Genomic DNA, 284,320 nt, shown 5'->3' on the forward strand with positions numbered 1-284,320 from the left:
TGTATAACCTCTTTTTTTATGACCGTTTGAGTGAATGCAGTGGTACATATGAAGCATTGTTTATTGATTAGTGAGCTTGCAAAACATTGGCTTTGCAAGCAGCAGTCCTTGGGTTGGTTGGGAGTAGTTATTAAGGAAGGAGTGAGGAACAAACCATTGGTAGAAATCGTTGAGTCTGTCCTGCGGAGGAGCTGCTGAAACGCAGTCATCTTAATCATTGAACTTACAATAATTGAGCCTCACTTGGCACAGTCAACATTTAAGTGTCTCCTTGTCGCCCTCTGACTCCAAAAAAACGCCACACATGAGTTTTTTTGTTTAGTCCTCGATGCAGCTTTCTTTTCTTTGGCCCAGTAGAAATATGACCACATGACTCATAGGTTTTTTTTTGGTCAGTGTTGCTATGGTGACACTTGATTAAGACACCGATATACTTGTAATATTAAATTTGGATATTAAATTAGTTACTAAATGACAGATACATGTACGCAGGTACACAAGAGGCCTTATTTCAAGCAGACTGTTAAGGTTAACACTCATAACAACATATATTAACAATAATAAAATGATGCACCTGGGTAGATAAAGACCTTTTGAGAATGCTTGTGGTGGCTGGTAATAAGTCTTTCACTAGCATATGGCTGAAGAAAGACATACCTACTATTGATGAATGGATTGACACAGTACATGTGTAATGAGTACATGGGCAACTGTAATTTTCTGGCCTTCCATTGTTTGTGTGTGCATGTATATTGTTCTGTTGCTCTTAGGTGTTAAAGGTCTGCTCGTTTGTGCAGTGCTGTTCATGTTTTATGCTCTTTTCTCAATAAAAACACTTTGACCAAGTATTATCTTGCCACCTTTGTATTTGCAAGAAATAAAATCCGGTCTGACAACCTCTCCAGAGAGATGGCTTGGCCCAACAATTGTGCCAATAGCCGTAGGGTGGTGCATATGTAATACTGCAATGTGTACTTTCCATGATATTTCCTGGCCTAAAAACCAAAAGTTTAAGGTAATGAAAGTCTTTCAATTAATTTAAGTTGACCAAATAATATGTTTCCCATATCTCTCTTCATTTTTATACCATAACGCACGGTGCCAAAAATATGGATGGACTGCCATGAAATTAATACAGATAGATAGCACCATCAATCAGGTTTTAATTTGCCCAATACTTTGGTCTATGTCCAAATTCCCGCTAAACTAATGACATTCCCAGCTTTACTTTGTGTAAAGTGCTAATCAGCACGCTAACACGCTAAACTAAGATGGGGAAGATGGTGAACATTATAGCTACTAAACATCTGAATTGTCATTGCGCACATTTTAGCATGCTGATGTTAGCATTTAGCTCAAAGCAGCCTAAATACAGCCACTAGTGTTGCTGCAGACTCTTGTTACCATGAATGTCATTTTATTCTTTTACTTTTTAAATACATTCACTACTGTATCAAATAGGCTATGCAATCATTATAAAGTCCTAACCATAATAAAGGGGGAATAAGCTAACCTGTGTCTGTCCAAAGTTCAAACCTGTACACAAACAGAAATGTAGAAATGTCACATTTGTGGCTTTATGGAGACAAACATGCTAAAATCAAGGTCACAGACAGGGTTTTATATTGATATTTTAAACTGAGTCTAAGTCTAGGCTTTTTTTTCATGTCAAATGTGTCTTAACTTCTAGTCTATGCAATGACCAAAAGCTATAATCCTGACAGGGCCCTTTCTAGCTTTTTGGGGGCCCTATGCAAAATGTTGTTTAGTGGCCCCTATTTTGTGCTCACAACACACAGCTATCCATTGCAACGTCTTCATAACGTTTGGTTTTTTTTGTATATATATAGCATAATAATCTTTATTAGGTAAATAGCAACTATTCGACAATTCATAAAAAGCGAGGAGGGTCACAACAGGACACAATATGCCACGTCCTGCCAGCTGTGAACTTCACTACACACAATTCACAGGGCTAGGCTCCTAGCTTAAGGCATACTACTTGAACATGGCACACTACCACCCCCTAACTGGAGATACTGCAATTTATCTGTCAAAGCACACAGAGCAAGTGCTGTATTTTCTTGCTTTTTTTTTTTTCTTCCAAAAGCTCAAATCCCCACCAACCCACCTGCCCGTATAGCAACACCTTTGCTGTCACATCATTAGAAATTTAAATCTTACCTACAAATTAGCTTCATCACCAAAACACTAATAGTATTAATGAGGCTAACATACTATTCATGTTTCAGTAATTCTTCAACAATGACGCTCACAGACACATTATCACCGATCAGCATCAGACTGAACTTCTTCCAAGTTGACAGTGAGAGAGCAAGTGCCGTCCTGGACGTGTACAGCAAAATGTAGGCTGTTGCTTGGGTATGTACAGTGTCTCCAGCGTATTTGCATCATTGTTTTTCCATTAGTGTGTAACCATCCTCATTTTCTTTACGCCTGTATTGCTATTCCACCGTACTGATGTGGGCAATTGTTTGTGTATTCCTACATAAACCATAGACTTCACATGCTGAGGCCACTCGCTACTCACTACAACAAATACATGTCAACAGCTGACATACTGAAATGTACTCATCGGTCATTGTCCAAGTTGTAACTTCTGTACTGTACAACAATGGATTAGGCATTAAAAGGACAATCTTTGAAGTTGTGAGTACTGTTTTTACTCTGCTATATGAAATCAGCATACATCCTAATTTAAACCTAGATATTTGAGTTTTCAATCAAACGGTCTGGGAAAACCTTCAACTAAATTCAAACTCACAAAATTGAAAGTGGAAGAATTCACCCTCAATTTGCAAAATGTTGAAGATAATTTAGAAGGCAATTGTTTTGAGTTTACTCATGCAGCATCACTGTAGAATATTTTACTTTCTAGGGCACACAGATCAGTGTCAGATGTGACATTATTTTCTTTTTTTATATCAAAGAACAAAGACTTGTTAAATATATCTAAAATGTTTTAATGTTCAATTTCCTTCAAAAAAGGTTGACAGTGCAGAAGAATGAAGTCGCAAAAAATGCACAAAAAATGACAAATCCATAGAAGTCTGTAGTTTTTAAATATAAGGGATTTAAATATGTGCACCCTCATGACATGGTTACCATGACTGACCGTAAGATCATTCAAGATCATTAGAGTTTTTTCACACAAAAGCATTTCCAGCATTAATGTCCGAAGTGGAAAACGGTGGTGTCTAAAGTCTTAAAAAGGTCCTTGAGTGGTGTGGCGGCCACGTTCCCATTGACCCACTTTCCTTCCTCCGATGTGTGCGTCAGTCTTGGTCGGGTGTGATGCTGCATCGGCGGCGCCACTGGTGTGAATGGCAAGTCGTGTGTGCCAGAGTTTCTCACCTGAGAGTCAGTCATTCCTGGACTGCTGAGAGTCGAGCCACCTATTGCCTCCGAGGAGATGTGAGGAGTCTGAGGAGTCTGAGAAAACAGTTGCACACTCAACAGAGCTCCAGCCCTTTCCTCAGACTCCTCAGTCTGAGAAGATTACAAACAATAACAAGACAACAGGAGAAAGAAGCAGAAAGTTATCAGTGGCCACACGCTATCCAGTGAAAGGTAGGATGCAACACGAGTCGGAGTGCAGAGCTCGACAGTTTCATCCGACCAAAAATCAACCCCAACAGCATGATTTATGAGACTGTTCTTATTGTCAACAAATCCCATGAAAATGCCAAAAACAACAACAAATTGATCTTCAAAACAATTATTGTGTGTGTATCCAAAGCCTCATATATGTTATTCCTCTGTGCTTCATTTCTGTCCCAAAACCACTATAAACCAGTGGGGGAGGAAGTATTCAGATCCTTTACTTAAGTAAAAGTACTAACACCACACTGTAAAAATACCCCCAAACAATTATAAGTTATTATTAAGTAAAAGTATGTAAGTATAACCAGGATGCATTAAAAGTACTCAAAGCAGAAAAGTGTTCCCTGTGACGGTTATAGTATTATATATTATATCATTAGATTATTGTTACTCATGCATTAATGTAAAAGCAGGATTTTACGGTTGTAGTTGGAGCTCATATTGAACTATTTTGTATCGGACTGCAACTAATGATTATTTTCATTATAGATTAATCTGCTGATTACTTCATCCATTAGTCCATTGTTTGGTTTGTAATAATTCTGGAAACAATGAGAAACGCTGTAAAATGACCCAGAGCTGAAAGTGACACCTTCACAACCCTTGTTTTGTCCAACCAACGGTCCAAACCTCAACAAACAATACATTTTGAGTCAACATGTCATGTCCTTACAGTGAAAGGCCTACCTTCAGCTTCTTCTTCCGTCTACCCTTTTTTTCACTCTTCTGCTGTTGCTTCACAAAGACACAACCCGCGCTGCTTTTGTCCTCCTGTTCACTTTCTGAAACGCAGTCAATACAATAACAGATTATTGTTCAATTCTTCCAGGATGTCATGTTTAACAGTGAGTGAATACACACAATGAACACCTGAAGGGACGCTGATCTGAACGCTGTCCCGTTGCTCTCCATCCTGTTGGTACGGGCTCAGGCACAGAAAGAGAGTCTTCAGAACCGAGTTTGCAGCGGCTGCTACTGCTGCTGAGCCTACAAAATGAACATGGGATTAGCGACATATTTCAGCAGTGCAAATCAGCATTTCACACTAGCATTCAAGTGTGCGGCACGCCCTTACCTTTGTGGGATGAGATGTCGGGCAGCCGCTGATGAGCATGCGTTGAAGATGGACTGTTACCACAAGGAGTTGGACTGGCAGACGTCTCACTGAGAGAGTCGAACACAAGGCTACAGACGGGATTCACCAACTGCTTTGCAGGTTGATTCGTATGCTCAGTTGAACCGTCTTCATTTCCTATTCTAGGACAAGGAGAGAGACTAGGGGATCTTGGCTCATGGGAGATTTCTTTGGCATCAGTTTTGACCTGGCGGGGGAGAGGTGTCTCTAAATTAGAAACTCTTTGTTTGGAGTCTGATAAATGAGATGTGCTCTCAACTGACTGGTTTGACTGTTGAGAACAGGAGGAAGTCCTTGAATCATCTGGTTGAGACTGCATGCATGGGAGAGGAGCAGCACCGAGAGGGGCAGCAAAAAGGCCGAGGAAGGACCTGGCAGAGGCTTTATCAGGTTCGAGTGCAGTTTTAACACCTGCAGACTGTGGAGCAGGACAGGAAGATGGAGTTAAACCTTGAGGACAATAGGAACTTGTTACAGGATCGTCTAGAGGCTGCAGAGTGTCAGTGATGGGGCTTGCGAAAAGACTATGAAAGGGTCTTTTCACTGTCTTTTTACATCCAACTGCCAAATCACCACAATGTGCCATTTCACTGCCGCAGTCTGCTGTGCTTTCCGTTGAATAATGCTGTTTCGTGACAAGTTTGAGGCCCGATTGTGTCTTTTTGGAGTGCAAGTGGATCTCAGTGGGCTGTGTTGCTGCAAAATGACGACTGACACAGTTTGTAGAATCACTTGTCTTACTGGAGCTGGTAACAGGTTCAGCAAGAACAGCAGCTGGACCTTTAAACTCTGAAGAGGGACGAAAAGGCCTCATCGAGGCTGGTGGGTCAGCTGTCTGAACAGACAGATGTGGCTTCAGCTGTGTAGGATGTTTGGAAGATGATGTCTGACTGCGGGGCCTTGGAAAAACATCTTTTGTGGGTCCAAGAGGAAGAACGCCATCACTTTTACAGTTTACAGAGCACGTAGTATCCATAGGCAGGTGCGTGCTTCCCTTCATATCTACTTTGCTTTTGGAGAATGCAGACTTCTCTGCCACGGTGACAGGAGAATGCAACAATTCCAACTCGACTTCATGGAAACCTCTTTGAGCAGGTTTCAGGGATTCTGGCACATTCCCACCTTGACTCTTGTGATCCTCAGAGGCCAGAGTAACATTAGGGCAGGTCTTTTGGAGGGATGACAGGCTCTTGAACATTTTTTCCTGGGGTTCGTTCTTTTCATTTCTGGCATTTACCGAATACAAGGCCTTCTCATTTTGGGTTTGTGAGTTTAGCAGAGGATCAGTGATCTCTTCAAAATAAGGTTTTGGGGTATAGGATACAGTTTGTGCAGTAGGAGGGGTAGGTGTGTGGCCAAAGGTAGAATTTCCCACTGATTTACAAGACCTGAGAACAGCATCGACAGAGTAGGGAGCTTCGCTTTGGCTTGCAGAGCCTGATGTGCAGTCAGAAGAAGTGAGAGGGGCAGATTCATGACTTCCTGGAGTTGTGAAGAAACTAGGGAAAGGTTTGGATAGCTGAGGTCCAAGCACTGCTTCAACTGAATAACAAACTGGCTCCTCGAGGTCAGCTGACGGGGGGCCATGCGTATGGGCAGCATTCGGTGCATGTGGCAGGGCAGCTTCCTCCATGATATCAGCTGGTTCTTCAGTCTGACACAACGAGGCTTCCTTCTCAGCATTTGTGTCTGCGCTTTTGTAAAAGTTGGGCCTGAAAAATAAAAATATCAGCTGAAGGTTAATCCGAGATGTCACAGCTCGTAAGGACGATTCATTCCAAGATAAATTACACGTACATGTTGGCAGAATCACAATGACAGGTTTACATTTGTATGTGTATACCTGAGTGGCTGCATCAGTATATCAGGGGTTGCGTTTGCGTCTTTAATTTCTGACTCGTCTGTGTTCGCTGGCTGTCCTGACGACTCTTGTTCGGCTTTTTTTGCAAGTTCATAGAGGTCATTTTCCCGTTTTAGAGCCTGCAGTGAGAAGAAGTAAAACATGTGCGATTTTCAGCACGCAGCAATGCATCTAAAACATTTTGAGAACATTTTCATGACTGGACTATCACATACGCACCTCATCCAACAGTTGGCTAGTGACATCATTCAGTGGCTCATGTGAAAACCTGCAATCTGCTCCTTGTGAGCATTTTCCTTTTCTATGGAAGAACTTGCAGGGGAAGGACTGTGCAGGTTAATTTAAGGAAATGTTAGATAAGAAAGAAATATTCGTTTCTAACAATTAGCAGTACAGTAGTCCTCACTGCAATGACGTACGGACTATTGCTGTTGAACCAAAGGATATTGTGCATGTACGGGCAGCTCTCCGCTTTGGTGCAGAGTCCTTGGACGTAAAATTTGCACACTTCTTTGACGAGATCGTTGAAACCCTGAACATGTTCCAGTTGGCAGTCGTCGCCCTGCATAACGGAAAGTAATGTTAGGACAATACTGAGTGGGCTGTAACAACGCTCAATAAACGCCTGAGGCCAGAATAATAAGAGGTCACTTTTAATACACACAATAAACATAACCTGCCTTGATGCACCTTCCCCAAAGGAAATGTCGACAAAGTAACCGCCCATCCACCGTCAAAGCATTCTGGTCCATGAACTCCTGTGTCATGAACCTCGCACGTTTCACTTGGAAGTCCTGAGAGGAAAGATGAAATTCACAGACATTTTCAATAATACATCTTCAAGGACGTATTTTTTTTTGACCCCTAAACTAATTCTTAGGAGCATTTTGATCTTTTGTTAGGGGTTGCTATTTAGTCAAATTTGGTAGATTGGTTTGTGTAAATTAGGAATGTCTCGAATCTGATGTTGGGGGCTGCCTTCAGTCAGTACACACATCCTTTTTTAATTCAGAAAATGATCTGAATGTCTCTTCTGTGACATCAGCAGGTGAGCATCATGCAAGTGTCCTTTCATTCGGACAGATTCAACAGATAGCAGGCTGATGATGGATAATATCTATACAGGTACAGCTAAATGTCTTGCTTACCTGCTTGTCGTTTCTATTTTTACTGTCCCATCCACCTTTTCTCCAAGGAGGTCTAGTCTGATGGCTTCCACCTCTATTGGCAGGTCTCCCTCTATCCTCCCATTGATGCTGAGATTTCCTTTTCTGCTGGTGTTGCTTGTTCACGTCACGGTTATTTTTAGCTTTGTAATTCTGACCTTTGTGACACTTTGTGTTATTGTAGCCAGCTTTATTTCTGAGGTTATGCATCACTTCCTTGGTGAAACCAACACTTGCACCTCCACTATCAGTGTTCTGCATGTAGTAGTGTGTGGCCTTGGAGTCTTCGTCTTTGAAGGATGTAGCATCATAAGTGCTGGTTGTCTGGGCTTCGTAACACTGCTTCTGTGGAGAGGAAATGCATAGACATTCAATTTCAAGGAAATGTAGAGGTCAATATTGTAAGATTCATCATAACCTTTGCAAATCCATAAATAAAAATGTATGCAGTGCAGACAAGCAGCATGAGGTAATGATTGAGCCGTATGCTCATTTTGAAGGCTTGATGATTAAAATCACTATCTAAAATTGCCCATCTAATCTTTATTCTTTTTTCAATTTCCCTCTTTCATATGTACTCGATGGATCTTGTCATCGTTTCTCTCATTTCAAGGATGTTTTTATCAATTACTGATGATGCAGTTGTCTCAGGTATTTTTTGATTGATTTAGTATGTAGATGCGGGACTGCTTCATATTGGGAATTGAATGCCTGACATAAATGGAAATGTCTGATAAACTGCACTGCCAGTGTGCAGGAAATCAACTTTCATCCTATGGGTCTGTCTACCAGGTGTCTACAAGTCAACATTACAACCTTCATGAGGGTCAGGGCTGTTTTATTAAACTTGAAACTGGGTATCTGAACGTATGCAGAAACAATATAGAGCTTTCTAGCTGATGTAGTGGAGCAGCCAGCAAAGTCAAACCTTCAATAAAGTGCCAGAAAAAAGGCATACAGATTGAATATGTGATGTTTACTTTACGATGTAATGAAGTTAACATTATCATGTAAACATTATATAAGTTTAACTCACCTTTTTATAGGGGCCAGCCTGCTCACCCCGGGTTTTCCTCTTTCTGGCTCTGCCTCTTTTACCAGCCTCAGTCTCGTTCCTATAAAACAAACGGGAGTGAGTCATGAGTATGTGGATGAAGGCCATTAAAACGGAGCTGCCACTTCAAACACACCGTAGCTAATGGCTAATTTACCTATCGTTGCATACCTGCGTGTAAAGGCTGGGTGACCGGGGCTCCTGACATCTTCTTCCACAGCAGATAGTCTCGTGAACAGGTTTGCGAAAGCCATTTTGTTTTGCTCGTCATTAGTTATTTGTTTGTCACTGTGGAAAGGCAAGCATGCCGCTCATAGCCGAGGATGGGGCCACTCTGAGTCAGTCTGATGATATTAAAGTAAAACAAAAACTTTTTTAACAGCCGCCTGCACGCGGGGCGGGTGCTCGTGATAACACACGCTGGCCCGAGGACATAAATGGCGCCCTCCAGGTATTACCTATCGTGACCTGCTTCTCCGGTCAGGCCTGACCTACCAAAATATATTCGGGTTTCGAGTCCAGTAAATTGTGGGTCATATGGCTCCGTTAGCTGGATACATCACTCCATCGTTTACTGCTTCTTCCGCGTTTGACACCAACGTCACCATACGTCACCTCCCTGGACTCTACCAAATATGACAGAGGAGGGGAGAGACCCTGTCACCTGGCGCTACCAAGTGGTAAAGTTTTCTATTGTCTGGCATACTTGGTGACGTACTTTATAATGTTTAAAGGTTGGGATATCCCCGAGAACAGTTTATTAAGAATGAATAAAATTGTACTTCAAAATTGTACTTCTCCTGTTCTTCCCAAAGTGACAGAAACTCAATTTAAGATTTATTACGTACTTACATAGCCTGTTGCTGATTTTCTCAAGACAAGGTTTCATTTTGATCCTGCTCATCAGTGGTTGTGAATGTAATGAGAGTTTCGTGAGTGATTTGTCGTCATGTTTCTCTTTTTAAATACTCACTCCCTCGTTGGAATTTCTCAAATTTAGCCCACAAACGGTTATTAGATAAATGTCTGTGGAATTTTTTAAAGAAGTTCTGTGTTCCCATGATTTGCCACATTATGATTGTCTTAATTTGTCAAATGTGTTGCCCCGAGATGAAACACCTTGAGATACTTGACATTGGGTGGAACAAAGCCTCCCAGGCGGCCACCCCAAGGTGCCATAATAGACCGTAGTCTGTACTAAGCCACAACCAAGTCTGCCATTCAAATGCTGTATAAAATGCATTGATGTAAAGTTATAGCTTGGCCTATGGTTGGTTGTTGATGAATGATGAGTGCACAGCCTGGTCTGCCTGGTAGGCTCAGCTGAGGGCTGAAAAGTTCCATAGGCACCTGAGACAAGCTGTGCCTCCTCTGACCTTAATGCACATGATGAAAATGAAAGAATCAACACACTAGCCTCAGATAATCCAAATTTGGTCATGATTTTAAAAACATCAGAAGAAGAAGAAGAAGAAGAAACATCAGAAATATGCCTTACAATGTTAAAGCAAATCCACTCTATCCAGTTTGCGACTAGGTGTTACTGTCAAGAGAGATTAACTCTTAAATTAATGGGATTAAAATGTAATTGAATCCCACTTGGCTGAACGGTAAACAAGCACACTCAATCAATGAGAATGATAAAAGCTTAGACATGTCAAAAAGACGAGATAGAAGCTGGACTTTGGTCCTCCACATGTGAGGCCGTCCCTGCGTCTGGCTCAAAGTTCAGGTCACGCAGACAGTTTCAGTGTTGCCTCTGGGAGTGTGTTTGTGTTCCCCCCTCAGTCGCTGAGCTCTCAACTCTGTTCACACTGAGCGCTGTCTGAGCCACAGGATGACCCGTTGGGCCCTTCTCGCTCCCCTCCTGCTCCTGCTGGGCCTGTTCACCCACAGTGCAGTCAGTCAAGAGGCGGAGGACCCAGCCACAGCATCACCACCATCACCACCGCAAGGCCAGGCCTCCGATGGCGCGCAGGCGGAGGACGAGGAGTGGGGACTAAACTCCCTCAGAGGCAGCTTTGAGTCAGTCGGCGGCTACTTTGACTCGATGCTGGAGTTCATGGGCGGACGTGATGGGGTGTGCCAATACCGCTGTCGCTATGGTAAGTCAGGGAAATGGATGAGTAAGCATTGTGCAGTGTGGTTTAGGGTTAGGGTAATACTGACATTGACCTTCCATCAGCCAGTGTGTTACTACTGATATTTCAGAATTGGTCTTAACTGAAAGGAGGAAAAGTATTGCAGTTTCACCTTAACGCTGATTACATGCAGGGGAAACATCTGCCACTGCTGGTAACCCACATGAAAGAGCTCTTCAAGTGTAGGTCTTTTGGGGAGGCTTTAGGCGTCCTGTGCTCCAGTTGATGCTGTTTCCCCCCCGATAACGTTTAAGTTCTTGGGGACAGCGCTAAATACTTTATCTGTTTTTGAATCTATACATATAGATCATAACGTGGTTACAGTCTGGAAATTGCATGTATGGGACAACAATACAACAATGTAGACCCAAATATAATAATGCTCTGATACTTAACAGATAGGATTTACTTCTTCTTGCACTTATTACCTTTGTTATCATATCGAAGAGGGCCCGGAAATGGACTGTGACCCCGGCGTGATAGGAGAGGTGTCACGCAGTGACGAATATGATGTGAATGGATATGAGCCAAACGAGTAACCTTTGTTTCTCTATGTGCAAACATGGATCTACTTTTAAATCCACATGGTTGTCAACAGTCCGGCACATTTCCACTGGCCTGTTGTGAAACATGACCTACACCTGATGTTATACTTTGCCTCCCCTCTCAGGTAAAGCGCCTCTTCCTCGTCCCGGCTACCAGATGCCCGAACCTGATGGATGTAGCTCTTACTTCTTTGGTCTTCCTGTTCCAGATGGGGTATGCTTCTTCTGTCTATTCAGGACAAATGATATAAAAAGCTGAATCCGCATGCCTAAAGGACTGCACAAAAATGACTGGTGTGGGGAGTTTGACTTTTTAAAAAGCAAGACCCTCCCCAGAGTTATAAATATTTGCTTTAGATCCTCTCCTCGACTTCAAGAAAAATCCTGCTCATGTCTTCAAACCCTGGTGCCGATCCGCCCTAATATCTCAACTTAGCCCTGCTTTCAAGCTGAACATGTTAATGGAACAATATTTTTTCCAAGCCCAAAATTGCACATGTGGAATTAACAATTGTCAAAATTACGGAAAACATAACAAATGGCACGTCCCGTTTATCAGACATTCGAGCTGCTGTCTATTTTTGAACGAAGAGCTACTAAATGAACAGTTAATACCACTGACACTGAATAAGCGGGCGGGGGCACTGAGGTTCTTTGCACTGTAATGTTTCCGCTTCACCGATTGGCAGAACAGGTTGGGTTGGGATACGTTTAACTTTATGGTAGTTCTGTTATGACGCTTACTGAAGTGAAAGGCTTGCGAAAACATGGCCTGCTCAGAAATATTCAATCCCGACTAAATATTAAGATCCATTTTTCTCAGTAACTGTCATTATGCTTCTGCCAGCTACTCGTTAACTGTGAAGTGTAAAATAAAGCCCCAATGCAAAGTCATGATTTTTGTCTCTCTGCATATGTCAAAACACACCTTTATGGATCATGGCAGACACAAAAGGTTGTTTTTTTTTTGGGATGTAACTATTTTTTAAGTAATTCTTCTAAATATCACAATAAAAAGATGAGATAAAATATAAATCTGGGGCAAGAAACTATAAAGACCCAGCACGTGCTCTCTCAAAACAATCAGACTACCCTCCCTTCAACAAAACAAAACGTAAATAATATATAACCGCCATTTTCTGACCCCCCCCCCTTCAAATAATTTTCATAATAATGTCCAGAGAAGTCTATATTTGGCTGAATAATGGATTCAGCTAACCACCTGTGCACACAAACACATTCATCCCCTCTGTTGTGTGCCAGATGGACATGGGCATCCCTGCCATGACCAAGTGCTGCAATCAGCTGGACATGTGTTACGACACCTGCGGCTCCAACAAGTACCGCTGCGACTCCAAGTTCCGCTGGTGCCTCCACAGCATCTGTTCCGACCTCAAGAAGAGCCTTGGCTTCGTGTCAAAAGTTGAAGGTCAGTAACCTTTTTAACCTTTATTTCATCCAGGGCGGGGTTACTGAGCCCATCCCCATTTCCCAGCACCATCCTGCCTCAACAGCTGGAATAAAATCAGAACTGATTTGGGTACAGGCTTTACTTGCATTCAGTACGTGCTACTGTGGGAGTTGACATTACATTGAGCAAGTATGTGACAGCTGAAAATGGTGTCATGGTGACCAGTTGTGATACTTATAAGTATTTTTACTTACTTAAAAATTGGGATTGGATTGGAAAAGTTCACTGCTGCTCTGGGGATCCGAGTCAGTGGCCTTTCAGAAGCTATCACGTTTTAAAAGTGATGAATGTGGGCTTAATGTAATGTGTAAAACCCTTGTGAAGGGATCCAAATGTCCCAAACAGTTAGGCTCATATTTGAAAGAAAATGTCCTTAAGATCTCAATACATACGATTCAAATGTCAAATACCGTTATTTCAATGGAATGAACTGTAGGCTGAGCACATCTCAGATTACAGGTTGTCTTTTCTTTTTTGTACACACTGCTCTGCACTGACTGCCGTTCCTGTTTCCTCTCCTCAGCATGTGAAACGGTAGCAGACACCTTGTTCAACACAGTGTGGACTCTGGGCTGCAGACCCTACATGAACAGCCAGAGAGGGGCGTGCTTCTGTCAAGGAGAGGAGAAAGACGAACTTTAGATTCAAACATGAACCACTCTCCTATTTATAACAGTATCAACTGGAGCAACGGATCAGATGATGGCGCCCTGAGTTGTGGTGTTGCTGACTGCTGTGTGACTACTTGAGTAATTTATTTGGAAGCTCTTGTCCTGGTTTTGTCACTATTTTACTTCACAACAAAATTTGGATGCTGTACTAGTTTTATTCTAGAGGTGCTGTATTAGCACCAATAGTTTGTAATAGCATATGATTGTCATACTTAGTCTACTGTATGAATAAATGTTATTGACACATACATGAATGTAATCATTTCATTTCATGGTATACTACTGACAGCTTTCATTAAGTCCTCAGATCACTACATTGCATTCCATTTTATTAGAGTACTTGTTACAGATATCAGTTTAAGATGTAATGCTTAATTAATGAATTCATTAATGACAAATGGAGAGAAAGCTATGCTATTATTACCACCAGTGGAGCCATAGCTACAGTTACAAACACAAACTGATCCTAGTGTTTTTATGCAGTTTTTCCTCCACCAGGATTCAGTATTCCTCCAACAGAAAGGTATTCCTGGCAAGGTGGACAGGGCTTTGAAACAGCACTAGACCTTCATGTTGAGAAAAGATTATTGTAGTTTTAGTTTTAGTTGATTTAATAAGAAGCTATTGATTTTCAGAGGTACTGAACAGCTAACGAGGCATCCAAATAATTAAACAAAGGTTAAAGGTTCTGGTTGGTTGTGTCTCCGTTTACATCCGGCAGCATCTCTTCGTCAGGCTCAACTAGCCTGTGTTGTTTTCGCTGTCCTTAGTCTCCCTACGCTCTACTTTGAGCTCAGTGTTAACATGTGTTAGAGCTAATGTGTTCAGGGTTAACCTGATCAGAGTTGCCTTTAAAAAGACAACTCCACCGATTTAGCATTGCACTCGCATAACATTGTCGGACTCACAGTGGACATTTTAATTTTCATGAAAAGCATCAAAATCAATGCAGCAGAAGCAGAGACACCATCTTTGGGAAAGACTTCTTTACTCAGTATGGGAACAGCCATTAGTGGGTGAATGCAAAATACCAGGACCTGACAATTTTTAACCCTTTATGACTGAAAAATATATATTTCATCAACAAGTTATTTACTTATTTTGCTTCATCAAATATATACAGTACCTAGAGACAAAATAGAGAAAGAATAGAAACAGAGTTACAAAGTAGTGATATTCACAGAAATGTAGAGCTGAACTCGGAAAAACCTGTCTCAACGCAAACCGGCCATTAAATAGCACGAAAATATATTTTTGAAGACGATATCATGTATTTGTTAAGAGTTCGAGGACGATTCAGTACAAATCTGACAATGTGACTCAAATACTAAATGGTCCTGTAACACTATGAACTGCATGTGTAAATGCTGAATGTTAAACATGAGGTCCACATGGTCTGTGGTCTGGCGGGGCTCACGGCAGGTTCAGATTAAAGACCAAGTCCACTGATCTACGGAAAAAGGAGAAAACACTCACTAAACATGACAGGCACTCAATGCTGCTTACAAATATTTCCATTGAAATCATCATACAGTTCGCGAAGAGTTTAATTCAAAAACACTATCCATTTCAGACATTTTAGTTTCATTGTTGTGGCAATTTCATTCTATATCATTTCAATATGATTTCAGTCAGGAAGACAAAGATATTCTGTGATGTTTTGTTGGTTGGAGTTTCTGTTTACCCCTAGATAACTATACATAACACATGTTAAATGAGTATTATTACAAATGGGTACTATTATATATGGGTACCAGTTTCATTTCATTTGATGAGCAGAAACATTAATCAAAAGACGCACATTGTCAAACATCAGTGTTCTCACACATGAGCCTACTTACTTTAACCAGTCTGAGAGGTTAGACAGATGGCGGAGGGACTTTTTGCTTCGCCTTCTGGTTAAATGCTTCAAGCTGGGGGAAGAAAAAAAAAAAGTATATATATTCAATAATAGAAAATATCATATTCATCTGTAGCAGTGTCCGTATATGCCTCAAATGGTGATAAACCGTCAATGTATAAACAATGTATAATCAATTCATACAATTGTGTATAAAACATTTAAATATATTTAGGCACAGTACTGACAAAATATTAAAAATGTAAAAAAGTCTCAGAATCATTAAAAAAAACACACAGAAACGGGATCAGCTGTATCCAAAGCACCATCAGGCAGACCAAAGGTGACCCCAGCATCAGAAGATCAATACATCAAGCTTAGTTCCCTGAGAGATGGAAAAAGCATCACAGATAAAGAATTTGCTAAATATAGAACGCCAGACTCCAATCAGCAAAAGTCCTGTCAAAAGAAGGCTGTCTTGTCGTGGTCTCAGAGGACGCGTAGCAGTTTCTAAACCACTTCTCAGGAGGGGAAACAACGCCAGACACTCGGGGTGGGCTAAGAAGTACCAGCATTTTACGGTGGATGGCGAAAAGTCCTATTTACTGATGAATCCAAGTTTGAGATTTATGGCAGTAACAGACTGGTGTATGTAAGGAGACGGACAAGAGAGAGAATGATACCACAGTGTATCAAACCAACAGATGGTGGTGGGATTATTCAAGTCTGGGGGTTTTGCCAACTCTGGAGTCAGACACCTGCACCGAATCGACTACACCCCGACCAAGGAGAAGTACCACTCCATGCTGTACCCTCTGGTTTGCATCTTTGTGGAGAGGGATTCATACTACAGCAGGACAATGACCCCAAACACACCTCAAAGCTTTGCAAGAACTACTTGAAGACCAAAAAACCAAGGAGTCGTTACTGCTGTGGACTTTCCTCCATACTCAACCCCATTGAACTATTTATGGGGGGGGGGGGGGCACTTGAAGACTTTGAAGCCAAAACACTCTGTGACATCACAAGAAGCCCTTTGGAACATTGTCAAATCCTGCTGGGATAACATGGGTCACCAGGTTTGAAACAAACTTGTAGAGTCCATGCCAGCTGGAGGGCAGGCTGTCATTAAAGCAAAAAGGGGAACGTACCAAATACCAAGATTTCCTGAAATTCCTATACATTTTTCAAAGATTCAACTTTGCACCCACATTGTTGAGCTGATATTATCGTTTGTAATGAAATAAAATAGTATTACGTTCAAAACAAATGCAAAATAGAAGTATCCTGACTAGTGGTCTCAGGCTTTTGGACCGCTTGTACATGTATACAATTTTAGCTTGTAGACTAGATTCATTTGATTCAGCTATAGAGGACATATCCCAGTCAACACTATCCATCCATGTTGCAAACACAGTGATGTGTATGGACGGACTGTGGGCACATCTCCATTAAAAACATTTATCTTCTTTTCCAGTCCAACTCACCTCAAACAACAAACCATAATCATCACTGTAGGAAAGCACAGTCAACACAGCTTTTGAAGAGTAAAATTCAATCCCTTTCAGGTACCTAAACCAAAAATGTCCATTTTAAACAGATGGTCACCCTCATGATGCCGGGTTTTCAGCAGACGCGGAGCGGAACAGAAAAACGCACTCGTGTCTCTGAAGTTCTCCTATATACTAGCCGAGACAGGAGTGATTTCCTCAGTTAAGAAATTTGATAAAATGCTTCTACTCCTAGTCCTAAAAGTAGGACAAAATGTGTGTCACTGCAATAGCAGGAGTGATTTCCTACTCTGAGACTCGTGAGAAATACATGCCCGGCTCCACAAATGAAACGTATCACTTGCAAATTCAAAAGAAATCTGTCTTTGATATGTCCTGCTTACAAACGTTGAGACCAACGGGACAAAAACTTAACCTCCTAAAATGAGATGGATTAGGAAGCGGACTAAAACCAACCTTTTTCCTCAGGTTCGCCTTTATTTCCTCCTCTGTTGGCGGCGTTTTTTCCTCTTCTGGCTGCTCAGCTTCGGCGGCGTCTTCATTGCCCCGTGGAGCCTCCACCTTCTTCATGGAATCAACAATCTCTTTTGCTGCCATTCTCTGTTGCTTCCTTGTCTCTTTTTTCTTTTGCCACCGTAAACGGCGCTTCTTAAAGTACGTTTCTAACTTCCCCCTCCTCCTGCGGCCTTTTGTGAGTTGCTTTAGGCAGCTCTGAGTGGTCGGCTGCTTAGTGTTTATGACCTGCAGGCAGCGACGGCCTGATCCCATTTGGCCTTCACTTTTAGACAGGTCTGGATTCACGAAAAAGTCAACGTCAAGAGAATTGTGATGAGGGTAAAAAGCCATGTTAGGCTCCTCTACAGAGCCAGGAAAGTGATGGTAGGTGTTCTGTGGATAAGGATACTGTCTGGGATAAAGGGGGGGAGGGGTCGCACCCTGAGTGTATGTCCAGTAAGAATTTGAAGCAGCGTTGTAAGTGCCACTGTTGTAGGCATTGCACTGAGAGTACTGGGACAAACTGCAACCTGGAAATGTAGAAAAAGCAGCAGGGTGGGGGTGGGGAGGGGGAGGAGGATACGTTTGGTTTTGTGGATATGGATGTTGATAAGTGGAAGTTTCTTTGGAGTCTTTTCCGTCTTTGTCCCTGTCCCTGTGCCTCTGTGCTTCTTTGCTGTCCTGCTTGTCTCGGCATGTCAGTCCATCTCTGCTTCTGTCCCTCGAGCAGCGAGAGGGGCTGGGACTGACACTTCTAGAGGTCGACCTTGAGGAGGAGGAGGAGGAGGAGGAGGAGGAAGAGGAAGAGGAGGAGTAATGTCTGTGGGTGCCCTTCTGCCGACTCTCCTGCTCCTCTCTGCTGCCGTCATGCTTCTTCCCATACAGCCTCTCCTGAGTCCGGTCTGCTAATTTGCTCATCTCTTCCACTTCCAGGCTCAACCCCAGAGTTTTAAGAATGTTCTGGAGCTGTTCACGCTGCTCATCCGCCTTTGGTTTTTCCTCTTCTTCTTTCTTCTTCTTCTTCTTGACTGCCGAGGGAGACTTGGATCGACCGCTCGAGCCAAAACAGCGGTCTCGGCTGTCATTCCTCTTCTCGTCATCATCAGGTAGGGAGAGTCTCTCATTGGGGGATCTCTCTCGACTGGGCGGGTCAGTCTTCCTCTCCGCGCTGTTGGTCCGATTGTGGCCCGGCAGTGAGGCTCCACTGTTTGACCGCTGGCTCTGGCTCCTGAATGGCAGATCTGGCTTGTTCTCCACGGCAGGGGTCTGAATGTTCAGGAGGTCCTCATTTAAAGGAAGATCCTCACAGTCATTGTTGACAATCCTACTGAGCAAGTCCATGTCCACTCCTTTGTTGAGCACGCTGAGGAAGCGCTGGAACCCCTGGTTGACCCTGTTCTCCTCCTTGGCTGGTGAAGTAACGCTTCGGCTTGGGGGAAGTGGTGGGACATCAGGGGGCTGGTGGGAAAAAGAAACATTGCTTATTGTCAAAACATTCATTCGTCAGAATAGGAAGTTATAGCAACCAGACTACAATGTTTTCACTCTTGGTTCTTTCTCTACTTTGACGACTTAAAGACTTGCTTGTGAACCAGACAAATCTGTGAACTCATGTTTGCAGATGCATCTGGCCACCTTCCTCTACAGATCAGATCAGGCCAATCACAACGGTTTATCTAATGTGGCGTGGGTTCAAGAGTCGTTGAGGCATTTTCATAAACAACCAAGATGGCTGCCGCTGATGTGGAACGTTGTGAATCCGCTATCTGCGTCAGTATTAAAGAACTGGACGGCAGTTCACGTTACATACAAATGGTAAGTCAGAATCAGAATCTGTTTATTGCCAAGTAACATACATTACAAGGAATTTGCCGTGGTCTGAAGGTGCTATTGTTTTGACAACAATATGTAGAATATAAAAGGTAAAAGAAGAATAAAAATAAAAATAAGATAAGATAAATAACAAACAGTGCAGTGACCAAAGTGTTGGCTTCTAAACGATGTCATGCCAAACGTCTGTGTATTATGCTGAACTAGAAGCCGTATGAACTGGATGACTGAACTAGCTACCTAGCCTAGCAGCCTACCTCATCTCTTATTTTGATTCTGCTTCTCAAAATGTTATGACGTAGCTCAAATGTTATTTTCTTAATGCTTTTCCAAAACTTATGACAGATGCTGGATTTTTGAGGACAACAGCAATATTGATATTTGAGAATTTCAAAAAAAATCTGATAATATATCAGCTGGTATTCATTTTTTCAAAAACATATAAATAAACATTTGTGCTGGGGATCCCTTAAAGCATTAACTCATTATTAAGAATTCTGACCCAGATATCCACTGGATTTTACAGTACTGGAGGAGAAATGACGTAATGGTGACAGTTTCTAAACTACCTCAAACATATCTTTAACCCTTTTCAGACGTGGCTCCTTCTATCTGTTGCGGTGGCGGCTTTTTGTCATTCAGTCATAATTACGGAAAGTGGCCCAGTACGAGAGAGGCTTAATTAATGACAATTGTGAGCACAAGGTACGCTCGCCCCCACTTCTCACAGCAAATCCACTGATTTTCACATCAACTTCACCATTTCAATTATTAGAGAGCAAATTCAGCCGCCTGTTTTATCTGTTAAGCCCGACACCTTGTTCTGCTGCAGCCTCACGTTAATCTGAGGAGATCCAGTTCAGACTTGTGTCGTGTTGAGAGGGATACGGAAATGTTACCCACCTGGTAAGATTGCCGTCATGACTTTTACATAAATGTGAACATTATATGTTTGATAAGTAAAAAAAAAAGATGATTAGTGAAATTTGAAATGTATTCAACTTCAAGACGAAACACTTATTTCATGTGTGATTTCGTGTCTTACCTTATTTTAGTGTACTTTAAGTTTTATTTATATGATTATTACTATTAAAATGTTACAAACCTCCCTGTTTGTCTGCAAAACACAAGGATCACTGTATCTCTGCTTCATCAGCGCCTTCACTCTGAGCTTCAGGGGGTGGTCTTCCTGCAGCAAACCGTCTTTGCTCAGGCTGGATGAGTTCTTTCTCTCTTTGGGAGACTGGACCTGAGCAGCGAAAGAGGAGGCGATACAGTATATTATCTGAGATGCAGATGGCCTCCGCGAGCTTTAAAGCACTGTATTCTCAAGGTACACTAATGGTCAGAAACTGCTGATTGATTATCTGATCAAGCAATCTGTTACTCACGTTTGACAGAAAGCTGACAGGATGTCTTTGCTGCAAAATTACATTCACCCTGTCTTTAAGAGTTGCCCCCCCTTTGAATGTAGAAGATTGTTCATCACAGGGAAAGCCTGGAGGAGTCCCCTTCACAAACGGCTCCACTTGTTTCAGAGCAATAGCAACTTTCTTACACATTATCTGCTCTTCTATCTCTCTGAGCTCTTTCCGTTTTCTTGTCAGCTCTTGATCCTCCTCGTCCATCTGCAGAGGTTCTCCATCTGGGTCCTCGACTTCTGACTCCTTAACGTAGAAGTCACAGGAGGGAGGACTGAGCCCCTTCCATCCCACATTCACTCCCATGCTGCTTTGCGGTTCATCAGCAGTGTACCTGGAGTACTGGCAGTAAGTGTCCCAGTTGTTCTCCATGCTGTCATTATCACTCTGGTGATTTGGGTCCAAATGGCTCTGCAGTGATCGAATAGCTTCCCAGTTAAGTGGATTCATCCTTCAGCCAGTTTCTCTTACAGTTTATGAAGTCAGCACACTTTCTGTAAAATAGAGACAGTGTGGAGACATGACTGTGGGTTCATCGGCACAGACCTGTATGCAGACCGTTACTTCACAGTACGTTGCCTCCTTACTTCATAGAAAATGTCAACTGCAATTTGGACAAGCCCCCACCTAGCGTCTGTCGCCACGAGTCTTTCGGTAGGACAGACATTAACCACTTTGCTTAAATATGGACTACTTTTAATGAAAGACAAAGCCTAGCATTTGAAAATCAAACCTCTAAAAGGCACTACAACATGCAACAGGTGTAATATAAGTGACTAACCTAACAGCTAACGTTAAATGCTGTTTTTAGATGAGTTAGCTTGGCTTGGCAGCTAGCTAACATACCGTTTACCTCCTAAAGCTGCACAAACAACCCCGTCCTCTGTCGCATCGCGGAACGAGTGTTATTCTACTTCAAAAATGAAGATCCTGGAGAGTGAAATACCAAAAGTGAGCTGTATTAAACTCCAGCAGTAGGCAAGGACAACCGTTAATGTTATAAAAAAGAAAAAGATATCTCGAACTCAAGAGAGGTGAAGCCTGCTCCCAGCTCCTCGGTGGTGTTTAAAAATGATTAACAGCGCCATCTTCTGGACGGAGTACCGGCACTGCAGGAATGATTCTGTTAATAAATGTGACATGTATGACCATATAATGATATATTACATGATTAACATGCGTTGAGTATAGTGATGCACATGGTTTAGTCTGCGTTTGTGAATGCCACTGGGATGTAAAACCAGGCTTTGCTTGATGAGACAGTCGATGGTACACGGACTTTGCATACGCCAGGATGTTAATGCAATTGCCTGCAAACAAAAGTGGTGATCAGATTTTGGGTTTTTAAAAATTGAACAAAAACCTTATAGGTCAATAGAGTCTTTCTTTATTCATCGTCTCTGAAGCAGTACAAGAATTTGCATCTACTGAGATCACATCTTCACCAGTCAGTTCTTCAGTTTCTAGCTTTTCAAGAGTGGTACAAGTTTTGATAGACCTTCTGCAGGTGCATTCTTGAAATGGTCAGCAGGAGGTCTGCATTAACCTCTCGCTTGTCTGAAGGTATGACAGAGCACAGAGTGACCATTTTAGTCACTTGTCAAGTAAAAATACATATGATCTGTGTCAGTAAATGAACACGTTTGGTCATTAGTCAAAGACGAATCATGAGTCCTAATGTGAAGTGGTTCTCCCCACACGGGTAACAAGGGTACAGGAGCAAACACAGTATACAAACACACAGGCAGCTAGCAGGGACTGTGTGTTACTCAAGGGCACTTCATCTGCACAGGTGATAGATGATGCAGTGAAACAATCCCAGGCCCTAAGAATGGTATCTATACAAACTATACTATACACAGAGAATGGGAGCACCGGTACTGTACAATCCCCCCCCCTCCCCCGGGGATCAATAAAGTATTTCTGACTCTGATTCTGAATATATGCATTGTGTGATTATCCAGCTTGGTACAGAAAAGGATATATGACATAAGACACACCAACTGCTCACTATTTTCCAGACCACGCTGTGGTGTTTTCCAACATCCTGATTTGTCATATTCTGATATGGTAGTCTTTTGTATGGGTTCAATACACCGTCATGTGCCATTTTGACTTTTGGAAATGACAGTCCCACCCAGGCTTTGCTTATTCTGAGATTTTTTTTTTCTTTTTACATAAAAAGTGAGAGAATTAAACAGCTCTTTGCCATTTTCTTGGAATCACTGTGTTTAATATTATGCAATGCAAATATTTACACAATAATTTTCTGTGTGTGACTGCAAAAAGAGAGAGAGAAAAAGAGTAGCTCTAGTGTAGCGTAGTGTAAAGTCAGCCAAAACCCTCAGAAGACTGAACACTGGACTATGGTGCTATTTCATTAGGATGAAGGCCCTGACCTACAAAAAGACCTCTGTGGACAAATATGCTTTCACCAAAAATTAATATATCAAACCACGGTGTTAAAGCAAAGTTTGAATAACAAAAAGAAATCAATAAACACATTCTGAATGCTGTTTCAGTGTTTTTCTTCAGCATGATGTTGTACTATGCATAAACACAGACTGAGCTCCAACACCACCTCTAGGTTTGTCAATTAACTTGTGGTCGGTGTTGTTTTCATCGTTTTTGGCCTTGCTGCTGGATAGGTTGCTGTTCAAATGTGTGTTTTAGAAACAGTCCTCCCCGAAGGCCCAACTGAAAGAATATCTTTTACTGCTCTCTAAATCTCAAAAGATAATTTTAAAACTATATCAGTCAGTTTTAAAGTCAGATTTTCACCCTATGCAACAGTTTTCATCCAGGTTGTTTGGTTTCAATGACCTGCAAACAGCGGGGCCTTGACACTGTTTTTGACTTTTGTGTGGTGTTCAGAGGCTGGAGCGGGTTCATATCTGGCAGGTTAAAAAAGCGTGGCTGAGGATTACTAACGTGTTGCGGGAGTAGGTGCCTGGTTTGAGCGAGTACTGCTGGGAAGATGTTCAAGGGGGGGGCACAGGGGTAAGGGAGGAAGGGAGGCAGGCGAGGCAAGAAAACCCTGGGTCCAACATGTGGCGAGCTGGGGGGCAAAGCTTGGTATGGCAGCGGTAAGGGGTGTACTGGAGAGTACATTGGCATCACAGGTGTAGGGGATGGTTCTGACAGAGTGTATGTGGGATTTTGAGAAAATGCTTGACATGCAGCAGTGCTTTCCTGGGAGTTACTTTCGCATTTCTCACTCTCCTGTAAAGAGCTACTGCTGCTATTCTGCCTATATTCTACAGCTTGATGTACCTCTGTTACATCCCTCTGAGCACTATACGAGTCTTTTTTCCGGTAATATTCCCGAGTTGACGGGCTGAAACTAGACCTGCTTGATGATGACGATGATCTACTTTGTGGTCTTGGTGAAAGCGCTCGCCTTGTGTCCCGTTCCCTGCTTCCTCTGCGATGGCGGCCACAGTCGCCATCCTTCTTTCCATATAACCGCTCCTGGATCCGATGTGACATTTGGCCCAGTTCCTCAAATCCTAAATTCATGCCAATGGCCTGCAACACATCCTGCATTTGCCTGTGCTTGTGCTCATCTTCAGGTGTCAGTGTTACCTTTTCCACCGCTGAGGGAGACCCAGATCTACTGTTGGTGCTTAGGTAGCTTCGCTCTCCATCGGCCCTTTGCAGAGACTTTTCATCCGACAGAGAGTGCCCCTTTGGACTGAAGGACCTGTGACGAGGCTGTGGAGAAGCCATCCTCTGGGATCCCTCGCTCTCAGCCCAGTGGCTTTCCTGTTGCAGCCCTGCACAACTGGGAGACCAAAGGCGATCTGCAGCGCTCATGAAAGCGGTTGGAGAACGCGGTCGATCGGCCACCTCTGCAGAGGTCTGAGTCACTATCTTGGTGAGCACGGCCACATTCACACCCTTGTTGAGCACGTCGAGGAAACGCTGGAAACCCTTGGTCGACTTCTTCTGCTCAGGAACAGCTGCACATTGGTTGGTGACATCACTCTCAAAAGACTGATGGGAAACACACACAGAAGGAACCACAGTTTATGGAACTGTTATCTGCATTACATATTTGTAGCTGTACCTGTGTAAAATGTATATTCTATAATCTCAAAAATCAACAGCACTATCTGTCAGAGTGAGTCGGGGCCTGTCATTGGTCAGCTTGAGCTGCTGCTTGTGCTATCAGCAAACACTGTTGATAGTTGAACATGGAGGAAGCTGAAGAAATCTTTCTCACTGTGACTGTCGCTTTCTTTCATTAAGTGAATCACAGAATGCAGACACAATCACTTTGGCTGGACGATGATTGGACAGCTCAGTAATTGTCTCCAGTAGCTGGACACGTTTGTATTTTGTGATCCAGTTACGGAAGCCATTTTCAGTTTAGACATTCTCATGGCCTGATAACATAAGACATATCCATCCTGTCCTATGTTGCTATCCTGCACTAAACTATAAATCAATTCCTGCACAGGAGGCATCAATGGTGTGGACATGCCCGCACCTCTCACTGATGATAAAAGGTAGTCCCTAATTGCCACATGTCAAATAAACCCACCTGTCCACTAGATCCATTCAGTGGAAACCTTTTTCTATTTTGACGATGATCCTCATGATCTGTAGAAGGGCTGTCATTCCTCTCTCTGGGTTTGGCACAGCTCTGTTTGACATGGAGGAATATTTTATTAAACTACATTAAAGACAAACTGTCACACTGCCGACGCCAGCACACAATGTTTGTTGTGACTAACCTTCGAAGAGCGATCTTGTGATCGTGTCCTCTCTTGTGAACAGTCCCGGCTCCTTTTATGACCCTCTCTGTCTTTGGAATATCCAAACGATGGTCTGTAGGTTAAATCGTCATGCTGTTGCCTGTAGGTGAACTCCTCATGCCGATATCTGTGTCTGGAGTCTTGAGGTGTCCTGTATTTGAAATCCTCTTCCTGTGGTAGTGCATGTTTAAAATCCTTGGTTACATATGCACGCGAAAAACTGTCTGGTGACTGCCTGTTTGCTTTATCCTCAGGCTCGCGCCTATACCTGTAATCACCTTCATCATCCTCTGTAACCCGCCGCCTTTTCTTTTCAGAAGAACCCCAATCAGGTGAAGACACCAGTCTCCTCGCTGGGCTCTTCCTGCTCCAGTCTCTGTTCACTGAGTCTTTACTGTATGACCTCTTAGGTGAATCACTGTACTCTCGACTTCTGCTCGTCCTCTGTGAGCTACTGTGTCCATCCCCACCATATTTATGATAGGAATCCCGCTGCGTATCTCTGTGAGGTTCACGCCTTTCTTCCCATCTGTCATCGTAATCGTCGCACTGCCTTGAACTTCTGTCACTATGCTGCCGCCTGTGACTGTACTCAGACCTGTTTGAGTACATCATCTCACAGCAACTCCAGCAGCTGAGTGGATGTCAAAGACTGCAGCAAAAAAGAAAAGAAAAGGAAAATGGGCTGTAAAATCATGAGGTAAAGATCAATGAGAAACCTAGATCATGCACAGAAAAATCACTTACTGCACATGGACTTACATGGATTAATAAATAATAGTATTTGGTCAATTATGAGCTCGACAAGCATCATGAAGAATCCATGCATACATCTTCTGAGTAAATTTGTCTTAATTAAAAGGATAAAAGATAAAATCAGTATCGCTGCGGAACTCCACAAGGAGAGTGAGGGAAAAACAGGCCATGCAGGACCCACAGCATCCAATTCTATCCTACTGAAAGTCAGTAGGAGATCACATGTGCACACCTACACCTCAAGTCACATGACGGTGTCGGAAATATTCATAAAACACATGCGGCAAACGTTAACTGTTATGTGATTCTTAGGGGGAACCAAAAAGGAGAATGTGTGGAAAAGGGACGAAAGTCAAGTTATGTAGAAACACTAAACCTCGACAGCAGGAGTCTCACACCGCGTGCTGTCATGCAGATTTTCACTCCAGATTACAGACACACTGTTTGCCTTCAACCAGAGAGCAGCCATTCAGTACAATCGCCTGGTGTAAAGCTACAGTGTTTGAACACAGTGAACACCTTAAGAGGAGCGGAGAGTTAGCGTTAATCTTCGATGGAAAGATTATTGATGGCTCCAGTATCTTTTGACCTAGCGTTAGCTAGCTAATGTTAGCTGACTAGCTCTACTAGGTTAGCAGTTTGCTGGTACAGTATGCAAAGTAGCAGAGGCTATCGAGCTAGTTAGTTAGCTTTAGCCAGCACGAAAATACCAATCTCAATATGTATTATTATGGACAAGTATATTTTAGTTATTTCCATCTAATAGCGACACAATTGCGCACCCACCTTGGCCTGGTGTTCAGATAAATCATCTGACGTTATAGTGCAGCTTTTGGTTAACCTATTCGCAATACTCAACATAGCGTTGGGTATCAAGTTAGCAATCTGACGTTACATTACCTTTGCCGTTGGACGACTCCACTTTCTTTAAGGGGCGGGGGGGAAGCAGGGGAAAATGCTGAAACTAGGCTTGGTAATTCGTAAAAGTCCCAACTACAAACTGTCGAGTAGTTAGCATTTTGAAACGTTTGCAGCCAAGTTGACTTGCAGGCGGTGCACCCCACCACCGAGCTGTTTGGGCTTCTTCCTCCGCCACTCAGTGAGAAGGGATGGAAATTACCGCCCCCGCCTGGATGGAGTGGTGTGAACACTCCAGTGCTTGGTGGGATTGGATTTCTTCTTAAATGTAACTATTTCGAAAACAAATCACTATTTAACTAGCTCATTTTCACAAACTATTAGCATGAGCCTTATAACGTAAACACAACCTCTCCCACACACACACACACACACACACACACACACACACACACACACACACACACACACACACACACACACACACACACACACACACACACACACACATTGCATATGAATGAAGTTGGGGTGGGGGAGTTTCATTGGCGGTTGGGAAACCACCTTAAATAAGCATTAGCGCCACCTACTGAGGTGGAGTGGAACAGCATATAGGCAGGAAGACAACCTAATGCTAAAGTGAAAATCCACCTATAAACCTTTAAACTGGTCCAACAATTCAATTAGATTTAGTTTATTATTATTTAGTTACTTAGTTCATTAATGTCAAGCTTACAGAATCAGAAACAAATGTCCCTTTACTGCTCATGTCGTCCTTGCAGCTGTTTTACCATTACCATGATGAAACCAGGATTTTTCTCTAGTTGAAATTATCACTACAGCCTTTTCCCTTCTGGTTCAAGGGAAAAGTGTTCAAATTCACAAATGACAACAGAGCTCCACATTATTATAGAAATAAAGACATTTTGACATGTCACAGTGGGTGAAGCACCGGCGTAAATAATAAAATGAACGATGACTGAATTCCATTTAGCTGCTTCAGTTTCAGGGTCCTGGTATTGTTCATGCTGGCAAACTGGGAAACTTGAATAGAACTGAGCCATTGTTAATAATATTACCAACACCTGTTGTTTCCCTACTATGGCAAGTCACATTGTCTGCTGTGTAAAAGGCCTATACATACAGGAAATATCACCTTCTGCCCAATAGCAAGGGATTAGTAATCACTCACATATGGTATATTACTTTATATTACTGTATATATGAGACAGAGTGATGACAAGAATAAATTGTAGGATGGAGACAGAGGTATTTTTGCCAAAAATCCCATATCGGGGATGTTTTGGACCAAAAGCCTCAGTATTAATGATGTGACAAAAGATGTTTTGGGTGCTTTCAGAGGGTACTTACAAGCAAAAGTTCTGGTCAGCAATCATTTACTCATGTGGATGTGATCGCGAAGCAGATAGAGGGGTTCACTGTCACTCAGCTGGAACTAGAAGATCAGCTGAGAAAGTTGTACGGCTTAACCGTAATACATGTTTAAAAGAGCGGGGAGAGGAATATCAGCATCAGTGTATCACAAATTACAAAAGCAAAATCCCACAGGATGTCGCTCCCACTTATGTTGGCAAAATCAACATGAGTCCAAGTTAATGACCACAGCTCAGATGAGTATTTGGTCTGTATTGGCTTTTAAAATTAACATCTACAGAGAAAGTTAGAGATGAATAAAGGTTGTCTTCTTAACTTTACTGCCACACAGCTCCAAGCTGGCATTTTAAGATTTACACACTCTGGAGGCCATTTTAGTAAATCTCGGGGGGCAGAGAAACGCTGTTTTAGTCTGGATGGAGGGCTGAGACAGGGAGAGAAAAACATGTGTTTACAAATTGAACCGGCTCAATGTGGACGTACTCTTATATTACCAATACCTACAGCAGCAGCACAAGGGTGGCCAGAAAGCTCACGACACACTCAGGACAGACTATGCACATTCTTTATTAGATCTTTCCCTACAGGCAGCCATCAAATGACGACACACTCATTTGCAACAACAAACACACTGTTAAGCAAATGCCATACTCACAGTATCTGTGCAACATCACACAGCTCTACGTAGGCGCCTGTGCAGTCTACATCATTATACTCACTAATGAGGTGCAGTCATTGCTCCCTGGGTGATACAGATGACTAATATGCTCCGATCGCATGTGCTGGTTTTAGACGTTTAGTCTGTGTTAATGATGGAATGGTGTCGCGGATGTGTGTTGAAGTGTGAGTGAGGCGGAGGCCGATCAGACGAGAAACACAGTTTTTTTTTATCTTTATATCAGTCCCAGGGCCTTTGTCCTGCCACTCTGCGAGTGCTAGGGATGTCCATCTGAGGGCGCTGTAACAGAGGACAGTCAGACACAGCACATGTTAAAACCTTATTTGGCTTTGCTGTGAACAGTCACAATAACACTTTCGCACAGGGACATTTCTATATACGCATGCAAAGAATGAGTGAAGGCAGAAACACACTAAGAAACATCAGAAACGTATTATATAAACATACATACATATACATATATATAATCTTTTTTACACCTGTTTACAAGCTGTGTAACCATCAGAGTGCACTGTTCTTACTTGTCCTGTCTACATTACTTTTATCATTACTGTACCCCTGCACACCACAGTATTATATTTCATATTTTACATTATATTCCTGCATTTCAACTAAAGCACTATTTTATGTCTTAGATTCTCTTTTACTTGAGTGACTTTCCTTTTATATATATTGTCTGAGCATTGATGGAGGGAGCCTGAGAATTAAACATTTCACTGTCATTGTTGTGCATATGACAATAAGATATAATACATTATAACCTTTTGATCACACTGCCTAACTGTAGAGAAGCTGTCACTACCTCGTGTTTGTTTTACGTTGCCATAAAATTGCTGGCTTATGCCAAAAACACACTAGATGATCGTTCATAGTCACATGTAACAACTCACTTTGCAGATTACAATCCTTTTTATTTATTTATTTATTTTCCAGATTTCTGCCAGGTCTCAGATGTCAGCAGCAGAACTCGTTGCGATGGCTCTGACTGGTCTCACACTCAGTTAGGAGGCGAGATATTTAAATCCTCTGTACCTGCACAGTCTGTTCCTTTTTCCCCAGACAAATGCAGACTCTCCATGATCAATCAGCATCAAATTGGGTTCGAATCAGACGTTATGTTATGTACTTTGTTCTTAAGTTATGCAGAGATTGTCTATCTACCAAGTTAACAGCTCATCTGTTCTTAAGGTGCTTTTTACAACATTTTCTACTGGTTTATGACCTGACCCTATACTGACAATATATTCTATAACCTGTAGTGCTACTGGAAGTCACTTTACAATCATAGTCATGCATTTTCACCACTATATTATATTTAGTCATCTTCTCAGGGTTTTCTCAGCTCCTAAGTTGCAGTTTGAAGTTTTCCCCTAACGACAGGAACACACTCATGCACAGTGCGACACTCAAACACAGCTCCCGGAGCCTCCCACCTCCTCACTGGTAGAACTTGATCTCTGTGTCCACGCAATCAAAAAACAAGTCCCCCAGCTCTTCTCCCGGTATCTCTCCACTCAGCATGGCTGTGATCTCGCTCAGACACTGCGACTCCAGGTCCCTCAGAACCTCATAGACAGCTAAGCCCTCGTCCTGACACGGAGAGAAAAAGAGATGTCACAACAACAACAGTTCGTGCATAGCGTATGTTTAAACCAGCTCAAACAGTGACTTTGACTGAATCCTAAACTCCTACAAAGGGTCAGGCCCCTATATGTAATATTATGTACATTTACAAGGATCCAGATCCCACACGTGGCCTTTTTGAAATCAACCAGACGTCTGTGGCGGGAGGCGTGGACTTAATAACAGTAGCTGCACACCTGCTATCACACACCTCCATTTCCTCTACAGGCTAATCTGGGTGTCTATACACTCTTAGCTGCTCACCAAGACAGCAGGCAATAGTTGTGTCCCAATTCCATTCTGCATACTGATAATATACAATATGTACTGTATTCTATATAGTGTGCTGTTGTTGCAGTAACTTTACAAAAAAATCGATGCACCTAACTGCTTTGTGCAAACAGGAAAGGATGCAATACGTGCACTAAAATACATCAACCAAACCACCTTATTATACCTCAATTATTGTATAATAAGCTCAATGCAGGTCAAACATAATAATATATAAACAATAAACATCTCAGACAGGATAGTCAGCTAAACGGCTTCATTGTAAAATGTCACTTTGTTTTGAGGAGCCGATGCCTCCCTGCACTCTCGTGTTGGGGTTTGGTTGCACAGTGGAGTAATGACTGAAACCCTGCTCTTTGGCTTTGAATGTGTACTTGTGGTGTGTTTATGTTTAGTCTACACTCACGCCACATGTGTCTTGTCTGCTCTAACTGTGAGGTCCTGTTGTGTCAGTCCTGGGCTGTGCGACTCGCCTGGAATCTACCAGACAAAGTTCAACTCTCAATAAAAGTGGATCCTGCTTTGGATGGATATATGAAAATGAACTGTGAACTTCCAGCTCTGCCAGGATCTGCACAGGACTATCATTGATCTAAGTCGTCCATCAGTGCCCACCGGGTTGGTCTCCATGGTGTTGAGCGCCACCTGATGGGCCTTGTACAGGTCATGTCTGCGGTCCACCTGGCCCTGAAAGCGGGGCTGCTTCCTGACGGGGTCGTCTGGGCCGAACTGTGGGGAGACCACCATCAGCACTGGGGTTGGACAGTCCGTGAAGACAAAAGGCTTGAATATAGACCTACCAGGGTACAGGTTGACAGGGAGAGGAACAGCAAAGAGAGAAACGCAGACTCAGACACTCCCATCAACCCACAGAGGAGACAGAACAGAATACAAGAAAAGCAAAGCGGAGGAGGGAAAGAAGATTGGGAGCTCAACACATTCACCAATTCAAATGCTACAACCGATCAATCATTGTATAAGCTATTCTAATTGAAGTTTTCACTGTCTATTCAATGTAGCTATTGCTGCTTACGCTAACAACATTGTTTCTGATGCCATAAAGGTACCAATGTTCCTCTGGTTCAGCAGCACGTTTCAGCCCAACAGCAATGCAGCTGAATTTAGGATAAAATGAAGACTGCAGAGTCCAACATTTAGGACATGTTTGCTCCCTTTTGGTGGGGGTGTCTGCGGTGAAACAGTGTTAGAGTAACAGTAAAATATTTAAGCACTGCAGTGGTCTAAACCAGTGGTTCCCAACCTGAGGGTCCCGACCCCCATCATAGGTCGCAAAAGCTCCGTGGGGGGGTCATGAAGCTCTCTCGATTTTAAGGGTGAAGAATTTCTATATATATTTAAAAAATATAATATACATGTATTGAATTAATTTCTGGGAAGACTACAACTAAATGTAAGGGTCCTATATATTTAACCCTTTAACACCGAGTGTGTCGTCAGCGACACGTTTGCTCAAGCACACTTTGGATTACCGTAATTAGGTCACAGTTTGCGCTATCAGAAAAATTCCAACGGTTTCTGAAAGCTGAGACGGCACACTGCGACACACTCGCTGTTCAAGGGTTAAGTCTATATCTTTATTTATTTATTATAAATTCAGGCTGCTTGGACTATTAAAACGTATGTATGATAGCAACATTAAAAGAAAAATCATAATACGGACATAGAATTGTGTTGCTAAAAATATAAGGAAAAATCGTCTGATACGTTACAATAGCCACAGGAAATAGTCTGTTCAGAATTCTATACAAATTGTTTTTCAAAAGAAGTGGGCTTTTCCGGGTGGGGGTTGTCAGCGTATATACGAAGGTAAAATAGGGTCCCTGAAGAAAGGTTGGGAACCACTGGCACCGTGAAACACATTGAAAACATATAGGTAATGCTTTATTTTATGGGGCCGTTATTTATCATATCTTGAAGGTTTCCTAGTTTTCCTAGAAAGAACTACGTAAGATAATGACTTAATAACATAGAAACAAAGTTCTGAGACAGATATTTCACTTGTATCAAGTTAATATCAATTTCCCAGAGGAATCTCATAATCTCCCTGAAGGAAGTGAAACCCAAATATATATTTATTCATTATTCATGTATCACTGGAAACTTTACTCTTTATGTATGTTGAATTGTATGTTTGTCTGTAGACAAGTGCCACAGTTTCTTCATGTTCAGCTGACCTGCAGTGGTTACGCTACCTTAGCATTTGCAATCACTCTCTATATTCCCCATAATTAGTACCAAACTACATGCTTCTTTTTTAGGAACTTAGGGACGCGAAACATAAAGCGTTACTCGTATATTTGATCCTTTGTTTCCCTTGATTTCTGAGAATTTCTAAAAGAGAACAGAGTATGAATCAGTGCTAAAACCTTGCAACAGGAGTCATATTTGCCGCTGTTTACGATACAGTTATTTAGAACAGCAAATTCCATGTAAAAGGATTACAACACTATTGTGTTTACAGCAGTTGGCTATAGAGTGTAGCAGACCAGACTAATTATAGTTTCATACGTGAATATGTTGTGGTATAAATGGGTTATTATAGTCTTAACTGATGTTTATAATCTAGACAGTTTAGTTAGTGACATACCTGGAGGGGTCCGGGGTGGCAGTGAAGAAGTGGATGCAGGGCAGGCTGGCGTCTCTGGGCAGGACAGACACCATGCTGCCTGTGGTGCAAAAACCTCCAGAGTCCATGCAGATGCCACTGGGCTTGTCCCTCAGAATGGACATCATCACCTCTGCCGTCACTGAGCCTAGGACCAGAGGCGATGCAGAGGAGCAACAGAGTAGATGAGTGTTACGGTGTAACAAAGGCATTCTGGGAAATGTAGGAAGGGGACCACCCTCACCGTCATGTTGCTGGAGTAGCTCTGTGCCCCCCTTGTAGCGCTGTTTGGCCAACTCCATCCTGGCGGGCGGGTTCTCTGGGCTGAACACCTGAGAGAAGTTGAACTCTCCTTCACCGTCCCACCAGCCCTGAGCTTGGGCCACGCTCCGCAGCTCCGGGTGCTCCGTGGAGACCTCAGCACCGATGGTCAGCTGGTTGGAGATGTTCTTCACGCCCTCTGAGAAGAGAAAGGGGCTGTTTGCATGTGACGACGCCTCTATTCCACAACCAGTGAGAATATGATATGAGTTAACCCTTTGTAGAGTCAGAAAAGTAGGGACATTCCCCACCGTCCCCACCACAAATTACACCCACGACTGGGACCACTTTCAGCCTCGGATTAATACATATAGCCTAGTCAGGTTGAGATGTGGAGCAAAAATCCTCCCATACCAAAGCTAACCTAAAGTGCGGATTTTTTCAAATGCAGAAGTGGCATTTGACCTAATCACTGAGCTGTCTCAGTCAGTGTTTCAGCTCTAGGCTGTACGGTACAAATATTCTGTATTCTTAGTAGTTTCTTTACTGTGGCACCTATTGCATAGTATGTCTGTCCTGTAAGAGGGAGTTACTTAGTTGCTATTTCAGGGGTTTCTCCCATTTTTTTCCCCTGATAAAGTTTATTTTCAAAGGTTTTTCTTTATCCGAGACGAGGATAGGGAAAGGATAAAGGGTGTCATACGCTGTGGAGATTGTAAAGGCCTCGAAGACAACTGTGTGATTTTTTGGCTTTACAAATACACTTGACAACACACAGTCTAGCTAGATGCTGTTGGGATTAGACCTCATTATCTATAATTAACCTCAAACTCTGAGAAGGTTTTCCTGCACAAATTGCTAGACACACACACACACACACACACACACACAAAAGGTGCAACATTGACAGACTATGCACACAACCTTCACTCTGCACCCTCAACATTTTTAACCCTCCGTCCTTAACCTGTAACCTTCTGCGCCACCCAGAGCCTCCCAGCGGTTTCTAGGACCCAGGCCTCATTGCGGTCTGCCAGGAGGAAGGTGTTGTGGTAGCTGAAGGGCTCAGGAGCCTCCCTGCACTGCCCCCCCTGGCCATGCTGCTCCAGGAGGCCGGTGATCACTGTCAGCGCTGCCCAGGCGCTGTCACCACGCTCCAGCCCCAGTCTGATGATCAAAGGTCAAGTCAAGTGTAAAGTCTGCGTTTCCTCTTTACAAGGCGTCAGTTATAATTATCTATTCATTGTTTAATCAAGTCTTTTTAACCCATGAAGAACAGCTGAGTTTGTTGGCAATGTTTACACACTCCTCTGCCATGCGTTGTGGAGGAAATGCTACGTGCTAGTGCTACGCTTCAACAGTACTTCCTACACCTGTCATAACATGCTCGTGACACCCTTCTGATCAAAGCCTGAGAGGATTAAGTTAATACTTCCACTGCATATACAATATCCAAACTGTATATAATTAGGTTGCAGTCAACAGTTGCTCACATCAGCTCTGAAGATTTTCTTTATTGCTAAAAATGGATGAGCTGTTTATTATCCAGTAGAGTTTTTTCAGGGACACAGTGTCAAAAGGTTTTTCGATGCTCACCGGACAAGGTCCATGCCCAGCAGAGCCTCTCCGGGGCTGACGGACTCTCGGGTCCAGACGGCCTCGTTCCCAATGCAGACTCCCTGGTCATTGGCTCCCATTTCGGCCCCCCACATCCAGGCAGGCTTGCTGAGGATGACAGCTTGAGTCTGCTCAACCTGTGGGATCTGGATGTATGTGCACTGCGGACGAAAAAAGACGAGCGAGTGAGACACGGGGAGAGATGGACCGGGGAAAAAAAGAATGCTGGTTTTTCATGTTGCATTGGACTAACAATTTCAGAGTTATGCGTACCACAGCAGTATGCATACATACATACATACATACATTTTTAATACATACTTAAAAAATAGCATTCATCGCCAGGATATATAGTGCTGAACACTCAAAGACAGTCAGTTCAAAGACAAAAAGGTTTTTTTTCCCCACATCAGTGAAACTCAAAGTGCAAAATTACAATCTTTTCAGAGTACTTCACTTTTTGTATTTGTGGCAACAGGTTGCAAGTTCAACACTTAGCTTTGGTGTTGAGGGACTATTTCTTGCATAGAAAGTAGGTCTAATGAAACCTGTTCACAGCGAGGACTGCGTGCTGCCCTGAGTAACCACAACACAGTGATCTCAGATACGTTAAAAAAAAAAAAACCTGGACAAAAAAAACCCAAAACTGGATGACTAGGATCCACACGGGACAGTCACTCCAATGTGCCATTGCGCTCCAAGATCAAAGTCGGGGTTTGTCAAAAGACAAAGCTGTCGACGTAATTACAAACCAGAACCAGGACATTTTCCTCTATGTAAGTGCACCAATATCAGCACCAAGTCAGACCTGATACTCTATCAGTCAGTATTTCTTCCACTGACAGTGTAACACAAGCGAGTGGGTTAAAACTTTCACTTCCTTTCCCTTAAACATTAACAGGATGGAATGTTTCATGTAAATATTTTACCATACCACCGACTTCTTTCTCAAACAGGGTTATTGTGAATAGTAATGCATTAATGCTACGAGCAAATCTTTTTATTCTTAATTCATTTCCTGCAATGCGGCAGGCCAGTGGCAGCATGCAGTGCATCAGTCGACACGTGCCCTACAGTGAGGCATGACGCCTGCTGTCAGTCTCGCTGTACCAGCAGCAGTGGTGGAGGTGGTGTGGGGCTGCAGGGAGGCCGGGGCTGCTTTACCTCCAGCACGGAGCCTGGAGGGTGAGACGCTGCAGGGTAGAGGGCCACCTCCTGCACCTCATCCCGGGGACGGTCTGAGTTCTTCCCAAAAATCACATGGTCGTCCAGAGAGCCAGGGGGCAAGGAAACAAAACAATCACATGACATGGGAGCCTCTGCCATCCTGCAACAAAGAAACAGCAAACAAAAAAAAAGAAAGAAGACATGTCAAGTGGATGAGATACAGTTAGAAGTCTGGCTGCCTCTGGTGACGCTCTTTCAACCAAGTAACTACCTCATGTAAACAATCTGGCTTCACACTACTCATAAAGAGTCTGACAGTGTGTTTGACATCCATCACAAGTGAGCCTACACCCTTCTGACCATAATGTGCACGTGTGGAGTCAAGAGGAAGAGTCTGCTTCCATTCCCCACCCAGCTTTTTTTGTTGTTGTTGTTGTTGTTGTCGTTGTTGTTGCAGAAAGTCAGATTCAGCCGGTGCACTGCCCATCCCCTTCACACAGGGATTAGGAGGCAGTCTTGTGCAGAGATCTTTATTGACTGTAATCTTCGCAAATCCGCCCGCCACGTTGCTCAATTGTCGTTCTCGGCTCGCATTTGCGACCCTGAACCGCTTTCAATCCGGAAACAACGCCGCCAAAAGTGCGCTGCTCCGCGGGGGCAGCCCGCGCCGGAGCTCGGCTTGCGCGCAGTGTTTATGACGGAGACGAGGCCCGGCTCGGCGCACTGTCCCTCCCCGGAGCAGCGACGCGCCTGTCGCTTCGTGTCATTCCGCCTTTTTCAGGGGAGGGGGGCTCAGTAAAAATGTGAACTTCGGGGCTAACAGTCTGTAAACTAGAGCTAGTCCGCGAATGCTGCTGTAGAAAAATGTTTACCTTTATTTTTCCCCTATTCTCAGCGGTGAGAGCGGCCGGCCGGCTGAGAGGAGGCAGGTTGGCGATACCGAGTCACGTGACCGAGCAATCCTAAGGTATGTACTTAAAGGTCTCGTCTCGTCTGGCCACAAGCAACAGCTCACCGTCTCTCACACCAGCCCAGTCCACACCTGGGAGCAGGCCTGAGGCATGATGCGGCTCTTCATCACGAGTCTGCCCCCCCCCCCCCCTCTGCCTGCAAACCCGCAGCCAATACTGGTTCTAATGCTAAACCACACTGGAGTTAATGGGAAACCCTCCAGTGTGATCCAGTGTCCCTGCCAAGAAGTTAACAATAAATAAAGCCCTCTCACCACGCTCACTGTAGATAAAAAGAAGAGTGTATAAAACTGTAATTTGTTTCACCGTAGTCGCTGATTATCAGCTTCACTTCAACTCATGAGTTCATGTCTGTGTGACTCAAACTGATGAGCTGGACACACGTCTTACCTTGCATTTACTAAAGTCAACAAGTTAACAAGTTTCACAAGAAAACACTGCAAACTGCCAGAGCTGAAGGGGCAACGCCACCCATGTTCCACATGAGCTTCAGTTTACCTGTAAAGATTATAATATGTATAATGTCTTCTGCAGCTCTGGAGGGAACTTTGCAACATTTGAAAAAATAACCCTGACGATGTCATCAGGGTTATGGTTGGATGCAGTGGCGGACTGGCTGTCAGGGGGGGGGGCAAGGGGCGAATAAAAAGAAGGGCACCAGCAGTGGCACCCTAGAGGGCACTTTTGTTGCGTTTATTTCTGAACATGGGGCACCAGGGGGGGTTGATTATCCCCCTCCAACGTAGGATCCAATGTTTTAGGAGCTTGACCCATACTGGAGACTGAAAGTCTGAATATTTTGACCTCTGCCGCTTCGGTTTGGACCATTTAAAAAAAAAAACAACAACAACTCTCTAGTGGGAGTCTCCTAACAGGAAGTACAATACTAAATCTCTGGAGTGGCTCTTTAACTTCTTCTCTTTCCCATTAAGTAACAGGTCATGTATGAGGCTTTAGGTGTATTCATGGATTCCTGTATATTAGATGATATGTTGGTGTGTACATATCTATTTAAGAGTATATAAGGTATGTACATTTTCTTATTTTCTTATCTATGTTGCTTAATAGCATTTATACATTCTTTATATACTCACTTAATTCACTTATACCTTTGTTTCTACCATATAATAAGTATTAGTATATCATAATCCTTTAATTAAAGTAGCAAAAGTAGCAGCAAACATCCCATTGGACTCATCCTGATTAATTAAAGAGCAAACTAAAAAGACAAAGCAAGTGTCAGTGTCTGGAGCAGGATTGTTGTTGTTGTTGAAAAGTTGTTGGCTAATAATGGCTTATGAGTGATCTACAAAGCATTAGTAAAATTGTTAGCCCTTATTAAAGCCTTTAGTTACTACTTTTAAACTTATTTTAAAGTATTTTGGCTTCATTTTTGTACAGTGGGAGGACGTTGAGACGCGTCGTCCATCTTTATATACAGTCTAGGGTCTGAAACAAGCCGTTTTAGACAAACTGACAAAGTGAACTTGAACAATCGATCAAATGACCACGTGTAATGACGAGGTGTTGCTTGTCGTGACAAAACCTCAGATAATTATTACCTGGCTCAGCAGTCCTCCTCACTGCTTCGGTTTTACAGCTTGCAACTTCACTGTTTTGGTTCACTCTCACTGCTTTCACCAACTGAGTGAACCCACAGTACACTATCTACCCAGCACCAGTCAAAGTCAAAGTTAGCAAATAGCTAGTGAACACAGCAGAGCATTTAGCTGCTACAGGACTAGAATTTCATTCAGGACTTGGTGGAAACCAAATCATAGCTAAAGAGAGACTGAATATTGGACTCCAAATAAATGTTTCACCCGAGCTAACAATAGATTGGCATGGATGTGGTTGCTTCAAGTTCTAACTCTAACAACGTAAACCTGCCCAACTGCATTGCAGTGACTGACGACATTCCCAACGTCCGAAGCAGACTGCTGCCTTGTCAACAACCACTGCTCATCAATATGCATGTCAGTAGGCCCCATTCTTAAAACTGACTCATGTGGCGTCTGTCAAGTTTTGATGATGCAATCACTTTTATGGCACTAGTGTAATAACAGTTCACACGCACACCTGAGCGCATTGGAAACAAGGAGCGCCGGCCTAGCTGCTCCGACTGTTCCACTAATGGTTGTGTTTTGAGCCTGAGCACCTGGACCCTATGGGCGTTCAGTTATGGCCAGATTTGTAGGAGGTGTTGAGTTATTTTTTTGAAGCAGCTTGGCGGTGAGTGGTGTTCGCTAGGAATGCTGAAGGCAACGGGACTGAATTCTTGAGAGATTTCTGAGAAGACAACCTGTTACCTGAACGGCGCTGGGCTACTTCCACACCCTCTCCGGCCTTTCATCTCCTGGAGCGTGCTGACATGCATCGCACATCCTGTCTGCCCTTACACACACAAACAGTAAAAACACCCTGAGAAGTAAACACCCACCTGAGCCAAAGGCAGACACACCCATACACACACACACACACACACACACACACACACACACACACACACACACACACGCTTGGGCACAGAAACAAGCACAGACAGAGTGAAACTAATCAGACGAAAAACAAACCTTGTAAATACACCAATACATCAAATCACGTCGACAACAAACAGTAGTGTTGAATGATGAAGTGGTGAAAAATTATTTTGAAATCCAAAATCAAGATTTGTTGACCTTTGCTTGTCCTGTGAAAACGTTATATATTTTTTTTACATTTTAACATCAGTTCCAGCGTGGCGCTATACCATTAGCAAAAATGCAGATAGTGTTTTAAAATGGCGTCTACCTGTGTCCGTCCTCAAGTGGGTGCAAATACAATGGCGTAAACCATACTCACATATCCATACACACACACAGTGCTAAGCCAAAGACCTCCCCTGGAGCCACGCAGGCATTGTGGGCCAGTTTGTAAGCCCTGCCATGTGAAGCGGAGGGCCGGCCGGAGGAAGATGAGGGGTGTTAAGGGACGGAAACAGCTGGTGAGAAGCCCAGGGGATATTAATCTGAGGGGGAGGGGGGGGCGACAGGATGGCAGGAGAGGCCGTCTAATAAAGCATGGTATTACTGCTGAAAAAGGTGTATGTCTGTCTGTCTGTCTGTCTTCCTGGAGGATTACTGGTGAGCCAGAAAATAAATGTTGGGTGTCTGTGTCCATCTGGCTACGACCAACTTCACGCTCCGAATTCAAAAAGTTCCCACATGTTAAGACAAATCTGAAGACCTTTTTGGGTTGAGTGCTCTGTTTATGGCTGTTAGGATCATCTCCAGTTCACCCAGCAAGGCACATTTCAAGTTTTTACAACCCTTGACACACACACACACACAAAAAGGGTTTTTGAAAATTAGATAAAATAAAGCAGTCCAAATTTTCTCTGAGCAATTAAAGTTCCGGTTAAAAGGCAGAGGTGGGAGATGGGAGGGGAAGCTGGGCGGCATCAGTCTCACAGACAGTAATGACGGCGCCACTGCTGTTTAACAATCAAAGATGGGAGGCGGGCGCTCACAAGGAAGTCTCTCCTCGAAAAATACAGGTGTTTGGTACAATCAAAGCGCAGCTTGCAGAAATGACTGGGTTTGAAGTTGAAAGGGGAGGCAGAAGGAGAGGGGGGGCCGTTGTGGTGAGTGAGTGCCTGTATGAGAAAAAAAAATGTGACTCAGAAGACAACTGTGGGCCGGTCTCTCCTCCGGGATTTTGAATAATTAACAAGGATAAGGAAGTTGACTACTAGGTGCTTACTGTTTACTTTGTGTGGATTTTTTTTTTTTGTGCCTCTGGAGGGGAAGTGAGGCTTTAGCCGGCCTAGCTCTCTGGAGGCTGGCGTGTTGGCAGGAGGATTTGTCTGGGACACCGGTGTGGTTCCCGTGGGACTAGAAGCAAGTCAAACCAGCCAGAGGCCAGTAAATCAGAATCCGAACCAACTTTATATGGTGGGAATCTTGTACACAAAACACGTGTCCTCCTAAGGAAAACCCCAAGTTGTACACAACAGAAATACAATCCCTTACAAACGGTGAGCTCGAGAATTCAGACTCATGTCTCACGAAAACAATTTTGACCTTCCAGGGAACCAAAGCAAAAGCCCCAGAAACTCTGGGACTGGAAACGGGGGGAAACAGCTAGCCTGGCTCTGTCATACAGCAGTATCCACCTACAGTACTAGCACCTCTAAAGCTAATTAACACATTGTGTCTTGTTTGTTTAATCTGCACAAAAACCAAAGCATAAAAACAACAAATTGTGCTGGACTATTTCTTGGCTGGTTGCAGTGACTTCCTACTAACCCCTGTGAAACCACCAATTGTCATTTTTACACTTCACTTTTGCTACCTTTGGTCAGAGCCAGGCTAGCTAGCTAGTTTCCCCCTGTTTCCAGTCTTCATGCTAAGCTAAGCTAACTGGTTGCTGTCTGAAGCTTCATATTCAGTGCACGGACACGAGAGTGGTATCAATCTTACCTAACTCTCAGCAGAAAAGTGATTAAGCGTAATTCCCAAAATGTTTCTTTTAATTCTTTCGTTTTTTTAAATCTGGTGTTGATAGAAACTACAGTGCTACTCACCAAAGCCTGTGGCGGAGCAACGGATCTAGCAGAAGCAGCTCGCAAAACCCAAAAGTAAAGCAATGAATGAATCCTTGGCCAAACATTTCCACTAGAGTTTATGAATTGAATTTGGCAGAATGCTCCAAAATTTTTATTTGATTGACATCCGTAAGCACACGCCCTGTGACATTTCCTCACAGTACAGAACTGTATAGAGCATTTATGTCTTTATAGTGAGTGCCAAATCAGCACACTGTTGACATTAATACAATGCGCACGCTTTCTAGCATGATTAACGAGAAGTAACATGTAGGTGGATGGGTTTGGTCCGACAACAACAGCAGCGTTAACACGTAAAGGTCAAAGGTGCTGCAGTTGTATAAATAGATGTGACTTCACCCCATTGACATTCACGGGGCTTTTGCAGGATTGATGACTGAGCGAATGTCAGTACTTCAGGAAAAGCTTCCTCGCAAGAGTGTTTGAAGAACCACAAACATTTTCCTATACACACAGCATAACCTCTTTTACTAAAAAAACATGCAAGCAAGTGACAGACATAAAAACTGTCAAACAAGCTATCTAAACACAGTTAAATCATTAGGATAATTTGTAAGCCCCTACGTGAAATTGCACTGTAATTAAACGTTATTAAGCAGTAATGCTGCATTGTATTCATGAGGAAATATGCTTGACTATTTAAAGACGTCCGTAAACAACATTTAGACGCGGTGTGTGGTCTTCGATTCAGTGGCCTGATTTCCTCTATGTGTTCAAGTACATTATACTGAAAGATATGAGAGACTGAGACACTGTACTAATTTCAAGTTCGAAATGTGTTTGCAACAAATTAGTCGAAGTATGTTTAAATGTTCTATGTGTGAATATCCTTGCAGTTATGCTCTTTGATGTGCTCAAAACGAAGCAGAGGTCTGGAACCATTGCTGGTCAAGTAATGTGCTCATGGAAACGACATTTCCTGATTAGCGTGATCACTTTTCCCGGCTTGAAGGTGCGGAATCAAGACTTTGTCCATATTTGCTGACCGCCCCGTGGTTTCATTATATGGCTGTGGTCATGTAATCAGTTCAAACTCAGCATTTGTAAAGTGCTGCTTCAGAGAAAGAGGAGTAGAGGGGGTAGGAAGTCACTTCCCGCCGGCCTGTCTGTGGTCTGTGTTTGTCAGTTGATTTGAAGCCGCTCCACCGACATGCTGCGACAGGAAAGGAATTAACTCAGCGAGGAGACAAAATAAAAAAAAAAGGCCTCAAAGGAGGATGATGTTAAAAAACTATTAAATGTGTGATGCACATTCAAAGCCGCAGCAGTCCATTAAACTCTGACATGTTACAAGACTGGGAGAGATTCAACATTTGGCACATACTGTAAGCCTTTTGTGGCAGTTCAATCGTCAGTTCATACTAATGTGAGACGCACATACCGTTTCTCTAAATGGTTCAGGTGGTTTGATAAGCAGAACTGGTGTCTGTTTTCTGCAAAGTAAGACCTCCGGGTTTGTGTATTGTGCCTGTGTTTTGGCCCGGGCCAAACCACCTCTCAGGAGTGGCCGCAATCAAAGGATTTCCAGGTCTCAACTATCTGATTCACAGGCTGCAGTCACTACACACCGACCAGGCCACTGCACCAACTCTGTGCACAGTGTGGAAACGTACATCACCATAACTGTGCCATAAGTGTGATCTCTTAAAGTGTGTTTTATGTTTATGTGAGGTATTAAATAGGTTGTAGTTTTTCCTGTGCTGTAGATATGAAGTAAAATGGTTATGAGTGTATCATTCATTTCATAGACAAAATATCATCTCCTCATGTCGGCTGGAAATAAGAAAAAACTAAAGTTGTAATTTGACAAGAAATTGTAATTTAAGGTCAATAACTGTAATGCTAAAAAGTTGCAATAACTATTTTGTTTTAACTAAATCTTCATGATATTTATCCTGATCAAATATCCAACTGATGCAGAGTTTGTCCCTTGGACAGTGGTGGAAGAAGAATCAGTCCATTAACCTCAGTAAATGTAGCAATACAACAATATATAAATATTCCATTACAAGTAAAAGTTGCATTGACAATTTGACTTCTGAAAAATACAGAAGCATCAGCAACTAAATGTACCAAAAATAAAAGCGTTCATAACACACAAGGACCCCTGTCAGTGTAAAGTACCTCAGAAATGTACTATTTGAGTAAATGCACACAGTTACTCCACCACTGATAATTAACATCAGACTTTATATATAAATGCAGTTGTTATACAGAATCACAAGCCTGCACAGTGGTTGGAGGGGTAAAAGTGCTGAATTCAAATTTATAATTTAATTTTATAATATTTATAATCTAATTTTGCCTTTAAAACAAAAACAAAAAAAACACAACAGCAGCCTAAAACTGGAACTTCTTTCGATAGGGACCCCCGCAGATCCCCAGACCATAAACACTCGGGGTTTTGGCAGCTCTGACCCCCACTGATCCCCGTGTTATCCCCCAAGCGAGCCGCTTCCTCACCTCCAGCCGAGGAGGGCGCATCCTGAAAGGGGCAGACTAGCCGCCAGCAGAGGGCGGAGCCTGGAGGAAGTCAAGACGCGCAGCCTATCATAAAGTTTGTCACTCCCGAGAATGCTGCGTACCTGTGCGCCAGAACGCCGACACTGCCTCACCTGGACCGTCTGCGATGGAGACTACCAGATGAGATGTGATGAGGATATTATTGTTCTGTGCACTTTTTTTTTCGACGAAGGGAAGAAGCAGCAGAGCTGAGCTGGGACACACTTCCTCCAACCCAGGTGCATTTATTCCCAACAGAAAATAACAGCAGCAGCAGCAGCAGCAGCAGCTCCAAGGACAAACAGGTAACTGAGGAGTTTTGATTTGCTATCACTGCGTTAACATTACCAGGAATGACTGTATTAATCATTGGACTGTAGACACGTCCTACAGGTTTTCACGGCCTCGACAGGGAGCTACAGGTCCATGTATGAGAAACCCAAAGTCATTTCATACTGAGAGCAGGCAAAAGAAAAAAACACACACAGAGATAAAGTCTCAGAAGGCAGAACATCCAGTACAACAAACGCACTAAAACCTGGAGACTTGGAGATTAAAAATAGAGAAATCTCCCACAAAAGAGACCATCAGAGCTGCAATAAAACCGTATAATATATTTTACTTGATTTTATTTTATTTTAATTCTTGTCCTGTTTACTGTGTTTTGGAGAATGTAGTTAAAGCATTCGTACAGGTGAAGAAAGTTCAATCTTGGCCGCCTGGGTGAAACACGAATGTATATGAAATAAAAGAATTCAGGTTTTCATCAAAGTGTGTGTTAAATTCACACCTGTATCATTCTTATGAATGAAAATCTGTTCATTAATGCTGTGGGGAAAATCTGGTGAAACCCATTGTTGCTGTTAATTTTAAATTCTAGTCTAATGTCATTATTTCTCTGTCTTTTTTCCTTGCTTCCTTTCCTTGCTTTTTATTTAAAGTAGGCCACTATTTGCTAGAATGTACAATAAAAGACAAATATGTAGTCTCCAGTAAATGCAAGAGAGGAAGAGTATTTGTGAATGAAGGTTCAGAGGTGAATTATTTAAGGCAAACGGTTATTAAAAGGTGCACGTGATGGGATTTGATCATATGCATTAATACATGTGCATTTGCACAGGAGTTTTTATTAATTATTGTATAGTAAGGGTTTTATTCAAAAACACCACGGCGTAACTGTGCTAGTTTATCAGTATTTCAAATGCAAGTCTGAATAAGATATATGCAGCGGTGGAAGAAGTATTCAAATCATTTACTTCAGTAAAATCTAATAATACAAGTCATTCATTCCAATTCCACTTACGTAAAAGCGTAGACGTGTTAGCAACAAAATATACCTAAAGCATGAAAAAGTCCCAATATACAGAAAAGTCGAAGTGAAGCTAATTTTAACTACTTCATACACTGCTGGGTAATTGAATTGAAAGCAACGCATAATTTTTTAATAAACCGATCATATGTTTAGTATGTAAAGTTTTAATCTGAAAAGTAATGATAATTGTTAAAAGTAAAAGGTACTATATTATATATACTATATAAAGTAGCATGAAAATGAAAATACTAAGTACAAGTACCTCAAAATTGTACTTAAGTACAGCACTTGAGTAAATGTTCTTAGTAACTTTCCACCGCTCTACATACTGTACGCACCTTGACACTTTTGATAGTAAGTCAAATGTAAAGTTTCTATGCAAACCAGGAGAACAGGTGACACATTTTGCAGATCTCATTTTAAATAAAATCACATCACGCTGGGTAATTGAATTGAAAGCAACGCATAATTTTTTAATAAACCGATCATATGTTCAGTATGTAAAGTTTTAATCTGAAAAGTAATGATAATTGTTAAAAGTAAAAGGTACTATATTATATATACTATATAAAGTAGCATGAAAATGAAAATACTAAGTACAAGTACCTCAAAATTGTACTTAAGTACAGCACTTGAGTAAATGTTCTTAGTAACTTTCCACCGCTCTACATACTGTACGCACCTTGACACTTTTGATAGTAAGTCAAATGTAAAGTTTCGATGCAAACCAGGAGAACGGGTGACACATTTTGCAGATCTCATTTTAAATAAAATCACATTCTGCGTGGTTCATATTTCACCTCAGTGTCCAATCAAAATAAATACTGACACGACAGGAACAAGCACATGAAATTGTACTCAATAATAAATAATAAAACATGTACATCAAATGTGAAACAGTTTTCTGGTCGCACTGTGGCCACTCAGAAGAGATGGAAAAATACAAAAATGCTGTCACGAGAACTGTACAGCAAAGAATGTATTTTACGCAATAGGGGATAAATCAGTATCACGCAGACTCTCCTAAATCACTGAGGATGTAAAGCTGTCATCCGTATCTAAACTATCTCTAGACTTAATCATCCGTTAAAGTGCAGAGGAACTGATTAGCAGAGATGAGCCTTCCATCCCGAGCTCCGCATGTCACGAACGTAATCCTTCATCCAGATGAGCAAAGGACATTTTATTTTAAAACAGAAAAAGAAAGAAAATAATACAAAAAAGTCTTGTTTCATCCGTCCTTATCATTGCGATCACCAGCTTTTTCACAGGTTTGGGGTCGGACTTTGGTCATCACAGCAGTTGGTTAACGTTTTTTTTTTTGTTGTTGTGGCGATGTCAAGCGTTTTCCCACAACAGGGGCACTAAGCAAACGTCACGATTTTTTAAAATTTGAACACAAAAGTGTTTGAAGGTCATCGCGGTGCACCCCCGTCAGACAGCTGACCTGACCCCTGCCCAAGTGACGTGTTCTACTCCACCCATCTTGTCCTCCCAGCAGGTTAAAACCAACTACTTGAAGACGCCATTTGACCCAAACTGGTTTGTTTGGAGTATCCACAGACAGTCCCTGTTATTCCCACGTCTGGGATGAGATGGGATGGGAGACTTTGTGGTGGATAGAATTAGGATTAAACTGGGCCTGTCAATTATTCCGGGAAATGGACTTCAAAATGTATCAATGCAACAGTCTGATAAAAAGGCATCTAAAGCCCAATCATTAGGCTCTCAAATCAGAAACACTGGGTGACAAATTGCAACAAAAACTGTAAAAATGTAGTTTGTCAAAACTCAGGAGGACTGCGCTCATGCTGTAGTCACTTTAAAAATCACAAAGAGTCGGCTCCCTCTCTGAGCCTCTTCCTGATGGCAGGCTTGTAAACCAGGGGGCTGTGCTGGGTCTTGGTCGGGCAGGTTTTATGACCAGAGCTCTGTCATTGCTCTGTACCATCCTCCTCCTCTTCCCGGGCTGCCGTCCCCCTTGGGGCCCCCTCGATGCCAGCTGTTTCCCTGAGGAGCTCGTAGCGCTCCCAGTACTTTGGCAAACGGAGGAGGATGCTGCTGTCTCCGTTTGTTTACGGTTATGTCAGTAAGAGCAGAGTTGGGGGGCATTCAGCCATGGGTCTGAGTCGCATTCCCAAAAAATTACAGAGTAGCTCTGGCTCCGGGCCGACATGAAATAAATCAGCTTGACCTTTAACACCAGACCTTTAATTAGGGAATTCCAAACTAATTGCTTTACGATTTCATTGCGACTAGAAAGCATCTCTGACTGAACCTCGGAGAAAGACGTGTAATCCTCTTGGTTTGGCGGTATTGACTCAACTAATTGAGATCTACTGAGGGGGATCCTTCACTGTCAGTCAGAGCCACACCACCTGTGTGCTGAACCACGTGCCTCTAATGGATCCACATATCAGACAGGACGTATGTCTTCCACTGGAGCTTGACCTGTTATTTCTTGGCGACTTTGCGCAGTTCGCTACGTCAGATATGGTATCAAAACAGGTGATCTGGAGACTTAAGATACCAACCTCTAAAGCTTCAGAATACTTTACTGTTTCCTGCTGTAAAGATAATTGTAGATGTTCCAGGATGGGGGTGTGGTGGAAGTCAACAGGATTGTTTGGGGCTTGGACATGTTTGGAGCCGAGCACAAAGTCTCGCAGGCTGGTAGCTTCTTGTCGTAAATTTAAGACAACTTTAACAAGCTTTGTGTCATTTTTGGAAATCAGAGCCCCTCCTCCTGCTGACTGACACCGCTGAGGTGTGCACAAGTGTACATACATGGAGAGTGTGGGGGACAGGATGCAGTTCCAGAGCATGTGCCTATAATTATATACATAAAGTAATTGTTCTCATGTTATTGTTGGACTCCCATTCTCAGGCTCCTGAATGCCGTCAGTCTGCAACTGTTGATGCTTTCTGCCGCCAGTGTGTAAGAGGCGGGGCGTTTTACGGGGCTCCTCTTGTAACTTGCCTGGAGGGCTGTTGTTGTAAATCATGTGCGATTTATAAAAAAAACTGGTTCTCCCGTCTGCCAGGTTTCATCTCCAACCTCAGAGACGTACAAATAGACTTTGGCCTGCAGCCATTACCTCCCTGGAACTTCTTCCTTTACCAAACTGCTCTCCTGTCAACACTCCCCTTCACTCTCGCCCCCCCCCCCGCCGCTGCCTCTGCCTCTGCACAGGGCAGATGATGTTGTTTTCTTTGCGCTTGTCTTTGACTGTCCTCCATGGGAAGTACCTGGCAGCGGATGGATGTGGCAGGCTTCTGCCTGGACACGTCTGTCTCCCCCTCTCTTCTGTCTCCACGGCCACGCAGCGTGAGAACTGCAGTATCCATGGCGATGAAGGAGGTGTGCTCGGGGGGTTGGTTATTTAAATGTTGTAGACAGGAGGATTTAGGCCTGACTGTCTGCACTTCTGAAGTTCAGAAACGTTAGATCAGCAGAAGCTGAAGAGTAGTTCAAAGCCTGGAAAAAAATGACCTGAAGACTTCAAAGTCATTGCCGGTTCAGGGAAGTCACTGAGAAAATGCAACTGAGTGAGAAAGACTTGGTACCTGATTTGAAGAGATAACAGTTTGTCTGTTCTTTCTGTCTGCAGGTTTTTTCAATGCGTCGCCATCCCACCATGTGGTAATCGTCCCAGCGTCACCCAAAAGATAGTGAACTATTCTTTGAGCGGCTGACCTCATCAACAGTCTTCCACCTACACCAGCTGCTCACATGGCCCACCCTTACGAGCCGTGGTTACGGACAGCACCATCTAGTGGCAGCTCAGAAGACATGAACATCCCCTCCTGGTGGGACCTCCACAGGGATGTCCAACCAGGCAGCTGGATAGACCTGCAGACGGGGCAGGGTGTCGGCTTGCCTTCAGTGAGTCCAGGGAGCTCTATGGGGTTGCAGCCCTCTTTAGGGCCCTACGGCTCTGACCCGCAGCTGTGCACCCTGTCTCCAGCTCAGCACGCTCCGGCCTCGCACTCACCTCACCTCTTCCCCCAAGATGGCTTCAAGATGGAGCCATTGGCCCCTGAAATGCTGCAGCAAGAACCGTTCTCCCTGGAGGAACCGCAGGAGAACGCTGTCTCAGCCCGCCCCAAGCCCCAGCGCCGCACCTCTTCCAGAGGCGCCGGCCAGGCTGTGTGCCGCTGCCCCAACTGTGTCCACGCTGAGCAGCTGGGCCAGAGCACTGACGACAGCAGGAGGAAGCACATGCACAACTGCCACATCCCCGGCTGTGGCAAAGCCTACGCCAAGACCTCCCACCTGAAGGCTCACCTACGCTGGCACAGCGGGGACCGGCCGTTTGTCTGCAACTGGCTCTTCTGCGGCAAGAGATTCACGCGCTCTGATGAACTGCAGCGCCACCTGCAGACGCACACCGGCGCTAAGAAGTTCAGCTGCGCGTTATGCCCCCGAGTGTTTATGCGCAACGACCACCTGGCCAAGCACATGCGCACACACGAGTCCCCGCCAGGGCACGGGGAGGAGAGGGTAAATGGAGACGGGAGGATGGAGAAGGGCTTTGACGCATCCGCACCCACTCAGTCATCCTCAAATGTGTCTGCGTCTGACGCCGCAGAGCCTCCGCTGAAGCTGAAATGTGAGACAGACCCGTCAGTCGCCAGTGTGACAGGGCAGTCCGGCTAATTTCATCACTTTCAGAAGAGTTTTGCAGTTGAAGGTGCCCCTCTCTGTCATAGGGGTGTCATAGTTTTACAATAGAATAGAGAGTAGAAAAAAAGGTTTGGACAAACTTTTACTGATGAAAGTTGGATGGAGCACAAAGTGTTCGTCTGTGGTCCTGTGAATTTATCAACTGGGCTAACTCAGTGATGATCTAAATGTTATAGCACACAGGAGAAAATAAAAACAGGAACTTTACTGATTCCGTGGATGAAACCTTCCTCTGTTTACTTCAAGTGAAAGGTGGCTAAGGAGGCAACCAAGCTGAAGCTGCAGCTTGTTGCTGGACTTTCATTGCTGCTAGAGCTGCTACTACCAATAGACCAAAGAGACTGGGGTGAGATCAACTGAAGGGGGCTTGTTAACTTGTTTACAATGAAATGAATCAAATGTGTTACTGGAAGAGTTGGACAAATGTTCGTCTCCGACACAGTTTAATTTACCAGTTTCAAAGGCGCCGTGCTTTTGAACGGAGAAAGGAGAGGGTCTTATTTTAGTTTCAGACCGTCACCATATGTGTGTGTAGCAACTGCACAAGTTGTGATAAGACACTGGAATATAACACGTAATTTTCTCAATGTAAAAAGGTCGGTAGCCATTTGGATGACTGACAGTTCTTGCCACAAGACTGTGTGTGTGCGTGTGTGTGCGTGTGTGTGTGTGTGTGTGTGTGTGTGTGTATGTCAGTATGTATGTAATTAAAATGGTACACAAACAAAATGAAAGTACAACAGACAAAACTGCTGCGCTTGAGGCAGCATGCTGTGATGTTGATGCAATGCTGACAATAATACAACATAATATAAACTAATATAATATAACATAATATAATATAAAAAATGGGAATTGCATGCACTACGAAGGCTAGTATTTACCAAACATTGTGTTTCTGACGCCGTAGTTTTGATGGCAGAACACTTCATGAGAACGATCATACAGTGGGCGAATGTGGACACACCGTGGTTCAGGGGTCCAGATAGAACGCAACGATGCAAGGAACCATTAAGTGTCAGTGACGTGAAAAGGGTAAACTCACAAATCACCACGAACTGAAGCTGAAGATTTGGAAGAAGTGGACGGGGCCGCCCTCCAGTCCTGACATGGCAGGTAAGAACAAGATGGCCAAGACGGCGTCGTGACCACCGAAGCTGGACATGGAGAGAAAATGCTGCCGGGTCAAATGAAACCAGGTTTCTGTTGCTAAATGCAGATGACGGTGATGATATTTGGCATAAACACCCAGTATAAGAAACTCGTTTACTCCAGTGGCCTCCGCAGTCCCAAGATTTAAAGCTGCACTAATCAATATTTTCATATTAACGATGGATCAAATTAACTCGCTCATAGTGATGAACTCAAAAAGAATTATCACTCAACTCTGCAGCTCCCCTCTGCTGGGTATGTTATGTTTAATCATATTTGAGCCCGTTGTTTTAGTTTACTGGCCTGCAACTCTACTGTTTTGGTTCAGTCTCACCGCTCTCATCAACCTCATTCCCAGCAGCAGGCAGCAGCAAAAACTGATGAACCCACTGTAGGCTGCTACTAGCTGGTGGACATGGTGGAGCATTTAGCAGCTAAAGAGCCAGATATTTTGCGTAGGAGTTGGTGAAGACCAATCCAAGCTAAAAGGATCAGGTGTGTGTAATTAGGTAACCATTTGCATGTCGGATCAAGATTTAGTCCCAATCATCAACAAAGGATGCATGAAGGGCTCATCTCTCAACACATTTTGTTAACAGCTGTCGGTGCGTCTGCAGTTTTCCCATCTTCACTGACGCTGAAAAATCATGCAACAACACCAACTTTTTTTTTTTTTTAAACGTGACAACCATTTGATTCTGAAGAGGCGTGCAGAGATATCAATCAAGTTTATTTGCCACATGTATAATCATATAAGGTACGATCACAGGGAAATGTAAAGGAAGACTGTGTTGGTGGTCTAGTAGATGAAATAAAAAGCAACAATACAAGCATCGGAAGTTGTTTAGGTTACTTTGTTTTGAATAGATAACTTTCATGGGCAATATTATGTGATCAATAGTTGTGTAGCAAGCAGTGTGAGCAGCTTTACAGTTTGAAACACTATTAGGACGTATGTAAACCACCACAGACACTAGGCTGAGATATTTCTATATGTTAGGGAGCTTGCATTGCTGGAGGCTCATGATTGCTGTATTTATGTATAGAAGATAAGAAATGGAAGACAGTGCTTAACGTTAGTCAATTATTGTGTATTGACTATTATTATTTTTTTTGTCGATGTTATTATAGATAGTCTTCTTTTATGTTGGTCAGTAGATGAACAACTTTCTTGAATTGGTTGCTGTAGTAAATGTTTTAGTTGACTGTAATAAAATAAGTCCTAAAACATTTAATAAGTTAAGTATCATGGTGTAATAACTTGTATTTAATCTATTATTGTGCTTTATTAAATAAAAAAAACTATATTCTGTGTCAATGTTGAACCTTTATTTACCAGACAGATATGGTAATTAGCAATTATTTTGTGCAGTTTTTGCACAGTGCATTTTCACTCAAATACAACAACAGAAAAACATATTTTCATTAGTAGGACTATTATTATTATTATTATTATTATTATTAGTAGTAGTAGTAGTAGTAGAAGTTGGAGGTTTTTAGAGCCTCTACATGTTTGTATCATATATCAGATATTACACAGTGGATGATTTCAATACAAACTTGACTTTTGACTTTCAAATGAAACTTGAACCTAAAAAGTTGGGAAACACTGATACAGGCTTATATGAAACTGTTGCGTTCAGGGTCCGGCTTTAGGTGCTGTCAAAATTCCATGTGTCATGCAGAAAGCATCTGTCTCAACGAACTGATAAACATGACGAGTTTAATAATATGATAGTTTGTACAACTAACCGCCAAAAGACGTACACTGACGCAACGTTTTAATAACTGCGACCAAACCCACTTTGATGAGTCATGTTGAGTCACATCGTTGATTGTTTATTCACGACAAAAGTGTAATGTCAGGACCTTACGAAGGGCCCTGAAGGCACCATGAGCTTGAACCGGAAAGTGAATTTTACAAAACAGGAAATACATAAAATACATCACACACACACAAACCCAAGTGGCTCCATTTTCTGGCTAGCGTTGAGCGTTTGCGGTTCCACCTTTTATCGTTTTAAGGACAACTCTGTCTATTTCAATTTTTCAGTTGGACTGAAACGACACATTTGTCAAGATGGGGGGCGGCGATCTGGTAAGTATGAGCGATCTCATCTACAATCGGCGCTGCCTCTGATGTTTAGCGACCCGTAACACCAAATTCCATTCAGAATATGGGTGTTTAAAGATGTTCGTTTGCTTAATCGTGTCTGTACAGCTGTTACAACATGAGTTAAGACCTAACTTACTGGGAATTGTTACGAGCCACAGTTCAGTTCGACATTTTAGCTTTGGTCTCGGTCTCCTAATCTTATATTTCAATAGCTGACACCGCTTGCGTTAGCTTAACGTCAGCTGACTGAGTATTAGATGAGAGTCAACTGTAAAAGTTGTACAAGTTCAGAATAAATAGAAGATGTTCTGGATTCCTAGTGCATCATTATTAATTGTATGTATGTGTTTGTATGTTTTTGTGAAGGGTTAAAAGTGGATAAGACATAAATATGCACAAAGTAAAAAGGGTGGGAAAAAAACGTCTATCAACAGGAGTTAAAAATGGCATAAATATGTTAAAAAGTCATTGGATCTATAGTAAAGTTCATTATGGGGCTACAATAAGTTAGTAAATTATGTCTTATCCACTTTTAACCCTTTGCACTTGCCGTTAGATTTGTACACTCATTCTGTCCATGTGAATCATTTTGGTTGACAGGGCAATACTTAACAAACCCTTTCAAGTCAAATGTGTACACTAAACCAAGTGCCAGGTAGTTACACACAGCTGCTAACTGTCTTCAACCTTGTCTTCTGCCAGAACCTGAAAAAGAGCTGGCATCCCCAGACTATGAAAAACATTGAGCGGGTTTGGAAAGCCGAGCAGAAACATGAGGCTGAGCGCAAGAAGATTGAGGAGCTCCAGAAAGAGCTGAAAGAGGAACGAACCCGAGAAGAAATGACGAGATTTGCAGAGGAACGCGGTTCCATCAAGTCAGTCCTCTGATATGATCTCGAAAGTTGTTTTCTGGATTAAGACATAAAGGGGAAAAAAAGGAGTGTCTAAGTAATATTGTACCTCTTTTTATGACGACAGAAAGAAGGATGACCGCCTGGACTGGATGTACCAGGGCCCTGCTGGTCAGGTGTCCAGAGATGAGTATCTGCTGGGACGTCCCATTGATAAGCAGATCACCGACCAATACGAGGAGCCCGAGAGCGGCCCATCGACTGAGACTGGCCTCCTGCCTGGGTCCATCTTCAACCCCTCCACCCCGGCCTCCAACCTCGACCTGGCTGCCAAGATCAGGGAAGACCCCCTGTTTGAAATCAGGTTCTTAAGTCCCTTCTCTCCCCCAATTTGTTCTGAAAATATGCTAAAAGTCGCAAATTGTTCAATTTATGTTTTGTTTGTTTTCTGAAGGAAACGTGAGGAAGAAAAGAAGAGAGAAGTCTTGACTAATCCAGTGAAGATGAAGAGAATTAAAGAAATGGTAAAATTGTTGTGCAGCTGTTGTATGCATTTGTTTGGGATTCATTCTGACGATCTCTTAAGATGTTGTTTGGGCTTTTGACTAGATTTTGATTATCACTCGTGTATTGCCATTCTTTTGCATCTTTCAGTGATGTCTCCACTAACTATATCAACACAAGATAACTGCAGTTGTGTTAGAATAGTGGTGCCCGGAGGGGAGACTGTCAAGTCTTTTCATTTCTGGTAAAACATCGGTTGGCTCTCCCACAGCTGCGCCAGAATCTTGACAAGAAAGACAAGAAAAAGAAGAGGAAGAAGGATAAAAAGGAGAAGAAAGGAAACAAAGAGAGGAGAAAGGAGAAGAAGCACAAGAGGAGGAGTTCAAGTTCAAGCTCAGACGAGCAAGATGAGAAGAAACACAGGTGTGTAAGGAGATTGTTGAAGAAATGATTGGAACATACTACATACAAATGATTTATGCGTGCTCAACCAGCAAAGCACATCAAGTACAATTCTAAAATACCATGTCTGTAATGGGATTCACAGTATTAGGGATACAGTGTTAGTTCAATTAAGTAAACTGTTTCAATTGTCATCTTTAATCTATTTTCAGGTCACATTCACGAGATGAATCTTCAGCAGACGCCAAATCTCGTTCCCATCATCTTCCAGGCTATGGCCTGCTGGTGAGTAACCACCATAGCTGTTGATTTCACATACATAATAAGCTATTCAATTAATTTCATTCAAGTTTCAATTATTAATCTCTCACTGGACCAGAACCCCTTACAAGTCCTAACAGCTAAGTGTTCCCACTCAGCTCCCCGCTGGCAGGCATCACCAGCCCTCAGCTCCCTCCGACCACTCGGTGCGCCGCGAGAGGAGCCGCTCACGATCACCTCGCAGGAACAACAGGGAGAGTCACTCCCACTCCTCTTCCTCACACAGAGGGGACAGGAAGGTCGAGCCTAGAGTCTCCAGCCCGCAGAGAGAGCGTAATCACACACCGAGGCACCCCGTGTCCAAGTAAGAGTTCACAGGGCTCCAGAGAGTGCAGACGCTGCACTTGGAAATGCTGGCTATAGTCCAAATACTGCCCTTATTCTAATTTTCCCTCCTGTATTCAATCTTAAACCCTCTCTGTCCTGTTGCTGACATGATATATCCTCGTCTCTATCTTTTTACATATTTTGCACAATAACTGCTTGAGTCCTTCTTGTACAAGTAGATTCATACTTTTCCATCAAACTTTTGGGTTGCTGTACATTTGTATGTCAGAATGCTGGTACAGAACCATAGTTAAACTCTTGCATCATATTTGTTTCTCTACGTGGTGTCATTTGACCTGCTTTATATGAGCTTATTTCTTTTATCCACATTTAACTTATTTATTTATATGAAAGTATTTTTTATTTGCACTTGCACCTCTACTGTTTATGTACAGGCTCAGTGCTGCTTGTTGTCATACAGAGGGGGCTATTTTCAATCTGTAAATCATTTAATCTGGAAAGCAGTTTGTGTTTAAGATTGAAAAGTACTATTTAGATAAAATTATTATTATTATTATAGTTTTATAAAGATGTATATATGTCCAAAATATTACCCCACTTCTTGTACTTTTATTATGCTTACTCATACTCATAGGTTTCAAAATGTTTTTCTGTTCTTAAGAGCATTGTCTTAATCACCACCCACACTGAATGGATTCCAGTAATTTTTCTGTGTCGTTATTTTTTTTTCTGTCTGACGTAGGAAGCTCTCTACAGAAGAGCTGGAGCGCAAGAGGCGGGAGATGATGGACCAGGCCAAGCAGAGGGAGGAGGACAGGGAGAACAACGTGAGGAGATACAAGAGGCAAGATGAGCAGGAAAAGCAGCGGGAACAAAACGCCAAACGGGACCGCCATGCTGGCTTCATTCAGTAAGTTTCTGAGATGACCACGGGGTGTAGCATTTATGGACACATTTCCCATTATGTTTTAAATGTACAAATAATGTCCTACTGAGGTCTCTTCATTTTTAACCTCCCTTGAACGCTATGGTAAGTCTTAATTCTTAGCTCCAGTAACACTCACCTCTCCTCCTTGCAGTGACATGAAGTTGGAGAGTGCTGCCAGCTCCTCCTTAGAGGACAGAGTGAAGAGGAATATCCACTCCATTCAGAGGACGCCAGCCTCCCTGGACAACTTCATGAAGAGATGAAGACACAACACATTTATCATACAGATAAACTCAACTGAACTGATTGAAAAGGCTTGGCAGGAGTATGCTACCCATTCCTTCAACTGTCTCTTTAAAGTATCGAGGATGGATGGTGTGGTGGTAGTCTGTCCACAGTTCAAACAGGGAACCACATGGCTCCCTGTCTACCCAAGGCTTTTATTTTGAAAAGCGGTTTCCACAGTGGTAGTATAATTTATATTTCAAACAAATGCAAAAGGCCTAGCATGACTGATCTGTTTTAATTACTTTCCTGAAAGCCAAACCCCCTTTAAGGTTTAACTTTGTACTGTATATTGTTTTTGTTTTTACAGTATAATGGGACCTGCTTTTACCTCAAGGTTTTTTGTAATATACAGTATGTTTGTTACGTAGTGTACATTTATGAGTAGCAACTGGAATAAAACCATATTTCCAGAGCTCCATTATTTGTTTTGGGTTTTTTTTTTTTCCTTTTAAAACAAACCTATGTCATCACTATAAATGGCCTCTGGTCTGTTGTCTGTGCCAAAGCTGACGACAGAGCTCACCTTTTTATTCAGAGCACCAGAGATGTTTTATCAGCATGTATAATGAGAATTTCATTTTCTGTTGTAAACATCCTCATTTATATTATTTAAAACCTCATTCAGCGGCGTGGCGTTAATGAAATGACTGGACATTTATTGGTCAGCATTTTGATAGTTCATTGTTTAAGTTGTTCACCAAGCTTGGCGATTACAGGTGAGCAAATGTGGATGGGTGGTTAGCCATTTTAGCTAGCTATTTACACTTACGCTAACTGAACAGGTTTTGTTGGGGACACTTTCTCACTGTCATTCATTATTATTCAGTTGAAATACAATTTTAAAAATCGTTGGTTACCTAATTTTACCTAACCCAGTGAAGGACACCCTAAAAGACCTGGACTTGACGGTGACTAACCAGAGGCACCTGGAAGACTTCACTAAGAAACCTCCCTTCCCGGTTTTAATTTCGCTTTAACACGCCTCTACCAAACTATGCGTCCGCCGCTTGCCACTGAGCCGTATCCCCCAGTGACAGCGGCGCTGTGGGCCGAGTGCCGTGCATTCAGCCAATTACCTTCGTGCAAGCGATGACGTGAGAGAATCAGGCTACTCTGATCTCTGTGTTTCTAAATCGTGTAGTCACTCTGTTAAACCACCAGTCATTCAGAATAGCTGCGAGAAAGTGGAGTTGGCAAGTTCTAGCAGTTAGGAATATACCACAACACCGCCACGATGGTAAGAACATCATACATTAAATCATATGCGTATGGTTTGTTGGGCAAAATGGTTTGAAATTAGTCAATAAGGCTAAAAGTTGCAAGAGCTTGGCTAAGCTAATGTTGATAGCATAACGTTAGCTCATAGACATCTCTAACACGCTCACTAAAGTTAGCTAACCAATATTCCCTGTAAACGTATTTAACTCTGGGTTTTACAAGTTATAATTCCCTTAAATAACATTATATTTTAAGTAGTGTTTCAACTAACTATACTGAAGAATTGAATATAATAGTAACTGGCGATAGCCGGAAAGCGAAGTGAAATACTTAGCTAGCTTACCTAGCTTCACATGAGCTAATGTTGTATATTGTACAGTAACGTTAGTAACGTCCTTTCCTGAATTCACTTTCATGGCATTTTGCTTCTGTAACTGAGTAAACGTAAACTTTTGCAGTTTAGTTTTTTGTGTCAACGTCAGCTAACGTTTGGTCAGACATTGCCTGTCAGCTAGGTTAGCTGAAGCTTCAACGTAATATAGTTAGCAGTAGAATAATACAGAGCTACTGTCAGCAGCAAACTAACACGCAGTTACGATTTTAACAATGCAGTCACGGTGTTTTTCACCTAATTATCACTGCATTTAGAAATATATCGCGTGATATTTCAGAGATTTGTCCACTGCTAATGTCTTGTAAGCACACTTTTTATGTTACTGTTAATTCTTTCATTAGTACATCACAAATACTGCTCCATGTTGACACCTGCGTATATAGTATAAATAACCCCGATGAATTAAATCGACACGTTTTTTTCCTCTTTTAAATGTAAGCTGTAATACATGCATTTGTCATGATATTCTATTTTGAGGACAAAATATATTCATATACATATATGTATATATGTATATATATATATATATGTATATGTGTATATATACATATTTACAGTATTCTCAGATGTAGCCCAGTCCTCTCAATCGAACAATTTATCGTTTGGACGATAAAATATTGCTACTTTTTTTTGTCTATTGACTTGACTAATCAATTGATCTGTTGAGCGTTTCAGCTCAGACTGACTCACCTCTCTCTTCTCCTTCTCCATCCAGTCTATTATGTCCTATAATGGGGGGGCTGTCATGGCCATGCGGGGGAAGAACTGTGTGGCAATAGCAGCAGACCGGAGGTTTGGCATTCAGGCTCAGATGGTCACTACAGATTTCCAGAAGGTCTTCCCCATGGGAGAGAGGCTGTACATCGGGCTGGCTGGACTGGCCACCGACGTTCAGACAGTGTGAGTGTGTTTAACCTCCATGTCTTTCTCTCGCAGAGCAGTTCTTTCCCCTCCAGGGCATGGCGACAGGATTTCTTCAAAGCTCTACAAAATGACAACTTTCAGATCTTATGCATTGGTACCAACAATGAATGACACAATGTTGTAGTTGTATACCATAATTTGCATTCTCTGTGATATTAGTTCCTTTGTAAAGTGTCTCAGGAATGATGAGTAACACTGGTGGTAACTGGATGTCTTTTGCCTTGTGTGTAGATCCCAGAGGCTTAAATTCAGACTGAACCTGTACGAGCTGAAGGAGGGTCGCCAGATCAAGCCCAAGACCTTCATGAGCATGGTGTCCAACCTGTTGTATGAAAGGAGGTGAGCGCACTGAACTTGATTCAGACCATCTTAGTGTGAACAAGACAAAATGTCCAACTTCAAAGCTGCAGACAGACAACATAGTGGATGCATAAATGCTTACATAGAAGGTTAAGACCCGCTGGTGAATATGCGATCCTCTCATTAGGTTTGGGCCGTACTACATCGAGCCTGTGATCGCTGGACTGGATCCCAAAACCTCAGAGCCATTCATCTGCTCCTTGGATTTGATTGGCTGCCCCATGGTGACGGAAGACTTTGTTGTGAGCGGGACCTGCTCAGAGCAGATGTACGGCATGTGTGAATCGTTGTGGGAGCCAGACATGGTAAGTAGTGTGACGTTTGAACCCGCTAGGTTGGTTGCTGGATGCTAAACGACAGTTGCTACCAGTTTATGTACAAATGAGCATTCCCCTAATTTTGCGAATATGACATTTGCAGGATCCTACATGCTAACGAGGAACCATTTTGTGCATGTAAATGTAGTTACTGCTAACTTCTGTATGTGGAAAATTGACAGATCTGATATTTGGGGCAGATTTTCAAGATCAGAACAGTTTGTTTCCTCAGCCAACAACTGACAGCATTTGGAGGAATAAAAATCTTTGTTTTCTGGGACATCTATCGTCTGTTCAGCCATTTGAGGCTAGTTGTTTGAGACATACCTCCTCTTGTGCAGGATGTGAGGTCTACCTAGGTCACAGGTAAGTCTTTAGTTGAAAATCCAAGACTGTTTATTTGAGAAATGTGTTTTGATCGTGCAGGAACCAGAGGACCTGTTTGAGACCATCTCCCAGGCGATGCTAAACGCAGTTGACAGAGATGCAGTGTCTGGCATGGGAGTCGTCGTACACGTCATGTAAGTACAGTGACAGCGTGCACAGGTTAGGAGGAATGACAGGTTTGCAGTGACTGACAGCCTACTCTTTTCTCCGGCAGTGAGAAAGACAAGATCACCACAAGAACCCTGAAGGCCAGGATGGACTAGAGCTGCTGTTTCTCCACACACTTCACCAACACAGATGTTTTGTATACAAATAATAAACAATGCTTGTACTGTCTTTTTTTTTTTCTTTTTGTTCAATAAATGAACACAGGTAAAAGAATGACCTTGACTGATGTTATTGGTGCAGAAACTTGCACTACATTGCCACCACTTTTCAGATTCCGTTTGAACTTCATTCACATTCATTCTGCACCAAACAAAGATGCCACACTTGGCAAAGGAAGGTGACACCAACAGGGTCGGCCTTCCTGAAAATACTTTAACCTTTCTTTATACGACAGCCTGGACTGTGCAAAGTTTTCTTAAAAAGACGGCACGAGGAGTAGTGAGGTGTTTTCCAGATTGTCGCACTGCAAGCAGCACCAGACTAATGACACACTGCAGAGAGACATTCTCCAACACTTGTCTCAAAAACGATGTACGCTATCTGACATTTTGTGAGGGGAAAATCCAGAAGGGGCCAGTCGTAATGTCACTTCTAAACACTGAACCGTCACAGACAAAACAGGTGATTTCAAACTTCCCCAGTCAGCAATTTAAACCACATAAGATCACACTGAAAAAGATCACAGTATCTTACTGTCTGTAAAACAAAACTTATTAGATCTAAGAGCCACATATATTTAGAATTGCTCATAATAGTAAAAGGGACATCTTAATCTTTAAAATGGCACTCTGTCTATAAAATGAAATGATAATGAAATAAGGCCTCCTTTATGAACTGGGAAGGGTAGAATTACTTAGCTAGGCAGGAATGGTCTGACAAAAATAGGCTATCAAGTTGCATTATGGGAAGTGGGAAAGGACCCATCCTAGGGACTTGAAATTCATATTTTGGCCTCTGCTGCTTCAATTTTGATCTTTCTAACAAAAAGTCTAACTTCTGAGGTCAAGACTGAGCTTTCACACTCAATTTCTCCTGCAGTATCCAAACACACCACCAAGCTAAGGATCATTTTTAAAACAGATCTTCCCAAAATATACAAGCAAGATGAAAATGTAAAAAAAAAAAAAAATGTGAGTACATATAAAAGATATTCATTAGCAGCAAATGATATTAGCCTTGTGCTGCACAAACTCACAAATGCTGAGGCATTTGAGGGACTCTGAAGAAATAAGCAGAGCCAAACAACAAAAACAAGATAAAACTCCCTTTAATATGCAATGAATCATTTTCAAGTAACCTTTTTTTTTCTCTAATGTCTGTTGGTAACAAAACAATACTGTATACAAACACAAAGTTGCTACATTAATGTAAACAAGATATAAAAATGATCCTTATGGTAATAAAACAAGTATTTGCTGCAGAATTCCCCTTTTTATGTGAATTTCGTTTTCTTATACCAACCTCCATCAAGCTCACGGTTAAAATTTCAAAAATATTCAAAAACAATATGGCAACGTAACATTCAAACACCAATTTTTTTTGTTGGTTTTTTGTTTCTTTTGTCGTTTTAGTCATAACACTCAGATGCTAAGTTCAGTGGTTTTGATGTTTCAACTTACTGGTGGAGTCTCATGTACACATCAGCCATGCATTTTTTGATATTGCATTCATTTACTTAATACACCATTATATATTAATGTGTTTATCCCCTGTCCTTCCAATTTGTCAGCAGTACTTTTTTTTTTTTTTTTGTTGTTACTGAGAGAGAGAGAGAGAAGCCTGATGGCGACTGTCAAAAGAGTTTGTCATGCAATCTGACCATTCAGCATCTGTGCGAGTGCGTGTTGTTTACATCTGTGTGTGTGTGTGTGCGCGTGTGTCTAATAGAAATCATAAGGACGACGACGACATGAACAGAAACCGAAGAGACTGTACTAACGGACTGTTAACTGCTGAAGCCGACACACTCGTTCAAGGCATTAGTGAGACAGTTTCCGTGCTGGCGTGAGGAGGACCGGGAGGCAGAAAGATTTTTAAAAAAAGAACCAAAGAACAGGAAGATTTATCAGGTTGTCGTTCCGAATTCAGTGAGGGGGGGGGGGTTCACGAGTTTTCCTTGCAGTGGATGAGGGAGCCAGGGAGGTGGTGGTGGTGTGTGTTTGTACGGGACATTGTAACAGGCTCGGTGCATCCCTCCTGCCAGACGGGTCCTGGCTGTGAGAGGATACTGGTAGTTTTTATTTTTTTTAAGGGGGCACAGAGGCAGAAGGGAAGGGGGGTGGATCTACACTGAGGTGAGGGAGTAGAGAAATAAGTGCGTGGCATTTGACAGATCAATGACAGGAAGTGGCTGGCTGGACCGGGAGATGGGAGATGAGTCTATGATAAGATGTTGGACATGAACTCGTAGAATCGTTTGGAGTACTGCTCCGGGTTCACCGTCGAGATCTCGGCCCCCGCCTGAGAAACAAACAAAAAAAAAGGGGGGGGGTATATAGAGAAAATGAGATGAGGGACACATGTAAAAGAATGTTAATACTTAGATTTCCATTATTTGTTTGTGCTGCGTGGAGTAAAATACACTCCCAGGACCTGACGAACAGCCTGAAGATCCCATTTGCTGTGTTGCTATTTGGCCTGCAACTAACTATTGATTATTACTCGGGTGATTGTTTTTATAATTAAACATTTATTCTTTATGCTCATAAAATATCAGATAATAGTGGAAAAATACAGATCAGTTTCACCTCTCTTGTCTTGTCAAACCAGCAGTCTAAAACCCAAAGATATTCAATCTACGATGTTCTAAAAGAGAAAAGAGAGTAGAGTCTCTCTCTTCGGTTGTTGTGCTTTTCCTGTGCAGCCACAGACTGATGGACCACGACGTAGTCCCGACACTCACCCCGTGTTTCACAGTTTTGGCAGCATGTGCAGCTTTTTTCTTAGCGTCATAGTGCGTGAGGATGTCGATGATAGCCATGAAGTATACCTCCTTCTTCACAGCACCTAGCACAAGAAAAAGCACATGACAAGTTTTTACTTTCACCTGGAAAGAAGTTATAAAAGCTACCGTGGCTATGGGGTGCACATTTCTACTACTGTATGAGGACTGCAGCTTGCCACTCCTTAGTTTTGAGTTTTGAGTGCTCTTAACAAACAAAGATTTTCAAAGACTTTCAAAGACAAGAAGCCATCTAATGAGCTGCCAATGCTTCATTTAAAAAGGTGCAGCTAAGTTCAGTGAGTCGCATGGATGTCAGAGACGTCTTACTGTCGTTGCTCTTGATTGCGTAAACGTCCACAGAGGGGTCAAACTCCCCGGGGCCGAAGAATCCTCCACAGTTGAGAGGGTTTCCAGGGCTGTCGGGAGGCGTGCCGAAGGAGCCGGTGAGCACGCCTCCGCCCATTCCGTCGTTCTCATACTCCTCCTCCTCCCCCACGCCCTCCACGTCCATCTCCTCCTGCTCGGCCCGGTCCACGTCATGGATGCCCACCAGGAGACTGTAGTCCATGATCTTTAGGGTGGCCAGGAACTGACACACACACACACAAAAAAAAAAAAAAAAAACACTCAGCGTAATGCCTCGTGGTCACACCTGCACATGTGGGTCTCTCAGTCATACAGGTCAGGTTGACACGGTCGAAATTAAAATCACCTTTTACCCAAGTAAAATAGCCAAAAAGTGGTCTAGCTAGTATAAGAGTATAATTCAAATGAGAAACTGTCTCATCAAAGAACAAGTAAAGAAGAACACCAATCCCAGCCTTGGGTATTTGATGTTTTTTAAAACCCGATGCTACTGGACACATTTCACATTTTAATACCTAGCCCTACTTAAACTAGTCAGATAATAAATAACAAGATTAAAATTTAATTTAATTTATTTAAAAATTAAAGCTGTGTAAAAGCCATTCAAAGGTGTTATAACATGTACAACTGATTCTAAGTTATATTGTGGGGGTCCTGTATAGAACACACTGTCACAGCTCTTATTTTGTGTGTGTGTGTGTGTCAGAAGAGCCGGGCGGTTTTCGACAGCTCTGCAGCTGATCAGCTCTACAGCAGACTAGATGAAAACCTGGATGCGTTCCTCACCTCTACGTCCCGTTTTAGCTTCTCCAAAAAGTACTTCTTGTTGTCGTCTCCTATCTGTAGTTTCTGGCCTTCATTCAGGAAGTCGTTGTCTTTGAAAGTGGGGAGTTCTTTAGCCTGAAGAGATTGAAAGTCTTTTAGTTTCAAACAGTAGCAGAAATGTTGGGTTTCCTTAATCATTTTTATTTGCGTTGTATTTGTATGTTTTTGTTTACCTAATGTTCCTTCCAATAAAATATTATTGGGAAAAAAAAAAAAAAGTCATCTGTGCAATGTTGATATCTAACCAAGCCAGCTAAATTAAGCTAACTTAGCAAAATTAAGCTAGCAAATGTTTCCGTGGCTTGCCTGTTGTTAGCCTGCAAACTAATACCCAGGTGCTAGTGCATGTTTGTCGCGTCATTTAATGGGAGGGGCTTAGCGGAGTGATGTGATGCAGGTGAGAGAGAGAGGCGGAAGGTTTTGTATTGTGTAGGTTCATATTTCCTACTGCAGCTTTAATTTAGTCATTCGACAGGTTCTGGGGTGAGCTGAGGGCGTTTATTTTTGTCCCATCACGCAGCAGTCGTCACAGCACAGAAATAAAACGTACCTTTTCCTTGTCGCTGGCTTCCCTTGAGACAGTAGAACCCTAAAAACGAGGGAAAATAAGAATAAAAATAGAATTAATTGAAAGCAGCTCGAGACACATCAGAGGCATTGTTAGCACATTACCCGCTTTGAGTCAGACAGCGTCTTTTTAAACTGTCAATATTGGAAAGGTGAGGTTGTTTTCTCCAGAGAATACTAGGCAGGAGAGGAGGCTTATGCTCTGATGGATGTCTTTTAGAGGCGCGTAAAGAAGCTGTCAGCACACTGTGTTCACAACTGTGCGCCGCAATAATCTGAACCAAACAAACCTAGAATTCTTTATTGATGAGCTGGATTCGTAATCTCCTGCAGATTTTACCAGGACCGTATGAACTTCTCTCTATTTACATTCACTGACCTGCCCGTTTCTCTACAGTGGACTGATGTGCGTCACACTAGAAATTTGAATCCCCATTCACTCCTTGTTTATCTTAAGCTACTACACAGATGTTAAAGTAGTACATGCAGAGTATGGTACACGTACAAGATTTGAATCATTTACGCGTTTTCTTGAACTTGAGCAGTAACATTTTTTAGAAACTGGTGTCGATTTGTCGATTTGTCATTTTTATCAGTATTATGTTGTGTTTTTTCATTATTTCATTTCTTATTCCTTTGCCTTTTTTTCACATTTACATACATCGTTTCAAATAAATCCATAATGTATGTACGTTTCCACAGTGTTCATTCAATGAGACGGATGTTGTTCTCACGTGTAGTATTCAGTTGTCTGCATCCTTGTGTTTATTAGCAGCTAGTAAACCCACACATCCTACCTTCAGGTCATATTTGCGGTGTACAGTGAGGCGATGGCTGAATACATTCCGGGTCACCACCATGTACGTCTCCACCCCGTCAACCGTTAGCCTGTACATGCCCAGGAACTGAGGGAGCAGCGTGTTGCCATGACACTCCACTATAAACTGAAGACAATCAGGGGAGGAGAGCAGAGAATGTAACGGGAAGTGTGGGAGTGAGGAATCAAATATACAGAATGAAAATTGATTAAAACTGGAACCAGCGCTGCTCTGCAGTCATTTCTGCAGTGCTGCTTCATTTACATGCATGTCTGACTTAAGATTCAAATGAAAGAAGCAGATTTAGTTATTTTGACTGACTGATGCTCCTAAACCTCTCTCCTATACAGTGCACAACGATACTCATAGCCGACATTTGACAAAAATACTCAGCTATCTGTGTCTGTCTGTGCCGTGTGGCGGTACGAGGGGCTTCTACCTGGTGATATTTCTTTAGGATGTTGTGCATCTCAGCGATGTCCTCACTGGACACAGTTTTGATTACAAAGCGGTGGTCATAGCTGGACAGGAAGCGGTTGCCGAAGCGACCCTGGGAGTCGCTGTTGAGTGGGGCGCTCCTCGTCAGAGAGTTCTGCCAAAAAAATAAACAAAGTAGAAATGTCACCTTAAAATCATTTTCATTTCATTCATCAAAGTTTGTTTGTATCTTCTGACCGGAGGAGACTCACCTGGTAGTCCTGGTCATCGATGCAGAACCTCTCCCTCAGGTTTCTGAACACCATGGGACAGTACTCTTTGAACTTAAAGCGACTAGGCAGGTTTTCTCTGACAAGAAAGAAGAGTCACACACAGTCAGGACAACACACAGGAGCTCGGAGGCTCATTACTGGAAATGAGGAAGACGATGATGTTGAAGTTTGTTTATAAAATGTTTGCTTGTTGATTGTTGGATTTATTTCTGCTATTCCTGTACAGACAACCATCCAATTGAGAGATGGCGTGTACAGCTTTGAGGTCCTTTTCAGAATGCATTTGTTCTACTTGTGAACGTAACTTTAGGTGCTGCTTGAAGTGCATCAAACAGCAAAGCAAACCCTAACATCATGAGAACGGATTTGGGTTGCACCTGGCAATTAGCACTTTGATATGGAAGTTCTCACAGCAACCACACCGCCTGCGCCTCAACTGCAGGTGCATCACTCAAAGAAGCTACGATATTATTAAATGTGTCAAAGGGAACAGTCTTCTAAATCTCAAGTCCCACATTGGAACTAACCAACTGTGATTGACACACAGACTTTATTGGGGGTCGACAAACTATAGCTACAAGTCTGCTATGGTGATCTTCCTACCTCAGAGTAACAGAGTCACATTATTTTGTCCTCTCCTCATGCTACTCTCAGCCTTGGAGGCTTAAAGAAAACACTGCGTCAGTCCTATACTGCTGCTTTACCATGAGAATGGTTTGGATTGCAAAGCGGCTCAGTTAAGTACTCAGCGGAGCTTTGACAACAATCTGTGTGTGAATGCCACCTGAGCCTGCGGTAATATCTCCACTGTCACATTGTGGCTGCTGACATTCACTCTGAATACTGTGTGTATTTGGCCATTCAGAGAAAATCTGTGATGGAACTTAATGAGTGCAAAACGTTGTTAAAGACACAATCTGTACTTTTGACCATGGAAAATACAGATATATTCACATATACAATTGGAGCCTTTTCATTTCATAAAAACATCAAAAGTCCTTTTGGTGGTGGGCCGACCCTTTTGTTTCCACGTGGATTACAGATTGTGCCTTTAGCAGACGGCTACATAAGCTGTGATGTACCTACTTGTTAAATAGGTGGTTGTCCACTTTGATCTTACTGTAGGCTTTAAAGTCATCTGGCATCAGCATTACTGGTACAGGCACGTTACTTAACTCGTTAACCTGAAGGGGAGAAGTGAGAGAGATCAGACAAGAGGGAGGAAACAGCTGATAACACACACTAACAGACTGAATCATGCTTTAGCAATATAAGAAATCAAAGCAGCAACATTGATTTCTGCAATTTCAACAAGGGCACAATTTGAAATGTAAAACAGACTCCTACGCAGAGTGCTCTGCTGTTGTGCAGTTCCAGTCAAACAGTCGAGATGTGCTTTAGACATCATATCATGAAGGAGAAACATGTATATAAGCATCTCATTTTGCCCTCGTGTGCTGCACATGCAAATTAACAGAGCTGTGAATACCTGAAACACACCTCATGTGTAAAAACAATATGTATTGTCAGTTTCATGCAAGCCAAACACATTCGGCCGAATCTCACGCAGAGTGTTTACCAGCACTCATTAACATCTGGGACCTCAAACTCTGATCTTATCTGCCAAAACACATCCAGAGCAAAAGAGAAAAACCTCCTTGTAGATTATCATGTAAACAGCCATACAAAGGAAATTGGGGGGGGGGGGTTGAAGAGATATTACTACTCCAGGGAGAGCGTGGAGTCAAGCTGCCTTTAAGGAACTATGAAGGGAGGAATAACAGACAGATAAACTAAAAAAAAGGGCAGCAAAGGGAAGTTACGCAGTCCTGGCAGGGCTGTTATGATCATCTGATTCCTGTACATTGGGAGTATAATATTTGAATAAAGTTTTCAAGAAGGAAACAGTCAAGTCAGGTAGCTTCCAAGTGCCTGTGGGGGCCTGTTAACTACGTGAACTCAGACGAATGCAGTAAAATTAAATGCATCAAACTGAGGTAATACAAACAGGCAGTTCTTGTGTTTTCAACTGGAGGTTTCTATATGTATATAATGCACACTGTGTCCTTTATCGGCACCAGGATGTGTTGCAGTGAAAGTGTCCTTTAATAACGCTGAATGGGCTCACTGACAGAGCAGTGCAGTCAAATACAAACACTCCCTTAACTTGAAAGCACCGATAGACCTGAGTGGGCAACTTCTTTTTTACTGCCATGACGTTCTAAAGAAATCGGAGGGATTAACTGCATCACACAGGTGGTGTAGTACATCATCTAAACACCGACTGACAACTGTGCGGAAGTGAAGACCCCCAGCATCACAGCTTGGGCGCGATTAAAAATGCATACGACTTCTGACTGGAAGAAGGGGACTTTGATGAGAAGTCTGTTTGATGTCTCGAATCTGCTTCCCACCCACACCTCAAATCACCAGGCCCTGCGTGCTGCACCCACACACCCACTGCCAAAGTTCACCCGCTGAATGGAGCAGAGATGCTGCAGTGATAGCCATATCATTAGCCGCTTCCTTAATTCCTGGGTTGCACGCATTTGATTCGCTGTGTCGTTTCTTTTCAAACAGGCTGTGTTAGGTCTCGCAGAAATCAGCGTGTTTTGATGCAGACACACACACACACACACACGCATTTCCACTGTCACAGTGTCAACTCTGCTGTGGCCGGTGTCACTATCGGCAGTGTTGGCAGTTAACCACCAACAAAACTCATGTTTGGAAGAAGAGTCAAGGTTACCACCCAAATACTGTCATTTGATCGCGACAGGGCGGTGCGTTCACTGACATGACAGAACCTGAAAACTAATTACACCTGACTGTGGCAGTGAACTCACAATGCAGATGACAGGTGCTCTTCCATTCGGAGCTGATGAAAAAGTTTCAATCACCCCTGGACATAGTTCTCTGTCACACCTGAGAGGCTGCTTTTCAAGCTTCACTCAAACTGTGCGAGAGTGGGTGTCTGATGAAACCAGGCGTGCTGCACATTAAGCAAGCCCAAACTGCTGGTGCAAACCCACTCCATCCATCACTGGTGTCGAATCTGCCCTTCACACTGTGCTTTTCATAGCCACAGGCAGCCTCGGCCAAAAGCGAACGCGATATATTTTGCTGCTCTATTAATAGGGATGTGATGTGATGGAACACGCTGCAGCACTTGGATGCAGGCGCAGAGCACTGGAGTTGCAAACGCGAGCCCGGAGCAGGTTTATTTAAACAATAGGCAGGCTGCTGTCTGCAGCTATGGGGCTGAAAATCTGTGTAACCTGCTGCTCCGGCTGCCTGTCACACCCCTCCCACTCCATGCCTGCACTAACAGCGGCGGCGGCGGCAGCAGCAGCAGAAGCAGCAGCAGCAGCTCACGACTTGGCTCCGCAAACACTTCCATGATTTATGACGGCAGATTGTTAACGCCGTGCTCTGAGTGAAAATGCACAACCTGCCTACCGGACACGCTATTTTGATAATCATTCCGTAGCCGCGGAGAGTTGAACAGATGCACTTCAAATCCCTGCAAAACGCACGCTTCAGGCACAGCAAACCGCGGCTAGCTACCGAGGCAGGCAGCAGCAGTTAGCGACAAACTATCAAAATGACCCGCTCAGTACAGACTCCGCCAACAGATTTATGCCCACGCACACTGCTAAATACTTGGCGAATATCCATGAAATAGGCAAATTACATGGCCGACTGGAGGCACCTGGCTTGACATATGAGGGCACTGGCTAACAAGCTAGCAGGCTAGCTAAATCAAAACAGCAGCATAAACAAACCGCTCACGAGCGACAGTGGGACATTTAAGGCGTACTTACCGTGTGGTTGACACCCCACATTAAAACGCTGAGAATGGGCTCACTTGCACGGAATAATTTCACTTTCTGTCCTATAAAATGCTTCTTTTTCGTCTTGGTTTTGCTAGCGCTGACAGGCGCTGCGCTGGTGCAGTTGGATGACATGTCTCAGGCTGGGAATTCAGGGTACGCAAGACGGCACTCACTGTCGTTCGGAGCCTCCACACACAACAAAAAATCGGAAAGTTAAGAGCGTTTAAAAAATCTATAAGTGCATCGTGCTCGTCGTCCAACTCGCAGCGAGTCTCTGGGTAGGATAACCGTCTTGTTGGGAGTCAGCGGTAGAGCATTTTGCGCCGTCACCACCCTTCCTCCTCCCGAGCAGGCCGCGGTGGAGTCCAGAGAGCAGCTAGCCGGCCATCAGGCTACAGCGCAGCCTCTCTCTTTACGAAAAAAAACAACAACAACCTGGAGCGGAGAACACTCGCCAGGCAGCTCCTCTCCTTTCCCTTTAATGTCTGCAACCCCAAACCGATGTGGCGGCTGTTTTACTTGTTAGTGAGTATTCCCATCATGATGCGCCTGAGATTGTTGTCAATCACCACCAACAAGCGCTGCGTTCGGGGTCTCCTCAAGATGGCGTCTGTGTTGCACTTCACAGTCAACAGCGCCTCCAGCAGGCCACCGGTAGAACTACAGGGGTTCCCAAACCTTACCTCACTCACCAGGTGTTTAAAAAAAAAAAAAAAAAAAAAAATATATATATATATATATATAGTAGAGTTTTAACTCCCCCCAAGTTGATGAAATGCCCAAAATCCCTGGTTGTAGCAGCTGTTACACCAAAATCTATGACCTGTCAGATTCTGTGTCACAAGAGATTCAGCTATGAAAAAGGACTAATGGGTTGACCAAAGGTTGGCAGGTGAGGCTTTAAAGACAAATCTGCTATCACAATTTGACCCTATCTATAGGCTAGTATATTTTACAGAGGAGCAATGCGAAAGCATCCTGACTGGACACATTACAAACTGGCATGGGATGTGCACGGCCCAGGACAGGAGGGCTCTGCAGCGGGTGATTAAAACTGGCCAGAAGATCACTGGTACCCATCTACTGAGCATCAGTGAAATCAGAGAGGTGAGGTGTCTGTGCAGAGCCCAAAGGATACTAAAAGACCCACTGAAGGGACTACAGCTTGTGTTGTATAATTATAAATAAATGAACCATGAGTATTTAGATAGGGTCATACATGTAAGCTCTCTGACGGTGGTGTCAGAGAGGAGGACGCTGTCTAAGCTGCGGGGCATCTTGGACAATGTTTCACATCCTCTCCATGACGTACTGGTCGGACACAAGAGCACCTTCAGTGGGAGACTCATTCCTCCCATATGTACAACAGAGCGCCACAGGAAATCATTCCTGCCTGTGGCCATCAGACTGTTCATCTCCTCCCTCTGAGTGTCACTGACACTCAGGAAGAGACTGGAAATCTGTATCTACTTCACCTGTTCATATACTACCTCACTATTTATTCTTAAATGTTTAAGTGCAATAGATATATAGTCATACACTTCAGTGCAACACATACATACATATACATTGTTATTGTATATATTTTACCTCGTTGTTCACTTAAATACTGTAAATGTGTATATTTTTTATTTTCTATTTCTTATTTTTATATTTTGTACATACTTTTAGTTCTAAATTATGCTACTTTACTCTTGAATGGGAGCACCGGTACTATACAATTTCCCCCCGGGGATCAATAAAGTATTTCTGATTCTGATTAACTTTTACCATCACTATGTTAAATTATGTTATCATGGTTATAACTGCAATGTAGGTGAAATTCCTCATCGGGTCACGAGAATCCCTAAAGTCACAGTTTTGCAGACAAATAAATGAGAAATACACGTGTGACATTATTGTAATTTCAATCAGATACGTCCTCATTCAGGTAAAAGACCCCAAACACAGGAAGTTGCAGGCACTATGTCAGGCAACCCACTGCGGGTTCTGGTCTGACGACACTGTATAGAGGCCATGGTGTACCTTCAATCATGCATTGCATTAACAGCAATATTCTGCACAATTACACCACATTTTAAATGGTTTGATATGATGATATTAAAACATTTTCAGGATGAAACTCAACTAGATGATTTGACTCAGTTACCGTATTTCTTAGAAAAGACAACATTGTTAGTTACAAACTCTCTCACATGAGACTAAATGAGAGTATGACCAGATTATTCAAAGAGGAAACACTGGAAATAAGTGTAAAGTCTGATTAGACTTCTTTTCTTCGCTAATTATATGTTTACTGCTAATGGTTCCAACACTGTGTACATGTTTAACAGACACGATGAAATTAGAAATTAAATCAAAATACAAACTTTATAGGGGCACTCCACTGATTTTATACATAAAGCTCATTTTAGCCGTCATGGTTGGTACTACAGCTGTTTGTAGTTCAAGTCTGACAATGACCCTGATGATGTCAACAGGGGCTGATGACGTCATCATGAGGGTTCTCTCAGCTTGGGCTTGGAGACGACCGGTTTATGAAAGAAAACCTGCGTAACAAACAGGGGGCATGGAGTCATGAAGGAGATAAGGCTGTTTACCAGGCAAGGTGGGTCTAATGAACAGATGCTACTGAGTTGCATCATGGGAAGTGTACATTTGACCATTTCTTTTTCAAATCTGTCTCTTGTGAGTCCCCCCAGCTTTGTGGAAGTAAAGTATTAAATTACTGGGGTACCCCTTTAAAAACATTAATACATGTACAACTACACTACACGATGCATGCAGTTTTAATAATTAAGTTGTAATAGTTTTTAGTTGAGGTTTTTTTTTCATGTTCAAGATTGCACTGTCCAAAATCAAATGAATAAAATTCCCTTTAGCTTGAATTTTTCCTTTTTTTTCTTTCACATTTCCTGATTCTCAAAGAGCTATTCTGTAACAACACAATGTATATATTCCTTGTACTGCTAGCATGCAATCTCTGTTACCCCCCTGCACTGCATTTGCCCTGTCAAATGTCCAGTCAGTCATATTTCCACCCCATCACTAGTGTCCATCATATACAATATGTTTACATCGCTCACAAATATGGAAGTCAGCACAGTTTGCAGTAATAGTATTAAGGTTTGTAAGTTGCTCTTGTATGGTTTGGGAAGATGTGATGATCTCTGCCTGGTACCTAATTGACCCCCGATCCACCACACATCAACGGGGACTGTGTGCTTTCAGGTTTCAACAGACCCAGCCCACCATGGACATCACCTGTTTGACCTGCAGCACTCTGGGAGACACTTCAGGTCCATCAGATCACAGACAAACAGACTTAAGAGCCGCTTCTACCGCAGAGCCATAGGAGAACTGAACACTGCCAGACGCTGACTGGGACCTGTCCATCAGCAGTGCAGGTCCACTACCACTACTTAGTTACATTTAATGAACACTGGCACAGATGTCCACATTTCAACTGCAGCTTTGTATGTATATATTCCTCACTGCACGACTTGTACATAGGGTCACTGCAGTTCAGCAAATGTGCAATATCTCAGCGTTTTATTTGTTTATTTATTTATATACTTTTGCTACTCAATTTTGTTGTACTCACTGACAATAAAGGTACCTCAGAATTATACTAAAGTCTAGTACTTGAGTAAATGTACTTAGTTACATTCCACCAGTGCAGCATGGTTACACTTGACTAATTTACTATAACAACACCCTCCTCGTGTCTCTATCTGCCCTGTTCTTTTGTCTTTGCCCGTCTTCCCTGTTTTCCTTTTAGCACACATAAAGCCATATTCATTGCTGCTTTCCTATATGTCTGTAAATGTGTGCCGCTTCTACTGTTCTACGCAAGGTTACCAGGAAAAGGAGATTTCTAACCTCAGATTTAAATGGTTAAACACTCATTTGAATTAGGTTCGTAAGAGGCCTGTAGGTCTTCAGACATTTCTCTCAAAACGTTTTTCTGCCCATGTAACTCATGTTCATCATCCTTTTCCCCCCATTTACTATCCTTTGATTTATTGTTTCAAACATTCATCTATAATACAAATACAATATTACCTAAAAAAAATTAATAATAATTCAAATTAAAACGGAACAGGACTTGCAAATGTCCAATTAACTTGTGGGCCAGCCCTGAGCTCTGGCCCCGGGACCTGAGGCCTTCAGGGCCTCTCAGACAAACTCCTCTCCACTGTGAGTCAGTCACACAGACAGAGGGCGTGGCAGGACCCCTGTCCGGTGCAACTTGCTGAAATAAATGACTGAACAAAGGTGAGATGGGGAACGCTTGTCTCACATGAGCAGGTGGATAATCTGGCCAAGCGGACGACTTTTCATCGGCAGGTCTCTTGGGGAAAACAGCAGGCAAGATTTACAATGACATCACTGAGTTTTAGTTTTTTTTTTTTTATTGAAACCGGCTTCGTTCAAAGAATCTACAGGGCTTCTTTTGTTTGTTTTAGTTTTCTGCATAATCTGCTGCTCCACACTCCAGTCCGGCGGTAATGCCAACCGCCAATAAACTCCAAAGAAGAAGAAGAAGAAGAAGAAGAAGAAGAAGCGGGGCCTGCAGAGGATACCCTGTATGCCCCGAGAACGAGGCGACAAAATAATATCACGTGATCCAAAATGGGCAGTCCTCTGACGGTGCTGAAAAAAGCCATTTTCTGGCGCTGCTGCAAATTCTGCCCCAAGTCCAAATAATTTACCTGGATCCTCGTTGGGAGGAGAGGGGGACGTTTATGTCTGATCAGGTAGGAACGAAGCGTCGCTGATCGCTCTTTATGGGGCACGTCGCCTCGCGGTCTGCGGAGGCGCACACGCAGTGCACGGTGTCACATTTTGAGCCTCTCTTGTTCGCCTCCTGATACAGCCCTGTCAGTGAATTTAAGATGGCTGCTTTGTGTACCAGTGTGATTTTTCTGTGGCTCTGCAACACCCCCACCACCCCCCACACACACACACACACACACTCCTCAGTGTTGGGGGATTTCTTTGGTCGTGTTCGGTTGTGGGTGCCCGGGTCGGACGGCGGAGCTCCGGAGAAATGCAAACGCTCTTTGTTGGTCCGCTGGTCGAGGAGCAAGAGCTGATGCACGAGAAGAGGCCACACAGGGGCGATTCAGTAGTCGGCTGCTGTGCACCACCACGGAGCCTGGCTGCACGGCTCCCACTCTCCTCACGTTATCCTGCGCTGCAACATGTCAGTCCAGCTGTCTCTGCTGGTCGTCGGCTCTCTTTGTCTCACAGCCTGCTGTCCCAAGGACGAGCTGCAGACGTTGCCCGGGGCAGCACTGTTTGCGTTGACATTATGAGAAAGAATGGTCTCAACAAGCGTTGTGCACATCCACACGGGCTCCCGAGCCCCGCAGTGTAACCGAGAACCTCTCATGTTGTTGTTTGCTTCCTCTGCAGATCAGTCCAGATGGATAAAATGCAGCCCAACCGGATAAAAATCACAGATCTGAATCCACACCTCACATGTCCACTGTGCGCCGGTTACTTAATTGATGCTACGACCATAGTAGAGTGCCTGCACTCCTGTAAGTTCCTCACATGAAAGCATCACCCTGCATGCATGCATGCATAGTGTTTTCATTAGCCCCTGCATGAAATTAGCATAGACCTTACAGTTGTTTGCATGTGAAGCAGCGGTCCTGCTGGTGTTGTGGCTGCATGGAGGTGAGAGTGATGTAGAGGGACCCCACCTGAGTGTTCGTTTTGAAAATCAGGCCTATAGGAAGTCTGCCCGGGGGAACCGTAATGTAATGCATGTGAAAGAACATTTACATTTGTGTTGACGCTGTGCATGAGGTGTTGATTCCTGTCTGTGGTGACTGTGGAGGCTGGTGATGTGTCTCCTGGACAGCTGAGAGACTGATTAGTATTAGTAGCATTGTATTACATTGAATTGGAAGTGTTCCTGAGTCCACTCCATGAGCTACACATCAACGCCGTTGGTGACACCGAGTTTTAGCATCTGTCTGTGTCATTTCTCTCTGCGCAGTTTGTAAAACTTGCATCGTTGCCTTCCTGGAGACAAATAAGTTCTGCCCTCGCTGTGACGTCCAGGTTCACAAGACATGTCCACAGCTCAGCATCAGGCAAGTCCTAGTGGTTCACATGAGGTTTAAAGTGTATAAACACTTCATGAATGCATCGTGTATCATGCTCATCGACGCGAAAACTTTCTTTTTCTTTTCCAGAGCGGACAAAACCCTACAAGACATTGTTTATAAGCTCGTTCCGGGGTTATTCAAAGGTGAGACGGAGGGGCCGTGGAGCAACAGGCCGTCTCGCAGCAAGCTCAGTCTCAGCCGTGGTCACGGTTTCCCATTTGCTGATGCATTTTCGTTTTTTGTATTCCTGAACCCAGATGAGATGAAACGGAGGCGGGACTTCTACGCAGAGAACCGCGTGCTGGAACCAGGGGAAGTGGTGGAGACGTTTAACATAGCCGAGGATGAAATCATCAGTCTGTCCATACAGTTCTACGAGAGGAACAAGTGAGTCCCTCATTCCTCATTTTTATTTAAAACGGCAGTGGGAATTCTTCACGTTGGGTCTGCGTTATCTGACGCTCAAAGCAAGCAATAGAGTAGAATTACTTAGATATGCAAGTACGACCCATACTCAACAGGAATAAGTAGTGGAAGCAATAACACCTTTTCTGTCTATTTAATATTTCCCTGCAGGAATAATGAGAGGCAGCATTCAGAGCTGGAAGGAGACAAGGTAAAGCCTGGTGTTTAGATAAACAGCAGTAGTTGAAGCCGACGCACTTCATGTTTTAATGTGGTTTTTCTGGTCTTCACCCCGGATCTATGTGTCCCCACTCTCTGCTCTCTTCCTTATTCTCAGTCCAATGGTAAACGCTTCCTGCAGTGCCCAGCAGCCATGTCCGTCATGCACTTAGCGAAGTTCCTCCGAAGCAAGATGGACATTCCCAACAACTATCGGGTAATTCGACCCCTTTTGTACCCACACAGCGTGTGTTGATTGTGTAGCAAACTTCAGGGTTCAGACACCATAAGACAAATGCCTTGTTTAGAAGGACCTTTAACTCCAAAGTGACGTTATCACAGTCGTATTAGGCTGCATGGACTTTTCTGCTGAGTGTCAGTGCAACGTGATGACTGCCAGAGCCAAAAATGGCAAACCATTAAAGCTGCACAATCTTTGTATTAACATTAGATCAAATGACTGTGTGTAACGTGAAGGGGATCACTTGTAGAGAGAAACCCTCAGAGAATTATCACCAAACTCTGCAGAGCATTTTAGCGTCTTTCAGTGCATCGTTTTGGATTTTTACGGCCCCCAACGTTACTGTTTTGGGTCACTTTTTCTCATCAGCCTTGTTTTCAGCCATAGCAGACTGTTAAACTCACTGCACGCTACCTGCCCAGCATCAGACGGGAGACAAAGCTAGTTACTAGCTGGTGAACGTAGTGGATCGTTCAGCTGCTAAAGAGCCAGATATTTTTCTTAGGAGTTGTTGGAGACCAAAACTCCTGAATGTTGGACTTGCATATATCAGTTGGACACAAACACAACCCCCCAAATGTGACTACCGCTGTTGCTCCGTATCTGTTGGACGTGTAGCTTTGTAAGGTGATGATATGACAGCGTTGTGTTTACAGCTCCTTCCACTACCCAAAAGACTACGTCAAAAGAAATCACCTATTGATGCTTTCAGTATGTCACAGTAGATATTTAGATGGGTTGCAGCAGGAGAACGAGCCAAAACAGGTGTTACTAAACGTTCCGTTCATGTAATAAGAGTCATTACAATTATTACTTTTATTGATTACATCTGTGCTTTCCCTGCTACGACAAGTCACTTCCTTGAAAAACGTCTATAATATGACCCACCTTTTATACTAACCTTTTAGCAACTACAGTTCCCATTAGTCAAATGCTGCATTCAAGTGAGCAGAATGGAAAGAACCGGGAAAAACCTCCTGTTAGTCCGACCTGGGAGCGTTATTCCAAGATCTGTGCCACCCCTGCTAGCCCTGTAGTCACACCAGATATAGGGAAGTGCCTAAATTAGCTATGTCTTTAATTATGTTGCATATTTCCAGCAGGCTTGAAACCACATCTTAATGAGGTACAATTGTGTTTTCATGTTAAGGTTTTTATTTGGATGGAACTGCCAGTGATGGTGGAAGCCACCTTGTTACTGGTTTTTGACACTTTTGTAGATTTTAGCAAGTGGGAGATTTCATGGCAGGGTGAAATATGTCCTAGCAGCTACATAGCCGGTACGTCAAGCAGCGGCTGTAATGTCCTGCCCTGGCAGGACCCAGTCCCTACCAGCCAATCAGCAATGAGCATGATTATGCAACAAGGGTATCGCTATCATCTGACCCTCGCTTGGTTTTCATTCAACATGTGATTTATTTTAAACTGTATACAACTGGAACATTAGCATGTTTACGAATTGTTGTGACGGCAGGTAACCAGGGAAACTGGTTATTATGGTAAATCCTACATGATGTGAACGCAGCATGAGGTACAATAGTAGAAATCATTTTAAAGACAGGCATTTATTTATGCGCGTGGCTCCCAGCTGAGTTGTCTTTCTGTTGTGGCCTTCCCTTTTTTTTTATTTTTAATATAGCTCCTTGGATCAAAACCTCTCAGGAAGTGATGTTATTGAAAGCTGACAAAAATAAGCACCATCTTTGTTCAAATGATGGTACTCAAAGTACAGCAGTGCCAGTTATCTTGAGGTGGAAACACAAAACGTAGACTTTCAGTGTTTGTGCAAAAGTAATTGAGGTCAGTGGGACAAAAGCTGCCCTGGAAGCAGGGCGGGTCTTCAGCAGTAGCAGTACGTTTCCCAATATTGGGTAAAGCTGGGATTACAGCCTGTTGGTGTGCTGATGTCGATGATGATGAAAGCAGTGATTTCAACGGAGGCTCTATATCAGTATCAAAATGTAAAGATTTTATATAGAGGCTTTTTTAAACATGAGAAATAATCCGTACTGGTAGGCTACGGAAACGCATCGCCTGGTTGAGTGTAATTAAGGTTTACCGCCCATCGTGACGATCTGTTTCCTGCTGGTCACATTGTGCTAAGTGTTTTCTGACGGTGTGTTACAGGTGGAGGTGTTGTACGGAGATGAGCCCTTGAAGGACTACTACACACTAATGGATATCGCCTACTTCTACGAGTGGAGACGAGTGAGTGACACCTTTTTCATACCTTTTCATTCAGTGGTTAGCATGATTTCATTTTTGTTCCTTTCAAATGGGATGAGCTCAGTCTTCTTCAGGTTGGCCTGAAGAGTAAAAAAAAAGTAACAATGCTGTAAATCTGGTTTGGAACCAGGGGGAGATCAGTGATGGAGCTACATGATGGTTAGAAGTTAGCCAACCAGGGTAACCTGGTGTTATGATGTCACAGAGGTAGTCCACTTTGTGCAGTTATGTTCAGGTAATTGGATCCTAATATAAAAAGTCTGCCTCCTGACTATTCAACTGCCAGAAAAGGTGGCACTACCAGGGTCCAGTGGATTTTACTGAACTACTCATGAACCAAAACAAACCAGAAAACCCGACCAGCTGTTTGCACTGTATCAGTGGGACAAGCAGAAGCACTAGTGCAAGAAATGACCAAAACCCCATGATCCCCCATTTTCACCATGTCAGTGTTTGATTGTAGTTGTGAGGTTGCTTTTTCTCTCAGTGAGCTTGGATAGATTTCAAACCAGTCCTCATTCTAATCTGCACAGCAACACGGCAAAGACGTTCATCAGAAGATGAAAATAGAGCCGACTCAAAGTTTAACATCATCTTGAGGAAGTTTAAAACAATCAGAATCAAGTTTATATCAAAGTGGGTTTTCACATACAAAGGAATCTGCCCAGGTGTATTGGAGCATAACAGTAAACATAGTAAGTAGACAATATGAAGAAAGATAAAGCAAGAACTGCAAGTCAAGAAGCGAAAATATAAATATAAAATGTGAAAGATTATGTACAATGTGACTGTTATTTACATGAAAGAGCTGTCTATACAGTTTTGTGCGGAGATGTGCACAAGTATGTATGAAGTATGCAGAATATTTGCAATGTGCAAGATAGAGGTCCAGAAGATCCGGGGTCAGGTGTGTAGATGTTATGTTAATAGGGTTAGGGTCCATCCCATACTGGTGTTAACTAAAACCAATGACTGTCAGGAAGCCTGGCAGTTTATGTTCTGTTGTTGTATGTTTATAGTTCATGTTGCTGCTGCAGTGGTGTGATCTTCCAACAAAAATCAATTGTTTCATCTTATTGAGTATCCATTTGCTATAAACTCCCTTTTTTATGTGGACGCACTCGTAGCTAGATTGGAACACCCTGGGTGGACCGTTTTTGTCTTGTCTTTGTGAGATGATTTAACTGCGATAGATGTCATGAAACGGGACATGACATGAGCAGTTCCTGCTAAAATCAAACTCCCTCTCGGTCAATTGTGCTTTGGTACCAGAAGCAACTGTAATATATGGACTAGGGTATATTAAAAGATGAGGCTGCCGATATTCAGTGTTTTTGTTATTGTCAACCAATCCCATGAAAAGACCAAAATCAAAGTGCTCTCCAACCTCTCCATCCTGCCCTCTCTCTGTGGCCAAGGCCCATTCGTTCCTATTGAAGATGTGATTCTTTAAAAAAAAAAAAAAGAAAAAAAAAAGCTCACAAATATGTTGTTTCATTTTTAAAAAAGGCTCAGTAATTTCCCAAAACAGGTGGGCACTGTAGTTTTCATCAAACGTTACCCAAACGTGCGTGAATGGTGCATTAGTTGGGGACTATTTTCTGTGCCGGATTAATACACATTTGGTGAGCTAATGAGTTTTCACAGCAGCAGTGTATGTGGGAAATAAACTACAGTGCCAATGTTCATGGCAATGGATGAATATGTCACCCAGTGCAGCAGTGTGGTTCACTGATGTGTTTGTAATAGTTTTTGGACAACAATGGAGCTCTGTGACACAGAGGATGATGTATTAGGCTTAGACTACACAGAAGACACTTGTTATTATTCATTGATGGTTCTGGTCTTTGTTGGCAATAAGAGTGTTTTTCACCAGTCTTATCATTTAACCTGTACAGACAGAAAGTCCTATTCCCAGTCCTAATGATGTGTGTGCCTCTGTGTAGACTGGACCCATCCCCCTGCAGTATCTGGTCAAACCCACCCGGAAGCGCAGGAGGCCGTCCCAGTCTGCCGCCCAGGGCCACTCTGACGGCGTCAACACCAGCCCGACGTCGGAGAGCGACTCCCAGAGCGACAAAGTCCACAGTCCGGCTGCAGCCCAGCCGCCCCGGGCCTCCTCGCAGTCCGGCCCTGCGTCCCACAACGCCTCCCCCGCCATCCAAAGCTCCAACGGTACCACTGTGCCCAACAACACTCAGCGACATACTCTCGCCTCCAAACAGGGCGCCAACGCGCGGAAGGTGACTGTCAACGGCACGAGCTCTGGGGCTGGCAAAGAGGAGGTGAGGGGAGGCGACAAAAGTGGTTTGCCTCCGACGACCTAACATGTGCACGGAGCCGCGGGGAGGACAGTGTTGGAATTGCCCCCTTCTTTCTTTGTTTCTTTCTTGTTACAGAGCAAAAAGACAAGCTTGAGCCTTCCTCCTTCTGGACAAACGGGAGGCAGATTAATGTTATCATCTTTCAGCAGGAAAGACCGAAAAGTGCAGCCAAATAGACACTTGTATGTATGTGCGCGCGTGTGTGTGTGTGTTTATGTGTGTTAGACTAGAACAGTGCACACATACAAACTGTACAGTATGTATCAAATGTGAGCATGTGTGCATACATATGTATAAACTTATCTTTTATACAAGATATTGTAATCGTTTTGTATTGTATATGCAGTGGGTCTGTTTCATTTCCATAGTTCAGCAGCATTTATTTGGCTCCATGAAACTTGAGACAAAAAGCTGAAAGGCATTGCAGCGTACGGTGCTGCGGGAGTTGGATGTAAAGAAGAAGAAGAAGGAAAAAAAAAAAAAGAAGCTAATCCTTGCCTTTGAACAGTCATGTTAATAACTGCTGTATAAGTGTCCAGTATAAGCCACCGCTCATCAGGTAATACAGGTACATTACATTTAACTGTCGATGCACTTTGTTACGGTCAGATTCCACAATCCAAACCTGCAAGTATTTTCCAACAGGAGAAGCATTTCCATTTACACATTTCCAAGCACTACCACGCTCTCAAGCAGATGTTTGTCAGCAGCAGTTCTTTCTCACATGGCAGTCGGAAGAACTCAAAAGGGATTTGAATATTTTGGCCATGTATGTTGTAGTTCCATAAATTTCAACATTCCTTTTGTTTCTTTTCAACAAACGATACTTTTTTTTTTTTTTTTTTTTTAATCAGCCATATGTGCATGTTTTAGGTCAATAAAATGTTTACTTACTAGGTTTTTCTGACCTGAGTGTCCTGTTTGATTCCCTGGACTTATATGGGTTGTGAATCATTGTTGTTGCACAACAGCAACTATTGGAGATTGGATTGCATTAGGCAGTTCTGTTACAGATGAAATCGGTGCAATAATTCAGGGCACGTTATGTCAACAGCTCTTCTTTTCTGTGCAGTTCCTTGCCAAGTGCAATGGAGTGACTAAGGTCACTCCATCATTTTGGGATAATTCTTTCAGAAGAGTCAAGGTTTAAATGTATTCCTTTCAAATTTCACATTTAGATGTATACACTCAATACGTCAAACCACACACGTCAGAGTTTGTAAGAAATAACCAAACAGAAATGACTAGACATGCTCATTATTATGACGCATATTACTGGTTCCCAACCTTTTTGGCTTGTGACCCTTTACGTCCAAGCAATGTCTACTCCTGACCCCTGGTCAGAGATCGTGTTCTGTACACTCTTATTTTTCACAAGGAAAAAAAAGCAAAGATTTGAGGATAGTTGGAAAAAATAAGCAGAATGTTGTGCAGCATTAATGTTTTTTCCATTCTTTTTAATTATGCTGCAGACCACTTATATATGACATGGTCAGTGATAAGATTGGCTATTTTGGCAATTAGGCATTCAGGCCGTCTCTATTCTCTTTGGATGATATAACTATGACAATTATGATGAAATTCATGTGACCTATAAAAGCAAACAGGCCACACTTCCTGACCTTTTACTTCCTCTGTCAGGGGCCGGATGAATGTAAAACAGTGACAGTGTTGGCCATGAAAGGCATAGAGTGAAAAATGGCAAACATAAAGATCCTGTCCTGCATCTGAAGGCATTTCTATCAAGCTCTGGGTTTAAGTTTCTGTGTGTACATGTACAGCAAAGTGTCAGTGGCTCACGTGAAAAGCCGCCCGGTGGATGATGCTGCATACAGTTGCAGCGTATTCTCTCTAGAGCCTAGAGCTCAGGGGTCCATAAAAGCCAGGGCCAGCCCTGGTTAACAAGTCAAAAAATGTTTTTCACCAAAAGCCCTGCAACCATTACTACATACAACATATCACATTCTCAATATTTGATTTTATTCGATGATTTGACAGCATTATTGTAGACAATTAGGTTGACCTAACTGGCAGCTCACTGGATATATTTATTCCTTAATTTAAATTTAAATAATTCTTTTTAGCAAAAGCATATAAATACAACTCTCAAAAGTTCACAGAGAAGACAGCCCTGTGAGATTTATACTTTATAGAGTTGTAAGAGACTGCAACGTCATACCTGACAGACAGTTTTCTCCTCTAAAACCAGTCTCTAGATCTTCAAATACTTAGCCATAATGCTATTACACTGCAACATTGTCCACATTATATCACAGTATATCACCATATTGTCCAACCCTGTTGCAACACTGTCTCTCCCACATAAAAGACAGAAAGGAAGGTCAAATGAAGTCGAGGGTCGCCACTCGCTTCTCTGTCAGGTGCTGAGAGAAACACTGACAAAGACACAAGAGTCAAACACTTGTCACTGAGTGCGCTGATGTACAAAAATGTGAATGCAACAGCAACATTAATGCGCAGTTCAAAGACATCCTTTTCAAGAGCCAGTGTGTTCATGTAGTGGGGCAGATACGATGAAGTCCTGCTTGTGCGTGCCATCACAGTAAGGTGGGTTGTTTGTGTACTTGCAGCCACACAACCAAACTGTGGCATCTTTCTCAGGGACAAAGCGCAGCGGGGACAGGCCTTGGGCTTTGGTTTTGTGGGCTCCGTCGCAGAAAGGCTGAAAGATACAAGACGTGATCAGGGTGGTGATCGCGGGATGTGTACTTCAGACAGGAGTGATTCGAGATGACGTCAGAGGTGGCTTTACCTGTTTCTTGCTGTGTCCACAGGTGCACCATGCATACTTCTTTCCACCAACCAGCTCCACTTTGAAAGGCTTTTTAGAGGGGATGACAGGCTCTGGAGGAAGTGTGGAGAGCTGGACCTGTGGACAAAGGTACATACGAGTTTTTTCTTTTTAAAAAGACAAGTAGTAATACTGTAAGGAACAAATACTCCACTGAAGCAAAAGCAAATATATAAATATTAACTCAAACGCATACTTAATCATAAAAAGTACTCTTTAAGAGTCATGGTCAGTTTAATAATAGACCTTTTTACAGCAGCCATATTGACATGAAATGAATTAAGGTTCTGTTCCATTTAGAGTTGCAGGGCCTGTCCAGTGAGCCGACATGCACAATAGCAGCATAACTAACTCCGTTTGACCTGAATGGAACGGAATTAGTATCAATGGTAACACCTGTGTTTACACTACTACCTCCTGTCAAAATGGCTGCTGAGAAGAGTCTATTGATATTAGTGTTTAAAGCCTGTACATGCCCACCTGTGTGTGTGAGTGTGTGTGTGTATATTCTCTTTAAATGACTAGGTTCCAAGCTGTCGGTCAACTCTGCCCAAGTGTATCAAAACTAACATGAGTGCCCAGGCAGTCAAGGGGGGGGGGGGGGGGTAATTAGGCTTATGAAACACAGTTCTGTGAGGAGGCTGTGCGGGGCTTTGCTGTTATACAGTAGATGGCACTGCTTTCCAGTTTCCTCCTCTGCTATAGCCCACAGTGAGGAGGCTATCATGAGTGTGGAAAGTAGTGTTTCTATCTGAAAGGTGTCTTGAACGTTGAAGTCCTCACGCCCTCAAAAATTGTACTTAAGTCTTGTTACATTGTCCAACAATATTTCGGGGGGGCGGCAATACGCGATATGATTTAAACAGCCGGGCTATTTCAGAAATGGAATGGTGGCACTAATTAAAGAGTCAACCGAACACTGTCATAAAACAAAAGGCAGGGGGCTGATATAAGCACTTAGTTTACCTTGGAAGCTGCCACAGCCGTTATCCACCGTCGTCTCCAGGTTAAACGGATCCATTTGTGGACTAATTTGGTCACCAACGTGTCCATGTCTCCGATGACAGCTGAACGTCGGCGCAACCTGCAGGTAGCTGCTGCTCAAGTCGCGCGCGGGGAATTAGGCGAAACAACCGGGGACGTGATTCAGCGCGTGACAATGTCGCAGTTGCGTTACAGCAAATGGGAAAGGCCAGTCGACCCAAACACTCTCCACCGAAACACTCCTGGGAAATGCTGCAAGATGTAACCAGCTGCCCAAGGTGATTTGTAGAAAGCGCTTCCTGTAGAGTCACGTGTGACACGCTGAACCAATCGGCCGCAGATTGAACTGAATTGATTTGTTATAGAGTATCTTTGGTGTGACGTCCACAAAATGAATAAGTAAGATAAGATAAACTTTATTAATCCCACAGCGGGGACATTTACAAGTCACAGCAGCAAAGACAGAAAGGTGCAGAAACACACAGCAGACAAGCACTGTGTCAATAAATCCAGAAGCATTTAAAAAAAAACAATATACATATAATAAATAGATATAAAAAATATGGAGAACAAAATAAATATATACACGGAAAATATAAAATATGTACAGATGTGCAGATTTATGTAGTGCTGTTAAACAGTCTTGTAGCAGTAGGGATGAACGACCTGGGGTAGAGCTCCTTCTTACACCGTGGGTGCAACAGTCTGCTGCTGAAGGAGCTGCTCAGGGTCCCCACAGTCTCGTGCAGGGGGTGTGAGGTGTTGTCCATGATGGATGTCAGCTTGGCTAACATCCTCCTCTCCCTCACCTCCTCAATGGAGCCCAGCGGACGGTCTAGAACAGAGCCGGCTCGCCTCATCATTCTGTTGAGCCTCCTCCTGTCCCTGTCCGTGCTGCCCCCCCCCCCAGCAGACCACAGCATAGAAGATAGCCGAAGCTACCACAGTGTCATAAAAAGTCCGGAGCAGTTTCCTGCACACACCGAAGGACCTCAGCCTCCTCAGCAGGTGGAGGTGGCTTTGACCCTTCTTGTACAGGCCTGAGTGTGGTCAGACCAGTCCAGTTTATTGTTCAGGAGAACACCCAGGAATTTGTAGCACTCCACCACCTCAATGTCCAAACCCTGGATGTTCACCGGTGTGATGCTGGATGACTTCCTCCTGAAATCGATCATCATCTCCTTCGTCTTGCTGGCGTCGATGTGAAGCTGGTTGAGCTCACACCAGCTGACAAAGTCGCTGATGACCTCCCTGTATTCCAGGTCGTTCCCCTCAGACACACATCCAACGATGGCAGTGTCGTCAGAGAACTTCTGGATGTGACAACTGACAGTGTTGTGTCTGAAGTCCGAGGTGTAGAGGGTGAAGAGTGCTGCAGACAACCACATCAGACACACAGTCCCGGAGCCTCACATACTGTGGTCTGTTGGTGAGGTGACTGTCCACTCCTGCTCCTTCCAACTTCACCCTCAGCCGTGCTGGCTGGATGGTGTTGAAGGCACTGGAGAAGTCAAAGAACATGATCCTCACAGTGCTTCCAGTATTTTCCAGGTGAGAAAGGGATCTCGATTCTGGGACGGTAAGCAAACTGGAGGGGGTCCAGCATTGTGCTCACCAGGGGTCACAGGTGTTTGAAGATATAAATAACTATAAGATAATTCAGAATGGGCCTTCAAGACCAGGCTGTACCTACTACTGAGGACTCAGAGGACATGTCCTCTGTTTTTTTCTGGCAATTTGGGGACCTGTAGTGCTTCTTATAATTCAAAGTTATGCTTAGTGGGCAGACAATATTTGTCAGATGCAGTGTCCAGAAACGGACAAATTGAGACTTAAATACAATACGTATGAATTAAACACATTTTTTCTCTGCTGCAACACAAATTCATTTTCAAGTGTTTTAATGGATTATGCATTTTTATATGGACATGGGTTACAAAAACATATATACTTTTTAAATTGAGGTAATTTATTCAGCCAAAACATCAGTCTGACAAGTATGAAAAGGATAAAACGATGCCTCACCTTTTTCCCAACAAAAAGGCAAACAGCATGTATTTTGTTGAAATGTCAAAATGTAATGAGTGTACCCAGATACACTATTAAATGACATACTGTAATGATGATCTCCACAGCCGCTGTACTTTTGTTGAGACAAGATAAAGATACCGTTTCATTTCTATGACAGTTACTGCTCCCTGGCCTCCCTCTGCAGACGCCTTGAAAGAGGTTCATTTGAAGATGCCTTTCACTGACTTCACTAGATCTCGGAAGATGACCTGAAAATGCGAGCCGTCGCAGTGTGGTGCGTTTTTGGTTTGCTTACAGGCACACAGCATGAGCGTCCCGTCTTTGTCAGGGGTGAAGCGTAGAGGAGAGATGCTCGGAGCTTTTGTCCTGTGAGCTCCATCACAAAAAGGCTGAGAGAGAGAGAGAGAGAAAAAAAAAAGGTGCGAGGACACAGACTGTAAAATCATCTTCAGTTCATGTTAATTTCATTTTCTTTTATACCTAATGCCAGATTGATGTTCAGTATTCTAATGTCAGTTTAGCATATTTCTTGATTATGTTTTGGTTTATGGTCTTAGCGACACCATATTTGAATTTAAAATAAAACTATTTTAAAGTGTTATGTTACTGTGATGTTAATTCTAACCCTAATCAATAAATGCAGCTGCAGCGAGTGTCCCAACCCGTAAATCAGCAACATTTATTATGGCTGCACTCTAGTCAGGTGTGTCAGGTTCAGGGCCCTACTTAGTGTCGTTAACGTGATTTTCGTGCAAGGACGAGTTAAAAATCTGTCATGAAAAAAGCCAATTGACAACCCTGTTGTCTGTCGGGATGGATCTTGTGTCAAGTAGTATGTATTTATTTTTTTATGTTTGAGGTTAACCCAGTCTCTCCTCTACATTATCGGGGATCTCTGGACACATCTGCCTAGTTTGATGACAAAGTATGAAACACTTCCAAAAACCTAAGAAGATGAGCCCAGTTGGCAGTTCGTGCATGTTCTTCACTGTTAGTCAAAGTCTCTGGTTGCAAACTGCCTCTCAGAAGGCGGCTTTCCATCTGTCGGGAATGCAAACTGGACATAGACGGCAGCTAATGAGCTGTGACTCTGAAGGACCGGCATCCTGCTTTTAGCCTTTTGAAAGTCGAACCCCAACAACACGCCTCGCCTACACACTCACCTGTTTCTTGCTGTGTCCACAAGCACACCAGGCGTAGCGTTTCCCAGCACACACCTTCACCCTGAAGGGCAGCCGGGCTGCAGGGACAGGCTGCGAGGACTGCAGGCAGCACTGGACCTGCAGACCAAAGACACCATCAGGAACAGACATCCTTTTTAAATATCAGAAGACAGCTAAAAACATGGACAGTAAAAAAAAAAAAAAATTCATTTTATAACATCAGCTGCCAATAAAGAAGGACAGAATAGTTACTTCCTTATTTACTCAATTCCTCTCATGAATGTTAAATGAAGTGACCCCTGAAGTTGCCCCTGCATGATGGTTAGCAAACCGCATCGGTGCCAAAGGTCATCGTGAAGCTGGGTGTGTCAAGGCTTTGTGTTTACACGCGACAAAAGAAGATATCCAACAGGTAGGCGTACAGGTAGCTTCTTGTCGTGAGTCGGCACTCTTGACTAAATACTAACACGCTAACAGAGTAAACAAAAAACACTTGCAGTGACAGTGTCCAAGGCTCACCGTCGAAGAAGAAACAGGCAAAACGAGCTGAGGCCGTCTGAAAGTGCGCGTGAATCCTCTCCGCCCCGCGACTATAAAGCTGCTCGCGTTCATGTTTTCCTCTGCGTGGACGGAGTCGCGAGGTTGCCACTTCTGAGACGGAGTCCCGGGTCTCAGGAAAGCCCGCTGGAAGTTACAACATGGCCTCTTTTCTGAGGCAGCCCAGGTGATTGGTTGATGACTTTAAACAGCTCGCGTGCTGAAGCCACACCTTCGTAATTTGTACCTCAGCGCTGCCCCTCCTCCTCCTTCTCCTCCTCCATTTATTACATTTAACACGACGACTGTTCAGAGAGACGCCATTAATGAGAATACATTTTGGGTTGCCAGAACGTTTTGGTCTCTTTACAAATGTTGCTAATCTATGAATGCTCTATTACACTACTAATAAAGCAACTAGTTTTAAACAGTTTATAAAGGGCACCTTATTTGAACATTGTACTGAACGTTAACACCAGCCAAAGGTTTTTTTTTTTTTCATAACCTGGCAACCCAAAGTTGTCCTTACTAATGGCGGTAACAGATATGGCATTAGTAAATGACCTATTAACCATTTATAAAGTTATTATAAAATGACTACTTATGAACTCTTTACAATGGATGTCTTGTTAGAATATGTGTATTTGGAGCTGCATTCAACCTTACGCACCACAGCTGGTTAGAAAATGAACTTAATATTGTTGACGTACAAAACTGCATGTAAACAAACAGCTAGGATTTACTCTTTACACCGAAATATTGTAATATGATGATGTAAACAACATTGGGATATGTGTGGACCATTTTTTTTAAAATGTTGCTTAGACATATGTATATGTGACTTTGAGAGAGATTTAAATTTATTTAAACATGGTTTTAAACCCGACATTCAGGTACTCAAACACAGCCTGTTTTCAGTCTGGCAGAATCTGCTTCTTAAATTGCTGTAATACAGAATGTTTTTTGTTTTTCTATTGTTGAAAATCAATAAATACATTGTTTATATATATATATATATATTTCTTTTCTTTTTTTCAATTGTCTATGAAGTTACAAATTCATTCCCTCTTTTTTGTCTCTCAAAGTACATAGACCACTGACAGACAAGTCATTCAATGCCCAAGAGAAAATGTAAAACAACTCAGTAAAATACATTTATTGACAAAAAAAGTTCTTAATCCATCCTTTACTTAATTTTACACACAAAAATATCAAAATACTTTACAGGGCTTTTAATCTGAATATTGTCAAATTCGTTTTGATCAATTCTCTCAAACAAATACACTGTACAATGACAACATGCTTGTCCTTTTAAAATTCAGTGCTCATTTCATTTAATTTCTTCTTTTTTTTCCCCAGGGAACAATGCATTTAAAATTATGCATAGTTATTATTACTTGGTATTTAGCAACACATCTGAGAGACGTCACTGCATTTCATGCAATTCATATCCCAATAGGTAACTCGCTCTCCATCAAACCTCATTCAGAGCCAGGTGCTTAAATGTTGTTATACATAAAAGATACACAGTACGACATTCAGAACATGGATTATCTTGGTTACCCAAACTTCAAAGCTTAAAAGAATGAATGTGTTTTTACACAAACATATTAAAGTATACAACTCGTATTCCAACAAAATTGAAAAAGGTACTAAAAAAACGATTTACAATTGGGCCCAAAGCGCCCCAGTGCAACATGAGAAAGAAACCGCTTCAGAAATCCTTTGCAACACTCTTCACTCAATCTCTTGGACATGGTCGTGTGTCTGGACTTACATTATAAGGACATACTTGGTAAATTTCAGACCTCCCACTCATGTCAACACGTTGGCTCATGTCTTCATCAACATAAATCAACATTCTCCTTCTGTCATTGCTACAGTATTTATCACCGACTAGTGAGCTGCTTAAAGTTCCTTTCTGACGTCTACATTAGCTGCTAACAAAACAATCTAGCACTCAAGATATCACATGTATGGGAGATCATGTTCAAGATTGCAAACAGAAGTGAGGAAATCTTTGAAAAGGCCTATGACGACATTGTTTTAGAACACAGGAGAAAACGTGATAAAAGAAAGAATCCTTTACTTTGTGAGCGGCCAAACGGAGGCAGCGTATGCTAAAGTGGAGTGGAAGGAAAGAGAAGTTTAACTTATAGTCTCTACGTTGGCTTAAGTCATGAACGTGGGCTCAAACGGCCCTGCAGCACAGGCCAACAGTAACAACATTGGCAACTCGGCTGGTAACAGCTACACTATGCATCACACACTGCTGCGACAGCACTTTAATAATAGTTTACATCTTGGCCGCCCTATGACACCACTGTGCAGGCTTTACTGTAAGATTCCCCATCGAGTCCTTGTTTCTCAGTTCTCTGAAGCACAAACAACTAAAGAACATTGCATCTGAACACAAAAAATTACAATACAAAATGATTTGACACTTCAGTTACCACTATACGGTTATTCACACATTTTCAACTTTTGAAATCATCAGTTAGCTATCAAAAGTATAAACGGGTTTCGGAAGAGTGCTTTCACTTTACTAATGTACCCCTCCATGTACCCCAGATAAAAAAAACACTATCAAAGAAAGACGACAAGAGAGTAAGCCTTTGGGCTCGTGGTTTTCTCTGTAAATCTAGCATCATTAAGGCATTATCTATCCAGTATTGCTAAAAGAACAACTAGTTGGTGAACATGAAAGGAATATCTATGTATGAAAGTAACATAAAAACTGACACTTCAGGAGGAGGAGGAGGAGAAGGAGGTGGAGAAGGAGGAGTGCAAAATACTCACATAAATCAAAAACCTGTCAGTCCCTAGTGGCCTATAAGCACATCCTTTATAAAGGTACTGTGTTGATGGCTAATTTGCTCTGTTACTAACATGCAAAGTGCACACTTGTTTAGGAAAAAACAATTTCTTACTTACATTTTCCAAATGTTTGGTTTCGTCTGCTTAATCTCGATAGCAACTGGAAGGATATAAAAGTCTTTAGAAAACTCTTGTGGTGGTTTCGAATAAAGGCTGCCGCTCAACGTTCCTGCTGATGCCAGTCTCTAGTGGACGATAGTGCCATTTTGGACACGTGGGTTGTGTGCCATTTGTACATTGACATGAGTTAATACCTTAGAGTTAACGTTTATATCCAGTGAAGGTCATTGTGGCGATAATGAGTCAACACAAAAATGTCAACAATGGAAAAAAGGTGGCAGAAAGATCTGAGGTAATAACTAGCTTAATGTTGAAATGCCACTAACCACACATGGAAAACGACAGTATATTTATCCTTTATATAATAAGTGCATGTGAGAGGCTGTAACATATAGAAGATCTGGATGAAATTTGGGAGGGGTGAACACAAAAGGAAGACAAAATATCAAGGAAGACAGTCGAGGTTGCAAGAAGTGGCAGAAGTCTGTGACTCTCACTGACTGGATGGAAACTCTGGTTCAAGCCACGGAGGGAAATCGTGAACGGCCAGCGCTTGAGAAGTCAGAGAGGAGGCACTCTGACCTGGAGTTCACACTTCAACCAAAAAAAGCCTACACAGCACCCGCAGCAGGGATGAGCAGGAACTCTGGCTCTGCTTTCATAAGCAGCCCCATTGGTCTAGCTAACAAATTAGTGCAATTTAAGAAGAGACCACTGTAATCATGCTCTCTGAAAGCTGCCTACACAAAAACCTATGAGAAGAACCTCCGATATAAAGAGTTTCAAAACACAAAAATAACTTCACCTTGACGTTTAAGTCCATCCTGTTATACATTCATAAAAGAGGGTGTAAGATAAAGATGACAGAGAAGGAAAGACGTTCAAAAGTCATGTCAGTTGACCTCAGTTCTTCACGTGGGCTGCGATGCCCCACATCTTCATTTGAGCTGCTCCTGTGTAATCGAGCGACGTCACCCATTCTTGTCACCCTTTTCTCCTGCGGCCTGAAAACGCAATTACAAAACGTGTCTTACAATTTCTGAAACGGAAAGCATGGCAACATATCCAATCTTAAAGAGAAGTCCTGCGGCATTGCTCACCCCGGGCTTGTGAAGTGCGTTGTCCTGCAGGCCAAAGAGGCCTCCTCCCTGGCCGCCCTGCAGGGGCGAGGCTGTAGCTGAGGACAGCAGGTTGGGCGACTGGGCGATCATGGGTGAGTTTGGGGTGGAGGCGAGTGCTCCTGTCAGCGTGAGGCGCTGCAGCTCCCTCTGTCTCTGCTGCTGCAGCATCTGGCACACCATCACCTGCTGCTCCTGGTGGAGGGGGAGAAGACAGAGTTTGTGGGACGTTCAGGACACCTGTGATCCAGGAAAGGTTTTATGTTTTTAAGCTCTATTAAATGCCCACCTACTCGAAATGACCAGTCAGACATGAGGGAGGCTGAGCTCTGAGCTCAATATGTAGTTATACGACATCATACATGTTTCTATTTTGGCACTGAAACCCTAAGATTAATACATCTGCGTGCTTTCAAAATTCAAAAAGAGGTTAAATCTTGATAACTAAAAGGCAGTCTTTCACGTGTTTCTTCTCCTCGACATTTCACATGTTTGTGAGACACCTACAGTAACAACTTTCCTCGGGTCACCTATTTCAACACTTGTATAGCGGAAAGTGGAAATTTCCAGTTGACTGGTGTATTGAACGTACCGTAACACAATCAAATAGAAACCCTAAACTCCACTGTCACCGAGGAAAGAAATCTGGTCTATATTTACTAGATGTCCTCAGTGTCTGACTGGTTCCAAACACCACCAGACTTTTACCAGTTTGCAAGTCAAATAGGAACATTCACAGTGGCTGGTTTCCTGTCACACTGACTCACAACCTCAGCCGCTAGTTAGTCACAAGCTACTGCGTATTGTTATCCCCATATTAATCTTCAAAGCTAAGTAACTCTCATGTATAGTTAAGAGAGTAAGTATCCTGAAGACAAAATAAGGCAGATCACTACTGCAGTATCAGACAAATTACTGGTCGGTTATTAAAAGTCATTTCCTGAAGTCTCCATTGGTTGCAACCTCACGGGGACAACAGGACTGAGTAAGCCTAAACTGTCCACTGTGTGCCTGGGAAGACCTTTGAAACTCTCACTGTGATTAAAGTCAGGACATCAACCTGGGTTGACTTGCCAATAAGTAAGTACAAGACTGAGTAAGATGAGATACTTTGCAGTGGAGGGGAGTCTGTGAGCAAAGAGATTACTTCTGCTCATTAAAAGTGATATCGCTGCTCGGCAAATGCAGTTGAGAAAAACCACATGAAGAAGCTGTCCTCTGAAATGAAATACCTTTGGTGGATATTTACATGTTCCGCCCAAATGAACGCCTGTGTCTGAGTGCTTTGTCTTCCTGAGCAGTATGTAAATCAACTACAGCCTACGAGATGTAAATAAGATGACTCCAGGGAGAATACTCCAAACCACAGATGTATCAAAGGAGAGAAATCTTGGAGATCCTATGAGAAAATGCCCATAGTGAAAATGCAGATAAGAATAAGGCACTAAAGCTAGAAAGAGTGTCATTACAGGAGTGAAGTTCTGCGAGGTGAGGAACTGCTGGAGTTGCTGCTGCTCGAGAAGAAGCTGCTTCTGCTGCTCGGACAGGAGAGAAGACCTGGAACACAGGCAGCAACACAGGCAACAACGTTCAACAAAACAAGTCGTGTTAAAGTGGACTTCTTCTTCAGCTCATTTAAAGACAGACTGGGTACGTACGGGCTCACGCTCTTGGGGAGCTGAAAGCCCTGTGCCAGTGCCTGGGGGTTGAGCGGTGGAGGCTGGGGGCGCAGAGCAGGGAGCGTGGGCTGAGGGGCGTTCTGCGCCGGAGACTGGATCACGCCGTTCAGACTTCCCAGCACCCCGTTCATATTCAGCTGAGGACTTCCTGCGAGGGACGCCATGAGCCCGCCCACCACGGGCAGAGAGGGGCCGCAAGCCTGGCCGATGGTCCCCAAGCCATCGCTCAAACCCCGACTCAGGCCGTTCAGCAGGGGCTGGCCGAAGGAGGCGGGGCTCTGCTGGGGGGGAGGAGTACTCTGGAAGGAGAGGGAGGAGCTACTGCGGGACGGACTGCCAGAGTGGAGCTCCTGGAACAGAGACAGGAAGGATCGTTTTAGCTGTTGAGCTCTCAGCTTACTTTTGATGTGCATGTGCATAAAAATAGCACACAGTCAGTGTAAATGTGTATAAATGTGATGGTACCAGACGCCTATTATCATTACCGCCAGTGTACTGAGGGTCAAACCCACACCTTTCTTGTTGCCAAGATGTTTAAAAGGAAAGGCAGAGATGGTCTGACCCAGGTTTGTACAGTGTGTTCAAGGTGAGAAAGGGTCTACGGGTTCTCACCTCAGACGAGGTAACAAAGGAGGTGTCATTCAGGAAGCAGCTTTTGGACAGGGGACTCTTATTGGTGCTCAGGGGGTCTAAGAAACAGAGAGGCACAAACACAGGATGACAACTACAAAATCAAAGGTTTACACTGACCACGTTTTCTATTACTGATGTTAAAATGCCATACATATAGCATTGTCACATCAGTAAATCCTTACATCTTCTGTGTGCGTGGCCATCGCCAAAAAGACCTCATCTACTCATCTATGGTCTGATGAGTTTACTGTGAAGGATCACAACTAACCTGGCAACGCTACACCGCTGTTTAAAAATGCTTGTGGACTATTGTGGAGGAGGAAGGAGGAAAGAGGAATGCAGGTGAAAAGTAGATGGGGAGCGTAAACATGACACCACTGAAAGAGTGCGTCTAAGGGTTTGACACCAAAGTGGGCGGAAGGGGGTGAAGAATCTGACCTTGGGTGGATGACAGGAAGCTGATCTGGGCAGAGGTGTGCATGGAGCCCTGGGTGGAGAGGATGTGTGGAGGGAAAGGCACGGCCAGCTCCGTGTTGAGCAGCTGCAGCCGCTCCTTCTTGGCCGTCAGGCTGAGGATCTGGTCCTGGAGGCGCTGGTTCTCCTGCTGCAGGGAGTGGAGCGACTGGAGCATCTCCACAACTACAAGAGGCAAGGAGGATAGACGGGTTGTCATACAGAAACAGCACTTCCAAATGTGTCCAAATGAGTTGGGACTATGACGGGCACGGGAACGCCGGGAAGGTCACTGTATACTAAACGTAGCAGTGGGAGATGCTGCGCTCGTGAGTTTGAGCTGTCACGGTTTTCAAAATAAATAGACGGCAGCCGCCAGGAAGGAGCAGGAGGGTTTATGCTTGAACTGCCACTCGGCACTTTGACGTGTATTGTACGGCATGTTTTAAAACGCTAGTGATGAGTGGAATATTTATGTAGCCACACTGGCACATTGTGAAATATCCACTAAATACCAAACCTTTTCCAGGAGGTCAAAGCAATTACTCACTAATTAATGTCAAACATGAAAAACTAAAAAGGGAACACCTGGAAATGAATACTAAACATTGATTATAGAGAAATGTCAGTCTCTATCACTTTAAGCAGACGACCTGGCAATAACGCATAAAGAAATATATATATCCCAAAAGTAGACACAGTGACCTGCGCTAAACGTTATCTTAGTCCATTTAAAAAGGTCCTGCTCTATATGTTAAGTGTCATGAGATGACTTTTGTTGTGATTTGGCGCGATATAAATAATACTGAACTGAACTGAATGAAAAATTTTTATTTATTATATATAATTTATGTCTATCATGTAGGGAATAGTTCTAAATTGTCCATCCTAACAGCAGAATGAGGGAGATGTCAATCAAGCCCAGCGTACACACAGCCGCACAGTCCTCTTCAGGGTGGACCACAGGTATATAAGGTTGGCAGATTCAATGCAATACCATTATTACACACTTACAGCAGCTGCTGCCATGAACGACTGACTTACACAGTCGACCTTTTTTTAATATCATATCTAGTGTTACTTTACAGCAGTGCCATCTGGTCTGAACTAAGAATTCAACCCCATCCTTAATGCTTTCTAATGGATTTTCTATGGAGCTGTCAGTGCAGCGCGCAGTCCAGCATCACAGACACAGAGAACAAACACACTCTTCTCTCTCATTTCTGCAGAGTGGAACAGCAGTTAACACTCATTAGTCTAAAGTGAACTCTCCCTGGGGCACAGAGAAATATATTTAAAAGGTGGAGACTGCAGGGCCGTTCCTTTCACAGAGGATGGGCGGCTAAGGTGCATAAAAATATACCAGAGATATTGTTAGGGAAGAAAGAAGAGTGCAAGTCTGATTTTGGGAGAAGCAACGATGGAAATAAAGACAATAAAAAAAACAAAACTGAAATAAGTGTGAGGCAAAATGAAAAAAAAAAAAAAAAATGTGACAGCACTGGTTGGAGAAAGAAAAGGGAGCAAAGAATAGATTAGAGAGAAAGTGTCAGCTGATGATGTCCCCTGAGACAAAGTGAGTCAGAGTAAGAGGCATTGAGCGATCAGGTTCAGGAGATAGCACAACAGAAATTAAATGTAGAGAAGGAACATGAGAAACAAAGCTGCTGGAGCTGCTTTTAATATTGTGGCGGTGTGCCGTCTCTCGGTGTGCTATTTTTGGTCCCTGACAGCGTCCACAGGTACGTTCATCACCTCTAAATAGTACCACAGCGTTGTCTCACACAATCATGTGCAGATTACAAAAGGTCTTTTTGTTTTTTAACAGTGGATCGCCGTGGTTCCCAACCCGTTAGGCTTGTGAGCCCTTAAAATGAAGATATTTGTGAGCCCCTCAGCCGAGGTTATGGCCTTAGTGTGGCCACTAGTTCAGCCAAAGAGATCGTTTAATTTAAAGGATTTTTAAAGACCTGATGAGGTGAAGTATCGAGTATTTTAAAAAAAAGCTCAAATCTGAAGCAAAGTCAGAAAAATACACCAATGTATTTTTCCCTTTCTTATCCCTTCAATTTCTCATCTCCCTCAGTTTTATCTTGGAACCACGTCCGTTTCCAGGCTCACTTACTGTTGACTCCCATCTCTCCATTGCCGTGTTTCTCCAGCAGGAGCTCAATGTGAGAGCTGGCTGGAGGGACGTTCTCAGGACGGGCTCTGACTCCTGCACCCAACCCGTCTCTCTGGTCGAACAGAAGAGGAAGACAGCTCATAGGAGACCTGGGTGTGAAAGAGGAGAAGGTCAACAAGGAGTCAGAAAGACGTAAGAAGTCGTTGCTGCAGCCAGGCTGGGAAAAACTCCCAACAAGACTGTGGCTGTGGTTAGTATTTTCACATAGTCACTATGGTTAACTATTTTCCTGTTGCTGGTTACAGAAATAGAAACTGATCTGACTACAGCTACAGTGCAGGGGAAATGTATCCAAATGATGTTTCATTTGTTGGATGACAGATGAGTTGATAGCAACGTCTCATGACTAAAAGAGCCCCGGAGGAGTGTAAAAATCAAGTTTTCTGTCCAAGACATCAAAAACACCAATAAAGATGAAATGAGACATACTGTGAGGAAAGACTCTCTCTCGGTGAGTTCCCCTGACACGGGAAGCGACAGTCATCGAGGTCGGACTCTGAGAATGGGAACAAAGATTTGCGAGCTTTACTCACTTGTAGGCGGTCCAACATGAAGAGATTTAATGTATGTCAGATTCTGAGAAAGGGAAGAAGGTTTGTGCTTTATCTAAAACTAGCTTCTAAAAAAGCTTCAGTTTCTTAAGAAATACAAACGAATCATAGTGATCGCTGCACTCTGTCGTCCTCTCACCTGGCAGTGAGGTCTGGGCTTGGCTCAGTAGTGGCGGCAGTGTCGGGGCGGTGGAGAGACAGCTGGTGAAAGGCTGGGTGGAGGTCAGACTATAGGAGGTGCTGGAACCTGGGTGGACCTACGAGACAGTGAACATCAACATCTGGCTGACAAAGAAAGCATCTGGACAATCTGGAACGGATGTTGGGGGAAAAAAAAAAAAGATGCCAACTCCTCATACAATGTGAACACCCGCCTACAGGTGACAGAACCCACATCTGCCCAAAACCACCCCCAGCGAGAAACATGATCTAATTGCAGGTTAATTTTAAAGATCAACTAACCATTTCAGCCTACCAGGAAGTAAACAATAAGCTACATGCAGTGGCTAACAATAGCAAATGGTTAACAATTCAAATAGTCATGGTCTATATATATATAGATATATATATATATATCTATATATATATCTATATATATATGTTAAAACAGCGTGACAAAGTGCTTTATAACTACAACAAGTAGGAAACAGTCCCAGGCACAGCAGCTGTGCAGAGGAACTGATGGAGCATTTCATGCTGAAAGCCTTCAATGCTGACTGATCTGTCTGAAGTACCTGTGTGTTCGAGACAGCGTTGACTGATGGAAGAGAGAGCGAGGAGACGTGGGAGGGAAGGAGTCCTGAGGAGAGAGGGGTGCTACACATACCCCCTCCCAGGGACAAGGAGGTGCTACACACCCCTCCACCTAGGGAGAGGGGGGTGCTGCAGACACCCCCGCCCAGTGTGAGGGGGTCCTTGAGGCTGGAGTAGATACCTGAGGGAGCAGAAGTTATGGTAAAGTTGTGAGACCCCAGAAGACGACGGCACAAGACTCAGTCTGTAAGTAGGGCAGGAAATCGACACACGAAAACCACTATCTGGGGCAGTGTCTCTGCCTCGCGCAGATGAAATACATACTGTGAGACAGATTTACTAAACATTCTCAATTGTGTAGGAAAGACAGTGCAGTGTAACAGTATCTGTGTTCGTCTTGTTCTTCTGATAGACAGACAAGCTGCTGGAGTGGTGCTGACATGGCACATGTGTAATGGAAACATTTCAACACTTTGGAGTCAAGTTGCAGATGAACACACCGAAGTGCAAACAGATAGTGATGCCGTTTTTTTTTTTTTTTTTTTTGGTTTCACGCCCGCTTGCTCTCACACACAGGAAGCTAGAGGGCTACCACACACACCCCCACTCACTTAGACTCACCGGAGCCGAGCAGCGAGTTGCCACGGCCTGTGGAAAAACTGCAGGCAGAGGAGGAGGAGGAGGAGGAGAAAGAAGAGGAAGAGGAGGAAGTGACGGTGGCGGGAGGGAGCGTGGAGGGGAAGGTGGGGTGGGGGATGGAGGACGGGCTCGGGTAGAGTGAGGAGGTTAAGGCTGGAGGAGGAGGAGGAGGCGGCGCCGTGTGGTGATGGTGGTGGTGGTGCTCCTCTTCCCTCCTCTCTCGGTTCTTGCTGCCCCGCGGTCGCCCCGGGCCGTGGCTGCTCTTCTTGTTGCCGCGGTGCCTCCTCTCTCTGGGCAGGGGCGGAGGCGTGGCTTTCTCCTCCAGGTCCGCCTCCTCCAGAATAGGGGGCGTGCTCAGTTGAGAGGGTTTACAGAGAGACTTGGAGGGTTTGTAGTCCCCCGAGGAGGAGATCTTCCGGATCTTGCTGCTGCTGCCCAGCCCTGACGAGGAGGTGATGCGCATGATGGACCCAAAGGTGGAAATAGTGACCTTGTTCTCAAAAGGGCTCGAGTTGCCCTCTGACCTGTCATGACCCTGTGACCCTGCCAGTGGGCCATCAGCAGGGGTCAGAGCTGGTGGCTTGTGGTATTTACTGTCCTCCTCCTCCTCTTCCTCCTCCTCATCTTTGTCCTCCTCCTTTTCATCGTCCTCCTCGTCCTCGTCCTCCTGGACTGCCGGCCTCCTGTGGCGCTCCTTGCGCTCCTCGCCGCTGTGGTCGTCGCCGCCTCGGTCGTGGTCACGCTCCAGGCGGGAGGACGATGAGAACTGATGGAAGTCCTGAGCGGAAGACAGGGAGCCACCTCCAAGAGAAACACAAAGTTAGAGTCGAGCAAACTTTATGCCACCTCCTCAACACACCACTTGTCGCATGGTACCTGTGTTGAAGGGACTGGAGGAGCAGGAGGAGGAGGAGCAGCTCTTGCCAGTGCTTCCTGTCTTCTTACTGCGATGACTGTGACTGTGTGAGCTCAGCTTCTTGGACTTTCCCTCGTTGTCCTTGCTGCTGTGGTGGCTGGAAGATATCTGTACCAAAACACGCAAGATTTGGTTTATTCATTCATTCAGATGATTCTTATATGAGTTCTTTACTATACATGAAATGAAACCTGGCATTACTTATCAAAATGTTCTTTATATAAAGGCCTGCCCCTAAAGTTCCTGTGCTTTTGGAAAGTACTACCTCCTGAGCAGGGACTTTTTGGGGGGTAAAATAGTGTCCCCCTGCGGTGGGAACACCCTGAGTTACTCCAAAGGTTCCTGGGGGGAAATGTTCCTGCGGTGGAAACAAGGCTTAATACTGACAAAGGTATTGTGGCATCAATATTTCCATCCATCCGTCCATCATCTCACAAGTCATTCTGTGGGCGGCTTTTCATACCTTTTCTATACTGCTGGTCGTCACTGAAGAGCCCAGGCTGTCCGAGGACTTCTTGTGGCGCTCTTTCTGCCGAATCTTGTCCTTATGACTCTGAACAGACAGGAATACACAGGGCTCAGCTGTGTCAAGAGTCACTCAGCCCTCTTACACACAAACAAGCATGCACGCACACACTCAATTACTATGGCTAGGTATCCTTCGAATTTCTTTTATACTAGTGCCACTATGATGCCATTTTGGTACCAAATACCAAAAGTGCGTTTCAAATACGTTCCTTTGGAATTTAATTTAAAACTCATTTAACAGAATAAGCCAAAGTTCTCAAAGAGAACAAGAACTTTGCCTCAGCAGATTTAAATCGGAAACTTTCTGGCCAAAGAATATTCTCTAGTGCTTACCTTCCTCTGTCTGTGGTGGTGGTATTTGTCTTGTGATGGAGAGCTGGAGCGCCCCCTGGAATGACTGAAGGAGCTACTTGTGTTTTCACTGGAGCGCAACTTCTTCTGCTGTAAAAACCAAAAAGGAGAAAGTGAACATCGTCTCAGGACCAGATAAAACCTTTTTACGCGCAATCAAAATGGAAACCGAAGCTCATTGTGCGGCTTTAGATTAGTATGGGTGGGAGCGGTTGAGACAGCCATTAGCGAATTCTGGATCACTGTTTCCCCGAAGATTGTATGAAATCGGTGTAGCTACACCGGCTGTTTAAGTAATTACATTAAAGAAATAACACCAGCTGCTTCGACTGACACGAAGTTGAATGGTCCAATTGCAGCTTCTGTGTCGAATGAAAATGTCTGACGGGGCGGATGCGTAAATCACAAGTGATTGGTTTGGGCAGAATTACTCCGAACAGAAGTCAGCTAACATAAACACGATGCCAGACTGAACAATGACGTGAAAACAAGATGCCAGCTGATTATCAGGCTGCATTTAAGGTTGGCTTTGGGGTAAGGACATTTTTCTCTGATGCTGTAGCCGCTATCATTTTCATCATGTGGTGTGACTCTTTAGGTTTTCTCAGTTTTTGAATACTGGCAGATTATTGTCTGTCTTACCATTTTGTTGTAGTGATGCTTGCAGTAGCCGCAATATTTCACGTTGTCAGCTTCGGGGCCTTCCTCCTCACACAGCAGACCTGCCATCTGGGCACTGAACACAGGGTGTCGCAGGGTCAGACAGGAGGGGAAACAGGAGAGCGCACACACACACACACACACACACACACACACACACACACACACACACACCGAGTCCACCTAAGAGCTTTGATCTCATTGATCATGACAGGATGATCAAATGTCAGATCTCTGCACAAAAACAACAGTGCCGTACAATCCTCCAGACTTGATCTTAAGTCGTCAACTGCGTTGTGACAGAAATCAGTGGCAGCGAACACAAAATAATTCACGGAGCAAACCAATGACATGCAAAGCGATAAGGAGGTAGAGTGGGAAAAGTAGTGCAGACACAGTCAAACAAATACAGCTATGCATAATGAGGACTGCCTGCTGTTCCACATCTCATTGCATCGTTCAACAAGTAAAATCAATTATGTGCATCTGAAATCTGAGTACTTCTTGACCCATGTTTCAAAAAAAAGGAAAAAAAAAGAAAATTCACATCTTGGTTATGGAACGCTGTCATGTTACATCAAACGATTCATTTCTGAAAGTATTCTTGCAAGATCTTTGTTGACCAGCTCGCTGTAAGTCTCCCACACACACACACACACACACACACACAAACACACAGCTTAATAATTACCAGGTGACATGGAAAGCTTGTCTGCAGCCCTGTCTGTTGCAGGTCATGCAGGCTCCGCAGGCAGCCTTGCTCTCCCTCCCGTGGTCCTCACAGATATAGCAAGTCTGGTGAAACAGGGGAGAGAATAAGAGATGAAGGAGCAGAGACACATCAGTTATTATTATCATTATTATTATTATTAACAACAGGTGCCACGTTGCCCTGTAAGTTCAAACAAAGTCCTTGCTGTTTCCAAAAAAAAGAAAAAAAAGAAAATGCAGGTTGACGTGGAGCGCGGGAAAGATTAAAATGCTCCTTAATTTGAGTCCAGCTGCAGCCATACTGTAAATGTTAGGAAGTTTTGCCTGTCAAGACAACAGATGGGGCTTTCAAACAGAACACCGTTTGAACCGTGCTCGCTGCTTCCTACAGCAAAACTGTAGACCAGATGTTTGGGAGCTGGTGGCTGGTTGTCTGTTTGTTTGTGTGTAAGTTCTTTTCGTATCTTGATGCAACTAAAATCTAAAATGTACTTCCCTTCCTTGTCGCCTACATTCCTTGCCATTTCCTTGTATTTTTTCTTTTTTCTTTTTAATAGAATAGGTGTGGAAAGGTATCACGATAAACTGCGGGGCACTCGCACTGATGCAGCGAAAAAAATGCTGCAGCCAAGATTTGGGGTATAATTGATTTTAGAGCTCCAGGCTAGAATTCTTGCGTCCCGTGTGAAAGCAGCATCGGTCTTCACTGACATGTAAACGTGCAACACGTTCGCAAAACACATGTGAGCACACACAAGCGGACAAGCGCACGCACACACGCACGCACACACAGAGCTTTTGTATTTTTCCCCCCAGTGAGCGGGGCTGACTGGTGGGGGGCAGGAGAGGCCTAGCAACAGGTGCGGGACAAAGGAACAGCAGGCTCTTTACCTTTTCGCTTCAGTCCTCTCTGTTTCTCCTTTTTCTCTCCCCTTTCCTCTGTCTTCCTCTGCTCCCTACATCCAACTCCTGCTCTCTGTCCCCCCCCCCGGAGGATGTCGGGCTACGTAATGAAAGGCCGCAGACATGACTACACCGAGCGTGTAAAAAGGAAGAGTGGCTTCTCAAGTTTTCACTGTCCATTGTAACGCTGTCTAGGAATGCAGGCAGCGCAATCTGGATGAATGGCTCTGACGGGGGGGCTGCATGCAATTTACTGTAGCTGACGCAGTAATATGAAACCAGGCACTCAAACACTCGTGTGTACATTTATATGCAGGCACGCACACAGACACACACATTACGTGCGCACAGCATGTCAGCGGCTGGCAGCTCAGTCTAATGAGTCCATGCGTCAAATATTGATTTCTCTGTAATGTGCATTGCTTTAAAAGGCCTGCTCTGGTGCATGCTGGGCAAACCGCTCACAACTTCTGCTGCACACAAGCTGCCAGCCATCAAAGACTGCACAGACAACAACAAATGGGTAAAGTTACAAGACAGCTGATGTATGATAAAGCTATAACGTCTGTGGTTAGACGGTTTGCTTCACAATGTGGGGAAAAAAAAAAAAAGACATTGGTAGAATTTTTCAAAAAGCATTTGTGAAGGTCTAAGCTTGACCGTGTACACGATGAAGGCTGTGTTCAGCCTGTCTTCCATAGGTGGTCTTCCTCTGCATGTTAGGACTCTGTGTGCGGTCCCATTATCTCTGCATTGCATCAGTCAGTGTGCAGCATGAAACTGTTTCATACGTAAACATGTCATTAACCAGAGTTCATTTATTATACATGATGATTACATGGAGATCAAGTCGTGATGCTGTGTACTGCGTAACCACTGATTATTTTCATTATCTAGTACAGACGTTTGTTGTATTAATCACGTTTTAGCTATAAAATGCAAAAAAAGAAAAATGCCTGTCACAGTTATCCCAGAGGCCAAGGTGACATCTTCAAACTGTTTTATTGTCTGACCAACAGTCTATAAGTCCAATTCTTAATCATATAAGTTTAAGTGTTTGTTGAATGGCATTTTTTTTTGTTGGGGGGGGGGGGGGGGGGGGGGGGCATGATAATTGTTTTGAAATAAATCACTTCAGCACAATCCAGTACATCACAATGTGTATTTTGTGATGAACTGCGGTAAATGTACTTCTTTGCCGTTCCCTCGGCACGCCTCATCTATTACTCTACTTCGGCTGGAAATCTCCCACATTTTCCCAGAATGACTTTCAGCAGCCTCCAGAGAGCAGGCGTGACCTTGCCACATTCAAACCCATTCAGCTCTGGGTTTGTACGGTACGTGTAGGTGGAGAGCGCGATGGTGATGTGGAGCTGAACCGGGGTTTTTTTTTGTTTTTTTTTCTTTCTTTTTCCTGTTAAGGGAGCAACAAGAGTTGTGCTGTTTCCCCACATGTCTTAAAGCCGCTTTTTGGTTGTCTTTTTATTTTACGATTGATTCCTCTCTGTGGGATTGTTGTCGCTGACGGTTGTTAAAGTTACAATTTAACTTTGCGTGAAGACTTTACTGCCACAAAATGTTTATTGTAATTGCTCTAGAATTAGGTGTGGGACACCTCATAAGTTTTCATTACAGCTGTCAATATAGTTTGAGCACAGACAAACAAAACTATACTTTGTCCAATCCCTTACTTCTAAACATATGTTCTACAGAAAAAACACTGAAGAAAATAAGCCCAAAAACTTCAATGCATATGATTTCCAAGTTGTCGTAAACACAAACAACAGTACAAGAACTTTTCCTACATAAAACACAAGAGAGCATCGGTAAATATGAACCTGACCAAGCATTTGGTTCAACTGTTTCATATGTGACACTACAGACATCATTTGGTTGGAAAGTGATGTTTGATACCACTCTCTGGCCAAAGAAACCCCACTGTGTATCCTTAACTTAAGTTGGGAGACAGAACACCACCCTCTGATGAAGTCCTGTAGGCTCACAATTGCTCACTTCACAGTGCGTTACAAGTGTGTGTGTGTGTGTGTGTGTGTGTGTGTGTGTGTGTGTGTCAGTACCTTGATGTATCTCTCATGCGGGACGTACTGCAGGATGATGGGCTCCATGGTGAGGACGTTGGCAAACTGCACCTCGGGGATGTAGAGAGCGCACACGACGTGGGCCCAGCCTGACGGAGAGATAGGCAGTGGATCAGTGGCATGATAAGGTTCCTTACGAGTGAGGTGGAAATCTGTAGCTTCCACTCTATTTCAGGCAAGAAAGGCCGTCCTGCTGTTTCCGCACATTCGCTGCGTGACTGAGGGAAACAGCGGGGCAGTGAGACGGACAGAGGACGGGGGTTTTACCTCCGCTGTCGGTCCTCTTGAGAGCACCATCTTTGTGGGGACACAGCTCGCACCTCTGGGGGCAGGACAGGAGAGAGCAGAGCTTGTTGTGAGTGTGGCATTTGTCGTGGGTGGATGGATGGATGGATGGATGGATGGATGGATGGATGCTGTGTGCTGGCATACTCACCACGCGCGCCGCCCTCTCCTGTGACTCACACTTCCGACAAAACCATGGACCGGTGGGCACCTGGACAATGCCATAGCATGCTGACAGACACAGAGACACACACACACACACACACACACACACACACACAGAACAAGTTCATTGATACATGATCCTCTGCAATTTTTCCAACACATACATGGCTATAACATATGTTACATATATATATATACTGCCAAATTTTTCTTTCACATTTTTATCTCTCGCCATTTTCTACTGTAACATACATTACACACATCTCTTATTTTGTCTTGTCCTGTCAGTAACGCTGAAACAGATTATCTGACTCTTGGTTAAAAAAAAAGAAACAAAATCAATTATTAACCCCGCTTGGAACTTTAATTTAAGATTGAATATGAATGAAATGGACCCCCCCTTATACAATCTGCTGTGTCTAAATCTTTCTTTATTACATTTTATAGCACTTTTGCAGACTTTAAGGGACACAATCAGCTCTGCTTCAAGAGCTTAACCTGCAGATGAGTGCAGCGCGGAGTCAGCCAGGCATAAATGTGCACCAGCCTCCCAGAGTTGGTCCAACAATCGGTCTCAGGGCTCCGGAATAAGATCCTATAAGTTAACTGCTCCCCGTGCCAGGCTGATAGAAGCAACAAAGCAAGTGGACACAAGGTAACATAATGTCCAAACCGGCGGGCCTCGCCGGGGCTGTTTTGTCGCAAACACACGCTTCTTGCGGTGTGTCGTGAAGCCAACCGGGCCAGACAGCCACACGGCCACACACACGGACCTCAAGTGCCATGAAGGCGCCATCCGGGCTCGGTGTCACTCCGCTTGGCCCTGCGTGTTAAATCATGTGTGCGGAGGAAACAACAAACAGCACGCCTACCCACCCCTCCCTCCCACACACATCAACACACAAACACGCACGTAGACAGCGGCAGACCTACCTAGAAACCTACCGACCTACCAGCACCTCTGGCTGCCTCCAGCCGCCGGCTCGGCCGCCACAGCTGCCCGGTAATTACACGCTAACAGCGGCTAACGTTACCTTGGTGAACGGCGACGCTGCAGCCGTGTCCATCACAGTAAACCAGCGGATTCTCAGCCCAGCCTCGCTCGTCTGAACACACGCAGCAACCTCCGACCATTTCCCGCATGCTTCTCCCATATGAAATAATGTATTTTCCCTCCCGACAGCCGCTAAGACCTCGCCCAGGCCTGTCAAGTGGTCGTCCCGCACTTTAACGCCGCACCGGGCATAGTCGACGGCCGCTTTCGTCGCGCAGTTTTAGCGCAGCGGAGAGACGAAATCTCGGCGTGGGGTTTGTGGTGCTGCTGCTACGTTTTTTCCGTGATGTCCTCCCCGACCACAGAGAACCGATGCAGTGCGCATGCTCAGACCTGCTCCTCTGGGTAGGAATAAGTCACAGCAAAGGTAGCAAGTTATTGTTAATTTTAAGACGGACCCCATTTATTACCGCATGTTTGCGGGCTTTAACACGAATGTTTGAATTCTTCTCGCTGTGAGAATGTAGCACCTGAAGCCCCCTCATCTGGTGAACAGTTTTATGATTAGATTAGTAACACATGTGGATCAATCAGTCAAAACCGCTGGCTGCACTCTGTTCCTCTATCAAATTTGTCTCAACGGCGCCATCTTCAGGATTTCCACAGTATAACGGGGCAACAATTACAAGCTATTTCACCATCCAGTGTCCTGACCTGAGAGGAAAAACAGCCACAGTGTGAATGATAAACCTGTGTGTATATTACTGTCATATCATTTCATTTTACTTGATTCTTTTTTTTTAATTCCATTTTGGTGCAAGTTGTGATGATGATCTACTGTTGTATTTTGTTCTTTCTCTATTGGTAGACAGCAGCAAATAATAATAGCACATAGATATGAAGTTCCAGTTTGTCCAACTGTCCCGTAGTGAGGTTTCATGACTCAAACTTTATTTGATTCCTTCATTTCTTGCTCTCAAGGTCAGTTCACAGTGTGTTGTTGTTCCAGTGGACATACATCAGCATGGATTTCATATGGAAGTCAAGTTGACTCTATAATTCAGTCAGCAGATGTCACCAAAAGCCTCTCATTTCGCCTGGACTTGCGTCATTGTTGCTTGACTCCTGTCTCGACTGGCTGAGTAAACTCTGTCTGGCAGGCCGGTGTTACGGTGGAAATGGGACTTCAGACACACACACACACACACACACACACAGTTTGGGCAAAAGCAGGGCTTTCTAGATGCTAGTCCCATTCCCTACATGGTTCATTTATGATCAGAGGTGATGTGTCAGAAAATACGCTCTCTGTGTCCCTTTTGTCCTCCTACATTACCAGAAACCACCCTGACTTCAATTTTACCCTTAAACCTCTGCAGACAAACACTCAATCTTACTCAACAAACTACCCAGAAAGAAAATACCCTGAAGTCAGCCTCTTCTAATTGGAAAAAGATAAGCGCCCGGTTGCACTTTTGAAATGGATGACTGGGCTTTTTTAATCCAACATATGAACAAGATGCTGCGATGACAGTTTGCCTCACAAGTGTCACTTCTGTTCAAACCCAAAGAGAGAAAAGGGAACTGGCACTGATGGAGAGGACAGATAAGCTGTGTGGCAGCTGGATGAAGCCAACACCCTGTTCTGGTCTGAAGGCAGCAAGGCGTGACCAAGTCCCCCGCGCTGACATGTGGGGTGAGGTACATCCACGTTCACACATACGCACGGCCCTGATACACAAAACAACTTTAGTCAGAGCCCATTTTGTATTCACCAAAACTTCCCCGGTACACTCAGTGGAGCTTCCTAAAATTATCATATCAAAAATTCCCACAAACCCCCATTTTTTACCTACATTCTGCCCTCACACAGATAAATCCCCATATGTGGAGTTTTACTGGCAGACAATTTATGACTATCTATTCTGCAGGCAGGGTGGGAGTTAAGTGGGAAGAGTGAAACTACTGATTAAAATCATTAGAACACATTCTCTCATTGAGCTTTCTTCTAGCTTAATAGTAACATTAAGCTATTCTTCATTTAGTTTGCTGCAACGCAACATCTTGAACATGCTTTCAAAGAACCTTTAGGCGTTCAACAGCAACTAACATTTAATTCAGACCTACTTCAGCTATCATTTATACCCCCATTACCTCTGTCCTTCAGAGATATACTTATCTACACATATATATATAAGTCATATATATACACGCATCTATATATCTCGCTGCAGAACCGTGAGCCATTTCTAACAAGCGCTGAATGAGTATAATATTCAGGAGCGAGAAACCAACACATGGTGCAGAGCGAAGTGATGTCCTTTGAAGCAGTGAAGTGCACTTCTCTCAAAACCACAGCCTAAAAGGAGCCATGTGACCTTCTAGATAATAGTGTTTTTTTTTCTTTCTGCAGTCTTGAATTGGCAAGTGTTTTTCAGAGAAGCTAAACTTCTCTCAACAAGGTGCAGGTCTGTGTATGATGAAGGAAAAAGGAGGTTCTCTTTTATTTTTTACACCTTTACACAGATGGAGGAATAAAGACAGCATCAGATACACGATAAATGCATACATTTTATGCTACGTTGTTGAACATTTGAATGTATATACGGCATACGGCTATATGACATAAAGCTGCTACAGCAGGGATCATTAAGTACACATGTATGTATGAAAAGGAAGTAGAATTACTCCCGCATAAAAACTTTACAGGCCATCTTTTCAGATGAGTACAGTATGACTAAGAACACTCTGACAACCGTCACACTCCTATAACGTCTCTCTCAATCTCCCTCTCTCACACACACACACACACACACACACAGAAACACACACACTCACACACACACAGAAACACACACACACAAAAGACAGACAGAGAGAGAGATAGCTGCTACTTCATGCTTACATTTCTGATACTACCAGCTACTAATCTGTGTGTGTGTGTGTGTGTGTGTGTGTGTGTGTGTGGGCATGAACGTCTGCATGTGTGAAAGCTACTTCAATTCTAGGCGGTGCTCGCCGCGAGCTATGTGGGAAGAGAACTCGTAACGGTCCCGACTGCGGTGGCCGCAGACGTTGCACTCGAGCGGGTCGCGGAAGCCGTGGCACCCCATGTGGATGGTGAACATGACATAGTCCAGGAAGATCACCCTGCAGTGGCCGCAGGGGTACACTGCCCCGGGCAGCGCTCCGGCCTCCCCGTCGGCACGCACCACCCGCAACGCCTCCAGTGGCGACAAGGGGATGGGCTGTGCGTGTGGGTGAGGGATGCCGTTCTGGTGGTTCAGCCCCCCCAGTAGGTGCCCTAAGCTGTACATGATGGGCTGGGACATCTGGGAGCTGTCAGTGTGGAACGAGTCCATGCCGAGGGGTGGCTGGGCGGCGTGAGGGAGGCCCAGAAGCGGCATGCTCATCTTGTGGCCGTTGGTGAGGCTCATGGGGTTGTTGCGGCCTAATGGGACGGGGTAGGGCCTGTGGGAGGGAGCTGGCTCGCTGTCTGGCCCTTTGAGCATGGGTTGTTGCTGGTGGTGGGAGTCGGGCCCTGGGGAGCCCGACGGAGGCTCCTTGATGTCAGTTCGATGGACCAGCTCCCTGTTAAAGCTCAGGTCCAGGCAGACACCGTTGTCGCCTAGACCATCAACATGGGAAGAAAGAGCACTCAAGACTCTGCAGGAGGAGGTTTCACACACTTAATCCAACAGCATGGCCAGAGAAAGAGCCACAGGCAGCAAGCAGTTACTGCACTTATTGCTTACAGATGGAAACAGATCTAATGGAGATCCTTACAGGACTCTAAGGGGTCCTCACTTTGGTGTTGGAGCAGAGGCAATGAGAAAAATGTGCACCCCCCCCCCCAGGGCAACACAGAGGAAAAACCTACACAGTGAACTGGAACATGCCAGGTCCACAGGACAAATGGAACTTTAAAGCATCAGAGCATCCTGAGAAAGCAGTTGAGCTTGGAGGCATGAGAGGACAGAGGGCTGAGAGGAAGCAGATGACGCAGACGAAGGCCTCTAGTGCAGCTGCACCACAGAAGTACAGACAGAGAGGCACCTGCTCACGTTTCACGCCTCCCGCCTGTTTCTCTCTCTCTCTGCGGTTGCAGACATTACTTCTCTTTTCCCCCTGTGGTTGTCATATTGAAAGATCTCACTTCATTTGTCGACCTGATAGAGATGTAGGAGGGTTTTTTTTTTTTTTTTACCAATACACCCTCGTTTTGCGAGCAGCTTGAGGCTTGATTGTGAAACTACAACCCAATGTAACCGGAGAGGGGAGAGCCGACTATTGAAAATCGTTGTGTGTGTGTGTGTGTACTCCCCACAAAGTCAGCCATTTACTGAAACTGATATCTTTTGATCATTCATCACTCAGGCAATTTATCTGGCTTTGAATCAAAACATACAAAGTGAGTCACTAAACTGAGAAGTTTCAAGAGCATGATTCTAATTTGTACATGTCTCCATTTATTTAACCATGCATGGTTACCAATACCCACCTATGACACAATTGTCGCAGAGAATTTAGGACAGTGGAGACCACTCTCTGGTGTGTGCAGGTATGAGGCAGGTGCTCTGCCTTCAATTCCTGTTTGGCAAGAGGTGGAGGCCAGCAAAGACAAACAGACAGAAGCAAACAAGTAGCTTAGACAGACAACTTGGAATAATCTACAAAACATGAATTCTGTCTTGTAAAGCATCAATGCACAGCAAAAAGCACAAATGATGTACAACCTTTCAAAAAGACAGCAGCAAAAGCTCTTTAGTTTTACAATAAAACAGGTGGGCATTAACATATAAGAATATCATGTACCAATTAAGTAGATACACATATCAATCAAACCCCTAAGTGTCTGTGCTGCTCTTACCGGTGAACTTCTGTGGCATTGAGCTCTTCCGTTTGGCTACGTTGCTGGCGAGCCTGTCGAGCAGCAGAGCACGCTCGGTGCCCATCTGAGTTCTGGATGCCTGACCGTCCTCTACTCGACAGCAAGAGAGCGAGAGCGTTAAGTGCAACAAGGAAATGAAGACCTCTTCTCGATCAAGCAGTATCATGAAGTTAAGGGAGTGCACTGAGCTGCATCTGTCCAGCCTGTCAAAGCCTTCTACGGTTATAAAGCGGCAGTTACAAAAAACACAACAGCTGCTCGGTGCTTAGTCACACTGGGAGGAACGAGATATTAATTTGAGATCAGAGGCTCCTTTGACCTCACTTCCTGGGGCTTTTTCACCTCATCAGTGCAGGAGAGGAGACCACAGGATGAGGATGTACTTCCTCACCACTACGGCACTATCAGCCATAAACTTACGACATCAGGTGACCACAGGAGCAGAGCATTGTCTGTGTGTTGCAACCCTGCAACTGCCCTGTCAGTAAAGTATGTAAAGGCACTTTCTTTGGGGGGGGGGGTTATAGAACCATAGACATAGAGGGTGTGTTTGTGTGTGTGAGTGTCTGGGCTGAAACATTTTGCCCTACATATTTGGCTTCCCCTTTGCCGCTACATGCATGAGAAGCGGCCTTGGTAGCGCTGTGCCACCACACCACAGCAGCCATAACCTATTTCGCTGTAATGATGGGCTAACAGCCATAAGCTCATTAATTTAATGAGGCTGTGAAAACAAGATCTGTTGGCAATAACAGCTTTCATCGTGCGCCTGCTGCATATGGACAAATGCGGTTGTGTAGACTGTGCAGTGGTCTGTGTGCATGTCGATGAAGTGAGTGTGTCTGCTCACCTCTCTCAGCGGGACCTTTGCTCTGAACGTACACATGGCACCTCTCTCTGTGCTCCTCGAGGGAGCTGCGCTGCTTGTAGCTGCGACTGCAGTGGTTGCACTTGAAGGGCTTCTCTACTGTGAGCAGGAGTTTCAGTTAATCACCAGCTCGCGAAACATCAACAACAGCGAAATGGTACAGCGAGTATTATTTCCTTGAGCGGTTTCATACAAAACTGATGATGTGCATGTTGGAGAATGTGTCTGCAGGTAAAAACACGTGAACTGAAAGTGAGTGAGTAAGTTTCCAGAGGCAAATGAGTAAGATGTCATATTGTGAGGTGTGCAACTGTATGAGGGCGCATGGCAGGGTGTTACTGGAAAAAGCCATGCAGGCTCAGCAGACCTCGTGTTCAGATTCAAAAGGAGTGAGAAACCAACATGAAAGGGTGACAAAAACCAACCAACGCGAATATTGTACACAGGTGCATACAGTATCAGCGCACATCAGCTCCACATGGGAGTGACTGAGTGTGTGTGTGTGTGTGTGTGTGTGTGGCTGGCTGGTACCAGAGTGGGTGCGCAGGTGCCCGCTCAGAGCGTCACGTCGACGGCAGGCGTAGCTGCACATGGGGCATTTGAAAGGCTTCTCCCCGGAGTGCAGTTTGATGTGGCGAAGCAGGTTTCCCTTCTGGGTGAAGGAGGCCCCGCACTGAGAGCAGTGGAATGGCCTCTCACCTGAGAGAGAAGAGAGAAAAAAAACACACACACACACGCCATGAAAAACAACAACATTTCACATTTTGACATGACATCTGGTTTTTGAACCAATTGATCACAGTTTTTGTATTTTGTTTATGCTGTTACAGATTCAGGGCGTTGGGGTGATTTGTTGAGGGGAACCTCATAAGTAAAAAAAAATTTGTGATAGCTCCAACGTTGATATTACAGATATAAAAATGAGCTGTTTTTTTTTTATGATCTACTAAGTGTCAACTCTTTTCTTGCTGCTAGTATTAGAGTGAAATTGCGAAAAAATCATCTTTGAAAAGGGAACAAGGCAACATCCACTTTGATTGTCAGAAACCTAGAAACAATGTTCTCACGACCCAAACCACACAAGCGCCAAGCATATTGTGCACTTCTGTGCCTCACAGTTCCATCTGAAGGCTGCATTGTTCTACTGTTCAACTCTACTCATCATTGAATTTAAGGCGCAATGAAAATGTTTTACTACTAAAATCAATAACAACAGCTGGGCATCTTGAATTCGACGGGACTGTGCCAGAGGACCCTTTCAAATTAAAGTCAGTAATGCAATCATGCTGCAATGTAAATGCATCACGGTTATAATGGGCAGTACGTTAACCTCAATATCGTAATTTCTTTAACTCTGCTTTGTTTATAACACTAAAGAGTGACGGGAGGGATGAGAGAGACAGAGAGATCATGTGTCAACTCACTACATTTAAATGCAGAACACTTGATGACCTTAATTCTCTGGAAGGTCTTGTAATATATGATGTGTGCAGATGTGGCCAACTTTATATTTCTTGTGTAGGGCATGAACATTTCGTTTCCACACTGTTGCTCTTGATTTGAGTACTTTGCACCTTCATGAACCATAAACATGAGTGAGCTATTACAAGAATTGCATAATTCAAGGTAAAATAATGACTGTATATGTGCCATGATGTGGTGACCTATCTGTCACTGTGATCGAATCACAAAAGTTATTGCATGTGCTTTGTTTTTAACAACAAAAGAGGATATTTCACAACCTTTCGTTGTTGCTGCAGCACCGGCTAGGACACGTGCGTCATGTGTGATGCAGACTCGTGCGTTCTCTATTGCAGTTACTCGATCTTGACCTAGCCAATGCAAGGCTCTATCTCCCAGTGCTATCAACAGAGTGAGGATTGCGCAACTCTTGTGTTTGAGGTCGGGTGTTTTCTGGCTGTGTTCCTGTGCTTACCCGTGTGACTGCGCTTGTGCACCAACAGTACGTTGATGCTGACGCAGGACAGGCCACAGATGTCACAGTTGAGCTTGCCTGTCGCCTGGATGCGGGGGGCCGCGGCTCCGGGCACGTAGGTCCCTTCTGCATCAGCCGCTGCATGGGCGTCCGGCAGGGCTGCACTGTCATAACGCGAGTAGTCCACCAGCGACAGGTCCTGTGGCTCATTCAGGGTGTCTCCCTCCTCATCCCCCTCCCCATCCCTCTCCTCATCATCGTCCTCCTCTGTCCTCTCCTCATCAAACCCTTCTTCCATCCCGTCCTCACTGGCCCCCTCTGCCTCCTCTTTTGGCACAATCCCTCCTTCTTTTTCAGTCTTGGGGAACTGCTCGTCGTCTTCCATCTCCTCCGCCTCTGTCTTTATCGCACCTAAGCAAGGAGGAAGCAGATATAATACATCTGGAGTGACGTGATGTGAACGCACATGGAGTGACTGAAACATGTGATAAAAAGCACAGATTAACAGAGGCAAGACACAAAAGTTGATGTCTGTTCTCATGTCCAAATAAGGCACTTAATAAGCTAGATGAGGCTGCACGCTGTCACGACCTCACTTCTACATTTGTATTTATAGTTGATGGTTTGCTATTAGGACTAGCACATCTCCAAAGTGTGGGTAGCTTAATTTGGGCCAGTGTATAATGTCACAGAGAGTCAGAAGATGTGTGCTTGAGATAAGGGGAAGGCATTTCCTCTGAATACACAGAAACTAGAACCAGGGCAGGAGAGAGGCGCAGCAGGCGCCTCATGCAGACAACACCAATAACTCATCTGCTTTTAAAAAGAGGTTCAAATTGTTTAATGCCGGTGTCACAGGCACTGACAAACGTCCCAAATCCAATGTTAATCTGCACCAAAGGTCCTCCTTAATTTCCTCCATCAGCCAGCAGAGCACTAATTCTAGTTCATTTCTGCAATAAGCAAGTTTCTTGACTATTTTGACCACAGGTCCCCAGACTTCAACACCATGCAGGATCAACTGTATGCAAAATTCTCAACACCACTGTTGACACGCAGAGTCCCGAGGCCTGGCTTGCAGGACCTCTCACCTAGCCTCTTAGTAAGTCTCAACCAACCCCCAGCGTACTCAGTTCCATCCAGAAACCACACTGTGGTCTTGGCGGTGACTGGTGATGAGCTGAAGAGCAGCGCCTTGTATTGTGGAAAGCGCTGAGAGGTGCTATGGAAACTTTGCAGCTCCGAGAGGCCCGATATAGAGTCCAGGGTCTCAGAGCAGTCAACCGCAGGCTGCGCCTCAGACGCAGAGCAGGGCTTTAGGAAATGCACCCAGTAGGGCAGATGGGTGGTAGTCATCAATAAACAGGAGTGCTGTATGTAACACCATGTTCTGTGACACAAGAGGGACTACGGCCACAAGGCTGAGTTAAAAACATTTCCACACTCAAAATAAAATGTGTGAAACAAGGTGGTCACAGTTTAGAAATGAGGGTAGCCTGCAGGGTTTGTACGTAGAAATACCAATAATATCTGAAAATGTCAACATGTCACATTATATAACTAAGATGTACGTTTTATCACTCAATACATGATCCTGCAGGGAGGAACACAACCAGACTGGCACTCATGTTACTGCTTACCGTCTTCCAAACAGTGTTGAAAGCAGATTCAATCAAATTGTGAGAATTATATGGTAATTACTTTCCAAGTGCAGGAGACACACCACAGAAAAAGGCACTTTTAACTATACCCCAGGATAACTAGATGATGCCTTTCCTGTCTAATCAGTTGGATAACATACACATGGCTTTTACTTCGGGCACTTGTCTATGAGATGTAAACCTCATTGCTGTTTAAAGTACACTGCATCTAGTCTATTTTTATGTTTCACTGAAGTCAAAGAACAAAACTCTCCTCCTCGCTCCTATGGGTTGAGAAAACTCTACCGCACTTGTACATGAAACCATTAAAACCCTTAAGATGAAGGCAGAAATGCACAGCGGCCGCGCTAAAAAGAAGAACGCTAAAAAGAAGAACGCTAAAAAGAAGCTATGTTATTTAATTCCTTTGCTAGACTTGACATTTTTATTAACAGCAGCGTATTAAACCTCAGGGTTTGCAGTGACTTTCCACATTATGGAACGTTATGTCCGTGGACAAAAAAAAAAGTAATTGTACGATGCTAGACGGTGCGAGCTTGATGGCTAAATTAGAAGTGTAATGGAAAGATGTCAAGCGTATGTGTGTGTGGTGTGTGTGTGTGGGTACACGTACGTGGATCCGTCACACCTTCGGCACCCTGCATTCCATTCTCACTGAATGAGTTATCCTCCCTCTCTTCTTCCTCCTCCTGTGGCTTCACATCTGCAACATCACTGCAAACATCTGAAAAAGTGACACGTTGTGCCCGTGTAAAAACGTTTAAAAGAGCTTCAAACCACTGAACCACAGCTCTCTGTTAGAATAATGGAATACTAGAATCCCTTCACGAATCGTATGGTCTGATATCAGCTGCAGCCTGCCACAAACACCTCCACACATGCACCTTCAGCTCTCAATGCTCTACAGTCACGTGTGCTCAGGCAGCGCGGTCGGCAGGATGGGGGCAACTGTGGAGAAATGTGAGCAGCCTGATCACGTATACTTTGACGCTAAAGACAAGGAATCAGACACTCACCCCTCCCGTTTCCCTCTTGGGCGGTAAATTCAGGATGTTTGTCTGTGTTCATGATGAAACAATGTTCTGTGGAGAGGAGTCACACGACTTGGTTAATGAGATAGTTATAGTCACAGTTTGGAAGTCTAACCAGGTGAAGCCAGATCCCTTCTGCTACTTTCAGAACGAGGTCTGCGTGTTTACGGAACAATAAAGAGAGAGACGCTTTTATACTATAAAAATGGCGGGTTTGTCGCATACATTCGCGATGTGACATTTTGTTTGAGGCACTGACACTACTATAACTTTCTTAATGTCCTTGACACTATTAAAAACCTCCCTTACTATTTCTACAAAGCCCGTGAAGAAATAGAAGCACTTGTATTGTAACACTTGCATCTCACTGTTCCTGTTGGTTTTACGGCATAAAAAGAAGTTTAAAAAAAAAACAAACCAAAAAACCCCCCAAAAGTGTGTGTGTGTGTGTGTGTGTGGGAGGGGGGGGGTAAAAGCCCACGGTTGATTGCTCGACCCTGTCACTACATTTAGCCTGATGAGAAAGAGATGATGTTCACTGCACATGTACTTCCTGCCGGGTCTGTGCATAGGAGCAAGTGTAAAAGCGCTTTCCACGCCAACAGACAGCGAGGCTCCGACACATGTAGCCATGGTTTTAAAATGAATAAGGAATAAAATATCCAGCTGTGCACTTTTTAAAAGCGGTATCAGTTTTCAGTGAACTAATCCAAATTCATAAAGTACGAATACTTTTAAAATTTACAATACAAATGTAACTGTAACAAAAAAATAAGAAGTGTATAGTTACTTTGAAACAGCTCCCATCACTATAGAGTTGTAACTACTCTTACATCACATTCAGTGAGGAAAATACAGCAATAACAAACTTTCTCATACGGTCAAAATGAAATTGAGAAGCGCATGTCTACACGTTACAGTTAACTCCAAGGTACTTTCGGGGTTCTGCTTTTTGGTTGGAGGGTAACAGCAAGTTTGAGTAATGAACGAGATGACCTTACCTGCTTTCTGCTCAGCACCTGGAGGAGAACCGCTCTCGCAGTGGGAGATTCCACACCCCGCCACTGGACTTCTCTCTGAATATGGAATATACGCAACGTCACTTGGAGAGATCCCTTAAAGGAACAGGAACTTATTTTCAACGAGGTGGAGCAACAAAGACCGGAGCATGTTCATACAGCAGAGTGGCAGCACCAGTTTAGATGACTCCTTATCATTTTCATGATCATAATATAAACACTCCTTTTCTAAACCTAAACATGTGGAGTCTGTAACACGCGGCGTGTATGAGTGAAACTAAGGACTGATTATGGGGGTTTGATATCAGTTCAGGCAGTCTGCATGGCTCCTGACTTGTCTCCATTTAAGGAGCTGTTACTCCATCTTGTGGCCAAACTGGAAAGCTACTTCTCAGCAACCAACTATTCTCTCCTCAATCAATAAAATAAGTCTGTGCAAAAATGTAAAAAGCACTTGTACTGTAGCTCACATTCATTTATCTAACCTCTGAGTAACCATCCTGCATGCCCCCCCCCCCCCCCCCCCACACACACACACACACACACAAACACCTCATAAATGACACATAATGAAGCTGCTGGCCCTCTTGTGAGCTCAGTGAGCAGCTCCATTAACTACCAACTGCTTTAGTACATTGCTATTACAGTCAGTCATCTCTTTAAAGCCATTCCCATGAAATTGACCAGATGTGGTTTTTCTTTCAAAAATCTGACTTGCAGTGCAGAGCGTGGCTGAATCCCAGCAAGGCCCGCTGATATCTTGACCCCATTCTAATCGTTTGCTAAGCGGGGACGGGTGAGGAATCCGGGTGCCGCGCAACTAACGAACAAACGCGCGCTGCAGCACCCACCTGAGTGGTGCACACAGCCTTGTAAGGCTTGCCTGCTGCCCCTGGCCCGCCTATGGCAACCAGCTACCAGCCGGAAAGAAAAAAGCCGAGAGAAAGCACACTCACAAAGGCATTACAATACATGCTGGGTTTCCATGGCAAAATGGAGGCAAAGGCACACAGAAGGAAAAAGAAAAAAGAGAGAGACATCGACCAATAAAAGCCATGATTCAAAACCTTAAAGGCTGGGTGTAGGGCATATCTGCACACACAGGCAGACAAGAACAAAGTAGCACGCTGATTTACAGACTCCTGCATGATCACAAACACACACATGTATAATAAACTCTCCCAGCTTGCAGCGTTGTTAAAACTTATCCTGCGAGGCTTTTTTAGGACCGGTGGGGGCAGGGCAGCAGCGAGGAGGGTGGGTGGGTGTGTGTGTGGGGGGGGGGGTGGTAGACTGTCCATTTGCCTTTTATAGCTGCCCACTCCAGTTAGTAGCAAGAGAGAGAAAAAGAGAAAGAGTGGCCTGGGGGCCGATATAATGAGGGGCTGGGTGGGGTGGAGGGGCAACGGCACAGACCGGACTGACCACTGGACTCACACATATGCAAACACAAGCGTAAACACACACCGAGACCCTGTTGAGGGAGCAGGCATGGGGTTGTTTTGTTGTTTGGACCCCAGATGCACATATGTGTTGGGCATTTGATGTTGACTGAGGTGCTGAGCAGTACTGATGTGTTCTCAGTTGCTTTTTGTTTTTTATGGACCCAAATGTTTCGCCAGTGCAAGTCAATATATCAAGCGTCACATGGACTAGGAATAATAACGAAAAGAGTGATAATAGGAGGGTGGTGGTGGTGGGGTGGTGTGTGTGTGTGTGTGTGTGGGGGGGGGGGTGAAGTGTATTCTGTGTGTGAACAAGTGAGAGGGCGATTCAGCTGTTTTTTCTCTCTCTGTGCTCTCAGGATTGAGAGAGGACAAGTGAGGGAGAGTGTATATAAGCTTGTGTGCCTGAGTAAGATTGAGCTAGAGAGGGAGACAGAGGGAGACAGAGGGAGACAGAGGGAGAGAGAGCTTTAGCCTGGCTTTTCTCCGCTGTGCCTTTCAGCTCCTCTCTCACTGTAGAAAGAGGCGTGTCCATGGACCAGTATAAAGTCCAAGGAGAGCCACTCGTGTTTAGCCATTCTCAGGAGCGAGTCCTTTGCACTGCACACCAGCAAGAGGAGGAAACTGCAGCTGTTACTTAAAACACTGTCTTTTGATGACCTGCTTTGCATTTTGGACTCTTGTAGACCAGATCTTTTTCGGTGCTTCATTAGAGGGCGGGACGAGCCTCGGGACTCAAACTTGAAGAGAGAGCAAGACTCACCTGAACGCAGTGGTGGATATATCCTGCCTGTGACCGCTCATTCCAAAACAACAAAAAAACTAGTTCTTATCACCACCACATGCGCCAGCCGAGCAGATCACAAGCAGGCTCCAATTTCTGCGCTGTGAAATTGAATCAGAGGAACGGAGAGGCAATACAGCAGAGGCATTGTGTCCCTGCAATTGAAACACTAACCAGCTGAAAATATCAAAGACCATCCTGGACAAAGCGCTCCTCTCAAACCTCCCTTGCTGGTCTAAGATCTGCCGTTGAAGTAGAAAGTGATCAAAAGCCGCACACCACTCAAGAGAGGAGAGGGGAAGCAAAGGGGGATCATACACTAGGGCAGAGGATTGCGTGCAGGTGCCGGGGCTGCCATGGTGCGTGGAGGTGGCATGGCAGTAGCTCCCTCCTGCTGGGGCCTTTGGGCGTTTGGCACCCTGTCGCTGGTGGCGCTGTGCTTATCGGACCAGGCCATCCGCTGCCCGGTGTGCTCCGAGGAGAGGCTGGCCAGCTGCCGTCTGCCGGAGGGCTGCGAGGAGACGGTGCGGGAGCCCGGCTGCGGCTGTTGCCCCACCTGCGCCCTGCCTAAAGGGGCTCACTGCGGCGTCTACTCGCCCCGATGTGGCACGGGCCTCCGCTGCTACCCGCCGCGTGGCGTGGAGAGGCCACTGCACTCGCTGATGCACGGCCAGGGGGTGTGCACCGACGAGAGAGAGGTGGAGGAGAACTCAGGTGAGAGCGAAGGGAACTGATGACGAATACACTTCTTTACACTGGGCACTTTAGCTACTGTCAATTACAATTATGCTCAAAGCACCAAACACACACACATTTGATACATCTGCAAATGTCTCTGCATCCATGTCAAGATGCCCTCAAAGTATGAAGCAGCCACAGCTGACCAGGTCTCTCTAAACCGGGACCGGTGTCTCTGCATCCCTCTCGCTCTGTGGACCCGCGGCCGAGCAGACCAGAATATTTTCTGTCTCCGCTCAGTGGGCCTTACCTGAGCTGGGCAGGGTCAGAGTTTGGGGCGGGAGGGGTGTGACAATGTGCTGCTTGTTTACCCTAATCTCGGCTAAGCCCCGAACCAGAGCGTGCACACACACCAGCTCCTCACGCATGGCCTGATGGGAGAGCGCACACAGTCCCTCTGCTGTCTTGCGGCCGCTCGCTGTGAAAGGGGCCCTGCTGTAAGACGCAGGGCAGGCTTCAGAGAGGAGAGCGCTGTGGTGATAGATGGGGTGGGCGTGTGTGCATGTGCATGTGTGTGTGTGAGGAGCTTGTGCTGTTATGTGTCTGCCCTCTCTGTGACTGTGTGGCGTGCAACTTAGCTACTCGTTTTTCGTGAAGGAGTCGTGCATTTGGCTAATAGTGACACTAAAAATGAACTTTCCCAGCAACCCTTGGGTGTGCAATTACCTCATCACGCCAATGTTAAACCTGCAGGTAGTCTTGTAGTGCAGGCAGTGAAATGCATTGTGGTGGTACTGGGAATGTGAGCGTCTGTGTGTGTGTGTGTGTGTGTGTGTGTGTGAGTAAGTGAATATGTGTGTGTGTTTGTAATGGGAGGAGGTAATAAAAGCTGCTGTATGAAATGACTGTAATGGAGTGTGGCCAGTCTGGGGCTATTAGAGCTCTCTGCAATCAGTAATTCACTTGGTGCTCTTTCATGGACGCCCCCATTCCTCCTCCTTCTCCTGCTGCTGCAGATGTCTAACTCTTCTTTTGCTGTCAATGTCTCTATCACACTCTTCTGGGCCGGGTTCTCATTCTCCTCTTTGTTGTTGCATTCCTTTTGCAAAGACGAAAGTCTGTTTCCACTTTCACACAGTGGGACGTCTAATACTGGATGTCTTATCTGCATATCCAGTTCCAGCTCATTCCAGTTCCATTAACTTCTCTCTACTGAAGAAACAGTCTCCACTGTTTGTCTTCCTCTGCTCTCCTCAAAGGGAGTGGTGTTGATTTCCATTATGCCATATGAGACAATTGTTATAATGTGTCGCAGACTAGGTGGTTCTTTCATCTGTCCCAGATTATCAACTAACTGGCCCGCCGTTGCTTCCACTGAGCCCAGGCTCCCAGACAGTTACTGGTAATGGCAGTGGGCTATCTGCTAGCGCCAGAACACCAAAGATTTGGATCAACTTAGCCAATATAAAAGTCCCAGGACGCTCATCTTCATTGCAGCATCTGTTTCCCCTGGCCCAGGGTGCACACCCCCGCCCCCCCAGCCCTAACAAGCCTTCGAGCGCATCGCCCACCGCGTCCAGCTCCTTCATGAGGATGAGCTCATCGGCACTCTAGCTGCCAGAGCTGAAATGAGAGCCTTCTGCTCTCTGTGCAGGGCCAGCATAGGTTAGGCCGGCACATAGCATGACTAAATGGAATCAGAAAGACGAGGAAAGCTGTTCAGAGCATGATTAAAACGGAGGGCTGTCTCAGCTTGGCCCGGCTGTTCTCCCTGAACAATATTTCTGCTCTTTGATGGCGTGTTGTCCGATCAGCTGGCCCGGAACTGGGTTATAGCGCACCGGGGGGAGTCTCGGGTCCTTTCTCCAGGGCGGGGCGGCAGTGGACGGAACATTTTGGAAAGTTCATAAGTTTTGTTTTTGGTGTACTGTAATCTGAGCGCTGAGTTCTGTTTGCCTCCGCACTCCTTCTCACCCCCGGAGTCTGTCATAACAAAGCGGGGAAGCTATGCCCAATAAATCTCACTGTAAATCAATTCTTCTGGGCCGCAGCTCAGATCTGCTGTATAAGAATGTTCAATGTAAACCATGGCAGCGGAGAGACAATCAGAGAGGCACGGGGGAGAGGCGAAGAGCAACTCCAGTCACAAGCAGGAGATTTCCTTTGTGGCGCATTCACCGTACTTATGCATTATTAAACAAGGGGGTGCATCTCCTGAATACATGTCTGACACTGCCCCACTCCTAGCAACAGTGAACATGCTAGATAAAAATAGAAGAGGGTTTTTAAAAACCAAGAGAATCCATAATGAAAAGGGACCCTGGGATAGAGGCAGATCTCGACAGCCCAATGAAGGGAATTTAGGGTGTTCGGGCTAATAGTTCCAGCTCTGCATCGAGACACTGCACGACAACACTTGTATCACAGCGATTTGTGCTGCCTCACGATCGCCGCTTGCTGCTAACTACCAATGAAAAAAGTGTTATGCATTAAACCAGGCTGGCAAGAGTTACGAGCTGTCAGCCCATTTTCTTTGATTCCAAACTGTTTCTTTTTCTCAAATATGTATCAACCTTGAGGCTATTCTTGAACCAAATTTCCATAGCAACAACAAGCACTATACTGCATCTTATGTCAAGGTCTGAGACAGCTTTAGTGCATCTTAATATCCCATTCTTAGAAACCCTTGCTATCTTAATACTTAGAATAAATCATCATGCGTGTGTTGGCATCTGTCCCTTCATTCCTGCCGAGTCTGCCCCGGTGTCATATTCAAACGCTTCCCTCTGACAGCGAAACAGATATTATTTACAAACTGATACAGATGTCAGATATGAAAAGGCTTACACCTACAGGCACTAAAGGGGCTGCATGAATGAAGCTGCCGGTGGAGCCCGACTCTGTCCAACTATGCCCAATTTGCTGTGACGCACGCAGGACTTTATGAAAGCAGCATGCTAACCTAGATTCTCCTTTTCTCCTGCGAGCGAGGACTCCTCTGCACGTTTTGGGAGTTGCGAACTGGTTAAAGATGGTGGATGTCTTTTTTTTTTTGGGGGGTGCTACATGAGGATTTTCCCAAAGCTCTTTCAGCAGATGTCCCTTAATGTTGTGTATTTGCTTTCTTTGGATTGTGCAGCACATTTGTACAGCTGGGGCTCTTGTGCAGGAGTAAATGTGATTAGCTAATTGCTGTCCTCCGTGGGACAAGGACCCCCTTCCAGTGTTGGAGCTGAGAGATACATAAATAATCCAACGTTGTCCTGGCCACGACACGGGCCTAATCTGAGGAGAACAGTGACTCCTCAAGGGCTGAGATTTCACGCATGAACCTTTTAATTCAGCAACAAAAAGAATGCAGCAATCTACATCTCAATATCTTCATAAATGGTGAAGTGTATTTTCTGAGCAGCGGTCATTACTGTTAATTCAGGCCTTTCATAAAGATTAAAAATTGTGTTTGTAACTACCTCCGGCAGGTAGTAGGCCCATTCACTGGCTGGTAGAAACACTGTATTCATTCCCTCTCCTTGCACTTCCCACTCAAGACCCTGCTTCTGTACATCTATTAAAACAAGAACAATCCACTCAAAATTAAGTTAATGATGTAGCTCAAAATAGTTTGACCTAATTCACTGCAGCAGCAGGTTTCCCTCTATTCATAGATCTACTCATCACATGCAGTAGTAGCATCAGTGCATCAACAAGTGATGGATGGCTACGATTATCCCCAGCCCACTATAACTGAATTTACTCACAGACCAGATCTGCAAGCAAATAAATCTGCTGGAGCCCGGCTCATGGAGTTACGTCCTTGAGGTCAAAGATAGACGACGATATCTCAGTTCAGTTTATATTGTTGAATAAGTGACACAGATTCAGATGTCTTTGAACCATCGTTTTATCTAGATGAAAAACAGGATCGCTTCCTTACAAAACAGAAGAAGCTATGAATCTCAGAGGAGGCGGTGAATGTGGGAAAAACCTTAAGTTCCCAAAACATGTTTTATTTTCATCATGCCGTACAATGTTTTGATCCAAAAGATTTTTGTCAGGATAAAGGATAATGTTTATCCTGATTATGGTCCATTTGGAAGAGGCTCTGCTCTATCCTTCATTCATATTTTTCTGTCTCTGATCCACGACCCTGCGTGTGTGTTACATCTGGCTTATTAGTGACAATAACAGAGAGTTTCAAGCCTTTGACTTGGATTACAATGTTTTTCAAAGTATTAAGCCGAGGCAACCAAAGTGTTTTCTCCACGGAAAGTGAACAAACTGGTAGAAAGGAAAGAAACTGCCGTGGCTAAAAGTGATGGTGAGTTTATAGTTAGCAACTTAGGGTTCAAAGTAGGCATTTCTAATCATTTTCAGATTTGTTGCTCCTGGTTACTTTCTGCTTCTTGAAGGGTAAATCAGCACTAATTTGACAGTAAACTGCTGCTCCTGTACTCTCTTTGGATTCAAACTCACAAACATGTTGCACTTCTGGATGTCTGTTTTGACATCAGTTGAACAGGAAGTGGCCCGAGCAGAATCAGGCCGTGCAGCAGCAGCAGGTTTCCTTTTCGCAAAGGTTGGTATGTGATTCAGACTTGAGTTCATTTTCTATCTTTCCTTTGACAAATGACACTATAAAAGAGTTCTCAAATTGTCATTGGCCCTCTTTCAGCACATGCCGGTAGTCTTGAACAGTGTTCTCACAACTGCAGTAGACATCAACTCTGATGATTAACTGATTCAAGGAAATCTTCTGCCTGGAAACCAGTGTTCTGATACTCTGGCAGCATCCACTGTTGACTGAAAAGAACAGTTTTTTGGTAGGAAGCCTAGTTGACTTTTGAGCTCGCTGCCAGAAACTCTTGAAAAAACACTTATCAAAGTGTTACAAAACATTTTGGAGCAGTAGTCTACCCAGAGAGTATCCATTTTTCAGGAGATTAGTCGCTGTCAATACAGTATAATCTATTCTATCAAGTGTCAAGGAGAATCACAACACGACAGTGTTTTTCTGTTGCATTGTGAAATTCACATTTTAATCCACTCGAGGCAAGTTTTATAGACTGACTTTGTTAAACTCAGGCTAATCCCAATGTTTGCAAAATGAATGAGGTGACTTAACAGGAATAACTTTGGCAGAGGCAAAGGCCTCAGTAATGGAGTTGATCCCTGGGTGATGAGCAGTGGCTCTCCATAGCAACTATACAGTTAGGATGCATTAAATCCAGAAGACCAATAGTGTATATAAGATTCATCTCAGCAATACTTTGCTCCATTGCCCTGGCCCTTTTTTTTTTTTTTCTACATAAGCATATGACATAAACAAACATTGTAACGACTAATTTAACACCAGGCTGAAAAGCAATGTTTCATTTCCCACTTTGGTCTAAAGTTTTCAGTGTGTTTGCTCAGAAATGTGCTATGGTAGACCTGTAACCACACCCAACAGTGATGTCACTGTGCACTGACACACTCTGAAGTACACTTCAACACCACTGAAGTCAAACAGCGGGAGGTCAGCCAAAACAAGATTTTTAGCTGCTTTTAAGTTGCTCTTTTATACGGATCCTTTAAATTAGTTTTTTAAAGAATTCTGACCAAAATATGTACCGAGTTGGACATTTTACAGTTGAAAAGTAAATGTGCAAGTGCGCTTACATATGTTCTGCGATTTCTTGTTACTTATCGGCCATAACACACACCAATACGGATATATCTGTGATAAGTTAATATTGGCTGATACATCAGTCGGACTGTACACCCTGTAAGGAAGTAGCTTAGCAGCTCCTCTTTATTTTTTCAAACTCAAATGTAAATGCTAATCTATCTATCTTAAGGCATTGTTTTTTAAAAGGGTGCATCTCAGGTTCTTGTACAAATGTGTCACACAGTGGACTGTCTTTTGGCTTACATCTAAGCTCTAAGCTAGTGGAAGTATAAACCATAGGAAAGTACTCTGCCAATCCCACTGAGCATAACTAAATATTTATTTGAGAAGGATATTTGTCTTCGGGGTTTACAAGTTCAGCCTTAACGGCACTAACATTGGAATTTGAAATCTGATGACCCCTTTAGTTCCTCATGTCAGTGCTCCATTGCAAAGAGAAGACAAATCTATAGTCAGAAGGTGTAGCACAGACTTTGTCCTAATGTAGATCAAGTGATGTGACCGCAAGTGATGTAGTGTTGTTATACTGTATTGACAGCGACTAATCTCCTGAAAAATGGATACTCTCTGGGTAGACTACTCCTCCAAAATGTTCTGTAACACTTTGAGTTGTTGAAAGTGTTTTTTCAGGTAGTGGTCTTTGTTTATGTCTTTACTGGATCTTGTTGGCTCAGCTTTGGCTTATTACAGTGTACAAAAAGACCAAAAAGACAGGTGAAGGCTGGTCCTGATTCAGCGTATGATTATATATTTATGTCTTGTTTTACTCAAGACCTTTCTTTATCTTTGCTGTGCACCTGTGACTGGAAATGCACTGCAATCAGCTCCAGGGCTGATAATGCACTGTAGGAACTACATTTCAAAAGAGCTGCTGATCCAAATCAAATGAAACCACACAGAGAAGTGGCGACTTCCTCCGTGGAAAACAGCAGTGGTAGCAAACAGGACATGCCACCCCTGACCCACTTCTGAATGGCTTCGGCTCGCCCTACAAAAGAGCGTGGAATCGGAAAAGTGTGAACTGGCAAAAGGGGAGAAAGAACAACTTGGAACGAAGGAAACAGCTGAAACCCCCGTTGGCTCTTGTGGAAGAAAGTGCTGATGAGCAAGGCTTAACAACAACAAGACTAAAAATACAAACAGCCAAGAGACACTTTCCCCCCCGACGAGTCAAGCAAAGCAAGATGACTGTCTATGAAGTTTAGAGAAACCTGGTCCAACTCCTGTCACCAAGCTGTAAGTAAATTCTAGTCATTACCAGATAATGGCCCTGGATCAACATCCTGAATACAGCAGGACCAGGACTAGCTTGAAAAAAAGAAGCTTGCACTGGTCTGGATGTGTGTCCGTATAGACCTGGGAAAAGGCTGCACATTGCACAAGATTCACGAGGCTACTGGCCCACCTTCATTGTCTCTTTGCCAACCGCAATTCACTGGATGCCTGGCAGTGACCTTAGATATTAACCAGAGCTCAGACTTGGTTCAATTATTAGGACGAGAACAGCTTCAAAATGGTAAAACCGCATCAAACTGTAAAATGCCATGGATTATGAGCAGAACGCATGAAAACGCTGTCTTATAAGCCACAGGTGAAAGGCAACATACATGTGCACAAAGAGAGACAGGCATAACCTTTATTCCTCTATTGTGCCCATCTTGTACCCCCCAATCACCAACCAGCATGTGCGCGCGCGCACACACACACACACACACACACACACACACACACAAACACACACACACACACACACACACACACACACACACACTTGTGCCCACTTGTGACAGTGCAAATACTCTTTAACAACTTCCATCTGGCACAGACTGAGGTTGTTGTGGAGAGGTGGAGAATTAAGAGGGGGGGGGGGCATTTCCTGAGGAAGCAGCTGGCTGCCTGCAGGGCCACTGAACAGCAGGATTATAGGGATGCAAAGGTGAATGTGGCACAGACCACAATGTACAGAGGGTGGCAGAACAGGGGTGGCATCCTTTAAAAAGCCTCAGAGCTCGTGGCACGGCTATGGTGCGGTGGTTGAAAAGTACCAGGGCCAGAGGCTGAGGTACAGATTACCCCCCAGAGCGGGAACATGGCTCAGTGTCCTTGAGGTTAACCTGGCCTCATTTTTAGCCTACATCTCACCACGTTCAGCTGTATGGGGTGTTATGTAGAAGGACAAGGAGGAGTAGCAGAACAGCTCCTGCTCTATATCTGACGCCCACGCAAATCATTCAAATAATAGATGTTGCCCTAAATTATGCTCGTATCATTAAGTGTGATATTATTATGTTGCACTGACAATCACGCAACAAAAGCCCTGCAAATCTTTTTGACAAACTGTTTATGTGGTACTTCTGACAGCGCATTGTTGACCTTGTTGCTGAATTGAAGGAACTAAAGCATTATTCCTTGTCCTTCAGCGATGGACAGGCAGGACGAGATCATCCCAGAGCACCCAAACAACAGCAACATCCGATGCAGCCCGCAGGACAAGCGCTGCATACAGAAGACCCTGGCCCGACACCCTCCGAAATCCACAAATCAGAGAAGCAACACCGCCAGGGAGGAGACCAAGGCGGCGCTGGTGAGCGGCACGATCCTCTGACATCTTATCAGTTTCATAGAAAACAACAAACCCAGGGCAATCCCCTCCAAAGCACATGGCCCAGCACCCAGCAGGTGTTTTACATTACGGCTTTATAGCTCCAAAGCCACAAGCGTAACAGTCAGGTTATAAATTGTACAAATGAGTTATTTACAGACCGTAACATTTAATTGCGGTCTTGCAAAATAAAGTGCAGGTGCACATTGACATCAACATGCAATTTGCTGTTTTAACATTGGCAAGGGCAGGATCATAACATCCCTATTAATCAGTAACAGGCTGGTTTTACCACATTCATTTAACACAGAAATGTGTTACATGACTGCACAGTAATGCCACAGTCTCCCACATATAGATTCCTTGGGGGCTGCCCACCCAGGTAGGTTTACCTTATATTTTATGTTTTTAAATGAGTTTTTTTAATGGTTTTTAAAGTCTCTGTGGGAAAAGCAGTTGGATAGGCTGTCAGAATGATGCATTCATGTGCAATCATTAGTTGGCTTGTGACTGCAACGCGGCCGACTCTCAGCACTATTTGCAGACACATCCACGTGCACAAACCACGTAATGGCGGTGGCATTTCTTAGCGTCGAACTAGTGTGATGTTGAGTTGAACTATCACCCCATAACAGCACTCTGACTTTTGACTTCAATAAATAAATCCTGGTGGACAAATGAAAGTTGGGATTTTTTTCCAACACAGCTCAGAGAATATAATCAAATACTCACAAAACTCCTCTCTGCAGCAACTGCCACGAGTTCCCACGAGCACTGGAGGCAATGTAATAATCTTTTACTCCAATAGAGGACAAAAGCGTATTATATACATATAAAAGTATTAATCCAAACACATTTCCTGTTTTCTGAGTTGCCTGATGTTTATTTTCTACTTTAAAATCACATTATTACTGTACTTGCATATTCATTGTTCATTACTTTCTATGACTAACTGTGATGATATCTTAACTTACGGTGGTCGTTTTTTTTGTTGTTGTTTTTCTATTTACACAGCAGTTTTCTGCTGACGTGAATAAACACCAAATCAAAAATCATTTCTCCTACAGGCTCCGTGTCGCGCTGAGCTGCAGAGAGCGTTGGACAGACTGGCATCGAATACCCGCACACACGATGATCTCTTCACAATCCCCATACCCAACTGTGACAAGAACGGCGATTTCCACGCTAAGCAGGTCTGCGACTTCAGGCACACACTCATTACGAGCTTCATTGAATTACTGAGCAGACCACTGCTTGGGCCTGTGTACTGGTGAACTGTGAGTCTCTATTATTAAGCCAATGAAAATAAAAATGCCTATCTTTATACTTCAAACAGTTCCTTTCAAACCACATCAACAATCTGCAGGCCAAAACACAAAACATGCCTGCAGACTTCGATGAAATATTGTCCTACTAGTTCAAGATCAACACAAAAGTGTCTCCAAGCTGTCGCGGTGATGCCAAGACCTTATTTTTCTAAGCTCACATGAAAAGTGATTTACTTTCAGAATTCAAACAGTTGAACTGCGTGTGTAAAGTGGTTTCCCCTAAACTGTTGGACACTAATCACTTTATTGCTGTGATGGATGCAATTAGCTTTTGGATGCAGTGACTCCCCCCCCCCCCCCCCCCCCCTATTCTGCCGCTGCGAGATTGGGCAACTTTGCAGATAAGAGTGGAAGAATCAGAGAGCATAAAAACACAGATAAGGCCGCTCTGAGTTGCGTGTGCAATCAAAGCAGCAGACGCAGAGTCAGTGATAAAAGGAAAAGCTCTGCGAAGGCTCCAGTCATCAAGTCTGAGTTATGTTGATTGTGTAACATGGTTAAAGTATCTCTGTCTGCTCGCATTCACAGGCATCTGTTTACTGTTTAACTAAAACTGCATCGTGATAAAAAAAAAAAACCCTATTGGGAAGTGAAGCACAGGTCAGGGGGGACAACTGGTGATCATTTCATGGCAGAGTTGCTCTGAGATTGCTAACTGGTCTTGCTTGGAGGCAGAAAAAGTGCAAAATCACACAATCATTTTCGTATTACAGGAATTGTTAAAAGTTCACAGGAGGCTTTGAATCAAATAATGAAACTACTTGAATTACTTCTCACAGTTTCTTTATGGCAACTTTAAGTGCCAGCTGGTTGTAGTTTGTTGTGTTTGTTTGTAATGTGTTTTTGGGTAAGTAGACAAACTTCTTTGAATGTGTTCTGGCGCTAAAATAGTGTTATACTTGACAAACTCCAGTCATTTGACCATTTACGCAGGAAAAAGCCAAGTGCTGCAAAAACAATGAAAACATCTTTTAAAGACTTTAAAAGCTGCAGGTCTGAGGCCCTGCCAAAGAAGCATTACCTACTCTTTCAAGAGAGTCAAACCAGAGTTTTGTGGTTTTAATGGACGTACCTACTGTTGAGTATGTTTTATACTGTCTCTTGTTTATCTGTTGTTAAGTTTTATGTATTTTAAAGGTCCATCTAGGGACGGGCATTGCAGACTAGCTTCGGCTATAAATGCTGTGCTGTGCTGTGTGTGTGGCATTGATTTAAGTTACATACTTGTCCCTATACAAATAAACATTACCGTCACACACGTCTGTAACCTCTTACCTAGCGCTCAGGTTTGTATAAACCTGCATTCATTGATTCTTGGGGGCAGCACAACCCGCTGTAAGCACAACACTGACAAATGATCCCCTTATTGGCGAACATGTTAGCTTAGGTACACGTACAGCAGATACGAAGCAACGTTAGCACTCAGTGGGAGTTTGTGTCTGCCTGGTGGATGTGAGTCCAATATTCACTCGCCTTTTAGCTCCGTTTTGTTCTCCGCCAACTCCTGAGGGAAATGTCTGTCTCTTCACCTGCTAAACGCTGCGCTGTGTTACTCGCTAGTCGCTAACGTTGTGCGCCATTTGGTGCCGGGCATGTAATGTATGGTGGATTTTTAGAGCTTTTTTTATTGAAAACAGCGGTTCTGCTGCTGCTGCTGCTGAGCACCCACAGATGAGAATGGGGAAAGTATACCAAAACAGTAAAGTTGCGGGCAGTAAAACCAAAAAATTGATTTAAATGATGCTGAAAAGCTCCGTAAAGCTGGGAGGAACTGCAGAGTCGGGTGATAAGTGTCTGTGGGTTGATCATTATGAGTGGCGCCTTTCACTTTACACATAGTCATCTGATCCATTGTTAATATAAAACTATTCATTACAGCACCTTTAATATTTGAACCTGTAGTTTGGAGAAGCTGTTATATGAATATCCTATATATCGTTTATGCCCACAGTGTCATCCCGCACGTGATGGCCAGCGGGGGAAGTGCTGGTGCGTGGATCAGAAGACAGGCATGAGGCTGCCGGGGCCGCTGGAGCTGCGAGGGGATCTGGACTGCCACCAGTTAATGACTGCTACCCTGCGGGATTGAGGAGTGCGGAGTAGCAGTGGGGGGGTGTGCAGGAGCAGCTGAATTCTACTGGTGCTTATTAGTAGAACTACACGAGGAAAGGACTTTGCTCTCAAGCCTCGCTTCACCTGAGGCCAACGGTACTTGAGCTTGCGCAACAAAAAGGAAACCATTGAATTGAGTTCTTTTGCTATTTTGTTTCTGTGTGTGAGAGTGTGTGATCTCTGAGTCTTTTGAGCACTTGTTGTGTATTGTTTCTACTATGTGAACTTGAGACAGATAGTCTTTAGACACATGCGCTTTAAAGTAACAGGTGGCAGAAAAAAAAACCTTCCACAGATAACAGTCGTAGTTGTGATCTTTGTTAGAGAGCCAAATGTGATGTTTTCTCTAGTCTAACTTCAGTGGAGTACTCTTGAAACGTGAGAAAAGGCATCAAACCCACCAGATAATCAGACCGGAGCGTTTGTTTTATTCTTTCTGGAGCACTAGATCAGTTGGAATTACTGCATCAGGACAACAAGCAATTAAAGGATTGTGTACTAGTTTTTCACACAATGTGTGTAATTGGTTGTAACGTATGGCTCTTATTCTACTGTCCTATATACATGTCGTAAAACCCCACCCACCTGGTAAGTAGTTTCAAAATGACCATAAAATGTGTTTGAAACACAAAGTTTAGTTTCAGCGGCGACAAAAGTAGCAATAAAAGATGGATGAAGGATGAGAACAACAGATAAAATGAGAAGCAACAGGGGTAGTCCCCCCAGTCCCCTGCCCTGACTTACCAAATGATAAGTCATAGCTTTTCACAACATCAAGACCAAAGTGAAAAGTGAGATTAGTTAGAAAAACTGTATCTCTGAAAGGCCAGAATAGATTTGCTTCATCACCCCCTGGTTAACTCAGCATCCTCCTCTCTTTGCCGACGAGCTCTCTCTAGCATCATGGTCCAGAAGGACTGGCAGCGTAGCTGGGCTAGAAACTCTGTACGCTGCTGATAGGATAATCTTATTTTTCCAGCAGCTGGTGCTAAGATGCCAGCGTGACTCTCGTGTTTTGTATGAATATGCTTCAACATACAGGATTTCTCTCCAAACAGACTGCTTGGCAGAACTTTGGTGGTGCTATATACTGATTGTGCCAAAATACAAAACAGAACAAAACAACAAAAAAAAAAATGGCTTCTGCACTTTTTGGGCATTATTTAGGATTGGAACAGAAGACCGGGACTTTCAGGAAGTGGAGCAATTAGCATCAGCAAGTGTGAGGATCACCTAAAGGTGTGACCATCTGCACTCGCTATCGAGAAAAGCTTTCCATGTGTGTTTTCAATGTTATTGTTGAAACATAAAAGTAACATCCCACAGTGGCTTTTGCACTGAAGCGAACTGGCTGCATGTTCCATTGGCCGGTGATGTAAATTGCAGGCGTGATGTGTTTTAAATACACAGTTGTAATGATTAAGCTCCTGGCAGCATAGCAACTCCTACTTAAGATAACGTTTTGAATGGAGGACTCTGATGTAGCAGTAAAGATAGCATAATGATTATGTGGAAACCAGAATTTCCTGTTAATCTGACAACGCTGGTTTTCAGTTTTCATATCGTCTGTAGGGCATCACACTAATAATTACAGGAGTGTATTACCAGCGTAAGTGACATAGCTACTCATCAAATACTTTCGATACCGTAGGAGAGGCTGGTATTATTCTTATAGCATTTTGATTGTACTGGTGTTGTGCATTACGAGTTCACGGCAGAGTAGCGGGTTTAAGCTAATGCTGGTGTTTGTCACCACCAGATACGGACAGCCTGCTCTATCTGTTCCGTGGGAACCTTTGGTTATTGTTGACTCGAGCAAAGACTCATCTTGTGTGGATGGATGGTCGCTATTGGTGTTAGTTCACCACAGGAGAGGGACGAGGAGCGCAGCAAGTCCGGAGAGAGGGTCGGGTCATTCCAAAGAAATGTCCACCTAACAAATGGTCGGTGCGTAATATCAGATATGTTGATCATAACGAGACAGATGTTCACAGCTACTGTCACACAATAGATTTTTGGTTCTTTCTCTGATTTCACCTCAACATCAGCTGAGCTTTAAATGGGACTATTTGAGTACAACACACTGAAGGGGCGTTCATTCATCTTCACACAGAAATTGAAAGAGTGCCATGAAAACTACTATTATTATGCATTTTTTCCATATTGAATTTGGTCTAATCATTTTTTCTAGAATGAAGTAGTATATACTTAGAGTCTGAGAAAAGTAAAACGTTCTAGGGCTGCATCTGGCGATTATTTTCATTATCGGTTAATCGATTAATCGTTCAGTCTATAAAATGTGAAAAAAAATGTGAAAAATGCTCATCACAATTTCCCAGAGCCCAAAAGTGACGCCTTCATATTGCTTCTTTTGTCCTACCAACAGCCCAAAACCCAAAGACACTTCATTTACTATCATAAAGGACAAAGAAAAGCAGCAGATCCTGACATGTAAGAAGCTGGAGCCAGCAAATGTTTGACATTTTGCTTGAAAAATGACTGAAACGACTAATCGTTGCGGCTCTAAAATGCTCTGCATTTGGTGCTTCTCTTATTCGTTTATGGTGCAAGGTAGTGAAACATATAACCCTCAGGTGTGAAAAGTAGTTGCTCTCTTCCAGTAATCTCAACTCAGCTAACTGAGACCATTTCCAAAATGAATCAGACATATTTTGACCCTTATTGTCAGACTGAGGGTTTCTCTGATGCATCTTCAGTGTATTCCTGAAGGTATTTCAGGGGGCGAGGGAGAAATTCTGGACAATTAAAACAACCCTCCTACTATTTGTACACATACAAACTTGGATGGTGTGTTTTTGTGCACTTTATCTTCTGTAATTTTGGTACAAAACTCACTTATGAAATTGGTATAAACGAAACATAGAATTACAATACATTTGCCATAGATTCACATCCTATATGGTTAATCATAATAAACTATTCAAACAAAAATGATCAAAGGCAACTTCTTTTCTTGTCTCTGTGTTGGCCTAATCATTCTGTCACATATAATATCAGTCAGAAGTCCACACTCTTGGTCCCCAGCAACTAATAACACTACGTACTGCGAGGAATTTAATATAATCACTGAAGCCAATGATCATTTTCTAACCATTGCTGGTGCATTGCCACCTGATGACCACTTTTACATGTCACTATAGAAAGAAATGTATCCAAAGGTAGTTCACCAAAACACTGACAGATAGACAGAAGATGGTATGGGTGGAGAATCACTGCTGCAGCTTAAAAATGATCAAAAACCAAATATCCTAAAAATCGTTCCAAAGACTACAAGCTAAGTGTCTGGAGACGTCAACACTCATTCAGTGAACTGCATGCACACACAAACAAAGTTCCAGAACAATCTTATCTTATCGTCCATCAATTAATGAAGTGTTCCTACGCACATTCAGACACATTTGTCTATTCGTAATCTTTGAGAGAGATGGCAAATGGTTTTGTCTTTGATTTTGTAAAGGCCTTCTGACTACATAAACTGTGTATTTAAGCTATAGTCCGTCGCTCAATCTCTACCTTTTCTGTACTGAACCGTAATTGCATTTCTTGAGAATAGACTGTTCCTGTTTGCCTTTGATATTATCTATTAATGTGTAGAAGACATGAAGTAACGTTTGCATGCATACAAATGGACTGGGGGTTTGGAAACAGCCATGGTCTTGTGTATCTTGTCCGGAACAGGACCGTTATACTCAAAACACTGAAGTGATCAAAGAACTGAAATATAGAGGTTCAAGCGATCAGTTACATTGTAAATGTTTACCTGATGAAAATGTACACATTGTAATACATCAATTAAAACACTTTAGAAACTATGATGTTGTTGCTGTTATTATTAGTAGCAGTAGTAATACTGGTAGTAGTGTGTGTGTAGGATACGGGGGGGGGGGGGGGGGGGAGTAGTAATATCAATAACGTCACCCACGTCTTCATTTAGTTTTTATCATAGTTCTTATTTATCTTTTTAAAGGCTTATTTATCTCAGCTGTAATATATTTTTTGATGAGTTTGTGTTGTTTTTTTGAGTTATTACTGACACTAATTTAATGTTCAAAACTTAATGTTATGTTTGCCGTTTGGGTTAAGTATTTAATACGTTTATATATACGTTTTTTCAACCCTAAAAGAAATATAGGAGGATATATTGTTACTGGATTTTTAAACTCTCAAATATTGGGATCTGTATAATTTCCCCCCGGGGATTAATAAAGTATTGTCTGATTCTGATTCAGAAAAATCCAGTATATTGGTCAGGCTAGTATTGGCAGTGCTAGCTGTAGCAAAAGTAGCACTAGTGTTAGTCGAGGAAGCATGCTTGCTGATTTGTTAGCTATGTACAGTAAGTAAGTACAGTCCACCTTTGAGTTCCAAATGACCAAAGCAGCTCTAGATACAGTGCCACAATGAAACAGGAAACAAACCTTTAAATAAAAGGTTGCAGGTGCAGGACTACATAAGAAGCTGTGTTCCGGGATGCACTTCACATCTAAATTCGCAATTATCGACATGAGCTTATCGGCCTACCTGTTTCTTTCATCAAATGACAAAAAGGTCACATTGTTGCCTCCAAGCCAGAGGCAGAAAACGAAACATTTACAGTGGACTGTCTATGAACATGTTTCTGAATGTCAAACCAACCAAATCAGCAAGACAATGTCATTTGCCCAGTTTTATGTGTAAATGTTGTTGAGTTTTGGTGCATTGTAATCAAGTACCGTATGTTTCCTTGAGCCCATCGTGAATGCTGGTTTGACAGACAGGTTAATGATAATACTCAAGGCATTTGTCCAAGGAATACCTCTGGAATGATACATCATAATAATCTGACTGAAGCGCCTTCTAAAAATACCTCCACCATCCACCACCAGAGTAAACTTTCAAGTCTGCTTAGTTCCACTGCCTGAGTCTATTTTGGAGAGCTCTACTGGCTTAAGATCTGGGTCTGAATCTGCATTATAAGACCAGCTTCATGGGTTTCCCTCTGATTGATTCAAAATGTCACAGGCCCTGCTCTGCCCCTGGGCATTGACAATCCCACAGCTGTGCCTGGGAGGCCCTGTGTGAGTGTCTGTGTTAAGCCTGCACAGTAGCTTACAGGAGGCATGTGACCTCCACCCTACCTCCAGATGTACTCCATCACAGGGGTCCGACACTAAACAGGGTCCTGCCCATGCCTTGTGCGTGTGGAATCTGCTCCCCGTCAAATCCGTACAGCTTGCTGGCCGTGGCCCGGTGAATGAAGAGAAGATGAAGCGCCACACCTGCAGATGAGATCACAATGGTGTCGGCATGCATATTATACAGGATGCAGGTCAAGCAGAAATAAAATAAGCTCTCAAGTGTGCAGTGTAAACAGAAAGAAACGGGGTCACAATGAACACAATCAATTAACAAATCCAAAACAAGTACTATGCAGGTTGAATGGGCAGAGATGTAGGCTTAATCCTACAGGCTTTGGGTTGTTATCTTTAGGGAACACACTATTACAACTATTGACCTGGGCGGCTCTCAAACAATGTGAACAAGAATGCAAGGTATTTCAGTTCTCACAACAAGGGAGCAGTGAATAGGGCAACCTTAATTTTCTCAAAAGCTTAGCAGCCTGTGAAGCATCCATAATGCAACTTACGGTATGGTGACATAATAAGTCATCCCAACTTATATATATATATGTGTGTGTGTGTGTGTGTATGTGTATGTATACATATATATATATACACACATATATATATATATATAGCCTGAGATGATTGCCTGGTAGAAAAGAATGGCTGTAAATTGTGGGGCACCTGCACTGACATGGCACATTTTTGACATGAGGTGACAATGTGGGTCAGCTTTTTGCTCCTGAACAACTCAGGAGTAAACAGGCTACATTATTATCCTGGAAAGCCTTGATGATGCACATTTGCACATTCAAGATAAAGCTATGGACGCAAAACCCTGTTCAGCTATTATGATACATTCTCTTTTTCTCTGAATGTCTCGAGGAGAAAGATGTTTCCGCTGTCATATCAATAAGTGAGAGCTGCAGCAGTGATTATTGAGGGCGATGAGCATCAGCATCGAGGAACAGGAACAGCTGTAATGAGGAGAGGGTGGGGGTGCAATTCTGGAAGATTCTGCAGGAATCTTACGAGTGGACCCCATTTCATTCGTTTATTATGGGGACTGTTTCTCTATGCTAGGTGGTTAGCCTTCCCTGTCAAAGCCACAACGTGCACACTGTGGTGGGGACTTAAGGTTTTAGGGTGAGTTTTCTTGCCATCACTTTAGCGTACATGCTTGCTTGTCATCATCAAAATCTATGGGAATGTGTATGTCTCTAGATGTGTTGGTTTGACTTGACGTTGCATGCTAATGATATCTCAGGGTTGTCATTTTTCATTTCATGTAGGTGGCTAAGCTACGTGACCGGCTAGCCGTCAGTCTGCTGGTTATTCAGACCATTTCACGTTAATTAGGCTGATGAGCCGAGCCAACCACATAGCGTTAGCATCGATTATCTACTGTCATAACAGTATAATTAACGTTACAGTTGAAGTGACGCACATCAACTACCGCTCTATTTAATGATGACAGCAGCTGCAGACTAGCTAACCTAGCTCTGAAGAAACAGCAGGTTACTGTAGCTACATTACGTTTGCATGTAGCTACCGTTAGCTAGCTAAGACACAGCTGGTTTGTTGGATCCCGCAGATATGTAGCTAGCGCTAACAGTGAGATGAACGCCGAAACCCGGACTGTCCTAACGTCAACTAAAGTTACCACTATTTCACCTCTCCAAATAGTCAAAACATGTTTGGCATTTAATGTGACGTTAAGCAAATTCACGCTATTGATACAATTCTGTTGCCACAATTAAATGGCTTGCGAGCTATGCCCAATCATCTTTCCAGTGTTCATATTCACGTTAAGCTAACTTCGAGCTAACTTCGAGCTAACGTCGACGCCAGCCAGCGTTAGCCAGCCCTTTTTGTCTGACAATCATCATCGGCACCTCTTTGTTTTGTGGTATTCATGAACCGCCCTGTCAACACAAGTCATCTCATGAACGCGATATAAAATGTTGTCCTGCTCTAAAAATGTGTTTATTACAGAGCCAATGACTGGAATAGACTGGTAACGTTACCCACTCCTCACTGCAAAGATGTCAAGTAAGGAACTGGGAGTGTTTCGGACAGTTGTGATATCAAGCTCTCTGTAGGTGATAATTATCCAAATGCTTCTCCAGATATACCAGACCTGCTGTTTCCAGAAGTCCATGTGAAGTGATGTAGCCATAACACTGTAACATCAAACGTGTATTAATGATGAACAGAGAATTCAGGTGATAGAGGTCTAGTTTGAGTAGAGAGAAAGCATGTTTTTAGTAAACATCACTGGCAAATAGTTAGGATTAGCTAACTTGGAAGATTAGAAATACTCTGCTGTTGCACAGGACTGATGCTGATGTTTCATCTGGACCTTTTCTTTCACAACAGAGAGACCATCCTATGCCCCTCCCCCTCCCCCTGCCCCTACAACTGTAAGTATTCCTGACAAAAGAGTGGCACCAAATATCAACTGGGTACCCCAAGTTTTTTAGTACGGTTTATGCTTTATCAAAAATATTTGAAATATTAAAGAGTGTTTTGTTGAGTCCACCACCCCTGTTATTTACACAGAATGATGCACTGCTTCTAACAAAAAAGATTGTTTCCTTATAGCCCCAGCATGAATGCATTTCCTCCTGCTTCTTTCATTTTCTTTTGCCTTGGGCTTTCTCCCCCTCCCCTCCCCCCTTTTATGTCATTTCTCATTCGTATTTCTGTCTCATTTGTTTCCATCAGCAAATGCCCAACACTACCGGGTTTGTGGGGTACAACCCATACAGCCACCTGGCCTACAACAACTACAGACTGGGAGGGAGCCAAAGCAGCAACAGTCGGGTAACGGTATGAATATTAACAGAGTAGGTGACAAGGTGACCGAAAATGTCAGGCAGACCCAAGTGGAGAAATTAAGCTCTGCAACTGTTCACTGCCAGTTACGTTTCACACTTAACTGGAAGTGAACACAACTGTCAGCTGGCTTAGTCAAAGGAAGACACCGCAGAAGCCTCTGCAAGCATCAGTGGCATTTGAGCTTCTTACAAGATCGACCTCTGCTTTTTTCAGAGGTTAGGTGTATTTTTGCGTTTCCACCGTTCGAAGATCAGATGCTGCAGAATAGTCAGTATGAGAAGCATAACTCATTCCATTACTGAGACTGAATCTGAAATGTGTGTCGTTCCAAACTCCCTCTGCTGCCTCCATCACAGTGCAGACTGGCTAAGAGTCCATCTGTGTGTATTCGAATACCACCTGCCTTTTTAAAGTCTGCATTTCTGACAGCCATGTTAAGTAACCCATGCCATCAGTGTTGCCATGGCATTACAGACTCGCTGCTTGGCATGGCTCTGGCTGCTGAGCAGTAATTTAGTCGCTGCATGCAAGCTGTGGTTGGCTGACTCTGATAATGGCATTATGGGCAAATCTCAGCTTAAGTGAGATTTTTGTATTTTTTTTCACGGTCAGCGCTATTCCATTGTACTCTGCGGGGTTCCTGACTTGTGTATGGCCTCAAACTGACATTAATTAAATCAAGTTAATTGAAGTGATAAGAAATTACTTTGATGCATACTGTATTTGATTCCAAGTCTCATTTTTTAGAATTTAATGTCAAATTATATAACCATGCACCTGCATGTAGTTTCACAAGCTGTACTCAGCCTAGCTTAGCGGAAGTGATCACTCAACAGCAGCCTTAAGGTGGCTCTCTTTCTTTGTTTACCAGAATTCCTCTGGAATAAATATCCCAAAGCCACCCAAGCCACCTGATAAGCCGCTGATGCCATATATGAGATACAGCCGTAAGGTAAGTACACAGTGTGTAATTGCTGCCTTTTGGAGGACAGGGATGCTTTGCTTTTAAGATATTCAATAAGCGCAGAGTAAGTAAGACGTGCATTTTGTTTCAGACACTGACATGTGTTTATCGAGGTAGGTGCGAAGCCAGATTAAGCCAGGATTTAGCTAGGACTGTCCACATCACATAGTGGGATTTATGAACTTGGAGATGGAGCTTAAAGCACACGGCCTCCTCTGGTTTGTGACCTCTCTGCAAAGAGATAACCACTTATAGCCCCTCCAACCCAACCCAACCCCACACCCATGTCTGGCTCTCATCACCAGGTTTGGGACCAAGTAAAAGCCTCCAATCCTGATCTGAAGCTATGGGAAATTGGGAAGATAATCGGTGGCATGTGGAGGGACCTCACTGATGAGGAGAAACAGGATTATTTGAATGACTACGAAGCAGAGAAGGTTGGTTGTTTTACAAGGGGTGTTTATGGGTTTTTTTTCTGATGGGTGACCAGTAGATGTGTCTCCAACAGTTGTGGGTCCCTCCAGTCATCATTCTTTCCTTTCTAACAGTCCTTACTAAACCTCTTTCCTCATCTTGTCGTAGTTGATTGAAACAAGGGTCCACATGTTGTGTCTGCCTGCCTCCTCTGTTTCCTCGTCATTCCTGTCATCTCTCCCACCGCAGATTGAGTATAACGAGAGCATGAAGGCCTATCACAACTCGCCGGCCTACCTGGCCTACGTCAATGCAAAAAGTCGGGCCGAGGCAGCTCTGGAAGAGGAGAGCCGCCAGAGGCAGTCCAGACTGGACAAGGGCGAGCCCTACATGAGTATCCAGCCAGCGGAGGATCCAGATGGTAAGGCCGCTCAGCTGAATGCTTTGTCTCCCAAGGTTTGTGACAGAGCTGTAATTAATGTAGCACGACCACACAGAGTTGGACACCCAGAGACTGTTATCTTTTTCCCTCCTTCTGCACTGCTAGAACCGTTCCACATTTTTTGGTAATGCTACCTTTGAAATGCCATTTCTGCGCTGAAGCTGCAACATGGAACAAAATTTGTCTTTGCTTTGCACAACTGTTTACATTTTGTAGGTGTCCTTGGTATTTGGTTAAGACATAATTGCAAAATTTACATTCTTTTCTCTATTGTTTTAAAGACTGACGCACACACACGTTAGACACACAAGGCAGAAGAAGACGTTTGAGTTACACCCACCTCAAGGAAATGATGCTTGTCTGGGGTCTGGCTAAGATAATGATGTACAGGAAAACTACAGATAAAAGCAATTGCTATTCAGAAACCCCAGACCATAAAAATGTCAGAGCTGGTATCCCAGTGGGTTTTGTTCTCTACAGACTGCACGTACGTCAATGATTAAATAAGATTTAGCTCTCCGGGTGGCTACATATTCAGAGACTGTGCTTTAGTAATAAGTACAGTCTTAAAGGAAGGCTACTCTAAGCTGCTGCCATGTACCCGTTTCTCCTGTTCCATTCTTAACAGCATCAAAGTGCCTGCTAGACACATGAAGTCAAAAGCAAAGGACGGCTGGATCCCACTGTGTTATAAAATGCATTCATGAAAAACTACATGAATGTATATGTGTTGAAAGTTTGTCATGTATTGTAATCGGGACAATAGTAGGCATTCAGGAGGTGCCCGCGTTTTACTTAAAATATGTCATGCAAGATAACCTGGAACAACATTAGTCACGCGGAGGGACCGTGTTGTGCTAGTAGGAAAAGTTTAAAAGTTCCACGCATTAATGAGACTGAATTCTGCTGAATTTGTTAACATTAGAGACGCTTAATTCACACACTCTACCCTCACAATGTCTCCCTCAACTGTTTCCTGTTGACGTGAGCACCCTTGAAACCAGCATGGCAGACGAGATTCATTTCTGCTCTCAGGAAAGTTTCAAATGTGCACACACGGGTGCACTGCAGCAGCAGGTTCAGGTGGTATCCAACGCTGAGCTCTTGTAGCATCACATGGCGGTTTAGCACAGTTTTGCCACAACAAAGCCGGTAAGGAGTGGCACGTATTGTATATGATCACGTGAACAGTGTTGGCAAATGGAAATATAAAACAAGAACCAATTGGTTAACAAATATGCAGAAAAGAATCACGTAATGAACTGTTTTTGTGGATCCAGCTATGTATTTATCATATCTATGTACCGATAAACAGAACTTTTCAAATCCAATATATAGATGGATTAGATTTACTCTCTTACTCTGCAACTAATGCCTTCTTTAAATGTCCAAATTAATTACAATCAAGTAATTGCTGTGCAAATATCAATCCATAATCTACTTTGTGTATTGACATGACATGATCTCCGTAACACGTCACATTTATCACATCTGTTTCCACACCAACATGCTGCTCGTGAATTGCTTTTTTCAATGCTGTCACTTACAGAACTTTTTGGGGTCTTCTATTGAAAATCTCTTGTCAAATTTCTGAATTGAGGACAGCCGTATACCGACATTCATTTTGAATGAGGGTAGTGCGTTTCGGCTGCGGCGAAGGAGAACGGGAGAGAATTGTAAAAATGTAAATGCTCCGAAATGATGGTTCTCAAATTGCGGCAGGTCTAAAGCTGTAATCAAGATGCTTCTGAAAGTAGTTTGGCATTTTATCCTGAATGCATTTGCAAAAATATATAAATAAATAACTCCTATTTATATCCATCTGGACTTAATTCTTTATCACCGCAGAGTGTAGTGGAAAATCTAGGGATGATTATTGTTTGAAGACACTGCAGATTAACTGTATTTGGATTTTAACCTTCCTGACCCATAATCCTGTATTTATATATTTAAGACAAAGAAGAACATTTGCTGACGAATGGAAATTGCAGACTACATTCTTGAAGCTCCTGTCCACACACAGTGGGTTATAATTAACAGCTTGTCCCATTGCTTTGCTTTGGGATGTATTTTGATATAATGGCCTACACTTAACTCTCACTCTGCATAAATATTGAGCAATATCCTCCTTATGTTTATTGTGTCTTGATACAGCAGTATTTACATCATTTTGTTTTGTATCATTGTGCCAACTCTTGCCTTTTCACAGGTGTATTGAAATATATTCCCTAAGACAATCGTAACAACTGGGATGTTTTTTCTCTCTCCATGCCTTCAGATTACGATGACGGATTTACTATAAAGCACTCGGCTGCCTCTCGTTTCCAACGCAACCACCGTCTGATCAGCGAGATCCTCAGTGAGAGCGTGGTTCCCGATGTGCGGTCAGTTGTGACCACGGCTCGCATGCAGGTCCTCAAACGCCAGGTCCAGTCTTTGATGGTACACCAGGTATGACCAAGTTGTGGGCCTCTAATCTTCAAACAACATTGGCTTTTAGCAGACTTTAGCTTTGTTTTTTAGGGGTTAATAACCGTGGTGCCTGTCTGTCTTGTGTCACAGAGAAAGTTGGAGGCAGAGTTGCTTCAGATTGAAGACCGCCACCAGGATAAGAAAAGAAAATTCATCGAAGCCACAGAGTCGTTCACAAATGAGCTCAAAAGGGTACGGCATCTTTTACACCGAGCTTGGGTCATTGCTTCCTCGCACGCGAGCTTCATTTTGCTCGTGAACTGTACAGTGTGCAGCCCTGGTTATGTGCCAGCCTTACAGCCACCAGCTGCTGCTAACTCCATCCACATGTTCTGGCAATCATATACCTGTCATCGTTTACAATTTGTAGCCCCCATAACAACTGTTGAAATGAGGTGCAGCACTGTGCAGTTCAGTGCACTGTCCACTGCTCTCAACAGGCGGCGCCATTTGTCCTTTACAGAGCTCTTACAGCGTCCATTCTCAGACTGAGAAGCAACACTTTCAGGGCTGAACAAACCTGCATGCCCAGTCAACACTAAACTTTGTCAAATTAAAAATAAAATACAATTCTAATGATTTCTGCATTAAATTTCCCATTATTTGAAGCTGTGCTGCATGAAGGTGGAAGTGGACATGGAGAAGATTTCTGCAGAGATCGCTGCAGCGGAGGAGGCAGCCCGCAAACGCGTGGCGGAACGAGAGAAGGATGCAGGAGACCGAGGTGCAAGAGAGGCCCCCACCTGTGTCTTAGCAGAAGAAGAAAAACACATTTGTGCAACACATGGCAGCAAGTCCCAGCAAAACCCCCTCGGTGAAAGTAGCAACAAGGAATGCGAGGACACAGAACCCAGTGCTACAGATACTCCAGGTGAGCCACACTGGCCTTCATTAGTGGCTTCGGTGCAATCCGGCTCTCTTGCGGGGATTTGTGGTTTTTTTAACATGTCTTTTTCTTTGACACAGGGAAGCCGAAGGCCTCAGAGGTGCTTGAGGCTCATCCAGGCAGCGAGGAGGGGGCGTCAGAGGACAAGGAGAGCGTCCCAGAGGGAGCCATGGAGGAGGGAACCAGTGACAGTAACACTGGCTCAGAGACCACCTCTGCTCAGACAGAAGACGCCCTGACCAGCGAGCCGCCGGAGGGGCCAAGCAAAGCGAGAGCAGCCCACTGAGTCCAGCGCCTGACTGTCCGTGAACATTACACCTGCTCGGCCTCTGATATCATCCTCTGATAACATATATTGCACAGTATCATCTCAGTTTGTCAAAGCATATGAAGAGAGTTCAGACGGGCTCAATGTTTAACAAGCCAGTGGCAAAGACGGTGGAGAGATTTAATGGAGTCTGAAAACATTAAGGCTCAAAGACTGAATACAAATAAATGAAAAATGTAAAGCACTTGAAACCGACAAAGCAATGGTCCTTTCTAAAAATCAATGGCTGCTTAGTGCGCCATAGCACTATATTTCCTCCACAGGCCTCATTGCCATCCGGAAGAACCCACACAGGCCCCTCTTCAGCACATATTGATACATATCTCTAGCACTACGTCTGACAGATCCCAGATCGTCGCAAAAGACTGGCTATATGAACAAAAAAAGCTGTCACATGAATCAAACATTGTTCAGTGTTATATTTAATGTTGTTCTTTGTATTGATGTGTCATTGTTGCTTTTATTGTTATGTTTGCATGTACTTTTTGCAATGTTTTAAAATAAGTTGGCACACTTGTGAAGAGTGGAGCTGGGTGACCATCTCCTTGTTTACTCTCTGTATCAGTATTACAGTGGCAGTATTGTCTCAGGAGTTTGTAGTCATTAGAAGTAGTTCTTTTGTTATTTATTATCAGCATTTTTATTACACTTGTGTATTGGTTGTCCGTCCACCACATGTATATCACACGATCATCAATGCTGTACAATGCTCGACTACCAGTGTTCTCAAGTTTGCTAGCTGTCAATCAAATCAAAAGCAGTACGCTTGGAACATTTGTGTTATGATCAATATTGCAATTTTTCAGCCGAAAACTTTTAAATGTACCGTAATTGTGTACACAGTGTAACGAGGTTTGCTTAAAACATGGGTTTTCATGTCGTAAAACAGCATGAAGAACATAAACATGCAGTCTTAAAGGGAATTTCCTTTTGCATATTTATACCAATAAACTTTTCTACCCTGAACAAAGTCTTCACCTCAATTGTATGCAGAGACTTGTATCAGACATTCATGGTTGCATAGAGTGTGCTTGCATATAGCACATTTGTCCTTTGCACACAGCAGGTAAGGGAAGTGGGTAAGGTGAGAGGGAATTGTTCTGATTTCCTGTTTTCAATGAGTTGAGTGCAGCAACTAGCGATCCTCACGAGTGTTCAGCCGTGCATGTGACAAAACTCTGAATTAAGTGCCCAAAAGTAGTGACTGAGACCTGACAGACTTGAGATTTGTGCGTGATGCTTTCCTACGGTGTCAGCCTGTCGTGAGATGGTGTGATGATCAGATTTGGCAGTGCTTCAGTTTGAACGTGAAAGATGTCCCCTGCCTTGCAACCCGCCACGTTTTGTACCGTGCGGTTAGCACTGCCTCAAGTGAAAGCGCGAAACCACAACCGCAGTGATACAGGTGTGCAGGAGGAGCCTGTGCAGATCTTGTGTAGTTAGTGGGTGAAAGGGTCTTTCTGCAAAGCCTCATCTGCTGTCCACTACAACCAAACTCCATGATACTGTGAAATACAGGAAATACAACTGAATAATATTAATAAATAATATTTTACTATTACTAAATACTATATATTACTATATGTTGACTTAATAATTGCTGGGGGCAAGAGGGAAAAATAAAAAAATAAAAAAAGTCTGATGAACTGGGTTTGTATTGATTGATGCTTATTGCATACACAACAATCTACGACAAAGTCTCAGATAAGCGTCTACTGACTGCAGTGTGTGTCGCTAAAACAGAGAGCGTCTGGCTTTCCCCCTGAAATAACTAATTTACATACAATTCATCTAACGCTTTACACCTCAGCCCCTTGCTCCTTCTCAGGTAGTCCCGTCAATGGAAACATGACTTGTCGTGTGAAATAACTCCAGTAATAACAAAACAGAAAAAAAGCTCTGTATCAATTTGACACATTGGTTGTGCATATGTTCCTTTGTCTTGATTTTACTGAAATGTTGTGGTATAGTAGACATTTTTGTAATGTTAATATGTAGACAGGACCATATATAATTACATCTAGTGATAGCCATTGAAAAAAAAGAAAAGAGGAAATGATAAAAATGTTTTGCTCATATTTCAGTTGGAGTCTGTGGGTTTTTTCACGATCCTTGAGGGTTGAGGAGAAGAAAAGGTTTTGTGAAGCATTTTTTTTTTTCTTCATTTCAACAAGGGGAAACCACCATCAAACACAGCTCATCTGTGTTTAGTGGCTTCACCTGCGCTCATTCAGTAGACATGACTTCTGTCAGCGGTGAGTACCTTATCAAAGTTGATCTAAGATAGTTAAAAGGATGGTTAATGAATAGATGTAAAATAAAAAACAAAAGCCATAAAAAATGATTGTGTTTAAAAGGATAACCTGAAGTAATAATTCAAAGTTAATCGCAGCAATGTCAAAAGCGAATTTGAAAAAAAAAAAAAGCAGCTACAATTTCAGGCTGGATGGACTTTTCTGGTATCAAATGAATCAATGACAGTTATTGTGTCTACCAGGGAGTGAGGACTATGTAACCTGTTCAATCAACTACATTTAACGTGGTCAACCATGTGTAAAACGATTGAAAGTGGTGTCAGTGCCATGACTGTTTCACCCTGTTGTTTTAAAGGGCAGCAACACAGACGTGTATTGTGAGGTTGACTTCATGCATGTGTAAATCCTGTTAGAACTGTACATCTTGTTCTATATCTATAGTCTACAGTCATTTATCAGCCAACATTATATTTGGAGGAGTCAACCACCGCCCCTTCTAAATAGTGATACTTGCTTAATATTACAAATGAAATAAACAATTGCTTGCAACGTTTTTAAACAGATTTCTTTCTTATCTCATTTGCCGAGCAGCGACTGATGACACTTCTCCTGTAAGAACCCACAAACAGGAGTTTCAAGTATCACATTCACCAGAATGACAGCCAGTGACTGAATACTTTACTTTACTACTAAGAGCTATAAAAATACAGAACTGAGTCCTATTTACTTCAATAAGCTCATTTAAAACCATGTGACCACTAACTGCACAGGAAGCCGCTTACTTCTGATGGCAATGACACCAGAAATATGAAAACACATTCTAACTGAAAATATGACCAGTAGGCTAGCATTTAAAAGGGGAACACCACCAATTTACCACCTGAAGGTCAGTTCACTCGTAATAAGGTATACTACTCAGCCTTTGAACCTGTTGTATAATGTCTATTTACAACGTTTATAACAGAGAGTCTGAGTTATAAACTGGGGTTATGAAGTTTCACAGACCAGGCGGGTAGGGTCTAATGAAAACATGCTATTGGTTGCTGGCTATGGGAAGTGTAGGAGCCAGCCTTTTTTGGAGTTTAACCCATTCTAGGGAGTAAAATTCAGGACATTTCAGCCTTTTGCTGCTTCAGTTTTGACCCTTCTTTTGTAAATCTGTCTCTTGCGAGTTCTTTAACTTCATTGGATTGTAGTACTAAGTCGTAGTGCCCCTTTAACTGATCATTCTGTGACTCTCTAACATTACACATGACGATTGTCTAAAAAAATAAAGAATAAAAAATCAATCCATTTGTTTTTCAGATCTCCAGAGGCTTCTGCCAGCCGGGCTGATGTTGGTAATGAATTACAGGGTAAGAAAAATACAGTGCAGCGCCTCTCATTACAGTTGTGAACATGACAAATAGCAGGATGTTAACACATTTGTAGCAATTTGTATCCAGTTTGAGGAGCAACACAGCAGTTGACTAACCACAACCGTCCCCTCACAAGCACCACTTCCTCTAAGGCAGGGGTTCTCAACCATTTTGACCTCTGGGCCCAATTTTCCCAGTACAAAGTGGCCCGGGGCCCATTTAAATATTAACACTTTCATTTCAATTGATCCGAGTCTTGGTTTGATTTGTATTCAATAACTAAATCAAGTCCACTTACAGTTTAACAAGCTAAAACCTTGTAAAATAAATGATATGACACACTGTGATCATCTCAAAGACATTTCTTTATATCATGTAGGGTTAGGGTTCATGTAAACCTGCACATACAACAACACTGAACAGGCGAGCAATTATAACAAATCAAGTTGCTACAAGGACAAATATAAAGGCTCAAGTCAATATTATTAACAAAATCTGAAATCCAAAAATATTTTGGTTTAGATACTCAAAAAACTGAAGAGAATTTCTGATGAATAAAATTCTGTGGTAATAAAATAAATACATTTAAAATAATAAGTTTCAAATTAAATAAACTGTAAATAAAATTTAAATAAAGTGCAATTGAAAATATTGCCTTATAACCTGCTGATGAATTTGACAATTTAGCAGTCTTCATTTTTCAAAACCTTCGCCTTTGAGGAGGGGGTGGCATCACTTTCATCTTCATTTTTTCGTTTTAAAAACTTTTCCATACCGTCAGCCAAAAGTTTGCAGCTGGCTTCTTCTGCTGCTGCTTATTGGAGCGTGTTCAACAACTGAATGACGCCTCACTGTCACCAAGTGGTGGGAAGCTGCATTGCGGTCCCGCGGCCCTCGCGGCCCACAGGCGCAGAACTGAAAGTTTTTCGCGGCCCAGTAGATGGCCCATGGTTGAGAATGACTGCTCTAAGGAACACCTTAGACAAGTAAAATGTGTTGTGTGGGAAGTTCATTTGTTCTGATTCCCTGATAGTTGCTTGCATTACTTTACTTGTTATTTGTTTATATCTGACCATTTAATCTGTCTATGATTACAGCCATGCTTGTCTCTGAATGGAGAGAATACAACCATCATGGATTATAGCTTCCCCTCTGTGGATTACGATGACTTCCCCGTGCTCTGTGTGAAAGAATCCAACCGCCACTTCCGCCTCTGGTTCATGTCCACCTTCTACTCCATCATCTGCTTCCTGGGGCTCGCAGGGAACCTCCTGGTCATCCTCACCTTCTTCTACTTCAAGCGTCTCAAGACCATGACGGACGTGTACCTGCTCAACCTGTCCTTCGCGGATCTGCTCTTTGCTCTGTCGCTCCCCTTTTGGGCAGCCAACTCCATGGCCGAGTGGGTGCTGGGCCTCCTGGTGTGCAAAGCCATGCACACTGTTTACAAGGTCAGCTTCTTCAGCAGCATGTTCCTCCTCTCCTCCATCAGCGTGGACCGCTACTTCGCCATCGCCAAGGCCGTCTCCGCTCACCGCCACCGCTCCCGGGCAATGTTTCTCAGCAAGGTGTCGTCAGCTGTCATCTGGGTGATGGCGCTCATCTTCTCCATACCAGAGATGAAGTACACCACTATCAACAACAACACCTGCACCCCTTACTCCAGCAATTCGGACCGGCTCCGCGTCAGCCTTCAGGCGAGCCAGATTGTTTTGGCTTTTGCCCTTCCGCTCCTGGTCATGAGCTTCTGCTACAGCAGCATCGTCCAGACCCTTTGCCAGGCTCGCAACTTTGAACGGAATAAGGCCATCAAGGTGATTCTGGCTGTGGTTGCTGTCTTCCTGGTCTGCCAAGTGCCTTACAACCTGGTCCTATTTTGGAGCACAGTAGTCACTGCAAAAGGAGGAACCCAGGATTGCAACTATGAGAACCGTCTCCTCTATGCCACCGATATCACCCAGTGTGTGGCCTTCCTGAGGTGCTGCCTGAACCCCTTCGTCTACGCCTTCATCGGTGTCAAGTTTCGTCATGACCTCCTGAAGCTGCTGAAGGACTTTGGCTGCATGAGCCAGGAGAGGTTCTTCAGGTACACCTGCGGCAGGAGGAGGAGCTCAGCTGCCACCGACACTGACACCACCACCACGTTCTCTCCTTAATATGGACAACAGCCTGTTCACACTGGCAGACCACACAGTGGACATGAGGAGAAAAGTGTCAAAAGTCTCAAATACAAAATATATTTTACGTGTACATATCAGAACTTATCATATAAACGACAATTATGTGCATTTTGTTTTTGTTATTCTCATCAGTGCAGATCAAACAAGGCTTTGGTTATTTTTTTTATCTACAGTTTACAGTATTTCATTAAATTCATAGTGTTAAGGAAAAAAAAAATCTGCAGGGCTTTTACTCAACCATTTGAAGAGCACCAAATCATGTACATTAAACAAACCACAGTTTTACACTGTTTTTATTTTCATATAAACAAAATCTTATTTCTTTTCTGTATTGTAAGATCTTTGCAATTTTGTACGAATTAAATAAGATTAAATTCACTGAAACAAGACTTCAGTTGCACTGATTATATCGGCATTGAAAACAGGGGTGCCCTGGTAGTCCTTACTGCAGCGGCCCATATTTCCTGTCACTCTCCCAGCTATCACTGTCAAATAAAGGCAAAAAATGCCCAAAAATATCTAAAAAATATCTTCTAATAAAAAGCCAAAACACATTAAACTTAGTAGTAGTAAAAAAATCTATAAATAAAAAAGTTCTATATAAGTGAGACTTATATGTAATGAAGGGAATTTTAGAGTAGGTTGTTTTTGAGTTAGTTTCTTGAGTTAAAGTACGAGTAGTTAAAACCTAATTAAAAAGCAACAATTACTGACAGAAGTCAAAAGTTCATATCCCTTGGTTCACAGAGGGAAACCGAAGTGATGCTAAATAATTTCTGGAGCCTGCGTCAGTTTTGTTAGGATTAATACAAGAAAGTGTTTAGTCATTCAGAAGCTGATTCCAGCAATGTGTTATGAGTATCGTTAGCATGACAATAATCAAGGGCACAGCCACAGACGATGTGCCCAACAGAAATGATGTTGCAGGAAAATTAAAATGGCACGAGAAGAATTGACCCTTCCTTGAGGGACTCCATGAGTCATGGGAGCACAATGGCACACGGGTAGAGGGTGTTGCATACAACAGAGATTACAAAGCCCCTTGAGGCAAATTTGTGATTTGATATTGGGAGATATATATATATATATATATACATATATATATAAAATTGACTTGACTTGTCCGCAAAGGTTACGAAGAACACCTGACTTGAGAAAACCGTGCTCCACAAGAAATCCATGTCAAAAGCTGCACTCAAATTTAGATGGAGTTACCTCACCCCCAAACAAATCAGGATGTTATGTGACGCTCTAGGGAGAGCGCCGTCTCTGTGCTAGGAGCAGGTTGACTGTAAAGAAAATATATATTGTTTATATTTAAATCAAATCCATAAAGCCTAGGTCAAAGGTGTAGCCACAGTTATGAGTAGGGCCATTATCATGGTGAATAAAATTGAAATATTCATATACTCAGGGTGGTGAGTATATGAATATTTCAATTTTATTCACCAGGCTTTGTGAAATCATGATAAAACATCTCCTATAACACCAGGTATTCTCCCCTGCTGCTGTACATGCACCCTCCAGGTTAAGAGTCCAGTGTTGAGTAACACTACAAATAAAAAGAATAACATCCCATGCACTACCTCTTTTGATACAGTTATTTGAGTTTAAGTCATCGCTCTGTGTACTCATCTGATTTCATTGTTGGAAAAAAAAAAAACGCCCTTCCAGCTAAAAACTTTACACTGCTAAGGTGACATCATCAGTCCTCACGGCTGATAGGCTCACAGGGAAAAGGGTTGGGATTTCGTCAATAAAAGCATGCAACATACTACATGTCAAAGTAGAAGAGTCTGAGAGTAGAGCAGCATTCCAACAGTAGAGTCCTGACCAGAAGAAAATAAGGTAAGATGAGCTTTCTCTGTTTTATCCTGCACAGCAAATCAGTTGCAGTAAAATATACATGATCAGTACTTCATTTTTAATGTATTGATCCCTGTTCATTTTAATAATGTAGTCTTAAAACTGTGTTATATTATTATTATTATTATTATTATTATTATTATTGCAGCAGGTACATAAAAAGCTTTGTTAAAGAAAATGATGATGCTTCACATGTGCACTCTCATTTCAAGAAGACGCTTTGTGAAAATTAGTGGGTGCTTCTCAAATTTTTTTTAAAAAAAAGCTGATTTTTTTTTGTCTGTCGACTACTTTCCAAACTACTACATTCACCCCAAGAGTTTTGGCTGTTGTAGGAAAACACTAGCGTAGCCATGACAACCGCCAGTCACCTGGGTGACTCACTGAGCACCACGCCTTGTCTGGGACACAGTATGAGCCGATGATCATCCCGACACACCCTTCCTGAGCAGCTATTCGCGCTGATATCAGCACTGCAGAGGGCCATTTACTCAATCCATGCATAAAACCACCGCATCATGATCTTATCTTACTCATGAAGTGGCTTCATGCACGGATTGAGAAACAGAAAGTGGGGAGCCTTAGGCTGCATATACTGACTTACACCCTCTAGGACTTTATTTTCTTTATTAACCACAACAACAACTTTCAAGCTATTTGTTGCTTAGGTCCAGTCAATGTGAGTATACCAGCAGCAAGTTTTACAGTGATGAACTGACCAAATGTAAGACAACACTGTTCGACTGCAACAAAAAAACCTTTATCTATAAATATCTAGATCATTTCTTATTAAAATTTGCAAATGCACTACAAATGTCGGGAAGTTGCTGCTTAAATAACCAAAAATAACACTGAAAAACTTGATCTAGGTGTTTATGTATAGTGCATAACAATGGCCATTTTCTGTGAATATGAGTATCTGGGAAAGAAAAGCTCATTACAGTCCGTTTTACAAAGGGGACAAAAGCGAGGCAGTCATTACAGTGAAGACAGTGTAACTGATCTCTGTCCATTGTGTCTCTGTCGTAGTTCATCGTGAACTCTCCTAACATGATGCCTACAGCTACAGGCATGTCCCACATGATACCCAATCACGTTCTGAGAGTGGGTCAAACTATCCGCCTGGACTCAGCACAGGAGACGGTCAGTCAACGTCCCAGTCTCGTGGAGCCCGGCAGTAACTATGAGGACCCTGAGCTCGACATTTCCCTGGATAATCTCAACCAACTCATGCTGGAACTGGATCCAACATTTGAACCCATTCAGGTCAACACAAGTCCCACGTGCATCAGCCCTCCTACAGGTACAGTACAGCATTAAAGCTTTTGTTTCCACACTATTCAATCATTCAGTCATTACTCTTTCTTTACTGAAACACATCAACAAGGTCAACAGAGTGCAACAAAGGTGCAGAGGTGTGACACACAGCACAGTAAAACAGTCACCCTTATATAACAAATAGTACACATAGCCCGGGGCTTTGGAAATTTACCCTCCCTTTTTGAAATAGTTTTCTTTCTTTTTTTTCATCATGGGGTAATTGCACCACTTCAGCTGTTCTGGGATTGCTGCCCAGACTATTACCACACCCTGCGCGTGTTATGCTACAGATGCAGAGAAGCTCGCCAAGTAGTCACACATGAGGGTGGCACGGCGGCGTCCTCACTCAGACCTGCTCTGATCGAAAAAAAAGTATGCACAAGAGTCAACAAGGCATATAAATGTACTTCCTGTTGCTCATCTTCTCTTTAAAGATGTTTGGCTGTACGTTTAAGAAACTGAGGGCGTTGTGGAGTGTCACAGAGGTTAAAACAGTTAAAGAGAAAATCCATGAGCCGTGTTGACGAGCACTCCTTCCCTACCGTTGCAAAATGCAGTATTTCCCCTCATAACAACACTGACCACAGCCACAGACGGATTCTGCTATTTCTGTATGGACATTAGTCATTATTATGTAACTTTTGGTTGCAGTGTTTTCCTGAGAGCACAAACTCACTCACTGCCCATCAACACAGTGAGGCAGGCAGATCCTCAAGTGCACAAAAACAAGTTGGAACTCCTCTCTGTGATTTGGTAACATCACAACAGCAGAAACGCACAATTCAAAGCATTGAGTTTGGAAGGAATGGCCTGAGCTGCTTGCAAGCAGGTACCTGCATGAGAAATATGAAATGTCTTTATCAGGTGATTTTCATCAGCTGTGTGTTTACATGCGGAGGCCAAGCCCGTTCTGCAGAAACAGAAAACCAAAGCATGAAGGAAATCACGGAACACGCTGGGTTTTTTCCACTGAGTGCATCCCTGTCACATCCTTCATGACATTTCATTGTCATTTTCCTCTGCATCCCCAGACGACTCCTGCTCAGATGAAGACGTCTCCCACTGCGCGTTGGTCCCCAGACGACGCTCTCCCGGCTCCCTGCCCACCGTGGTCCCATCTGTGTCACCCAGCATAGCCATCCCTACACATGGCAGCCTCAGCTGCAGCCCCAACGGCACGCTGGTGTTCTCCAGCTCCCCTACGTCCTCCCTGCCTCCACTGCCATGTGGGAGTGCACCCCGACGAAATCCTTCGCCGAAGCACGACATAGCCTCTTCCCAAGGACCCCTGCGCCTGTCGCACTCCAACAGAAACAGCGCTGCCTCGCTGCTCTCCATGTCAACATGCTCAGACACCAGCTACATCCTTGGCAGGTAAAACACATGGTTGAAGGAAGGCCTGCCATTAAACAAGTTAGAAATAATCATCTTTTACATGCAGCGACTTGTAAGTATGCTGCAAAACCTTAACCTTGCTGTATTAAGAGGCTGAACAGGGCCAGGTCACCAGCTGACTAAGTGGACTGATACTTGTTTATGATTTTGCAGTGGAAGTGTTTTTTTGACAGTGATAACATTCCCAAACTGGAAAATTTAACCACATTGCCAGAACCAATGCGGTACCATCTTCTCTCTGTGAAGCTAAAGTGAATGTTTACTGATACAAACTAAAGAGTACTGGGTATTGATCTGTACATTTGCAATCTTCCTCCCTGCACAGCAACCTGTCCCTGGCCAGTGAAGATGCTGACTCTCCAGAGTCCGTCCTCACTTGCACGTCCGGCTCCTTCAGTGACGGGTCCAGAACCAGGCCCCTTGACAGTAGGCACAGCCCAGACAAGCCCCCGCTGACAAGGCGAGGACATCTGCAGGAGCTTCACAGCAAAGGAGCACAGAGCAGTCCTGCTTCGCTCTCTGGGTCCTTGACCGATATTCCTATACTGCTAGTCAACGGTTCACCACAGCTGGATCTGCACACTCAGTCTTCTGGACCAGAAATGGACTTGATACACACCGTCCCTGTGTCCAACTCAAAGCCATTTTCTTCAAACAGTGAGTCACAAGTGTCATAGTGGTCTACTTTGCTGGTAGATACCACATTTTAAACAATATTTGATCCAACTGTCATATTTTTATGGCTGTTTAGGTTTCCAAGCGCATTTTAATGGCAGCCAGCCCTCAATGAAATTTGTCATGGACACTTCAAAGTTCTGGTTCCGTCCACATATCAACAGAGCAGAAGGTGAGAATCTCAAAACATTCAATAAGATAACTCATTGAAGGCATTATAGCTTTACTCAAGCTCTGAAGTTACTTCATCTTGCAGGATCTGTCTTTTCTAAAGGAATGTAGGACAGACACAGCAAGAAACACACATGTGCAACTGTCTTTGAGCCTTTTCTGTGATGTTTCATTCATTCTAGCCGAAGCCCTGATAAAGGACAAGGAAGCAGGAGCATTTGTTGTGAGAGACAGCACCTCCTACAGAGGCAGTTTCGGTCTGGCCATGAAGGTGGACCAAACGTCCGGCAACTTCACTGCCACCGCCTATCCAGGTAAACTTTTACTAGTCGGTGCAGCGCGCCTGACCTAACGCCTCCTTTGGAATCACTTGCCATTATACAAAGTCACAGCAGCGCTAGGTCAGACACAGGAAAGAGAAGGGAGTCACTTACCCAACTCTGCCGACGTGCACGGGCACGTCTGATGACATCCAGCTATCTGTGGCGAGGCAGGAGACAGTGCTGTTATTTCTTTCCACCCACAGTGTACGCTGTGTAAACACAAAAGCAAACCAGCAGTTTATGGAAAAAGAAAATGAACCTCACTCACAAAACAATTTTGAGGCTTACTTCATTTGCAGATTTGTATTTGCTAAACTTTGTTTTTTAGGAATACAGGATATGAGAGACATGTGAGCACTGTGTCGGGCACTGAGGCCATTTCAGGGTGCAGACTCAGAGTTTGTTGTCTGTTACAATAATCTTCTGCTGAATTACAGGATCATTAGAGAGCCCAATTATCCCTGGCTGAGAGATCTTTGTTTCTCTTTTCTTTTCAGGAACAATTTGCAGTGTATTATCAATATAGTCAAACAAAATGATTCAAGACTTATAAGGGACATTGGAAGGAGATGTGAAATAAGTCAAAGCTTAGAAATTACATTCAAATGAGAGAAGAATACTACACAGGATCATATGTTGAATATAATTAACAACAGAGGTTCTTATGTGCTTATTACAAACTGCTACCTTATCCCTGGCAGATGGCATAGACAAGATATGAAGGCATTCCTGAAGAGAGATGAAGCTCATATCGTAATTCAAGGGCCCACGTACAGCAACCGACAGAATCATTTATTATTATAATATCTGAAATATATAGTATCTATATAAAGAATCCTGATTTATTTTGGTTGTATGAATGTAATATGTACATTAACGTTGTACATTAACTCCACTGGCTGCATGTAAATATTGTTTTTCCTGACATGTGACCCTTATCCAAACAGGGGAGAGCAGTTCAGATCTTATCAGACACTTCCTCATTGAATCATCACCTAAGGGCGTACGCATCAAAGGTTCTTCTCAGGAACCGTACTTTGGTAAGTCAATACTCTGCTGCACATGTCGAAGTGATCAACTTCCTTCTAAATTCACTCGAAAATCCACTCGCCTCAATATTTCTGATTCTGATTCTGAATATGAGTGCACACCCTGGTTAGGCTGATGATGTCTGCCACACCATAGCTGAGTCAGCCATATCTGGCCTCTTGGGGTGTGGGTGGATCCTTATTCAAAGGTATGAGATCATAGGGTGTGTTCTCACACTCACAGAGCCATTATCAAGGTATATCATGGGCCTCCCTATCAGAGCCTATGTGCATGAGGCACATGTGCTGATGTATCTGCTTCTGCAGAAATCTATCTGTACTGTAGCTGTGGTGGCTCTGGAAAATCCCCTCATGGCAACAAAAAAAGCAAAAAGGAAATTGTAATTTAATTAAAATTTCACCTAAAAGGCTTTATATCGTGACAAAAACATTCAGACTTTTTAAAACTGGAATTGCTCCTGGAATGGGTCAATGGACTAAGATACATTTAAAAAGGCAAAACTATCATCCACCTTCCACATCTAGAAAATAACTCTACACTGCCCTAATATCATACAACCTCCCTCAGCTCATTAACACTTTCAAATGACATCACAGTTAAATATTTAAATTTGTGTCTGACCTTTTTTCCTCCTTTCTTTTTTTTAACTAAGCTATGGTTTTGTGTTATCTCTGCAGGTAGTCTCTCTGCCCTGGTCTACCAGCACACTATTTCTGCTTATGCTTTACCCTGTAAATTACTGCTCCACTCCCAAGGTAGGCCGTTATTGCAAGACACAGGGTTTGAGTGTGTGAGTGTGTATGTATGTATGTGTAACCTGATCTCTTATTTGCCTACACAGAACTGGGAGGGAGGGCCAATGATACACCAGCCTCAGAGGACAAGAGTAAAACAGGTGGGACAAAATGACAGTAAAGAATATAAACCCCATTTGTTTACATTAGCAAGTAATACAAGGTTATACATTACATTTACGAGCACTTACCTCCAAGTAATGCTGACAAAGTGCAACATCCGGCAAAAGAAACAAGGAGCAGCAGGAACATAAAAAAGAAGACAAATGAGAAAAGTTAGCAACCACTGCTAATGTCAGTGGACTAAAAACAAAACAAAATTATAACTAATAATTACCTTTAAGTGACAAACGTGGCTTTAACCTACATTAAAAGCTATGTTCTTACCTTTTCTTCTTCTGTACTCAGAAAGAGGAATGTAGGAAATGCTAACAGTAGCTCTTCCCAAGCAGCTTGTTAATTGAGGTTAAGTTAGCCAGCTAGCTAATTAGTTCATGTTGAAAGCTAGCTGAGTGTCTTCAGGGCTCCTCTGAAACTTTCCAGAAAGTCCTCAGTGAGAAATAGCTACATTTTAGTACGTTTAAGTAACGTTATCTTGAAGCCAATACAATGAGAAAACAGACAGCCGACAGCAGAGCATATATTGCATGTAGAATCTTAACTTGTAACTTTAGCTGTCTAATTAATGCGGGTTACGTCATCATCTGTATCTGGCTCCGAAGACCGGAAATGAGCGTGGTCACCTTAAATCGGGCAAATGTTGTAATTTCTAACCTAATATTCATCGGCAATACGATTGTTGTGCCTACAAAGCATCAAATTGATTAAATATTGGCATATAATTAATTATGATATATATTATATATAATATTATTTGTGCTTTCCCGAATAACGTTTTCGGATGCGGGTATTCGTAACTACTTATATATATGGGTCAGTTTATGATAGTATGAACTACCATATACCAAACTGGAAATTCTCAAGTACAAGTAGCAACAAATCATCAAACAACCAAACATATAAGAAATATTTTTCAAGTTGCTAAAACTATCCCGAACATACAATACTTATTTGAAAAGTAGATAAGAGTCAGTTGAAATGTACACATTTGTTTTTAAAGAAATGCCTGTTTCAGATGTTATTGTTATATATGTTAGGCCATACTTTTGTCTATTATTTATACATTTTGAATTATAACTCTTAAGTATATTGAACAAAATGCGAAATAGACCTGTACATTGGAACTGCATAGAGAAAAGACAGCTTGGGTTGAAGTTTACTGTGTTTCCCGTCAGCAATAAATGTAAGTAAATTTGGGCCAAATCCCATTTGACAGGATCTGAATTATATGTGAAATAGATCTATTTTCCCTTGGAGAATGAAAAAAAAAAGGGTTAATCAACTACTACTCCAGGAAGGAGTTGGAGGGGGCTTCACTTTACGTTTTGCTACCCTACATGTTCTATCACAATGTTTGTCTTTTCCACAGCTTGCAATTTTGTCTACCTGAATGCTGTCCCCACTGAGATGCTGACGGGCCCTTGTGCAGTGCAGAGGGCGGTGTCCTCCACGCTCGAGAAGGCCCCGGGTTCCTTCACGCCAACCATTGTCAACCTGAAGGCATCTTTGAAGGGTGTCACACTGACAGATATCAACAGGAAGTAAGAAAAGATGCATCCTGCCAACCTACTGCTGAGATTTTACTTACAGTACACAACAAACTCTCAGTGGTTTGGGTGCAACATGTTGTTAAAACCTGAGCATTTCTAACCGCCATAATCGTGTCTTCACAGGCTCTTCTTCAGGCGCCATTACCCTGCTCAGCTGCTCAGCTACAGTGGTGAAGATCCAGACAATCGACTGTGAGTATGCATTAACATGTTCAATCAGAGCCATTCATTTTGAGAATGATATGAAAAGATAATATGTGATGTTCACTATGGTTTCACTCTCTTTCATGTCAGTAAGTGTATATAACAAGCTGATAAATCAGCTTATTAGTTTTTTTGGAAGATGCCATATTTTTGAATTCACCACATAAAAAACACAAGAGTAACTAATCACATTAATGATGGAGTTCCATTTTGTTGTCCCAGACAGAAAGCCAGCATGCACAATACTAGGGAACTGGCACATCTAAATGGAATGCAGAATTCACTCATGTTATTAGTTACACCTGTGCTTTTCCTGCTATGATGTCAAAATATCAGCAGGCATTTCTCTAACAAAACATATTTCTTATCAGAAATATGAAAGTAGACCACATCTTTTAATCTTAAACTTTGTCTTTTATTCTCTTACAGGTGGGTGAGAGGCTCTAGTTTTGGTGCAAGGTAATTGCTCACATGTTTAACTGTAAATTTGATGTATTGCTCATGCAAGGATCCATAGTAAACCCTCTCAGGATTATACTTATAATTAAAAAAAACAATTGTACCAATTGAGTCAAATCTAATCGTTCTATTGTTTCTTTGTCCCAACAGGATGTTTGGCTTCGTGGCAAAAGGTATAGAGGCTGGCATGGAGAATGTGTGCCACATCTTTGCAGAATATGACCCCCTGCAGCCTTACGACAAAGTCATCAAGGTTATTCAGGCGGCCACAGCCAGGCCATAAACACACACTGAGACAACATGATACAGCAGGGGGTCTTAAGGCCCCACCTACACTGCCTGTCTTATACTGCACTTTCCTCAAGTAACCTGTCCAATATCATCGTGTCACTGCTGCCGTTGTTAAACTGGACAAGATGCTGTATCTGCCGGAGTACCACGGTCAGATGATGACAGTCATATTGAAAAGGCAGGTGTAACTGTGGCATATATGAAGATATACATGACTGAACTGCTGTAAAGCAAGAACAGAACTGACAAGGAACCAGGAACATATGATTGTAATTAAATGGCACGCTACCACTGTTAAAGCATCCGACTACTTTGTAAAAATGCTAACAAACTCAGTAATATTGATGTATGAAAACGTTATCGTATAGAATGTTAGAAACCAACACCTAAGGACATGGTAAAGGTAAACGTAGAATGATTCCCGTGTATAAATCTGCGCTAGCCAATGCTATAAAATACAGTGATGAGGGATCTTGAAGGCTTTTGTTCATAGACTCAAAGAAAAACAACTGACATCCTGTCATGTCCTTTCATTTCAAACCAGAAACTTTGCAGATACCCGAGTTGTAGAGTTCAGAACGTATTTATTAAACTGCACTGTAAACTGTATATTCGTGTATTTTTTTGCAAATTGTTGCGATGAAAAATAAACATGTCGAACTGTTGAACTCACGTGTGTGCTTACAAATGTTTATGTCTGAGAGAGAGAGAGAGAGAGAGAGAGAGAGTGTGGGGGAAAGAGTGCAAAACAGAGCTCTACATTTTCCTTCTCCTCACCATCAAAGCCTGTCTGTGAGCATGAAGGAAGGCATTGTGGTTCATTGCTGTGTGTCTTCTTGTAACTCAAACCAAGTCTATGGTGGTAACCATTTGACAGAAAAATACAACAGTCTGCATACATTTCTTTTTTTATTTTATTTTAAATGATAAATTATTAGATAAAGCATAATGCTTCATTCTGACGTTACAGAGCTCCCAGAATGAAGAGTGTGCTTCATAAAGCAAAGAAAAGTCAAGCACAGAACTGCATAGATAATATCTTTAAATAGTCTCAACTTATTCTGAGGCACCCAAATGAACAATGCAATGCACAATGGCCCTTTTCTTGTTTTTAATATCTTTGGTGCCAACTCAAAACTTAGCATAAAAACTCTTAATCTACGGTGTAACAGATAGCATGTGCTACACAACCCGAGTCGAGCATTAGAGATACGCTGCCGTGTTAACTATTTACAAATACTGCCCTCCTCTGGTTAAGACAGGGAATCTAAATTCTCTGAGACATAGTGAGTGTTAAGAGCTCCGCTGCTGTTAAGATCACAGTGAGCAGTTTTTTTTATTATTTGGGATAATGCATCGTAAAGTGTGGCTACATTATCAGTTGGAGTTGCAAGATTTTTATTTCTCCACATAGAGAATGAACTGCATTGACAAAAGACCATCAAAGTACACACATTCTGGATACCTCTCAGTGCTGATGTTTATCTAAGTGCTGTATGTGTCTGCAGTGCAAGCATTTAGGGACTGTACGCAAATTATTATGGTGGGAAAGTGGGGTGGACTTTATGTTTCACTTTTTTTTTTTTTTTTAAAGCGTGGCCCTCTCCAGCGACCCTCCCCTTGATTAAGAGAATAATTGCAATAATATGCAAGTAAAACTATAAAACTATAGAACTACTAAAGAATTGTAATTATAGGTTTGTTACAACTCATCTGGCCAGTAATAACTAAAAGAGCACAAAGAATTTAAGATGGCGGGCTCTAATTTAAACCTTAACGTGTTAATGGAATAATAATTTTCACATAGCCACCAAATCGCACAGATGTGGAATTAGCATTAGCCAAAAATATGGCAAATAATGTGTATATATATTCTAGTCATTCTTTATTTTTCAACATTTTTTCTTTTTTTTTTTACCACATTGTACTTTACTGCTCTGCTTTCTGTATGTTGGTATGCAGCTGCTATTGGATAGTGACGAATGAAGTGCTACCTGGAGAGATAACATTCAGTAACTAAACTTTACTGTACCCCCCCCCCCCCACACACAATAATTTGTGTACAGTCTTTTAAAGAGAAACAAGCAAAAAAAAAATCCACCCTTAGTAGTTCACAGCAGCTCATAGTGATCCGTCAAAAACCTCCATTTATCTCCATCTATCTGTGCGCTCAGCCTCCTGAAATGAAATGCTGAAGTTAAGCAGTCATATGGTCGATATAATCTCTTTTGTCCAGTGACCTCACACTGAAATAATGACAGCGCTGAGAGACACTTTTTCTTCATCTAGAATGACGACACACAAAGACTGATAGATTGTATTGTTATGAATGTGGGTCCGATATATTTGGTTTTCTGGCACTATAAAAATGGCCCCATTAGATCAGCACAAATGCAATGCTTATACTGCCAGAGTCGAGACTCGATGAGAGAAATCTCAGTTTCAGTCATCAGTTGTGATGCCTGAACTTCAATGAATGCTGTAATTTGAAATTCATATAAAGCATGGATGGCAACTGATGGCGATATCCCAGATGACAGTGACACAGCTGGTCTTTTTGTACCAGTGTTACCGCAAACGAACCAGTGACCAGAGTTACTGTGTGATGGTTGGGATGCTGCGAGATCTCTTCATGATGAGACGCACCTCCACGTCAGGGAGGCTGTCCTGTTTAGTCTGGGCACACCCCTCGTCCGCCGCGGCCATGTGCAGGTCGAAGCGCAGCGACACTGACTTCTTACGTAGCTTGGGGTTCCCTCTGAAGAAGGAGCCCTCCCACTGCTTTATCACCTTGTCAATCTTCTCCGTCCTGGTAGGAGAGAAGTTAGAAGTCGCGGGCAGTAAAAAGTGACGATGGTACATTTTTTTACTAGGCTGTTTTTTTATGTTATGCAGCAATGATTTGTCTTTCCTTTGAATGTAGATGTCAACTGCTGGAAGTCTATTCATGTGTTTATAGTACTATTGTGTGTCATGTAATCCCATGTGGGATGGGCCATTTCAATGATACTGTATGACAATGACAAAAAAAAAAGAATGAATTTCTGTGCATGATACACCTGGTTGCACAGTAACACCAGGGGGCAGCAAGGGAGAACAATCAGTTGCCTTAGATCTGACCCGGTTTAAGAGCTATATAACAAATAAGAATATGCACCTACTTTGTAATAAAATGCAACCAGTCTGGCACTGAATACTCTCACTGAAGATCAGGATCTTTTGGCATATCATCCAAATGAAATTCAAAATGATGTCTCTGTCTGAAAAATAGAGACACTGCCTCTGCAGAAGAGGCAAGCACTGTATATGCAAGCGTGTCGCTATATAGAGAGGGTAACCTAACAGACTAACAGGTGGCATGGCTGGGAAAGGGGGAGGTTTGAGCATCGGTACCATATATTAGGTGCACAATAAATGTACAAAAACACAACATTCGCCATTTGAGATTTGGCCTTGGGTAAATGAATGTTTGGAGAAGTTGGTTACCTTGGGCTTTAAAGCACTAATAATTTGATGGGTTTTTTTGTCTTTACCTGATGGAAATATCTGTGTCTTTAGCTGCTAATGTTACTGACTGTGTCTGTCTGCCGTTTGGTGCGGGGCAGGTAACGTACAGTGGGTTCATTAGAGGCTGATGATTTGCAGTGAGAGTGAACCAAAACAACACGTTTGCGAGCTATAAAATCTAAACCATTAACTGAAAAAAGGCTGCGTATAGCGGAGGTGAAATGTCGGGTAATAACTCTGCAGCCCATGCCACTACAGCAAACGTCACAATGCTGTTCTGGGGTGAAAATATTATTCGTGGGACACACAATGTGTTGCACTCTTGCCTGTATTAAGTATAACAGCAATTAAATGGACTGCATTTGCATATATTATCCAAAGCGCTTTACAATTTTTTATTATTCAGGAAGGATCACGGAACATTTAGGTATTTAGTGGGCTGGCCACCAAAGTCCCTTGATATCAGCAAAGAATCAGTCAAGTGACAGAGTGACTTTACTATCTCTGATCACAGCTAAAAGACAAAGTACATACTCTGGCAGAGTGACTGGGTTTGCGTGTAGCTGTCTGTGGAAAATATGCATGTGTGTGTGTGTGATGCTTTTTGGATGTGTGCATGTGGCTGGTAACACCTGAAGCATGAACAAAGAATTCCACCCATGTCTCTTCCAACAATAACGCCCTGCCACACCCTGAAGACTCCACACTAGGCGGGTATCTCCACATCAAATGCAAGCCATTAAAGGAGGAAAATTCCCATGGAGCACAATGACTAATTACTCATGGGAACCTGCACAGCCAACTAAACGTTTCAGGCCTCTTAACTTGTTCGACGTGTAAGGTTTGCACATCTTGTCTGCTGGACCAGACGTCGCCGGGGCGGGGAGGACGTGGGTGATTGTGTCATTATAAACTAATGAGTCAATAAAAACCTCACTGAGTCAAAGCCTGAGAGGTGTGAAGGCTTTATGAGATAAAGCAAGCACGAAACTTCGTCATTTTGTAATCATAAAGGCATTTATCTGGGTAATGTAGAATAGCGTGCTTTAAAGTGATGCTGGTAGTGCTTGCTACTAGAAAATACCTAATTTCAGGCTGAACCAAAGGTGCTAACTACAGGTCAATGGTGGGGGGGGGGGGGGGGTGCAAAAAGATCAATACTTACTCGATGGTGCCGTGACCCTCTGCACTCTCTTGCACCACGTTGCCCTGAAGAATCTCCTGAGTCTTCACAGTGGAGATTGGCAAGTCTTTATCTTGCTCTGGCTCTGTGAGAAGACATTAATGACAAATTATAACAAGATATGACTGTAGTAAGAGTGTGTGTGTGTGTGTGTGTGTGTGTGTGTGTGTCTTACCTGTGAGTATCACAAGGCTCTGCTGTCTATGCAGTATGCCTTTCTTTAGCCCATTGTCTGCTGGGAGGAGTGAAGGTATTTCAGGAAGGGGCTCCGACTTGGGTTCGTCCGGAGTAACAGCAGGGTCACTGAAGCCATTCTCCAGCCCGTTCTCCTTTGGCTCCTCCATGGAAGACCTCCAGGGCCGCAGACCCATTGGCTGCCCATTACGACCCATGTACCTGCAGGCAGAAGTGCGGCGTCCAGAGTATGTGGATTGGCATGTGGGCTGGATGTATACATGTGTGCCTGCCTGAGTTTTGCCTGTGTTTTTTGAAGCAGTTGGACATTTTGGAAAAAAAAATGCTTGTTCACTTTCTTGCGAGAGTTTGATGAGAGGATCGATGCCATTCTCATGTCTGTCCGGCAAATATGAAGCTACAATCAGGGGACTGTTAGCTTAGCTTAGCATGAAGACAAGAAATAGAAGCTGTTAGTCTGGCTCTATCCAAAGGCAAAGAAATGCACACACTAGCACCTCTAAAGCTCACTAATTCACACATACAATTTGTTTAATGGATAGAAAAACTAAAGCGTAAGATCGACAAGTACAAACTGTTCCCCCCTTTTTTTCCAGTCTTTACACCAAGCTAAGCTAACCGCCCACTGGCTGCAGCTTCATATTTAATGGATGCAAGCCTATATTTCCCAAAATGTCTTTAACAAATGTCCTTCAACATGACGTATGGTAACCTATACAATATCAGGAGATTCCAACCAACCATTAAGCTAACTAACCACCAAGGGAGCAGGTGCAACTGAGCTCTTCAGTTCTTCTTCAGTCCATCCTTGCTGAGCCTGTAGCAGGATGGGACTGTCTGCCAACACTACCCGAACAGAGGTGGTCTTTCCACCATTTATCCAACTATTGGCCATGATCCTCTGACAATAGTGCTATCATTATCCATGCTGTCTACCTTGTGGTACGTATCGCCACACTCCTTTACAGCTGAGAAGCCCGTACCACCCACATCCACCACATCAAGGCACATCAGATGGTCGATATAGGATATCTGCAACGCATCAGCGAAATTACTTGGCAGAGGTGGGTGCCTCATATTTCACTGCATGCTAAAACCAACAGCAAGAGTAGTATGACAATAATCATCCAACATCAATTATCCTGACAAGGGCTTGTCAGGGATGCCCCGAGACAGACAGACCTGCAAGATTCTTTACAGGCAATTAAGCCGTCCATGAACAGCGGTTAGCAGGAGGCTAGGAAAGGGCTAAGAAGACCAGGTGTAACCTGGATCACCTAGTGGCAGATCTGCCAGCAAAGAGGCCAGAGGCTAATGGATGGGAGGACAGCAGACTTATATCCACAATTACCCTAACACACTAGATTGATACCGGTACATTTATGTGTTGCTGTGTTATCTTAATTTCTAACCTCCATGGTGATAACTGAAAGAGTGCAAGTGAAACACTAGATTCATGGGCTTGTAGAAATACTTACATTATTTGCTGATAGGAAGAGTGTGCTGTTGCTACTTCAAGAGTCAACTAGGTGTTCAAGGAACAAGGACTATGTTTGAAAAAAGAATTTGGCAACACTGGCTGACTTACTCGAAGAGAATGAACTTGTTTTAAACCAACGTACAGACATTCATGGTCCTCAGAGGATGGATAATGGCTCTGTTGATCCATTACCTTTCCTCTAGCGCCAGCATGAGATTGACATTTGTGGTTTTTAGTGAAATGTCTCAATAGCTATATGATGGATTGCCATGAAATCTGGTTCAGACATTCATGATCCCCGCAGGATGGATTGTAATAACTTTAGTGAATCTTTCACTTGTCATTGTGAGCATGTTAGCATGTGGATGTTAGCATTTAGCTCAAAGCCCTAAGTATAGCCTCAAAGAACTACTAGCATGGCTGTAGACTAGTTATCTAACAATTTTGCTAAAATATTAGTGCCAATGTGAGTCTTCACATGGAGTTTCAACCACAAATACATATGAACTATCTTTACACAGCCTGAACAAGACCCTGGATGGTTAAAAGATGATATACAAGTATTATAAACTGACCTTTCAGTATTATCTTTTGTGCCTTTTATTTGTTTAAGTTGCAGACATGCCCGACTCAGAAACCTTTGGGGTTTTATGTGTTCAGATGGACAGGGTCATTTTCACTGTATGAGGACGCTCTTTTTTTTGTCACTCAGCCCTTTGAGCCTGCGCTTGCTACCCACTCAGTCGCCTCCCTTCTCAAATAGGAACACACAATGCAGATTTTAGATGCCACCTCCTGTCTCTCCTTGCATCAATGACATCAGTCAAAGTCATATTCTGAAAGAAAGCATCTGCCATCTAAAGAAAAGAGGAAAACCAAAGGCGGCACTCCTATCCGTCTGTAACCTCTACGAGAGTCATAAAACCAAATCACCTTCCTCAACCTATAAAATGACAATCACGTGGCTGACGCAGCAAATGTGTTAAATTGCAAAGGAGCTCGATGTGAGACGTCTATCTATGGGCCAAAACACCTGTGAAGATAATGAAAGGCCATGCCAAAAGCATGGAATATTCCCTAGTAAAACAGCTTGACGCTAGCAGGGGATACGTTAAGACATGGGTCGACTGTCTGGATTCTATCATCATGTCTGATTAGAGACAGAGCTGGATTTTTAAGCTATGAATCAGTGGTAGAAAGTTTGTCATCTTCATTTAATTTATCGTTTGCGCTTTTTGTAAGTGTCATTTTCTGGTCAATTTCCAATCACTGTTGCAACATGTCGCTATGTTGCTCCTCTATGTTGCTTGAGTATGTCTCTACCTGCAATTACTTTCTATACAGATAGATTCTACATAATCCATGACAGAATAGTAGGCTCATAGTAGACTGAAAATGCCATGAAATGATCTGTTTGACAGCTATATACAGGAAGAAAGCAACACAAAATGCTACAGCGTTCTGGGGAAACCTTATCAGCTAAAAAGTAAAAATGACTTTCCTGGTTCACACGGACACCACATAATTCCCACTGAACAAACACTTCCTGGTTCCTCTAACGTTTCCATTCCTTTCTCTGCCTCTTGCCCTCACCTGCCCTCTTCCCGCTCCAGCAGACGCCGGTAGGTAGCGATCTCTCGCTCCAGCCTCATCTTGGTGTTGAGGAGCTGGCTGTGGCGCTGGCGCTGGGTGGCCAGCCCGCTCCTCACCTGCTCCAGCTCGCTCTCCAGCCCCGCGATCACCTGGGTAAGGTCCTGCAGCTGGCTGGAGTACAGCCTCTGGGTGTTCTGCAGGGAACTCTCCAGGCCTTTCTCCTGAAAAGCAAGAGGCATGGAGAGATTAGGATAATGGGTGGACAGTTATCCTTAAGTTTTTAAAAATAACTGTATATTGAACTTAAATAACCATGTAGAAACTAATAATGTGCGGTGCCGGTTGTGTTGGTTAGCTTGGTCTGGCCAAGCCCTAGGCCCTGCTGCCGGGAATTGAACCCAGGTCTCTGCAGTCTTGAGGCACAAGAACAGTGCTATGGTTTTTGGTGAACAAACTCATGTTTGTGGGTGTGAAATGCTGTTTAAAATGCTTATCTTGAATCCAATAAACACTTAACATGCATTTTTATTATATTTCATATTGTATTCATGTGTTACCATAACACATCAAAATCACCACCAAAATCTAAATGTAACGTCCACCACAGAATGAAATGACTTATCACAATATATGCAAAACATTGTTACATTGTTTACTCAACATTTTATGACATTATGGGAAGGTTATTACATTGTGAGTTTTAGCTACACTAGTGGCCTGACTCTTGGGATGGTAATTCCGTCAGTCGGTCCACCACTTTGATCCAGAATGAAATATTTCTATCGAATGGATTGCCATGACGTTTTGAACACAAATTCATAGTTCCTGGAGGATGGGTCCGAATGACTTTGGTGATCCTCTGACATTTCCTCTAGCGCCACCATGAGGTTGACATTTTTGTTTTTATTAAAACATCTCAACAAATATTTGATTGCAATGAAATTTGGCACACACATTCATGTCCTGGATGGATGAATTGCACTTTGGTGATCCTCTGACTTTTCATTTAGCGCCATCATCAGGTCAACATTTTTATTTATCCAATACTTTAGTTTATTTGGTGTATAACCAAATAAAAATCAATGAGATGCCCATCCGCCTCAGCTATATTTTGTGTTTAGTGCTAATTAGCAAAAGATAGCATGCTAACTAAAAATACTAAACTGGCGAACATGCTACTCTGAAATTGTCATTATCGTTATCTTATCGCTTCTACAAAGTCAACACGTGCAATATGCCACTTGCCATGGAAGAAGTGTTATCTGTGTGATAGTTGGGGAGTTGGCCGTGGTGATATGTGACGATGGGTATTTTCTTACCAAAGCATGCAGAGTCTCAATCTCCACCTGCAGGGAGTGCCACTGCTTCCTGGCCTCGGCTAGCTCGGCCCGGGCCTCCCTCAGGGCAGTGCCGCCGAGGCTCACCTGCGCCCACGCTGCCTCCTCCTGGGTGAGGTGACGGGGATAAGACATGAAAAGAGGTACAAGAACCCCAACACAACACAATACACACAACCATGCACTCGCTCATTTTAACTTCTTCTAAGCTGCATAGATCACCAGTAAACAGAACAAACACAAATCTTCACCTCCTGGATAATATGGAGGAGGGAGGCCCAAATAAAAGTGGACAGAGTATGTCAACTTGCAGCGGATGATGGTGTGTGGATTCTTGGAATTAGTATCTGTACTAGACAAACAAGACCAGAACAACCACCTGACACACAGACACACACCTTGTGGGCAACAGTTCTTTCCCATTGGCACCCAGTCAGAAAGTCAAAGGAGAAGCAGCCACAGGTGGTGCTGTTGGTAGTGTGCGTTTCAGATTAGGTAAGCAGATACCCAGGCCTGTGTGTACACACATCTCCACAAGCTGTGTTGACACACTGTACAACTGTTAGGCGTTTCACGCCCTCCGTCCTCACCCCCCTTCAAATGCAGCCAAGCGGTGGAGCTGTCTCAGCACAGTTATGACAATATTCTGACAGTAGTTATTCTCTGTTTAATTTATTACTCCAATGATTCTCATTTTCTGTCTCAATGCATAAAGTCTATTTTAATAATAGGAAAATGATGTGATAAGCAAATGTAGGCAGAGAGATGATCCTACATCAGTTCCACTTCATTACTGATAACACTGGCCAACAAGATTCCTCATCTTAGATAAAGTTGGATGTCAAAGGCAAGGGAATTATTATTCCGTCTGTCTTCTCATGGGTGGAAGAGGTACTTACCAACTAAAAGAAGCAATACCACAATGTATGAATACTACGAATAAAAGTAATGCTTTCAAAATGTTACTTATGTAAAAGTAAAGACGTATTACCAGTAAATTGTACTTGAATAATCAAAAGTTAAAGTGCTGATTATGCAGAATGGCTCCTGTCACAGTGTTATATTATTATATATTATATTACGGGATTAACATGTACTGCAGCATCTTACTGTTGTAGTTAGTGCAGTCGAGGTGGAGTTCATTTATGCTACTTCATAATCTATAAAGATGCATCGCATCTTATTTGTTGATCATATGTTTTGCATGTAAAATCTGAATCTGCAAAGTAACTAGTAACTGTAGCCGTCAAATAAAACAAGTGGCTTCAAGAGTACAATATTTCTGAAATGTGATGAAGTAGAAGTGTAAAATAGCATCAAGTGGAAGTACCTTTAAAGTTTTTCTTAGGTGCAGTACTTGGTCTGATTTTGACAGACTACTGGTGCATCTTTACATATTGTTGTTGATTCAAAGTTTCGATTATTTTCTATTATAAACTGAGCAATTTAAAAGCACTCTGGGGAGCTTTTGACCACTCGTGGTGCTATGGAGCAATGTCTTTTTACGAGTGGGCCCCCGTTTTGTTTGCAAAGCGCACATGCTTTCATGCAATGAAATGCACCCAACACAGGATACACACAATGCGCTTTGCACCGACCATAAACATAACTTTTGTTTGTTTACAACAAACATAAAATAAATTTAGATTTAAAAAGAGTCTAAAAAAGAGTCACTGAGAATGATGATGGATGTCATATAGTTTTGTTTTAGCTGGCTGGTTGCATGTTAATATGTCCAGTATAGCAGCTTTTTCTCAGAAAGTGCATTATTTTAAATTCAAATACCACCCATGATAATTATGGATCATGTAGGCTTCTGACTGCAGCATTGTGTAACAGTCGCTTTAGTGGGACAGTCAGAGAAGGTCTGATGTAAACGACGGCATTTCATCAAACCTGCTCCATTTTAGCATTGTGGTACTGTGCAGCCCTTTGGTGAAGGCACTTTATTATCACTGTCAGACCAAAGTCATTGTGCTTCCTGTGGCACAGGAACACTGGGATAATAAAAGGCACCCAGACTGTGCTTTTAATAATAATCCCATAATAACCAAAAAAGAAGACAGAGGACAGAGACACTCACACAAAAACACACACTAGAAGGCAGATAGATAGATGCACACATTCACAGAAAAAGAGTTAGAGGCATGGTGAGTCCTAAGCCTACAGCCTTTCACCACAGTCAGCAAACACTCTGCTAACCATTTACTTCCAGCCCAGCATAAACATCAATCCGCCTTGCCTACGGGACAGCCTGGAGTTGGTCTTGAGGGTGTGTCTGGTTGGCAGAGGGCCAGGAACAACATGAGAGCGGCATAGAAAAAAAAAGTGAGGATGCAGGAGTGGATGCGTACCTCGCTGAGAGCCCCTCCGTGTGTCCTGGATGCTGCTGCTGCTGCTGCTGCTGCTCCAGAGCGGCTAGGCCCGACCAAGCCTGGGAGTGGATTTGACACAGCGCCCAGGACGAGGTGTCTCTCGCCCGGGCCGGGAAGTCTGCTCTGATCGCACTGCGCTCTGATTCGGTTGAGGAGCTGGGTGAGCTCCATCCCTGTGCCATCCTCCTCCCCTCCTGCTGCTGCTGCTGCTGCTGCTGCTGCTGCTGCGGCCGTCTCTAACAGAGCATCGCAGGAGTCGGCCCGCTGCAGCTGTAGAGTCTGGGCTGCCTGCAAACAGCCAACAGAGGGAGAAAGAGGGGGAGGGAGGGGGAGAGAGAGAGAGAGGAAGACAGAGAAAGGGTGAAAAGAGAGTGAATGATGTAAAGAATGAGAGATACAAGCGAAAAACAAGACGAAGACGGAGATGAAACTAGTTTGTGAATAAATGCAAAGGAGAAAAAGGGCGATGTGTGTGTGTGTGTGTGTGTGTGGGGCAGGGGGCTGTGAGATAGTCCACGCAATGCAGAGGCAAGAGGAAACAGGAGAATCAGTCCTACATGTGAGCATACGTGTGTGTGAGCATGTGTGTGTGCATCTGCATGCAGGAAAAGACACTGGAAAGGATTGGGGGGGGGCGGGGGTGGGGGGGGGGTATTAGTCAGCAGGAATGAGAAAACAAAAAGAAGGAGGTAAGAAAGGAAGGAGAAAGGAGGGGTGGATGAGGTCAGAGTAAAGGGACGAGGAATCCTTAGATACCGTGAAGCGCAACTCTGACAAATCAAATGTACACATATGCTTGCACACACACACACACACACACACACACACACACACACACACACAGGGCTGTAAGTGAAAGTACAGCAGGCTACTCATAGTTTACCTGTTCTAATAACAATAGCAATGGCTGCACACAGCATCTTATACATACTTCATTATTTTATCTACTCTTCTGGTGCAAAACCACTAGTCAGGGTCTGGGTCGTGTAGCGTAAAGAAGAGCACCCCAGATGTCCTTTCCCTCTATCTCTGTGGTCCAAATTAGTACAAACACTAAGTTGGCAAAACGTTATGTGACATACGGATCCTCACAGATCTTACCTCATAGCTTCTGGTCAATCACTCATGTGTCCTTTTAGAAATCACACAGCATCGCATTTTCAGAAAAGTGCTGTACAAAGCAAATCCAACAGTCTAGAGTCATGCTGGCAGCTCGGTGAGGCTGTGCTGTGCCCTGCCGTGCTTTGAGCTACATGCTAATGTTAGCATGCTGGGAAGGTTTCAATTCCAGAAGGGGCTGTCAATTTAATCATTTAATTGTTCGGGTATGTGGCTATGCTTATTTTCTCCCAATCTTATGAAGAGACATGTACTGTACTGTCAGGCTGTCATTGTGAGGGAAAATGTTGTTTTTATTACCTGGATAAATAAAGGGTACATTGAAATGAAAAAGGTCGGAGTGTGATACAGATGGACGCACCATCAGAACGAAAGATAGACAGAGATGAGCTGGAAGGAAAAAAGAAGGAAAAGAAAGAATAAAGATGTCATGACAGGCATTTGCAGTACATTTAGTGACCTCAAACTCCTGGTGCATCCCCTGCAGCTCTGTCATGGAGCGCCGCAGGTCTGCCTGCAGCGTCATGCTGCTCTGATCTGCCTTCCTCTTCGACTCCCTGAGCAGAGCCACCTGTTGCTCCAGGCGCATGGTGTTCATCTCCTCCGTCTCACACCTACGATGTGATGTCAACAGCCAAGGTTATCTGCTGAGCCTGTTAATCATTTATCCGTGGCAGACATCAATTACGTAAAAACCTCATATAAACACAGGGAGGAAAGGGTGAAATGGCCGGAGAAAACACATTTATTCATGTTGAGGGCAACAGATCGAGTCTCGCCAAATGCCCAGTTTGACTTTGTTTAAAAGGGGATCCCAACAATAGCTTAGTGTCCACTGGGGGGTTGACGATTGTGGTTTTAGCTGAAAGATCCCATTTTGGTGCATGGCAGAGAAGGAGAGGGTGTTGCAGACATCAAGTTAAGAGCACAAAAAAAAAGGATCTCGATTTAAGTGTGTCATAAAGTCCAGAGTCTCACACAGACTCACGCTCAGCTAGTCAGGAGACACATCAGGTGGAGCTATAAATAGAACATTTATATTTATGTCAAGCTGTGGTGTGTCGCCGCTGTCCTTCAGGGGTTAATGGCTGACAGTGGAGGATGTGTGTGTGTGTGTGTGTGTCGGGGGGGGGGGGGGGGGGGGGGGGGGTTGGCTTGGTGTCACTCTGCATCAATACATAAGTGAAAGTGCTGACGCGGCACAAAGCCCGGCCTGGATTTGTATGCAGGTTGGCTCACAGGAACGGGAACCGGCCTGAGTTAGATAACAGAGGGCTGGAAAAGCATTGCAGCAGGATGAAAACAGGACGTCTTTGGTAGTTACTCTACACCTATGATTAGTATTGATGCCTTTATGGGCCAGGAATGATAACCCCACATTCCCTCCTAGCATGTATTACTATGTTACTATGTTACTATGTACCAATTAAGATAGAAAAAAAGGTATTTTCTCTCCTCTGTACCTGATCACTTTGGACATAAACTGTCCGAATGAGTGTACTATGTTTATGGGATGTGATCTGGCGCCTAATTTACTCATCAATAAGCCCTGGACTGTGTTGATGAAGTTAGAGGGGCGTTAGACCTTTCAGGAAAACTACAGCCAAATACAGCTGACCTGGCCTGGATGGCAGCAGCTGTGGACTTCATGCTGTCGGACTGTAATGCCAGCTGGGCATTCTCCATCAGTAGTCTACCAACCTGACAAAAACAAAAAAAAATACAATAACATAAGATTAGAGTGATGAATGTGCAAAAAGCAATTCAAATGCAATTCCACAGCTGTCACAGTGACTTTTTTCTGTGGAAATGGAAGTTGGTGAAGTGTGAAGTGAAGTGGGCTGAGGCTTTTGGGAGATGTCGACTAAATCAGAGGAGTATAAGACTTTCTTTACATGAGGTCGTGTATATTTATACTGTGTTATTTTTCAGAGCTCTACATAATAAGCCAATAGGCCTTTTTCACAGCAGACATTTTGACATTTTGACTTGTCATAGTAGGAATGAATATGTTACTAATAACATTAATGATGGCTCTGTCCCTGAAACTAGAGCAGCTAGATGGAATTCAGCCATCATTCATTGTATGATTTACACGTGTGCTTTTCCCACTGTGACATGTCAATATGTCCTCTGTGAAAAAGGACTACTGGAGGAGCAACATTGATATAGACTGTATATAAAGATGGACGACATGACAGCTCCCCAAAAGTGAAGCCAAAACATCTCGATCGCCCCCTGGTGGCTGGCTGCAGTGTAGGTCATAAACCCCGCCCCCTCCATGTTAGCGGATGGGACATCAAAAAAAAAAGTACACATCAAATACATTTTAAGATGGTTTCTGTCATTTTAGGAAGTTCTTATCACGCTGATGTTTGTTCAAGCATTCATTTAATTCGTTATTTGATGCTATAAAATGGGATAAAACGTCATGATTGACAGCTGTGATTGACTGAGGTATGCTTGCGATTGGGTCGGGTGGGTATGTGGGCGGGACCTCGATACTGTGGCTCCACCCCCCCAAGCACAAATGACGTCACCAGTGCAAGATGGCAGCGGTCGTATCCGGGATACTTTGGCTTCATTTTTGTAGAGTGGGAGGACTTGGCAACCGTCCATCTTTATATACAGTCTATGATTGAAACCAAACAAAAGCAACATTAAAATATTTCAAATGTATCACATAAACTGTAATTATTATACAATAGCCTTGAAGTAAATCCTTTTTGCATTCAGAGCTCATGTGTAAACAAGCTAGCGGCACACCAAGACAAACTTGTTCCGTCATTAGTTTTGGTGTTCCTTGTTATTGTGAATCACTATGGTCTCCTTCATTAAGCCTCAGCACATCTGACTGCCAAGTGAACTGTCTTTATTGACGGGGGTACCTGCATCTCGCTAAATTCATCACCTCACAAAAAAAGCTATGATGAGCCAAAGATTGCGCACAAACCACAACTTTTGTATTAAAATCAAGTATTCATGGAGTGTCATGAGATGAGGTCATTATTACAGTATTTTTGGAAAATTGTAATCACAATAATATATCAAGAATACATATTAATGACATTAATAATTAGGCACATCTGATTGGATGAATGTGTAACAAGTAACAACGGGACCTATGTTCAAAACAAATCAGCGTTGTGCAAAGTTTTCCTCTCTCCTGTCCTCACCTCTGGGCTCAAACAGTCAATCAGTGCTGACGTATGTACATACAGTGCATGGAATAAAGCCAACATCTTACACAGTACAGCCAATAAACTACTGTATTTACGTATTTCGCACTGGCAGTGGCTACATTGTACAGAGGCTTGTCTAAAAATGGCCAAAGTGTACAATTTGATTCTCACTCTTTAGGCTACAAAGCTGCCCGGATAAAAGTGTTCTGAAGCTCCAGTGGAGGAATCCATGTACAAAAAGGTGGCTCCTTGTCTTTTATCAGACACATTCACATGTTAACACACCCTTATTCCCTTTGTTGTCTTATGAGTGCAACACTTTCAGGACAAGCCACACCCATGTTGAAGAAAAGCCAAAGATAACATGGAATATTCCGTAACATTTACACCATAAACATTATAATAAACTCATTATGTGGATGTTTCAATACCTCCCAATTTTGAGCCCCTGTGAGATGAGTGAATAAGTATACTAACAAGATCTCAATTACTAGTTGATTACCCATCATTAAGTCTGTGCTGCAAATGAAAAGATAATATAAACAGTTCTTAAGAGGATAAATGGCAAAGTAATCCTACATGTTAACATGAAAGCATTCCCTGGATCAGTCAACAATGACACTAGCAGAGTTTGCTCTTGTGCCTGTCACAGTCATGGGAGCAGCAGCACAAGCAACTCTTTGGAGACGAGCTGGATTACGCGGTACACAACCAGAAACAAGTTGAGTCATTCAAGTGTCTGTCAGTGAGACCTACTCATGCGGAAAGTGAGGTTAAAGCCAGGGAGCAGTTGAAAAACCATCAAGTGGAGTCATGTGAGATCACCGTAACGGTTGGCGTTAATGGTCTACTGAGTGGAATGGCGTTCAGAGTCATAAAGAGTTCCGCATTCTTCCCGTGTACGACGTTCTTGCTGTGTCTCTCTGGCTCGGATCCAGGCACAATGACACACATGTCTGCTTCTAATCCTCTGCAAGCTGGTTTTGATGTGGAATTTGAGCACTTACATGTTTGGTTGCTTATGAATTTTTCAAAACAAAGATCCTTCAAAGGACTGATTTACACTAAAATAAGCAATTTCACTGCCCTCAAGTTTCTTTCTGCTTGATGACAAATGAGTTTCCAGTTGGTTTTGAAAAGGTTTTCATACATCAAGAGGAGGCTGCTGATTCTCCTAACCATGAAAATTATACTAATAAACTAACACTAATAAATGAACACTAAGAAACAGCAATTTGCAACCTTTATAGAGTCAAACTCATGTTTAGCCACCATACACTGTCAGTCCTTATATCAAGTTCCAACAGCAACTTTATGAGTGTAAAACAGCTGTTGTTATATGGTGGTTTTAATCAATTAATACGCTATCTAACACAGCCAGCACTGGGGCGGCTGTCTTGAAACCAGGGCGGCACCACTGCCCTAAAGCCACTTTACCTTGTCTTAAAGTGAACATGTGTTTGAAGCTGTTGACATGATGTTGCACGCAGTTATAATCGGCTGTGTCTCCGTTGTCACTGCAGTCCTTGCTGTTTGATTATACACACCTGCTCCTGTTGTCTGCCAGCCAATATGGCCTTGAGCTGATGTGATGGAGCACAATCATAAAGCCGGAGGGGAAATAAGCCTGTGGCACATCTGCATCACTATCACATCTTTGTCTGTCAAACAGCTGTGCACTTTCAAACACTTTTTAATCGTCCAAATGGTCACCTGATAGCTTAAAAGAAAATCTCATTAAAAACCGACTGACCTGGGTGCGGAGCTCCTTGACAGTCTGCTCCTGCTGGGACCAGTCGCGAGAGCGCGAGGTGCTCCTGACGCCCCAGTCGGCTATCTGAGCCTCCAGCCGCCGGTTGGCCTCCTGCAGCCTGTTCACCTGCTCCAGGAAGCCCTTCAAGCGGGTGTTAAGACCCAACATGGTGTGGCTGGAGTCCTGCAGCAAGTCCATGGAGACCTGAGAGAGTGCCCAGCCAAATGTTTACAGACACACACACACGACGAGCCGCTGATATTTCCATAGAGTCAAATGGCACAGCACAGCTGGCAGTGCCTATGATGGCCAAAACATTCAGGTAGTACGCAACTGACAGACTTACTGGCTTTCTTGCAGAATGCATACACGCAGTCATAAAAGTTACAACTTTGACAGCAACAGTCTACCACCCATTTGAGATCACACGCTGCCAGAGGCGTTTACTAGGTAAATGTTTACCCAGCAATACTCACCTGAGGCAACGTGGCCTTTCACGGAATAAGGCACAGTACGGGTAGTAACGAGGCAGCAATAGTCCCTCGGTCCGTTCACCTGGTCACACTGATCCGATCCCCCACTCCCCACAGCTTAGCCACATTCCTCTACAGCGAGCTGGTCAACACTTCCTCCTTCCCGCTGTGTCCCGGGTCATCAGCAGCAGGCCCCTGAGACAGAGCAGACAGGCTGCCATTAGTCTGCCAGTATCACCGCTTGTGCGTCCGCCTGTGAGTCTTCAGGGTCAGCCACGACAGGGATGTTCCTCTCTGTCCCACCCCACCCCACCCCACCCCCGAGGCAGCATGTGGGTGAGGGGAGAGAGCAGTGGGGGGTAAGCACTGACTGGACACTGTGCTTACATCACCAGCACTCTGGGGCCCTTTGTACTCTCTGATCCAGGATTACTGAGCCGCTTTCAAACAGGCAGCAGCACAAGCTGCGGGGGGAATGTTCAGGCAGCGACAGGACCTGTGTGTGAGTGCATGTGTGTATTTGAGTGGTGCTTTAATAAGAGGTTACCTTTACATGGGCTATAATGAATGTGAAACTGCACTGAAGTCATGTAATACACACTTTGTGCAGAGTTACATCTTGCTCAATAACAGTCTGGGCTGGTTTTAGAGAATAACTGAGTGTTCGTGTCTGTCTGGGCCAAAGGTTTCATCTTCTCAATATTAGAATGTGGCTTCAATATTTCCTTGGAGACAATGTTTACTGATATGGCACAACTACAGCCCTGTATTTCAGCAGAGACACATTAAGGCTTTAATGCTTCTGGAATTTTTATATTTTTTATATATTTCTTTTATACAACCAGCAGACAGACTGTAGGACATCGTCACCGACATCAATACTGTACTGAAAATATTTAAGGTGTTATGATAAGATGTATGATTGGCTAAGCTAAGGGTGTGGCATGAAGACTCCACTGAATGCTTGAGGCCACAAGCTGTGATCCATATGTGAACAAACGGCTCGGCCCACTATCACAACAAAAATCAGAACACAAGATAGTAGCCTGGTATGACTCCCCAACTGACTGACAGGTATTTTTAAAGCACAGAATAACACCATAAAACAGAGAACTTTCATAGTCTGGTTCGGTCTATACAAATACATCGTATGTTTTCTCTCTTTCTTGCTCTCCTTCATGTCTTTTTAAACATGTGCACCCTACTTAATATGATCGTCGTTGGCTAAATATATATATACACGTATGTAGGTATGCATGTATTTTGACCTTGGAAGGGATGGGGGGATGACACCATACAACAACTAAACTTAAGTTATTGATGCTTTCTGATACTGTGTTATGTGAGAAATCACAGGCGAAATGCTAAAATGCGGCATATTGGTCTGGTCACACCGGAGAGTGTCATAGCAAAGTCTATACGTGCGTCTTTGTGGGAAAAGGTGGTGCTAGAAGCTTAGTGACGTAATGACCTAGCAGGGCTAGTTGTCGAATAAGCCTGACGAGCTAACGTGCTATCTAGCTGAGACCGAGCTAACGCTCGTCGGTCAGACTGGTTCTCCAAGCTACCAACCTTGCTAACTGTCCGTAAAAAAGCTAGCTAGGTAGTTTCAAGCTGTTTATTAAAGACGGCGTTGACTCCCTGTCTCATAAATGTCTGCAAACTATTCCTTTGCGTACAGTGTAACATTTTGTGGTTCACCAAAATTCAGCTTGGCACAAAAAATGTGTGTGGATTTACTACCGCAAAATGTCAGCTTTTCAAAAACTGGTGTGATGCATGGGCCTTAGTAGAGAAGTGAGTCGTAAAGTCAGTAAACTAACTAGTATTGTCAGTTTCACAGCAATATTCATCTTAGGTTTGCTAACATTAGCTAACATTAGCCACCGTATGCTACCGGTCTCACCAGACCAAGTGAGACTGAGGCGGCACAAAAAAACAAAAGTGCGTAATATTGAGTAATAGTGCGTTTAATTGCTTACGCTGAGGAAGAACACGCTATTTACTTCTTTCAAAAGTTAAATAGTCTCCCTTTAAGCGTTTGCATTACAAAAAACAAGCCTGCTGTATACTTTAAAGTACCATTAGTTATTACTACTAACCGTAACTGTGGCTTTAAGTGTGAATGGTACAGTTAAATCTGAATCAATGTTGATATATGGTTTCACCGTTAGGAAAAATACATGTTCATCTTAATTAATGTGTTTGTAATTTGTCTTCAAGGAGACACTTTTGTAAATTTGCAAATGCCGTATCTGAGGATCAGATGACTTCTCCGTTGGGTAAACAAGCCTGCTTTGCTAAGAGGCAGGATGTGGGGATCATTAATACAGACAACGGACCCTGCACTTCTATCTGCTACAGCCACTGTACAAATATTGTCTCTGTCTAGACTTCTATTCTTTCCGCAGAGAAGCGTCAGAGGAGGAGCAGCCAGCTGACTTTCTCATGTGGTTTTGCTGACAGTTTGTGGATTTCATCCGTCTGTATGGTCATAAAAGGGAGGGATGGATTGATGAAGAGGGCGAAAGGGTGACAGATGAAGAGAGAGAGAGAGGGAGAAGATGTCCATTATGGGACAGTAAAGCTGGAAAATGTGTGGGAAGAGAGAAAAATGTTAATGTCAATTTTAATAATTAAAGACACACATAGCACGCTGACTAACGCTGGGACACTTACCGCCATCACACTCCCACGCCCTCCCAGCAATGTGGCCTCCTGTTGGCAAGAGAACAGCGATGATGATGATGATTACTAATGTCGTCAGTCAAAATCCTGGAAAACGACACCTGTCAGGGCGTTGCAGGCAGCTCTGCTCTGAGCGTCTGGGACGGATGATTTCTGCTGTGACTACAAACAGGGAATGCCACCGAGCCTGTTTTCAGTTGTCACTTTGCTCCCACAAAGATCCAAGAAATAGCCTTCTTCGCACGACATTCACAGGAATGTTTGGTCAGGGGAACCACGCAACTGAGGGCTACAGGGAAAAGCAGGTAGTGACTTGTTAGTCAAATTTCAGGAGCGGAGGTGGGGGCTACAGCGGTGGACACTGCCTACATGGAAATGAAAATAAACAAGCCTCAGATTACGGATTGAACACTGAACAGTCTTAATAGCTCCCTCATGTACCTGACCTCTGTGACTTTACATTCCTCTGCCTCTGTTCCCCTCACGGGTGGGCGCTTGGGAGCTCTTTGATCGTCTCTCATGTGATCCCTCATTTTCTGTACAAGAAGCCTTTTTTACTAAAGGTGTTTGACGCACAAAAACAAAAGAGAAACACCTGTTATAAAAACACACAATGGCTTTGATCCATCCTCTAACATTTATAAAACAAAATCCACGCCAGGAGGGTTTTCGTCTGTACATGATATCATTACGCAAGCCATTCGAGTTCAGGATTGGAAGGTATTGTGGTTTAAATCCAAAACCGCAGAAGGGATTATCTTCACATAAACTCTTTAGCAGACTCTGCTGTAGGGGCTGTGTTCAGCTAAGGCATGTTTCATGTGCTTTTATAACAACAGAAGGTCTTAAGAATACCAAATCACTCAACCTGCGACCCTCCGGACTTATTTATACCTGTCAAACTCTCATTAAAGCGCTCATTATTTATGCTTCAACTGAAAACAATCATTATTAATCTTTGTATCATTTAAAGCTGCACTTAAATAAATATTTTTATACCAACAACGGGTCAAATAACTAAGTGTAATGTGTAAGGGGTCGCTCCTGGTGACTTTATTATTAATTATTAATTATCAGCCAACTCTACAGTTTCCCTCAGCTCTACAGACAGCATCTTTCAGCTCATTGTTTTGGTTTTCTGGCCCTCAACTTCACTGTTTTAGTTTAGTCTCACCGCTTTCATCAGGCCTTATATTTCTCAGTATTGTGGGCGCCTTAAAATGAGCTAAAAGGAGAGCAATTATTGGACTTTCATTCATCGGGTGGCCAGAAACACGACTCCAAATGAATGCTAATGTTGCTCAGTGTCTGCTGGATGTGTAAATTGGCAAGGGTTTTGCTAACATATCCGCCGTATCAACTTCAAAGCTGATAATATGTCAGTGTTGTGTTAACAGCTTGTTACAGCCCCAAGTGGCCGAAGTGCTGCTTTAATATTATGTAAACCAAGAAATACATTCCTGAGGCCTCATTAACGATACGGCGCAGTTGAAATATACAAAAGATTCAGATTGGCTAGCATCAGAGCACTTTTGTTTGTTTGTCCGAGAATCAATAGGCCCATCCTAATGTTGCTCAGTATCAGAACGTGCACATTTTCAGCCAAAAAACGTTCCATTACCCTTTTAATTCTATCAACCAAACCATCCACACCCAAGACTTCTGAAGAATTATGGGGTTGCTGTTTTGATAGACTACCAGACACACCTCATTCCATACATTTCATAGTCTATAGTCAAAAAGACAATCGTGACAGACAAGAGAAATTCTTTTTACAACTATGCAATGAAGGGAGCAGCTCGATTCTTCTGACACACATACATGAGCCGGGCCGGGCGGCACCTCCTGATTGACAGGGACAGAGACAGAATTCAGGAGATGACAATGTCTCATTGGCCTCCATCGTGAATGCTGGTTTGTGCCACCGCACTGTAGTTCTTATATATTAATGAGGGAAAAGCTTATTGTAAATGGAGTTTCACATTTTGTGTATTGCATTTTGATGATCTTATACTATATCTATAAACTCTAGAACAATTACATAAAAGTCAGTATCATAAAATATTTGCATAATATTCAAAAAGAAGTATTGCAACAGGGCCTGAAAAACTATTATCCTTGACATAATTGGTTTGACATTTTGCAAAGCACCTTAAGGTTACACAATACTTGCTTCTCACAAAACAATTACATTAGGAGCGCCAAAATGCTGTCATTCAGCGTTATGTAGAACAAGGATGGGCAAATATTTCAAACAGCCGAACAAGTCAGGGCCATGCACTGGATGTAGTTACTGGCGTTTGGTGGGGTCAGCACAGGGGCTGGTGGATGGGGTGTGGGTATGAGGTAAACTGAGAAGAGACACTTTGTTTTTGTTTTTTTATCTAACCTGCCAATTTGTGATAATGTGACAACATGATGAACCCAAATTACCATGTCGGAACAGCCTTTGACTAACAAGTCTTTCTCTTCAGCAGAGGCGGTGTACAGTGACACAGAAACTAATCTCTAGAAACAGATCATCACATTTGAGCGGCCTTTTGGTTGCATGCAGGTGAATTCATTAATCATTGTGGAGAGCAAAAGAGGCGGAACGCATTGGCAGAAAAGAAATCTTGGAACCCACAGACCACATGGGGGCCATTTTCTTCTGATCATTTCATTGCTTGCCAATTAATCAGCAACTGAAAAGACAATAGATAGTGAAAATCCGGATGAACATTGGGCCATATTTCAAGGTAAATCAACATACTTGATAACCTTTTTGCCACCACTTGACAACAGCTAACGTTAGCATTCAACCACTTCCTAGCTAATGTTAACATCACCCTGTGCGTGACATCAGAGGAATATGGCCGCCATGTAAATATGATCTATTGGTTATCGTCTGACGACAATTTACCTTTTAATCAATCTCAGAACCCTATAGATTTTTGTAAATTTATCTGCATTCAAATCATCGCCAGGCAATAGCTGGTTTAATGTCCTTTGTCAGTGTAACCCTAATTAAAATCTCCTTTTATTAAAAATCATTAAAGACCTGTCAGTCTACATCCAGCTTAAACCTGCATTCATTGATCTTTTGGCCACAAAACAGCACAACAAAGCTGTGAACACAATGTTGATATATAAGCATGTCATAGAACGGATTATGAAACAGTTGTTCCACATATGGAGCAAATTAGCATTTGGAGTCATGTTTCTGGCCACCTGACGAAGGAAAGTCAGCTGTTCCTTTTAGCTCTGTTTTGGTCCCCACAAACTCCCCAGAAATTTTTTTTTTCTCTTTAGTTGCTAAATGCTAAATTATGTTTACCCACTAGACACTACCTTTGTCTGCCCTCTGGTCCTGGGCTGGTCGGATTTAGGTAGGTTTATCGGACATTTTTATTTTTCTGAAAACAGCAGCTTGCTGTGTAGCTGATGACAGCAGTGACTGTGAATAAACAGTGAACCAAAACAATGAGCTGAAAGCCTCTAAAACGCTCTGTAGACATGAGGGGAATTGCAGAGTTGTGTGATAATTCTCTCTGGGTTTGTCACTACAGGCGACCCCTGTCACATTACAAATAGTCATTTGATTGTAAATATGAAAATATTGATGGTAGCAGCTTTAAGCTAGTTTCAGCTCCTGAGTTAGTCTACCCATAGTTTAACATTGTGTGTTGGTCTAACGCTAACCCTCCTCAGTTTAAATCTAGTTTAAGCTTCTGTGTTGTCAGCCATTTGCCCCTGCTAATGTTGCGGTATATAAAAGAAGCCTATCTGATTACTTTTCTATTTGATTTAAGGGGCATCTACATGCCAGTACTTAAATCAGTTCTTATGAAATGCCTCCAGAGAAAAGTGGCTCAATGCTGTTATTACTTCGGAGTGAACATTACCTCAGAGGACTGGCTTACCGGAAGGTTTCCTAAATTTGTCATGTACTGTAAGCAAAGTGAAAGGTAGCCAAAAAAAGACAAAAACCCACCTGATTAAAGGGCAGCACCCGCGTGTCCACCCATTAACTACAGTACAACACCTGGCAATCACTTCTAATTGATCCATTTCACATGGTCCACGCTGGTAATTGCAAATAATTGAAATGATATATGGACATGTTTTTATAAATGCCTGCTGTAACGAGAACAAACATGTTCCATGGGAACTATTCAGTTTTGGAGAGATTGTCAGTATTTAAAACAAGGCTGCTTGGCAGCTGTTATGAAAAAGAGATGCAGCCTTCGAAGTTTTCTTGTTTATCCAGGAGTGTCCCACTATGGCTGCCAAGATCAACTCTCACCTCCACTTCAGAACATCTTTTGCACAGTGGGTAGGGCATTACGAGCTTGGTAGCGGACAGAAAGGGAAGGATTCTTAAACATTTCAAGCGCAATGTCATATTTGTGAACATCTAAACACTGTTGTAGTCAGCCAACCCAGATCCCAATGCAACATCCCAGTCTTGTGCATCAGGCAACATGCTGTGTGTTTTTGTGACTAGCTTCTGCGATACACCTGTTGTGTGTTGAGGTGGCTTGAATTAAAACATGCTGACAGACTGTCTGACACAGCCCTGCCTGGATGTCATCAAACCACAACATGGCATGAAATGATTATTATTGCAGACCTCTGGTCTTTCTGTGAAGGGAGAAGCGCTGAAACTATTCGTGTTTTTTGTCGAATTTTGGTTAGAAAGTTAATTTATGCTGGAAAAACCTCATCAGGAGTTGAAATATTTATGAGAAGAAGAAGAATTACTTAATTATTTTTTCACTCCATTGTACAGTTTACACACATAGGCCCTGTATATACATGTATGTACACCCAGGAGCCATAGACAATCAAATAAAGGGAAGAGAGGTTAGTGACGTGGCTCCCACATAGCATTTAGGAGCAGTTAGGGGTTGGGCAGCTACTGCTATTTCGCAAAAGCACTAAATAAGAAATACTGTACACAGAAGAAACCCTCACTTTGATATGACAAAGAGACATTCTCAGATATCAGCAGCATTGTGCTGACAGTTGATCTTGAAAATATTATCTTTGCGGTCTGTTTTGCAGGGCTTCAAACACATTTCTGCCAACACACAACAAGTGACTGCACGCACATGAAAACATGGATTCAACATCAGTAAAGGTCGTATTTAAAAGCGGATGAGGGTGTGTTACAGATATGGTTGATCAACTCTGAGGCATTAAAGTCTTTGCCATTAGTACTCTGAATGAACTGGTTTCCTTGATGAATAGCTACCCAGCACTATTTTCAGATCCGCCGTCACAAACGCATCTTATTGAACACGACATGGGTGTTGGTGGTGCTCAAACAATCAAGCAACGCTTTTATCGTGTTAAGCGGGCACAATTGGACAAAGAGGTTAAATACGCGCTAGATAATAAAATAAAATAGAAGAACCCTCCCACTCTGGCTGGGCATCTCCATGTTTACTGGTGAGAAAACCTGATTCCACTTTTCGGTCATGCACTGAATTCAGGAAAGTTAACCCGGGTCACAAGACCAGATTTGTTCCCTTCGCCACTCACGGAGGATTGCGTTGACCAAGTAGGTTCAGCCAAATTTGGGAGCAAGTTTGATTTACTTAAAAGGATACTGGCAGGTCCTTCCAGCGGCTGATCAATCGCGTGGTGGCAGGTCTGTCTGGTTGCGCTGTGTACCTGGGTGACGTTGTCATCTTCAGTGACATTTGGGAGGACCATCTGCAGAGGTTACAAGCACTGTTTGACAGATTGGTGTGGGCTCAGTTAACAGTGAATTTGGCCACGTGTGAATTTGCCCGAGCTAGAGTAACCTACTTAGGCAAAGCGGTGGGGCAGGGGGCGCCCCTTGTAACAAAAGGGGAGTTGATGCGTTTTCTCGGCATGGTGGGGTACTGTAGATGTTTCTGTAAGAACTTCTCTTCAGTTGTGGCGCCTCTCACAGACCTTTTGAAATCTAAAGTAAAGTTTGTTTGGTCAGCTGAGGCCCATGAAACAGCATTTGGATGTGTATGTTGGTTCTTCTTCCCCTCTTGTAGTGTACACACACACACACACACACACCATAATCCCCTTACCTTGCCGAGCTCTTTGCAAAATCCGAATCAGCACTTGATGAGATGGGCATTATTTTTGCAGACATACCATGTGGACAAGGGCACTGAAAAATGTGATGGCTGACACGGTTTCCTGCGCTTTCCAGTTCCATTAGCGTGTAACTGCTAATGTTGCCTATATTTGTGCTTTCTTCTCTCTCCTTGTTTGTACCAAGGTTGCGGAGGGGGTGTGGAAAAGCACTTGCAGGGAGTGGCATAAGATTGATTTTTGTCAGTCTTCGGTACAGTAAACGTGTTTAATGTAAGACTTACGCATTCTGGTGCTGATTAGATAAGTTTTGAAAATGGTAGGATTTCATGTTGTAACTTCTCTGTAATGTTCTGGTGGAGCACCTGGTGGGTCTCCGCTCTGATGGGGGGACACAGAGTGGCAGTGTGTCTGAATCAACTCCTCCTGATTGCCATATCAGACGGCTGGATCTGGCACTTCTGGCATTTTGCCTACATTACTTTTGCCCCACACCCATGCACTCACTACACCACTGACAACACTGACTTCACAAGCTTCACTGTGTTTTTGTGTGTAGGTTGGCATTGGTGAAATGTGTGTTTTGTTTCATCCGTCATTATCCCTTGTGTTGTCTGAACTCTGAGCTGGTTCACGACGCTAACATGTCCATCAAACACACTCATGAGGATTCCCACTCCAGAGTGTGAACCTGGAGAGATCGCTGATCCAAACTAACGGAGACATATATTTGAGAGTACACACAACACAAGTGCTCACCTGATGCAACAGCAGCAGCAGCCTGAGGCAGCGGAGCACTGGAACAAGTACTTTTGAGCAATGAACCGAGTGATCTCTGCGGATTAAGCGATGACTAAATAAGTCATCGTGTCAGTGTAATTAAAGTTATCCCAAAGACAACAGGTGGGTCAGTTTGTGGTGTAATTACAAAAGCCACATTCAATCGACACAAAGGGCCTCATGGAGTCCATGGAAGTTTTGGGATCAATTCCAGACTGCCTATGAAAGGAGTGTCAATCAAATATTTCCGCCTGAGATTTAGTGTCAGACAGGCTTAATTAAAGGCGACTGAACGAACAATGCCTCACATGCCTGACTCCCTCCACTGACATGTGCCCTGACAGCCGTTACATCGCGGCCGGTAAACCTGACTGCCAACCCCACCACGCCCTTCACGGTCACACCTGTGATGGTGGCGAGCGGCAGCATCTTTCCGCCTACCTGCCTGCCTACCTGTTCGGCCCCACCTCCGGGGAGGAGGCTATAAAAGCCATCCCGCGGGCTTCACCTCAGCACCGTCTCCTTCGCCATCACTCTTTCGACGGCTGTTTTTGACAAGTTGTTAGTGAGCGCTGCACCCGAGTCCCAACAGACGTCAACATGAGCACCACGTACCGCTCTGGGCTGTCCGCGATGTCCCTGTCCTCTCTGCCCACGATGACGGGCTCCCGGCGGGGTACGAGCGTCTACGGCGGCGCGGGCGGTAGAAACGTCAAGGTGTCCTACGCCTCCAGCGGCATCGGCGCCGGCTTCGACCTGGCGGGGATGTTCGGCGGCGGCGGCGGCGGAGGCGGTGGCGGCGGCGGAGGCGGCGCCAACTTCAGCGTTTCTGGCAGCGAGAAGGTGACCATGCAGAACCTCAACGACCGCCTGGCCGCCTACCTGCAGAAGGTGCGCTCTCTGGAGTCCGCCAACGCGCAGCTGGAGCTTCAAATCCGCGAGTGGTACGACAAACAGACCCCAACCGTCAGGGACTACAGCAAATATGAGGCCATCATCATCGACCTGCGCAAAAAGGTAAGCCCCCCCCCCCACACACACACACACAGCCTCAGAAACATGGACCATCATGTCTTTTAATACTATAACCTCTGTTTTCCTGAAGTAAAATGATGTTCAAATGATCATAATCAACTTCTTTCCCCCCCCCTCTTTTAAACTCTTCATCTTACCTCCAGCCATAGTTGTAAGTGATAAACCGATGCTCTTTATCTGTTCCCCTTGTTTAAGTGATCTCAAATCATAAAACAATCATTGGGATGTAACAAAAAAAACAACAACAAATGTCGACCTATGAAACAACTCTCAAATAAATAAAAATGAGCTCATGTGTATCATGAGTTTAAGGAGGCTTGATCCTCCACAGATTAGAATACAGCCCATACAGAAAACCCTTTATACCTCTTTGCATATTTCCCCACCACTACTAACATATTGTGTGCTGCAGTGTCATTCTCTGTTCATATCAGCAGCAACATACAGTTAAAGTCAGAAGTCACTTTCTTCTTCTTTCTTTTTTTTTTTTTTGTTTCTCATGACCACCCTGTAGTTTAACACTCAGGTGAGAACATGTGATAATTGTCTGATGCCACCCAGGGGTAAAGCAACTGCCGGTGGTTGACAAAACCCTGCCAGCCCACATTCTAGTAGAAAGAATGAATCACCAACACATCTTTGTGGTTGTGTTGTATGTGGATAAGAAACCACTGACGGTGCTATCTTCTTCTTCTTCTTCTTTTTGTTTAGATCAGTGCTGCCACACAGGACAATGCCAGGCTGATGTTGCAGATTGACAACGCCAGACTGGCAGCAGAGGACTTCAGAATCAAGTGAGTCTGGAACTTGGCAAAATGCATTTTAACATCACATGTTCTGTGTGGACATATTATCACTGGGGTGTAATGGTCAACACAGTGAGAAAACCGGTGGAACCGGTTTTTGGTGGCGCTTCACCTCGTCTGTTTGGATTGTTTGGTGGTAACACCAATTGAGTGGGTGCACCAACATTAAGCCACGGTGCTTTTTCTCTTGGCAGGTTTGAGAATGAGCTGGCGGTGCGCATGTCAGTGGAGACGGACATCGGCGGACTGCGCAGGGTCTTGGACGACCTGACCACAACCCGGTCTGACCTGGAGATGCAGGTGGAGGGCCTGAAGGAGGAGCTGGTCTACCTGAAGAAGAACCATGCAGAGGTGAGAGCTCTGCTGTTAAGAACAGCATCACACCATCACAGTGAGATCCCAGTATCCTCATGGTTGTCGATGTTCTGTTTCTTTACATGACCAGAAGGAAATATAACAGATCCATTCACAGATCACAGTTATGGGAAAGTCTTACTGCTAAGGGTGAAAACAACATTAAAACAGTTTTTTATGAGATGGTTTGTCAAATATTTGCCAAATGCCTCCCAACTTGTGCAAACAACAGCTAATGTTAACCTTGTTTGTGCTGTCTGCCTTGCCTTCAAGTTGTGTACCTCAAAAGCGGCCTCAGGGTGCTGCCAAAAAACAAGGACTTGTATGAAAACAAGGCATCTCAGGTCATAGTCAGGTGATTTATAGTCTGTTTAGTTCCTGGGGAAAAAAAAGCTCCTCTAAATGAACATCAACATGAAAGATATATAAATACATCGAATGAGGGTTCACTTTGAGAAGGTTCGCATCGACATGTTAATTCAAGTGAGTCAACGTAATGTTGCTGAACAGTTTGCTAACATTAGCCACCATAAGCTATTGGTCATACCAGACCAAGTAAGGCTGTAGCAGCAAGTGAGTGTTTCAACAAGTCATATTTATCAGGAAGAATGTGTTATTTTTGCCTTCAAAAGTAACCTAGCCTCGCTTTAACTGTGCTCCAGTCCTTTTTCGTCTCAGGGTTCGGGGTCCTGTCTCATTCCTACGTTTGCTTTTCACATGGGTTCTATCTCTGACCTTGCCCCACCTTTGACTCCTTGTTGTCCCGCCTCTAGGAGCTTGCAGCCATGCGCGGCCAAGTGACCTCCAGCTCTGTGAACGTGGAGGTGGACGCTAGGCCTCAAGAGGACATGGCCAAGATCATGGAGGAGATCAGGTCTCAGTATGAGGGCATCGCCGACAAGAACCGCCGCGAAATGGAGGCCTGGTACAAGGTCAAGGTGAGGGGGAACGAGGCGTTACGTTTGACCTCATGAAATCTTGTTTATATCATCTCTTCTCATGCCTGCATGAAGGTGTGTCCTAAATATCAAATGGCCTGAGGTGCTTTTTGACCATTTTCATGTCCAATCTTCCAGTTTGACGACCTGAACAAGCAGGTGGCATCCAGCACAGAGACCCTACAGACATCCCGGAGTGAGATCAACGAGCTCAAGAGGACCCTGCAGTCCCTGCAGATTGAGCTGCAGTCCCAGCTCAGCCTGGTAATTTCAGATCCCATCCCACACAGATGCACATGTTCATACTGGAAGAAGCTGCAAAACACATTCATATTGTCGTCATTCTTCACTACAATACAACATAAATCTTTCTAACCTGTTGGTTATCAAGTTGGTCCTCTCTGATGTGTGCAACATGCACTACCATGGCAACATATTTGACTATGCACGCTATAAATAGTCAGTCAGTCACTAAACCTGTCTGTCACCATTTGTAACTGCCACTGCACTTTCTTTCTTTTTTTTTAACACCCTAGGCAATTTAAGTGGAGAGAGGACTCAGAAAACAAGCAATTAGCGCTCAGTAATCTCTCCTCTTGGGTTTTTTTTCCCTCACGTGCAGAAATCTGCCCTGGAGGGCCAGCTGGCAGAGACAGAGTCCCGCTACAGCCTGCAGATGAACCAGCTCCAGGCCATGGTCAACTCCCTGGAGAGCGAGCTCAGCCAGATGAGGGCGGACATCGAGAGGCAGGCCTCAGAATACCAGGTGCTGCTCGACATCAAGACCAGACTGGAGCTGGAGATCGCCGAGTACAGGAGACTGCTGGACGGAGGGGACGTAACGTAAGTGAGATGTTTGTCACACAAAAAAAAGGGGGGGGGGGGGGGGCAGCTAGCCGTCTCCAAAGGTAACAAAATGCGCCTAACAGCACATTTAAAGCCCACTCATTGACACATTATAAATAAACAAGATCTTGCGTGATAATTGGTGAGCTTTATAGGTGCTGGTAGGCGTTTTTGTACCTTTGTCATTGTCACATGCTAAGCTAGCTGCTGGCAGTAGCTTCATATTTAGCAACTCTCGGCGAACTATTCTTTTAACATTTGCATGATGTCTTTCTTGAATGCTAAAAGATAACTTTTGTCCATCTTGCAGGAAAACTGTCACAACTACTATAAAACAGGCTCCAGTCAAACGTAAGTTTACGTCCCCCACTGTGTTTTTGGCTCTTCGCTTGTAAAAATGCAACATACCACAGGTTAAATATTTGCTTTTGATTTCATCCACAGCTCAGCCAGTCATAACCCAGAGGAGGAAGGTGGTGATCGAGGAGATCGTGGATGGAAAAGTGGTGTCCCGCACAGAAGATGTGGACACAGAGGTCCTCAAGAGTTAGACAGACTGGAATCCCAACAGATCTGGGTCAAATAATTTTTAAAAAAAATAGAAATTTGCTTCAATAGGCCCACTGGTATTTTATTTTCTGTTTCTGACACCCATCTCAAGTCTCCTAAAAATAACCAGGGAAAATGTAATTATTTCACCCAGGTCTGAAATCCATCAAATATATTTCTCTCCAAATATCTGTGCAGATCTGATATTTGTATTGCCATTTAGAAACAAAAGCCAGTATAATGTTTTTAAAATTTTTAAAAAGGAATGTGAATCACCTATCACCATATTTATCCAAAAACCACTGAAAACAATTACAGCGACTGTCCTCCAATCTGCCTCCTGAAGTACCACATGTAGCCGTTAGGTGGCACTGTTGGCCTCAGAAAGGACATGCACTTTTGCAGAATTGTGACATGGAGTGAGAGAAAAAAGAAAGATAATAACCCCTGTCTAATTTCAGATTGTCAGTGTGAAAAGTAATAGAAAATATTTGTGCATTTTATTTGTTTGGGGTATTTCTCTCATGGTAACAATGTTAAAGGTGTTACATGTAGCATTTTTCAGGAAATATTGTCGTTAAATGAATTGTTGCCCCAGTACAAAGATGATTGGTAGTCGAAGTCGATGCAAAGCATCTCTCTAAATTAAGAGCAAACCTTCTTGTGTCCTGCTGTGAAAGGGATCTTTGCATTTTCTGAAGAGAATAAACATCTGCCCTCCACTTGTTTCATCTCCCTTTGAAGCTATAAAACTATAAAGCAGGCTATATAGAGGCTAATGTGTCCAATTTCAAATTTTCAATTTTCTGTCCAAATGTTCATTGTTTCATAGAAGATAACAAAAAGCTAACGAGGTGGTTCCTGCTGTGCTGCTGCTGTGTTATTTTAATACTCAGACATGTACATTTGAACACTCAGGGGGTTTCCAGCTATGCTTTAGGGAGTGTACATAACTTACTGGGGGGGGGGGGGGGTCAGGAAAGGGGAAGGGTTATGTATTTGTTTCCTTCTTTATGCGAAAGGGAGTGGAGTCTGTTTTCCATGCCCCAGATTTCGAAATTCTCGAAATAATGACGTGGGAAAACTCGCCTAGTGTGCGTGTGGCTGCTAAACGTTAGCTAATGTTAGCAAAGTGAAGCTAGAACGCTAGAACGCAGGAACTTACGCGGCGGAGAGGTTTGTGTTCTCTCCCTGTACGTGCAGTGTCTCCATCCGTCCACTGGATGTCGCTATATTCCCTTCATTAAAGTCTCGGACATGGAGACGTCCACCTGTGGGAATATCGTCTTCATGCAGTAGCAGCTCAGTTACTTTACGACATGATCAGAATGTAACCCAATCAAAGAAGAGACTCTGACCATTACTGGATATTACAGCAATCAGTGCCTTTCCACATTCGCTTATCTAACTGTTGGCAACAATATTCAAGACGGCCGTATGTTACAGCAGCAAATCTCGTTTTGACTGTTATATCACCTACTGCGCATTGGACAATGCCTCTGGTTGTACCACATGGGGTTTGGGGTTTCGGGGGCACCCCCCTCCGTGGTACTTTTGAAATGAACTCTCAGCTCAGTGTCTATTTTAAATGAGATATAACTTATATTAAACCTTATTTCAAATGCATTTGTGCTGACTAAATCGCAGCCCCCCCCCCCCCCCCCCCCCCCCTGCTGTTGCACCATTTCAACATTAGTTTGACATGCATACTTGTTGAAAACATTATACTGCAGAGAATGCGTTAACCTGCAATTTGACACCCCCCCCCCCCCCCAACCCAAAAAAATAACTTTGCTCTATCATCAGAAATGCTCACTATATTGGTGTGATATTAATAAATGCAGATTTTGATTGAAGGCCTCATAGCCACTGATATCCAGCAAGGGGGGGGGGGGGGGGATCTCTCACCAAAAGCACCTCCACAAACAATCCTCACAACTTTGATTCTTATTCTTACACTCTTGTTATGGGTTATGGGCGAATCTGCCCGTGTCGCTTACAGGGAGGAATGAGGTCCAGTCCTTACCTGCAGCCTTTCCAAGTGTTTCTGTGGATTCTTTTTCCACACACGCTACATTTGAGCCAATAACTACTCTCTGTATTTCGCCATTATTCGGCTGTGAGATGTGAGTGTTTTCATGGGCTGGTCTGACTCGACTCCGGGGTCATTGTCTGTCCCTGACGAGACTCTTGGATGTGGGGAAACTTTTGAAACGTGTGGTGTGGCTTCATGTTGTTGAAACCTGACCTTCATAATACCTTTCATGCATATGGCATTTCACAACAGGTATTCTGTAGTGAGCATGGTTAGAGGTAAATGTTCAGGAAGGAGCCGCTGAAGCAGGGCCTCTCTGTCCTCCTGCAGACTCCACTCAGGGCGTATTTATAGTCTGAGGTCTGCACCAAAGATCTGCTCTGCTGTGGCACGACTGTGTCACTCAGGGCTGGTGGTCCCTAGTCACGACCTAAATGATGACAAAATCCTGCACCACGGAAAGCTGACGTCACCACGGTACAGTCACCACCTCGGTGACGTCACTTGACGGAGGCTGGGTGGCAGCAGCCGGGGTTAATGCCATCTGCTGGATGGAATCAGCCACTCGCCCGGCATTACGTCATCGGGGAGAAGCCGGTGCCAGCTCCGAATCGGTATAGCCTGAGAGTCTGGATATGAATGCAAAGCGAGCCGGGGGGGGGGGGGGCTGGCCCGTAGTAGCTCCGACTGAGGCTATTATTGGACAGAATCTGTTTGATCCAGCAGGGAGCTTCAACCTGACAAAAGATCAGCTGACAAAAGTGTAAACAGTTCAAAAAGGGGACTGACGATTGGTTTGAATGCACAATTGTGGAACCGAAACAAAAAGTTGTTGTCGCTGTCTTGGGTTAAAGATAAGATAACATAAGAAAAGATAAGATAAGATAAGATAAAAGGGCAGTACAGTGGTGTTGATCGATGTGCACTGTCCCTGCAGGAATGACAAACCCCCCCCCCCAAAACAACTGAAAGAGAACATAACACAAGATAACATAAGATAACATAAGATATCCGACTTTTTCTCATGGCAGGGTCACAACTCTCAGCTTTGGCTTTGCTGACACACAGAACACACGCTGACTGGGCGAAACATATGATGCATACATGTTCAAAACATACTGACATACAGCCACACTCCCTCACATGAAATAGATACAAGAGTTTATTAAAGAGACATGTGCAAAACAACAACAACAACACATAGGCCAATAATAATAATAATAATAATCAATCAATAAATAATCAAGATGTGTGCCACAACTGCTTGTGCTTCTGCAGTAGTATAGTTATAGTAAGCCAAATGGAGGAGGATTAGCTGATTACCCGTTTTTCCGGTTGGATGCGTACAAAAACCCCAAAGCCACGAGGCCGATATTGCCGCGTGAGGTGTTGAGGAAGACTTGGGAACGTGTCTGCTCGGACGAGCTGCTGTCCATGGTGCTGAAATGGACGAGTGGCTGAAGACTACAGACTACTTCATGGCGTGCATGTTAGCGCCACTACATAGTTCATCTAACAGGCTTTGGCGTGGGATTGATTTGAATTGGCGAAAATACTGAAAAGGAGCAAGTATCGCGAGAATCTGATATTAAGGTTGGTTATAGCTGTTAAACGCTACCCCTTGTGCACTTCGGAACTTTGTGTGCGTATCTGTGTGTGTGTGTGTGTGTGAGTGTGTTGGATAAAATACTAGTGTGTGTGTGTGTGTGTGTGTGTGTGTGTGTGTAAAGGCTGCGCTTGCATGTGATGATGGTGAGGACCCCATTCTCACATGAGTAAGCGCGCCTCCGCAAAAAGAGGAGAGGAAGGAGGGCTGCGTTCCCATTGACTGAGAGAGAGGGGGGGGGGGAGAGAGAGAGAGAGAGAGAGAGAGAGAGAGAGAGAGCGGAGAAGAAGCACGGACTCCGCCGATACCGCCCTAACATCCAGCTCCAGTCCGACGACGGCGGAGGCACCACAGACCAGCCGAGTGATCCAGGGGCCCCCCTCAGCTCGACTCAACTCCCGGCGTGAAAAAACGGAGATGGGCTCCCCGTGAATCCGTGCGGTGGAGGGGAGAGGCGGGCAGGCGGGGGGTGGGGGGGAACGACAACGAGAGCGTGGTGGGAGAAACACCCAGAGAGGACAAACAAAAGCACAACCGAGTGTGCCTGCAACCATGAGCGGCTCGCCAGAGCTGCGGCTGCCGCTGCCGCTGCCGCTCTGCCCGCGGACCATGTCGTGAGGTGTGGCTCGGAAACGCTCCGGGGAACCTGTCAGCCGAAACGACTCGCCGAGGAGGAGGAGGAGGAGGAGGTGGAGGTGGGGTGGTGGTGGTGGTGGAAAAGATGTCCGCCTCGGTGGGGCCCCAGGGTGGCCCTCGCCCACCCACCGTGCCGCCATCCATGCCGGATCTGCCGGACCTCAGCCATCTCACCGAGGAGGAGAGGAAGATCATCATGGGAGTGATGGCTCGGCAAAAGGAGGAAGAGGAGAAAGAACAAGCCATGCTAAAGTAAGGGCAGCCTTTTTTTCCTTTTTCTCCCGGGGAAGTTAGAACGCGTAACGCATAGAAAGAGCCCCCTTCTACCACCGAGCTGCCCGGTACAACCCTGCGTTACCGGTGTAGTGGTCCACATCACACACCCAGCACATCCAGGGACCATTAGCCGATGCATCTGCTCTGCCATCATGTTGCACTTTGCAGGTTCGCCTTGAAGGGGTGGCGATGTGCCCCCCCCCCCACCTCCCCAAAAAAAAAAGAAAGAAATGAACCCACCAATATAAAGGCACAGTAGATCAGTACTAGCCCAGGAAAGACAGCGGGCAGCCTCACGAGGCTCGGTGCTGGAATCAATCAATCAATGAAAACAATATACCGTCACAGTCAATGGAGATGACCCGAAACAGGGTCAAACGTGTTACAGGTAGGGCTGTGAGGGTGGGGTGTGACAGTGCTGGCGGTGGGGGAGAGAGAGTTTGGGGTGGGGGGGGGGGGGGGGGGGGTTGCTGGTGATGAATCATAGCATCATAGCATTAACCCTTCTTCATCCAGTCGTTTTCCTCAATGGGGACTGCACCCCGTCCCTCCATCCCTCAGTTTACACCTCCCAACGCCGCTCTGATTTTCCTTTTACGCACGCATGCAGGCGTGGAGTGGCTTTATCGGGGTGGATTTCTTGTTTGCAACCGCGGAGTTAACGTGTCTGTGTGAGAGAGAGAGAGAGGGGGGGGGGGGGGGGGGGGGGGGGCGCTTTGACAATAATGGCTATAACAATGACATTATAGCTCGTAGGCCCGGAGCGACACAAACCGTTTTATAAGGCCGACTGACGGACGGTGGTGAGGCGGTGTGTTGTGCTCCCTTTCGGCGGAGAGAAGAAGATATGGGGTGTGGTTGGGAATCTTAGCAGGCCCGAACCGGACACGTTACAGATTAGAAAAGAGACCGAATGTCTTGTTGCACCTTTGACAACCCCCTCGCCCCCCCCCCCCCCTCTGTGTGTTGATCAGATGCCCAACACTAAGAATCTGAGCTGTAGGAGAATAACCAGTGATACAGTTCAGGAGGATGCTGTACAGAAACAGTCAGCCACTAAAGGAGCATTATGGGAAAATGACAGGAGCTGGCTATAGGCCACTTTCAACTCACTGCCTGCACACTGTGAGATGTCAGAGAGGCATCACAGTGTTTTGTCGTGAGGGCTGGGTGTGCTACAGCTGCCTCATACAAAGGACTGGGACACATTGCAGTCTGAAGCCTCTGGGTTTCCGCCACAAGCAAATGGCAAATTTTGAACCACCAGAGCAGCATCCACACCTGCACTCGCACATGTGAGGGCCCTGCTTCTAATGGAGGGTGTTTGGCGTAGCAGGCGCGCAGCTTCCTACAGCACTCTGGGCTTGCTTCGATTCTAATGGCTGTTTTCATTTCCTGACTGCAGCCTGAAGGGGGGAACTGGGTGAGAGCCGCGTCGAGAGAGAGGGGTGGGGGGGGGCCCTTGAGAGGAAGTGATGTATTTAATGTTCCATGAGGCACAGGCTCAGGTTCAGTCAATAATGGCTTCATCATCTGGCTAATCATTGATGGGACCAGCACACCATGGACAAAGGAGGAATGGGGTTTTAGAGAAATATGGAAATAATGGAGAGGCAGTCACGAATGTTTACTGTATATTGCAAGATTGTTATGGAAGAGGCTGCGTGGATATGATGATAGTTAGCCAGATAAATAGAAACACTTTACTTTAAGACCCCCAATTCAGCCTTTATAAGTAGCACAAAAACATATAATGAATGCTTAATAACACATTGTAATGCAGTCGTGAGCAGATGTGTATCTTTAATCCATATTTTGCAGTACAATGTTTTATTGTTAGTCATTCTCTATTCATTCTCCACTTATGGGGGCCCACAGCAGGAGTTACAGTTGCTTATATCTGCTTACCACTACATTATAATGTGTTATAAACCATTTATTAAGTGCTTATATACTGCTCATAAACAGACACATTACCAGCTGAGCTGGCTCAGGTCGGGCCAATCACAATTTCGTGTTTGTGGCGATGCGATTCAAGAAGAAACGAGCTCTGTTATGGTGGTGTAAGAATCTGAGACTTTGTGTGTCCTGAACAAAAAAGATTATTGGCATTAATGGATGGTAAAGTCCTCGACAGATCACATGAATCCCTTAAATTATACATAGAGAGCTTCATATAATACGTACAAAAACACACTAAAAGGCTTCATTTGGTCACAGAGCCACTGAATATACATCGTTGTCACACACAGTAGATGTAGAGCAAGTTTCTGCCAGTTTGTCTTTATTGTCTTTTTGCTGTCACACAAATGATCTCGGCCAACAAAGCTACATTTGGTCCCAGACCTTTGAATCATCGGTCACAGCAAATGGCTCCGCAATTCAAAGAGGGCTGATGAAGGCGGGAATTGGGACGTCATCTTCCTACATAGCTGGCTAGCTACTTTAAGCTGGCATACTTTTTGGATTGTTATGAAAAATGCCAACTGCTCCTTGCAACCACCACCGTGGCTTCTTTGTCAGTAACACTGAGCACAACATTTGCGTCAAATGTGAAATGACGTTATCAGGCCACTAAATTCCAGACATGCTGCTAAAAATACCAAAAGTGTGTTCCTTACTTTGCTACAATTAAATTCATTTATCCATTTAGGCTCTTTTTATGTTGTTTTAACACAATCTTAATTCAGTTCTGTATAATTTTGCTACAGCCAAAATATGTGCTTGGACACCACACGTTAGAGTTTCTTGTAGGCTATAAAATTCTATCTGTGAAACTTATAGAACAAATTCAACTTCACTGGCAGAGGTGGACATAAAAAAACAGCCAACGGTGCTTTTCCCCCCCGGCCGTGGAAATTCACATCCAAAAAGAACATTCTGTACCTCACGTCAAGACCTGTTCACCTGGTCAGCACTGTCCAATCTGGTCGCAGCGTTGCCTGAGACCTGAGCAGCTGGCAGCGATAAGGTTATACTGATACTGGACTTTATCTGTCGTGAGTACCTCCAGCATGAGAGAAACAGAGGTGTCCTGATGTGCTGCTGAGCCAGAGCGCCTGGTTCCGGGCCAATCATTCGCTCTGGTCAGGCCGTGGGAAGTCGGCACCTGGGCCTTCCGTCTCTGACTCACCGCGCCGACAGCGAACACTTTGTCCACATCTAATACACTGTAGACCTCGGAGACTCCCTCCATTGACTTGCTAAACCTCCATTGACTTCCTAATCCAGAGGATGTTAGTGGAGGGGGAGCTGTCATGCGAAATGCTGAACGCAGCAGTGACCAACCTCTCTGACGCTGTGATGTTAAAAAAAAAAAAAAAAAATCCTCCTCACAAGCACAACAGGAAACCTCTTCCCATCCACCCCTGGGAGCCTGTGAGGTTTCCAAAATGTAAATATAGAAATAATGTGTAAAATATTGATGCGCTCAGAGGAGAGAGGTTGTACACATTTCAGACGGGGGTGGATGCACAACACAGGGCCTTAATGTTGGAGTAGTGGGTGTGGTCAATGGAGGCACCCGCTTGTGTTGATGTTAAGGCAGAGCTAAAGAACAAGTAAACGTAGTAGTACTCCTTGGATTTACGGGGACTCACATCTGGCTTTGATGTTATTCTTACTAACGCTTATTAAATTCTGATCTATGGCACAGCGCAAGGTGCTGATTGGCTGGAGTTTGCTCCTTGACACCAGATGGACAGAAGAATAGATCAGGACCTGGGGCACAGAAGGATGGAGAGGAGGGAGGATTTAGAGGTTTTAAGGATTAGAGCGGTGGAGATAGAGAGAGAGAGAGAGAGAGAGAGAGAGAAAAAAGGGGGAGATGGAAAGAATGGGAAGAGCTTCTGTAAGGGGTCCCACACACACACACACACACACACACACACAGCTAATCTCTTTACCAGGCTCCCTAAGGCTGCAGGCTACAGGGTGCATCTAGAGGGCAGTGAAGCCCCTCTCCCTGTCTGCTGTCTGACATGGCTGCCACCGTCCACCAAGAGGTCAATGTAGTTTGGTGGTCAAGGTCAAGACTTTCATTTATAGGAGGAAACAGCTTGGCTTCTGTTTGGGTGTGGGGCTTAGTTTTGGATAGTTTCGTTTCTGGGGGATTTGACGACTTGTTCTTAAAGCTGCACTAATCAATACTTGTATATCGACAATGAATCAAAATACTACATGTGATGTGAAAGGCTCATAGTAGTGAACCCACAGAGAATTATCACTTGCAGTTCCTCTCAGCTCTGCGGAGCGTTTTAGTGCCTTTTAGCTTATTGTTTTGTTTTTTTTGAGGCCCACAACTTTACTGTTTTGATCCATTATCATTGCTCTTCTAGCTATAGCCGGAAGCTGTTTTGAGCAACAAACCCCCCCCCCCCCCCCCCCCCCCCCCCCCCCCAACAACTCTAAAAGTATGTATGTTGCATGTATGCTACTTGGTCAGCACAAAATGGCAGACAGACAAAGCTAGTAGCTAGCGAGCATTTAGCAGCTAAAGAGGCAAGCGGTTTTCTAAGGAGTAAGTGGAGACCAAAGCGGAGCTAAAAGGAGAGTGAATACTGGACTTACATTCATCAGGTGGCCAGAAACACAACTCCAAACAAATGCTAATGTTGCTCCGTATCTAATGGATGTGTGAATATGCAGCTGTGATAATATATCAATGTTGTGTTCACAGCTTGTTGTGTTGCCTTTAAGTGGTCAAAAAAATGGGGGGGGGGGGGGGGGGGGGGATGCCTGCTGCTTCAAACTGTGTCAAAACAAACTCAAAACGTTGTGCCTCTTTCTGTTTGAAAATATGCATAATGTGAGTTTAGCCTAGCTTAGCCACTCTTCAGTGTCCTTGGCATGGCATTTAATAGCAGCTCAGTTCAACAATAGACAATGTTGTAATTGTTTTTATAAAGTTGATAGTTTCACTTTTAACACATGCACAATAATGCGACATTTAATCTGTTTAGCGCCATGCGTCCACGGCTGTCTGAGAATGAATGTGGTTTTTGGAGTTTGAGCTCTTTCAGGGTAAATCAGCAGAAACTTTCAGGCATGTTGCATCTCTGGCCACGCCCTAAGAAGTGATGTCACATTAGGTGTTTTTCTTCATCTGTCATAGGCAAAACAGCTTCTGTGACATCGCGATCGATCAGGGTGTGGCCTGAAATGTAACATGCTTCAAAGTTTCAAGTCATAGAAAGCAGTGCAGCGGCATCTTTTCTGGTTTATTTGACCCAGTGTTGATGTACTCTTACCACAGAAACACATTCTTTGGGCCTTGTTTGAAGAACTGACCAAAACATTGGGCCAAAACATGATTTTTGGGCTGGCTTTGACAGTTCTATCAAACATTCAGACATGGGCTTGTAAACATCTGGTATGCTCGTTGTAGATAGCTCTTTGTTTTTAGATGTTATCCAAAAAAAAATCCTTTATTGCTTCTTTTCATTGATATATAGTACTGTACAGTTGGTGATCAACACAGGGCTAACAACCACCAGTACACACAAGTATTAAATCATATTGTCATAAATGCATTCATTCCCTGCCCCACCTCTTTAAAAAAATATGTCATCTAAAAAAGAACTTCAACTTCATTCATTCTGCAAATGTAACGCTGGCTAATTGAGTTTAGGCCGTTTTAAAATCTACATTTATCATTTATTTTGTCATACATCAACTTCTTACAGTTGTTTCACTCATATATAATAAAAAAGACTGTTTTCAAGCTCGTTTCAAAATGTTACGTTTCTCTAAGTATAATTGAATTCGTAGCAGGGTCGAATTGTTTGAGCCAGAAAGTTTAAACTTCTTACTGTCTTTTATATCCTCTAAGATTGTTTTTTTTGTTGTTGTTTTTACATTGGTCCTAAGATGATATCACTGACTTTTGTATGATTTCCATCGGTTTAAAAGAGACACTCTTCTTCTTGCCTGGATAACTTTAGCTTGTTAGCACTGTGGCTAGCTAAATGCAGTAGCACCTAGCATTGTCTCAAGTTACCGAATGTTGTCTCCAGAGTAAATAAAAAAGACTCACACTAAACCCAATTTGGTATCTTTAAGCTAAGAGATAAAGAGAAACATTTCCCCGAGCAGACTTTAGAGTGTCAAGGTTTCTGCGAGAAAAAATGCTAATGTTGAATTATGGATCAGGTCTGAAAATAGCACACACTTGGAAGCGGTTCCTGAAATATTTAACTCTGCATTTCACTGGCTGCTGTTGATGTTCTGAACCCTTTTCTTGTTAACCTGTTTCAGTTTTGGTTCAATTCCACTAATTACAGTGAGAAATGTTTGCTAAATTTGAATGTAAATGAGAAATTAGGTGTACTGTATGCTCATTCCTATTTTACATGGGTGAGCACATGCACTCATACGAGCACATATACCCTTTTCTCGCAAACACACACTCAAAATACACACACAGACACACACACACACACACACACACACAGCGTCTATGCAGTATGTCTGAGAGCATGTGTGCTGCGGGTGCTTATGAGAGGCAGCACACGAAATGCACCACAGACCCAGATGGTGTGGCTGTTTTCTCGTTCTGCGGATGAAAGCTTGCAGAAGGAACGCAGAATGCCTTTGTCACTGTACAGTTTGTCCTGTTGCTTTGTCTGCCAGCCTCCGCTCTTTTTCCAAACAGCTGGAGAGAGTGTGAATCCATGTGCTCCATATGTGTGTGTGTGTGTGTGTGTGTATTCAGAGAGTGGTGGTTTAAATCTGCACACTTTCCTCTTAATTAAAAGAACTCAAAGGCAGTCGGGTGTGTCTGCAACACCTGGATAAATGGAATCCAGAGGAGGGGTGTGTGTTCAGTGTGTGTGTGTGTGTGTGTGTATGTGTGTTTGCACATTTTTTCGTGAGTTTGTCTACACATCGGTGGTGTCTGTGTGTGTTTTTCCATGCAGTCAAATAATAAAGTCATACCTGCATATTCTAAAACTGCACCTGTCTAAAAAAAAACCACAAGTGAACATGTCCTTAAACCTCTGAGCTATCTTCGGACTTTTACTATCTTTTTGAGAAGCAGCCTTGTGTTTGTCTGTTGATACAGCTGGCCTGATTTGGTTAATCATTAGCTACAGTAAGACAAGAGACATAGGGGACAAGATGTGACAGAGAACCAGGACATGGCCTTTCACATGCACCAAGGGTGGGAAGGGGTGGTGGCTCACAGTGTGTGCGTGGGGCTGGGTGGAACTCTTGAGTGAGTGTGTTGAGAGACAGAAAGAGAGTGAGAGACCTGAGTGAGCCTCGGTGAGTAGCCTCTTTAGTGCTCCCAGACCTCCCCGACATTAAAGTTTAATGAGAATGCATTCTACTTGGGCTGACCAGGCTCTCAACATCGCTCTGCCTCTCTGCTTCCATCTCTGTCTGTGTTTGTGGTCAGAGGGAGTGATGGGATTATATCATGAGCGGCCGCACACAACGCTGTACGGGACTCAAATTTGTACAGTCCAGTAACTCCAGCTTCCGCTCAAAAAGTGTCTCTTTATGCTCATTTAAAGTTAATTAATGTTTGCCCACCACAGCTCCTTCAGAAAGCACAATATGAACACTGCCAGGCAGGTTTGATTCCACAAATAGAAAAGCCCCAAAAAAAAGAGAGTCAAGATTCTGTGTGATTCAATCACGGTTTATATATGAGCACAACATACTGTGTAAACACATAACCTTTCTTTAAATGTGCTTTTAGTTTTCTGGCTCCCTAGTCGGTGAGCAGCTTTCAGCTTTTTGAAGGAGAAAATAAAGCATTACCTTCTGAAGCCTTATTACGCATGTAGTAGCATAAAGCGTATGATGTCCTGAGTGTATTAAGATAGACTTGAAAAGATGTAAACCTATCCTTTGATAAGGTGCGGGTCCACAATGAGCCTCCAGAACAGCTTCAGTGCTCTTCCAAGTGAAACTATTGGAGGAATGAACATCATTCTTCTGGCAAATACTGTGCCATTACTGTATTACAGTCAAGCCGGGCAGGTAATGTTTCAAACTATGAAGAGGCAATATCACACAGTAGCAAAGCATAAAGTGTCTCAGTTATGGCTGATGGGATTAATCTGGTACTTGGTACCTAATCTCTATAAACAGATATCTGCACATGAATGCAGAATTTGGAGGCAAGGGACCAGATTTTGGTATCGGAACCGTTTTTGTTTCTGTTTGCAGTCAATTTGTAGTACAAGTAGTATTGACCAATCACATTTGAGCCAGCTTTGTTGGCAAGCAAGTAAACAGTAAACATTGGCAGTTGCCTCCAGAAGCTAAATTGTCGTCAGATGGTAGCGACATTGCTTGGTACCTTTATTCGATTCAGATACAACTGCAGACTGAATGTTGTATGTGTGCGGGACTTCTCTGGTAACAAGTAAGCAACTGTAAAGTGCATTTCTAGTAGATGTGTTTTGTAAGTATGGACTGGCACCATGTATTTACTCCTCTCCTGCCGCAACAAAACAATTGCTAAACATGAATTCTGCACAGTGTTCAAGCACAACATTTTGGACATTAATAAACCATGACACTAGCTGTGGATCTTTCGCAACAATAACAATCCAGCACAACAATTCTTTTTTTTTTTGTAGCTCACAATGTGTGGAGGTTGGTGGGGTCCACAGAAAATTAAGTGAAGAAGAAGAAGAAGAAGAAGAAGGGGGGCAACAGAGGAGTGGGCTGCTTGCCGAGGCTGCTGGGATAGAGTGAGGGGATTAGAGGATGCCCATAATTACTCCGTAACTACTCCGCCAACTAGAATCGTGGCTTATACGTCACCCAGCCGGCTGTGAGGTCAAAGGCTTTGTCCACTACATGTGATTTGTGTATGTGTGTGGGTCTCAGTGTTTAAGAGAGGAAGAAATAGAGAGGAGGACAGTGCGAAGTGAATTGTATGTATACAGTGATGTGAAAGAGAACATTTTTTTTTTTATCAATTACTAGGCTTTGACAGAGTGGAATCCAATATACAGCGTTGAAGATAAGAGATATGAGTGAGGTATGAGAGGGAAAGAAATAAAGGAAATGGAGGAAGAGTTAGAGGGATATAAATGGAAAAGAAAGGAAAATGCATGAGGAGAGGGGAGAGATAGAGTGATGGACACACACAAGTATACACACATGCACACTGGGGAGTCCATGCCAAAAAAGCACTCTGCTCCATAGATATGGGTAAAACACTCACAACATCAATAAAAAGAATTATCAACATCTAAACGCTGGCCATGGGAGGGCCTTCTTAGTCTGATGCTGCAGGCTGAAGACAAGGCTAAAGCTATGTAGCTATGTAGCTAAAAGGACTCAGAATCTGTGTAGTGATGGAGCAGTAACAGTGGCAGTGTGCTGAAAAAAGAACTCAATTCCATGGGAATATGAATAGCATGATGCACATGACACCCATGATATATTTTGAGCTAAATGCTAACGTCAACATGCTATCAATGACAATTAGAACATGCTGTTGTTTAGCAGGTAACGCTTACCATTGTCATCATATTATTTCAGTGTGTTAGCATGGTAACATTTGCTAATTAGCACCAAACAGAAAGTACAGCTGATGGGTATACCATATTATTTAGTATTTAAAAAAATACATTTTGACCTGATTATGGTGCACGATGTCAGGGGATCAACCAAATTCCTACAATTCATCCTGAGGGGAGCGTGAATGTCTGTACCACATTTTATGGTAATCCATTCAATAGTTGTTGAGACATTTCACTCAAAACTGTAAAGTAAACCTCATGAAGTCAGGGGATCACAAAAGTCAGTAGGATTCCTCATCTGGGGACCATGAATGTCTGTACAAAATGTTAAGATGATTCATTCAGTAGTTGAAGAAACATTTCAGTCTGGACCAAAGGCATTGACCAACCGACTTACCAGCGCTGTCATCCCTAGAGCCTCGCATGCTAAATTCATTTAATTTGATCGTGAATCTACGAAATGTAATTTAAAGGACACATTGGGAAAACAGGGGCTCGGGGGAATAGGGGAAGTATAACCCCACCCCAGAAGGGGTAGCTTTCAGATCGCAGCAACTATGAGACGTGACAAGAAAGAGGTTCAACCCAATTCTGGCCCCTGGACACGTGCCTTATCCACTTCAGCTCTGTTTGCACATTCACAAGTGTGGGCTAGCCATATTAAAAGCTAGCAAGGAAGTGACCAATAAAACCAGCAAACAGTGACTGCTGACTCACCTAACTACACCATCCCTAAACAGAAGCGCAGGTGGTAACAAATACAGAAGAATGAAATTGAAGTTCTGTTGAGTTTAGTTTGACACTAAAGTCTTCATCATACAATCAAAGACAGAACTTAGCCTACCCTATATTTCAGAGCATATGGTTGTTTTGGAGATATAGATTTGTTTGGGATTGGAAATTAGGTTTCCCAATAGATTTTGTTTCATTGAGCATGGCTCCCCTAAAGCTGTGTACTAAACCAGCAGGTTTATGTGACTACAGCAGTCGGTGTAGACGTGGCTGTGACATTGGGTCCTGGAAGGGAGGATTGACCAGATTGTTTGAGAAATTGCTGCCCTATAGAAAGACACACACTGGCCATCTGGGTGCTTTATTTCTGCTAGCATTATGACGTTAGTGTCATTTTATAGCCCTTTGACAGGGGAGGGAGCCAAATATGTAAAAGTCGTCATGGACAACATCATGGCAGGCAAACAAGAAAACAAAGAAGGTGTTTGCGTTTGGTTAAGCCCCCATCTGTTGCTCTTGTCTTTCCTTTCCCTTATTTCTATCTTCTTTTCATAATTTTTGCACACCACACTCCAGCAGGAATATGAAGATTTTTTTCAGTTTTTTTGATACATAACTTCATTCTTGATTTCCAATAAATTACTGATGTTCCTGCTTTCATAAACTGATTACCGGTGTTCCTGAGCAGCTCTATCTATTCTTTCCCCCTCTCTCCTTCTCTTCTTCCTCCCCTTCCTCTTTCCATCATCCTGACTCCATCCTCTTTCCATCATCCACTCCTCTTCTCAAGTGGTATTTATAGAGTGGCTCCGGATGCATCGGCTTCTCTCCTCCGCTGGTCTCTGGCCCACGCTTGTTTCCGTCTTGGCTCTCTTTGTTCATCCTTTGCTTTTTCACTTGTTCTCCTTCCACCTCCTCCTCCTCCTACTCCTCCGCCTCCTCCCTGCAGACACCCGTTTGTCTATCCATCTCTTTCTGAGACGGGAAGACTTCTGGGATTGTGTATGCACACTCTTCACCTGCTCTTCCTGTCTTGCTGTTTCCTTTTTTACCCCACCGTGCCTTCTCCCTGTCTGTGTCTGCTCCCTTTCATTTACCTCCTCTGATCACTCCGCCTCCACCCCCGAATCCTCCTTTCTTTGCCTCCTCACAGCGTGTGTCAACATGTCTGCCGTCTTCTCGGTCTCTAGCTCCATCAGAAGCAGAGACGTTTTTCATTCAACACCCTCAACTGTGCTGCCATGGAGTGCTGGGACTATTAATCCACCATGCTTGTTTTGTTCTTTCAACTAAAAGCCCAAAACCTCTGAAAAATGCCAGTTTGTTACAACCACTGGTGTCAATTGACTGTTTGCTAAAGCCTGCCCCTGAACAGAGCTTAGAAACCCTAACTGGGCACAGCAGGTCTGTCAAGTTTAGGATTTGTCCACATGTCAAAATGTGTATGAGGTTGTAATAAGAGCAGTACTTGGTATATCAATTTTAGTCTTTTTTTTAGTTTAATTTCATTTTAGTCTTTCCAAAATCTAAAAAGACAAGAGCAACAATGTATGGAATGGATTTAACAATGTGTTTATCTTCCAATCCAATGTAAGTTGTGATTATTAGCACGCCAGGCTAACTAACCTCAGGTACCCGAAGACAGGGGGCACGTCATTACGCAACTGCTTTTTTAATGGGGTGACAGGTTTCATCCCTTCAGGACTGGAACATCCAACCTGTGCGAGCCAAGGTGCTATTATATCATAGTTCATTGGTTCCTCAAATCCTGAACTGTAAAAGTGAAACATACTGAAATACAAATATTAAAGCATAAATTTGCTGTGTCGCTTGTCCAAATGTGTTTTTCTATAGTAAGCTTCCAAACCATCCAAGGGTTATGTTACAATGAATAATAATAATTCTGTACTATAATACAAAGGCTAACTAGCTCTATCCCGAAACACATGAACAATGCTGCTCCTTTATTTGCATTTCTTAGATCATTACCTGGTGTATGTAGCATGTAGCTTTTAGCATTAGCACATTTTAGCATTATATCTTGTATGTAGCCATCATGTGCATATTTAAGACCCCTTTACAAGGTTCTCTTTTTAAAAAAATGATTAAAACTTAAACTATTTACAGAGTCATCAAACTCCATTGCGATGGAGTTTTCCACCAACTGAGAGAGTTTTAGCGTCAGCATTAACTTAGCTAGCCAGCTCGCGAGTTCAATCTGTTAGCGACAGTTTCAGCCAACAAAATCCATGGCTCTCGGTTGGAAACGAGAGCCCTGCTCGTGTTTACTGAGCTGAACTGAGCTCGAAGACGCATCATTTCAAACATGTTGAATTGTGAGTGGTGAATTTGCCGCTGCTTGCTACAGGCGAAGCAACAGTAACCAAGGGAGCAGGGGTTAGCGAACAGTCCATCAGCACTTCCTGCTGCCCAAAAACATACAGACTGCTTCTTTTCTAACTTCTTGCGTCTCCTCCAACTGAGAACGGGTCTTCTGCAAGGTGTCACCAGTAATCAGCTGATGAGACAGAAATAGCACTCCCCCCCCCCCCCCACACACACACACACACACACACAGCTTTCCCCTCTCCACTCCCCATCCTTGGGCAATGTATTCATAGCGGTGCTAATTAACAACTCCACATCAACGACTGGTGAAGAGAGTGGAGACACAAGAGGGAGAGATAAAGAGACCAAGAGAGAGAAAGGCAGGGAGAGGGAGGGAGTCCTTGGACATGCTGAGCTGAATACGTGCGGCCCTAGGCGTGGGCAAACCCATATACATGTGTACATGTGGGTTTTTCTGTCTGTGTCATTGTTTTTATTTGCCTACGTGTGTGTGTGTGTGTGTGTGTGTGTGAGTGTATGTAGCTGTCTGCATGTGTGCTCAATTTGCACGCTTGTTTTGACAGAGCCCCCAATGCATGGCACACCAGCATCTGGCCCTGCTAGCCCGTGGTGTTGACCAAGAGAGAGAGAGAGGAGACAGCCACAGCACAGCTGGTTCACACCACTCGGACCCCCCTGGTCACTGTCTGCCACGGCCACATGCTAACAGTGTCAGATAGTAACACATTACAGTAGTGTGAGCAGGTTACTTTTTTTAAGTAATGAGTAGTGGACTGTGACTGATAACTTGTTTTGTATGGTCAGTAGCTATATGTTAGCTTAGCGCCGGGACTGGAGGCTAACTTGGAGTATGGCTAACTGCTGCTGGAAGAGGACGTTGACACCTTCTGGTAACTCAAAAGTCGTTTTATTATTTACATGTTGTGTCTTCTTCTGTCTAGAACACAACTGGCACATCCAGAAATCACCTGGGTTGTTTTTTTTGAGTTGGGGTGTATGTTTGAGTTTCTGCTAGCTAGCTAGTTTAGTGCTTAGCTTAGGTTAGAGGTTGATAGGTAGTGCAGGCCGGCCGCTAATTAAGCCACAGTGTCTCATGTTGTATTTCAAGGTCTGTTAAATACAGAAGATGCGACTTGGGAGTGTGGAGGATATGGAGTTGTTGAAGAGTAGCTGTAATGTGTAATGTAACATTTCATGTCACTCTGTAACTAGTTACTGCTACTGTTGAGTAATTTAGGAATTTAGCCAAATTTTTAACGAGATAAAATAACTTTTTCACGGTAGCCATTTTGACTTGTCATAGCAGGTGAAGCGCAGGTGTGATTAAAGCTGTGTTCATTGATTTTGGGGTCATATTTGGGTCATATTTATGCATACTAATTTATGCATTAGTTTTTATTCCTTGCCACTATGTTCACCAGCTAGTTGCTAACTTTGTCTGTCTGCTGTTTGGTGCTGGGTGGGTGGCATGCAGTGGGTTTATTGGAGCTTGAAAACAGCTACCTGTGAAGTTAATGGCATGATTCAGGCTTTGAAGAAATTAGTTAATTTTGGGAGAAACCAAATATTACAAAATGGACATTATTCTTTTTTTGGTAGTGCTGTTAGTTTGTCTATGCAAGTCACCAGCGATGTACATATTCTCGGTCTGTTTTTGAATGAAATTGACTGAAGAAAAAGTCTGTCTGCTCCGGAATTTTTTTTTAGCGCTCCCTCACCACCTGTGATCCCAGGCATAGTGGCTGACCCCTGGGGAGGCAGCCGGCTCAGGCCAGTAATCGATGAACACACAGTAGAGTGAACACAGAAAGCATGTTGTTACCTGCGAGGAGTGCTTACGTTTTCATCCGTATGGCTGGGGTCACTCATGTATCCCCTGTTGAGTCAAGGTTAAGATTTACATAAAGGTACTCTTTATAATATGCATTTAGATGGAACTTATGATGAATGTGGGAACTGTGTGCTGACTCAGAGGCCATGAATCTGGACTGTCACATTGTCTATTAATAGGGTGTGAATATTAAATATTGGATGGTGTATGTGTGACATAGATTGCACATGTTCAATGAATACTGTAGCTGTATATTGTATATGTTGTTTGTGCTTAATTCTTCATTCAGTAGATCGCTTTCCAGTTGAGGACAAATTTCACTGTCACTGAATATTGTATGCATTTATGGGATCTACCATTCATTGTTGCACTGTGCAACTCTGTCAGTCATCAAATTGGGAGAAAGGAAATGAGTTTGAAGCTGAATTAATCAATACTTTTATATGAACACTGGGTCCAATGTCTGTGTGTTAGATGGAAGTGTAGTGTAATCGCTCGTTGTGATTAATCCACAGAGAATTGTCACCTGATTCTGCATTTCTCCTCCATTCTGCAGAGCATTTTAGCGTCTTTCAGCTCATTGTTTTGGTTGTACGGCCTGCAACTTTACTGTTTCGGTTCAGTCTCACAGGTCAACATAGTTTTCAGTGGCAGCAAGAAGCTGTTATCAGCAAAAAAACTAAAAAATAAACCCACTTTGTGCTACTTGTCCAGCACCAAATGAGAGAAAAACAAAGTTAGCAACTAGCTTGTGAACATAGTGGAGCTTTTAGCGCCTAAAGAGCCAGATATTTCCCTCAGGAGTTGGTTGAGACAAAAACAGAGGTAAAAGAGAGTGAATATTGGACTTACACTTGCCGAATGGCCAGAAACTCTAAAGGAATGCTAATGTTACACTGTGTTTGCTGGATATGTAAATAAGTAACTGTTTGCTTATACGTTCAGCATATACATTTTATATGTTGACAGTATGTAAATGTTGTGTTTTTAGCTTGTTGTGATGCCCTAGGGTGAGCAACTCAATTAATACAGGTTTAAAGTCACAGTAGGTTTCCATATTGGTAGTATCTAGAAATCATGGAAGTATCTTTACATCAAAGGTATATGAGAAGATAATATAAAAGGTCTAATGTTGTGGGGTCCAGATTTTGCTGAATGGCACTAACTTGCCGACATTGAAGAGATATTTTTGTGTTTAATCATTTCCTGCAGGGAAAATGTAAGGTCTGGAAATTGTCCAGACCTTACATTAAAATTTCATCGTAAGTCTAGAGATTGTCAATCAAAAGGTGATGAGACTGTCCCCGCTGTTACAGAGCTCCTTTGTGATTATTTTTACATTAAAAAGTGGCCTTGTACGGCTTTAACAGTGCATGTCTGCTGAATGTGTGGAAGCAGTAGAAAAGGCTGATGAAACCGTGGCTCTAAGAACAGGAACAGCTGGTGCACTGACACCCGCTGACACCCCTCGCTTGACGCCACCGCGTTACCATGACAACCGGCTGTGCACCCTCTGCTTCTGACAGCTGTTCCCATGGTGCCTGGGCTTGGCTCAGCCCCTGCACTCCCATTGGCAGGATAGATAGCTTCTTGGGGTCAGAGGTCACGTTTATGACGTCGCTGCTGCGGCGGTGTCGTGTTGTTTTTTCCATTTGAATTACGTACGGATCAGTTTAGCTGAGGTTTGTGTCAACACCAATGTCCATTTGTCATTGCTTATGACGATTAGCTGAATCAAAGCTTACTCGAAACATTTGTGAATGAAAACATGCACGTGCAATTCAAATTCATACATCTCCAGAGTATATTTGAATGTGCAGACACTCTCCACGTGAAACCTTCATCTGTGTCTGTCTGGAGAACTGCAGTTACACAACTCCACTGGATGCTTCATCACAGTATCTGTGTTACCTGTTCAAAGCTCCCTGTCTCCCTCAGTCAAGCCCGACCAAAACTGGTGACAGATAAAGAGATCAGGATGGGTGCAACGGTATAAAGCGATGGTACCGCGATGATCTTCATTAACATATTTGAGTGAACTTTAAAGTGCCCTGGTTCTGCATTATAGATGGTACTGATGCTTTGAAGTTGAGCCCCTAGGTTAGTTGTTAAGTCCCCTTCAGACATACATGCCAGATATTTGAGAAAAATGCATGTAAGACTTGATGATATTCAAAATATGAGTCTAAAGTTGCGTAGGCTGTGTGTTACAAGGGATGTTTCATTTTCTAACCATGACATCAACGTGTATTTTTCCAACAAACGTCCGTTACGATGACATTTTTTTTCTCCACATTTCATTCAACATTCCACGTCACAAAATGTCCGTCCCTGTTCCAACTATTCCCTGTGTCAGCTGATTGGCCAAATGTGTCCCAGTCCGCCAGTCTCCTACGTGTTCCAGCTCTGTATGGTGGCAGTCTGCTGTCTCTGCTCTAGTGCTAGCCAGAGACAGGTAGAAAGCCGCTAGTGAAGAGGAATGTACAACTGGCTTATTTCCTGGACCTGGAAAGTTTCTATTTGGCATACTTGTGATTCTTTTCAGGGAGACTGTATACTTTGTGGGAATTATGTAACGTTTTGTTTGGACAGCTTGTTTTTTCAAGACTGACAAAGACGGACCTTTTTTTCCAACTCAAAAGTATTCTGTAAAGAGACGGCATCCGCTCCTGGAATTTGGATGGGTCATGGTGGAGGACAGTTATCTGTCTGATTATTTCTACCACAAAAATCTGCCGACAACGGATCAGGTGTTATGTTTTCTACCTGTTTCCTACCCAGCAGCCGAGCACTACAGACGGGAGGATGTCTGCTTTCAATAGACCTAGGTGATCTAGTTTAACATCAGTGTAAATGGAATGTCTTTGGGTTTATTGGACTGTTGGACGAACAAAACAAGCAATATGAATGTTATTTACTTTTTTACTATTTTCTGACATTTTACAAACTTAATAATCAGAATAATCAGAAATTACTGCTGTAATACACTTGTGTCCAGTGTCCCGCTAACCAGTAGGCCTTCCACTTATACAACTTTATTTTTAGGGTCAACAGATTTTGTATGAATTTCTCATTTTTACCTCAGCAAATGTGAAAAACTCTGAATGCCAGTGCACTGCATTGTTTTGATGCATTTCCATTGACAAACAACTCGCAGACACAACTGTAAAGCCGGTGTGCGGCCGGAGACTTAACTAGAGTTTGTCTGCTTCACACAAATAGGCAAATTGGCTGCAAAAGCTGTGAATGAAGCCACCTCCTTCCTCTCTATCTCTCTCACTCAGCGAGGTAATTAAAGTTCCTGTCTGGGTCCCCTATATGGGAGCCATGGTATGCTAATGCAGTATTCCTTTGACAGTTCTGTTGAGACAACATTGTGGGTATTTTCACATGGCCTGATTTGCAATTCACACTCGGGTTATTTCCAGGCATCCCGGGAAGCAGGGAGGGGAGAGGCTGTGAGCCACGGAGAGCAAAACTGAGCTGGAGTTTCATTTAATTGCATGTATGATTTTTTTTTTTTTTTGAAAGGCACCTTTCAAGTGGCGCTCTAATTGCCAGTTATTTCTCTGGAACTGAAATGTTGTTCTCAAACATGCGCACGCATAACATCGCTTTTGTTTTCCGTTAGATTTATTTATTTAAAAAATTATTCAGTTATTCAGAAATTCCACTTCGTCCTTTTCTGTTGATGTTTTTATGAATGTAAGGGTATTTAGGCAGGAAGATCTGTCTGAACAGCGGCGAAGGGTAAAGTTTATCAAGTACAAAAAGTTTGTGAATGTATGATGTACCACTAATGGGCAATCTTCCACTTTTTTCTCCTCTCCACTCAGAACACTGCACCAGCAGTTTGAGAGCTACAAACAGGAGGTGCGTCGCATCGGGGCTGAGACGCGGCGTCAGCAGACCCAGCTGAAGGACGATGCGCCCACCTGCGGCATCTGCCGCAAGACCAAGTTTGCCGACGGCTGCGGCCACCTCTGCTCCTACTGCCAGACCAAATTCTGCGCTCGCTGTGGAGGGCGGGTCTCTCTGCGCTCCAACAATGTGAGAAACCTCACCTTTAATCCCTTTTTCTTTCTACCTCTCACACTCACCTCATTCCTGTCATAGCTGATGTACAGTTGGCCCTTCTGCTTTTGTGTTTGTTACTGTCTGCTTTGTTGCTTCCTGGTCACACTTTGGTGAGACCAAAGTGTATTGGAAGAATGGCTTGGCACCAGTCATAGCCCCGTCAAGGCTCATTTTAAGTCTGAGGCTGTGGTGTTGTGGAACGATTACAAATTGAAGCACCTTAGCTCACTTGAACGTGAAAGCACACCAGTAGTAGCATCTGTGTTGTCCTGTGTCAACTGTGACCGCACTGTCGCCGTCAAGAAAGCATGTCAGACAGTGACAGTGCTGACCTTCTGAAGCAACATGCCTAAAGAAAGTCCAGGACCATTGAGAAAAAGAGAGGGGAAGAGGGTACCAAAGCTCAGATAGGATATTTAAAGGAATACTGAAAACCTTACCTAAATCTCACCGTACTGAAAAGAGTCAGTCAAAAAGTTAAGTTGGTTAATATTTGCAATAATTAGAATGGTTTCCAATGGCAACCCAAGTTTCACAGCAAAAAAAGAAAATCTAAAACTCCTTAAACAACTCTTGCAGTGTCATCCACTTCTTTGCTGTGTCTCTCCATGCTCAGTTTGTTCCAAACACTTCTATTCTCACAAAAAAACTGGCAAAGCACACTGCTGCCATTGTTGCTTACAAAGTTAGCTATTGCAAACGTAAACATCTTACTGCACTAGTGACAAAGGGAAACTGTGTACTACATATTTTGATGAAAATATTTTCACAGAACATACTGAGGACATACAGTGGAGCCATCAGTTAAGCCTACAGGCAGTGAGTGTTTTGTGTATTCCATTGCCATTAAACATTTGTTTTGCTCTGCTGATTAAATTACATAGTGGTAGCGAGGGTGGGACAGTTGTGATACTTCATGTAAACAAGAGTCTAGCTAGTGGTGCTGTGAGGCAGCAGTGCTTTAAGCTAAGTGCTAATATCAACAAGCTAACATGCTCACAATGAAAATGCTAACATGCTGATCATTAGTAGACTGATGGGAATGGCATTAGTTCTGCAGATATTTGGTCATAAAGCAAAGTATTGAAGCTGATGAAGGCACTAGAGGAAAATCAAGAAATCACCGAAGTTATTTAAGATCATCCCATGGGGAACATGAATGTCCAAAATGTATTCATCTTGTTGACACAATTTTGTTATCAAAATTTTGGCCTGCTTGTGGCGCTGGATGAAGAGTCAGGGGATCACCAAAGTGAATATTCTTCCTTCTCTGGGGAACATAACATGGCTAAAAAGGAAAACAAACAAACAAATAAACAAACAAAGGATCCATTAACTTAAACCCACAATGCACTGAGGACACTGAGTGGTGCTACCGCTAAGCTACAGGCTCCAGAGGCTACACTATTATAAAACAAAGGCCCACACCATATCACCAAATTAGAGCCATTCATTTGATACAGGTTGGATCAATTTGGCCTCCATCCATAAACCAAACATGTTTGCACTATTTTGGGACCCGGCCCTCTTCCATCCAAGCCCTCTCTGGGCTCCCCTCCAACCCAAGAGAGAGGACCTCCTCCTGGGTATCTTACCTGACTATGGGCCCTCCACCCTTGGCCTGCTGTTCCCCAATCTGGTCAGGATCCGCCCAGCCCAGCTGGGTCTGAACTCACACTGGCATGCAGAACTCAAAGGCCAGTGAGAATAGGAGATAAAGATAGTGTCCCTGTTGGTAAAGCCATTAGTATTACTTTCACAGCAGGCAGGCTGTTACATGGAAATAAAGAGATGAGGCTAGCATGATGTAAATGCAATCTATAAATAAAAACAGATAGAGCAAAGGATTTATTTGAGGGGAAAGAGTGCTCAAAATAACATCAGTCAATACGGACTTTTTTGAATAATGAATGTTTTAGTATGGAATTGTCTTCCTTCACATGATACTTATGATACATCACTTAAGTGGAATTTCAGGGGCCTAAATAATTGAACTCAGGCAAATGAAAGGGAGATTTAGTGCAGATTGTTGTTTCATATGTAACGGCACATGCCTTGAGTACCCTCTTGTTGGATACTCTTATGTATGTGTTTACGTGAGTGTGTTTTGTGTCTGTGAGTCTGCACACACTTTAACATAATGAAATGATGTCTCACTTTAAATGACAATATAAGATCATTTTTCAAACATACAGTATGTTTACTTTCAGCACTTACCCCTGCCTTTCACAAGGATTTCTGATAATGCAACTACTTTTTTTATCATTCCACTTAAGATTTGTTGCATGACTTGACCAACCACTTAACAGATCTGAATTTCCTACACTGAGCAATGTAATTTATAAATCCTTACAAGGCACGAGAGAACACGACATGTAGATTGTCTTTCATTTCTTTTCTGTGTGTGTGCATTTGTGAAAGGTTGTGTGTGTGTGTATAACATGTGGGATGGGATGTTTCCGAAGACCCTGCCAGGGTTAGGAAAGTGTGAGCTTTGTTTGTTTACATGAAAACCCTCCTCTGCATACAGTGTGCTCATTTACATCAGCAGCACACTGTGTTTTCCTCTAGTTAGCAGTTTGGATTTTAAAAATACATTTGCACAGTATTAAAATACACTGTGTGCTGTTGTTCAGCAAAATATTTACATATATAGTATAAATATACTGTATGTACAACAGCTTGCTGTGCATAGTAAAGAGGACAGCCAGAACGACAAAGGCTTTTAAACTTTAGAACTCAAGAATATGTTGGTTGTTTTAAGGATCGGCTCATCCAAATCACATAAAGAAAACAACAAAAACACAATTTCCTTATCTACCTCTAGTGGTATCTAGCCACGCAGGTGGTTTTTCTAGTTTTTTTATCCAGGTTTAGAAATATCTTATTTTACTTTCTGCTGAAGAAATAGTCCCCAATTTTCATTTTGAAACATTCATTTACATTCATCTCCATGGTCTATATACACTATATACGTAGCTCTGTAGGGGCTCTGTACAAAACTGCACAAAAATCCTGGAATGGAAATATTAGACAATCAAGTCGACTCAGCTTACTGTAATAACTCCTGATGGCAGAGCTGTGTAGTGCTGCCCTGTGCCCTGCAGACGGCATCGCAGCAACATGCAGTGCAAACGCCGTCCAAACGCTGATTAGGCCACAAAGCTCTGCCCCCCTGCTCAACGTTATAACGGACACACTGTTTATTATTAAAGAGGGATTAGCAATAATAGAGTTATTCAATCATCACACTGTATTTACTTTGATTACTTTCATTAAGCAGTTTACATTAGAAATAAAAACAGTAAAAACAGTAACCTCTTTGAACTAATTAGTTTGTAACCTGAGGTCAAAACAAAGTTATTATTGTAAAAAATAAAACATTATAGGCTTTTTTTATTTTTCCCTTTCAGCATGAGCCATAAACGAAGCGCCTTTAATATGTGAATATTTGAAAGTGAACAGATTTTCAGATGGGAGCGTATAGAGGTTTTACTAAAGGTAAGGGTTGTGAAGGAATTTGCTCCATGTTGCTTTCGGTGTCCCAGCTTCCTCTTTGTGCTGAGGAGCTGTGACGCATCCTGATGTTGTCACAGGTCATGAGTCACACCATAGGTCACGCCAAGCTGGGGTCATGCATGTCGCTGCAGCCTAACATGTCACTGGTCACATACATTTGCATACTGTTGTCCCCACCGCCTCACACTCTTGTCACTGAATATGAAGTATGTGTATCAATTCTGAATGTAATTAACAAATGTTTGCACCACATCCTCTCCCCCTCCCTCCCCTTTCTCCTTTGTTTTTTTCCTTCTTTTCCCACAATCTGTCCAATATCCCACAAATTCACCCTCTCTGCATCTCTATTTCTTGTATCTTTCTCGTTCTTTCATTTCTTTCTCTCCTGTTCCCTCTTGCTCCACTCTCACCCTCACTTTTCTCAATTCTCACTGCTACCTGGACTGCATGCCACAAAGGAGGACAAAGTGGTTAGCATCTTTTTTTTTGTGTGTGTGTGTGTGTGTGTGTGTGTTCTCTCTGTGCTGTGAAAGTGATGTTTGTGACACCTAAAGGTAAAATAAAAAACGCTGGCTCTGTTCAAATCTGGAGCTGAGATCTCTCTTGTCTGTTCCCAGCATGTTGACGTCTACCCTGAAAAGGTGGTGTAAAACACTTCTAAGCTTAGTTTCTTCCATGTTTGGTCAGACCTATAATTTCCCAGCCGAAAGAAAAACAGGGTGAAAAACCAACAACTGCAGATGCAAGAGAGCGAGCTATCGGATTGGAACGGAGCCAGTGTGTGTACAAATCCACTTATGGATTACTGACTTAACTGAACAGAGGGAGTCCCTGAGAGTTCATAGTTTTTGTTAACTTGGATTTCTCCGAGCATTTACTGTACTGTGTGGGGGTGGAGCCACCAGGAACTACTGTGTCCTCAAAAGATTTTCTTTCCAGTGTGAACCCTTACTAACTCTGTGTCCATTGTCTGTCTCCTCCCCTTGCAAAGTGTCTCATAGTGAAGGACAGGGTAAGGCTTGCTGGGTGATGGATTTTGCTGCATGGGTCACTACTATTGTCTCCCCTTCACACCCGGGTCTGTGCTCATTCACAGTATCAGAACAGGAAGACCCACTATCAGTTCTTGTCTCACAGATCATTGTGGTTAAGCGGTCCCAGGGCAGCTGGCTGGTGATCCTGCATCAGTACTCTAATTCTGAGAATGAATGCAGACCCTGAAAATCAACTGGCGGGCAGAGTGAGCATGAGCCATGATATAGGCTGTCGGCAGCGACGTCTGACCCCCCTGACCCATCCTGACCCCTCTTCCTATGGCTGTAGGCATGGCTGTGCTGAAAAGGGGCAAATTCATACTGGAATAAATCCTTGACAAAAAAATGGGGATGGGCATGCATATAAGAAAGCACTCTACCCTATAGACCATTTATCAGACTGCATAATGACTGCACACTCATGCCTGTGCATGCTTTCCCTGCCTGCGTGTTTGAGACCAGACCAGCCTTGCCATGGGGAGACGGGAGGGGCCCAGGTATATGTTCCACTTACCACTTCCCCTTAATGCTTGGTCACTGCAAAATGTCGCAAAAGTGTTGTTACTGCTGACCCCCGTCAAAGTCAGACCTCCTGAAGAGAATGGCAGTCAATTTTAGTTTGGGATGTCGCTGAACCCTTGGCTAGTCTGAAAGAGGATTCATTGTTTGACTGTGCCTAAGTATCCAGGTAAGGCAGCAAATGTGTCAGAATAGAAAAGGGAATTCATGCAGGCTTTTACTTCTGATGTGCTGCTTAGGGTAAACACCTGTAGGTGTAATCTAGTAACTGCTCACTTCTCTCTCACACTATTAGATTAGTAGTTATTAGCTCAAATATGACAACCAGTAGAATTGGCTGTTTGCTAAACCCCGCCACCGAGCAGCGATTGTCCAATCATAGCTTAACAACCGTAACTAGGCATGGCATGCCTGTCAGGGTTTGAATCGTGTGCATGGGGCTGTAGTAGGAGCGATACTCTGTATACAGATAGTCTGGACGTTTTTTTAAAAACGTTTACAAAAACTAACAAAAGTGTAAGGAAAGGGTTTATCTGCTGTAATCTAAGTTGCAATTGGCTAACTAGCTTACTACCTACAGTAGTAACCAAGCGTTAGCCTCCTTCCAAGGCAAAGAGTTAGCGCTTAACTTACCAACTACATTAGTGGGGTTATACATTACAAAAAAACCCTCTCATTCACAACTAGCACTGTGTAGTATTTCCCCACTGTATGGAACAATCCTGGGTGCTAAGAGTTAAGGCTTTCGCGCCTCTGTCATGCTCTTAATTGGATTTGAAGACGTTCACACTCCATTAACCCTAGCCAACATTACCCGCACTAGCGTTGCGTTTCTCTTGCCACATTATAAGTGAAAACATGCTGTTTGAAACATGGCATGAACAAGTCTGTCACCTAAGCAGCCAAACCGGGGGTTGTCTTCGTAGATCTTACATTTTTTCTTATCATATTTATAGGACTAACTAGTTCTGCAGTACAAGAACAAGACCTTTATTTTCACGTCTTCAACACGGGCCATCAAGTGGTGAGGAAGATGACTGAAGATTGCCTGGGACATGCAGCTTCAGCCTCAGTCTTTCAGCATATTCAAGACCCATTTCCCAACATTCTCCTTTTAAACAAGTCAGAAACAGTAAAAACTCAGCTGAGTGACAGCATTTTCAACCAACTCATGGAGCTAACATCAGCTTAATAAAGCTAGCAAACTCAACTCTAGCACAAACAAACACCCGTCCTGTTAGTGTTAATGCTGTACATGGTTTCGTACCTACAAAAGAATAGGGAAAACTTTTTTTGACCTCAATATGAGTCATTGTCTGCTTTTAAAACCAAATATTTAATGTGATTGAACCAGTGTCATATTCAAGCAGGTTTCTTAAATGTGAAATTAAAGGACAGAATGATTTTCATTTTGTTATCAGTTGATCTAAATGTCCCTCATTGGACTTTGCTTTCTAAACCCAACACATCATTAAATGCCAGCAGTTTAAATCTTTTTCAGTATGTGATACAAAGACTAAGCTAGCTCTGAAGTGTGTGAAACAGCTGATGTGTATGTTTTATAGCCCTCTCTGTCAAGCTGCCCTGCTATCGCTGGTGCTATAGCTTGTTAATGGCTGAGTGTTTGTTTATGTGTGTTTAATGTCAGCTCCAGATGGCTTCCAGAAACTGAACAAACCGCTGACAATCTCTCTCCTTTGTAGAGGAGCACTGCCTCCCAGTGGATAAGGTGCTGGGTCCTGACACACACACACACACGCACATGTATGATGGCATAGAAATAAACATTTACATAAACATTCATGAATGTACAATACTCACACCATATAGACGAAATTGAACTCAGCCAATGTTAATGGTAATTCATACCAATTTAAAGATTTTGTTTGATAATCTGGGTCAAGTAGCTCCATGGTTTTATAACAAAAACCACAAGACCCTGTACCAAAAAGTCTGATATTCAAGGCCTGTGCTCCGGTTCTTACACTTTTCAGAATGTGTCATAAATGCGATGTAGAAATATCTATTATTTGAAAAGCAAAGATCAGAAAATCAGTTTCTAGCCGTGTATTACACCAGAACCCCTTTATAGTCTTTATAGTTAGACAAAAACACAGTATACATACAGTTCACAAACACACACACACACACACACACACACACACACACACACACACACACATTATAGTGCTAAAATACAGCTTTGAGTATTTTTCCTATATGATATACATGCACATGTTTAATTTGGGTTTCAGCTGTTTCTTTTATGTATATATGTGAATGACATTATGGCCAACAATCTACCACTAACACACGCATACGGACACACGCGCACGGATTCACACATGATACAGCCACACAGAGTCTCGCCCGCTCACTGCATCAAGCTGACACTGCACTTTTTTACTGGAAGGGAGGATGCACTGCATAATCTCAATCATCTTTCTCAGTACTAGATGACTAACCCGCTGCTCTCTCCTCCTCCTCCTCCTCCTCCTCCTCACACTCCACTCCTCTCTTCTCATACACCACTCTAACAACTCCTCGTTCCCGTTCTTCTGTCCTTTCTAAACTGTTGTCCCCCCTTTACTGTCTGTCTTTTCTCTCTCCCTATATACCCATCCCCTCAGCTGCACACATTTCCTGTGCTAGAAAAATATGTGCTTGTTAGGCTGACAAATATTAAAGGGAAGACTGATTTTGGAGCCGACAACATCACTTCACAGTCACGACCTGGATGTCTAATAATAGGACCTCCTCGACTGGATCTGGCGGAAGCCAATAGCAACATGCTCAAGACAAGTCTTTAATGTTCAGAAAGTGCTTTGTAATAGTTTTACAGCTCCTATTATTATCAGTCACTGGAGAGTCATGATTGAAAAGTGAAAGCCCACTTGTAGATTAGAGGAGGTCTCATGTCCACAAATGTGTGTTTTTTGAACATCTGTGTGCTAAAGCTAAAGCTTGGGTCTTATTTTCTTAGTTTTGGCAATGATTCCTATCAGTAAAAATAATATTGTATTCACTAAGTTAGTTGCTGAGATCTGGGAAAGCAGTGACATCACTAAAAAGAAGTCTGATGAGGGAAGAAACATGCAGTGAGACCATCAAATATTTCAAACAAAGCCCCAGGTTCATTCACTAAAAGACTTGCCATTAGAGGTTGAAACCTTTGTGATTTTAAAAAAAGGCTTAATTTGTTAGCATACAAAAAAGTGGACCAGCATGATTGCAACTTGGTTTCTTTTATGTCCATGATATCCACCAACGCTGTATTCTAAGGTCTACAAACATCACCACAGTTTGTCCTCCCTATAAAAAAGACAGCATCAGTCGTTCTAGCAAATTCCCATAATTGACATTGGTTGTTTTCCCGTTTCTTACCGGGTCAAGTCACATACCCAAACCAAGATGTTTATCTAACCTAAACAAAGGACTTAAGCCAAACCTAATCTTTCCCTAAACCTAACCAAGTTGCTTTTGTGCCTAAATCTAATCAAACCTAAACCACAGTTAGTGTGGTGTGCAGTTACACACAACGTACAGTATTTTGTTGTTTCATTTGTAGGACTTGTTGGGTAATGTGGAGCACCTCTCCACGATTCTGAGATCAGAAATGCAAAACCGGCGCGGATTTACAGCCACAGCAGCTCTGCTTTTCTTTCAGCCCTCCTCACCACTGAATGAATTTGGCCTGCTTGCAGAGTTGATTTACTACCTTATTAGAGGAAATGGAGCATTATGTCTTTTGCGGTCGTCTTTCTTCCCACCATTCAGGATTTACCATTCCCTGAACGATGGCAGTTTACACCCAGCACTGCCTCATATGTCATTCTGTCGAGGTGCGTGTGTGTGTGTGTATGTGTGTGTGTATGTGTGTTGAGGGCGGGGTCACTGCACACGCTCACTGAAAGCCAACCGCACCTTCCCCACTGCCCCGCCACCCCCATGGCTCCCATCTATTCTGCCCATTTAAGGAAAAGCTGATGTTCACACAATCCGGGGCCTAAATGAATGCTGTTCTCGCCGTGAGCTGCTGCTGAATGCTGCTGCTGCTTGCAGAGCTGCGGCAGCGACGCATGTCTTCACCATTTTGTCAGCAGATGGATGGAGCAGCGCTGGGGGGCGGGAGATGAAGCGGAGGGGGTATGGGATAGAGAAGTATGAGTGACAGGTGTGTGGTGTCTTCATTTGTCAAGTCAGCCAGGTGTGTCAGCTGAGCTAGAGGGTGAGGAGAGATGAAAGGAAGTGCGAAAGGAAATTAAAAGAGTAGAGTGAGGGAAATGGGAAGGAAAGGAAATAAGGCAGGAAAGGGAGGTTAAAAAGGGGAAGGAAAAGAAAATAAAGGGCAACGAAAGGAAATAAATGAGATGAGAGGAAAACGGGAGGGGAGGAAATGAAAGGAAAGAGACGAGGAAAAAAAAGGAAAGGGGAAGTAAAAGGGAGAGGAGAGGAAAGACAGGAGAGAAAATGAAAGGGAAGGAGTATAAAGGAAGAGAAAAGGAAATGTGGTGAGGAAAGGATAGAGAGAGAGAGGACATCCATGTTTAGGTTCATATCAGATAGCCAATGCAATGGTAGCTGGAGGCAGTCTAAATGGCATTTGTGCAGTTTTTTAAGTTTTCTCTGCTGTCATTGTCCTTCAGTACTGACACACACACACACACACACACACACTGTCATTGTTTCTCTCTTTCTCAGTTTTACAGGCACACACACACACACACACACACACACACACACTGCTTTGTCCCCCTTTCTCTCACTGGCTCTTCACCGTGATTTGGTTACCATGGAGAAGCACATTTTTTAGGCAGAAGGAGGCTGACATTATTACATGAGAGAGATGGCACTGCTTATTCTCTACGTACACACACACACACACACACACACACACACACACACACATCCCGCCTACAGGCAGTCACCCACGCCACGCTCTTCTAGGCAAGATGATTTCAGAAATATCCTACATATACATACTGTACACATATCTGCACACACACAGACACATTCTCGCAGCACATTGCGCTCCTCAGCACACAGCGAGGCAGCGAGATGAACTCGAGGTGACACTATATAGTGGGCTGCCTCTGGACGGAGCTGATTGGTCAGCTTCGCATACACACACTATAGAGTGGGGCTTATGTATGTACATTTACTTCACACACAATTCATTCCCCCTACAATATTTTCCAGGCTATCCAGGAATGCAGAGCACAATCACTCCAGTGAAGGATTATATGAATTATATCCTTTGTGTGTGTGTGTGTGCCCATGTGTTCTATAGCTTCTTTATTGTTTACTACCCCCCCCCCCCTCTACAGCGTAGGCTTTAAAGCACATTACAAACACATGGAGGCGTGCCATTAGAAAATTATATCTGTTTTTAATGTGTCTCTTTTGGTCTGAGAACACGCTGGCCTGTGAACAGTCCTCCCATGATGTGCGTTCTTCTGTATGATGCTCTCATTCACGGATTAAGCTTCAGAGCATTTCCTCCTCTTTGTTGGAAGCGACTAGCACAGCAACCTATAGATGCTCACGGGCCATCTGGGTGCTGATTGAACCTCAATACCAGGGCTGGGTATTGTCTGAAAATGTTCTATACTAGTGCCGATATGATGCCATCACCAAAATGATACCATGCCATGAGAAATATAAAAAAAAAGCCCCTTTCAAATTTTACCAAAGAAGTCAAGTTCCAGTGTTGCCAAGTGTATGAGAGGTTTTGTACTTGTACGATCATTTCGCCCCTTTGTATGATGTACGAAATATATATCATTCTAAACTTCCCTAAATGTACGATCATTTCCGCGTGTCATGCTGTCGTTTCCAATTTTTTCCATGATAGTGAAACTGTATGGAACTACTGTGGTTTGGAACCTGTGTGATAATTCATTGTACGTTAACTACTGTTTGTCAGTGATGTACAGAAAACTGGATCTGACAATGATGATACAATCACGATTTCATTTCATGTCGGCTCACAACGTCTTATAAACTTTTTGTGACTGTATTTTACAATTTTCGCTTGGCATCGTTTAGTCTCGCATAGCCAAGACCTATCTCCACACTTTGGAGAAAGGTCTGGCTTAACCCCTTCATCATTCTGGTATGGGGGGAAAAAAACGCTCAGGCTAGTTTCTATTTCTTTAAACCAGTCGCAGTCGTCTTGGGTGGTGCTAAGCCCAGGATGCAGCAGCGGATCCCAGAAAGGGAGGAGAATTCTGACTGAAATAGTCAGCCAATTGCAGACTTATCCCAACAGCCTACATCCAGTGAGTCAGACTAGTCATTGTTTGACTGTCAAACTCTTTCATTTGGCATAGTTAGCTTAGCCTCAAGTTTTAATTGTTAGTGGTACAAACATGCAGCTGTACAAGAACCTCATGTAAAAAATTATTATGACCAACTTTCGTTACTTGACGGTTTTGATACTCTTAGTTCTACGGACACATTTCGGTTGGTACCCATAATGTAATGAAGTTTGATACCAGCCCCACTTATTACTCCTTGAGTGCCATTCGAAATGTGTCTGTAGCCCCAACTATTTAAAACTGTCAAATATCAAAATATATATAGTTTTGATAAAATGTCAAAAGAAAATCATGTTTAAATTCTTCAAAGCAAGGCATTGGAAAAGATATCATATTGGCACCAGAATCGAAAATTTCAATAGCCCGAGTTGTAGGTCTTCACAATAAAGAGTTAAAAGTGGCATAATAGGTATCAAGATGTGAGAATTACTTGTTTCTATTTGGCTGAATTTTTGCATTTGTATCAGGAAGAGTATCTTATATCCCATCATGCACTAGGAAAGAAGGCAGTAGGGGGTTGGGGCATCTGGGTTTAATCTCTAACCTGTGTTCTGCCTGGGGGGGGGATCTATAGGTTAGAAGTTGTGATTTCTGAGCTGGTATTGTCAGCTGATGACGAGTTGAATAATGATGAAGAGCTGAAAGGATTACTGGCTACTGCTAATCTGTGGCCCCTCAGCTGAGGTAAAGAGGTGGAGAAAGACAGAGAGAGAAAGATACTGTAGTGTGTGGCTGGGCGGCTGCCCGACAGCTGTGGGCCGTGCGGGCAGCTGATTTACTTTAGATTAGTCTGGACATGCGCCAACTAGGATTCAATCAGGCCATGATGAATGTGCTTTGGCGCGCTGAAGGCTAACTGCTAACTGCTAACCTGACTGCTAACAGTCCATCCCACTGGCCATCAAGGAGTAACATTTTGGGGTTTCTAGAGGTCTCTAGAGGTGTTTCGTTTTCAACGTGTGCCAAGCTTCCGCGGTGGAACACAAGGGACGACTGTGTTTCCTCTTTGCTTTGGATTTATTCTCTGAAAAATAAACCGTTGGGATTATAAATACGGAGGGAGATAAATCCTGTTTTTGTGCGGTCGAAGTGAGGTGATATTCAGTAGCCATGGCTACATGTGAGTATTTGATGCTGTCCATGGGTTTGATTTAGAACATTTAGAATCACATTTGATCATGGCTACATTACACAGTCATCAATCTTATTTTGTGCCTTTCATAGAATCGTAGTGCATCATCTTTGCACATGCAGGCAATGGTTTTCTGTGATTTAGCCTCTGTCTGGAATAGCTGTACTCTTTCTCCTGTTAGATGAAAACAATACATACATATGTATACAGTATTACAATATTCTTTGTAGCCCTCTGAAGTGTGATTTTGTTTATTACTATTATGTATACCACCAACATGAGCATAATAGATACATCTTAAAAAAGAATACATTTTTTTCATGGTTACAATGCAATAAGAGTCAAAGAATTCACAGCAATAGAACTAAGGGGTAGGTGAAACATGACCCCTAAAGGGTTCTGTAGTTTTTCTAAATAGCAGTAAAGAATGTAGCATAGTCCTCACCAAGCTGTGTTCACAGATAATGTGGAAATGGTAAAACAGCCAGCCTGTCATATCTGAGTGCGCTCTAATATTTGATTAGCTGTAGCAAAGGAATGAGGGGAAAGCATGAGGGGGAATACAAGTGTTAAAATCTAATTCTCTTTTCTTTTTTTTTTAAGATGAGCTACCACCATTTATGTGAACTAAAAGGCGTTATAAGAGGTGTTTTGACATTTGACATTAGACAGAACAAGACTTTTTAATGTCTAGGAGACATTGTATCTGCTCCCATGAAGTTAATAACGCTGCATTTGTTTCATGCTAGGCAATATGTTCAATAAAATGAATTTGTGTTGTGTAGATGTTGACTTCTGTGTCACAGGCATGCCTAACCACTTTTTCGTTTGGTATTCCATTTGCTAAATGTTCTTCTTTAATGCTACTGAATCCACCTTGAAAACACGTTTGTCCTTCCAACCCCTGTAGGTAATGTGGGTATGCAACCTGTGCCGTAAACAGCAGGAGATTCTCACCAAATCAGGAGAATGGTTTTCGGGGTCAGGGGTGCGGCCTGGGAGCCTGGGCACCTCCTTGAACAACCCAGGCACAGGAGGTGAGGGCCAACGGGACAGGAAGCTACTCCGCTCCAGGTCCCAAGCTCCGCCCTCCGGCACCAACACCAACACAGGGCCGCCGGACGGGACACATCCACCAGCCGGTGTCACTGCTGCCAAGGTTGCTGACACCATGCCTGGCTCCCGCTCCCAAAGTGAACCACCTAGAGAAAAGTAAGGCATCAAGATACACACGTTGAACTCAACGTCTGTGATATTTCATCCCTATGCTGCAGTAGCTGCCACTACAGGATATTTTATATGTACAACCTATACCTTTTTTCATTATGATGGGAATTGGAGAATTGGAGAATGGGAACCATATTTTTTTTCAAAACCCAGAAAGCTAGGACTGCTTGCTGGATAAAGCTCCTCTTGTTTTTTAATCCCTGGGGTAAAAAAAAAAGAATAGATCTGTGTCTGTTCTAGCTTAACCAGTGGAGAAGCTAGGTCACAGGTTTTAGTCTTGAGAGGTCTTTGATTCAATCCCATTGTTTTCATTCAGTGGGTGAGTTAGGTAAGCATTCATCACTGTCTCATGTTGGTTAAGTTTTAATCTGTTCGTACAAAAATGACCCAAGATTTTGCAAATATAGAAAGGAATGTTCTTAGCACAGGATATTTCTGTACAAAAAAACTCTTCTCAGCACTGTTTTCATATCGAAAATGCAAACGTTGCTCACCTGTTGAAATGGAAATGATGCACCTGTGTTTATGTCTGTGTCTGCAGACTACATGGTACAATGGTATAATGAATCCTCTTCTAATACAGGAAAAGGCCAGTTTCCCTCCATGAACAAAATGGTAAGGGTGGCCTGGGGCGTGGTAGTGGCCGGAGACCTGCTGGGAAGTTGCCATCTCAGTCATCCCTGGATGAGCGAGTGGGGCCAGGGGAGAGAGGAGAGAGACGGTTAGGAGAAGGACGGAGGCTGGAGAAGATCCATTCTACGGACTACGTGGATGGGGTGGAGAACTTGGGTCGTTCAGAAACACACCGGAGACGTCCAGAGGATGAGGAGCAGAGGGAGCGTCAGCGCCGTGAGGAGGAGTTCCAGAATCGTTACCGTAGTGATCCCAACCTGGCACGATACCCAGTGAAACCACAGAAGGAGGAGCAGGAGATGCGCATGCATGCTAAGGTGTCCAAGGTTCGCCACGAACGACGACACAGTGATCTGGCGATCAACGAGGTCGGACTGGGGCCTGGTGAAGGTGGAGGAGGCGGTGCAGGGGAGGTGCCTGAAAATCGTTTAGCCAGGAGGGGTGGAGGTGGGGAGGGAGACCGCAAGGTCCTCTTGGAGAACCACCGAGCCTGCTCTGTGGATAGGACCGTGGGGGTCGGAGGGGGAGCTCCACCTTCTGGAGGTGGAGTGAGATCGGGACCCCAACCTGGGGGACCGGTGCCTCCAGATTGGGGCCTGAACAAAGGCCGCCTAGAGCCAGGTACAACGCGGACACCAAGGGACAAGGGTGGGGATAACCTTCTGAGGAAGGACTCTCAGAGCTCGGACCAGTCTGAGTCTTTGCGGCCGCCCCCTCCACGGTCATACAAGAGCAAGCGCGGAGTCAACAAGAGGCAGATGTCCATCAGCAGCTCAGAGGAGGAAGGCGGCTCCACGCCCGAGTACACCAGCTGTGAGGACGTGGACATGGAAAGCGTCAGCGAGAAAGGTCAGTTAGACAGATGTGCTCACTCGCACTAGCTTACTAAGCTAAATATATCTGAACTTGCATACCTTGCACTGTTTGCTGTCATCCATTTCCTTACATTAGACACTGTTCCTTATAGTTATTTGTTGAAGCTAGCTAAGTCTTTCTTTTTCTACTCACCAAAAGTTGTTAATGACCTGCTGCAGCTCTGACCTAGCTCACATGCTCATCCTTAATCTGCACATGTGATCCTCATTCTGTCTACCTGAATCATAAAGGACCTTAATTTAACCTTTGCATTTGTTATATTCTCATTGTTGTCCAGAGACCGCCTGTATCACCTACTGTGTATCCAGTGTAGTGTGGGCGGGATTAGAATCACAGCAATAATAGGGCTCATGGCTAATTGTAGCCTGACCTGCAGCTGATACTCTGAGAGACAGAAAGATCCCAATTGAATGATTGGACAAATGACACGTTTTTTTAATCTGGGAAAGAATTCTTTTTCAGATGGTTGTAAAGATTCAATGATCCCAAAACTGCTGAGTAAAATAAGAATACCATAAAAAAAGCTCCTTTCCATTGCAACGTCTTTCCTCTTCCCTCACTTCATGGCCATATTTTCCCCACCCTAGCATCTAAAATAGCCTTGGTAGTAAAATTACGATAATGTGCAAAAAAAAATCAGAGAGATATTTTGGGTCGTAAGATTATTCTAATACCACCACATTCTAATTTCGGACTGTAAAACTATAAGATAAGTGATAGGATGAAGCACCCACCCACCACACTGTGCATTACTATCCCTGTGTGTCATCTACACCTCTGTGCTGTGGCTAAACCCTGCTGCTCTCAGGACAGCTCTCATTTATTTGGAGAGTCCCTGTGATTTAGGCCAGCAGATTTGTGGAATTAGGCCAGTGGCTCGCTTGCTACGTAATGCTTCGCAAACAGCCAGCTGCACCAGCCAACCATGGACCACCAGCTAAAATCAAGCCTGGCTGTGGTCGCATGCTGCATGGTCACCACTGGCTTCTTGGTACTTATGTATTTTGCAGCTCACTGCTGTTAGAGGAGCGATGCTAGGCTGTGCTATAAGCCATGGGAAAGCGTCTGAATTCAAGAGGCAGTAGGTAGAGTTAGCTGTGCTCTATCAGCTTATCTCTCTCACCAGTCACAGAAGGGGCCTGTTCCAGATGTTTTAATCCAGATTACTATAACTCAGGGACTGGTAATGGGTAGATGGTGTGGATTGAGATTATTAGCTGTTTTAAACACTCTTTAGCTAGCTGGGCCTCAAAACAGGATGTCTCCTTTTACTCTCATCTGTGGCATGATGCAACTTTTGCAGAATAATGTGCAGCATGTTTTCCTACATAGACGCATTTTCGGTTTTTAGTTCTATATTTTTGCATATGATAAAAGAAAAGAAAAGAGAACAAATATACAATAGCATAAGAAAATGCACAGGTGGGATGAAAAAACCCTGAGGGGCTGCAAAAGGAACCTACCTAGCATTGAACTTAAAGACAGCTGTGTATGCTTGCCACAAATATACAATATATAGAGCTAAAAATAGAAATATAATTTAAAATAGCTAAAAGAGAGAAAACAATTTCTAAAGAAAAAATACTAGAGATAAAAGGAAGAAAAAATAAAGAAAACAATAACATATAGAGAGTGTTGCAGGGATGATGTAGTTTTGTAGGCCAACCCAGAAGTTAGCATCGTCCTGGTTCCCTCGACAAAAAGCCAATGGGATTTTTCCTTTGGATTTTGGATTATTGCAGAAAATAAGCTCTGCGGATACTTAGAGTATCATAGTATCAACACACTATGAGTATAAACACAACAAGGCTGTAAAGGCGGACTAGTGTGTAGATGACTTTCCTTGTTTGGCATGAAGGTGTTAAATGCCCCCGACAACCTCTGTCGTCTCATTTAGCCACTTGTTAGCAACCGCCTTTTTTTAAGACACGTAAAAGCTTCAAAATTTACGAGTGGGGGTACCTACTGCCGTATTTTATGTGGTAGAACAATATGTGAAAATCTCATAAGCTTGTGTTAACCACAGAGCTTATTTCAGGCATCTAACAAAAAACCCAATGACTTTGAGACGAGGGAACCGGAAGTGTAAAAATACTAACTAATTTCCGGGATTTAGGACTCATTCCTACAGCAGTCTATTTGCACTGCTTTCATACACTGTATTATACCTCATTTACATAGTGCTGTTTTTCTTTTTCTGATTTTAGAAGAAATAGCATTTTATGAAATGTCATTGCGTTGTGGTTGGTGTTGGCTGATTACATTATTAAGTGCTGATGTGACAGTCTCGACAAGAGAGGCTTTGGTGTCAAGAGATGGTCTGGGTGTTACTGCAGGTTTATGAGATGTGATAGAAAGCCTCCTGTTATGCATCTGCAATCACGATAAACTGCCTCATAATTAAAGTGTAAGGGCCTCACAATTAAAAGGTCTTTGTTAGACTGTAACCGTCCTCAAATTAATAAATGAAACAAACATAAATGCCATATTTCCACCACATTTCCACATTCAGTTTGTTTGCGGTTTGACTTGCACGCTTTTAATTACTTCATCTCATTGTGCCCTCTTCCTAACTCTTAATATTTATATAACAGTAGGGTAAGGAAATATTTGTTTTACAGGTTATCTGGAAATGTGTTTACAATGTGCGCTAAATTTGAAACATTATAAAGACAGTCAAAGTGAAACTTTTACACCATGCTGTGTACAGTATGGCTGGTTGTAAGGCTGAATATCTCTTTGTATAACTTAGTTTTCTAATGCCAGTAAAAGATCCATATTGGATCTATTGATTACTTGTAGGTGTTTGTCCTCCAAATGCCTGCCTGACAGGTAAACATAAGCTTCATTAGTTTTAAGCTATAAATCAGGTAGATGGGATTTCACAGACAGTAGAATGGACTGTTTGCACATTTAACTGGATTATAATCACTGATTTAGTGGTTAATATAAAAAGCTTAGTGGCTCCACTCCCACTTGTGATCATCATAAGGTAATTACATTAGGAGGAAACAGCCCAGCGCCATATTTACAGTGAAGTATGAAGTATGACATCACCTAACATACTGAACATTCTGAAGTCATGTAGACCAGCGAAACAGTCTGTCAGCTATATTTGACAGGTTAAAAAGTTGTAAAGTAGATGAAACGCAAGCACTGAGGCAACACATTGCTCAGATTACAGATTTTGTTTTTCATCACCAAACACACATGAAGTATAAGAGGAAGTTATGTAATTTTCATGCAGAAATTGGTTGATTATATGTTTCAAGAATCCATCCATAGGCTGAGGCTTTAAAGTCACAGCAGCTTTGACTCAGTATTTGAAGTAAAATGGAAGCAGGGAGCGATTCAATGTAATTGGGTTACTTCCTTGGTGTAAGGAAGAACACCAAGGTGATAATGGTGCTGAGGAAATGGAAGGGGATGTCTGCTGTTGGGAGGACGCCGCGTCCCAGTGTGTTTGCACTTTAGCCGTAGAACGAGCATGCACTTGTTGTACTGTGCTGTACTGTATGTGTCGGAGCAGAGAGCATTAGCAATGATGTGGAAAGAGTCTTTTACAGTTGAGAAAACTTAATCACATCACATCATAAGGCATTCCGTTTTAATCATTGATACATTGTAATGTGGCCGGCTGACTCATTGGAGAATTTGTTTTCTGTCCTTTCCACAATGTAGGACATCAGTGCAAATGTGAAAAAGAGAAAGGCGAGAAGGAAGCCATTGTTTTAACGCTGGTGCAGAATTCTTATATTTAGCACTGAGGATTTAAGGTTTTTTCTGCTGTAAGTCTCTATGGTCTGGGACATTTCAGACACTTAGGGGTTCATAATTTGTTGCGGGAAGAATGTTGAAAATGCAAACTCACCGAATGGTAGGCGATGTTCTCCGCAACCTTTTTAGTGTGAAGGAATTACAATGCAAAGTAACAAAGTAACAATTTATTTTATTACAAACCATGTAAAATCTAAGATGGCGCTACATTGCACTACATACAGTACAATAGTACTGATTTATATACACATACAGACTATCTTCCATTATAGAAATAATTAAAGAAGCATTATAAGGTCAAATTACTCTCATTAACAACACAGGCACTGTGTTTTCTACAGTGAGACTCTTTCTCTCTCACACACACACACACATACAGAATGACAAACATAGTGTGGCAGCTACTATATGGCACAAGAGTGTATAAGCACATTATTAGTAGAGTTGCATGTTCTTAAAATGATGACGCAAGACACGCCGTGATACTTGCCCCTATTGTCTTCACCATAAGCACAAACAAAACAAAACATAACATTAGAAGTTTCTCTATAAATGTACATTGTGTCTTTCGGTAACATGATGCACACAGTTATAGCTACAAGAAAGGGTTATATAAGCAGCAAAATTATAGAAACATTATCCAACACTCAAAACACATTACTGAGCGATTGGCAATACATTTGACATACTATGTGATCTGTTGCAAGTCATGGCATTAAACTAGCCAAGGCTGCTAAGGTCCTCTATTCATCTATCTTATACATATGGGGCTGTCACTCAGCCTACTGGTTTGTGTACAGGCTGGGATCTGCCAGCTCACGTTGTGGTCGTTGAGTGTTTGAAGTTATTATCAGTGTTTTTTTTTAAAAACCCAGCACAATTTGCTTTCCCCAACAACTTAAACAATACAAACAATAAATCCCTATTTTCATCCCAAGGAAAAAATATGATAAAAAATAACCTTTTACTTTCTGTTTGTTGCCACCACGTCCTCTTCACCTGGCTCTCTGAGGTGATGAAGTCCAGTGTGATGGGCTGGAAAATGTACGACGACAAGAGATTATGTCAATGGCAGAGCAGAGATGCTGCGATATCCCGGGGGGATAAATACTAAAACCAACTGACCAGTCTTACAGGCCATTTGACAATGGCACAGATCACATACAGTGTCTTCCTCAGTCAGGGTAAGTCTTTGGACATTTTAAAGTCGAGATGAAACGGCATTTTGAGAGTATCTAGCTCTGTATCGTGGTATATTTCCAAGTGAAACAGGATAGGTAGATGGGACATAACATTGGGAGGAATTTGATTTGAACGTTGAAAAGTGGGCGTGTCATAACTGACATACTGTTGCTAGCTAGCTAACTAATGAATCTTAGCTTTGTGCTGCTAAAAGTTGAAGATAGATTGATGGGTGGATGTCATGATATTATTGATTGAAATTGGATGGTTCAGTCTATCTATATGTAAGCACACGTCACGATTGGATTTTGATATAAGAAAACAAGGAATTTTTTTTTTTTTTTACTTTTTTGGCATATATTGTTAAATAGGTGCACAATATGACCGGGGATGTGATGTTTTTTTGTTTCATCTTGACTTTAAACATGCCTGTTTAGCCTAGCATATATTCCATAACCGGCATCATCTCCACTGATTTCTAACTATCTTTTGTACACAGTTTTTTGTCTCCCTCTGTGAAGTACACTGCAATGATGTGTGAGGGCAGGAGGACATTTTTGTTAGCATAGCTACCTAACATGATTAATACATGTGGTCAGGTTGAACTGAACCAATGAACAATGAACAAAACTGAATGTGTAAATTCTGTTGAATGACACTAAAGACTATATGAAATTAGCACATACTGTTATTTTGGTAGCTTGTTGAGACCATGTGGTGAAAGTACCGTAAAACAGGTTGACGGGAGTCCAAGATTGTGATGCAGAGATTCTTTCTATATGATGTCGGAGGGAGTTTGTCGAACTTTTTCAGACTACGCTTGGTAAACTAGCAGATGGAGCAGAATAGGAGCACAGGCTGTGTGACGCACACACACACACACACACACACACACACACACCCACACTGTTTATCAAGAACAATACTATGTTAATACCTGCAAAGAGCTGATGCTTTGATGTGGCATCAGTTAGAAGAGCAGCCCTGATTTTGTAATCTGCCCAGTGTGTTCATCCTCCAAAACCAGAAACCCCCTACTCAGCAGTTCAAACTGTGGAGTCAGGATCTATCCTCTCAAGTATTCTCAGTGGACTTTCAGATTTCAGATTAGCAGCACTGAAGTCATGTCTACTCAGACTTTTTATTTATTTTTTTCTGATCTCCATCGCCCATGCTCTTATTGGCTAACCTATCGGAGCAGTCACATCCCATTTGACACCCACTGATTACAAAAAAATGTTTTTATGTGCTGCATGTTTTTTTCCCATAAAGTTTAAACTCTATTATCTCCCTTCCTGCTCTCTTTTGCCAGAAGCTTCAGCTGAATCCTTCATCTTGCTCTGTGCCACGCTCCAACATTTCACTTACCTTGAAACCGAGGTTCCTCAAAGTCTTTTAGTTCCCCATCTGATGTCGTCTTTGCTGTTGCTTATATTGCTGTGGTGGAAAAGTGGCCATGAATCTCGCTGCTCTGCTCTGGTGTGATGCTGGGCCAGTTAGTCCTTCTACTCGAGCCGACCATCTGTCAGTGTTAATGAGAGCTGGGATCCTCTGACAGTCACTGGTGTCTTTGTCCCTGGCCAGGCTCTGGCATGAGTTTTGGACAGGCCAATTTGGAGCATAGTGAATCAGTTTGATTATGAATGAATTTTTTTAATGAATTTTTTTAGCTGTGTAGCTGTTTAGTTCTGTAATGACGTTTTTATTGGTTTTTGTCAGTAACATTATTATAGAACTTTTTATTGTCCTTGTGGTTCTTTTTCCTTCTATTTAACATGTAATATTCAAAAGAGCATAGCATTTTAAGGAGGTTTATTCACAAGGAAAGTCGCAACTCTGTAACTTTGTGGAATCTGGCATAACATGTAACTACGGAGCACGACAAATCCTGATAGAGATGATATTTTTTTCTTGTGTGCATATGGGACATAGGGGACTTTATAAATACATTTTATGAATGATTTGCTTTTGTGAAGTGTATTTGAAGTGCATTTTCAACCTGCATAGATTTATTATATCACACACATTGCAGGCTTTAACACTCTACACTTGTTCTATACTTGATTTTGTTGGTCAATCAAGCAGACAATCCACAAAAAACACAACCCCTGCCTACTTTCCATCCCCCTCCAAAAAAAAAGTACAGGATTTGCAAAAAGCACATACAAAAATGAAGGGAAAAAAATAAGATAAATAAAAGGTCTTTCATTTAAATTGATGGATCAATAGGGTACAAATAAGAAGTCTTTCGCAGTCAGTATATTATCCAACAATGGCAGAAGTAGCTGCATTTCTCCAGTAAACAGTGTAGCAATTGTTTGTGGAAATATCCAATGTTGAGCGATAAGCTTTTTTTGCAGCTGAGGTACCAGCCAGCACTGAAGGATCATTAAGAAGATGAAGGGCTGAAATGTTCAATTTGTCCGGGTGGAGATTGTCTGTACATGGTTCCTGCCAAAAGGAGTATACCTTCGGAAGATGTATAATAAGAGGTCTTACCTGACAATGACAACGTGAGGCCCTGACAACATTGCCACAAACTCTGTCCAAATCTTATCTTTCCCCCTTTCATACCTGGAATTGAAACCATACAGTATGATATACAGGACATTTACAGTACATAAAGAATACTTGAGTACTGACAGAGGCCAAGTAACTTATTTCCTCCCCCTTTCTCTTTCTCTGTGCAGGTGACTGGGACTGTCATTCTCTAGATCCTACAGTGTGGCACGTAAGTTTCAGCAAAACATGACAGATTCAGAGCGTTCATGTGCTGCCTCTGCTACTACTGCTACTACTTATAGTAACTCACATACACTTGCTTGTGCTCACATGCAAACAGACACATATAAATTCTGAAGTGCATTAATACAAATAGGATCAAAACAGTAATGTTTGACATGCAATGACATATCTCACTATTTCCTTCCTTCCTCTCTGTTTTCCCTCCATTCCTTCTTACCCTCCTTCGCATTTCACAATGCCTCATAATTCCCCTCAAAACTCTTCCTGTAGCATCCCGTTACATGGCAGCCGTCCAAAGAGGGTGACCATCTAATCGGACGCATCACGCTAAGCAAGAGGTCAGCCATGCCCCGTGAGGCTGGCTCCCTCCTCGGCCTAAAAGTAAGCAGTGAATCACTCACGTTCAGACCTGGATCACGCCTAGCGTGTAAATAATTTAGTTAGTGTTTGCTTTAGCTTCAGGTGAGAGGAAATAGTGATGGTAATTCTTGTGAAAGCTGTGGCGTACTGGGTAACATTGAAAGGTGAAGAGAATTCCACGACACAAGTATGCATAATAATGTTGAGCAGTTACTGAATCCTGCAGAGAACAGCAAAATGCCATTGAGTCCACCAGCATGAACCTCCTTTTTCTCCTTTGTGTTCAGGTGGTAGGAGGCAAGATGACAGAGACAGGGAGACTGGGGGCCTTCATCACCAAAGTCAAGAAAGGCAGCCTGGCAGACGTCGTGGGACACCTACGTGCAGGTGTGAATCCCTCGAACACATTGTTTCTTCTGCAGGACCTACTGTACTTTTATGTGTACTTGGTTGATCGTGGTTTAAGTCAAAGGGAATTAAAATGTCATCAGTATGTATATCCTCAATGTTTCTGACCCCCTACATTAGTGTGCAATTTGACTGGTGCAATATATGTGTGGGGGCGGACACAACTATCACACAGCCAGTTAACTGGCTGTAGACTGATGTCGTCAACCATTGCTTAGTCCTATCTATAATTTGAGCACCCCCTAAATTACTCGATTCGATTCGAACCATGTGGTAATGTACACAGTGATGAGGTTACACAACTACTGGATACCAGTCCTTTGTATAATGTGGGATGTGTGCAGGAGCTGCAGATGACTAAGCAGAAATAACAAATAATAAAAAAAACTATCGTCTAGTGTGAATCAGTGCTAATGTTAGCAAGCTAGACTAACCAGCTTCCACTTTCCAAGTGAAGCAATTTAGCCTAGCTTGTTAGCTTTCACTTTCCGAGGGGATTACGAACGTAATAGCTTGATGGGTCCATACAAATGTTGACCGTTATAAAAGGTGAGACGGCTTAAATTGAGAATTAAAACTTCAGTTTGACATTAATGATGTACAACTCTCTGTTAGTATGTTGCTTTTTACTATCAAATGTAATGTGAGGTGAGTTTCAGGCTTGATCACCATTGTGTATCATGGCCATCTTGGTTCCAGGTGACGAGGTGCTGCAGTGGAATGGGAAGTCATTGCCGGGAGCGACAAAGAAAGAAGTGTACAACATTATCCTTGAATCCAAGGCTGAACCTCAAGTGGAAATAGTTGTTTCAAGACCTATAGGGTAAGATTAACGTTATCAGTGTGTAATAATCATCATTAAAGTTCTTGAGTGATGGCATTAATTTTTTTCTGACAGACACTATGTCTCCTTCCTTTATCTAAAAGCTCTATCCACCGAATTATGTCCAAAAACTTCTTGAGAAAAGTGTATAGAGCATATCAGTAAGTAGTGGTGATTTAATGGGTGGAGCCCCTTCCCCTTATGCCTTTCCTGAAATCCCGAGATCCAAGAGAAAACCACTTTTTCCAGCTATCCTTTTCTCCTCTACTACCCACCATGTTTAATATATAAATGTGCATCTGACTGACTGCTTGCTCTTCTTCTACCAGTCTTCTGAGTCTATTGCTCATTCATTTTTTAAAGATGAATGTACACTAAAGTCCTGGCTGTGTCTTTGCAAGTATCTCGATGTACATTCTGTACATTTGAAGCTCTCAGACTCTCTTTCGCTTATTACAGAGATATCCCAAGAATCCCAGAGTCCTCACACCCTCCTCTAGAATCTAGTAAGTGTTTATATAAGCAGCTGTATTTGGCTGTATATGTTATTACCATTGGTCTCTGCTTATGTAAGTAGCTTCTCTAATTTCACATTTTGGAGTTGATTGGGCTTTTTCCAGTGGTTTATAACAACACCTGTCGCTCTCTTTAACAGCAGGCTCCAGTTCCTTTGAGTCGCCAAAGACGGACCGTCCCTCTATATCAGTGATGTCCCCTACCAGCCCCGGGACCCTCCCTCTGGGACTGCCTGGACAGCTCTCTGTGAGTATCTGAAAGAGGAAGGGCAGAGGGTCCAGGTGAACGGACATGGATGTGGATAGAGGCTAACTGTCTTCCCACGTTTTTACAGGTGAAGCTGTGTTACGACAAAGTGGACCATCAGTTGATCGTCAACGTCCTTCAAGCCATAGACCTGCCACCTCGACCAGACGGACGACCTCGAAACCCCTACGTCAAGATGTACTTTCTGCCCGACAGGAGGTGAGGTCTTTGTATTCACTTTCTTTTATTTTGTAGGTCCATCTCACAGTGACCATACTCTGACACAGTCCATCAGTAATTACCTGCATGACAAAAGAGCATCACACCAGCAGTAAGGAATATTATCAAAGGAATATCTCTTGATCTTACAGTTTTAATTTGCAGCATGAAGAATTTATTTCAACGTTTAATTGAACATTGGGCATTTAATGCCATCAATTTGCCTTTGTCCATGCTTGTTATGTTAAAGGAATCCTGTCTTTGAAAGTCTTGTTTAGTCTAAACTACATGTGCTCACGCCTCTCTTCTAGTGATAAGAGTAAACGGCGGACCAAAACAGTGAAGAAGAGCGCTGAGCCCAAGTGGAACCAGACCTTCATATATTCCCACGTTCACCGGCGGGACTTCAGAGAACGCATGCTAGAGATCACAGTCTGGGACCAGCCCAGAGTCCAGGAAGAGGAGAGTGAATTCCTGGGAGAGGTGGGAGAAGAGGTTTTTCAAGTATATATTTTGGCCATTTTATGCTTTTATTAGAGAGTTGATAGTAGAGATGTTTGCAGGGATGTTGCAATTACATGATCAAGCGTCTTCAACCTGGAGGTCACCAGAGCCCTCCATGTCATTTTTTTTCTGCACCCTTACATCAAATATGAAATTCCAGTTCATTTTCTACACTTTTCTTCATACTTTGCCAGCATTTCAGCCATGTCTCAAATACATGTGACACAGTTGTAAATCTTGGGATGTTGACTAGAATTTACGATAAAGACATGATTGTCCACACAACATAAGCTTTCATAGACCAATTAAAGACTTGGTTCACAACCCAGGGGTTGGTTGAACTCACCACTCATCCTTAGTGACTTGCAGGTTGGTTATACTAAGGAGCAACAAGCCAAAAAGGTTGGGAATGTCTGCATTAAAGATCCCTGGGGTTGAAGCGGTTCCCCAGGAACACAGTCCCAGCTGCCCAAACACTGGAATGGATCCTTGTGGCTGTTTCTGTTTTGCTCACTCTTCCGCCCTTCCCCTCTCTCAGATTCTGATAGAGTTGGAGACAGCCCTGCTGGACGACGTTCCCCATTGGCATAAACTCCAGACACATGATGTGTCCTCTATACCTCTGCCCCAGCCCTCCCCGTACCTCCCACGCAGACACGTCCATGGAGACAGTCCCAGCAAGAAACTGCAGAGTATGTCTGGTTATATATGGTATTTTTACAGGCTATGTGTATATAAATACGAGTGTGTGTGCATGTAGGTTTAATCCCTGTTTTATGAACCTACAGGGTGCCTGGGTGTGTGGTGGTTAACCTTTTCTTTGCTGAGCTTTCTCTTTTGTGTCTCTCAGTGTGGGAGACTGACAACAGAATCTCTCAACCTTACCCTGTCCTGTATGTGTGTGTGTTGTGTTTGTGCGCGTGCAGGGTCTCATCGCATCATTGATACAGAGTTTGATGATGGTTTGATGGTAGTGACTAAAGGTGGGTGGGGGTCATGGTTACTGAGCATTTCCTTGTATTAGCCTGTAGGCGTCCAGCACTGGGTGAGAGAGCGTCTTCTTTGCATCCTCCCTCCATCTGTTTCTCCCAAACCTTCCGGCCTCCTTTTGGCTCCACTGTATGCTTTAGAACAAATTGCGCCCAAATTAAAGTAATTAATCTTTGCTGTATCAGCGAAAGGCAACGCTCCAAAGACTTTTGCAGTTCATCATATTTCTACTGGACTGATTTTGTATTGCAGTGTTGTAGCGTACAGCCTGTATGGTGCTGCAGTTTAGCAGCGCACTGCACTTCACTGAGGCTGCAGCGAACAATTTCTCCTCTTCTGCTGGGCCGTAGAAACACTGAAGCACCGAGTGCATGTTAGACTGTAGAGCTACAGTTGTTCACTGCCATTCCACTGAGTTTCCTGCCATTCTCCCGCATGCTTCTAGTCCTGCCCGGAAGTTGCTTACTTCACTTAAAAGGACACTGAACATGTACAGTAGAAGCTGAATTGGTGTTATCTTGAACAAAATAGAATCACTACAACTGCTTTGTTGTTTGACTGTTTCTGCTGTGGCTTCATTTCCTGTCAGATTTAGGTTTAAATAGTCCCACCTTTTTATGGTTCATTTTGGCATTTCCAAATACCAGATTGGTGTGGTTTGCCACATGAGGACGTTTATTGAGTGTTAGAAAGTGTGCCCAATCTACGACTTAATTGAACGCTGTAACGCCATGCTTATTTTTATTCTTCTTGTTCAGATTGAGATTTATACATTTTCTGGACACATTTGGGCCCATGAACTATACTATGATATATATACTGTATATATATATGATACATCTCATCCTTTAAACAGATGAATGCACAGTAGAGTTGTGAAGTGGGAGGAGCTCCTGACGCCAAACGCTTCTTCGTTGCAGTTGCACAATAAAACATGATGCCATAGTTGCTGAATTCATCCACAAGTGACCCAGAATCCAAAAGGGAGTTCATTTAAGCTGCAGATTGTGTAACCAGTTTTCTAAAACGCATAATCTCTACCTTCTGCTCGATGTACGTTAACAAAATTTTAAGCTTGGGAAACGAATGTTTCTTACCAAATTGCATCTTCGGGAGTCGCAGTTTTTATGTACTCAGGCTTGTACCTTGACATTCTTTGTCAAAGTACAACAAATTTTCCATCAATGTTGCTTTTGCACTGATGATTCAACCAGGAGAATTTCATATGCGACCAAGCCCGCGGAAGTGGTGCTCACCTAAATTTGTCTCTGCAGGAAATGAACGACACATTTACTTCTGGAACCCTGGATACCCAAAATAATTCCTTCCACTTTGCAACTCTATTTCATATCTTTTGTAGCATCTACAAGACAATTAAGCTAATACAGGTTGCGTAAATATTCATCTCATGCATTTTGTTGTATTATCTTCATTGTTCCGTATCTTGTGGATTATATATAACCTATTATTTGTGGCTGTAGTGGTTAAGTATTCCCAAGGGGTTAAAAGTCTGACATCTCATCTCATCTGGCACTCCATGCACGTTAAAACAAGAATTGAGAGATGAGAACCTCACTGATCTCAGGTCAGAGACATTGCAGAAACAGTCAGCTACTCAGTCTAGCTCACATGACCAGCTAACCTGTTTGCTAGCTGTTCATTTGCCTGTAAAACATCCTGATGTGATGTTCTACAGTCCGTAAGAGAATGGCGTCTGTAGTGGTAGTCAGCAGCACTATCACTGACAACTGGAACACACAACTAATGCCTGGACGTGTGTGTGTGTGTGTGTGTGTATGTTTCTGTGTGTGTATCTGTGTTGGTATGTGTGTGCGTGTGTGTGTTGTATCCATGAATCAACAAACGTGTGTGTGTGTGTGTGTGTGTGTGTGTAGGTGCAGAGCGTAACTCCAGGGAGAGAGAGCGGGGCAGTACGTTGGCTGTGCCTGAGCAGCAGCGCAACGTCCAGCACCGCTCCCGTTCGGTGTCTCCTCACAGAGAGGACTCCTGCAGGGCTCGGTCACGGCCCGCACACGTGCCCATGCAAAGGTCAGCGTCGCCTGCCAGAACCACCTGGTGGACTGTCATTGGAGTGTGTGTTGTCTGTGGTGACAGTATTCCAGCATCAAACAGTATCTAAAAGGTTTTTTCTATGCACTACACAAGCAGTATGGAGATTAAAGAGCTAGTAATTACTGACTTGAAGTGATCTCAGTGTTTGAAGGGAATGCCACTGTAGAGTCTCAATTGTACATTTATGCTTTTTAATCAGATTTTTACAGAGTCCCCCTGTATATGTGTCAGAGAACTCATGCAGTTTGTTAACATGTATTTATTAATCACTACTTTACGGCCAAATCACTGCCAAGTAATATACACATCACTGCTGTTGGCATGACAATGTAGTTAACCCCTCTGACAGTTGTAGATAGCCAAATATGTTAAAGCCAGTCTAGCCTACGTGGAAAGGGGGATCATGCCCTTTGAGCCGCTGAAATGCTTTTAATGTGAAATACCTGTGTAGGAAGTGTTGAGTTTCATCGATGGTGCCTTTTGATTGAAAGAAAAAAGCAAAGTGGAAGCAAATGGAAATCATTTGTGAATTAAAACTGCATTTCTGTTCCAGAAGAATACCAGAGAACTATCACATAAAGACCAATTATTTGGTGCTGAATTTTGTCTTGGATATTTTGTAAGGGTGTGGTGCAATGTAATTCCACATATTGCATTCTCATTTTCGTTGAAAACCTCAGGTCACCACCAGGGCATCTGGATTGCCCTTCATTTAGCCGACTCAAATCAAATCGTTTTGTAGTCATTCATGTTGTGTTAGATCAGACCAGAAGTAAGGGTGGACCCATTGAATCATCATTATTATGGACCAAGATTCATATGATACCAAAATAAAAACCATAAATTCATTAGACATCTTTGATTTCATCAGGAGTCTGGATGAGATCCACCAGAACCGCCACCACTCCCACTCGCCCTCACGCTACCACGACTCCCACTTGGAGCACCAACGCTCCGGTGACTCGGACTACGAGTACTCTGAGGACAGGTAACCTTTTTTCGTGTAAAAAAACAAACAAAAAAACAAGATGCACACGCATTGGATCAGTGCTCCTAGTGGGTTTGACAGCAGCTCTGGTCATCATGCAGAAATAAACTTGTAAAAAACTAAATGTACTTATGGAGCTCTGACAAGCTAATATTTACTTATATTTTATAAAGGTTGAACCTTGTTTTGGTTAATCAATGTATATATATAATATGATATTACCAAACTAATTTCTACTAATACTACTAACAGCGTGGAACTAGTCACTGCAACATACTAAGTTTGTTGTGTCATTCTGTACTGCTGAATGCAGACTTAATTGAAATCTCAGTATTATGATTTCCTGGTTTCTCTCATTCATAAATTCACTTTGCCTGTCTGAGTTGCCATCCTCTTCTGTTGTGTTTTCTCGGGGGTTGTTTCTCATTTGTTCACCCATCGTCATGGCAATGACAGTGAGGTCCTGGAGATGCACAGGTCTATCCGGGGCGGGAGTGCCGAGTGCCTGCACACAAACAGGTAAAAAATAAAAAAAAACAAAAATAAAAATGACAACAACCACCATTCAGCTTTATTTTGATAAAGTATGCCATTTTATTATCATTTCCATCCTCACTATACTTTAACAACTCCATCTTAACACACTTAATGTTGATATTTTCAGTGCAAACAGAGTGAGTTGATGATCTTGAATGGACTGTAGATACTGTAGAGTGCCTGTCTGCTTTTTTTCAACTGCATGAACACAAAATTCAAAGTGTCACATCAGGGTCAAATGGTTGTTGCACACACGTACATTCATGTCTGACTATTGTCTATCACCACAACTGTCTCATGAAAACACACAAAGCACAGTGATCACTGTGTGAGGGGGATTAGAGACCTGCTCGGTGGCTGACCTCAAAGAAGGAAAAGCTCTTTTTTGATTAATGTCTTTTTTTTTCTTTTTTTTTTTGCATTTGATGTGTTTACTCACAGCAGTTTGTATATTTTTTCCACTTTTTTTCCCCCCTTGTCTTACTTTACATGCATGATCTCCACTCATACAACCAGGGGCATAGGTAGATACAGCAACACACTCCCCCCTAAAATGCCCCTGTTAGTAAATGGTATCCATAAAGACATTTACAGGTAAGAGTGAAAGGCAGTCTTGCATACCCTTCTCTGTACCTGTCCAGCTTTCCCAGACTCATTTGTGGAGTTGGTGGGTCATTTAGTTGCGGCAGTGTTCTCTCAATGCAACGAATGCCCATATGTCCCCCAGACCACTGTGCTGCTTGTGCTTGCTTTGGCTGGTGTGTGTGCCAAGTTGCTTTGTCATGGTGCCGCTTTAGCTAACTAAATGGTATGTGTTGCTTTCCCCTCTGTACTACGCAATCGTTTAAAAGGCCACACTGATGTTCTTACATGTTGTAGACCATTAACTCCAAATCACATATATACCTGACATCAATTCTGACCGTTTTTTTTCAAATGTTTTTAGACTGATTTCCGACCAAACGGTGTTAAGTAGCTGGATTTTTGGTAATTTGTATAATTTTGTACAGACATTCATGACTCCCAGTTTCCCCATGGTTCCCAGAGGACGAATCCTCCTGATCCAAATACCTGCTGCCAAATACCTGTTAGTGCTAATTAGCATGCTAGCATGCTGGTGACAGTCAATACAGTAAACATCACACCTGCAAGACATCAGCATGTTAATATTGTCACTGTTAGCCATGCTGACGAAAGCATTTAGCTCAAAGCACCAGTCTGCCATTGAACTGCCTCAAATGGCAGCTAGCATGGCTGTAGACTATTAGTCTTGTTTAAAGGGGGCAGTCCACCAATTTTACATGTCAATGTCAATTCACTAGACATGGAGACTACTACCCAGCTTGTAAAGTATAATGTGTCTCTGGGGGAGCTATGTCACGTCTGAAAATAACCCCTAAATGATGTCATCAGGTTATCTTGGCTTGGGCATGATTTATTTATAACAGAAAGCCTGTGTTACAAACTAGGGGCATGGCGTTTGAAAAACAAGTGTGTTTCCTAGTAAAACTAGTAGCATTAAAGAGTGCTGCAGGGATGATGCATTTTTATAGGCAAACCTGGAAGTTAGCATCGCCCTGGTTCCCTCGACACAAAGCCAATAGGATTTTTCCATGGGATTTTGGATTATTGCAGAAAATAAACTCTGTGGCAGAGGCTAGTGAGTAGATGACTTTCCGTGTTCGGCGTGAAGACATTAAATGTCCCCAACAACCTCTGTAGTCTCATTCAGCCACTTGTTAGCAACCACCTTTTTTTAAGACACGTAAAAGCTTAAAAAGTCACGAGTGGGGTATCTGCTGACGTATTTTATGTCGTAGAACAAAACATGAAAATCTCTCAAGCTTGTGTTAACCACAGATCTTATTTCAGGCATCCAACCAAAAAACCCATTGACTTTGAGACAAGGGAACCGGAAGTGGAAAAATGCTAACTCATTTCCAGGTTTTAGGACTCATTCCTCCTGCACCCATGTAGCAATATGGGAAATGTAAGGTCTATGGTTTTGGGAGTTTGACTCATATTAGGGACTAAAGTTTAGGATATCTCGGCCTCTGCTGCACCAATTTTAATGATTCTTTTTAAAATGTGTCTCTTGCAAGTGCAAACCTAATTTTATGAAAATGCAACACTCAGTTGCTGGGGTAGTAATGACTGCCTGGAAATCAGTCTAAAACGTATGGAGCGGTTTGGAAATGGCCAGCATAATGTAAAGAATGTGTTGCCAAACCACCAGTACTGTCCTTTAATGTATTTATCAGATGTCGATCCTGGCATCATCATTTGTACCAGATCAGTGCATAATGATATGTAGCATACTTACATATTTACTGTAATGTCCCATTCCTGGCCACATAACCACCGGACACACGGACCTCCTGCATAAGCAGTTTCCTCCATTTCTCTCTAATCCTTTTCATGGCACTCCTATACATTTTATAGATCTACTGTAGCTTGGTTTCCTCGCCACGTGCTGCCTCAGCGGCTTTAGATCGGTAGATTGTGTTATATAATCAGCATAACATGTAATCTCCCCATATATGTGTGCGGGGTCAATCCACAGGGAGGGCAGGAGGAACTATCTCTACACTCTTACATAATGAATTCCTCACTCTGGGGTCAGGATGCAGTTCACCTCATGTGTTCATTTAGTGATTTGCCGTGCGTGGTGTCTCCGGTGATCACCAGCAGTACGCAGCGGGCACATTTCTAATCTAAGGCTATCCAACCTCCTATTTTTTTTAAAGAACCCTCCCTTTTTACAGAGCTACAACGTAAACTGTGAGCCGGGGGTCGAGAAGGAAACCACATTTTGTGTTGCACCGTAATGTGACAACGTCAATGTCGCTTCTTTGTCTCTCCTGATCATTCGCAAGACGCCTGCTTAGTTTCATGCTTGTGTTTCCTCCCCCTTCACTTACTTTGCCTCTGCTTATTTCTGTCAGTTGCATGTATCATTTTTTGTTTTCCTTTGCCTTCCTTTGCACGCGGGCCCCCCCCCCCACACCCACCCCCCGCCCCCGCCTTTCGTGGGCGGGACTCTGGCGTACAGCTCCACCCTCCCTGCATGCCTAAAGAGCAAGCCGCCCCACAGGCAGGAAGGGGGCAGCACCATGCCTCGTAGCATCCTTACACACCGCGTGCTCAGGTTCACTGATGAGGTCACGGTTAGGTAAGAACACACCCACCTCACGCACCATCTCCTCCCTCGTCCTCCCTCCGCCCAGAACCTTTTCTTTCTCCCTTTTATTCAGGGTGACAACGCACAGCAGAGGCTTAAGCATGTACTGGCAGAGCATTAAACAAACACTAAACTCCTAAGCCCTTGTTGCCATCCATGTGAGGCATTTGGCCTGAAAACATTATGTGCAATGTCATGCGATGGCACGGAGCCAACCATCTGTTGTCACGGAGCAGCATGACGTGACAAACATACAGCTGTGAACGGGCTGCTCCTCTCCTCTTCACTCATTCACCCCCTCACGCATACACACTTACTACCAGTCCCCTCTCCCACTTAGACCTGGTTCCCATGGCAACTCACCAACCCTCCATCTGAGTGGTCTCACAGTGTACGGCCGCTAGGAATGACTGGCAAACGGAGATACAGCATCAGAGCCATTACATGTTACTGCACTGATGGCCTTCCTTATTCTCTCTTTGTCTCTCCCTCCTTTCGCTCTATCTGTCTCTTTTTCTTAACTTTACCTGACATTATCCTCCATTTTCTCTGTATTCCTCTTTGTCTACCTCCTACTCGTTGCCCTTTTGTTCTCTCATGTTATTCACAATCTCTCCTTCCTGACTCCTCTGCTTGCATCCTCTGTCCTCGTACATCTCGCCTGCATCTCTGTCTCTTTCTCTTCTTTCTCTCTCTGCTGCCATGTTGTGACGGTGCAGCGACCTGCAGCCGTCGTTGGACAGAGTGAGGAGTGCCAGCACCACTTGTCTGAGACCAGACACCAACTTTCACGCCCCTGACAGAGACAGGTATAAAAAGAAGACACGTTGATTCACACGTTTTGAATGCAGTTCATGAATCAAGTGAATTTAATTTGCACAAGATTCTAATATTTTATTTTGAAGGTGAACACAGAAACAGTGGTCATAGACTGAAATAGTCCTCAGTGACAGCTTTCAAATCAGTTTCTTTCTGGACTGCGTTATTGAATCATCCAACATTTGGGTTTAAGGTTTAAGATGCTGCATGTCTTCACTCCAGTTCACATCATGTGTCCCTTTCATACATGAATGAATTTGCCATTGCTCGCTTTCATAGAAAAACATGCCGCTTTGAATTTGGAATCATCTTTAATTTCAAAGAGAGAAAAGAAACCAGCAGTTTTCAATGAGACATTTTGGGGAAATGCACCTATTCATTTTCTTCCAGAGAGTTAGGTGAGAGGATTGATACCACGGTACGGATAATATCAAGCTACAGCCAACTGCTGGTTAGCTTAGCTTAGCTTAGCTTAGCACAAAGACTGGAAACAGCTAGCCTGGCTCTGTCCAATGGTACACAAAATGAAATGTTCATTTGTGAGTGCTGATAGGAGGATTTTGTTACCTACGGACAGAACCAGGTCCATCAACATGTCACACTATTCCTTAAACTGAATAAATAAGCAGCATTATCTAAGTTAAGTTCCAGTATTTTTACCACTTTGTAGCTTGCGTATACATGACTTGAATTGTATGACAAGTCAATTATGCTGTGAAATTTAACAAGAATTTCAAAGCACAGTTTCAAAGCCTTTACTCACTAACAACCTCACCTGGTGTTCCTACCTTGGGATGCTCCTCCTCCCACCCTTCCGCCCCTTCTAGGTGCTCCAACTCTTTGCCCTGCAAGACTCCCCCAAGCCCCAGGATCTTAGTAGAACATGTGGCCCCTGAGGAAGACAGGTATACCAGGCCTGCCCCCTCCTGCTGTCCCCACCTCCTAAACCACTACGCTACAGCTCTGCTTGCCTGCTTGTACCTTCGAAGCCTGTCCTATAGCCTCGAGCTCATCATGATAGCATTGCACAGATCTCGTGATCAGCACTGTTTCTTTCCCTTTTCCTGTAAATATTGATGGTCTAAGGCTGTGTAATCCCTCTTTTATTCTGCTGCACCTGCTCTTTCTGCTGAGCGCCCCTTCTGAATTTCCCCACTCCTCTGGCTTGAAAGCGCTTTCTCTTCTGTAACATTGCTGCTGGTGGGAAAAACAATTACGCAATGTGCAATTCTCAGCTATATTGCTTTTATAAACCACTGAAAACAAACCATAAAGGCTCAGCCTGAGCCTTTTACATCATATCCAACACATTTCTCCCTCTCCCTCTCTCTCTGTGGTTGCTGTTTGCCGAAAACAGGCAGGGTAGCAATTCATCAAGTCCAAACTGTCAAAGTCGCAGCAAAAAAAGCCTGGAGGGGGACAGGTAAGATCATTCATTCATTCATTCACTCACTCACTTTTTTTTAAACTCTTCTCATTACTGTCTTTTCTTCTTCCTGGGGCGATGATATCTGACCATCTGTGACTGGTTGTCAAAGCTGGAATATTTTTTCTTTTTAGTTGCGGCTTGTGCAGTATGTAGCCTTGAATGCTAGCTGAAAATGAACAAGAGCTTCCTCAGAAGAAACGCATTAGCTATGAACACTATACAACTCACAAGCCAGTATTTGTGATTGGATTTTGACAGACCTTTTTTGGGGGGGTTTTCTCATGTTAATGGCTGTTTGCTGATACTTGTAGGTTTCTAGGTGCTTGAATGTTGTGGAGGGTGGTTTGGAATTACACGAGATTCAGTCTTCACACTATGCTAAATATGAAGCTACAGCCAGCAGTCGATTAGCTTAGCTTAGCATGATGACTAGAAACAACTAGCCTGGCTCTGTCCAAAACAAAATCTGCGTACCAGCACCTCTAATGCTAACTAGTTAACACAATGTGGTGTTAATTTGTTAACTTTTTAAATAATAATTTTGCTCAGTTTAGCCACTGCACTTAGAACATTATCAAGACATTTCCTTGTGTGTTGATGTAGAGTGCATCTTTGACTGATGATTGTTTGAGTTTAACCATACGCTGTGTACACTGTCTGCACTCTCATTTTGTTATGCACAGTCTAAACAGCATTACACACAGAGCCCCGATGAGCAACACACACTGTATTGTTTTCATTTGATTTACGTTTGCTGTATTTAAAAGGTTTTATTTTTTATTTGCTGATGGCAGTCGTATCCAGCCCACCTCTATCCTGAGAGGTAGTAGGGGGAGAGGGGGCCCGCTGATGCCCTTTGGCCAGACAGCCCTGGCTGGGTCCTGCCCAAACTCACCACGGCTAGACAGGTGCATGCTACTGCCAGCACTATGCCTCTACTCCCCCTGTGTGCTGATTTCTACTATGTCACACTGAGTGTGGTGGCACTGTATGCACAAGTACCACATGTAAATGTCATATCTCAGGAAGACAAAATACTGTTATTGCTCAGTTTCAAAAGATATCCATGTTAGCTGGGGTAGGCATGTTAATATCTGTCACTGTTATTAGTAAATGTGGGGTGCCATCAGGTTTGAGGCTGTGAAAAGTCAACATCATAATACAGTAATTGGGATATATAGAAATACTGAGATACTGTGCATACTATCTGTAAATACACTCAGTGTAACTTCTTTAACTTATCCTACACCCCATGATGATTCTGATCCATTCCTCCCCTGAACGTGACCTTTGACCTTTAATACTGCTCTTCAGTCTATTGTCCCTGGGATTCAGGCTTCACTTCAATTAGTGATGGATACAGTTATAATAACACCTTTTTATATCACCTTTCCTTTCTCCTCGTGTCTCTCTGTTTCCTGTCTGTCAGAGCACACCCTCATGGCAGCCCCTCTCCTCCAACGGGGACTCCCTCATCAGGTCGCAGGGGCAGGCAGCTGCCTCAGCTCCCTGCAAAAAGCAGCAGCATAGAGCAAGGTACGTTGTATACAAGGGTGTAGGTTTGGTTTCAGAAGTGTGCGTGTGTGTGTGTGTGTGTCCTGGTGGAGAGCTAAGACTAAGACAAGGCTGTTACATCTTTAAACACACCCCCTCAAAATAGGCATGGTATGCAAAGACCTGAATTAAAGCCTTAATCCTTCTTGTCTCAGGAACACTGCCTTGCAGCTTTAGCTTTGTGCCTTTTTGTTAGAATATATGAATTAGAATTTATTAGAATATAAAATTAGACATTTCTGTCCGACCTTCCTAGCATCCATCATGAGGGCACTTTGCTGTACTATCAGTGCACATCATGCTCCATCTAGTGTCAGAAACCAGATCCTGCATCCTCAAGCACACTCCCTGTAGTTTCTCTCACTGGGAACACACTCATGTTTCTGATTTCTTTTTTTCCTGGTTTTCCTTTTCTACCTTTCTTTGTCCATATTCTTTATATCTTACTCTTCTTCTGTCTCTTTTGTCTCAGCCCTTGCAGTAGAGGAGCGAGCCCGACAGCTGCAGATGAAAGTACATTCCTACCGGCCTTCAGCCTCCCACGACCCTGAAACGGACCTCAAGACCAAGCGGGAGGTCAGCATCCGTGTTTTCCAGATGCTCTTCCTCCTGCACTTGAAAAATAATATATGTATATATTTTTCTATCCTCAATTTGAGCACAATCATCACCTCTCTCCCTCCCTCTGCCTGTTCGTCTCTGTAGATGTACGCAGAACAGAGGCGTAGCAGCGACAACATGTCGGCCAGATCGTCAGACAGCGATATGAGCGATGTGTCGCCCCTCTCCCGTGCCAGCAGTGCCTCCCGCCTCAGTAGCATCAGCTACATGTCTATCCAATCAGAGCGACCTGGGGGACGACTCAGGTCAGTCTGTTATTGGCTATTGGTCATATGTTCAGTTGAAATGTTAAGGATGCTGTGGATTTCAGTCAGCCCATCCTATTTTAATTATCATCCATCCACGTACAGTCAGTTCACCCTTATTGAAATAAGCCTACATGTTTGTCATGTGCATGCTAATCAGTGTGTGTCTTTCTGTTTTATTTCTGCATGCCAACTGCTGCATGTTTCTGTCCTTCTGCATGCTCTACCTCCTCTCTCCTCGCTCACACACAAACACACAAATGAACGGGTTGGGGACCCAAACAAAACTGAACTCAGATCCAAGTCATTAGAGGAGGAGAAGAAGGACAGGAGGATCTCGTGGGGGGTGAATGGAGAGGAGGAGAGGAGGAGGGCGGCGGGAAAGAGGCGCTTCTCTGAGGAGTTGAAGCGCAGGAGGCACACGGTAGCTGGAGACACGAGGGAGTCCAGGTAAAGATCAATAGATCCCAAATGGGGGATTCACTGGTGATGGCAGACCATCCATCTTCTCACTGTGCTCCCAGGTCTGGATCCCCAAGATAGCATCCCTAAATCCGAATTCGTTTAAGACAACAGCACACAAGGGGAACTTTTTAAGCAGCAATTATAGACAATTGCTTATTGATCTCTGTAGTGAAGTTATTTTCTTTTTGCTTGCAAGTTCCAAAAGGAGGTCAGAGGTCAACTCTTGTAGGCACACAGCGTCACAGGACACAGGGTTAAATTTGAATCTTGAAGGGATGTTGTCCCTGCTTATTTTTGAGGAGCAGTTATCTTATTCACTTGGGAAAGGCTGATTGAATGGAATCATTTGATGGATTTTTTGACATCCACACCTTCCAGAGCATTATCCTTATTATCTTACCTGCTCTCAAAGTCATCATCATAGGTAAGGTACACTTCAAGATTAGTTTCCTCGTCATGAGGAGTCCTCCTCAACCTGTAAAAGCAGTTTTGTAATGTCTATCTGCGGCTCTTGTCTGAGAGAATCCCAAAAGTCCCTCAACTTTATCGAGGTGAAACACTAAATGGCCATAGAACCCCTTTAAGAAAATTAGGTGTTAAACAGCATTTAACTAAAATGAAAATGATCACTTACGTAATTTTTTAATCTTTTAAAACTTTTTTACAAGTCTGCATAAATTATTTTCAGCTTGATCTTTTTGTTCATGCAACATGAAATGAGAATACATTTTACAAATCTGAAGTCATCCCAACATTTAAAAGATTGCTCAAAAAATATAAAACTATAGTTCACATTTAAAAAAACACCTAAACTAAAAAGCAAAAAAAGTATCAAGTCCAACTGAGCTGAAAGGAATAAGTGAAAAGTAGATCAAAATAAAAACTCACAAAAAATCCCCACGTTCTCCTCATGTGTACACACACTCCCACACAACCACACACACACACACACACACACACACATCCCCGGATGACCAGTGTGCTGACAGGGACAAACAACCCCATCCCAGCGGTCCTCAGTGGGCCAGGTGGTGATGTAGTGCAGCTTATTAGCCGGCTAATGTATCGAGGTCTGGGAGGAGGAGAGAGAAGGCGTCCTTTAATGGTCTTACCACAGATCACTCCAAACAGAGCGGTCTAAAAGCACAGCCCCACGGCCTCTGACACGCTTCCTACACTCAGAGGAGAGAGAGAGAGCGAGTGCCAAAGAGACGGCAGGTCTTCGCTTGAGATTTTCACATTTGTCAATTTGAAGGAAAAAAAATCACAAAAATGTGGCCAAACGTATGTGGACACTCGAAACATAACACCTACATGCGGTTGTTACAGGGAATGGCTCCCATTCAGCAAAATAGAGCAAGATCAGCGATGATGACGGGCGATAAGACCCGGCTGCTTCCACTTCATCCTAAAGATGTTGGATGGTTGGATGGTTTTGAGGTCACGGCTCTTTGTAGGCCAGTCATGTTCTTCCACACCAAACTGGGAAAACCATTTCTTTGTGTACCATTGTGCAGGGGGGCATTGTCACGCTGAAACAGGAAGTGGCTTTCCCCAAACTATTGCCACAAAGTTGGAAGCAGATGCTTAAAATGTCACTGTATGCTGTAGCATTAAGATTCCCCTGAACTGGAACTAAGGGGTCTAGCCCAATCCATCCAAAACAGGACAGGGGTGTCCACATACTTTTGGTCTGCATGAGGGCATCTCTATCCTATTAAAAGGTTTTTATAGATATATTGTTAAAATATTAATAAGTCCATACTTCCAATCGTTCATATGAGGTGGAATCACAGGTTTGAATTAAAAAAAGCAGCAGACGATGGAGTCAGCGACCATTTATAGAAAGTGGTCAGCCGGTTTTAGAAGGCCTGTAATGTAGCTTATCTATAATTCAGACCAAGGGGTCAGTTTTTCAGAGAGATGGGGGGGTATGAATTAGTAATCCAGTGATGTACTATGGCGGCTGGCCTCAGGTCAGTCTTCAGTCAGAGTGGGATATTAATATCTGTATTCAGTGGACACACTCACATCTGCTTCAGGCCAGTGAGATGATAGGTTATGGAAGTGACGGAGTACATAGAGAGGTAGCGAGAGGCTGCATTGACACATCAGACCTTCCTTATGTTCTTCGACCTTTTCCCCCTGCTGGATATTCCTGCTTTTTCCATCTGCTGCACCTCATCAATTTCAAATAATTCATTGGACACTGCTCATGTTAGCTTTTTTTTTAGCTTAAATCAAGCAAGCTTCAAGCTTTCCTGCCTTTCATTGCATTTGTTCGCTTATACTTAGTATAACTTGTTGTTGGATGAAAGTGTTGTGTCTCAAAAAGTTAGCCCTTTCAGAATAAAACCACACAAACGGATAAAAAGCTACATTTTCCTGCTGATGTCCATACTTTTTTAGAATTAACTCACTGAGTTTCATAGTTACAATCCAGTTTAGACACAAATCACAAGGTTTTCAGCCACAAACAACAAATACGATACGAAAAATGATGATGATATTAATTATCATTTTGTTCAACAGTGTTTGTCATTTGTGTTATATTTGGCCATGTTTCTGTGCCTGTGTCTCTATGTGTGTTTGTGCAATCCCCTCTGCATGTCTCAGATCCCTCCTTGCATGCATCTTGTGCTGCGACTGCCAGGACCCCCGCCATCCTCCAGACACAGATCCTCCCCTCCCATCCTCTCCCTCTGCCGGACCCCCTTCCCTAGCCCCCCTGCAGGGGGCGGTGGAGAGGCCTCAAACAACCCTCCCCCTTCCCAGTCACTCCCTGGCTCCCCTGGGCTACTGGACTGTGGCTGTCAGGGGCCCACTGGGAGTGGAGGCTATGGGGGGCAGGGGCAGCGTAGCTGGGCTCTCCTGCAGCACTCTAACCCCCTCTGAGGGGACGGACATGCGGCGGCTCCTCCGAACCCCTAGGAGGCAGCATCGAGCGCTGAGCAGCTTCTGCACGCGTGTAGTGGCTCGTTTGAGAAGAATGAACTTCAGCACATGATAGGGTTATCAGCTTTGGACTGCTAGAGCATTTTTTAAAATTGTAACTTGATCTTTTTATCCAGGATGGTCTCTTGAGTTTTAAATCTCTTTTTCCTAGAGCGTCGTGGCCCAAATTATGATGTTTTAGTTCGAGTTATTTGGTAGAATATGTCACTTGTCTGTCATCGTCATTCTCCTTATTTGGGACCCCTGATGTTTACTCATCTGTTGTTTGATTCACATGCTGTTTCATTAAACACCATTCCTCCACCACATCAGTCAGTTTGGTATGTTACAATTATCATCATCCACCACTTCCTGCCAGCCATGCTGTTTTTGTGTTCTACTAAAATGAAGGTACAGTACAGAGGCCTTAATAACATCCTCCTCCTCCTCCATCGCACCAGATCACAGTGTCACTCAGTGTCTTCTCCCCCCTCCAGTCGGCAGATACGATCGGTGGGCCGCAGCATGCTGAAGAGCTCCAGCGTGAGCGGGGAGATCTACACCCAGGAGCGCACCGACGGCAGCCAATCAGACACGGCGCTGGGCACAGTGGGTGGCGGCAGCAAGAAGAGACGCTCCAGCCTCAGCGCGCGGGTGGTGGCCATCGTTGGCAACCGTCGCAGCCGCAGCACTTCACAGATCAGTGGCCCCGGTGAGTTGCCATGGCAACCCTAAAATGTTCAGTGGTGGCTGTATATCATAGGTTTCGTGTGATATGAATGTGGCCTATTTTCTCCCTAAAAATATGTTACTATGTGGCCTACTTATCAACTGTTTCATTTATTGGAATGGAAAGTAAGTGTTCGTGACACTGCGGTGAGGTCGGGCTGCAGGGTCACAACAGCTGCGTTGATCTCTACTAGTTTCAGTGATTCAGGCTTAAAGAGGAGTATGTTTCAGCCCGTCACGCCCAAGTCAATCTTCAAAACATCCTTTCAGCAACCTTTGGATCACGTCACAGTCGCTACATCCACACACAGCAGGGGTTTCAAACTACTGGCCCGTGGGCATGATCCAGCCCACGAGACAAGTTCATGAGGCCCTCCCCACTTGTTCAGAGAGAGTTATTTGTTAAGTCGCCCAAAATGTTTTTCTTGTTTTGACTTGTACCCATTTTATTTTCACACTTTTTAAACACTTAAGTGATTTTTGATGAGGCAGATTGCAAACTCTAACTTACCACTGAGCTTTACATACCTAGTTTGCCTGGATTACTCTCCAAACCACATTCAGAGGCCAAACACAAACACAATGCTACATCCAAACCAAAAAGCATTTACTTAAAGTACACAACATGTCATTTACGGCTCAGAATCTGATTCGTCAGAAAGATTCGTCCTGAGGAGCAGACTGTGCCGAAGCACCACAAAATTGCAAGTGTCCTTTTGCTCCGTGAAAGACAACCCTCTGCTGCCCCAGTGCTCGCTGTAAAGACAAACAACCAAATAATATGTTTCGGAGAGTTTGAGAACACCGGGGACAGCTGAGAGCCCCTCGTAGCTCAGCTCCCGGTCACACAACAAGAGTCTGGCTGGTTCAGCTGAGTCCGGCGTGCACTTTCACCGCAGGGGCGGTGTGAGACGATGAAAGCCAAGCGCTGCACTCCCCGTCTTTGTAGTGGACATAAAAAGCTATTAGAGGACACGGGGCCTGAGGGGGTCTCTCGCCCTCTCTCCCTGATGTAGAGGGGAGGGAGTAAGTAGAGATAGTGCAGAGATCAACCTTAATTTGAAAAATCTTTCCCGTTCATGATGGATGAGAGCAAAAGCAGGTAAGGGAGACTTATGTTTGAGTTTTTTAAACTTTAGGATTTTAGTGTGATCACAAGATGATCATTACTTACCTTGTATGGTAGGTCTTATATTGCTCACCACCTCACCTGCTAGATAGTAGAAATTCATCTCATCCTCAGCATACACAGAGGAGAATGGGATGCTCAGAAATGCAGCTACATTTTTCTCTTTGCACCATACGTGCCAGTGTTATGAGTCAGAAGGTGGACGCACCCCAGTCCAAGATGCCACATAGTGTTGTTTGTGTTGTTTTTCTGCACAACAATTTCCTGTTTACCACTGATTACCAGATTCAGCAGGACATGGGTGCGACTTTGGCCGGGCTTCAGACGGAGACATCACAGAGTCCTGAACTGGCTTTGTAGGCTATCTTGTAATTTTCTACTTTTTCTTTCCACCGGTGAATTGTTTAATAAGAAAAAGGCTTCACCCCATTGATAAATGTCTTTTTCATGTTTGTTGTTTCCTAACCAGAGGAGGTCTTTTTCTTAATCCTGATACTGTGTAATCTTTCAAGTTCTATATGAAACATTTTGTGGGGCAGCAGTGGTTTAAAGGGACACTACAGTTTACTATTCGGCCTGTGAAAACTTGTGATTGTGTAGTGTCGTCTGTGGCTCTGGAGAAACTCTGAAGTCTGAAGAAATAATGGGGGACATGGGCATTTACCAGGCAGAGCGTCTCACAAAAGATGCTTTTTAGTTACATTGTGGGAAATGTAGGATCCAGCATTCCAGCTGGACCCATACTAGTGACAAAAAGTCAGGATGTCTTGTTTCCAAACCACAGCAAAGGTTATAGGAATCTTTGGTTGTTCTAAATGAAACACTTCAGTAGTCAAATGTTTTAAAGGAAATACTTACATGAGAAGATTGACACCACTCTCGTGTCTATATGGTGAACATGAAGCTAACGCCCGTAGCCAGGTATTTTAGTTTAAACTACTGAAGTTATTTAGATCGTACAAGAGGTGGCAGTTATACAGGGGGTTATTTCATAGACTATTTCTTGGTCTCCATAAAACAGGGATTTGCCGCTTTTACACTTTTGTACAGATTGCACAAATTAGATATAATGTTCCAGTGTTCATGCTAAGCTAAGATAGCTGGCTGTAGCTTTCAATTTAGCATACTGACATGAGTGTATTTTCCAAAATCTGGTATTTGGTGGTATTGATCTTCTCATCCAACTGTTGGCAAGGAAGCAAATCAGCTTATTTCCCAAAATGTCAAACTCTTCATTTAAGAAATCAGCTTGAATCATAATTTTGTCTGTTGCATATTATTAAAGTGAGCCATAAGGAAAGGTCTACCCCAGTGGACAACAGTAGATGACTGTGTTTGTTGTTTGAATGAGACATCCGACTGGGATTAAAATGTTGTCTATTTCAAGAACTCTGTGGTTTGGAGTCAGTTTGCAGGATTGCTCATTTGTCAACAAACGTGCACCTACATGTACTCTCCGTCTTCAGCATGAGGAAGGCCAAAAAGGGGGGGAAAGCACACTTGCACACATGTCCTGGGTAAAAACAACCACAACGATGATTTTTCCCGTCTCTCCTCTTTCATCCAGAAGGGAAGAGTAAGAAGGAGAAGGGTGCCCCTATCCAAAGGAGCACAGAGACCGGCATGGCAGTGGAGCTGACCAGGAACATGAGCCGCCAGCCCAGCAGAGAGTCCAACAATGGCAGCATGAACAGCTACAACTCTGAGGGGAAGTCAGTAAACCACACGCTTCCTTTTAATCACTTTCCCTTAACCATCTACACCCTTTTCCTCTCTTAAAAGAGAATGCCAAACGATAGTTCATTTATTTCCGTCTGTGTCTACTTTACATTTCCACCTGTATTTTCAGGCAGCAGTATTTATATCGTTTCTTTTTTGTTGGTTTCAAATGGCAAGTTTTACACTGCTAAAGCCACTGTAGCTTGAAATTAACTGCTGTCCCGCCCAACTAAACCGCCCTTAATGACATGACGTGGATGTGACAGTAAAGTGTGTATGCCAACATGTTCGGAGGGATTGTATCCAGGCACACGCTTCCATCCCTGCACATATGTGTCAGGTGACTGACAGTAAACAGAGAGTAGTGTAATGACCACGCTGTACGCTCAGCGCTCAATGAGGCGGCGATAAAAACACAAACTTTGACTAAATCAAATTAAGGCCTGGCGTTTTCTGTGATGGATTATAACTTTCAAGATATTCTTTCATGCTGTAAATAATTACTGGAAGCAAATGGGTTCTCCTGACCGGAGCAGAATGAGTTGTGAAGTCTCAAAGTATGCCGTGGGAGAGAGGCAGCCTCCAAAGAATCACCTCTGTCTTTGTGTGTGTACTTGGTGACGTTGGTCATAATCCACTCACGTTCCTGTGTTGTCTGTCTTAGTTTGATCTTCTCTGGAGTGAATCTGGGGGCCAGCAGTCAGTTCAGTGACTTTCTGGATGGCCTGGGACCAGCTCAGTTAGTGGGAAGGCAAACACTGGCTACTCCTGCTATAGGTAAGAGGCTGCTGACACTTTCAGGCTGACGCCCTTTATTGTAACATTGGTCTAGAAATTATAATAAATATTATTGTGTATTCAGTTATTTTCTCGATTATTTCTAGCCTGTGTGTACTAGACTATTTTTTATTTTTATATTATTATATTAAATTATATTCAATTTATATTATTAGTTGGTGTTAATTACTATTAAATCAAGACTGTGTGCCATCACTAATTCTAAGAAGCCTTTGTTGATCCCCAGGGAGTGAACTGAAAAAAAATAAATAAAGAAATTAAAACCCATACATTTAAGAGAATTTCAACTCAAACAAGGCATGCATACAGAACATACAGTGCCCCCCCCCCCACCAGTATTGCACCACAAACTAATAGCACAGCTTCTAAGCAGAGTGTGCACGGTAGACACCATATGTAGTGTAATATGGTAGAGGATCACATATGTGATATTATATTACATCTGTTATATTACATTGTGTATATAATGTAACGTAATATTGTGATAAGTAATAATATGTAATTATAACTGTATTAATATAGTAATATTATAGTATATGATGTTGTATTAAGTTTGCAATACACTGTATTGTTTTCACATATTGAACCCTTTGGGCCATTGTATGTATTCCCAGGCCTGCTGACACACGTTGCTCTCATCAGTATTAGTCTTAATAGTTTTAGTTTTTTTAGTCTGAGTGTGCAGTCACTACCACCTGGTGGACTCCATGTTCATCTTGCAGCTGCCGGCATCTTTAGCTCTGCAGCACACGCTGTCATCGAACCAATCGTCTTTTCCCTCTTGTGCGTTTCCCCAGGTGACATCCAGATCGGCATGATGGAGAAAAAGGGTCAGCTGGAGGTGGAAGTCATCAGAGCTCGAGGGCTCGTACAAAAGCCAGGATCCAAATCCCTCCCTGGTGAGAACCTGAAAGACCTTTCAGATACCAAAGAGCAACTAATCCCCCCCCCCCACTCAAGACATCAGTCACACACTCTTCACTTTATTATATTATATATTAACTCTACATCCAGGAGATACACGCAGCCGAAGCTTGCTTTGTGCTTTGTCCTTCCCATAAAGACATAACCAGCTGTGAGACCTGATCTAGATTATATTGGCAAGTCGCTGTGTTCCTCACTAATGGCTTTTTTATTGTTTTGTCTCTGCCTTCAGCTCCATATGTCAAGGTCTATCTGCTGAATAATGGAGCGTACGTAGCCAAAAAGAAAACCAAGATTGCACGGAAAACACTTGACCCGCTGTACCAGCAAGCACTGCTATTCGAGGAAAGCCCACAGGGTAAAGTCTTACAGGTGAGCAAGAAGATATATGTCTTTTCATCACCAAGTTAAATGTTTTTGTCCACGTCATACTGATAAAATATGTTGTAGCAGGAGGAGGCAGACTGCTGTGTAATTTGTAAATGTTTCCCTTCAGGTGATTGTATGGGGGGACTACGGCCGCATGGACCATAAAAGCTTCATGGGAGTTGCACAAATCCTATTGGAGGAACTGGACTTATCAAGCACAGTCATTGGTTGGTACAAGTTGTTCCCGCCGTCCTCCTTGGTGGATCCGACACTTGCCTCCCTAACGCGGCGGGCTTCCCAGTCGTCTCTCGACAGTTCCTCCGGACCTCCCGGGGTCCGATCCTAGTGGACCAACGGCTCTGCGCCGCTCGACGAGTAACAAACTCACGAAACGTGCTGTAGAGAGAGAAACAAACAAAAACAAAAGATGGCGGGAAGCGTAGAACAACAACAATCATAAATAGTCACAACGAGAAAGCTTTGTTGAGATCTGACAATCACTTCTGTCGCGGTTCATTTTGTCTGTTGTAGGGAGCGCCACATTTCAGTGTTTCATATTCATTCAAAGAAAAATCGCATCGTTTTTTCTCTGTGCGTGCTGAAGAAGCCGGGCTGTCGGCAGACTACGAGCGGCAGCTCTCGAGACGGGAGGCGGAAAAGTGTCAGAGAATCAAATGAAGCAGGGTGGTTTTTAACTGAATCAACAATAGCAAAGAAATGTACGTAAGCGTCGGAATGTATGGACTCGGGACAGAGGAAATCACCCTCCACACCTGCAGGCGGGGCAGTCCTCCCTGCAGTGGCCTCCTCCAGAACCCCAACAGACTGCCGGCACTCCTGCCCCCCAGGCAGGGTGCTCCCGCGTGGGTATTCAGTCTGGACGCACAGGGCCTTCTTCTGGTGCCTAGACCTTGGAGCCGCATCACTGGTCCCTCTCTCCACTTCTCAATATGTTTACCATGGCTGCTCTGAAGCCATACTGTTTCAGCGTGTTTGCTTTGTCGTTCATTTCTTTCCCTTTGTTACTACTGACACAAAATGTTTTTACAGTGCGTAAAATGCTCATGATAATGTTGTCAGTCTGGTGTGTGCATGGAGAGAAAAAAAACTAAACAAAAAAGGATATAAAACTATTAAATGTCTGCAAGTGTTAGGCAGGAGAGGGACTGGTGATGAAGACACAGCTTAGATTTTTACACAGTGAGATTAGCGTGCAGCGTTGTTTTCCTTGTTCCACCGCTGGCAAACGTCCAGGCGTCGTCTTTGTATAGATGTATATTAGGCCTCCCAGGAGGTTGACCAATAAATAAAATTTATGTCACTTTGAGATATCACAAGGGTACAACGTCACTGTAAGAAAACGGGGGGGAAAAAGGACCTGCGCAAGAGCAAAATAGGACCGTCTAATTTTTCACATTCTTTGGGGAGCGCATTCCCTCGCCCCGGCACGTTTCAGGTTTACATTCTTTTGGAATTTAAACACAAGCACAAGAGCTTGATTTTTTTACAACAAAAAGTTTAACTTTTTGAAAAAACAAACAAACATGTAGTTTAAAAAAAAAAAAAAGGAAAAAAAAAGAAAAAGCAACAATCCCGTCACTGGTTCCGTTCATTTCTTTGTCAAGATATTAGGAAGCAGGCAGAGAAGAAGAATCACCTCACAGTTTCCCTCGTGCATCTCTGTGAAGGTGAGGGTAACCAATCACACTGACCCGTCGGGACACCAACTCCAATGCTCATCCTCCGTTCGCCCCCCCCCCCCCCCCCATCCCCGCAGACTCCCCCCAACTGGGAAACAGGGCGGGGCCAGCATGACTTTGGAACCTGTTCCAAGCTGCATGCACATTTTTGTAAAACGAAACAGATACAGAAAAAAAAAGATACTGAACTAGATACATGTGTTAGTTCCACATACTGTAGGGCCGCTTGTATGTTGCATGCAGTTGTACAGTTTGCTCGTACTTGAATATTAAAGAGATAAAACCAAGAAACCGAAGCCATTCCCATTACACAAGGACATTTGAACTCAAACTGCAGTCTATTCCACGTCCCTCAGTCCGGTGCTGAATGTCTCTCAAAGCGAAACCCCAAGATTACGTTGATGTCTTTCCTCCACCCTCTGGAAGATGTACTGTCATGTACGGTAGTACTGAGCAGACCTCGCAGCCCCTCTTACTGTTATTCCACATCATAGTATACCTCCAAGGGGCTGAGATGATGTATGAATAAATATGTACAAATCCAGATTTCACTTGTATGAAAATATGAATTATGTTTCAACATGATGATTTCAGATACGCTAACACACGAACTGTTAAGTTATATAAATAATACAGACGCAGATGCACAGAGAGTCACACACTGTAAATAGTCCGGCAGCCATTCACTGAGTTTTCACTGGGTTGCGTGATATTTGCAAAAGTCATGTAACAGGATGGACGAGGAGCGGCTGATGCGTCGTTAGGGACCATGCAGTGGGACAACACAAGGCGATGGACTTGGGTCACGAACTGGCCGCTAAAACTACAGGTGTACCACTACTCTAAAAGTCGTTGTCTGAACACTTCTTTGTGCTTCAAACCCCAATGTCTGACCGACCCCCCCACCCCCCCCCACCCCAGGCCATGTTCAGTCCCACTACGAGAAGAGTTGACTTTTCTTTTTCATCGTCCGGTGAAGCTGGGTTTATTTATTTTTTTGTTTTCCTTTTCTTCTTTTGTTTCTTTCTTTGTCAGTATTAACAGGAAAAAATAAATAAATTGCTGATTGTTTACAACTTCTGTGTTCCACTGAAACAAAAAGAAAATTAGAAAAGAGTAAAGCATTCACTGCAACATTTCTTGTTTGTATAACAGATGTGGCTCAAATGATGTGTATGTTTTATATTTAAAAAAAAAAAAAAGTTCATTTTTATTATTTACAAATAAAAAGAATGTGTGGAAGAAAACTGCTTTTGTTTCGATGTCTCCCTCAAATCTCTGAGCTCAAATAATCATATTTTGTAGTGTGTGTGTTTTTTTTTTTTTTATTATCCTCTCAGCCTGCAGTTGACCTTTGACATAATGTCAAAAGGTCAAAGTGTAAAAATGGGATCTGCTGCCATGTTTGTGGGAACGTTTAATATTTTCTTACTCCCATAAATGTCCTCCGTCAGTTCTTCACCTGCATGTCTCGGCAGAGCAGCACAACGTTAGACTGAGGACATAAACTCAAAGAGCAAAACGGAACATTTCAAATGTAAGATACATGAAGAAGATGAAAAGATCCATTTTAAATGTTCCTCTTTTCACACAGTGACAAATTACTCCCAGTCAGCTAACCTATTGATAAATGGTCAGTACTAAAAACTACCAGCCAAAATAATATTCAATTACCTGAGAATGACTCACTCATTCCTTTGAGGTCTTACATTGGAGATAATTTGACATTTGGGAAATACACTTACTCGCTTTCTTGCCGAGAGTTAGACGAGAAGATTGATACCACTCTCACATCTGTGTGGAAAATATGAGGCTACACCCAGGAAACCATTAGCTTAGCTTAGCTTAGCATAAAGACTGGAAACGGGGAAACAGCTAGCCTTGCTCTGTCCAGAGGTATAAAAAACCAAATCTGCCTACCAGCACCTCTAAAGCTCACTAATTAACACATGATATATTATTACAGTATTCGTGCTAAGCTAAACTAATGGTTTGCTGGCTCGAGCTTAATATTTAGCGTACAGACAGGAGAGTGGTATCAATCTTCTAATCTAACTTTGGCAAGAAAGTAAATGAGCGTATCCCAAAATATTCCTTTCACTTTATGTGCGATATCAATCAACCACAACCATAAGAATGAAAGTACTGCTGGGATAAAGCGCAGGAGTGTCCTCATGAAACCTCAGTTTAATGTCATTTTGCCTAAATCAGTCCAAATTAGAATCTAAAAATATATGAGAATCCACCTTTAAAAAACCCACCATGGGTAATGTGTGTGTGTGTGTGTGTGTGTGTGTGTGTTTATAGAACTACACTTCATCGTTAAAACCCCCCACATTCCCAGAAACAATACTGAGGAGAAGGGCAGCTGGAGCCATTTGTACCGTGACTGTTTTCAGACGTAGTATGTGGAAATAAACGGATCAAAACTGTCCTCCTGCAAAAGCCCACAAAAGCTGCCTACATTTGCTTGGTGGAGTTGTGGAGAGTTGCTGCAGCCCCCTCACATGTAAATGACTTTACGTTAGATCAACTTTATTGTCATGTGTGGGTATAAGTACAAGTAATGGCAGTAGTGAGACATTATCTGGGACGGTGGGCGTGACCACTGTTTTTGAGGAGAATCAAAAGAGGTTTATACTGTGATTTTACACACTTTGTTTTTTCTTAAAGTTGTGGAAAATAACTAACTCATGCATTGCGGTCACTGCCCTGTGTTGTCCTTTGTCTGAAGATGCATCGTGTCACTCACTACATTTCAGAGGGAAATATTGTACTTTTCATTCTGCTACATTGTGACATGTGACAGCTGTAGTTCATTTCATTGCAATTCGTGATTTTCAAGCATTACGATGAATTCACCATGAACGGCTAGTTTGACTTTAGCATCACCTGGACACCTGCTTTAACATTAAAACACTGTTTTAATATGTCAGGGACCATACGTCATTGTGGATGCTTTAACTTTGGAGCTGCACTAATCAATATTTTTTTATTAGCAACGGACCAAATGACTATGTGTAAAGTTAAAGGCGTTGCTCACAGTGACAGTCACCCAGCTCTACGGCTCCCCTCAGCTCTTCTCGGCATGTTGGGGTCTTTCGACTTATTGTTTTGGTTTTTGTGGTTCACTCTCGCGGCTCTCATCGACCTTGTGTCCAGCAGCAGCAGAAGGCAGCTGTTTTCAGTGAAAAGTCTCTGATAAACCCACTGAGTGCTACCGACCCAGCAGCAAACAGCAGACGGACAACGTTTGCAACTAGCTGGCGGACATAATATTGGACTGGCATTTGCCATGTGGACAGAAACAGCACTTGAACGCTGATGCTGCTCAACAGGCAACGCGCTGATGTGGTTGTCGGAACCATAGACATGTATACGTAGACGCTGCGCTGGCCTTTGGCTGCCACGTTGGACCAGGTAAGATTGGTGACGGGGGAGCCGCAGTTTTTCGGGATAAAAAGCATTACAACGCTTACATTTCTCAACCGATGTTCAGATGCAGCCCGTTTACAACGCGCTGCTCCTAAGTGGTCAGTAAATGCAGCTTTGAGAACCTTTTGCGACTAACATGTCTTTCCTTTCAACTCAGTAAAATTTTGACTTTTACTTGGAAAGGAGCAGTTTGGTTTATATGCAGGCATGGCCGGACCTCCATTCACAGCACCGCCTGTACTGTCACGTCTATCCTGTCACCATCTGGAGGCTCTCCTCTCTCCATGTAGCTTCTGCAAAAGAAAAAACGTCAAGGAAAAAGACAGTCTCGTATAGAAGTGGTAACCTAAACTTCTGGAGAGCAAGAGTTTTATTACCTAGTATTTGTTGATAAGAGCACATGGCAGCCGTGTACTTCTACAATATAACACCATAACTCTTTGCGTCGGATGGTGCTGCAGCGCACCTCGCTGAAGAGGAAGTGGAGCCAAAATTGCCTCATGTGTGACCTCACATATGATACAGGGCTGCAAGAGGGCTTGGGAGATTTATGTTCCACATCCTCTCGTTAAATAAGCACAAGGGCCCCCCGAAACAACATCTGCAGGCAATCTTGACTAACCCTCCCACCAGCCTTTGCCGTGCCAGCCGGGTCCCCGGCCACCCCCCCCCCCTCGTCACAGCATCAGAGGTCACGACCTCCGCGTTCAAAGCGTGGATGCAGATGATGGCGGAAAAGAGAACCGCAGATCGTGCGAGTCAGAGGCCACAATGAAATTTCCATGCTGCTCCCCGGAAATGGATTAATCTATCTAATCAGGTCAAAGGTCACACATTGGTGGAAACAGAGACCATGACTGGAAGTGGAACACAAACATGTAGACTTTTTTTAATATCGTCCATTAAGATAACCTTCCAGAAGATAAAAAAAAAAGAAGAAAAGTAAACATACAAAAACATACAGTGTAGGCCACTTTGAGAAGGCTGTGTTTCCTCATTCTAACGTCTTTACTTGTTGAAGACGTATGACAGGGCAAATCTTATATTTTCAACCCCTTAACACCCCCCCCCCCCAACATATCATTTCATTTACACATTTCTGACAATGTCACCAAGAAAGGAACATATTGAGCTTGGTAAAGACAGATGCACTGGATTACATTAGATTGTACGGGTGTAGCAAATAAAATGGCCAGCGGGTGTACATGATGTGACCTCATTTGGCAAAACAATCCCAACTCATGCTCCGATGACTACTTACTTTTTTTATTCAGAGCTTTCAACAGTGTCGCATGGCCTTCATGAGCAGATTTGGATCGGTGAGTTGTCATGGAGACCGATCTCTCGGCATGCAAGTGCAGCAGTTGCTCTGGTTTCATTCGTGGCACTTTGAGACTCCTCATGTCATCATGTCATCGCATTCGACCCCATGAGCAACTGAGCAAACTTGGTCCGCTGTCGGTGGTTGAAAGCACTGGAAAAAGGCTAAAGGTAAGTGGGGCTTGAGTTGGCAAAACAACTTTCACGCTTAACTCAAAGGCTGTTTTGGTGTCTTTGGAAACTTCTCCACTAGAATATAAAACAAACTCCGGGTTGGGACAATGTTTGGCTGCACAGCACGAGTTTGTGCTGACGGAGCAAGTCGGTTTTTGAACAGACAGAGGAGGAAATGAAAAAGGATGAAAAAAAAAATTCAAATCAAATAAAATGCTAGTAGTTATCTGTTATAGCACATGTACTTTAAGCACGTCTAGGCATTGTATCTGATTCATTTGTCAGGGTAACAACAACAAGTCTCAGTATTGCCGTATCACAACCAACCTCCATCAAACCGTGTGAGCTTCAGTGCCCAAAAAGTCTCCCTGTGATACGCACCATCGTGTACTTCAGGAGCAAAGAGTCAGAGCTGAGAGCAAAAGATTGCTTCTGCATCCAAAACCTGGGACATTGCAGCTGTCTGGGGGAAGAAAAAAAAAAAAAAAGGGGGGCTGTCTGGTGCCGCAGCCACCAGCAGATGGCGTGGTTTTGTTGCTTTCGCCACTGCAGGTGAAAGCAGGTCCGGTCCACACTCTCTTCAGCTTCTGTGGATTAAATATGAGAATACACACTTCCCTGCTCTCTGAGTAGCCGAGACAGGACGCTGACTCCTGCTGATAAGGCTGTCACACACACACACACACACACACACACACACACATCCCCCTCCTCGTTCACTGTAAACTTCACTTGTTAAGAATTTTAAAGTATTTCTCTTCACACATGTGGTTGATGAATATTCTGTCTCAAGTCTGTGAAGTGAAAACAAGTCTTGAAGAGAGTGTGTATTGTGCGCATGTGAGGGGGGAAGTCCGCGCGGAGGCATCACGTTTTTCCTCACCACTTTCACTTTAGGCTACAGTGACACAAAGGAAGCAGTATTTTCACTCCGATTCAGCCGCTTGACCCGCAGCCCAGTTCACTCTGAACACACACACACACACACACACACACACACAGACGGCGCACGTCTCCATCAGGCCGTGCGTCGCGAGTTTCGCATCTCACCGTGCACGAGACATCGGAGGCCGCGATGGGTCCAAAACAAAAACCGGAGAAATGTGCCTCTCATGCCACGTGCTTCCAGTGACGGCAGGTGAAAGACGGATCCTGTCTCATGCAGACCGGATCGAACATGACCCCATGACCTGTCGATGAAACCATAAGAGAGCGTCTCTGACTTCATTCAGACTCCTGCTGGCTCCACCGTGATGTTTTCTGCAGATGTGCGGTTACCTCTCCAGCCGACCAAGTGGAAAATGCATCACAATCCATGTTACCTGATAGGCTTTTTCTAAAACGGGGTGTAATTTGGAACTTTTTTTCTCACCCCCCCCCCCCCCCCACTTCTAAATGAAATTACACGAGGAGCGACGGTTGCTCATTTGCGTTTCTGCTCCCACCTAAAACAACAACAACAACAACAACAACTCCCAGAGGCGGAAAGCTTTATTCTTGTGTGATGCGGGGGTTAGATAAAGATGTTTATTGTGACACGAGGTTGGAGTCCGGCGCGGCAGGCACGGAAGGTAACGCAACAGGCGGTAAGGCGCGCTGGGAGGAGAGCCTGTGCTGAGCACTAACGCTAGAAAAGATACCCCCCCCCCCCCCCCAAGCTCCGCCGGACACGCGCCGTGTCCAGAACCTGTTCTTTTTGTCAGATTGGACGGCGGCACAGGGCGCGGGGACAGGAGCGGTGCGTGTCTTTACGCGGCGGCGGCGAATGGCTCGAGGAGAAGAAGAAGAAGAAGAAGAAGAAGAAGAAGAGGTCGATGCGGGAGGAAAGAGGGCGGTCAAAGTGTGACGCTCAACAGTGTGCCTTGCTCTGGCTTCACTCCCAACTCCACGCCTGTTAGACTGCGTCTCGCTAAGTGTCATTTATTGTTCGCCCAGGCCACAGCTCCCGGCGCAGGACACGCATGCTTGAAGAGACCTCCGCGCACTTGACGCCCGCTTTGGTGATGCCATGCCCCGGAACCACAGCGGAGACGAAGGCGGCACCGGGCTCTGGATGAGGACGTCGCCGGGGCACCGCAACGAAGGCTACGGCTCGAAGGATGTGGAGTCCGGACGAAGGATGATGAACAGCGCGGGCGACGGTTTGCTGTCCACCTCCGGCGCGGCAGGTGCTGCCGGGTCCGAGAGCCTGAGGGGGAAGCAGGGAGCCCGGCTCAGCCTGCTGGGGAAGCCGCTCATATACAGCGCGCAGAGCGGCCGGAGAAACGTGCGCTACCGGCGCCTGCAGAACTACCTGTACAACGTGCTGGAGAGACCCAGGACCTGGGCGTTCATCTACCATGCCTTTGTGTAAGTTTATTTCCATAATTTGCATGTAGGGTAGTCTTGCTGGAGAGACGTGGAGCTGCACACCTGTTGATGCTGTTCCAGTCTCACTGCGGGAGCACGCCTCACACAGCGACATGTCGTAACAGCTCAGGAGGACTCAAACACAGAGAGGCGCAGCCGGGTTTAGTCTCACAGGGGCAGCACGGTCTTTCAGCGCATTTTCACCCATCACACTGTCACCTCTCTGCACGATGGCCGACATGTGGCACGTGATAAAACGGTGCACAGCTCATCTTTAACTCCTCTTTTAACAGACCACAGCACGAGCGCCTCTTCGCCAGAACGTACTCCACAGCTTGCTCACAAAGTCCCCTCTCTGCTGTTTGAATTAACCCGCTGACATCCTTATACAGGTTTATGATACAAACAGAGGTTTACTGTGTATTACTCTACATTGTGTTCCTTGATGACTGTACAGGAGTTTTTGTTTGGTTCAGTGGAGTTTAAATGTAAGATTTAACACAGTATTTGCACTGAAATATGAATATGTAGCAGACATCAAGACTGGTGCCCCCCCCCCCTCCCCCTCCCCCTCCATTCACTTCTGCATTCATTGGGGCCCTGAGTGCTGAAGTAAGTTTCACATCTGTGCCGTTAAAAAAAACAGAAGTCAGAGATTGTTGTTGTGCTCCTGGAGGTCAAGAATCAGGAACATCTTCAGCCTTCCTGTCTGCTGTCTGTCATTTTCGGCTTCCCAACCAGCTGCGTTTGATTTCCCGCCTGCGACTGTTGTTGTGGCATCATGACTTGTCTCTGAGAGGAAGGAAGTTGAGACACATGCTGACTGCAGAGGACCATCTTTTTTTTTTCTTTTTTTTTTCTCAGTGTGGGTGTGTGTGTGTGTGTGTGTGGGTGTGTGTGTCTGCGCACTAGGAGGAGTGGTTGGAAAGAGAGGAGGGCTGGTGGTGGTGCTGCCGCTGCTTGAGCTGTTGTCCTTGGCCCGAGCAGCTTGTGAAACTGGTCACTTTTGTCTTTAAAGCATCCCTGAAGTAGCCTGGCTCGTGCATCAAACTGTGCACAGGACAACGCTAAGCATGCATGACCCCTGTTGGGGAGTTCATGTGTGCTAAGTTTAGTGAAGACACTTTTGAAATACTATTTTCTTTTTAGAAATTACACTAATTGCTAGTTTCAAAACATTCTGCCTTTTACAGACAATTTCAGACTATCGGCCCAGTCTTACCAGAACGTGGTGCAGAGAAATTCATTGTGACATAGGCTGATTTAAGGACTACTAATAATGCTACTTAGTGGACTACTGTAGCCGGCAAGTTAATGGCTAAGCACACTAGCAAGCCAAGAACATGCTAGTGCTAGTCTGAGCTTCTTCCTGTTTTCCTTGCGCTGTTTACTCGCTCTCTTCTCAGGGGTGCACATCTTTTATATTCAGTAGAGTTATTGAAGGGGGGGGGGGGCTGTCCAAACCAGCTAGCTTTCTGACAGTCAATTGGCAAGCGCGTTAGCTCAGTTTACACACCAATTGAGGACCGTTACTACGAGCGACAAAGCTACGTCAGTTGTGAGCACTTATGGAGATAGCTATAATACAATTCAAACACAAGCTAGTCAGCTAACTTGGCTAAATAAGACAGTACCACAGCTAGCCATTGTGCTTGTAAAAATGTACATTGCGTACCTGGTACTCTCGTAATAGCTGCCACCTGCAGCTATACTCATCGCCGTCAGTTTGTAGCTTCATGTCATCGGCTTCCACTGAAAATGACTTGTAGCCTGTTGCTTTGTCTCCTGTAGTCTGAACACAGCATTAGCGTCACATAAAAGTGGATGGTACGACACAGCTAAATAAGCTACCACAGCGTTCCTCCGTTCTGCACTCTCCGGCTCCCCGTTACTTCAAAGATTTCGTCACAAAATGTTGCTGCTGTAAATGCGGGACTGTGTGGAACAGGGAATGGGGCCTTAAGTCTTTCCAATCAGGCCAGTTTGCACATGAACTGGACATCTGACATTTCATTGTTTTCGTCAACTGGTATTTCCAGTCAATCAGGGTCCAGCATTTGCCCAAGGGGAGTTTGTCTTACATCCAAGATATCCATCTGATAAGCACCCCTTTATCTAAACTGCTGTGCATCATGGGCAACCTTTTCTTATCTAGAGCTGTGGTAGCCTATACTGAGATACGCAATTATTGTAAATAAGGCTAGCCTTTTAAATGTACTTTTTACACAATGTCCTATTACTTTTTAAGATAATTTATAGTCTCTTCTGCCTATCTACTGTAGTGTCTTAATTCCTCACAGAGGAGGATTACATTTATTGTGGTGTGGAAGTGTTTCAGATATCAATTCAGTCCCCGTTCATTATGAGGCCTGTCCAGACTTTGTGGGGTCAAAGAGGTTTTGTAATGATGCCAGTGACCATCATGGGGGTCGTTCACCTCAATGATGACTTTTTTTATCCACTTTTATTGGGCCATCACTTCAGAGGGACACCATTGGATTTCCCTTTGCCCACTCTGGTCTACACTTTTGCTAAAAGGTTGACTCAAAAGTGCTTATTTGCATATCTTATGAAAGCGTTGACTCATGCACACCCACAAGGATCCTCGGATTCGAACTCTTTTCTCTTCACATGAGCGCTCGTGGACGGTAGGAACGCACGGTTGGGTGGCTGGGGAGTTGGTGAATGACGTTCTTTCATCCCTGTGGCAGCGAGCTTGAACCGGAGAAACGGAGGGACTGAACTCCCACTCAGCTCTTTGCACTCTCCCCTGTGATGAATGCTGCTGTGATGGTTAGTGGACTTGAAAGTTGCACTGGTCTGCTGATATGACAGTTGCTACAGTTGAGAGCCTCGTCGCCACAGTTTTGTAATCTACAAAAACAAGATGATATTCATGTCCAGCCGACGATAGAAAGCTGGCTCTGGTTCACATTTACCGCTATTGAAAACCTCAGGAGCATATTTATCAATGTCTCTTCAAACCAGATTTCTGCAAATGGAGTGCTCAATTAATGCTGTTTATGAGCCAGTTTGCACACAGGAAGTAACAAACTGAAATCCAGAGAAATGACTCAACAGGCCCAGCCTAAGCCCTGTTAGAGCCCCCCCCCCCCCCCCCCCCTTAACATTCAAACCACACAATCATTGTGTGAAACAGGTGGTTAAAAAAACAATTATATCACTCATTTGAAAAGACAAGCCTTTTGTGTTTTGGATGCCCCCAGGAAAGGGTGTTGCCTTTAGGTGGTCGCCTTGTTTACTTTTGCCACAGGCCGCTCCTGATACCCACGTTGGATCAAAAATTGACTGCAGTCCCTAAATAACCGACACTAGAATATCTCTGAGGCAAATAGCAAATTTGCATCGTCTCAGTTAAGAAGGACTGGGTGTTCTTCTCTCCTGCTGTGCGGCTTTGTGATGTAAACTGAAGGCATTTCCATGTTTTTACATAAAACTTTTAAATACTCTGTAGTTATCAGTAATCAGAATACAAACATGGCAGAAGTGGGGCAAAGACTTGCCCAGACTGGCACATAATGCACAATTTAATGTTTCTGAATAAGTCATAGTTTAGCCACAGTACTACAAAAACAGAGGTTTATGCCAGGACACATCATTTGTATTTCATAAATCAGGTAATCAAAGTGTCGCTTCTGTGCTGTTTCTCTTGTGATTGTGTGATTGTGTGATTGTGTGATTGTGTGTGTGTGTGTGTGTGTGTGTGTGTGTGTGTGTGTGCTTCCCCATGAGCAGCAGTGTGTTTGGTAACTAATTTGGCCATGCTGTTTTGCTTGAGCAGTTGAAGCGCTTCTTTTGGACAACTCAGAATCTCAATTTCACCATCCACTGCTTTCAGGTGGCAATAAAAAATAAAAAAACCCAACAACCCAACCCAGCTCCTCTCCTTATCTGACTCGTCTGAGCCGACACATTAGGAACAGGTCAGAGGAGCAAATACGCTTACGAGCCTGATCCCGCAGCGTTCGGTTATCCTCTGTTTGACATGCCCACACAGCGCATCCTCGTCTGCTTCGATGCTTAAAGTGATATTTCACCTTCAACTGTGTTCCACTTTCTGACACACACACGTGCCTCCAGGGGACGTTACTTCTTTAAAACGGTAACGCGAAGAACTCGCGACGTCGGGGGTCATTAGCTGTGTGATTAATGTTAGATTTTCGGAAATAAAAGCCGGTGGTGAAGTCACTGTGGACACTTGGCGGCAAGGCAATGTTAGCGTTGGACCCCGTAGCTTTCATACTGGGTACTGATAGCTAACTGAAGGCCAATACCTTGCTCACATGTGCCCTTTCACTCCTCTGCTGTTGCGTTTTCATGTATGCTGTATGTCTACTGCATATATTTTTATCCATTCCCTATGTGCGACAGCAGCAGCACTGAGCCGGTCTTTGTGCTGAGTTCAGTTGCGCCTGGGGTCCCGGCCTGCCCTCCTTCCTGCTTGCACACACACACATGCACAGTGCTGCCATTCATCTCACCTCTGGATTAACAAGCTCTTATCCTTGCAAGTATGTTCAGGGGCAGGAAAGTGTGTGTGTGTGTGTGAAGGGGAGGGGGGTACAGCGTTCCCCACCTCAGGTTTCTAAACTGGCCCGCTGAACGACGGAGGGGCATGGAGTGGTGACATGAACTCGCTGCTCTCACTTGTTAAATATCTGTCAGTCGGTTTATTGTTGGAATACTTGAATTTATAGGCTGCAGTAAAGGATGCTGGCTCATCCTGAAAGCGGTGTTTGATGGGCATTATTGGGGATTTGAAGCCAACAGACACAATAAAATGTTTAGTAGACATCTGAATGACTAATCAGACGCTGCTCTGAATCCCAGTGCTGTTATGTGTTACATTTTGAGCTATCGTTTATAGTCCAGCCATTGAGATTCTGTCACTTAGAAATATCTGTTTTTCCTGTAAGCCCCCCCTCTTCATTATCTCTTTGAGATGCTTGTGCCCTCTGTTGTGGAGCAAGTCCCAGCGCTGTTGTAGATCCAACTCAGAAACCCCTCTCTGCCCTCGCTGGCATTCATGCTCATTCACGTTTTTTAACCTGTGTGACACATCAGGGCGTTTTGCGCCAGCACATAGTCGGGGTCCACTGTCACCCTTTTGAGTGTGTGACTCAATGGGGGGGAAAAAAGGCTTCTTATAAACAGCGAGAGCAAGGACCAAATTTGCATCAGTACATCAGTGTCGCAGAGAAGCCGGCTGGTCTGATCAGTGACGTAAAGCAGAGGTGTGATGCCTTTGTCCAGATGGCGGTTGCTTGACACTGCATCATCATCAGTGCAGGGGTGAGGAGCAGAAGCCGGGTCAGGGCGGTCACGGGCGTCACATACGCATTTGTGATTTAAATGTGTCTGTGACGGCTTGACGAGATTCAGACTTCATGGAAGGACCGAATTTGTGTGTTTTGATGGATGGTTTCTCTGGTTGTTTATACATTTAATTGTAAGGATGTGATACTTTATAACGTCTGGTCATGCCTTTAAAGAGTTGTGGTTTTGCATGTTTTAGCCCTTTAGCTGCCAGCATTAACTGCTTGGAAAACTCTTCCTATTTGTGTTCGAAGATGCTCCCACATCCAAAGTCTCAGAGTCGGCTGCCTAGCAACAACTACACACAATAACTTAACTTTGACAAAGAACATAGAGGCAACTAATTGTTCACCACGTTGCCTATCTCAGGCGAGTATAAAGCCCCCTGAAGTTGGTCTCCAGCGTGCACTGAAATGATATATAACAATACACATTTGCCGTCATTGATTAAATCCAGCCAATCACATGCACGTATTGTTTCAGTGCGTATGTAAATCATTGTGCCTGTTTGAATCCAATCAGAGGACAGTCCCAGTTGATGGGGGTCGCCTGCTGTTGGTGTCATGTTTCAGCCCTGGGTTTACTCAGAGGGAGTTCCCCTCGCTCTGGTTTCAGACTGAACACAAAGACAAGGCCTTGGTGCAGGGCACGCCTGCACACATGCATTTGGTACACACAAGAGAAACATCATTTACCTACACAGCACCTGTTTGTCTCCTTTGAAAGGCTGCCTCGCTTTAACGCGCTGCCTCGCTTTTTTTTTTTTTTTTCTTCCTCCAAATCTTGAACCAACCAGACTAACATCTGTAGGCATCACTACTGGTCGGCTTCCCACCGCTGAACACTGTCAGATCCAGCTTCCAGCCCGGTCAGGAACTCCTGGCCGCAGCTGGGAATTGAACCTGCAATCGTGGGCGAGGGTTTTTCCACCTGGCTGCCCCTCGAGTCTCACTTTCTGATGAGTAGATTTTGCGGCTGATTGTCCCAGCCAGTCATTTCACAGGTTGTAGTCTGAGCTGCAGGGGACTTGAGTGAGTCACCTTCAGTGCGAGAAAAGCACCTTTTTCTCATCTGCCCATGCCATTTCCCCTTACTGCCTCTCCTTTCCCTCGCCCCTTCATATTTACCGCAGTGCCTCCAGTTATTTCATGTTGGTTTTTTTTTTTGTGGTCCTCTCATCTAGCCTCCCCTCTCTTCCAAGAAAAGAACATAATCTCACAGAACTGTAGAGGCATTACATCAGAATGACCTATACCATCAGCTGTGAGTGGTGTTCAAGTGTTCATCTCTTCGGTCTTCATTGCCTCTTCTCGCTTATCCTCCCTTCATCTCTCTCCCCTGTGGTCTGCTGTGCTGCTTGTTTGCATTTCCGTCACCACTGCGCCCATGTTAGCACTGTGCTGAGGCCAGTCTGCAGAACAAAGAGAGGAGCAACGAGTATGACCTGCCATAGCTCGCTCTCTCTCTCTTTCTCTCTTTCTTTTAGCCTATTTTATATTGTTTTAGTCATTCATGATCTCTGAGCCTTAATCCCAAATGTGCTGGCAGATGCTTGCCTTGAGGGGAGCGATGCAGGGGGAGGCGGGCCGTTTGACTGGTTTGGAGATCTGACTGTAATAGTTCCATCTGATATAGAGTGTTACGCAGGCAGATTGGGGCCTAATAACTGGGTTTATCCGCTGCCGACTGCTGAGGTGCATCAGAGCGAGCCTCATGCAAAACACTCTCTCTCTCACACACACACACACACACACACACACACACACACACACACACAGCCAGTCAGCCTCCTGATATGTTTTTATATAAGCAGCACCAGCAGCCCCTCAAAGCGTCTGAGAAGTCCCAAAGTGAAAAGGGCAATTTTGAGCACTTTCGTGTTGCCATAGCAATTGATGCTGCCTCCTTGAGCTTGCACGAGGAAAAACCGTCTTGGGTCGGTTTCAATAAGCGTGCAAAAATAAATCCGAGTGAGCGCTCCTGCCTGCGTTTCTGTCATGCACTGAAGGTGCCACCCCTACTGGCCGTGCCGTCACTGCTGTGCCACCACAGCCAGCAGTTACTTATGGCTGATACAAGCCATGCCCTAGCCACTGCTACCAAGCTATATTTAGGCATGCAGCAGTTCGGTGTTCATGGGTCTGTGGGCCTGTCATGTCCCTGTCTGAATAACAGCTAACCCTGAACACCCCCCCCCCCCCCCCCCCACAGACCTAATTTAATAGGTGCTCAGGCTTCTGCATTTCAACTTCCTGTGATTTGTATTACTCTCTAGGAAGAAGGAGTGGACTTTGTGTACAGGACATGACTTATTTTCACTTTGATTGCCTTTATAGTTTATTTGAATCAAAATCAACACCCATATCATTTTGTTGAAGACTGCACAACTTTAACTGATATTGCAGCAAACGTCAAAAGACCCACAGTATCAAAATGCCTCCGGAAAGGCACTCTTGGTTCAAAAATAGCACCGCTGTGCCTCGT

At 43.5% G+C, this 284,320-nt stretch overlaps 19 protein-coding genes, 1 long non-coding RNA gene and 1 pseudogene across 28 annotated transcripts in view; 12 read left to right on the forward strand and 9 right to left on the reverse strand.

Annotated features, from left to right (window-relative positions):
* Positions 1-3,006: 3,006 nt before the first annotated feature.
* LOC139303282 (uncharacterized) lies at positions 3,007-5,701 on the reverse strand. The gene is made up of 5 exons (XM_070927046.1): positions 5,651-5,701; positions 4,700-4,946; positions 4,495-4,611; positions 4,312-4,406; positions 3,007-3,510 (listed from the first exon to the last, which is right to left on the reverse strand). The coding sequence occupies exons 1-5, from the start codon at positions 5,699-5,701 to the stop codon at positions 3,190-3,192; spliced, it is 831 nt and encodes a 276-aa protein (XP_070783147.1). The 3' UTR covers positions 3,007-3,189.
* A 4,976-nt stretch (positions 5,702-10,677) lies between these two features.
* On the forward strand, positions 10,678-13,679 carry LOC139299917 (group XIIB secretory phospholipase A2-like protein). The gene is made up of 4 exons (XM_070922871.1): positions 10,678-10,945; positions 11,652-11,740; positions 12,790-12,955; positions 13,521-13,679. The coding sequence occupies exons 1-4, from the start codon at positions 10,678-10,680 to the stop codon at positions 13,637-13,639; spliced, it is 642 nt and encodes a 213-aa protein (XP_070778972.1). The 3' UTR covers positions 13,640-13,679.
* Positions 13,680-14,584: 905 nt separating this feature from the next.
* On the reverse strand, positions 14,585-17,750 carry LOC139302889 (uncharacterized). The gene is made up of 3 exons (XR_011598932.1): positions 17,476-17,750; positions 15,510-15,581; positions 14,585-15,118 (listed from the first exon to the last, which is right to left on the reverse strand). It is a non-coding gene; the product is annotated as an uncharacterized lncRNA (long non-coding RNA).
* Positions 17,751-29,081: 11,331 nt separating this feature from the next.
* Positions 29,082-37,719, reverse strand: scrn2 (secernin 2). Of its 2 annotated transcripts, XM_070918854.1 has the most exons (9): positions 37,671-37,719; positions 36,796-36,958; positions 35,611-35,792; positions 34,982-35,181; positions 33,998-34,213; positions 33,736-33,901; positions 31,743-31,923; positions 30,647-30,803; positions 29,082-29,492 (listed from the first exon to the last, which is right to left on the reverse strand). In XM_070918854.1, the coding sequence occupies exons 2-8, from the start codon at positions 36,955-36,957 to the stop codon at positions 30,651-30,653; spliced, it is 1,260 nt and encodes a 419-aa protein (XP_070774955.1). In that variant the 5' UTR covers position 36,958; positions 37,671-37,719; the 3' UTR covers positions 29,082-29,492; positions 30,647-30,650. The 2 variants fall into 2 exon arrangements, with proteins under 2 accessions (XP_070774955.1, XP_070774963.1); XM_070918862.1 differs by lacking the exon at positions 29,082-29,492 and having other exon boundaries at positions 30,668-30,803; positions 31,743-31,856.
* Positions 37,720-45,053: 7,334 nt separating this feature from the next.
* On the forward strand, positions 45,054-51,833 carry sp6 (Sp6 transcription factor). Its single transcript, XM_070923902.1, has 2 exons — positions 45,054-45,182; positions 49,801-51,833. Exon 2 carries the CDS (start codon positions 49,923-49,925, stop codon positions 50,847-50,849), a length of 927 nt encoding a protein of 308 aa, XP_070780003.1. The 5' UTR covers positions 45,054-45,182; positions 49,801-49,922; the 3' UTR covers positions 50,850-51,833.
* Positions 51,834-54,004: 2,171 nt separating this feature from the next.
* On the forward strand, positions 54,005-58,112 carry cwc25 (CWC25 spliceosome associated protein homolog). Its single transcript, XM_070923761.1, has 9 exons — positions 54,005-54,126; positions 54,847-55,019; positions 55,123-55,359; positions 55,450-55,519; positions 55,771-55,922; positions 56,114-56,186; positions 56,321-56,526; positions 57,253-57,420; positions 57,590-58,112. Exons 1-9 carry the CDS (start codon positions 54,109-54,111, stop codon positions 57,699-57,701), a joined length of 1,209 nt encoding a protein of 402 aa, XP_070779862.1. The 5' UTR covers positions 54,005-54,108; the 3' UTR covers positions 57,702-58,112.
* A 744-nt stretch (positions 58,113-58,856) lies between these two features.
* On the forward strand, positions 58,857-61,707 carry psmb3 (proteasome 20S subunit beta 3). The gene is made up of 6 exons (XM_070917511.1): positions 58,857-58,963; positions 60,054-60,238; positions 60,494-60,601; positions 60,750-60,927; positions 61,366-61,460; positions 61,541-61,707. The coding sequence occupies exons 1-6, from the start codon at positions 58,961-58,963 to the stop codon at positions 61,587-61,589; spliced, it is 618 nt and encodes a 205-aa protein (XP_070773612.1). The 5' UTR covers positions 58,857-58,960; the 3' UTR covers positions 61,590-61,707.
* Positions 61,708-62,745: 1,038 nt separating this feature from the next.
* Positions 62,746-72,135, reverse strand: LOC139293572 (phosphatidylinositol 5-phosphate 4-kinase type-2 beta). Of its 4 annotated transcripts, none has more exons than XM_070915409.1 (10): positions 71,549-72,135; positions 68,834-68,908; positions 67,690-67,775; positions 67,454-67,592; positions 66,994-67,140; positions 66,180-66,218; positions 65,591-65,704; positions 64,766-65,027; positions 64,397-64,500; positions 62,746-63,954 (listed from the first exon to the last, which is right to left on the reverse strand). In XM_070915409.1, exons 1-10 carry the CDS (start codon positions 71,690-71,692, stop codon positions 63,874-63,876), a joined length of 1,191 nt encoding a protein of 396 aa, XP_070771510.1. In that variant the 5' UTR covers positions 71,693-72,135; the 3' UTR covers positions 62,746-63,873. The 4 variants fall into 4 exon arrangements, with proteins under 4 accessions (XP_070771510.1, XP_070771508.1, XP_070771509.1 ...); XM_070915407.1 differs by having other exon boundaries at positions 67,454-67,606; positions 67,704-67,800; positions 68,811-68,908; XM_070915408.1 differs by having other exon boundaries at positions 67,690-67,800; positions 68,811-68,908.
* Positions 72,136-76,658: 4,523 nt separating this feature from the next.
* On the forward strand, positions 76,659-83,967 carry LOC139295279 (polycomb complex protein BMI-1-like; annotated as a pseudogene).
* Positions 83,968-85,058: 1,091 nt separating this feature from the next.
* On the reverse strand, positions 85,059-87,145 carry LOC139301338 (CDGSH iron-sulfur domain-containing protein 3, mitochondrial-like). Its single transcript, XM_070924705.1, has 3 exons — positions 86,879-87,145; positions 85,874-85,990; positions 85,059-85,783 (listed from the first exon to the last, which is right to left on the reverse strand). Exons 1-3 carry the CDS (start codon positions 86,963-86,965, stop codon positions 85,598-85,600), a joined length of 390 nt encoding a protein of 129 aa, XP_070780806.1. The 5' UTR covers positions 86,966-87,145; the 3' UTR covers positions 85,059-85,597.
* Positions 87,146-88,780: 1,635 nt separating this feature from the next.
* Positions 88,781-90,751, reverse strand: LOC139302055 (CDGSH iron-sulfur domain-containing protein 3, mitochondrial-like). The gene is made up of 3 exons (XM_070925618.1): positions 90,610-90,751; positions 90,091-90,207; positions 88,781-89,316 (listed from the first exon to the last, which is right to left on the reverse strand). Exons 1-3 carry the CDS (start codon positions 90,700-90,702, stop codon positions 89,128-89,130), a joined length of 399 nt encoding a protein of 132 aa, XP_070781719.1. The 5' UTR covers positions 90,703-90,751; the 3' UTR covers positions 88,781-89,127.
* Positions 90,752-94,419: 3,668 nt separating this feature from the next.
* Positions 94,420-109,336, reverse strand: LOC139294800 (protein AF-17-like). Its single transcript, XM_070916735.1, has 20 exons — positions 109,228-109,336; positions 108,180-108,259; positions 108,011-108,065; positions 107,723-107,832; positions 104,722-104,825; positions 104,013-104,106; positions 103,353-103,460; positions 102,955-103,044; positions 102,452-102,599; positions 101,558-102,376; positions 100,918-101,117; positions 100,323-100,440; positions 100,062-100,128; positions 99,573-99,721; positions 97,433-97,633; positions 96,974-97,050; positions 96,341-96,711; positions 96,152-96,239; positions 94,665-94,877; positions 94,420-94,568 (listed from the first exon to the last, which is right to left on the reverse strand). Exons 1-20 carry the CDS (start codon positions 109,334-109,336, stop codon positions 94,536-94,538), a joined length of 3,234 nt encoding a protein of 1,077 aa, XP_070772836.1. The 3' UTR covers positions 94,420-94,535.
* Positions 109,337-111,662: 2,326 nt separating this feature from the next.
* LOC139294290 (zinc finger protein Aiolos-like) lies at positions 111,663-140,451 on the reverse strand. Its single transcript, XM_070916146.1, has 9 exons — positions 140,349-140,451; positions 120,576-120,650; positions 119,560-119,625; positions 119,157-119,267; positions 116,883-117,293; positions 115,478-115,645; positions 114,929-115,045; positions 114,058-114,168; positions 111,663-112,815 (listed from the first exon to the last, which is right to left on the reverse strand). Exons 3-9 carry the CDS (start codon positions 119,609-119,611, stop codon positions 112,181-112,183), a joined length of 1,605 nt encoding a protein of 534 aa, XP_070772247.1. The 5' UTR covers positions 119,612-119,625; positions 120,576-120,650; positions 140,349-140,451; the 3' UTR covers positions 111,663-112,180.
* LOC139298020 (insulin-like growth factor-binding protein 4) lies at positions 122,646-136,425 on the forward strand. Its single transcript, XM_070920841.1, has 4 exons — positions 122,646-123,536; positions 131,589-131,752; positions 132,838-132,963; positions 135,050-136,425. The coding sequence occupies exons 1-4, from the start codon at positions 123,179-123,181 to the stop codon at positions 135,185-135,187; spliced, it is 786 nt and encodes a 261-aa protein (XP_070776942.1). The 5' UTR covers positions 122,646-123,178; the 3' UTR covers positions 135,188-136,425.
* A 1,927-nt stretch (positions 140,452-142,378) lies between the features above and the next one.
* On the forward strand, positions 142,379-148,707 carry LOC139303314 (SWI/SNF-related matrix-associated actin-dependent regulator of chromatin subfamily E member 1-like). Its single transcript, XM_070927089.1, has 10 exons — positions 142,379-142,385; positions 142,713-142,756; positions 143,061-143,165; positions 144,046-144,126; positions 144,444-144,575; positions 144,802-144,973; positions 147,273-147,445; positions 147,557-147,658; positions 148,076-148,337; positions 148,433-148,707. Exons 1-10 carry the CDS (start codon positions 142,379-142,381, stop codon positions 148,636-148,638), a joined length of 1,284 nt encoding a protein of 427 aa, XP_070783190.1. The 3' UTR covers positions 148,639-148,707.
* A 2,212-nt stretch (positions 148,708-150,919) lies between these two features.
* Positions 150,920-154,616, forward strand: ccr7 (chemokine (C-C motif) receptor 7). The gene is made up of 3 exons (XM_070919637.1): positions 150,920-150,935; positions 152,241-152,290; positions 153,391-154,616. Exons 1-3 carry the CDS (start codon positions 150,920-150,922, stop codon positions 154,447-154,449), a joined length of 1,125 nt encoding a protein of 374 aa, XP_070775738.1. The 3' UTR covers positions 154,450-154,616.
* A 1,653-nt stretch (positions 154,617-156,269) lies between these two features.
* On the forward strand, positions 156,270-165,363 carry LOC139297032 (tensin-4-like). 2 transcript variants are annotated; one of them, XM_070919626.1, is made up of 13 exons: positions 156,270-156,321; positions 157,369-157,642; positions 158,691-159,033; positions 159,380-159,711; positions 159,806-159,901; positions 160,083-160,214; positions 161,171-161,263; positions 161,951-162,028; positions 162,115-162,168; positions 163,557-163,728; positions 163,861-163,929; positions 164,371-164,400; positions 164,551-165,363. In XM_070919626.1, exons 2-13 carry the CDS (start codon positions 157,390-157,392, stop codon positions 164,681-164,683), a joined length of 1,785 nt encoding a protein of 594 aa, XP_070775727.1. In that variant the 5' UTR covers positions 156,270-156,321; positions 157,369-157,389; the 3' UTR covers positions 164,684-165,363. The 2 variants fall into 2 exon arrangements, with proteins under 2 accessions (XP_070775727.1, XP_070775719.1); XM_070919618.1 differs by lacking the exon at positions 156,270-156,321 and adding an exon at positions 158,311-158,488 and having other exon boundaries at positions 157,385-157,642.
* A 1,854-nt stretch (positions 165,364-167,217) lies between these two features.
* krt222 (keratin 222) lies at positions 167,218-182,998 on the reverse strand. The gene is made up of 9 exons (XM_070927100.1): positions 182,892-182,998; positions 182,408-182,619; positions 179,099-179,173; positions 177,995-178,094; positions 173,969-174,094; positions 172,650-172,870; positions 169,557-169,777; positions 169,364-169,466; positions 167,218-167,500 (listed from the first exon to the last, which is right to left on the reverse strand). Exons 2-9 carry the CDS (start codon positions 182,611-182,613, stop codon positions 167,287-167,289), a joined length of 1,266 nt encoding a protein of 421 aa, XP_070783201.1. The 5' UTR covers positions 182,614-182,619; positions 182,892-182,998; the 3' UTR covers positions 167,218-167,286.
* A 9,947-nt stretch (positions 182,999-192,945) lies between these two features.
* Positions 192,946-197,669, forward strand: krt97 (keratin 97). Of its 2 annotated transcripts, XM_070912754.1 has the most exons (8): positions 192,946-193,436; positions 194,166-194,248; positions 194,455-194,611; positions 195,388-195,552; positions 195,691-195,816; positions 196,175-196,395; positions 196,709-196,749; positions 196,843-197,669. In XM_070912754.1, the coding sequence occupies exons 1-8, from the start codon at positions 193,020-193,022 to the stop codon at positions 196,947-196,949; spliced, it is 1,317 nt and encodes a 438-aa protein (XP_070768855.1). In that variant the 5' UTR covers positions 192,946-193,019; the 3' UTR covers positions 196,950-197,669. The 2 variants fall into 2 exon arrangements, with proteins under 2 accessions (XP_070768855.1, XP_070768863.1); XM_070912762.1 differs by lacking the exon at positions 196,709-196,749 and having other exon boundaries at positions 196,175-196,390; positions 196,812-197,669.
* Positions 197,670-201,309: 3,640 nt separating this feature from the next.
* LOC139290900 (regulating synaptic membrane exocytosis protein 1-like) lies at positions 201,310-267,867 on the forward strand. 3 transcript variants are annotated; one of them, XM_070912730.1, is made up of 35 exons: positions 201,310-201,476; positions 219,737-219,950; positions 223,955-223,966; positions 224,488-224,508; positions 233,412-233,713; positions 234,312-235,210; positions 242,887-242,927; positions 243,212-243,322; positions 243,589-243,688; positions 244,409-244,532; positions 244,992-245,038; positions 245,188-245,294; positions 245,383-245,513; positions 245,825-245,996; positions 246,556-246,709; positions 246,944-247,000; positions 248,903-249,056; positions 249,952-250,068; positions 250,525-250,587; positions 251,122-251,199; positions 253,658-253,777; positions 254,506-254,595; positions 255,433-255,510; positions 255,963-256,028; positions 256,829-256,942; positions 257,464-257,570; positions 258,061-258,164; positions 258,294-258,454; positions 258,752-258,904; positions 262,351-262,565; positions 265,279-265,423; positions 266,095-266,207; positions 267,026-267,127; positions 267,385-267,524; positions 267,649-267,867. In XM_070912730.1, exons 1-35 carry the CDS (start codon positions 201,310-201,312, stop codon positions 267,865-267,867), a joined length of 4,998 nt encoding a protein of 1,665 aa, XP_070768831.1. The 3 variants fall into 3 exon arrangements, with proteins under 3 accessions (XP_070768831.1, XP_070768837.1, XP_070768844.1); XM_070912736.1 differs by lacking the exons at positions 253,658-253,777; positions 258,752-258,904 and having other exon boundaries at positions 256,829-256,948; XM_070912743.1 differs by lacking the exons at positions 224,488-224,508; positions 246,944-247,000; positions 251,122-251,199; ... (1 more) ...; positions 256,829-256,942; positions 258,752-258,904.
* An 8,291-nt stretch (positions 267,868-276,158) lies between these two features.
* LOC139291804 (potassium voltage-gated channel subfamily KQT member 5-like) overlaps positions 276,159-284,320 on the forward strand; it is a 100,640-nt gene continuing 92,478 nt past the window's right edge. Inside the window, exon 1 of the mRNA XM_070913914.1 lies at positions 276,159-276,499. Coding sequence (XP_070770015.1) covers positions 276,159-276,499 — 341 coding nt within the window. The remainder of the gene's footprint in view (positions 276,500-284,320) is intronic.

The sequence above is a fragment of the Enoplosus armatus genome, chromosome 2 (genome assembly GCF_043641665.1).
Source record: "Enoplosus armatus isolate fEnoArm2 chromosome 2, fEnoArm2.hap1, whole genome shotgun sequence".
In the NCBI taxonomy this organism is placed as follows: domain Eukaryota; kingdom Metazoa; phylum Chordata; class Actinopteri; order Centrarchiformes; family Enoplosidae; genus Enoplosus; species Enoplosus armatus.

Bases quoted from the DNA above. Each gene is read 5' to 3' on its own strand.
- LOC139299917 (XM_070922871.1), top strand. From the start codon at position 10,678: ATGACCCGTTGGGCCCTTCTCGCTCCCCTCCTGCTCCTGCTGGGCCTG. The intron at 10,946-11,651 runs GTAAGTCAGGGA...CTCCCCTCTCAG, and splicing joins CCAATACCGCTGTCGCTATG to GTAAAGCGCCTCTTCCTCGT. The intron at 12,956-13,520 runs GTCAGTAACCTT...TCCTCTCCTCAG, and splicing joins CTTCGTGTCAAAAGTTGAAG to CATGTGAAACGGTAGCAGAC.
- LOC139297032 (XM_070919618.1), top strand. From the start codon at position 157,523: ATGAGGACCCTGAGCTCGACATTTCCCTGGATAATCTCAACCAACTCA. The intron at 159,712-159,805 runs GTGAGTCACAAG...ATGGCTGTTTAG, and splicing joins AAAGCCATTTTCTTCAAACA to GTTTCCAAGCGCATTTTAAT. The intron at 162,029-162,114 runs GTAGGCCGTTAT...TTGCCTACACAG, and splicing joins ATTACTGCTCCACTCCCAAG to AACTGGGAGGGAGGGCCAAT.
- krt97 (XM_070912754.1), top strand. From the start codon at position 193,020: ATGAGCACCACGTACCGCTCTGGGCTGTCCGCGATGTCCCTGTCCTCT. The intron at 194,612-195,387 runs GTGAGAGCTCTG...TCCCGCCTCTAG, and splicing joins TGAAGAAGAACCATGCAGAG to GAGCTTGCAGCCATGCGCGG. The intron at 196,396-196,708 runs GTAAGTGAGATG...TCCATCTTGCAG, and splicing joins CTGGACGGAGGGGACGTAAC to GAAAACTGTCACAACTACTA.
- psmb3 (XM_070917511.1), top strand. The intron at 60,602-60,749 runs GTGAGCGCACTG...TCCTCTCATTAG, and splicing joins AACCTGTTGTATGAAAGGAG to GTTTGGGCCGTACTACATCG. The intron at 60,928-61,365 runs GTAAGTAGTGTG...TTGATCGTGCAG, and splicing joins CGTTGTGGGAGCCAGACATG to GAACCAGAGGACCTGTTTGA.
- scrn2 (XM_070918854.1), bottom strand. From the start codon at position 36,957: ATGGCAGAGGCTCCCATGTCATGTGATTGTTTTGTTTCCTTGCCCCCT. The intron at 34,214-34,981 runs GTTAAGGACGGA...TTCTCTTCTCAG, and splicing joins GGTGGCGCAGAAGGTTACAG to AGGGCGTGAAGAACATCTCC. The intron at 30,804-31,742 runs GTGGGCACTGAT...TCTCCGTGTCAG, and splicing joins ACACCATGGAGACCAACCCG to GACGAGGGCTTAGCTGTCTA.
- cwc25 (XM_070923761.1), top strand. The intron at 55,360-55,449 runs GTTCTTAAGTCC...TGTTTTCTGAAG, and splicing joins GACCCCCTGTTTGAAATCAG to GAAACGTGAGGAAGAAAAGA. The intron at 57,421-57,589 runs GTAAGTTTCTGA...TCCTCCTTGCAG, and splicing joins CGCCATGCTGGCTTCATTCA to TGACATGAAGTTGGAGAGTG.
- LOC139303314 (XM_070927089.1), top strand. The intron at 143,166-144,045 runs GTATGAATATTA...TTTGTTTACCAG, and splicing joins GCAGCAACAGTCGGGTAACG to AATTCCTCTGGAATAAATAT. The intron at 144,576-144,801 runs GTTGGTTGTTTT...CTCCCACCGCAG, and splicing joins ATGACTACGAAGCAGAGAAG to ATTGAGTATAACGAGAGCAT.
- LOC139303282 (XM_070927046.1), bottom strand. From the start codon at position 5,701: ATGGCGTTCTTCCTCTTGGACCCACAAAAGATGTTTTTCCAAGGCCCC. The intron at 4,407-4,494 runs GTGTTCATTGTG...ACTGCGTTTCAG, and splicing joins TCAGATCAGCGTCCCTTCAG to AAAGTGAACAGGAGGACAAA. The intron at 3,511-4,311 runs GTAGGCCTTTCA...TAATCTTCTCAG, and splicing joins GACGGAAGAAGAAGCTGAAG to ACTGAGGAGTCTGAGGAAAG.
- LOC139298020 (XM_070920841.1), top strand. From the start codon at position 123,179: ATGGTGCGTGGAGGTGGCATGGCAGTAGCTCCCTCCTGCTGGGGCCTT. The intron at 131,753-132,837 runs GTGAGCGGCACG...TTTCTCCTACAG, and splicing joins AGGAGACCAAGGCGGCGCTG to GCTCCGTGTCGCGCTGAGCT. The intron at 132,964-135,049 runs GTCTGCGACTTC...TTATGCCCACAG, and splicing joins GCGATTTCCACGCTAAGCAG to TGTCATCCCGCACGTGATGG.
- LOC139302055 (XM_070925618.1), bottom strand. From the start codon at position 90,702: ATGAACGCGAGCAGCTTTATAGTCGCGGGGCGGAGAGGATTCACGCGC. The intron at 90,208-90,609 runs GTGAGCCTTGGA...TTTGGTCTGCAG, and splicing joins TGCCTGTTTCTTCTTCGACG to GTCCAGTGCTGCCTGCAGTC. The intron at 89,317-90,090 runs GTGAGTGTGTAG...TCTCTCTCTCAG, and splicing joins GTGGACACAGCAAGAAACAG to CCTTTTTGTGATGGAGCTCA.
- LOC139294290 (XM_070916146.1), bottom strand. From the start codon at position 119,611: ATGAACACAGACAAACATCCTGAATTTACCGCCCAAGAGGGAAACGGG. The intron at 115,046-115,477 runs GTACCAGCCAGC...TCCTGCTCACAG, and splicing joins GCACCTGCGCACCCACTCTG to TAGAGAAGCCCTTCAAGTGC. The intron at 114,169-114,928 runs GTGAGCAGACAC...GCTGTCGAGTAG, and splicing joins CAAAGGTCCCGCTGAGAGAG to AGGACGGTCAGGCATCCAGA.
- LOC139294800 (XM_070916735.1), bottom strand. From the start codon at position 109,336: ATGCGGGAAATGGTCGGAGGTTGCTGCGTGTGTTCAGACGAGCGAGGC. The intron at 107,833-108,010 runs GTAAAACCCCCG...TCTCTCCGTCAG, and splicing joins CAAGAGGACCGACAGCGGAG to GCTGGGCCCACGTCGTGTGC. The intron at 97,634-99,572 runs GTAAGTGAGCCT...TGCCTCTTGTAG, and splicing joins TGGAGAGATGGGAGTCAACA to TTGTGGAGATGCTCCAGTCG.
- LOC139290900 (XM_070912730.1), top strand. From the start codon at position 201,310: ATGTCCGCCTCGGTGGGGCCCCAGGGTGGCCCTCGCCCACCCACCGTG. The intron at 235,211-242,886 runs GTCAGTTAGACA...TTCTCTGTGCAG, and splicing joins GGAAAGCGTCAGCGAGAAAG to GTGACTGGGACTGTCATTCT. The intron at 249,057-249,951 runs GTCAGCGTCGCC...TGATTTCATCAG, and splicing joins GCACACGTGCCCATGCAAAG to GAGTCTGGATGAGATCCACC.
- krt222 (XM_070927100.1), bottom strand. From the start codon at position 182,613: ATGGACTTGCTGCAGGACTCCAGCCACACCATGTTGGGTCTTAACACC. The intron at 172,871-173,968 runs GTAAGAAAATAC...CTTGCTTTTCAG, and splicing joins TTGAGACTCTGCATGCTTTG to GAGAAAGGCCTGGAGAGTTC. The intron at 169,778-172,649 runs GTGAGGGCAAGA...TTCTGCCTGCAG, and splicing joins CTGGAGCGGGAAGAGGGCAG to GTACATGGGTCGTAATGGGC.
- LOC139301338 (XM_070924705.1), bottom strand. From the start codon at position 86,965: ATGGACACGTTGGTGACCAAATTAGTCCACAAATGGATCCGTTTAACC. The intron at 85,991-86,878 runs GTAAACTAAGTG...CTTTGTCCACAG, and splicing joins CGGCTGTGGCAGCTTCCAAG to GTCCAGCTCTCCACACTTCC. The intron at 85,784-85,873 runs GTAAAGCCACCT...TGTATCTTTCAG, and splicing joins GTGGACACAGCAAGAAACAG to CCTTTCTGCGACGGAGCCCA.
- ccr7 (XM_070919637.1), top strand. The intron at 152,291-153,390 runs GTAAGAAAAATA...CTATGATTACAG, and splicing joins TGTTGGTAATGAATTACAGG to CCATGCTTGTCTCTGAATGG.
- LOC139293572 (XM_070915407.1), bottom strand. From the start codon at position 71,692: ATGTCATCCAACTGCACCAGCGCAGCGCCTGTCAGCGCTAGCAAAACC. The intron at 65,705-66,179 runs GTACGTTTTATT...CAATCTCTTCAG, and splicing joins AAGCCAGCGACAAGGAAAAG to GCTAAAGAACTCCCCACTTT. The intron at 63,955-64,396 runs GTGAGTGTCGGG...TTTGTTTCTCAG, and splicing joins CCAAAACTGTGAAACACGGG to GCGGGGGCCGAGATCTCGAC.
- sp6 (XM_070923902.1), top strand. From the start codon at position 49,923: ATGGCCCACCCTTACGAGCCGTGGTTACGGACAGCACCATCTAGTGGC.